The sequence below is a fragment of the Meriones unguiculatus genome, chromosome 15 (assembly GCF_030254825.1).
Source record: "Meriones unguiculatus strain TT.TT164.6M chromosome 15, Bangor_MerUng_6.1, whole genome shotgun sequence".
In the NCBI taxonomy this organism is placed as follows: domain Eukaryota; kingdom Metazoa; phylum Chordata; class Mammalia; order Rodentia; family Muridae; genus Meriones; species Meriones unguiculatus.
Window position 1 is genome coordinate 75,992,938 of NC_083362.1, and position 233,510 is coordinate 76,226,447.

Genomic DNA, 233,510 nt, shown 5'->3' on the forward strand with positions numbered 1-233,510 from the left:
TATGGACACCTGATCTTTGACAAAGATGCCAAAACCATACAATGGAAAAAGGACAGCATCTTCAACAAATGGTGCTGGTCTAACTGGATGTCTACATGTAGAAAAGTGCAAATAGATCCATACTTATTACCTGACTCCTAAAAGCTAATAAATAATGCTCTCATAAGAAATCAAAACACTGGGCTGGAGAGAGGTCTCAGAGGTTAAGAACACTGGCTGCTCTTCCAAAGGTCCTGAGTTCAATTCCCAGCAACCACATGGTGGCTCACAACCATCTAATGAGATCTGGAGGTCTCTTCTGCTATGCAGGCAGAATACTATACAAATAATAAATAAATAAATAAATAAATAAATAAATAAATAAATAATAAAAACACTCTGCAGCTAGAAATATGTCCCAGCAGTTAAGGGCATTTACTGACCTTGAAGAGGAGGCAGCTGGGCACACTGCACTCAATCAGGAAGCAGGGCGGGTGAATATCTGTGCCCAGCTTACTTCCACCTTCGAGTTCAGTTCAAGACCCCCAAGCATAGAATGTGTACTTCAACATTTAGGGTGTGTCCCTCCTAATCTAGAAGTTCCCTCACATGCATGTGCAGAGAGTTGCTCTGGGGCGGTTATGAATCCCATGAGGGAACCGGAATTAACCGCTCTAGGCCTTTTGGCTTTGTGAGAAGCCAGGAGCCTGGCTGACACTACCGATTGTCCAGGTGAGCTGCCTGGGTCACTGGTCATTTCTGATGCACAGGCTGTCAGCCCTACATGCTGTCACCAACCATACAGTGGAACATGAGCTGACTGAGGCCCCTGTCTCCTCTGAGCTCACACCAGGATGCTCAGTCCTCTCTGGAGAGCCTCAGCCCCAGCATCACAGAACACAGCACACTTTGGGTGGGGAAAAACGGCCCGATGCTTTTGGACTTTGGGGCCAAACTGGAGCCCAAGTAGGAAGGTGTCCTGGCTGGTTTTGTGTGTCAACTTGATACAAGCTCAGGTCATCAGAGAAGGAGCCTCAGTTGAGAAAAATACCAGCATGAGATCCAGCTGTAAGACATTTTCTCAATTAGTGATCAATGAGGTAGGTCCCAACCCGTAGAAGGCAACAAGACCAGGGTTCCCGGAACTAGGGGGTGGCATAACGGTCTAACGAGGAGCCTCAGCCAGGCTCCACACCCCAGTACAAGGACATGAGTATTTTATTCCCTGGGCAAAGCAATGCACAAGGACCAAAGGTGCAGAGACACAGTGGAGAGTAGTTCAAAAGAGGCCAACTGAAAATCAGAGAGGAACGAGGCCATAGACACTGAACACAGAGCACCAGTTATGCCCGCTAGCTAAGGATGCCAACAGCAATGCCTCAGCCACAAAGGTAAGTAGACGGCCATTTTCTAGAAAAAGGAGCCAACCCCAAATAAAACACTCTCCAAAAACACCTGTTGGTGGTCTGTTTTGATCACACCAGCTGGCCTCCACGTCACTCTACAAGCACAGCCCAAGCCATCTATGTTTGGGGACCATCCCACAACCTTCCCAAGGCCAGGAGCTTTTGTTGTTGTTGTTGTTAATAGTGTTTTGTTTTATTTATTGCTGTGTGTGTGTGTGTGTGTGTGTGTGTGTGTGTGTGTGTGTGTGACTGTGTATGTGAGTGTGTGTGTGAGAGAGAAAGAAAGCACCTTTGTGGAGGTCAGAGGACAACTTTATGGAGTTGGTTCTCTTTCGCTGTTTATATGGGTTCCAAGGATCAAGTGCCTTTACCTGCTGAGCATTCTCACCAGCCAATAACACCCTAATTCTAGCATTATTTTAACATTAAAGTCAAAAGCCAATTCAATAAATAGTGAAGTGGTAAGAATATGAGTTAAGGCCAACAGTGAGGATAAACAAACCTGAGAAAACCACCAAGAAAGCAGAAAGCAAGACAAATATGGAACCATTAAAGCCTCAAGAGGAGAGAGGAAATTATAAAAGAACTAACAGAAAACTTTCTGAAAATTTTCTGGGAGGACCTAAGTTAATGAGCTAAACATTTGGGCTAAGAGTTGGCTCAGCAGGTAAGGTCTTACTGCACAAGCACAAAGACTCGAGTTCAAGTCCCTAGAACTCATGTAGAGCCTTAAATCATAGCAACACTTGCCAAGTGTCTTGGTGCATGCCTTTAATCTCAGCACTCAGGAGGCAGGAGCAAGTGGATGTCAAGGCTAGCCTGGTCTATGGCAAGACGCTGACTGAAAAGCAGACAAATGAACAATGGTTTAGAAGTCAGGTGTGGTGGCTCACACTTGTGAAGCCAGAGCTAGTGAGAATGAGATGAAAGTATCTTCCTAAGTTCAAGGCCAACCCAGGCTACAGAGTCATTCTGGGCTAGAATGAGGCCTCATAAGGGAAAGGAGAGGTCTAGAAAACAGCAGCCTTTACTGAGCCTCCTCACGCCCCTTCTATAAGAACCCTCATCTTCATCTACTAGCTTCGTGATATGACGCCATCACTGTCATTTAATTATTGTTAAAAATTTAAGGAAGCATTTGATTCTCTTAATTAGCAAAGAAAAAAAAATCTGAAAGATCTCTGAAATTTAAGCCTTGCAATATACTTGTCTGGACCCCCAAACTTTCGAATAATTAATGGCCTAACTCTATGCCTTCAGAGTAGGCATAGGAGTGGTGCCCTCAGAGAGTAATGAGCACATTCAAGCTGGTTTTCAGATCCATAAAGCAATCTAGACTCTTCCCAATCGATCCTTTCATTCTTTCTCCCAGTCTTCTTCAGATATCTACAGAGCACTTTACCCAAACACAAAAGAATGTACATTCTTCTCAACACATCATGGAACCTTCTTTAAAATTGACCACGTAGTTGGTCACGGAGCAAGCCTTAAAAGATACAAAGAAAATTGAAATGACCCCCTTGTATCTTATCAGACCACCATGGATTAAAACTAGAGTTCAACAAGAACAGAAACAAGAGAAAACCTACAAATTCATGGAAACTGAACAACTCTCTACTCAATGACCATTGGATCAGGGAAGAAATAAATAAAGAAATTAAATTCTAGAAGTTAATGAAAATTAAGGCACAGCATACCCAAACTTATGGGATGCCATGATAGCAGTGCTAACGGAAAAGTTCATAGCACTAAGTGTCTTCATAAAGCTCAGATGTAGCCCATAGGCAGCTCAGTCTCCATGTGGGTTCCCCAGTAAGGGGATCACCGGCTGTCTCTGGCATGGACTCTGTTGTCTGCTCTTTGATCACTTCTCCCTGGAAGGGTTACCTAGCCAGCCCACAGAGGAAGAGGACCCAGGCAGTCCTGATGAGACCTGATAGGCTACTGTCAGATAGTAGGGGAGGAGGACTTCCCCTATCAGTGGACTAGGGCACAGAAATAGGGAGGGAAGAAGGAGGAAGGGTAGGACCGGGAAGAGATGGGGGAGGGGGCTACAACAAGGATACAAAGTGAATAAATTATAATAATAAAATAAATTGGAGAGTTCTAGCACCTTAAAAGCACACCTAAAAGCCCTAAAACAAACGAAGCAAACACACCCAAGAGAAGTAGATGGCAGGAAATAATCAAACTCAGGGCAGAAATCAATAACTTAGAAACAAAAGAGCAATACAAAGAATCAATGAAACCAAGAGCTGGCTGCAGGAGCGGCACCTACAATTGGAGTCTCCCTTTTCTCTCAGAATAAGAGTTTGTGATGCCACGAGAAGCAGCTTACACTAGTGTCCATTCCCACCAGCATCCATTCACCCCGGATGCCATTTACACCCAGCCAGAGAGGGTTTTGCAACCCTGAAAATGCACAAACACCCAGCTCTGGGCACATGCCCAGGCTCACAGCACAGAAGCTTCAATGTGCCCCACAACTGTCTGTGGAGAGAAACCTTTGGGTCACTCGCCAGCCATGAAAGCTGGTGTTAAGCAATGGTGCCTGATGGATGCCATGCCAAGGAGCAGTGATGGACAGAGAAAAGCATCTGAACCTGGGCAGCACCAACACTGGGCAACACTATCTGGTGTGGTCAGATTATAGGCACAGTTCACCCTGGACTTGGATTCTGGGTTCTATCAGCAGCTGTGGCACCTGCTGCCTCCACCCCATGACCTGAAGCCCCCGAGCACAGGCTTCTTGCTGAACATTGCCTCCCTGAAAAGCCCTGGACCATCACTGCCCCTACTTAGAGAAGAGCCTGAGAGCAGATGGAGTATGGTGTCTTTGTGGAGTGCCCGGGAGAAAATGGGCAGGCGGGTGGGCAGATCCTGGCGGGGTCCCAGCACTCACCCCATTGCCTGCTCATACGAGGCTTCACTAAGCCCGTGGACCCACCACCGCATACATCCAACTCTTTGTCAGGGGGACACTATATATTTTCTACATATTGAGCAACACCCAGTCCTGATTTCCCAGTTAAAACCCCCACAGATGTTCCTTTGAGTGTGATTGTTACAAGGCAGCTAAAGTGGAACAAAGGCATTCAGGGACACGCAGCGAGTCCACATTTCTTTCAAGAAAATCCCTGTTCTGGGGCATCCACAGTGTCAGCAAATGACCCACATGGAGAGAAATCCTAGAGCAGAGTTCTCTGCTAGAAGAGAAGATGGGAGGGAGGAGAGAAGGAAGGAGGAGGAAAATGGAAGAGTCAAGGAGAGGGGAGAGAAGGGAAGGAGAGGGGAGGTGCAGGTAAAGGGGGAAAGGGGAGGTGAAAGGGGAAGGGAGTGAGTATGGAAGATAAGGGGGAAGGAAAGAGAGCAGGGAAGGTAATAACAGCAGAAAAGAGGGTGAACTTGGGTAACAGTAAGGCTTGGAGTGGATTCAGAATTTAGCAGCCACACCTCAGTAAACTCTGGAATTTGGATTGGGTGTCCCCCGACTGAGAACAATTGCTAAATACACAGCTAACTGCAACAGGCTCCTTGGTTCTGGGTCTGTAAAAGTTGAGGCCAAGAGTTGAGTTGTGCAAGTAATACACTGGGGTAGGGAGAGCCAAGAAGGGCAGAGGGGAAAGGGGTAGGGGACAAAGAGAGCCCTCAACAGCACTGGGTGTGATACTTGGAGAGGCAGAATTCAGAGGAAGAGCACTGGGAGGGAGGAAGCTGGACTCTAGCACAGTCCCAAGAAGGGATGTCCTCCAGCCAGTTTAACATTAGAGGAGCCCATGGTTCCCAGGAACCAGCTAGGGACAGGGTCCCATACACACTCAGTCAGTCACTCTGGGCTATGAACAGTCCTCAAGAAGTGTGACCTTAGAGAAGCTAGCTGGACATCCTTCAGCAGCTGACCCTCCCCAGACCAGGCAGTGTGTGTGGACAGCCCCCAGACCTGCTCCTTCATCTGTCGCTGATGCTGCTCTCTGCAGCCCTTTATCCTGGCTCCAGTTGTCTTCCCTTGCTGCTCATATAGGCCACCTGAGGAACCTCCAGGGAATCTTTTCCCACCCCAGTGACATCACAGCACCTCAGAATGCCTCCTGCTGGAGAAACAGTCTCCTTGCTGCAGCCTGTGTCCTCTGCGCAGCTGTCTCCTCACCCAGAGCCTGTCTAGTACACTGATTTCTATGCTGTGGCCACACATACAGTACTCAGGTATCTGTGTAATGGAAGACTGAATGGGGCTGAGAGCAGAGCTCAACAGGACACCATCTGACTGAGTGTAGCTCTGGGTTCAATCCCTAACACCGAGAGGAAAAGGTAAACAAAGAGTGTCAAACTATTGACTTGTCAAAATACCCTGATTAAAAGCAGAATATCTTATATCAAACCTTAACTCATCATGTTCCAATATACAATATCCAGGTTTTTGCTTGATTGATAAGACAAAAAAAAAATCATTTGTTTGTGTTTTTAAAGCTCAAGTCAAAGGGGTTAAAGAGATGGTTCTGCAATCAAGAGCATGTGCTGCTCTTGGAGAGGACCTGAATTCGATTCCCAGCACCCACATTGGGAAACTCAAAACCACTATGACTGCAGCGCCCAGGAATCTGACACTCTCTTCTGGCCTCCCCCAACGCCTGCACTGACATGCACATACCCCCACATAGACATATACACATAATTAAAAAACAATTTTTTAAAACAACTTGTCATAAACACTTGCTAAGAGAATGAGGATGTTCTCAGCTTCATTCTTGTCGGCCAAGTGTTTGTGACTAACAGAATTGCATGTTTGTTTGGTTTGGGTTTATTAAACATCCATGCTTACGTACCAGGCCAAGGTTACCTGTTATGGCCAGCGAGAAATTAAACCAGGCTTGGGTTGGAGGGGTCACGGCAAGACTAAAGCTACAACCATCTTGAAAGTAATCAGACTTTTTATACCCTCATCAGCAACAGAACATAGTGGTAATTCCCAGGATCGATACAGTGGAAGTTGCTAGACTACAGTAATGTTTGCAAGCTATGAAGGGCACAAAAGATTAATGTCTGAGACCAATTATCCTATCAAGCCATGCTTCCTTGAAAGTGCCCTGAATGCTTCACTCCCTGAGGGAGTGCCTCAGTTTCTAAGAAACTAAAAGGCACACAGTACCCCAGGAGCCACGAACTCTAACCTGAAAAACCTATGAAGCATGCCTCTCTAGGCAGCTAGGCCAGGCCAACTCCATAATTCATGATTCCCTGCAAGCTTTGTTTTGTTTTGTTTGTTTGTTTTATTTTGTTTTGTCTCTGCTAAAAATTCCAAGTCAAGTAATTCCTTAATTAAGGGTGTCCAACGGAGATTTGACAAGAAGTCAGGCATACTTATTTTGAGCTAACAATGCAGAATTCAGATGTATTGAAAGAAAGTTCAAAATCTATGCAAGGTCGCTGGCAGAGCCTTTATGGTGTGACCGAGCTTGATCACATAGGTACACAGCAAGGTTCTTACCAAAGCTTGGTCCAGCTGCTTCACAAAATACTAAAAGCTAGGTGGCTTGTAAACAATGAGAATGAAAAGTCCGTGGTTGTGTTACCCTCAGTTTTGGTGTCAGATGAGTGATGTTTCTTGGTCCATAGACACGTGGCTCCTTCTTATCCTGGTAGAGAGGGGAACTGAACTCCCTGGGCACTGTGAGGGCACGGATGAGGTCTCCATTCTTACGACCTCATCTGCTCCCCTCAACTCCCATCTACTCTACCATAGTCTTGGGGCTAGGACTTCCGCTTGTGAAACTGAGAATGACACAAATATTCTGACCACGAATACTCTGGCTGTGATGGTTAGCTTTAACTGTCGACTTGACATGGTCTAGAGTCACCTGGGAAGAGAGTCTCAAGGACAGATTGTCTGCATTACCTTGATCCTGTGGGCCTGTCTGAGGAAAGGTTGTCCTAACTGAGTTAACTGATGTGGGAAAACTCAAGACAGTGTGGGAGCATTGTTCTCTAGGCGTGGGGCTGTAAGCTGGGTAAGACCAGAGAAGTCAAGCTAAGCACAAGAAAGAAGTGACTAACTGTTTGAAGTTCCTTCCCGTATTACAGGCCAGTACCTACCATTGTCCTCACAATGATGGACTGCAACTTAGAACTGTAAGCTGGAATAAACTCCTTTCTTCCCCTAAATTGCCTTCTGTTGGGGTAATTTTATCACAGACTTAGAAACAACACTAGGAGTGTGGCTGTCCTCACATTTGAACGAAATGAAGATTATTTTGAGCAGAACAATCTAAACAACAACAAAAGCCCAATGTATTTGCCACTCACAATAACAAAGTCCAAAGACTTTTCATGATGCTTCAGAATCTGAGTTACTCCGGAAAGACACAGATGCTCTGGATGAGAGCAAGACGATGCTTGCCTGTTAGCAGATGATGGGCAGTATGGCTCCATGACCTCAAAGCAGATGCAGGGCAAAGTGAGATTTGCCTGGGCGCATTGGTGCTGTTGCAGGCCTTTCAGATCCTCCTCCACTCCTGCATCTCTGCATCTGATGCTTCTTGCAGCCTCCTTGCCATTTCCCTGGAGACCCCGCCTCCTAGGCCCTGCCTGTCGTATCATTAGCACTGCGATCTTTTCCATCCAAGACCCATATTTGAATCCTCCCAAGGAGGGGGAAGGAAGGGGCCTCAGGCAGCTGAAGTGCAGAAACCCTCCTGCTGGTGGATGCCCCTGATGCAGAATCCCAGGGAAACATGAGTAACTAGGACCATCAGTTGATTTCTCAGATGCTCCCCACCCCCGGGAGACAGGCTCCCCTCTGCTTGCCCCCATCAGTTCTCACATCTACTGAGGTAGAGGGAACCCTAAGGCTAGAGGGTGGGCCAGGAAAGCGCCAAATCTGAACTGTGTGTGGGAGTTCTTAACGAGTTTCTGTTTCCCCTTCATCTTTCATTAGAAGCTACATTGGAGCCTGGGGCTGGCACATTGCTTATTCTGTCACTACTCCCCACCTTCCCTGACTCCCAAGGCCTTGCGCTGCCCTGGGCCCAGAGGACACAGCCGTGAACAAAACAGCTCAAGTTTCCCACCATGCCGAGCCCCAAATCCATCCGGGCCCACCTTAACTGGTGTGGCACAGGTGGCTGATTCTGCCTCCTTGTGCATGCCTGCTGCCAAGGAAACATGCTCCCCACACCATGCCAAACTCCTAAGGACAACCAGCTGTCTCTCTCCTGGACATGTGGCACCTCAGTGTCACAGGACATTGCCCAGAAAGGTGACTAAGCTGAGGAAGGGATTTTAAGATGGAGCAAACCCCTCTTCAGGACAGCCTGACCAAAGAAAATGCCTCTTAGCTGCTCACTGCCAGGAACATGCCCCAGTACCTCAGGTGTCAGAGTCACAGCCTAAGGCCTGCCTGGTGTCCTCCAGGAAGGGAAGGGGCTGGGGACAGGGGACTGAGATGCACAGCCCTCTAAGAAATATTTCAGAAACAAGTCTCCCTCCAGGCCTCAAAGAGACTGTTTCAGGAATGTGCTTTATTCCAGACCCCAGGGGGGATGAAGGAGAAACTGGGGAGGGGAGAAGGGTACAGGTACTTAGGACCTGGATCTATTGATTGTCAGTGAACTCAGTGATATTGGAGTTCCAACCCTGTGATGCTATAATTCAAGTGGGGGAAAAAGCCATGAGTTGGTAAATGTCCTCAAAGGCCTGGTCCTCAGTGCAATACTGCCAGAAAGTAGTAGAACTTTTAAGAGATGGGGTAGTGTGAGGTCACTGGAGACCTGCCCTTGAAAGCAACAGTTATGCTCTGGACACTTCCTGTCTCTTTTCTCCATGGCCAGGACATGAGGCTTCTGTTCTGTCATAACCCCATTATCCTCACTCAGAATCTTCCAGAAGCCTGAAGCCATGGGCCTGTCTGGTCTTTGGTTGTAACTTTCAAAAGTTGGTGCCAAAATAAACCTCTTCTCCAGATGTTAATTATCTCATACATTTCATCAGAGTGACGGGCAGCTGACTATCTCAGTCATGGTGACTACACCCATCACTCATCAAACCTGGAGAGTTAGGCGGATCATAGGCACAAATCCACCAAAGGGCATGGTGCTGAGGCAACTGGGACAGGCAGGACAAGGAGCCCTGCAGGCCCTCCTGGGAACTTACATGTTTCTGGACACAAGTACTTCTTCCGGTCCCTAGACAGTCTTGACCTGAGCAGATCCTCAGGAGGCTGGAAGAGCCCAGGGAAGTTCCATTCCTAGGTGAGAAGTTGATGCCTATGGTGATGGGGAGGTTGGGCAGAGGGAGGGGGCTCTGAAGGGAGGTAGCCCCTGGCAGGTTCTCCCTCTGAAGGATTCTACTGACACAGCCAGTCATCATCCCACACACACACTCAGATACACACACACAGACACACACACACACAGATGAGCGCGCACAGCCCCCTGATGGACTCTGTCCGAGTTAAAAGAGAGAGCGCAGAAAGTTAAGAGGGAGAAGCAATGGGGAGAAAAGTTGGAGAGGAGGAGAAAATGGTGTGGATGTGATCAAAACACAATGTATACATGTATGACCGTCTGAAAAAAAATTTAAAAATTTCTAAAGATGTGGAAACCAGCGCCCCTCGCATCGCACGCTGAGATGGACGATCAGGGAAACCGTGATCTTTGCGGCCCGTCACCAAATGGGAAGTTTCGTTCAGTCAACTGCTCCTTGTTGTCTTCCTTCGCACAGAGCAGACTGAAAGCGTGTCTGGTCTGTGGGACCCTGTGGCTGCGGAGGAGTAGCACAGGCAGAGACTATACCTGCCCTCCCAAAGTGCCTCCATTCCATCCTTTCCTTCCTCCCCCCTTCCTCCCTCCTCCCCTTCCCTCCTAATCTCATCCTCCTCCCCTGTTCCCCTTCCCCCTTCCCTTCTACCCTCTTCCTTCTCTCCTTCTCTTGCCTTCCATCCTTTCTCCTCCTTGTCCCTCCCTCTCCTCTCTATCCATTACCCTGCCTTCCCTTCTCCCTTCCCTCCCCTCTCTCCTCTTTCCTTTCCTTCCTCACCTTCACTCCCCCTTTTTTCATCCATTTCTCCACCTTCTCCTCTTCCTCTTTTCCCTCCCCCACCCCTCTTCTTCCTCTTCTCCCTCCTTTCATCCTCTTCTCTATTCCTTCCTTGTCTCTCCATTCACCTTCCAATTCTCTTCACTCTCCTCCTCCCTTTCCAAGCTCCCCTTTATTTTCCCCTCTCCTTACCTTCCCACTTTGCCTTTGTGTGTCCCCTCCTCCTCCTCCTCCTCCTCCTCCTCCTCCTCCTCCTCCTCCTCCTTTGAGACCTCAGCTTAGCCACTTTCTTGCCCTGTCCTTAGTGAGCCTGGGAGAAACCCAGATGTGGTGGAGACTTCCGAGGATCTTTGACATATCACCCATTTCTCAACCTCCCCAGCAAAATCCCCTAAGTTGTATTTCCGTCAAAGACCATGAAAAAGTATTTTCAGAAAATGCTAGTGCTTTCTGCTCTGCTGTTCCAGTTGAAGCCACTGCAATGCTGCCAAGAGCATGGCTGGAAACAAGGTTGCAGACGCTGAGTAGACGCAGGCCCGGGAAGGCCTTTGTCCATTGCAAGGCAAGGCCTGCTGGTCCCAGGGCCTCTCCTCAAAGCTCTCAGCCAGCACAGACGCCATCTGCACATTCACTCTGACAGTGATCAAGTCCATTCCCCTGACGCCAAAACCTCACACACACTTCCGGTGGCGTTCAGCTCACTCCTCTGTTCACCCGTGTGTAACGTTCTAGCCCTGCTCCACATCCTCGGAGAAAGGGGTGAGCAGGTGAAGACCACCCTCACGGAGGCTCTACTAGAGGGTGGAGCCCACACGGAAGGGATGAGAGAACTCAGTTGAGAATGTCTTGGTGCTCCAGCCAAGGGCTCGTAACCTTGTCCTGGGTCCCGGGCACTTTGTCCTGTGTTTATCTCCTAACAGCTCAAGGGATTGAGTTTTACATTTAATGATAAGGTCTCTTTGGAGTTAAATTTGTAGAGGATGAGGTTTAAGCTTTGATTCATCTTTTCCCGTGGGCTCATCTGACCTCCAAGGATGGCTTCTGCAGGTTGAGGCCCTGTTCATATCCATCCCGACAAGCATGGAGCTCTTACCTGTGTGCGGGCCCACGGGACTCTCCGGAACTGTAGACGGAAACTAGGTACCCGAGGCCTGGGATACCTCTTTGCACCACCAAACAATGTCTCCTCCTGCTGGCTGGCCCCACACAAGCCCTCCAGAACCACCCAGAGCAGCCACAGCTGTCTGAACCCACACATTCTGTGATGCCATCCTCTAGGTGCAAGTGAGACCTTGGGCTGCAGGGCACATGGCCAAGGAAGGGGGAGCGCAAGGAAGCCTGAAGACAGTGCTAGGGGAAGATGCCCTTGGGCTCCTGCCAGGTCACGGGGTCTGATGTCAACCACCCTTGTGTTTTCTGACCCCTCTCTCAGGAGCTGAGTAATTACATCCTCTGAGGAGCCCATCCTGCCTCTGAAGCAGGGTGTCAGTCCCCCCCTCATGCTGCCAAAGAGGCCCATTTCCTCTTCAGTCCTCTGCAGAAAAATTAAGAACAGCTGGGAAACATCTGCAAACTCAAACTCGAGTGTGCTTAAGGTTCTTGGGACCACGCTGCCCCTCCCCCAGAAATAAGGGGCTGAGTGGAGACCGGCTTTCCTCTTCTGCAGTCTGGGTGTGGTTTTCCTTCTTACCTTCACAGCACTTGCTGCGTTCCTGCCCACCGGGGCGGAAGCCACCCTCACTCACACAGTTTCTCTGCCCCTATTTCTGTGGGACAAGGCCAAGTCAGGGTGAGGGATCCTTGGCTAAACTTTGATCGTGACTCTGGAGTGTCAGGGAGCTCGGAGGATGGGAAGGGACTGAGTGGCCCTGAAATGGATGTAGCTTAGGCAGAAAGAGCAGCATTACATGCACTGTAAAGATGAGGAGAGAGCAGAAAGGTCTTACAGAGCCTATCCACCATCTGGACATCTAGGCTGCTCGTTGACTGTCCACCCAACCAACATGACTTGGGAGGGAAACAGAAAAAGACCCAACTTTACTACAGTGACCAGTGTGTCCTACCTACAGCCAATGGGGAAAAGCAGCCTGCCTGAGTAGCCCTCCAGGAAGATCTCTCTCTCCAACACAACAGAGTAAATCTTTCTTCTGGGTCTTACCTCCTGGGCCAATAGATTAATCTCAAGAAAGAGTCTGATTGGCCCTGCAGGGGTCACGTGCCCTTCTGAGCCAGTTACTGTGGGCAAGAAGGAGTCCTCTACTGGATCAACCTGCCCATATGCCTCAGTGTAGCTGAACGGGAAAGGAGAGATGGAATCAGTCGTTCTACGGAAGTACATGGAGGATGGGATGCGGAAGGAAGGAAGACAGGGAAAGAGGAGGGGAGAGGAGAAAGGGGAGGGAAGGATAGCGGAGGGAAAGAAGGGGAGGGAAGAGGAGAGAAGGGGAGGAGAGGGGAGGCTCTATGAGGCAGAGTAAAATACTTCCGGTCAGGACAGTAGAATCTCTGGCCTGGATAAAGACAAAACAGTCTAGTCCAGCTAGATGCTCGCCTGGACAAGAGGCCACCCTAAGGAAGGTAGATTCGCCTTAAGCCGTGCTAAAGAGATAGAATGATTAGTCTTTTCATGAGATGCCATACTTGTCCTTCCCACAATCCCACCCCTAGTCTGCTTGCTTTTCTGAATTATTCAGAAACTGTAATTTGCCCTTTTCTTCTATATCTTTTCTAAGCATATGTGATCCTCTGGTTTTCCTAATACTTGGGGTTTCCTTACTTTCTCTAAAGCTCCCCTGTACACTCTATACCATGGGGCCACTTGTCTGCCCTCCATGGCATGGTTTTCTTCCTTCCATCCTCCATTCTCCTCCTCTGGGCGGCAGCTCAAATTTACAGCTGGCCTGCCCCCTGGGGGGGGTGTCTCTAAACTCTAGTAAAATTGTCCTTGAGCTTCGGTTTGAGTCCATTCTTATTTTATTAATAATGCATATAACCCCAAGAAGAGACCCTGTAGGAAGAAAGAAAAGAAGGAAAGAAGGAAGGAAGAAAGGAAAGAAGGAAGGAAGAAAGGAAGGAAGGAAGGAAGGAAGGAAGGAAGGAAGGAAGGAAGGAAGGAAGGAGAGAAAGAAAAAGAAGGAAGAGGAAAGGGGAAAGGTGGGAGGAAGGGAAAGGAGGGAAGGAGACCAATAGCACAGACTTCCCAAAACTTCTGAACTCACATAGCCTTTCACAGACATTACCTCATGTCACTCTGCAGCAAGCCCTCATGGGACCATTCCAGACAAGAGCTTTCAGAGAGGCCATATAGTGTGTCTAGTGCAACTGAGAAAATCAGGGGAGGGGGAGGTTAGGGCCAGACCAAGGGCTCTCTCCTCTGCTAAATGCTAGACAAAAGGCTGAGAGAATAACCCCTATGCCTAATCTCCCCTTTCCCTCTGTACCTGCTCAGGAGCCTGAAGCTCTAAGCCTAAGGACTCCTCTGGCACTCCAGACCACACAGTTGGCACACCCAGGTGGGCCAGGTTCCATGCTAACAGCTCTGAGTTCTGTGTCTCTATCTCACATGGAGCAATTGAGAGACGAAGCTCTAGGGTGTTAAGGACCCTGAGTATCTCTCAGTCAAGAACAGGCCAGAGCTAGGAAACAAACAACCCACTGCCTGGGCCCTGACAGCTTCACAGAAGACCTAAACAGTAACCAAGTGGTCCCCAGTGAGGCCATAATGACCACCTGCTTATTCACACACCCTGTCTTGCTGCTCCACCCCCAATTCTCTCCAGGACCACCTCCCAAATAAATGCCTTACACTCGCTTTTCCTCTCAGCCTGGCTCTAAGGAACTCCAAGTTAAATTATCCATCCACACTAGCACTGGCCAGTCAAGGGCTGGGGATGTAGTCCGTTAATAGGATGCTCTCCTCGAAGGCACAAAGCACAGGTTCCACCCCCGGGGCAGCATGGAACCAGGTGTGGTAGTGCACACCTGTAATCCTAACACTCAGGAGGCTGAACCAGGGGGACCAGAAGGTCAGGGTTATTGAGGCTACCCTGGAATACATGAGACCATATCTCAAAAAGGGGGAGAAAGAAGAAACAACTGAGGCCAATCAAGCAGACATGAGCAAATTCTCACAACTAAGCAGGCCTGACCCTGCTCTAACTTCAGGAAATCTGGCACATTCAGAGCAATATGGCCACAGACAGATCTGAGCAAATCATATGTGGCACCTACCAGTCCAGGACAGCAAAGAGCAGTGCACAGCTCCCTGGCTGTGCCCCTCCCCCCGACACACACAGTTTCAGAGACAGAAGTGCCTGCTAGCCACAGAACCTTCCTCTGAATCAATGCCCAAGCTGGTGGGAGAGTACCAAGACCCATCAGTCACGTCTATCCCCAGTAAAGTGCGCCGGACATAGTGACTGCCGTCCCTGGCAGTCCTGGCTGCCATCCCTGCCCTCAGCCCATGGGCTCAACAGGTTCACAAAGCCATCCACAGGTGTCCCCGGGTCCACAAAAGCTAATTTCGTCCTTTTCAGAGCCACCTGTGCTGAAATACAGGCTCGGAAGCCCCAGGTCTCTCAATCACTCCGTGTGAGATAGAGACACCAGAATTCACAGCCGTTAGCGTGGAACTGGCCCACCTGGGTGAGTAGTAAGCTAAAAATAGGCATGACTAATGCTGGGCTGGGAGGGTGGACGGCAGTTCCAGCAAGCACATACCCGCCCCCTCCCCCGCCCCAGCAGCACCCAAGGCAGCCAAGGAGCAGAAGCCTGCCTGGCCCCCATGTGAAGCCCAGCATGGGCAGGACACACAGCGCACGTCTTTGGCGCCAGCCTTGTGTGAGTCACATGGTTAGGGAGGGCCCTGGGGCCGGCGCCTCACGTTCTGCTGAGCGTATCTGGAACCATCTGGCCAGGCGCTGGAGCCTGCTTGGAGTCCCTGGATAAACACGTCCCGTCACTTAGGAAAATAGGATTCGATTTTCCTTGACGAAGCCAGCCTCTCCGGGGGGTAGTTACAAAAATGTATGCAGGGGTATGGGAGGGAGTTCACCAGCTAACTAGAACAGGAAGCCTAAGGTCTTTGCACAGCACAACACAGAGAAAGGTGAGAGAAAGCAGGAGTGAGAGAAACGAGCCCCGCTGGATCTGTGTTCACAGTGACCGGATTTTACAGTTACACATGCTCTGATTTACACGCAGGCTCAATTCCAGAGCTGTTTCCAAGGTGATTGTTTGGAGTTTGGGATGGATTTTCCCACAGAAACTGTTTACTGGTGGTAAACTTAGCCCGTTGATAGCCTCCTCCCACACCAACGAACTGAATCAATCAGTGCCTCACTTTTCCAGGTCTCAACACTGTACGTATCATCACTTCAGTGGGAAACAAACGTTTATGAATAAATCAAGGGATTCTCTCTTGTTCCTCTATAACACCCCCCACACACACACACACCTCAGTAAGTTGAACAGGGGACAGGTAAGCAGAAAGAGATGACTGGAGCTGAGTGTGAATGTCAAGGCCACGTCACTCTCTGATAAGACACTCGATGTCTCTGAGCCTTGGTCACCTCACCTGCAGTCCTTACTTGTGCTATTGTCCTTGGTGTTATTAAGTGGTAGAGAGTATATGGTGCCCAAGGAACAGTGCTTGGTCCCAAGCAGTGCTTGACTAGTGGCAGCTCTGGCCTCTACTTCCATGCACAGAGAAAATTCAAGGGGAATTTCAACATGTCACTAACAAAGAGATAAACCATGTCTATTTTTTTCTTAGTTTGGTCATTCCTGGTTTATGGCATTCTCTAAAAACAATCTAATGATGGATGGATGAATGGATGGATGGATGGGTGGGTGGCTGTGTGGGTGGATGGGTGGGTGGGTGGGTAGATGGGTGGGTGGGTGGATGGGTGGATGGATGGATGGGTGGGTGGGTGGGTGGGAAGATGAAAGGATGGACATGTGGGTGGAGGTCATTCACATCCTGTCTTCTACATCACTACGTCTAGCTTGAATTTAGTGCCCTTCTCTTAGACCTGTATCAGTTGTTTTTCTCCTTGCTATGATAAAACACCTGATAATAATTACTTAAGGAAGAAAGAGTATGTTTCGGCTCACAGAGTTTCCATCACAATGGGGAGTCATGGCTGCCGGGGCTTGGTCTGGTCACATTGGACTGGTCCCATTGCACCCACAGTGAGGAAGCAGTGGCCAACAAAGGCTCAGGCTCAGCTTGCTTTCTTCTTTTTAGTCAGTCTTTGACTCCAGCCCCATGGAATGGCACTGCCCACACTCAAGGAAGGTCTTCCCTCTTCAATTAACCTACTGTATCTAGGATTGCCTAATCCTTCACAGATGTGCCCAGGGGCTTGTTTCCATGGGGATTTTAGATCCTGTCAAGTTGAAGAAAGTAACCATCACAGACTCCCTCCCACCTCTGAGTGCAGGCCTTGAAGCAATTGAATCCTGTCTATTAATCATGATTGTCTGGCCCCTGGCTCTGAGGAGTCGTCCCTCTGTTCCAGCCTTTCTCTAAGCTCTTTGTCTCACCACTGGTCCCAAGGGCCATGTCCATGGAGGCATTTTCCACGGTTATCCCACAGCCCAGTCATCCCTTTCCCTCTAGTGTTCCCCTGAAAGTCATTCTCCCATGAAGTTAACTCTCACTTCCCCTCACACCTTCAGCCTAGGTCTCTTATCTGAAGGGCAAGATCAAGTGGAGTCTTCCTGGTGATTATTTTCATTTTCAGATCCCACCGGTACCATAGGTCCAAACCCAGATGCACTCTGGTAGGTGATCATTGCCTCGAGTGTTTCTGCCACTCCTCCTCCTTGGTCTCCATTCCCTAGTAACTATGATCCCCTCCCAATTGCATGTTTGTGGGAGGCAAAGTCCCAGTCCCTGTCCTCTCCGGTGATTCCCCCCCCCCATCTGATTGGTCAGGAAATGAAGGTGGCCACATTGTGTCTGCACACCCTTCCAATCGGCCCAGGTTCAAGTTTGTCTCCTGACAGCTCTAACATTAACCTCTTCAGATGAGGAAAAAGTTAGAAAACACATTAACAGCACCACCCAACAAAGTCCCCGGTCACAGTAGCTGACATGTCACCAGCAACTCTTTCATGGTGTTGCTTGTCCACTGCTGCTGAAAACTACGTCAATATTCAGTGGCTGTGAGCAGCCTTCATCCTACAACATCCTATGATTCTGTGGGTTCAGCTGAGTGGCTTTCTGCTTGCACTGGGGGTTGGCTGGGACAGTCACCTGGGGACTGACTGCATGGAGCATCTGAGATGGCTCATATGTGTTGGAAACCCCAGCACTGAGCTCTCTGAGCAGAGCCTCTGTCCTCGCCTCGAAATCCGAGCTTCTCTCTTCTCTGTGTGGTAGCTCAGAGCTTCCAAAAGGTGGGAACGCATCAGCTATAAACTCTGTGTCCATAGCAGAAACAATGTAATTTCAGCCACATTCCTTTGGTGCAAGGAAAAACCAATGAAACAGGAGGAAGTTTTGCAAGACTGTGAGCATCAGGAAGTGTGGTTCATGAGGGCTATCCTTCAAGACTAGCTTCCATATAGTCCATAAAGGCTCCAGCAGCCAGTAGCCTCTGCCATCCACATCCATTAATATTTATAAGCTGTGGTGTTCAGAGCCATTCTGTCAGCAGAAATGAGAGGACACACAGGCAGAGAGAGAAAGAGAGTTTAAGTCTCTGTTGAGAAGTAGAACATCACTTCCACCCACAATCCATTGGCCAAGACAGATCACTTGATCACAGACAGGAGGCCTTAGAAGTGAGACTATGTTTACTCCTGGGTTGACCTAACCCATCCCTTGTCTGCGTCCTATTTCCCATACTGACATATAGCCGCTGTTAGTGAGCACAAGCAAGCCCCACACTTGCCGGGTGAGAGGGGCCACTGGGTAAACCTCTCCTGGAAGGCAGCATACTTGTTAGTCTGTCAACTGGATACAACCTAGAGTCACCCGGGAAGAGCGTCTTAATGACAAGTTACCAGGTTGTCCTATGGGAGTATCCGTGTTGAGGAGATTGCCTTGATTGTTAAACAGTGTGGAAGACCCAGCCCATTGTGGGTGGCACCATTCCCTAGTGAGGTTATCCTGAACAGTAGAATAAAGAAGAAAGGCAGCAGAGAACAGGCAGGCAGGCAGGCAGGACGCATGAGCTTTCTTTCCGCTCTTGTGATGTTACCTGCTTCAAGCTCCTGCCACTGTGAAGCCTCCACAGTGACGGACTAAAACTTGGAATTGTAAGCTTTTCCTCCTCAGTTGTTTTCTGTCAGGAAGTTTCACCACAGCAACAGAAACGAAGCTAGAACAGGCAGGATGGCCTCTCACCTTTATGCTTGCTAGGCTGAGCCAAGGAGACCACATAATTCACGGGGACTTTCTGCCTCTGAGATTCAGCAAGTATTACTCAGCCAGAGAAAAATAAAGGTTTAGTAACCTCAGAATGCCAGCTTCCATCTTCCTTCCCAAGTTCTGTGGTGTTGGCTGAAGGGGAAGGAATTCATTCCACTCAAGGGCGGAGGCTGCCTGTGTGAGAGTGACTTGTATGAGGGCCGCAGTTCCCACCTAGTTAAGGAGAACACACAGAGTCATTGTGGGTGGCATATTTGGTCCCTGTGGGCAGGTCGATTGGCCACTCTGCACAGGTTGATTGGTGGACTCCTTTTACAATGTGGGGCCCAATTCAGGGGCACATATTCGAGCAAAGGAAGAGAAGCCACAGGGAAATCCAAGAACAACAAGACACTTGACCTATAAGTGAAGGTGGAAGGGAGCAGGGTTAACAGGCCAAGAACACAGGAAATGACTCAGGATCAGGTGTCCCAAGCCACCTAGGCCAAGGACATAGGAGGCCAAAATGCCTGGATGTGGGCACGGACTCCATCGCTTCCCCGCCATGGGCCTTCGTCATGTTTCTCTGAATACGACTTTTCTCATCTATAAAATCATCAAGTCACATTAGCTTTCTCGGTGTTCTTGTGACCAGTAAAGGCAAAGTGTATGCCAGCTACTGGTAGATGCTTGGCCAATATGTACACCGCTGCTGTCATGTGGGAAGCCGAGGAAGCCTTGAGTGAATGTCTAAGGAGCAGATGGAGTACTGAGTGGGTGTGTATTGCTGAAATGGGCACAGACATGTTAATGCCTCAGGTCCACAGGAAATTAGCAAAGCCATATGGGCCTGGCTCAAGAATAATGAATCCATCCTCTGGTCCAAGTATGAGTGTTTATGAATGATTGACTAGTGTGTGCAAAAACTAGCAACTGCAACTTCCTTCTTCCCGAGAGTTCACAGCCTGAAACTGCACCTACAGACAGCTCCTATGGGGCCTGGCTGGCTCCTCCCCCATGTGCTGCACATAATAAACACGAGAAGGATCCAGGTCGTTGCGTCATGTTGGTGTTGCTCCGTCAGGGTTCACACAGCCCACCTAAGCCCACATTTTCCTTGTGTGCCTGTTCTTTCTTCTTTCCCTCATCACTCCAATCAGGTCTCTAGACCAAGCAGCAAAGAGCACAGTGAGTCCATCATTATTCTGATACCTACCTCTGTTGGATGTAGGCACCTCTGTTAGCATGACATTCTCCTCTGTTAGCATGACCGGGCTAACAGAGGAGAAATCATAAACAGTTAATGACACAACAGTCCAACCCCAGTGGGACACAGAAGAGACTCTTATCTTTAGCCACGCCTCTCTCTTCCATCATGTACCTGCCACACACCACATACTCCATCTAGGTACACGCCTTTGAGTTTGGCTGATTGTGGAATGCGTGTCAATCAATAAAGAGCCTGAGCAAGCTTACGCAACCCCAGGGAAGTACTGAGTCCAAGGAGGTGCTGAGGGGATGAAACAGGAAGGGCATGGAGCAGGAAGTTCCTAGAGAGGTGGCTTCATGTTCTGAGTACCCCCTCATCGCTTAAAAGACAGCCTGGTTCAGCAGAACACATGGCCTGGGGTTGTTGGAAGGCAAGCAGGATGTTTTGGGGGAGAGACTGACCAAAGGCAGTTGACCAAAGACAGGACCAGAACCTCTGGCAAAACAGCTAAGCACCAGTGAGTCAGTATTGCATGGAAGGTGTGGTGGTTTGAATAAAATGGACCCCACAGGCCCATAGGGAGTGACACTATTAGCAGGTGTGGCCTTGTTGTAGTGGGCGTGGCCTTGGATGAGGAAATGCATTACTAGGAGGTGGGCTTTGAGGTCTCAGAAGCTCAAGCCAGACCCAGGGGCTCACAGTCTGTCCAACCAGATGCAGAACTCTCAGTACCTTCTGCAGCACCACGTCTGCCTGCACATGCCATGCTTCTACCATGACGATAATGGCCTAAGCCGGCCCCCATGAAATGTTTTCCTTTGTAAGAATTGCCATGGTCATCGTCTCTTCAGTAAAACCCTAATAAGATGGAAGGAGGCCACATTCGGTCTGCCTGATTGTGCAGCACAGGAAGCTGAGCACATCCAAACGCTTGGATTTGCAGCTTCTGCTGAGGAAACATGCAAAATAGGAGCCTGCTTCTAAAGAGTCTGTGTTAAAGTTTTAAGTAAATAGATTGGGTCCTCAGATAAGGCAAGTGGCAAAGTGAGTCACGGATTAGCCAGTCCTGAGAAACACAGCTGTAAGATAGCAGGAGCTCCCGAGGTAAGTGGGTGAGTTTAGCATTCCAAGTCCAGATGTTTCCAGAAACCAGTGGGAAGCAGTGGAGGCGGCTGGACAATGTGGAGGGCACAGCGAGCTAGGTCATGGTCACCCAACCACAGCAAGGAAGTCACAGTGCCCCAAGCCTGCTAAATTAATTAATTAATTTTAAAAAGCTGGACATTTGTATTTTGTGAAGTGTTTCTCCTCCTCCCCTCCTCCTTCTCTCGACAACCCTTGAACTCCCCCTCCCCCACCTCTCCCCAGGGTCTCATTTTGCTCCCAGATTGTCCGTAAGCTTTTGGGCTCAAGCTGTCCTTCCACCTCAGCCAACCAAGAATCTGGTCTCTCACATGCCACTGTATACCCAGGGTCAGATGTTTAAACTTGAGAGGCTCGCTCAGGAGTCATGAGGTAGGATGAGCCACACAGGGCAGATCACGAATGAAAGCCTGCCAAGGACAGGGACCTCCAGCCCCACAAAAAGGGTAGGCTGATCGGGGGCGCTGTAGACGGGGGTTCCATCACCCTGGCTCTGTATCCTGTACTCTGGGGAGAAGTAAGGCAGGCAGAATCTTGTCCATGTCTTCCGCTAAAGCGGAGCATTCTAGTTAGAGGTTTAGGATTTGCCGCCTGGTTTGAAATGTTTCTCATGAAAATGTCCGAACATATAGCAAAACAAAACAGTGCCTTCGAGGGACACCCGCCTCCCCTCCACTGGATTCAGTGTGCTCATTGCTCATTTCCCCTCCATGACTCCTTTCTAGCCTGCATGCCACTAACCCATGCAGAATCGTGGGGGGTTCGAAGGATAAGAAACTGGGTGGTGTCCTGATTCCTGGGACTCACTCAGATTCACATCTGGGCTTCCCTTCCCATGTTTGGCAGGGAAGGGAAACCATTTCAGAACCATTGTCTCCTAGCTTCTGGGTGGGCTCATAGGCACTGGGGGAGGTCTGGGGAAGACCAATAAGGAAGATGCTTCTGTCTCTCTCTCTCTCTCTCTCTCTCTCTCACACACACACACACACACACACACACACACACACACACACATCTGTCTATTGTATCTGTCTTTCTCTCCCCTCTTTCCCCTCCCCCACTTTAAGTAGCCCATCCTTTCACACCTGTGTATCTTGGGCCTCCAGATGACCTTCTGGTCCTGTTCTACTCTTCTGCTCAGAACTTGGTTACAATGAGTGTCTAACAGGAAGATGCTTTGGCCTTTGGGAGAGCATGGCAGAGGCAGATAACTTTGGCAGAGATGTGTAGTGGGCAGAGCCCATGAGGGAAGAAAAGGGAGCTGGCTTAGGGAGAGAAGGCTTCTGATGGCATGGAGTCTGTCCCAGGAGAGAGAGCCTCAGCCCATGCTGCTGTGTGAGATATGCCCCAAAGAGGAGCCGCAACGGGCAGAAGCCAGAAGACTGTCTGGCCCCGTTTTCCAGAGCTGCCTGCAGAAAAGGCAGTGGCTCTCACACTGCCACAGACGCTGAGGGAGCCCAGGCAGAGGCCGCCAGCCAGCTCCCACCTCCAGCTTTCCAGCGTGTTCTTTTGGAAGAAAGATCTAAGTGAAGTTCCGCCATATCCGCCTCAGCAGACTCATCCTTGGGGGGAGAAAACGCTTAAGTCATACATCTTGATCCCATCCTGAAGGAACTTCGTGTGAGAAGTGAACAAGACAAGGGGGCGGGGTGTGCCTTGGGGTACTGATGTATATAATTCCAGTGCCAAAAGCCTCTTTGCTGTGGAAGTTTTTAAATAGCTGATGAGCCGCACGAGACCACAGCGGATGGGATTGTTAGGGCCCAGCTGGGATGAGTTAAATCATCTACACCGGACTGAGAAACGCTTGAAGCGATAAATCTCCAGCGGCCGTCAATGGAACACGGGAACGTGTTCTACATAATTGCTATCAGTTACCTTCTCCAGCACAGGGCCAAAACCTCCCACATTTTGAATAGACTGTTGGATAGATTTTTGGATAGATTTTGGATAGACTGTTCTCCTCAACTGGATGTGAGTCACCCACAGCAAGAGGCGCTTGCTTAAAATGCCCAGCTCAGTGAATGCTGACCCTCTTTTACATCTGAGCAGACAAATGCATTAAAACACACACTACCCCCGAGGTGGGACACGAGCCGCTTCCATAAGCCTAAGGGATGCCTGCAGCTCTGTGGCAGCCATTCCTGGTCCTGACCCCAGCAGCCACGCGTCTAAGCCGTCAATCATATTTGCCCCGCTGGAAACTCATATACAAGGAACCATTCCCTATGACACCGAGTGTCTCCTTCACGTGGGACGGTGTCTGTGGGGCTCACTAATCTCCTCCACAAGCCCTCAGTTTGCGCTTTCTATGCATCCTAGGCTCCACAACAATGTGTTCACCTACTTGCTTGCTGACAGTCACTGCTGGGCTTACACAAACACTTATGTACAAGTTTCACTACTCTCAGAACCCTCTTACATTTTACCTTTTTTTTTTTTTTTTTTTACTTTGAGGTGATTGTAAGCTGACGTGTGGTAAATAACATAGAATTCCACATGCCTTTGACCTAGTTTCTCTCAATGGCGATGTCTTACATAATACACAACTCTGTCTGTGTATATATGTGTCTGTGTGTATTTGTCTGTGTGTCTCTGTGTGTGTACGTCTCTCTGTGTGTGATATATGAGTGTGTGTCTGGGTATGTGTGTGTGTCTGTGTGTGTGTGTGTGTGTGTCTGTGTGTGCTTAGTTCCTATCAGCTTTATAGGGGTGTAATTCATGTGAACACCACCTGAGTGAAGACACGATCTATCACAAAACTCCTTCAGGGAACGTTATTGCTATCGCCAGCTCCGTTCTTTCCCACTAGGAGCCAGGCAGCTCCGTAAACCTCTGTGTCTTCGTTAGGGTCACTGTTGCTGTGATGAAACACTACGCCAAAAGCAGCTTGTGGAGAAAGGGTTTATTTTAACCACAGTTCCACATAACAGTTCATCATCAAAAGCAGTGAGGGCTGGAACTCAAGCAGGGCAGGAACCCGGAGGCAGGAGCTGATGCAGAGGCCATGGAGGGTGCTGCTTACTGGCTTGCGCCCTATGGCTTGCTCAACCTGCTTTTGTTTGTTTGTTTGTTTGTTTGTTTGGGCGTTATTTTGGTTTGGGCTTGGGTTTGTGAGACAAGGTTTCTCTGTGTAGCCTTGGCTGTCCTGGACTCACTTTGTAGACCACCCTGGCCTCAGACTCACAGAGATACACCCGTCTCTGCCTCCCCAGGTGCTGAGAACACAGGTGTGGGCCATCAAACCCATCTTCATCCTACTTTCTTATGGAACCCAGGAACACCAGTCCAGGGATGTCATCCTCCACAGTGGGCTGGGCCCTCCCCGTAAGAAAACGCCGTACAGGCTTATCTATAGCCCACACCTTATGAAGGCATTTTCTTCATTGAGGTTTCCTCTCTCAGGTGACTGTAGCTCGTGTCAAGAGGCCCTAAAACTAACCAGCACACTTTGTAAAGTTTTCTGCACATGAAATTATGACCCATGTCTATCATGCCATCAAGCCCATCGTTTTGAAAGCTGTGGCCCTCGAGGAACCCCTAACATTGTAGCTGGCTCACTTATAAGAAAGCAGTTTTGAAGATCCAACGACAGATGAAGGGCAAGTTAGAATCAAGAAAGTAACAACAACTGGTCCAGGACCCGACCATGCTGGAAGACAATGAGAAGGGTTGTCCAATCTTTGAGAGAGAGAAACAGAACGAGATCGCTGGGATTGCCACCTACCGTGGGAGTCTAAGTAGAGCTCTTGTCACAGGGGCTGGCGCCTGCTACCATGGCCGGAAGTTTTACTAGCAGACATGGCCATGAGCTGGGCCAACTCTAGTGACCTAAGAATGAAGGTGTCAGCTCTGTGTTAATTGCTCCTTGGTTGCATGTCACTCTGGGTCCCTTGAGACCATGCAGTAACTTGAACTAGCCAGAAGAGGGCATCAGATGCCTGGAGAAATCACCCATCCTGCTTGGGGAGAACTGTCAGTTAAGGCCTGCACCCAGTTAAAACCTGAAAGATAGGGACTAGCAAGGTTGTTGACTCTGAAGCCCTGGCTCTTCTGGCATTTACCCTCTCGGGATACTCGGGTATCTGGTGAGGGTGAATGGGACGTTTGGTTGCAGGGGAAAAAAAAAACAGAAGTGAAGGATGGTTGAAATACACGTCCTAGACAAGGATGCCTGGGCCGGGCCTGGAGTGGAAAAGGCATCTCAAAAGGCAGAATATTATGGTTCCAAGGGACTTCTGGCATGCAAAGGAGTTCAGGTGACTCCACCTTAGAGCCCAGCTCATTATCACTAAATCAATGGCCTCCAGCCACTCAGAGACCTCAGTAGCCTGGTGGTCTTTAGGAAGAATTTCGAAGCAAAGAGATACCTCATTTCCTACTGTTTCCTAGAAACGGCAAGCTGGGTCCCATACCACACTCTGCCCAACCTCCCACTAGAAAACAAAACCTGTCCCTTCCCCTTATTGCACCTGTCCCCAGCATCACCCTAAATGCCCTGATGCCCTATCTGCCATAGTGTTGCCAGAAGTGATGCCCCAAGAGGCTTGGCCTGTAGGAGACAGGACTTTCCCAGGGTCCAGGACCCTGCTGGAGTGCCAGCCTTCCTAGCAGAGGCAGATTGATGGAGAGATGGAGGCTTTCCTACCTGAGGTCCCTAGGAGGCTGCATTGGTTGGGTCCCTGCAGACCTAGAGGTCCTAGAGTCTAGATGGGCAATGGGCTAGGGACCCTGGTGGTGGGAAATCCCAGCATTCCATCCTACCAAGGGACTCCCAAGCAGAAATGGAGTGGAGCCAAATGACTCAAAAGTTCCTAGGCTCTGCAAAGCAGTCCCCTAAGCTGGCCAACAACCAAGGCCAGAGCGTCAGGACTGGAGTTAGTTTATTTGTTTAATTTAGTGTTGGGGGAAGGAGAGAAAGGAGGGAGGGAGAGAAGAAAGGGGTGGGGAGGAAAAGAGGAAGGGAATAGAAGGGAGGGGGGAAGGGGAGAACAAAACTGAGCATTATGAAGTTTGTGGGCGAGAACTGTTGGATGAGGGTCCAGGATGGTAACCTAGTTGGGGCTTAGTAAGGATTCATTTTGAAGTCCAGTGCAGAGAGACCAGACCACCAGAATGCAGGGTGGTGAACTGAGTTCCCCGATAAAAGTCTTCTGACAAAAGGCAACATTGTCCCAGGAGTGGGTGGCCTGAACCCCAGTGAAGACACTGGGTGGGATCCAGGCCACCACCGCGGGGACAGACAGGGCGGGCACTCGGTACAGAAGCCACAGCCCTGCCCTTCAGGGAGTGTGAGTCACAGGGCTGGCTTCACACCAAGAGGGCTTCGAGGGAAGCCAGGCTGCTAAGGAGGGGGACCCTGGCAGGGGGACCTTGAGAGAGGAGGGGGCTGAGAAGGAGTCCCTGAATTAAACAGGGCTTGGCTTCAGTCAGCTGACTGTGACAGGTGACTGCCCCACTCCCGCTGCTGATGGTTTGGCACTGTGCCCAGGTCCAGCAGCTGTGGTTCTGCCGCCCCCTTTTTGTGTGAAGGAGTCACAGCAGGACACTGCATTCATGGCTCCCAGGACTGGGTCTCAGAGGCCAGCCAGGGAGAATCCCCTCTCTGTGATCCCAAGAGGGCCTTGCCAGGAAAGCATCTCACATGAGCCTGGTGCTGGCCTATCCACATTGTAGCAGCCTAGGAATTCTGGGGACCAGTCCTGCAGGATGTCCCAGACCCTCATCTCCTGGTGCACAGAAAATGGAAGATCTTTAGGAGGCACCAGGGAAGGAGAGAAGAAAGCAAGCAAGGGGAAAGGGTGTGTCTACAATCCCAGCCTTCGGGTGGGGGGTGGGAGTGGGGAGCTGAAGCAGGAGGATCACAAAAAGTACCTGCAACAAGAGAAAATATGGATCCTTTGTATCTTAAGGCACAGGAAGCAGCAGGAAGTTTTGTCTTCACAGGGACCATTTTGGGAACCCACCTTGAACGTTGTGAGGCTGATTCAACACACAGCCACCTTCCTCCTGCTCTCCTTCATGGGGTCACCGCACTCACTTCCCCTTCTGACAGTGGCCTACACAGGCTGTTAATGCTGTTCCCATAACAAGGGGTTTACAGATAGACTGTCTACTGAGAAGACAGATTGTGCTATTATAGGGATTCAAACCTGTCTGTCCACCCAGGATTTTTACCTCTATCTCCTAGGGGAGCCTCCCACTTATCTCCTCCTGGTTACCAGAAAGTCTCTGCAGTTTCAGACCCCAAAACCCCTCAATTTTTCCCGACCCCCACCTCTACCTCACCACCAAAAAGCAGTTCCAGGCCAGAAAAAAAAATGGAAAAGAACAGAATGCCAAAGAACTTTCTCCTAGTGAAGGGACAGTGGCCTCTCTCCCCTCAGCTTCACTGTACAGAATGTGTCTCCTGCATCCTCCTATGAGGGAGATGGAACCACACAGATTTTCATCAAACTGTGTCCCTCCCCTGCATGGGACTGGGATTTACTAGTCCAGACAGGATATGGTCATGGTGGATACTGCATAGTGCTGTTCTGTGCTGCGCCTTGCCTCCAAGGTGAAGGCTGACATTTCCACTATGTAGACAGAGCATTTGGGCACAGTATATGGTAGAAATTCTTCCCCAAGATGGCTCAGCTAGTGGGTGACTCTGATCCCCTGGCTTTAGGAACTCATGGTTGATTACTTGGTGGTTTAAAATTGGCTGTTGGGCTATTTTAGGATATGGATTTGTGGAATGCATTTATGATAACTATTGTAAAGTTTGTATTAGTGAGATCTGACACTATGACAAGAGCTGAGAAAGTAACTTAAAAGAAGATTTAGTGTGGCTCAAAGTTCCAGAAGGTTCTGTCCAGTCGTTTGATTTCATTACTCCATGAGGCTGAGCATTGTGGTGAGGAGATGCTTTCAAGCTACCCACCTCACAGACAGGAAGCAGAGGAGCCATGCCTGATGACCCACTTCCTCTGCTAGGCCCCACCCTCTAATAGTTGTAATGACACAGCCCCTGACAGACAGCAGAGAGAAGCCATCCTTGCTTCTGGAAGATTCCCTCCAAATGAAAAGACATGCCAGGCCAATCCAGAGTTAGGGACAAAGTAAGCAACATATACAATTTAAGCATGACATAGTCCAGAAGCCAGGGAAAGTCTGAGGAGAGGATTCAATCTGAATATTAAGAGACTAAGGGCTAGAGGGGTGGCTCCATGGGTAACATCACTGCAGAGCAAACACAGGGGCCTGAGTTCAAGTCCCCTAAGCTGATCATGACCAGGCATGTTGGCATACACTTTAATCACAGCACTTGGGGGGAGGGAGCAGGTGTATGTCTGTGAGTTCAGACTGCCCTACATGGTGAGTGTCAGGCCTCCCAGGACTACATAGAGAGACTTGGTACATTTGTGTGTGTGTGTGTGTGTGTGTGTGTGTGTGTGTGTGTGTAGGCTCACTGGCTGTCAGCCTGGGTTCAGGCTCAGTAAAAGACCATGCTGAGTGATAGAGCAGAGTACCTACGTATTTTTCTGGTCTCCTCATGCACACTCACACTCACATACACCACACTAGAATACATACAGATACCCACATGTATGCACGCTAGAGGGAGAGCGAGAGCTGTTAGATGCAGCTGAGTGTTTCTGGGGCAGACCGCTGGCACTACAGAATGTCATGGAGAGAGTCTTCAAAAGGCAGAAGGTCCCGGTGGGGCACCGTGCTTCGCCGACTCACATCTGGGTTTGGTTCTGTAGAAGGCCGTCCTGGTTGACGCTCAGCACACCCCGGCACGTGTCCCCCAAGTTCCTCACAAGTGGCTGAGAGAAATGGGGAGTTCCTTATGCCCCGTCAGCAACTTCCTACAATTTTGAGGTTGCTTCAGCAAGTTTTAAAATTGCTCCTAATTTTAAAATAGTTTCTCAAAAATCACATAGACTCTTCGACTCAAATTGAAATTCCAAATTTTTATCTTATTCTAAAGATACTGTTCTAACTGTGTAAAAGCAGAGTTGCAGCCGTGTCTGTACCATATAAAACACCATAAATAGACAATGTTTATATGCGTGTCAACAACTGTATTTGTGGAAGAACATCTAAAAAATACCCGTCCATCAGTAAACGTCCAGCAGCCATGCGGTGCACACCCTGCAAACATCAGGCAGGATGAAGCAGACTTCTGCTGGCCACAGTGAGTATTTGCCGGTGGGGGAGGGGAGCTCTCCACACGACAGACTCCACAGGCTCAGTACTGTGTACTGAGTCGAAAACAACTTGCTGCATTGACTTTGTTACTGCCACCAGGTGTGGAACAGCAGTGAGCCTGAGGGAGGCAGCCTGCTCAGGGTGAGGCAGCCAGAAAGTCACACTGCTCCCAGGAACCACCTCTCTCTCTCTCTCTCTCTCTCTCTCTCTCTCTCTCTCTCTCTCTCTCTCTCGCACTCGTGTGTGGGCTCGCGCGTGCACGCGCGCGCACACACACACACACACACACACACACACAGGCACGAAAGCACGCAGGCACGCTTGCTATGTGGCTTTTGAAAGCTCTCTGCAAGATGACCTAATGCATAGTCTCTAAGGCTCCCTTTCCTCTTCCACTTATGGGGGGTGGACGCTGCCACCGCATAGGTCCACCCTGCAGCTGTCTGTTATTTGTGTCCCTGTCTCTATTTTGCAGACACCCACTGGAACTGTGTTGTAAAAATTGTCAGTAAAGAGTAGAGGTCACTGTTTGTTTGAGACAGGGTCTCTCCCTGACTCAGTACTAGCACAGATTGTTCTGAAACTCTCAGCAGTCCTCCTGCCTCTGCCTTCCAAGTGTTGGAATTTGGTGTGTGAACCGCCATACACCTGGCTACCTGCGTGTTTTGTTTGATCGGTTTTTTAAAATAGAGCAACGGGGAGCTGGAATGCGGTGCTCTGATGATGGGGGGATGGGGAGGAGGACAGTTCAGAAAAACTAACAGGCTCTGAGAGCCGCTGAGCTAGAAAGAAGCTGGCCTTGAAGCGTCCTGAAGCAAGGAAAATGCCTTGGTGCTCATCCTGATCTGAGGCCTTTCCTGTCACCAGGTCTTCCCGCTGCGTGAGAAGACCCACTTGCAGAGCTCTGGGTAGAGAGTAGCCGAGCGGACACCTACTGAACTGTTTTCAGTAGTCAAACTCGTCCTTTCCTGGTGATGAGGCCGTCCATTGAGGGGTGGGGGAAGTGGGGCAGGGAGGGGAGGGGAGCGGTGGAGGGGGAAGGGGCTCTTCTGGCTCCAGCTGCTTCCTGCAATCTGAGGACCTGGGGGACGCTAGACTCTGGCTGGAAACCCTGGACTCGGTTTCTCTATCAGTGAAGTTGTCTCTTTAAAGAGTGAGAATGTATTCAAGGAGGAATCGCGCTCTCGAGGACTCACTGTGCCAGCAAGTTCCTCCTCTAGGAGACCAAGGCGGAGTGGTGGCGCCAAGCTGGACACCAAGGTGTGTGCTGCGCTTCCTGTCCCGCCTCGCCTCTCCCAACCAGCTTGGGAACGAGGAGGCTCGGACCTCCACACCCAGACCGGAACCTCTCAGGTCGGCCCCTGGCGTCCGCTCTCTGCTCTCTGCTCTCTTGGCTTCTCCTGTCCCGGCACCGGGGGTGCGCGGTGATCCCGGAGCTGGGCGGGACAGGGAGTAGTAGCCCATGTGATCTGAGCAGGCGGCAAGCTGGGCAGGTCCTGTGCCACAGCTGCCTGGCTCCCTGCACACCGAGCAGTCTAGCTCAGTGCACCCTGACCGGACCCGAGCTTGGGGTTTGTCACTCAGAACCTAAGAGCAACGAGCAGAGCCCAGGACTCCTGGAGCCAGAGCCAGGGGCTGAGCGTCCCCGGGAGAGAAACTGGTGAGTGCACGGAGAAACTGGGGCTTGCAGGACCCCCAGGAGAGGGGATCCAGGTCTCAGGGAGGGTGCAGCGCCACCCTCCGGTTGGTGCTTGTGAAGAAAGTGCTCACTCAGCAATCCTTCCCCATCCACCCACCCTCCCACCCACCTACCCAACCAACCAAAACCCAGGCTTCTTCTGGATGTTTTGGCCACCCTAAACCCTTGGAGGGCCAAACTGGGGCTAAAACCATTGCTTTTAATCAAAAGCCTCCTTTGAGATAAAACCTGACACTCCCCAGAGTCAGAGCCCTGGGTGAGGGGCTGTGTGGAGAGAAACTTCCTCCTGGCTGGCCTGCTGGCCTTGGGGGAAGAAGGCAGGAAGGCAGATTCCTGCATGAAGGCAGATTCCTGCATGAAGGCGGCACCTGCCTCCTGCAGACCTCTGAAAGCACCGGGTTTAGTGGAATCTGGTGTCCTCCTGGGTCCTGCTCCTCCTCATTGTGAAGATGTGAGAAGAAAGCTGGGTGAGCTACAGGCATTGCGGGCATCGCCACCACTGTTTCCAAGCTTGTGAGGGAGCTGGGTCTCACAGATCCAGGAATATTTCACAGGGCGCACACCTTTGTCCTACTGACCTGAACTAAAAACGCAGCTCTTTGCTTTCATCTGAAATGGGTTGGCACGCCATTTCTTTCCATGCCGTGTTCCTGTTTCCTGCTGAGAGCTCTGAGTGATAATGAGGGCTCAAGACTCCGCTAGATAGCCACGCCATCAAGTCTCAGGAGAAGGGATGAGCTGAAGGCCAGAGGAAGCCGGGCAGTAAGGTTGGCATCCCTGGGCCTGATGATGGGTCCTTGGCAGGATACGTGTCGTTTGGCACACACTCCCCCAACTGAGGCACCATGGCAGATGGCACAGGACTGAGAGCCTGGTCCAGACACAAGCATGAGGCATTGGTGAGTCTTTCTGATGGAAGCATTGGCGGCTCTGAAACAGCTACAGAGTACTGAGGGAGGGGGAGTAGTGGGGAGGGGCAAAGAGATCCCCAGAATTGTTAGGCTAATGATGCCTTTTCCTTCCCTCAGTGTTGACATAATGCCCACGTGCCCTGGTTAAGCAGTTAAAGCATCTTTTAGGGCTCGCTATCTTGTTCTTTTCAAAAACAACTTCTGAAAGAAGGCCCCTCCCCCAACATATATGCACACAGTACCCAACCACTGTGGTGCCTCTGAAGTCTAAGATCCCAGCATCATACTGGGTTAGAGATGACCAGAGGCCTTTGTAAAGACCTGACTTATCAGCTTCCAGGGCCACCTGCCCCAGAACCTGGCACAGCCCTGACTGTGAGCAAACAAACTGGGAACACCTCAGCGGATGCCAGCTGACAGGAACAGACATGGAGCCCAACCTCTCACAGCAGGGATCTTGAGAGAAGGGGGGACCTGTCTGCAGCAAAGCTGCCCATGCCTGAACTGGTTTGGAAGCCCAGCTGCAGACTCACTGGATGCTGCCCCTGGTTCGGCTCTTTGCCACAGCCTGGAGCAAAGGCTTTGCATGTAGGTCAGAACCGATGGCCATGGAGAAGTGAGGCTCCTGAGACACCAGTAAGAACAGAGAGGTGGAGCTACAGGTGATGGCAGGCCACCTGGCTTGTAGGAGCCTTTCTAGAACTTCACCTGGGCACCTGGTGCTCCAGGGCTTCTTTCTGAGTGGTAGTATGCCCATCTGCTTCTGGAGGCAGGAGGCCCCGGTATGCCTGTGGTGTGAGCCCTAGCCACCCCCATAACCACCGCCACAAGCTCTGGAGACCCCAAAGGGGTCATAGCTGGCATGTCTGTTTACACCTTTCTCAGCAGGACCTGCCCCGCCCAGACAGGGGGTATCCCTGCCACTGCCAGCTGGCATCCGCTGAGCTGTTTCCCGGTTTGTTTGCTCACAGTCACGGCTGTGCCAGGTTCTGGGGCAGGCGGCCCTAGAGGCAGATAAACCAGGTCTTTGTCTCCAGGTTTCCCTTCAGTGTGGCCCAAGTGTTAATTCAAATCTTTAAAGATAAAGACAACATTCCCCTGAAACCCCGCAGTTGGGTCCCAGTGGTCCCTCTTGGTTTTTCTCCCTCCTTCCCACTGGCTGGCCTCACTTTCTGATGCTTTCCTGTTCCCCATTATGATCATTAAGTAACTGGGGACAGCTGGCATCTTGGTGGTTTGAAACAGGATTAAAGCTGAGCGGTGGAGCAGAGAGAACTTGAGAGCACTTTGGGCTCAGGAAGCTCGTGACTGGGTTATCAGCACAGACAAGGAACAGTCAGAGGCTGCCCTAACACCACCCCCACCCCACCCCGCCCCCACCCCACCCCTCCCCACCACCACCAGCCACACACAGGGCAGCCCTGGCTCCTCTATGCGTTGGCCCATTCCTGGCCCTTCACTGTTGCAAGTACAGACTTACAAGAGCAGACCCATTGGTGAGGAGCAAGCAAGTCAGGGGTGATAGGAGTCACTGACCCGATGCAGGCTGCACACCATGCCTGGCCAAGGGGCTGCCCTTTCACCTACTTCAAGTGAGCATACCCAGTGCTGCCCTGGGCTGGGCACTGAAGCTACCAACATGTCCTCAAGATGCCACTGACTTTTTGTTTCTTTTTAAAAATACTGGAGTCAAACACATTCTTCGTTTGACTTTTAGATCGATTTCTTGAAATAGTTATTTTGATCATGAGCTTTAAGCCTTGGCCTTGTATTGGTTCTCTAAATGGGCGGGTTTTGCTGTGGCAGGTGAAGATGCGTGCTGGGGACACTGGGTCTCGGCCTCTGATTGTCCAGTGATAGTCAACAAGTGCTGCCAAAGTTGCCATCACCAACTCCTCCCAGAGCCTCCTGCACTCAAGGACAAGGGACCCGAGCCACAAATGAGCATCAAAGGAAAACGTTATAGGACTTCCAACCCCAACAGTGCCAGCATCGTTCTTGGCTTAGTGCTGTGTGTGTGTGTGTGTGTGTGTGTGTGTGTGTGTGTGTGTGACATAAGTGTGTGTTTTCCAGACACTGAATTAGTCAATCATAGATCCTCTAAGATATGCTTTGTCAAGATAGATTTCCTGACCTGGTATGGGGCACAGAGTGCCCCCCTCCACCCTGCTTCCCAGATGTGGGGCACAGAGTGCCCCCCTCCACCCTGCTTCCCAGATGTGGGGCACAGAGTTCCTGCCCCTCCACCCTGCTTCCCAGATGTGAGGCAGAGTGCCCCCCTCCACCCTGCTTCCCAGATGTGGGGCACAGAGTGCCCCCCTCCACCCTGCTTCCCAGATGTGGGGCACAGAGTTCCTGCCCCTCCACCCTGCTTCCCAGATGTGGGGCACAGAGTTCCTGCCCCTCCACCCTGCTTCCCAGATGTGGGGCACAGAGTTCCTGCCCCTCCACCCTGCTTCCCAGATGTGGGGCACAGAGTTCCTGCCCCTCCACCCTGCTTCCCAGATGTGGGGCACAGAGTTCCTGCCCCTCTACACTGCTTCCCAGATGTGGGGCACAGAGTTCCTGCCCCTCTACACTGCTTCCCAGATGTGGGGCACAGAGTGCCTGCCCCTCCACACTGCTTCCCAGATGTGGGGCACAGAGTTCCTGCCCCTCTACACTGCTTCCCAGATGTGGGGCACAGAGTTCCTGCCCCTCCACCCTGCTTCCCAGATGTGGGGCACAGAGTGCCCCCCCCCTCCACCCTGCTTCCTTAAGGCATCTCAGCTAGGCTCTACCCTGAGCTTCACTGCTGACTGCCAACCATTCTTTCCTAGCACCAATTCTGGCCCTTTTATCCTGCCTTATCGAGGCTGCATCCTAAGCAGCAAAGGTTCAGACCCTTCCCCGCACAGTGGGCTCCCCGCCCTTTTTCTCCTCCTAGCTTCAGGCATCATTGGTATTTGGCTAATAAACAAAGTAATTCTCACTATAAGAAACAAGCATCTTAGGTAGAGAAACAGCCTCAACCTGGGCTGGAGGGGTGCATGTCATCTGTATGCAATGGCCTCTGGATCCATACTGAGGTATGGATATCACTGTCGGTCACTCACTCACTGACACCGAGCACCCTAAGAAAGTATAATGACCCATATGCACGAGGATCCCTTCATGAAACCAATTACTCTGCATGCTAACCTAAAAATTAATAACTAAAAAAAAGAAGTCAAGCCATGAGGATAAGAAAGAGGCGGCTTGTCCTTGGATTTTCCTGCTCACTTGGGATGTAAGTGCCCACGGACTTTGATTTCTAGTTCAGGAGGTGAGAGGGCCTCAGCTGAGGGTCACGCTGCTCTTCTCCTCCTAGAATAGAACTTGAGTGAATACTTGCCCCATTAGACACTTGCTCGAACATGATGAGGATTCAGAATGAATGAGCCCCAGTCACCCACTAAATAAGAACTTCTTCTGTTCTCTAGAAGCCAGACACCACGTGCTCTGAGGGGAGAGCCTGAAGAGCATATCGGTTCCTTGTGACCTTTTCTCGCCCACACCAAGGCACCCTCTAAATGCATTCCTCATAATCACCAGTGTGCTGGGGGTTGGAAATACTGAGGGGTGAGTGAAAAAAATTGAGAAATTATCTTCCACCAATTTGAAGACACAGAATGTTGGGAAACTATTGCAGTTGGCAGCTGTGGGCTCTGGAAATTCACTTTAGTAATAGCTGCCTGGATGTTATTAACTTATCGTTATTAGCCTGTTATCACTCGCTTTTCTCCTTGCTGCGGGGAGAGGGAGGGCCGCATGCCTGACAAAAGCCTTTCAAGGAAGGGTTTGCTGTCGCCCACAGTTTTAGGTTGCAGTCTGTCACGTCAGAAAAGGCATGGCAGGGGCAGGGACTGTAGCAGTGGCAGCCGGAGTGTTAGACAGCTGGACATACGCACCCACAGCCAGGAAGCAGGATGGATGCTGGTACTTAGCCAGTTTCTCCTTTTAATTCAGTCCATAACCCCAGCCCATGGGATGATGCTCCCCAAATTCAGGCTGAGTCCTCCTCCAGTAAACCTCTCTGAAAATGCCCTTACAGACATGCCCAGAGGTGTGTCTCCTAGGTGACCCCAGATCCAGTCAGGTAGACAATGAAAATTATTCATCACAGCCTTTTTGGTTGGTGTTGTTAGCTTTGAACTCATCTTTGAGATACGGTCTCACTATGTAATCCAGGCTAATCTCCAAGCAGAGATTTTCCTGCCTCAGCCTAATGAGTGCTGAGGCTATGGGTCATAATTAACTTCTATGTGGCCAACTTAAAGCACTTCTCTGGCACAGAGCCGGTTCTTCTTGCATGTTCAGACTGACTCTTTCTAACTGAGGGCCTAAAGGAGGGTGTATCTCAGAATTTGAAGGCAAGATAGAGACTTCTGGGTTTGCAGATTTCCCCGTGAGAGCACCTGATTGATCCCCAGCTCTACTATTCCCAAGAAATTAGGTCAAATCCTCAAGGAAGACTTGCTCAGGTCTCTCAGTGCTATTCAACTTGTGGTCACCCAAAACAGGTATCTCTAGCATCTAACCAAAATCCTCCCTAGAACCATGTGGTTTCTGGAGCCAGCTGGACCAGGAGTCAGTCACCCATCAGCCTCCCTGCATGACCTGCTGCAAACAGTGAGGAGCATAGAAAGGATCTGTGTGCTAGGGAACTCAACATGACCTCACTGACCACTAAGAGCTATGAAGAAACTTCAGAAGGCTGGAAGTAGGGAATGACCAGCAGAGTGGAGCCCACTATGCGGTCAGAGAAGCCCTCCATGGGGAGTGGGTGGAGCTGTGCCATGTTCTCAGTGAAGATACATGAGGAAAGGTCCTCCATTGCCAGGGATGCCTCTGCTTTTATACCCAGATACACTGTCACGTCGGTATGCCTTGTGAGATCCATGTAACATCTCGAACCTATGTTTCTCTGCTCATCTGCAGCATCACTTTCATTGGGCTTCCTCACACCCTACAGAGCATACAGACAGAAGCTGTTAGTGACTATTAAGGGAATGAATCTCCCCCTCAATATTGCCTCCCACGGAGACCTGTGGACTGGCTATACTAGTCCAACTCTAACATACACACAGACTGCCTGAGGAGCTTGCCAAAGTCGGCAGGGCTAGGCAGAGCCTGAGAATCTTCATCCTAACCAGCTTCTAAAGAAGGCTGACAGCATAGACAACACTTAGAGTAATGAAAACATCAGGCTCTGCTATCCTCTGATACCTGTATTTGTTTTCTGTGTTAATTGACATTGGCCTTAACAAGGATATCGGGTTTGGAGAATTCCCACAATCTGAAGTTGGAGTTCATGTGAAGGTGAAAATATATAATACCAACTCAGGAGGCTGAGGCAGAAGGAGTGAGAGTTTCATTAGAGTCTGGATTGCACAGCAAGACTATGCCTTAAGTAAAAGTAATCAACTAATCAAAAATGCAGTTTGACTTCCATGCTGTTGGGTCACCTAGAAACCCTGCATACCAGTACACTCGGGTCTGACTGCACCTGAGCCACCCCAGACCCCTTGAGAGTGCTGGCTCTTGGCATTCACTGGGCACAAGAACTTACACAGCAGTCCCTCAGCTGACCTCTCCTGAGTGACTTTGCAGCCCCTAACAGTCTTGCCCATACAGACGGTTCTTCCTTTAGTCTCACTGTGGGCAGCGCATGAATATTCCTGGAGCAAGCGCATTTGCCATCATGCTAGTATGACATTGCAGGGGGGGGTGTCTCTCTACCATGTGACAACCCTAAACAAGCTGGCCCCACCCTGGAAGGCCATGAATCTTTCAGATAATGACGAATCATCTTGAACCTTCCCTATGGTGCTTGTTACTTTCCCCATTGCTATGACAAAATACTTGGCAAAAGCAACTTAAGGAGAGACAGATTGCTTTTGGGCACACAGAGGACACAGCTCATCATGTGACAAGATGGTGGCAGAGTGGGGCAGGTGGTCACACTGAGTCCACAGTGATGAAGTGGAGAGAGATGAATGCTGGTGCTCAGCTCTTTCTCTTTTGTCATTTTCTTCAGTGAGGGACCCTAGCCCATGGAATGGGGGTTTTCCTCCTCAGCTAAACCTCTTGTAGATAGACCCAGAGATATGTTATCCAGTCACACTGACAGTGGAGATTAGTCACCCTACCTACATAGGGAGCCATTCTGTGAAGCACCTTGCATTCTGGCTCCAGCACTGTCAGCTCTGAGGCTCGTGGGCAATGGCTCTATGGGCTCAGAGCTGTAATGAGGAACCACTGGCATTCATCTCACAGAAAAAAAAAAAAAAAAAAAAAAAAGACCCAGGAGAAGGCAGCTGTGTGCATGCCCCAGGGACAAGAACTAATTCCCTCACACATTCCGGTCATTTAAACTGTGCAAAATTTATTAAAGGCCTTGGTCCCCAGACAGTCTTCATCTGTTTAATAAGCCATTTGGTCCAGTGCACATCCGTGGGTGTTTTTCTGACCTGCCTCATACCCTGTGACTTATTTGGTGTCCCTGGGGCTTCCTGGAGTTGATTGGTTGTGACCCTGTGACTTTACAGGTGTGGCCTGGATGAGGTGCAGAGATGGGGAAAAAGCTGGACCTTTCCAAACTCACAGATGAGGAAGCCGAGCATGTGTGGGCCGTGGTTCAGCGGGACTTCGACCTCAGGAGGCGAGAAGAAGAAAGACTCAAGTAGGTGTCTGGCTGAGCTGTGGAGCTCAGGCCCTGCAACATCCCGAGTAGCTGCTACCTCAGGTGCCCTGGGTGGGCATGTAGCCAGAGGTAGAGAGTGAATGGGAAGCCGTGATGCGGGATCTGGCTCCTCTCTCAAGCTTTGCGTTTCTCTTCTCTGAGGAGCTCCTTTGATCTTGACTCCACTGCTGGGTGTTGTCTTGTGGGCCACTGGTCCTGAGGCCCCTGTGAAGAGAGAAAAGGAGCTATCAGTACTACATGGGGCATGTGATATGGCTCTGAAGAGATTCAGAGAGTGGCTGGCTTCATTCTCTTCAGTGACGTGAGGGGGCACCCCTCTTCTTGGGTGACCCCAGCTGGGTAACTCACTCTTCCTGCCAGCTGAGCCAGAATTTACCTCATTGCCTACACACCTCCCTCTGCCTCTTCCCACAAGGAAAGGTGATTGGTCTGCCTGGTGCCTGTTCTCTTCCCTGTGTGTCCTCTGTGGACTGGGACATCGGATTTGGTAGGGAGGAGACCGTGAGCAAAGACTGAACAGAAGCAAAGGAGAGGAACAAAGGGCAAGCCCAAAATGTGCCAGGGTTAATAAGCAGATCACACAGGCTCTAGGGATGGGCAGGCGAGGTCTTGGGATTGGGGGGGAGGGGCTTGGTTCATCTGACCCCAGTATTCAAAGCTAGAAGGAAAGAGTGTTGTAAAAGGTTCCTATCTTCAAATATGGTCCATATATTTCATTTGGTGACTGGTTTTCTCCATCCTCCCTCTTCCTCCTCTTCCTTTCCTGCTCCTCCTGCTCTTTTTCCACCTTCTCTTACTTCTGATGGTGAGCTCACTACATAGCTCAGGCTAGCCTCAAACTCAGGATCCTCCTGCCTCAGACTCCCCAGTGATGGAACTATAGGATGCTCAGCTCAGTTTTCTTCTTTGTAGTTTCCGTTAGTCTTTAAGTGACACACACACTGCCCTTGTGCGTGCTCTCTCTCTTATTTGAAGCTTGTTGTAGAAGGAACTACCAGCTTAATTTCATGGTTTTCCACAATCAGTTTCCTGACCATATATCTCTGACCTTTACATTAAGGTTCCCTTGTCCCGTTTTCCTAAAATGAGAGAGAATTCCAGAAAAGTGTCTCTTATCTTCCATACACTCCACATTTACACGTGTCATGGTCTTTGACAAGTTTTAAGTTCAGAAAATATAATCACATGTTATTATTTTTATGCTGTACAAACACAGTATTGCCAAAGCAAACCTTGAAGGAACACCCAGTTAAGTCTCCACTTGTTAGCCCCTCCCTCCTGGGACACCCCCATCCTGAACCTGAGTGGCCTGGTCCTGTGTACAAAGAAGGAAACCTCAGCCAGACTGAGAGCCTGCATTCCAGTCTTGCCTCGTGCCCTGAGTATTTAAAGTCCTCTCAAAGTCTCTTTCTGTATATGTAGGGTCCAGTGCTCAGCTGAAGCTGTGCTGGGAATCACTGCATGGTCCTAAAACCCAGGAAGGGCAGCCCTGATGCATTGCCAGCTTCGGTGACTCATATTCCTGGGAAGGGAGTGACTGAAATGTACTTAAATGACACATCCTGTCCAAAGGACGCAGCCCACTAACCAAATATTAGACCTGCTAACCTTCCCAGAAAGGCAAATAGGTGTCAGTGTACAGTTCTGATCTCTGCAAACACACAGGAATTCCTGAGATAATCTGAGAAAGGCCTGTCAGTGTGAGACGCAGGAGGCCAGGCAGGCTCATTTAAAAGTCAGCAGAAGGGGCTGGAGAGGCGGCTGAGCAGTTAAGAGCCTTGTTACTCTTCCAGAAGTACCGGGTTTGAGTCCCAGCACCCACATGATGGCTCACAACCATCTGTAGCTCCAGTTCCAGAGAATCTGGTGCCCTCTTCTGGCTTCCATGGCATCATGTAAGCAGGAAGTCATCTGCCTCTGCTGGGGCTGGAGCTTAGCATTGCTGTGAAGTGGTCAGTGGGGTTCTCAGCGGCTTTGCCTCTGTCACCCGCATTCACAAGCATCTCCAGCTACATCCCCCCAGCACTTTCCTCACCACCTTGACCATTCCTTTCCCAGAGCCTTCAGGAAGGCTGCATGCCCCTTCCTTCACATCTCTGACCCTGGTCCCCACCTTCTGCCTTCAGATCTCAGCATCTACCCCCTTACTCATTCATTCCCATTGCATCTGGCAGCAGTCTCCAAAGGTCACACTCCCTTTGAGTGACACTTCATCATCGGGTAGCACTTCAGATTTCCTCTTCAGCCATGGAGGCCTGGGGAAAAGGGCGTGTCTTCACACTGCTCTCAGGAGTGGCAAGGAATCTGTGTTTTGCTCTTGAGAGTCAGTTCCGCTTAGCTGGGAGTCACCCATGAGCCTTCTAATGTGTAGACCCAGCTCTTTTTCTGAGTCTTTTCTCAAGTTGGGAGTGTTTTTGTGTCCTCGTGAGTCTGCCTCTGTAATGTGGTCACAGTCACAGTGTGCAAAGGAAAAGGCTGGCCTCATTTTTCTTATCATTAGTCGGAGTCCTCAGGTCTTGAACCAAAAAAACTGAGTTCTGGTTTCTCTTAGACTCTTCTGCATGTCTGATCTCCTCTCCTGGCACCAGCTTCTCCTCATGAGTCTCCCTCCCTGGTTTGGGCCAAACCAACAGTGTGGCCCTCCCAGTAACCCAGGCCATGAGACTTAGACGCCATGCACTGTCTGCCGACCCCTGCCAATAGTCCTGGCTGGATGTTGTGATGTGGATAGTGTCCACCATGGAGATCCCAGCCGGGTTCCTGAGACTGCAGCTCCTCACACCAGCCCTGTGTCTTCCTAGTCAGCGCCCTGGCTCTCAGTACCTCACATCTGCCTCAGGATCCGTGTCCCACTCCCACTTCATCTGTCTCCACTCCCCAGAGTCTGCTCTGCAGCCTCAGGCCTACTCTCTGTACTTTCCTTCATCTTCTCGCTCCTCTCATTCATCTCATCCATTCCCTCAGCATTCTGGGAGAGAGGGAGCAGCTTGAAAATCAGCAGTAACTGAAAAAAAAAAATCTCTGGAGTGGGGGTTCCTTTACACTTCTTCCCGGATGATGCTCCAGCTTAGGTGATGCACCCAGCAGCTGAAAGGTTATCTCCTGACCCACACAGCACGGTGTCTCCTTGCTCCTCTCCTCCTAGAACCTGAAATGGGGAAGCATGCTTCCCCCAAACTCAACACCCGATCCCTCTGTTTCCAGCCCCCTCCCTGGGCCCAGGCTCTCTTTACATTCTTGTTGCCTTGTGCTTCTGATGTTCATACCTCCTTCTTGGTCTGCACCCAGGATTCTATTTCCCATTAGAAGGGAAATGGAGGGGTCCAGTGAGAGGGGTGACTCACAGCTTTCGAGGTTGGTGCAGATAGGCAAAAGTGAAGGAGGCTGGGCCCAAGGTCCTGTGGCTCTGTTCAAAGCAAGGTGCCTTGTGGGTGTGGCTTTATCTACACTGTGCTATGGGTAGAGAACAGTATTGCTCCAGGTTCCTGGCCACTGCTTACCCACTTTTTCACGGTTTTCGAGGTGTAACGTGAGCCTTGCGGTTCCCTCCTTTCAGATGGCGCTGGCTGTGCCAGGCTGACACGTAACTACCTAGCACAGTTAACCCTTGTTAACTTGACCAACACATGCTGTTAAACCATAACCTTTCCTTTCTCTTCTTCCCTAAGATTACGCGTTACTATCAACCTTCCAATATAAACGTCCCAAATTTAAAAGTCCCACAGTCTTTAAAACTTCAAACGCTTAAAAAAATTGTCTTTTTAAAATAGCTAATCTCTTTTAGATCCAGTCTTTTAAAGTCACAATCTGAACAAAGCAAAACTGAACTCCAAAATGTGTAAATAACACAGTGTTCGCTTGTCAGGGATTCACGCATGATCTCCTGGGTCCTCCAAGAGGTCGCTTTTACAGCTCTGCCCCCGCAGCACGCCATCGTGTTTTCTAGGCTCCGGCGCCACTGCTGCTGCCCTTGGCAGTCATCCCATGGAACTGGCATTTCCAAACTGTTGGGGTCCCTGCTGAAAGTGGGCTGCACTTTCACCAATAGCCTTCCCTGGGCTCTCTTCCTGGTACCAAGCCTCAGCTTCTCGGCATGATCCTTCAGTCCTGGGCACCCAGCTGCTACTGAGCTGCACCTTCATCAGTCTTCTCCTAGCCCCTCACAGCACCGAGCTCTCCTCTGTGCCTTCAAAACCGGTACCACCTGTGATCCTGACACTGGCACGTTCAGCTGACAGTGGGAGGTACACCCTTGGTCGCCTTTGGAGCACAGCCTTTGTGTGCTGACTCTTAGGAGACACTTCCCAGGAGATTTTTATCTCAACGATGCTGGTCTCTTCTCAATCACTGCTAATTTATCAGCTCCAGCTGACCAGCAGCAAGAGCCCAGCAGAGTGAAAGGTTTCACTTCAGTAGTTTTGGTCTCTTGTTCATCACAGCTGATTGTTCAGCCCCAGCTAACCAGAACCATATGATTTTAACAAAATAGCAGATGGCCCCCAACAGTCTTTAAACCTCCCTCTGCAACTTCACAAGCCAGGCCACTGTTTTCTGCAATTCTTTCAACATTAACAGGCCTCTACTTTCCATATTTCCTTCAACAACACTCGTATCTCCAAGCTCCTACAGAAGAGCTCACTGATCTCTCAACACTCAGTGGCCTTTAGCTCCAAAGCCCTTCCATAGTCTTCCCCAAGACATGGTCAGGTCTGTCACAGCAATGCAATACCCTACTCCTGGTACCAACTTGTCATAGTTAGGGTTACTATTGCTTGATGAAACACATGACAAAAGAAACTTAAGGAGGAAAGAATTTATTTGGCTTACACTTCCACAGCACTGTTCATCATTAAGGAAAGTCAGGACAAGAACTCAAATAGGGCAGGAACCTGGAGGCAGAGCTGATGCAGAGACCATGGAGAGCTGCTGCTTACGGGCTTGCTCAGCCAGCCAAGGCACAGCAACACCAACAATGGGTTGGACCTGTCCCCCATCAATCGCTAATGAAGAAAATGCCCTACAGCGGGACCTTATGGAGGCATTCTCTCAATCGAGGTTCCCTCCTTTCAGATGACTAACTTGTGTCAAGTTGACGTAAGACCAGCCAGCACAAGTAGCCAGTCACTCTTGTTGAGATACGATACGTTCCAATATCTGAAGTGACGGATGCAGCCAAGCCCGTAGTCACTGTGCCTCTTCCCATACGTCCATACCCAAGACACAGTTGAGCTTATAGACTAGGTACAGGAAGAGATTAACAGCACAGCTAAGAATTGAATAGAATGATTACAAAAATACATCACAAGAACCACAAAATTAAATACCAAAAACCAAACCAGCAATCACTAAGTGAGTTAATAAACTCAACAGAGAGCTCTCCTAAGAACTACAAACATGGTGGATACTTGAAAAGGGTGATCAGAATTCTTGGGCATCAGGAAAATGCAAACAAACACCCATCTCACCCTAGTCAAAATGGCTACCATTGAGAAAACAAGTGCTGACAAGGATGTGGAAAAGAGGAGCCTCATTCACTGCTGGAATAAATCTGGACTAGTCCCAGCCACTACGGAAGTCAATGTCGAGATCCCTGAGAAAAGATCCACGCCAGGCCTGCGCACACCCCCAAAGGGCTCTCAGTCAGCACACCACAGACACACTTCCACACCCTTTTCATTGCTGCGGTGTTTGAAATACCCAGAAAATAGACAGTCTGGCTGTCTATCAACAGATGAATCGATAAAGAAAGTGTGGTATATGTAAACAGTGAACATTTATGCACCATGAAGAAAATTGAAATCATGTGGTTTGCAGGAAAATGGATAGAACCATAAATCTGTTACGCGAAATAAGCCAGCCTCAGAAAGACAAATGTTTTCATTTTTATGTATCTCTTATGTTTACATCTGTGTAACTTATGAATGCACAAAACTAGAAAGGGGATCATCAGAGGGGAGGAAGAGATAGAATTTTTGTTAGTTTGCTTGTTTATTTCTTTTGGGGGTTTTGGGTTGGTTTGGTTTTGACTTTTTGAGACCAAGTCTTTCTATGTAGCTCTGGCTTGGCTTTCCCAGAACTCTCTGTACACGAGCCTGGCTTCCAACTCACAAAGATCTGCCTGCCTCTGCATCCCAAGTGCTGGAATTAAAGGTGTGCACCACTATTCCTGCCCGGTGGAGGAAGAGATCTTAAGTGAGGTGGAAATGGGAGGGGTAATGGATTCCAGGCAAAAGGAAAGCATAAGTGGGGTCTAACTAGGAAAAGAAAAGGAACTAGCTTTGGGGGAGGAGTAGCTGGGGAAGTCGCACTTGGGAACAAAGTGTAATGAATGACATATCTGTGAGGATGCCACGATGAAGCCCAGCACTTTTTCAAAATGTATAAAAGAAAACAATGTAGTATTTAAAATTATGACTATTCTCTCTGTGTGTTCGCTCTCTCTCTCTCTCTCTCTCCTGTGTGTGTGTGTGTCCTAGGCATACCCTTCTTTTTCTTGTTGGCCATTGAAGGGGCCAGTGCCATTTCAAACCAGATGTTACCTCCCAGCACCCCTCACACTTCTGCACAGGAAGTGTCCCATGGACATTGAACACTGGAAGGTCCTCGGGAGACAGTGGATGCAGTGTGCTGCTAATTTTTCTCACTAAGGACAGATTACCATTATCCCCATCTAACACTAAAAATATTATCTTTGGCAGGTAGCCAGTGAAACTCAGAACAAAAGGGGTACATTCATTGGGATCTGGGGTACGTTTTCCAGTCAGTTGCAGCTGGTTCCACTTGGCAGCCTTGCCAGGAAGCTGGGTAATTTCAAAGCTGTTGGTCTTGAAGAACAGGTTTCTCCTGGGACTTCTGGCTGCATGGTGATTCCTACCTGGAGACTCTCCAAGCCAAGCACCTCAGGCAGGCTCTGCAGGAACAGCCCGGGGCCTCAGCTTGGTGCTTGCTGGAAGACACCCAAAACCACTTGCTACGGAAATGCCACCTGGCCTCGCCCCAGGGATTGTTACCCATAAGAGAGGGCACAGGGTTCAACCGTAAATGCCGCAGAAATGCTTAAGGGCAGTGTCATTTCTGGGAAAATCATAGGTTTCGACTCTAGCCTTATAGGAGTAGCCCAGCCTATTTGTCCCCTCCAGGAAGAGGGCGAGATGGCGTCCAACCAATAGTCAGAGTGCCTCTGAGCACTTTCGCTCAGCTTGGGCCGTTGTTTTTCTGCATATGGAGGTGCGTGTGTGTGCGTTCACGCTGTGTCCACTCACACACTTGTAGAAACATCTGCTTGATGTATTTCTTGTTCCTGCATTTTCCCAAGGGGGCTGAAAGGCAAGATACAAAAGGAGAGCTCCAAGAGGGAGCTGCTGTCGGACACAGCCCATCTGAACGAGACCCACTGCGCCCGCTGCCTGCAGCCCTACCGGCTCCTCGTGAACAGCAGACGGCAGTGTCTAGAGTGCAACCTCTTTGTCTGCAAAGGCTGCAGCCACACCCACCCGGAAGAGCAGGGCTGGCTCTGCGACCCTTGCCACTTGGCCAGGTGAGCCTGGAGGCAGAGCGACCCTAGCGGTGTCTGAGCCCGGTGGTGTCCCTTCGGTGGCTGGGGAAGGGGAAAGACGCTGCCTCAGGCTCATCTCCCCGCAGAGTTGTGAAGATTGGCTCCCTGGAGTGGTACTACCAGCACGTGAGAGCTCGCTTCAAGCATTTCGGGAGTGCCAAAGTGATCCGGTCCCTCTGTGGGCGGCTGCAGGGTGGAGGTGAGGAGGCAGCCGGCCTGGGGAGGTTCCAGGCATGCTTTGATGTTGAAGAACCGTTAGCGTGTGGTTGGCGGGCCTCTGTGTGAAAAGCAGTCCTCAGGAGTCCTCTGTCATGTTCCAGCCCCCTGGGCTTTCCAGCTCTTGCTGTAAACAATTCCAATATTTGAAGTCCTTGTTTTTCTAGGTTTTTTTTCTTCTTTCTCAAATTTTACACCACGTTGAAGACTCATAGCCAGGGAGCTGTCTGTCATTTAGAACTAGCCATCTTGAGAGCTGTAGGAATTTATGCTTCCTGACTGCAATAAGCTGCCAATTTCAAAACTGTCACCATAAGAACCAGGAGGTGGCGCTGTGGGACAACAAAAAAAAAAACAACACAGAGGCCCTTCCTCTTAGGGACTCTCAGCAACCCAGCTAAACAGGTGTCAGCCCCAGGACCCCAAAGCTTCATTCTCCCCTGCTGGGCTCCTGTACACACAGCAGGTCAAGACCAAGCAGGGAAGGGGAGGACACTGTCTTCCTTTTTTTTTTAACCCCTTTTAAGATCTTTTTTTTTAAATGAGAGAGAGAGAGAGAGAGAGAGAGAGAGAGAGAGAGAGAGCAGACTGTACAGGTTCCTAGATGTTAGAGAAAAATACTAGAGCACCTGGAGCTAGAGTTACAGGTACTTGTAAACCACCAGGACCCAGTGTGGGTGCTGGGAAGTGAACTCAGACCCTCTGCACGAACAGTGTGCTTTTAGCAGCTAACCATTGCGCCAATCTCCTGGAGAGGACTCTCTTGAAAGAGGGGGGAAAAAACAACTTAATGAGTAAAGTTGCTGTTCTGAGAACTGACCCAGCCCGGGCATGTGTCATTGCGCAGAGTGATGCCTGTTTCCAGGGCGTCCGGTGGGTTCGTCGTGGGCAGCAGCCTTGGTGTGAGAAACGAAATGACTCACCTGTTGCTAGGTGCCCAGCCATCCTTTTCTTCCCAAAGCCCCACATGTGCATGCAGACAGCAGGATTTACAGCTGTCAACAGTGGGGCCTCTGCCAGCTTCCATTTTGTTTTCCTCCCGGCCAGGACATCTCTGTTCTGTGGCAAGAACATGGACAACCCTTTGGACTTGTGTAACATGATTGATCAGGCATCTAGTGTGACTGGGGCCTGCATAGAGAGAAGTCAGAGCCATATCTGAAAGGATCCTGAAGGCTGTGGGGTGCTTAGCTTTTGATGTCACCCCAGGAAGTCAGCTGATGGTCCCAAAGCCTTTCTGCTTGCTTGGGCTGACACAGACCCCTCCTGTTTTGCCATCCTGCAATGCACCTCTGTCCACCATGCTCTCTGCAGGCTCAGGCTCAGACTGAGCAGGCATGGGTGGCAGGCAGAAGGAGAAAGTCAAGCTGAAGGCCTCCCAGGCCCACCACCCAGGAGTTCAAGATCGGGAAGCAGGTCCCCTCTTTCCCTCAAGCACTTTTCTTAGGGGGCTGTTCATAGCAGCGGAGCCACAGTCAGGATGATGGATGAAAGTCTAAAGTGACTAAGCCACTGTGGACCAGGACACAGCCTGAGAAGCCAGAGCCAGTGGTTAGATAGAAGGAAAGAAAAGACAGATGGGCAGGCATGGGTGGTAAACAGCTGCTTGGCTGGATGGATGAGTAGATGGATATATAAATAGAAGAGAGAAGGGGAGGGAAAGAAACAGAGAGGGAGAGAGGGAGGAAGGGAGGGGAGGCATCTTAGTTAATTTTCTATTGCTGTGAAGAGTTTATTTGGGGCTTACAGTTTCAGAGAGTAAGAGTCCATTACCATCATGACAGTAGACAAGCAGGCAGGCAGGCAGACAGACAGACAGACAGACAGGCTCGGTGCTAGAGAAGTAGCTGAGAGCTTACATCTTGAGTCACAACCAAGAGACAGAGAAAGAATGACACAAATCTTTTGAAACCTCAAAGCCCAATCCTCTCACCCCCCAATGACACACCTCCTCCATCAAGGCACACCTCCTAAGCCTTCCCAAACAGTTCCACCAACTGGACACTAAGTTTAAATACATGAGCTTATGGGGGCCATTCTTTTTCAAACCACCACAGAAACGGGTAGTTAGCAGGTGAGTGGAAGAATGAATCAAGAGACAGTTAAGTGGTCTCCCATTCTGACCCTCTGTGGGTGAATCCATGCCCCTATATATTGCAGGTGGATCTGAACCAAGCTTGGGAGAGGAGAGTGGAGACAGTGAGCAGACAGATGAGGATGGAGACCTGGGCTCCGAAGCCCAGGCCCAGCCCAGCAACAGCAAAGTAAGCCCTCCCCAGGCACTGTCTCTCTCCCCAAATCCCATAGGTCTTCTGCCCATCCTCATGCATCCCAGCTCCCTTACACCTCTGCCAGCCATGCCATACCTCAGCCACCTGCATTTCTCCCCTGCTCCCACCCCATAGCCACCTGGGAACCTCTGTGTCCTCAGTGGCTCCACATCCCCAAGCCTGGCTTCCTCCTACAGAAGTTCCTCCTTCCTACCTAGCTCCTCCCTCCATCCTAAGCCCCTCCCTCCTAAGCATGAGGGCCCAGTGTTCGCTTGAGAACTCCAAAAGAAGGTAAAGATGAACAAATCCCACTATGAGGCCTGTCCTGACTGATTGGTGTTCAGGGGCATTCAGGTGCTGTGACAAAGATGTACAGGAGGGCAGATCTGTGTCCAAATGGCTCAAGGGACCTTCAGGGATGTGGCCCTTGCACCTTTCAGATTATGAAACTCATCTTTATAAGTGGTTGTTATAAAGATGAAAAGACAAATGAGATAAAAGATAAATGAGAAGTTTTTTCTTTTCTCATTTATCTTTTGAGTTGTTTCTGCTGGTAGAGGCAGGCTCAGCAGTGCCTTGGTTTAGGATAGGAGGACAATGGTGAGTCAGAGGGAGGAGGAGGAAGTAGGCTGAAGAGTGTGAGTTTGGCCTTGAACTCTTTGAAGGTGACAGGGCTGTAGAATCAGCTCTGAGAAATGCACTAGGAACACTCTGTTATCTCTTGCACAATATCCAGTTCACATCATTTGCTGAGCTCACAGAATGCAACCCAGCCAATGTCTAGAACATTCTACAATAAAACATACCTTTAAAGGATCAGAGTAATTGTACTGAGGGGAGGGGGTTGTAAAGAAATGCTCACATATAGTTTTTAAAAGATGGAGTGGTCACCTATCTCCACCCCATAGTCAGTGAGCTAATGTCCCAGGGTGCTTTTGTGGTGTGGTACCTTCAGCCCCTCACCAGCTGTCACCCTAGGCAGCACCTAGAAGGCCAAGAACCCACTTTCCTTACAGCTCAGCCAGGACCCTGGGTACAATGACTCTTCTGATGGGGTAGCCACTATGGGCCCCATTGCCACTTCAAGGATCCTTCGGGTCCATTTCTAGCTAGAGGTGGGTGTGCCCAGGAGAGGCTGAGTATGGGGCTGGGGTCTGACAAGTCTTGCTTATCTTACACCCAAGAGGAAAAAGCGCCTGCTCTCCTTCCGAGATGCGGACTTTGAGGAGGACTCAGATCACTCTCTGCAGCCTTGCAGCCACAGCCGGGGCCTTTCCTCAGTCCCTGAGTCTACACACAGCCTGCAGGTCAGTGCGCTCTGGTGTCTGCCCATCTCCAGACCCCTCTTAGGAACCTGAGCCGAAGGGCAGGGGCTTAGGGCCCCAGTTGGGGCTGCACTTGAGGACACAGTGTCTTATAGCCAGGTGGTCACATCAGACTCAAGGCAAGGGGATAATTGGGGACAGGGCGTGGGAGCATAGAATTCAGAAACTTCATATTCTCCCAAGGCCAGCATCTCAGGGTACTGAGTAAAACACTTGGAGACCTAGGGGTGGGTAGAAACCTCAAGCCGGGCAGGAGAGTTAGGAGCCTGGAATGTGACAGTTTGTGCTTGGCCCTGGGAGTGCAGAATGGACAATGGCATCCACCAAGGAGCCAGTCAGGACCCAGCACTGAGCTATGCCTGTGCCTGCCTGGGGCCTCATGCTCAAATTAGGCTGGTCTCGTGGATGAAAATGCTGTTCTCACCGCCCGCTGCTCTTTAGTCATGTCCTTGGAATTCTTTGAAACCTTATCCCCTCATTTCTGCCTTCCAGGGTTGGTTTTGAGATGAGAGTCCATGCCTGGTGTGCGTGACACTTTGATAGGTAGTAAAAATAGCTGTGAGCGCAAGGCCGTGGCAGGTGCTTTTGTTGTGAACCCTTGAGCAGCTCCTGGTCTCAGGCATTGCTAGCCTGAGCTGGGTAGGGTTGGACCTTCTGACTCCTGTGGAAGGGGAGGACAGAGAACAGGGGCCATAGAAGCCAGCCCCTAAGGGGATATTGGTCCATAGGTCCTTCTCCTACAACCTTCCATCCTCCAGAACCTATGCCACTCCACCAGCCAAGGCCAGACTGTAGAGAAGCTGGGACAGTGGCTTCTGGGAACACTCAATACCAAGATCTCTTGGGGATGATGGTTGCCATACAGACCCCTCAGCCCAAGGGCAGGCTTCTCAGGAAAACTCACCTCTACCCTTTGATCTCTGACCTCTGACCATCAAGGACTGCTAAAGTACGCACAGTAACCATGTCCTCTCTCCCAAGAAAGAAGTAAATATCTTTGCGGGAATGTTTTCGAGGCTTCTGCCAGAGTGAACCTGAGCCCTTGGCTGCTCAGAATTACTTCTGTCTCCTGTATGATGCCTGAGCACAGTGTCGCAGGGAACCCCAGGGTCCCAGACATGAAGCAGAAGGGCAGTAAATGCTCTTGGCAGTGTTCGAAGACAGAGATGAGTAGCATGCTGCCAGAGCAGATGGCTGTCTAGTGTTCAGTCGGCCACATTGGAGACCAAAGCTAACAACCCATGTGCTCAGTCCCTCTCAGGTGAGCCCTACTCTGAGGACACCACCTCTCTGGAGCCCGAGGGGCTAGAAGAGGCTGGTGCAGGGGCTGTGGAGAGTCACCCTGGTCCAGGAGAGCAATCTTACAGCCCTTTACCCTCCGGAGAGGATGCTCACACTGAACTGGACGAGCCCGGGGCATCCTGCAAGAGAGCCCTGGGGACCACAGCTATGCCTGGTAGGTGCTATAGCCAACCTCTTTCAGAGGAACTCTGGGGAGGAGGCATCCCTAAGAAGACAGGCCCTCCCCCTAGTATAAATAGACAGACTGAATGATTCTTTCAGTGTGATTGTCCTTCAGCAACCCCCACAGACCCTTTCCTCCCTGGGCTCAGTGCTTCCCTGGGGTACCTGGAAATATCAGGAAAGGGGTTAAGTCATCCCTGGTCCACAATCACTGGTGTAGGGTAAAGACCTGACAATTTCCTCAAAATGTCTACTGTAACCCCCTAGTCCAAAGCTACACTGGGAGATCAGCAGAGCAAGTCCCATTGGGAGACAAGGAGCAAGAGATTTCATCAGACAGTTCAGCTTCCAAGTGAAATCCCCAAGGATGCCTCTGCCTGTGTCCAAGGTCTGCCAGGCTCAGTGATTAAATTCGGCACAGATTAAGTTAGAATAAATAAGTCCACAACAGCACGCACCTTCCACCAGCCATGTGCAGCTGCTCCAGAGAGACCTGTGCACTCCAGCTTCCTTGTTGCTGGTCTTCGGAGACTGTAAACTTGTGTTCCCTGCAGTGACTAGGGACTTAGGGGCTTTGAATAGAGGTGGGTTTCACTTGCTCCTAAAACTAGGAGTAAATGAGCCTGTCCAGCAATAAGAATTTATATTCTGTCCCATAATGGCATGACCGTGGAGCACGTGGAAGAGGCAAGCCAAGAGCAAGAGACCTAGCAATGGCAAGCAAAGGCCCTTATGTCTGGAAAGTTCTGAGATCGGAACCCAGGCAGCAGCTTGTTTCTCACACAGGACTTTCTACATAGCATCTCCTGGATGGGGAGTTGGGGGGGGGGTATCACAATGAAGGTGGTTAGTAAGGAGTGTCGAGTGTGGCCAGCTCTTCTTGTGATGGCACACGGATGTGATTCTACAGTGTGCCACCATGACTTCCCGGACCCTCACTGTCCTGGCAGCGACATCTAGCTCATAGCAAAGTTGTAGGGACTAAAGGAGATGATCACATCTGTTGACAAATGTGACCAACTTAGCATCTTAAAGCAACATACAACTCACAGGGAGTGAGTATGGGCTGGGCTTGGGGTATTCTTGGCACAGGGTCTCCCATGCTGTGTTGGAGGGGTGCAATGTGACTTAGGCAGTTTCTATAAGGCAGGATGGACCTGCTAAGCAAGCCACCCCTCCATCCAGGCTGACAGGCGCCTCTTTCCTGAATGTGTGTGTTATCCACGGGCATGTGACCACCCAAACCCTAATGGAGCTCAGCTATGGCTAACTTTGCCTCTCTGGGGCAAACACGTTCCTGGGCTCTTAACTCTTCACTCCGTTTCAAACCCCATCTTTTTCCAAAGGGATAGATGATGTCAGGGACACACGGTTCCCCTCACAGTACCTGGCTGATGTGGATACCTCTGACGAAGACAGTCTTCAGGGTTCCAGGGCGGCCTCCCAGCATGCCAAGCGGAGGGCCCGGGCTATGCCTGAAACTCAGGTAATGGGGTTTGAGAGAATTCTGTCTTTGTGCTTCTCTGGGTCAATGTTTTTGCTTTTTCTCACCAGTCACTTTAGAGAAACTGAACCTTTCAGCACTTTTAGACATTAAAATTATCCATATCATAGGGATATGTCAATATGCATGCTTTATTGAAGTGAATTTGTATAACATAATGTTGACTACTCAAGTATGGGAGTTCCTCAAAATGTTAAGAGGGAGAGATGAAAGAAAAGAAAAGGAAAAGAAAGGAAGGAAAGGAAAAAAGATCCATGCATAGTGGCTAATCATGACTTGAAAGACAGTAGAAGGATCTCAAGTTCAACGCCAGCCAAGGCTCCGTATCCAGAATCTGTCTCTAGGAAGAAATTTAAAATATTGTTACCCCCTGTGTCTTCTGTGATAATATACAAAATTATAATTAATTTTGATTGTACACTCACCAAGATTGAAAGCAGAGTCCCCAGGAGACAGCCATCCAATTGTATTGCTTTGGCCAGAGAAGAGCTTCATGTCTTTAAGACAGAAGACAGACTCCAGTGTTCAAGCAAGGTTTGGCCACACTCAGCCTCTCCTTCCTGTAGGGCTTGGCGACATTTGCATTTCAAACAGTCCAGAGTTCTGAGACTGAACAGGAGTTATGTAGCGTGCTATGATGGTTTACATACATATGAAATGGATAGAGGAGGGAATTCTGAAGAGAGAGGCTGAGAAAAGTTCCCACTCCATGCTGGGGATGGAACCCAGGGCTTCAAGCATGCTAGGTGAGTTCTCTAAAACTGATTCACACACAGCCCCTTGGATCTGTGAGACAGGCTCTCCCTGTGTGGTCCAGGCTGGTCTTAAGAGCTTGCCATCCTCCTGTCTCAGCCCCTCAAGTCTCAGGATACAGTGTCCTTGCCACACCCACGCCGTTTGTTTTCCACAAGGAAAAGGAGGCTGCTTATCTTCCTCCTGTGTTTGCCTCCATCTTGGCAAACATGGGAGACTCCAGCCCTTCTTGAAACTGGTCCCTCGGGAGACCCCTTGTGTTGTGGGCTTGTCTGCAAAGCACCGGAAGCTCCAGGCACCAGGCAGAAGCTGGAGTTGGCTGTGTTCCTTGCATGTCCCAGTGGCCTGGTGGTCCCCACTTAACCACAGGGTCTAGCCGCAGCCAGGGCCTCATCAGAAAGCCACACTGAGCCCTCTGAGGCAACTAACTCCCTGGTCTGTGGTCTCCTGGTCCCTCCCAGCCTCTGCCATCCTCTCCAGCCCCAGCTTCCCAGGATCCCTAGCGGCTTCCCTTCTCATTCACCCCATGTGGGATTCACAGTGACAGTATTGGCACTGAGAAGGCGGTGGCTTTTCCTTTCTCCAAGCCCCCACCTGTGCCTCCTGGGCAAGTCGACAAAGCTGTGCTGAGCAGCCTACTGAGGATATTGATCAGTGCCAACGCAACAAGCACCAAATGGGCCAGGCCATATGAAGCCTGAGTCACGGCCACCCAGAGGGCAAACATAGGCAGAGGGCTCAAAGACACTTGCATTGACATTTCTGGTGTGTGGTCTTCCTCCACTCCAAGTCCTCAGTGCTGTGGTAATTACCCACCAACAATGGCAGCTTCCCGCCCCTGTAAGTGTCATTTCCCTCTCATAAGGCCAGGCGAGCGGTAAATGAGATAATGCGGGACACAGAGGCTGCTGGGGGGGGGGGGGGAGGCAGAGCAAAGAGGAATTGATTTTCCAGGCTCTGTCTGGAAGCTAATAGACTGGCTGACTCAAGAGTCTGGTGACTCAAAGAATTAGGAGGTTGTGCTTTGGGTCACAAGTGACCCAGGGCTCTTGCTACCTAATGTCTTTGGTCACAGTGTCCTGCTTAATGCACATTTTCCTGGACATTAAGTGACCAGGAGCTGCCCAGTGGCAGACACGGTCAGTGCTTTCAGCCGCCTTGTCTGGCTGGTTTTCTCACCCCTCCTATGTGGTCATCCCGTCCTCACTCACCACCTCTTGCTTTAGTCCCCTTGGTGCGAGGGGTTGTTTTACAGTTAACCTCTGGGGCCATGTCGTAAGTAGTGGCTCTAGCTGGGTTTGGGGCTTCAGAGGAGGAAGGCGCCTGTGCTGCCGGGAGTCAGGGTGAGGCCCTCTGCTGTAGCCAGAACCCTGCTCCTGCCCATCTGCTGCAGATCTTGGAGTTGAACAAACGCGTGTTGGCTGTGGAGCACATGCTGGTCCACCTGGAAAACGCAGTCCTGCCACCCTCCGTCCAGGTAACACCCTGGCCTTTGCAAGGCCAGCCCACAGCCTTCCATGATGGAAGGCTGAAGTCCATACTAATAGCCTCAGGGAAAGAGCCTCAGAGGTCTTGCAGCTGGTTGGTGCAGGGTGCTCCAAGGACAGGTAGATGAGGGGTCCTGCATAGCCCACCCACAAAAAGGCATCCGTGGTCAGTAGTAAGGGGGTGTGGTATGGGGAGGTGTGCCATAAACTGCTGTGAGATGAACCCTCAGCCGGAGGTGGCATCATGGGTGTTGAGGCCAGCATCCCCAACCTGCACCACCTCACTGAAGAAACTGTGACCCTCACACCCAGTCCCTATCCCTGAGTCAAGGGCAGCCCAGGATGGACGAGCAGCAGCCAGCTGCCCGTGGTCACATCATTTGTGGTAGTTCCTTTCCAGCCCTTCATGACCCAACTCCACCTGAAGTCATAATGCCACTTTCCTGTGGCCAAAGTACATCCTGTTAGAGAGTGGCTTTAGGCAGCCAAGAGATGGCAACTGTCCAAAGCCAACCAGAGACATGCATGTGGGCTTTCTTAGACTTTTTTTTAACCAGATGGAACAAATAGATATTCTAGGTCCTTAAAATCTCATCTAAGAGCAAAGGGATGGGCTCCCATGCAGGCTGCCTCCCTTGATCTGAACTCGAGAAGATTCGCCTATGACGATGGGGCCACTAAGACATCACATACCGCCACCTTCTCTTTCTTCTATCAGCAATGTTCTGCAACTGGCTGTTGGCCTGCGAGGGGTTAATCCTTGTTGCAAAAGTAACATGGATGTATGGAGTAACACCTCAGCCTTATCCCAGGACTCACAATAACTGGAAAATATGAGGGCCCTTGTTGCTATGCGAGTCCAGGACAGACCCTGAAACCCCATGGGAACACAGAATTGCTAGGTAGAACCAAAAGAACACTGTTGTGGAACACCTCAGTCTCACAACTGAGAGAACCAGAGACTCTTGTCCTCAGCCACTGAACCCCAGCCAAGTGCCCAGGGCTCTGGTTTAGGTACACAGACATAGGACCAGGGCTGGGGAACAAATGGAAGGGCTTGTGGGCTCAGTAGGGGTAAGGAAGGGGGCCCCTCCATTTATGAACACTTCCCCACAAAGAAAGCTCAACATCTCGTTCAAACCCTGTCGTCTAACGGGTCATCTTTTAAAAAAGAAAGATGTTCTGTTCCGTACTGTAATGCACGTCAACCTGGGGAACTTGGACCACATGCAAGGACCTGCCTACAGAAAGCAGAGCCTCCTGCCTGTAGGAGGAGCCCAAGAAGGACAGCCTTGCAGACAGAAAGAGTGCTGGATGCTGAGGACTGGGGAGATGAGCGAGAATGAGTGTCCAGTGGGATTGGAGTCTCAGTATAGCAAGAGGGGAATGTTCGGTGGGAGAAGGCAGTGCTGGATGCATGAGGAGAAACTGTGTGCCCTGCAATAGTGAAGGTGATAAATCTTACACACATATTTTACCCAGCTGAACATGTTTAAGGACACCCTGAAGTAGGGCAAAGGGTGGGTCTTAAACGGGCATGGGTGCTGGAGTCCTCTCAGGCTGGCGCGCCTCCCAAGGCTGCCTCTGAGCTGCTGCCTGGCCCTGTCAGGAACCAGCTGTGGAACCACACCCCAGCGCTGATACAGAGGAGGAGATGCTCAGGCAGAGGCTGCAGGAGCTCACCAGCAACATCAGCGATCCGGGGACCTCGTCAGAAGATGAGGCCAAGCCGGACACTCTCCACCCGGTGTCCCCAGAGGTGAGGTCTCCCTCACGGTCCCAGGCAAAGAGCAGGGCAAGAAGGACAGTCCCAGGTCCATCTGCTCTGGCAGGAAGGGCAGCTAACTAGCTACATTTGGGGGTGGGGCTTGAGAAGACCACACAAGTAAAGAGGTTGGAGACCAGCTGTGGGACATCAACAGTAGCAGCTGCCCAGTGTCCCCCTTCTTGTCCCTAGGTGTGCACAGACACAGGACACGTGGAGACACAGGAAAGAAGCCCTCAGGGCCCTGGGAGCCCTACTCGGGCTACAAAGAGCCCAGATGAAGAGCTGTCTGAGATGGAGGACAGAGTCGCCATGACAGCCTCTGAGGTTCAGCAAGCTGAGAGTGAGGTAGCCCCACACACCCTGGATGGAATTTCCCTAAAGACGACAATGTCCCTGTGATTGGAACCCAATCAGATGCCTGACAACCCAACAGTCCACCTGCAGACTCACAGAGGCCTCCCTGGCAGCCAGGATGGGGGGTGGGGGGGGGCAGAGCCGAATTTGGGGGCCCTTCCCACCTCTCCACTCCCTGCTCAACCTGGAGTGCAGGCAAATTTTTCAGCCACAAGAGTACATGTTGTCCCTGTTCCCATCCCATGAGCAGAGCCCAGACACAGGCTGAGAAGGTAGGACAGCAGGGCCCGCAATGGACTTGGCAGAGGGTCCTCGTGAGCCTGAGCAATGACTACAGGCCGGGATTTAGAGGAGAGCTACATCAACAGTGCATAGCCCAGGGCAGCCCAGCATGCACAGGTCTTTCTTCCAGGGACAGCTGGGGACTTCGGTGTCCTCCCCCTGGAGGCCCCAGGCTATAGAGACAGCCAGCGCCCCTGCCCTAATCAGCAATGGTTGCCAGTGTCCGAGGAAAGGAAGTGTGAGCTAGCCGCCACTCACAGCCAGTGGGTGAAGCAGGCCCAAGCCTTTTCTTCAAGGGTTTCCTTCTAAAAAGTGGCTGACGTGGGTAGGTCACACAGGAGACAGCTGTGGAGACCTGAGCGCAGAAAGGTGTGTCTCTTCCCAAAACAATAAATGAAAACAAACCGAATTATTCCAGCATGAACTAGGTGTGAGGACAATATGGAGGTTTATCTCACAGAGTGCCCAGGGACGGCTGCTTAGAGAAGGCGTGGGCGGGAGGAGAATCCAGCACCGAAGCTCCATGGCAGTGGTCCTCGACCTTCCCAATGCTGCACTCTTTAATACAGCCCCTCATGCTGTGGCGACCCCCAACCATAAAGTGTTTTCATTGCGACTTCATAACTGTAGTTTTGCTACTGTTATGAATTGTGATGTAAATATCCGAGTCTTCCTGTGGTCTTACGTTTCCAAAGGGGTCCTGAGCCACAGGTTGAGAACCGCTGCTTTAGTGGATGGGTGTCTAGGCAGAGAGAGCAGAGCATACAAAGGCACTGGGGTAATGTCAGGCTTAGTAAGATCAAGGATTGGCTGTGGAACCCCAAATCACAAACACTGTGGTAGGGAAGTGGAAAGGAGGGTTCCAGGGGAGGGTGGATGGAGAACCCTCAGGAGCACAGAAATAAACTGAGGGAGTGACTGGTGACATCATTCAGTGGTGTAGCCTGCGTTTAGCATGTGCAGGGCCCTGAGCTTAGTCACTAGTTCCATGACAAAAAGAAGTGGAGGAGGCAATCAACTTGGTTTCCACATCTGGATACTTCTGACCCCTGTGGGAAGGGTGGTCAAGGAGGTGGGAACAGGGCAAGGGTGGCTCTGAGAGTGGCCAGGTCAGGATTAGTCTAGCTGTCCCCCACATACACCTCATCCCACAAATGGGAGCCAGCCTTTGTTGTGCCTCCAGAAAGCTCACAGCACCCCCAAGACATCCTGCAAGATTCTGACAACTGGAGACGAAGGGAGGGGATGCCCCAGGGCCAGGCTGTGGTGGAGAGTCTCTGAGCTGGGGAATCTCTATGATCTAAGATGGGATGCTGGGTGACATCTGTCTGTCTGCCTGCCTGTCTTCTGTCATGCCCGTCATCTGTCCTCTCTTTTCTAGGTCTCAGACATCGAGTCCAGGATTGCAGCTCTGAGGGCAGCAGGACTCACAGTGAAACCTTCAGCAAAGCCTCGGAGAAAGTCAGGCATCCCAGTGAGTTGGGTAGAGGAAGGGAGCACCAAGCTTGTGACACTGTCCCCACCCCTGGACCTCCTCAGTAGCCCACAGTGCCCCGCAGGACCTCCTAAGAACCCATGGAGTAAAAGCTCTGATTTTCTTGGTGCTGCTAATCGTGCTTCCCACAGCCAGTTGATGAGCTGGCTCCCTGTGGGAGCTTTTTAGCCATTTATTACTTTGAACTGAAAAACAAACAAACAAACAAACAAAGAAAACCTCTGTGTATGCTGGGAAGATGGGAAATCTATAACGTGCCCGGCACACCGTATGGTGTCTCAGTCACGGTGGACTGAGTTCAAGTCCCAGAACTTGTAAAAAGAGAAGGAAAAAGAAAAAAAAGAAAAACACCAGACATGGTGGTGCTAGTGTTCTGTAATCCCAGTGCTGGGGAGGAGAGACAGGAAGACAGATACCCCCTCTAAAAACAAACAAACAAACAAACAAAACACTAAACAAGCAAAACCCAATAAATGAGTAAGTAAATGGTGGGTAACATCTGAGGAATGGCACCCAAGGCCGTCCCCTGGCCTACACGTGTCACGCATGCATGCCCGTTCATTCATACATGACGCTCCCTACGTGGGGCCCCAACCGTGGACTTGATACATTGGCATTTTGAGGTGGGTGTGGCTAGAATAACTGAAGGGAAGGCTCGTGACATTGGATCTGTCCCTACAGGGTGAGCAGAGCCCAGTGTCTGGTCAGAGGTTTCAGAAAGAGCAATGATGGGGTGGGGGGAGATAGGGAAGAAGAATGAAGAATGATCATCAGCAAGATAGGAAAGAAGAATGAAGAATGATCATCAGCGCCCCTAGGTAGTGTCAGTGGTTGAATCCTTGCTGTCTGGTAAATGCGATGTTTCAGATAAAAACACAAACACAAACACAAAGCCTGACTTTCCCACGTAAACAATGCCCCTGTGACCTCAAGTCCATGCTATGGCAAGAGCTGCTTGCTGGTATCTGAAACGGAAAGCCAGCTGTAGAGTGTATTTTAACTCGCTGCATCCACAGCTTTGTCTACAACCCCAGGTGGTAAGGGTTTGGTTGGTTGGTTGGTTTGGTTGGTTTGTTTGTTTGTTTGTTTGTTTGTTTGTTTGGAGGGGGTCTCTGTCCCAGCATGCTTGACCAGTATCTGCAGGAACCACTGTCCTTCGTCATGTCAGCTGTGCTTGATGCCCACTCTGAGTATCAAGGTTCAACAAGGTGGTAATAACACATATTTCTTCCTTGGTCTCCAGATCTTTCTTCCCCGGCTTACTGAGAAGCTTGACAGGATCCCAAAAGATCCACCTGCAGACCCTGAAGACCAAGCCAGCACACCCGAGGTACGTTCCATGCTGCCTCCCAAGGCAGCTCCCACAGAGGAGCACCTGCTGCTGCCGGAGGCTGTGAGGGAGACTGGACAGCTCAGCCGTGCCTGAAGTGTGCACAGATGGGGTGGGAGGAGTCAGGACAGCACCGATGGCGAATTCCAGAGTTCCCAGCGAGATGCAGAGATGGGGCCAACTGGAAGAAACGCGCACACCCGGGCTTCCTGGCTCAGCTCTTTAAGCATGTCTGGAGACAGGGATGTCACACCCCAGCTGTCCTATTCAGGGGCAACAAAGCTGGGGCTTTTATCCCTCCACACGTAACAGTCTCGGGTAAGGGTCTTACTAGAGCCACCTGTGTTCCCAGACACTTCTCCACCCTGCTCAGGCACAGCAGCCTGTCTCCCGTCCTCAGAGAAACATGATTGCTGGTTGCTGGGAGTGAAAACACACAGAGGCCACTATGTGGGGAAATGGCCCAAAGATGAGAAAAGCACAAGGAAGACTCAGAGGGGGTGTGGGTGAAAGAGAGTGGAGTTGGGAGGAGTCCATGTGGCTAGGGAATATTAGGGACAGGATTGGGGAGCTGTCCCCAGGCCTGCTGTCCAGAAGCCCTGTTCACCCTGGCCCAGGTATCCACTGAGAGCCATAGTGCAGCCATTTGTCAGCTTACCAATTCTCAGTGCTGCTGTTTTCTGTCCACGGTCAAATGTGTAAGAATAACAGCAGGGTCCTTACTGGGCCCTGGGTCCTGACAGGAATCCATAGCTTTCCTGTGAGTTCCCAAAAGCCCAGCCCAGAGGCTCCAAGCTCTCCCTGCTGCTGCTAGAGACATGAAAGAACCCAACACTGGGAAATCTTTCTGTGGCTGGGACATGTGGTCTCGCCACTCCTGAAAGGCTAATCAGAGAGTGGATTTCTTACCATGTTGCAGAGAGGAGGTCGCTTGAAAAGGAGGAAGGAGGGATTTGCAAACAGCAACTCTAGGGAACATGATTTACAACCGTGAATCTGTGCTTTACAAAGGCCGAGACCGGTGTTCACACAGGATGAGTTTGTAGCATGTGGTAGCAAGGAACAGTGCTGCAACTTGAACCCAGGTCCCTGTACTCTTTCCAATCCACCACCCAAAACAAGCAGTTCCCTGGTGTGTATCTTCCACATAAGCATTGGTGTATAATTTACAGACCGTGTACATTCCTGTAGTGCTGAGTCTGACTATTGGCAGAGAATGGAAAAGAGGTGACCTTGATAATTAAAGTCAGAATAAAACTTAGCTCCGAGTTGGTTCAAATTACACCACAGGATGATGCCCAGAGGTGTTCTCTTCCTCCCAGGCAACCGCCGTGCCCAACCTCCTGAGGAGGAAGCATTCTCCCAGCAGTCAAGGTAAGAGCTGCTGGCTCCCCTTCTTGCCTTACTGCTGAGAACTGAGCTCGGAGGAGAGACACAGCCAGCCAGGCTCTGTACACTCCTCTATAATCCATGGAACCCACGCTCGGCCCTGTCTCCAAAGAACACCCAGAAGGCCCACTGTGGCACCCTGGGACAATGCATGCTGTTCAGAGTGGCCTTCAACAAGGGCAGGTGGTGCTGGTGGTGCTAATGTTTCCATGGTTTCAGTATAAACAGTCCCTACAGAGAGCACAGGCTATCAGGCCATTAGAAGACCTTGAAGTCTCTGTGGTGACAAGGACATCAGCTTTGCCCTGGGCACACAGAAGTGCATTACTTACTTTTTCTATCACTGCAAAAAATCCTGTTGAGAAACTCATAGGATGGAAGGCTTATGCAGCCTTACAGTTTCAGAGGGTCAAGTCTGTGCTTCCCCCATGCACTTGGGTAGCAGGCCAGGGTGGTGGGAGTGTGTGACAGAGGAGGAGGGTCCTTACCTCCTGCCAGATGGAAAGCAGAGATAGGAAAGTGAAGAGACTCCTTTTTGTATCCACTGAGATCCCAGCACACTGAGATCCCAGCACACATCAGGTTCTCTGGAAGGAGAGGGATAGTACCCCCAGGCCCTTAGAGTTGGGTTTAACTTAGAGAGGGGATAATGAGGAACAGTTGTTGAAATCTGGGGGCTCCTGAAGAAGACAGAAGTGAGCTCTTCCTCATGGCTGGCCTCAAGGACAGACTAAGCCCCGCCAGGAGGCCACTCACAGTCAGCCCAAGGCCAGAGCATCTCTCCACCAGGCCATTGCAGACCCTGAGCCTCCCTTCCAGTTCTTTCCTACCATCTCACTGCCAGCATATGGCCAAGGTGGCTCATCATTGGGTCTACCAGGGCCAGCATGGCACCACGGCAGCTTCTCGGGGCTCGGTCCGTACATCTACCAAGCCAGCTACATGCTCTCCACTCAGTGCTGATCCCTGGAACAGGCAGAACTTAACCCAGAACATGAGTTCATAATGCACAGCCATGTGTCTATGAGTCAGCTCTCAAAAGAAAGGGAAGGAGAGAGCCAAGCAAGGGAGGGTAGGAAGATGGCGATGAAGGGAGGGAGGAAGGAAGAGGTGAAGGATGGAAGAGATGAAGGGAGGGGAAAGGGAGAAAAGGGAAGGGAAGGGAGAGGAGAGGAGAGAAGAAGGGGGATGGGCCTGAATATGGGTCTGGAGAGACAGCTCTCTGAGCCAACCCCATTTCCCTCCAAGCAGAGAGATTCCCACCTGAGCCATGCAGGTGTGGGCTTTTTTGTCCAACCCCTTCATCGAAACACAAACAGCTGCTTAAGGATGGAGGCCAAGGCCCCCAATTCTGCAGCCACAGGCCTAAAAGACTTCTGCCCTGAAGATCAGAGTACCAGCACCTCAGGCCCATTGTCCTGTCACAAGATGCATGTGTTGCTATTTTAGAAATGATGCGCCCAACAGCTATTATATGAAAGAGGTTTATTGAATGGAGATGGAGAGAAGGGAAGGAGAGAGAGAGAGAGATGGAGGAAGGGAGGGGATGCCCCAACAGAGAAAGGGGAGAGAGAGCAAGAGAGCAAAAGAGAGGAAGAGAGAGAGGTAAGAGCCGGGTCCATTTATAGCTCCTGAAGGTTTAACTGTATCTGCCCCACACCTGGCGGGGACACGTGATGACGTGATAGGTTACTAAGCAATCCAGGAACACTGCCTAAATGCTAACAGCGCGTGCCCCTGACCCTATTGTCCTAAGGCCCCTGTTATTCTTCCAGGGCCACAGAGAAGGATGCAAACTCGGCTTCCAGTGACCTAAAAGCTTTGGCCCCGCCTCCTTTCCCACTGGCCCCATCATTCCTACTGGCCCCGCCTCCTGTTCACTGGCCCCACCCCTTTTCTTGGCCTCACCCTTTCCTACTGGCTTTCTTAGCTGCCCCTCTTAAAAGAGGTAGAAGCATTCTGAACCGGTATTCACACAATCACGGAGTATAAAGCCTTCTCCACAGAGGACATGACCACATCAGTGGTGCTGTCTAACGTCTGAGGTAGACGAACTCATTTGGATAGGTCTCTGGTTGATTAAGTGCCTCCCCTCTATTTTCTCAAAGGCGTACAAGGTGGTTCTTTTGACCGGAAGTCAGTGTACCGTGGCTCACTGACACAGAGGAACCCTAACGGGAAGAGAGGGACAGCCAGCCACGTCTTTGCGGTAACGGTTTCCCCTCTCTGTGTGTGACCTGTTAGCTCCACATTTTGACATTAAGTCTTAGTCAAAAGCAAAAGAGATTGAGGGAGGGGGATAACCATTGAAAACATTTCTTAAAAGTACCAAGAAATAAAGAATGGTAAAACAAGAGCTGGGTGTGGTGGTGCACACATTTAATCCCAGCACTCAGGGAGGCAGAGGCAGGTGGATTGATGTGAGTTCGAGGCCAGCCTGGTGAACAGTGAACAAAACAAGTCCAGGACAGCCAAGGCTACACAGAGAAAAACCAAAAAAAAAAGAAAAAGAAAAAGAAAAAAAGGCATCGCATGATGGTAGGAGTACAGCCCTAAGCACCCAGCTAGCCCTTCCCGGCCACTAAAGAGGTAGGTTCTCCAGCGTGGAGGCCCGAATCCCTTTCCAGGAGAGGTGCTCTCTCTATCCTGGAAGTCTTTGTTCACACTGTTCCTCAGTGTTCTGTAAAGCTGTGTGTAGAATGGGACTGAGAAAGATAATCTGGGGCATCTTCTAAATTTCCTTCCCCAGAGCTACAGCCAGGGGCAGATACCACGGCGGTCAGAGGCCAGGCAGGCGACAGCCAGGCTCTGGAGAAAGCTTCCATACAGGAGCCCACTGAGCCCACCACATCCTGCAAGCTCATTTTCCTCAAGAGGCAGGATGGAGGCAGTGCCCCAAAACATCCTCAGTGCATAGGCCCTACTGGGGACCCACACAAACCATGGCCTCTCTTGGTCGTGGACTGCCTGTTTAGAAGGCTGGGTGTGTCACAAGGTGGAGATGCCACCAGTAGACACTCATGAGACTGGGGACCTCTCCTTTGCAGGAGTCTGCACGCCCACCACAGCGAGTGTTAGGGCAGGGACACCCGAGCCTACCTGACCCTCCTAGCTGGAGGGCAACCGCCCCTTAAGGAGAACTGAGGATGATGAAGGGCATGTCTGCCAATGAAATCTCAGCTGAATCAAATCAAGCTCCTTTCCTTTGAAAGCTCTGGATTTTCAGTACTTTCTCTTAACACATCTCAGCGGGTGGAAACTCTTATCTGGAAAACAGTTACAGAGAAGTTATGCTTAAAAAAATAAAACAAAACAAGGAGGCCAAGCATGGAAGTGTGTACCTTTAGTTCCAGAGCTCCAGAGGCAGGCAGACCTCTGTGAGTTCAAGACCGTCCTCTACACCATGACGAGTGAGCCAGGACTATGTAGAGAGACCCCCTCTCAATAAAACAAACAACAACTACAAAACAAGGACTTGACTAAGGCTGGGGAAAAGCAAAGACAAGAACTGAGTGGTGTGTGCCTGTGCCTGTGCCTGGGTACTGTGTACATTAACATGTCTGAGATTGTGTCTGTATACATGCTTACATACATTTTTCCTCGTCCTATGTCTGTAGGCACATGTATGTCTTCATACATACCTATGTGTGTACCCATGTGTCCTGTACATGCTGAGGTGTGTGTCTGTGCATGCCCGCATGGGTATCAGTGTACATGTGTCTGTCTGCATATACATACATTATATTACACATGCTGGTGTATTTATCTGTGTGTCAACATGTGGGCATGTGTGTGTACATACATGCATCTAAGTTTGTGTCTATACCCCCAAATGTATGTTTCCCTGTTACATCTGTATGTACCTGTCATATAATGGGGAGGATATTTGTTTACTTCTGTGTGTATACTTTGCACATGAACCAAATGCATGTGTGTTTGTGCTCTACAGAAACCCGTGATGGCCCAGCAGCCTTAGGGGGAGGCTCCCGGGCACGGGACAGTACCACAGAGTGCTCCCACGCTGTCTCCTTCACATGGCCTTTCACCCCCACGGGCTCTGTGCTTCTCGATGCTCACAGCTGCTTGTCATCATCACCCAGTGAGAAGTACGGACCTCCTGTGTGAGCCCACCTGTGAGCAGGCAGGCTCGGAGACCTCTAACTCTCACCGGAGCCAGGCCACCTGCCAGCCTGACCTGGGAGATACAGACGATGTGACTCAGTTCCCTGACTGCCAAAGGATACTCAGACACCCTCTCCCTACGATCCTTCAACCCCGTGCCTAGGCTCTGCTGCACCATCTTCACAGATGGAATGGAAAGAGATGGTTCCGTGGAGGCCCCGAGCCTGTATACATTCCTGACTGCGAGGGAGAGAGGCAGATGCAAGCGTGTCTGTGGGTATGATAGCGAATGAGGAGGGGTAGAGTCCTCACCCCCCGCCACAGACCTCGTTCTTCATTTGTCCTTGTTGGGTCACAGGAGCAAATAACACTGACCACCCCACACCCCAGCATTTCCAGTGCCATAACCACATGGCACCCTCGGTGCCACACGGAAACCAAACCTCTATCACAGACTTCTGGGGTACATTACATAGAGACCTCACTTTTTAGACGGTTCGTGCTTCAAGCGCAGGTTTCTAGCCCACACAGATGACCGATTTGGGTTTTATCAAGAATTCAGATCTTCCAAAGCCAAGTGTGTCAGAGCCAGACTTACTGATGACTACATACTCGGCCTTCACAGCCACCCCACCTCTACAGGGAGGGAGGGAGAGGGCTCCTCCACTTCAGGCTGCCTCTTTCCCATCAGCCTCCATCATGTTCCAGGAGTCCAGAGAACGCACAGGCCAGAGTCACAAACATACGAGTGTCTTCTGAGAATTAACTCCAGGAAGAAACCTCCACTCCTTCACAGAGGAGCTCCACAGCTATTTCCTGTGTCCCAGCAAAGTGCCGCAAAACAAGCTAATCGTGACCACAGGAAATGTGTCCTCCGAAGTGTCAGAGGACAAAGGTCCAGTCAAGGAGTCAGCAGGACCTGCAGTTCTGAGGGGTGGGTGCCTCTGCCTGCTCCTGGGGACAGCCACACAGATCGGCACGGCAGCGTGTTCCGTATGATTGCTGTATGAACAGAGACATGTGTGCTGAGAGTTGCAGTCACCCCAGTTGACCTTGGCTTCAGGTCATGACCTTACGGTCCCCGTCCTCGCCTTCATGTCTCCTGGCCTTGCATGTCTCTGAATGGCCGTCCTCTTCTCAGGACAGCCTTCCTTGAATGCTGGTCCACCCTTACCCAGTATGACTGCCTCAGTCAATATGCTTGCAAAGACCCTATTTCCACAGATGACTGTTTCCTGAGGTTCTGGATGGGTGTGAACCGGGGAGATACTATCTGACCCACTACAATCGTGAGAGTTCAAAGACCTCAAAACTTGGCAGTGTACCCCAAATAGAAGGGTCCTCATCGCTCTGATGAAAGCCTGAGGAAGACCAGTGGGGGGCACTGGCCAGGGAGTCCTGTTCAAGCGGGGCTCCCCTCACTGCAAGGAACAGAAATCCACTCACCTAGGACTGTGGGAAAGGCACAGAGCTTTCTCCTGCAGCCCAGGGACACAAATGATCCAGCTTCGTGGGGAAGGGGTACAGGTGATGGGGGACACAGGCTCTGCCTCCCCATGTAACCCTGTTCGTCTTGTCTGTCAGCTGTTCAGAATTCCAGGCACTGTCCTATGGTCAGGGGCTTGTCAGCCACAACTCTGTGGTTACTCCACTCTGCCAGCCACAGCTCACTCTTCCAGACCCCAGGGAACAGTTACTTAGGGCCATCTGCTTCCTCAGAAATGGCCACCTAAAGCAGCCTATGCCAGATGAGAAATCCCTCTCCTGAGCCCAAAGCTGGTTCAGAGGTCCATGGTTCTCCTGTCCTGACATCCTTGGCCCATTAATATAAGATGCGGGAAAGACTCCCTGATCTCCTGTCAACCCTCCGTGCAACCCAGTTCTCATCTCTGAGGTACCCGGGTGAGGCCTGCAGCTCTGTGGGGTGCTACAACAGCAGTACAGGCCACACCCCACCGGCACTCTGCCACCTGCCTCTGGAACATCTCCAGCCCAGCCAAAGCACCCCTCAAGTCTGCACACCCTTTGCCTGGTGTCATCAAGTACTGGTGAGGAGGCTAGGCTGAGGACCAAGATCCTTGTGCTGCCTCCCACGCTGCCTGCCGGCCCCCAGAGGGACAATATATCCATTCTACACTTTGGTGAAGCTACTTTACTAAAAGTAAAATTCTACACAGAAAGCCGGGGGGGGGGGACCCACAATAATATTCAGGGTACTCACTCCAGCTCCCAAAGTCTCACAGCAGTCCCCTTGGGCCCTAGGACTGAGCCACCTCCATTTCCCATAGGACGCACCTCCAAGACAGAAGCACGCTCCACCATGGCAGTTGTCACCAAGGTGGGAGGCCAGACTTTCACCATTGCTAATGCCTCAGCTAGCCACAGATAGAACCAAGGCACCAAGCAAATGTTTACAGCTCCCATGAGCCTGATCTTTAGGCTGTGCCCACCTCCTTCTAGAGTATTCTATCATATCCACCTCTTACCAGATCTCCCAAGGAGCCCTCTGACCAGAGAGCCCTTCTCCACGGATGAGGCAGGCAGCCATGCTTGAGAAAATAGGTGTTGCATTGACCAAGTGCCCAAAGAGTGAGGTGGCAGCCTGAAGCTCTTCCTGCAAGTCTGGTACCAGGTGGCTAGGAAATGGTCCCAGGGAGCACGCCCGCTCTGCCTCTTCTCTGCCATAGTTCCTTCAAGAATGCTCGATTGCACGTAAGTAGTAGTTCATATACTCTGTAACAACTGACACGCTCCACGTTGAGCGGCAGACTGATGCATGGCTGTCTTCAACAGCGCAGACCCACAGATATTTTAACAATCCCAGGAGACAATGAAAAAAGAACGAGGCTCAACACCCGCAAGCAGGCTGAGGCTACCCAGAGGGCTTAGGGGACTCACAAGAGTGAAAACCCACAGTGAAAACACTGACCTTTTCACAATATCTGGGCTCTTTTCTCTATTTTTTTGTGTGCACCAATTTCTTTCTCATTGCATATAAATTGATTTTGCAGACAAATAAACTTCCTTTTAAAAAGTTTTTTGTATGTGTGGGGATGAGTTCTGTACAGGCTTATGTGGGGACTGTGTACTTGCTCATGGAGACCAGAGATCAGCTCTGGGTGTCTTCCTCAATCAGTTCTCCTCTTTTTTTTTTTTTTTTTTGAGTCACTGAACACGGAGGTTGTCAATTCAGCTAAGCTGACTGGCCAATGAGCTTCAAGGAACTTCCATCTCTGCATGCTACCTCAGCGCTGGGGTTATAGATAACAACACTGCCTCATTCCACCTTTAAACTTTCTTTACAATAAAAGTAAGCCTCTCTGTTTTGTTTTCAATTTTTTGTTTGGTTTTATTGAGACAGGCTGGTCTTGAACTCACAGCCATCCTCCTGCTCCACTTTCCTGAGTTGCTGGGGTTGCAGTCACATGCCACGGCACCAGGCTTCTGTTTGTTTTATATCAATAAACTTGGCGTGGTCTACATCACAGACTCGGGATGGAATAGAGGAAATGGGTGTAAAGACGGGTGTGTGGGCAAGCAAGCTGAGGGGACAGCTAGAGCAGGAAGCACCCACCTGGGTGTGAGGGGCTCCCTGGCCACCATTCAGGAAGCCATGACCCAGGTGAGGCGGGAAGCGGGGTGGCGCAGGGCGTTCGGAAGAGGGCATATTTCAGTTTGATGGCTGTGGTCGCATTGAGAGGACGGGTGGACACGTCACTGAGGAGTCTGCCCAAAGGCGAGGGTGAAGAAGGGGAGGTTAATGTGTTTTAAAGCCACTTGGCCCAAATGAAATTATGTAATTCAGGAAGGAACAAATCACACTGCTGATGAGAGGTTTTTTTTAAGGTAAAAAGGAAAGGAAAGAAAAAAAAAAGATGGAGTGTCTTGATGAGGGAGGAGACACAGATGGGGACTGCAGGCTTTAAGCCATCTCGGGGAGGGGCCGGGGGCTTCCGTTGCCTCCTTGGTGGCCTATAAAAGGTGAGCAGCCAGGCAGGCCTCACCTCACTCCCAGGCAGCCCTGTCACCACACTCAAAGGACAGCAAGTGAGTAGCTTGGCAATGCTGGAGGGTCGGGTGTTGCGGTGACAGACAGCTCTTCTACACGGGTTTTCTACCAGGCTTACTGGGCAGCCAGGTGTGGTCACCAAGGAGAGAGAGAGCTAACTGTGGTCTGTGGGATAGGACCGATGCCTTCCTGGGGACTCTGACACTCACTCCAGAGAGTGGGTACCTGGGGCTCAGGAACCAGGCTCCCCTAGCATTCTAGTCATCCATCACCTAGCCCGAGTGGGTGCAGTCTTTACAGAGATCCGTGGTGACACCTTCACGTCCTCTAGTTGAGGCTCCCCTGTGTTGTGTAGTACCGCCTCTGGACTGTGAAGAGGAGGTGGACAGGCATTGTTGAAGGCCTCTGGTGGATAGCTCTTTCTGTGTGGTCAAGGAGGAGCTGGAAAGTCAAGGTCAGCTGAGGGGTCTTCCTTGAAGCAGATGAAGTCCTGGAGCATCTTCTAATGGAACCTGAAATGTCAGGGGTGGGGTGAGGAGAAAAGGGTCTCCAACAGGAGGTGCCGCAGAAGGATGCTATGTAGTGAGTCAGGAGGCTCCTCCAGCAAGGTCCCTGGTCCTCTGCCACTCAAGAGGGCTCTGTGAAGAGGGGCAGGTGCCACAGACTCATTCTGGAGCCTCAGCAAACTTTGTCTGAAGTTCTGGGATATTGTGGGGGCTGTGCATTCACTAGGGATGGAGGATGCTAAGTGTCCTCCATTGCCTGCCTAGCTCTCAGTGGCAGTGGCCACTGGGCCAAGGCTGGGGGAGGACTGGGCACTGAGGTCTCAGCACTCCCAAACCCCTGACTACCTCTGAGGCCGAGCAATTTGTTCTTCCACTTCTGCTACAAATAGGGATCCCCAGGACCTGCCTCCCATCAAGACCTGGGTGTCTATCTCCTAGCTCCTCAGACAGATGGACAGACAGGCCAGGGATATCCCAAGACATCCCAAGGATGTCCACCTGTGCACAGCTCACACACCTCTCTCCTGAGAACTGCAGCCATGTACATGAGACACATGCATTTGCACACCGCATATGCACATATGTACATCTGCACAGACTACCCAGGGTCCTCCCAGCTTTGTGCATACAACTTACTATTGCGCCTCTACCCCCCAGGCCATACTGTCCCTGTGGGATCCAGTCTCCAGTGCATCACTGAGGAATCCAGAAGCATGGAACTGAGGGTGTGGCTTCTGTGCTTGCTGCTACTAGGCTCAGTCCTCCCAGGAGCTTCCAGCCAAGCCCACCAGCACTCCATGGAGACGCGCAGTGAGTGCCTGGCTAATGGAGGGCAACCCTGCCACACAGTCAGTTTGGAGGCTGATTCTGTTAAGCAAGCCTCTCCCCAGAATGGTCCTGTCTGCTGCCCTCACCATGTCCCTACCCATCTTGGCCGGGCCCCTTAAGAACTTGGGGAGCGAGTGGGACAGGAAGGGAATGGTGGTCCTGACATACATCCAAATTCAGACCCCAAAGCCACACCACTGTCAAGATGTGGCCTGGCCAGTCTCACTAGGTGTGGGTGACAACATGGTTTCCATCGGCTTAGGGGTTGTGTGGGAGACACTGCTCCTGTATGCCAAGCATCCCATATCTGCTCTGGCCCTTTCCCTTCCAGCCCCTGACATCAATCCCGCCTGGTACACGGGCCGTGGGATCAGGCCTGTGGGCCGCTTCGGCAGGAGGAGGACAGCCCCGAGGGACATTGCCATCACCGAGCCGGGCCTGCGGTGCCGGCTCAGCTGCCTCCCGGAGGATGGAAGCGCCAAGTTCTCTCAGCATGGATAACAGCTCAGCTCATGAAGACAGTGATGCTGAGCCCAACCCCACCCTCCCTCTCCCCTGCGGGGCCTCCCTTCCCTCTCCTCTGCTTTCCCTCTACTCTAATAAAAGTGATGACCCCGTTTACTGTACACCGTAGCCTTGTGGTACCAAACAGGAAGATGTTTTTTCTCTCCTGAGAAGTTAACTGAGAAAGCAGCTCAGAGCCCAGGAGCCTCTTTGGAAAGAAGAGACTCTGACCTTCCCCCAGTAGAACAGCAGAGAGCTCTCGGTACCAGGCCCTGCAGAGTTCAGCCTGGTCCCTTAAGACCTGCACTGGGTGGGGGTGGGGAAGGGGGATGGTGGTATAAATGTATCTGTAATTTCCTGTTCCCAAAGCCACACCACTGCCCAGAAATGGGGTGTCCTTTCCTTGTTCATTTGCTCCCCCCAAGCTCCCACCCACCCAAGGTACCCTGAACACATACTCAGCTTGCACACTGCGTAACGCCAAGGGGACCACATACTACACTATAGAAGATACTTGGTCCCTAAGAAAGGCAGCACAATGCCCCTGGCGTGACCCATGTCCTTCTCTTAGAATGTCTTAAGACTAACTTTCAGAGCTGTTTTGGAGCTGCACAATTAGATGAGATAGAGAGGGTCCTCAGAGCCCAGGGCTCCATTCCCAGCCCCCTGCAGGACAGGGGACAGTCATTACAGCCCATGAAGCTAGTCTTGCCATCGCCCTTTGCCTGTGGTTCATGGTCAGTACTGCGTGTACTGTTTGCACAAATGTATAACTTGGCTCTACCGGTACCGTGACAACACAGTATCCCTCACCAACCTCAACACACCCTGGTCCTGTCCCTTGCAGAATCCTGCTTTGGAGTCAAGGCACGCACCTGACTTAGGTTCCCGAGTCAGAGGAAAGTGGAGAGGGAAAGTGAGCCCGGAGCTTAGGGAGACTCATTGGGAGCTGAAGCAGCAATGAGAGTCACCTGCACAGAGGAGGGCCAGAGGTTGCTGGCAGCCTCAGCCGCCAGGGTAGAGGTCTGAGCTGGCCTCCTCCGGCTCAGAAGGTGCCCTCCTACCCATACACCAACGTGGGTCTCAGCTGGGGGTCATCTGGCGGGGGTCTAAGCTGTTTTCCTCGGGTCACCTCGTGGGCTGCTGTGAGACTGTTCTTTCCGTGCCCTGCATACTAGCCGCTAGAATCTAACACCTTCCCAAACCACTTTCACCTGGGGCAAAATGACGTGCAGCTGGGGTGGGGAGGGTCACAAGTGGGGAGTGGCTGGGGTCTCAGATGGAAGTCCAATGACCCTCCCCGCCCCTCCTTCTATGCAGGAACAGCAATAGGCTGGATCTTGTTGAGGGTCTCCTGCAGGTAACAGCGGCTGCTCTCGTTGCAAAGGTGATAGCTGCCAAGCTTGGCGGACAGACTCCCACGGCAGCTCTCCAGGACCCAACCATCTCCTTATCCAGAAAGACAAATGGAGGCATAGTCATCTTTCCACAGTTTTAAGAACATACAGAAAACTCCAAAAGCTACTGTGATGACTATCTCAACCCACATGGATTCATCAGCTATCCGTCTCCCCACTTCCCTTCCTCGTCCTAGGGTCCCCTACACTTGGTGGTAAGCTGCAGTCACCAAGACATTGCCCCAAATGGTTCAGCATGCTTCTCCCAAGAATAACACAAAATGCGAGCCTAAAAAAGGTCAGTAATTCTCTCCCTCCCTCCTCCTCCCCTTCTCTGTTCTACCCCTGCACTTCCTGTCTCAGAAAAAGACCTGGACCTTAGCTGAACATTGTGCTCCACTGTCCAAATGCTCTGGGTCCTCTGATGTGGTCCTCGGTCCTACCTCGACAAGTTAACCCTGACCATGAGCTCGGGGCCCTGCCTCTCAGCTGTAAGCAATTTCACCAGTGTGAGTCCAGGACAGCACTGAGTTTCATCTGCCCAATGGGGCAGGAGGCCAGGAAGCCAGATGGTACCCGGTCCATCCAGCCTTGGGCTTTCTGCTGGAATGTGTCAAAGGAAGCAAAACTCATCAGCCAAGGTAGAGGGAGACTGGCAATCAGACAGATGGGAACCCTACAAATCTTCTTGGTGTCTCCCCAGTTCCTATGTCCTCAAAGCAATGACTTTGCTGTTAAGAGGTGCACCTGAGTTTCCAGGCACCCACGACCCTATAGAGGGTTTGTCTTAAGTGATACGAGAGTGCCACCTAGTGGTCATGGCCACCCCTGGTCTCTCACCATCTCCTACCTGCCTGGAGGATGCCCAGCCCTGATTGAAACCTTGAGGATGATAGAGACAGCCTGGGATACCAGAATATTTACCTCCCCTATTTCAGTTATGAGAGAATCGTCACGTGGCCACTACCCATCTTCCCTATCTGTCAGAAAAGCAGTTGCACAGCATCAACAGGCCTCACTAGAAAACGAACCAGGGAAGAGTGGGTGAGAATCTCCCAGGCAGCATTTGGCATTTCCTCACTGCTAATGATGAGAACAAGTCTTTTGGGAGCTGGTTCACAGAGTTTTCCTTTAGGTCAGGTTGGGACTACATCAGTACCCAGAAAGTCCGGCTTGTTTCCAGCCGGTCCCTTCTGGGTTGCAGCGGGACCAGGAGGCTCCTTCCAGTCCCTGGGCCAAAACTTAAGGTTTGGTTCTGTCCAAGTAAAGCCAACAAGAGCAGAGATCACAGCCCAGGCACAGACAAGTTCCTGACCAGCCTGAGCACACTTTGGGTAAGAAGTTGGAATAAAACGGGTTTCACGTTTGTCCATTTGAGCTTGACAGTGGATGCTGTGAGGCCATCTTCCTCAGCGAGACAACAGTGTTCCATTTTGGGGTGTTCTCTAGCTTTCATTTTGTTCTGTTGGTTTTGTGTTTCTTGTTTGTTTGTTTGTTTGTTTGTTTCACTCTGCAGCCCAGAATACGCTTGCCATTCTCCTGCATCACCCGTGCTTGCCCTGGGTTTAAAGGCCTACGTCACCACACCCAACAGCAATTGTGATGGAAGTTTTGGTTTCCTTGTATGTTATGAAAATACGCTTTGGTTTTAACCCCAATTGTGGGATTTTAGTTGGGCTATGGTTTGTCCACCCCTGTTAATTGTTATGCGCAGAGCATGGCTTTTGCCAGCTGGTACCGGCCTTCTACAGGCCACATGGACAGGGGAGTGGTCTAGGACTCTGAGAGTATAAATGTGAGGCCAAGAAAGAAACTGTGTGGAGTTCAGTGTCACTGTGTGGTGTGAAGCAGTTTGGAGAGACCCAAGAGACCAGAGACCAGAGACCAGAGACCAGAGACCAGAGAGGGCGTGGCTGCTTGGAGCAGACGGAGAGAAACGCTTCGGGGCACAGCAGTGTGGCAGAGCCTGCTAGTTGTGCCTGCTGTTGACCGAGGTTGGCATAGGACCATAAAAGAACCTTCTGACCCTAACTAGCCAGGAGAAGTAAAGGGGTCTGGGCCCCCTCTTCCCACTAACCTTTTCTCTCTCTTACTTAAGGTTGGGGGTTGGTGGAAGGGAGGTAGGGGCCTAAACAACCCCAAATAAAGTAGAGTTTTAAGAGTGCCGCTGGTGATTTTCTGCTACAACCAAGGTCTTATTATTCACAATCAGCAGCTCTCCACACTCCCAGAAACAAGGATAAATATCAACATTGCCCCCTACATGGCCATGTTTGAAATACCTCCATCCTGCCATAGCCAAGTGTCAAGAGAGAGAGACCCAGCAAACATGTCCTCTGGGGCTTTCCTCCCTGGACAAGGACCTGGGGGTCTCTCTAAAGATGAGAACTCACAGTGCAGATAACACAATCACCATCAGGAGCGACAGCCCACCCAGACCAATGCCCGCGCCCACCCTCGATGCATTGCCCCACAAGCCCACAAGCCAGTCTAGAGTGTGTTCAGGAAGGCTGAACAGCGTAACCTGTGAGGTCGTGGGTACTAGTGTAACCCTGTGGCGTGGTCAGATTGCCAAGATGTTTAATACTTGGAGAGACCAACACAAGATGACACATCATTCAGGTTTTTGAGCCCTTGCCTCACTCGCTAGAAGCCTGGCTCTGCCCATCCACAGCTGGAAGGGAGACACTCCCATCCCAGCCACCCTTCCAAACTGTCTCCCCAGGGTCCCCTCACTGAGACCTGCTACCTTGGGCTCATTTTTTCCCTTGGGATCATTTCTCCATTTTCCCTTGCACCGATGCCTTTATCAGCCCCCTTCTCATCCCCAACACCTCCCAGAATAAGGGTAGTCCAGTTAAGAGGCATCTGTCTTCCCATCTTGAGGATCAAAGAATTTTTCCAGTCCACACTCATGCTCTGTTTCCTTTAACACTCCTGTGAGGGCAGCAAGGAAGCTGAAAGGGACGGCCCAGATGGAGCAGGCAGGCCTCAGGGGATCCAGAAATGGGGTGGTATCTGGTGAGGCGGATGCTCCCCAAGATGGTTCCCATCAGTTTTGGCAAGCAGTTATCAGGAAGGACGCCAACTTCTGGAGGCCTCCAGGGCTCAGGCATAATCCTTCTTCAACAGAGAATTCAAATGGACAAAGAGCCGACAGCCTTGTTCTGAAGATGCAGCTCAGGCTGAGGACCCTCTGGGGCGCCGGCTGAGACGTCCTCCACATGTTCTCCTGCATTTACCTCGCACAGCAATGGCCCTGCCTGGCCGCAGGTTCCTGGTTCAGAACCACAGCCTCGCCTTCCTGTGAGCTGCTGCTCCCCTTGTCTCCTGCTCTCTGCAGTAGCTCCTGGGCTGTGGAAAATGGGGGTAGGGGGAAGCTTACTGGGGTGGGAATCCAGCCCCCAGAACCCTAGCACAAGCACTCCCTGCCACTCTTCCTCATGCCCCTCCCCACCCCAGGGACACCAGAAGAAGATCCAGGGGAAGAGGCATAGCAGCAGCTCCCATGCTGCTGTGGGGGCCGTCACTCACCAACAGTGTTGAAGACCTCAGACACCTGGTAGTTGAGCTTGGCCGAGGTTTCCATGAAGAGCAGGCTTTTGCTTTCTGCAAACTCCTTCCCTTCCTGAAGGAAAAAGCCAGTGTGTTTTCTGAGAGTCCCCCCAAAGACCCCAGACTCACTCTCAAGAAACCGGAAAACGCCTATAATCCCAGCACTCAGGAAGCTGGTGAGGAAAGCTGAGTTCCAGGCCAGCCTTGGACACGTAAGGCCCTGCCCCAAAACAACAGAAAAAAGACTGGCTGTGGTGGGTCACACGTGTGTGCACACACTCTTCACCTGACCACCCGACACACGCTTCCTGTGTACATACATGTACATACACCTCCTGCATGGCTCTCCAACCGAAAGGGAAACAAGATGGAATCTGTGTGCACTTCTGCACACACAAGTGCATGTGTGTGTGGGTCTGCATGTGGGTGTGACTTTGGAGGCACATACGTGTTTGTGCTTATGAATGTGTGTTCATGAAGTGTGACTCTGAGCATGTGTGCGTGTAAGTATGAGCATATATGTAGATAGAGGAATCATGGGTGTGCAGGTAAGTGCAAGTATGTGGGCGGGTATGTGAGTGCCTGAGGCACAGGTGTAAATGTGTGAGTGTGAGTGTGTGTGTGTGTGTGTGTGTGTGTGTGTGTTTCAAGGTCTCAAAAGAAGTCCACAGAGACAAGGACTCCCTCCTGCTGCTACCACGTGGCACCTGGAAGGTCACTTCCCGCTCCTCGCTGAGGTCTGTTTTGTTGCCGACCAGCATCACCACCACCTCTCCCGGGTGGAACTCCTTCTCCAGGTCCTCCAGCCACTGCTGGGCCTTGTGAAAGGAATCCTAAAGAGACAGAACGGAAACCATGCTGGAGTTCTTCCAGCTGAGCCAGGAGAGCAACGCTTCCTCGTGGGCACCGGGCCTCATCAAGGCCTCCTTCCAGAATGCAATGCCAGAGGGCTGCTCTGGTACCCTAGGAGCACACCCAGGATGGGCTGGCCCTGCTAGGGGAGGGCTGGACAGCCAGGCAGCACACCAGAGAGCCAGGATGTGGGGGTGTGGTCACAGAGCATTTGGGGTCAGGATCTCCACTCTGGACACCATTTTGTGCAAGAGGGCTTGAGGGAACCATTATCTCCCCATATCCAGTCCCTAACTACAACTCCCATAGGCTAGGCGAGGGGCTTGGCCCTGTGTCCTTTGGCACCTTTCTCCTGATGCTTGGCATCAAGGCTGATATGGGAACTCATCGCTCTACACCCCTGGACCTGTGCCAACATAAACTTTCTGGACCACTGCCTTTTATCAGGACCCTCTCTGAGGGATCTCGTACTTACCTGCTGCGTCTTCCTGACTCCCACCCACTATGACTTCCCCGCCTCCTTATGAGAGGTCCTGGGGCAGCAAGCTCCCCCTGCCCTAGGCCAGGTTGGACAAACACGGGCATGTGGGTCCAGTCCTTCCATGTCAACTCAGTGCACACTCTGCGTTCCGCGTCTCCTGGTGACGCGGGGTAGATGGCCTGTGGAAGTGGGCTGACTCTGTCACAGCCCTTTGCCATCCCAGCAGCACACCAAAACCAGTAACGGTGCTGCTGGGGGGGTGAGGAGTGCACCAGGAGAAACAGGCCGGCTCTGGGTGTGAGGGGCTGCCCGGAGGGTTCTCTGAATGAGGTGAGTAGCATGGGCTCAGCGGCCCCTTTGGTTGATGCAGTAGTTCCCATGAACCGTGGCGCAGTTCTGTCTCCTTGCCATTGATCCCTGAAGAAGGCAGTTGCCCGGGGAGGAGGTGGGAGTGACCCTACCTTCCGAGTGATGTCATACACCAGGAGCGCAGCGTTGGCACCCCGGAAGTAGAGGTGGCAGACGCTGTGGTACTTCTCCTGGCCCGCTGTGTCCCAGATCTCAAGCTTCAGGGATGAGGAGCCAAAGTCCACCACCTTCGTGAAGAACGCACCTGCAACAGGGAGGCAGGGGGAGTTCACCAGGGGTAAGGCGGGTCTGTGGATCCTAGCTGTCATGTCTGTCAGTCACACATGCTGAGCAGCCCCGGGAGAGGCCACTAGGCACATGCTGAGGAACCGCCTGGGTTCCTCTATAGAGCAGAGCACAGCTGGCAACTGCTTTGTGTCCCTTACACGGTTCCCCTTGGGATGAAGCTAAACTCTTGGGATGATATAGAAGACCCTGAGCTAAGAACAACACGGAAGGGACCTCCAGAAACAGATAATCTGCCATGTCTCTACAGTGTGCACTGAAGCCATTGAACTCTGAGAATTCCTGAGCCTCAGCCCCTCCGGCCCACCGGCCACTCACCCACCTGTCCCATTCTGAAGCCACCCTCAGTCACCTCCTCAGCCTGCTTCCCCTGCTCACTCCTCTGCTGTTGTCCTCACTTCTGCACCTGGGAATCTCTCGCAAGTTACCTAACTCTACAAGTGTCAGCTCAAGGAGTACTTGCTATGCTCCTCCCCCACCTTCTCCTGGGTGTCCTGTGTGGCTCCTGGGGTTCCCTTCCTCACTCAGGCATCTGCTAAACCAAATCACAGAGACCGACGCCAAGCCCTCATGTAACATGCAATCTGGCTTTTCTTTGAAGCTATTTCTTTTCCTTGAGCTCTGCTTTCCAATGTTGAATTTTTGTTTTTAATTATGTAGGTATTGGTGGGCTTGGGCACATTCATGCCTGTGGAGACAAGAAAAGAACATTGAATCCTTGGGCTGGAGTTATAGATTCTTGTTGAGCTGTCTAATGCGGGTTCTGGGAGCAGAACTCGGGTCTTCTGGGAGAGCAGTGTGTGTTCTTAACTGATAAGCTACCTCTCCAGCCCTGATGGGATTTTTTTTAAATAGTTATTTTAAAACTTCTACTTCAAGTGTGTGAGCTACTAGGGGCCTAGAAGGAAAGGGGCAGGAGGAGTGTGGAAGCCCAGGACATAAAGGGTCAGTAGAGACCAAGGGCTACCCTCAGCCACTTCCCCACACAGACCCAGGGTAGATTTGGGAGACTCTGGCAGACAGACCTACGTGGGTGGAAAGAAACTTCCAGCTCAGGGAGAGGATTAAGTCTCCTGGGGGGCTGGTATGACCACAGAGTAGCTTCAAACAGGAAATCCATTCTTTCGGTTCTGGAAGCCAGAAGCCCTAAGCCAAGCTGCGAGCAGTTCCGTCTCAGCGCTCTAGGAGAGAACCCACTCCTACCTCTCCTCAGCCTCCAGAGACTCCATCTACCTTTAGTGTTCCTTGGCTATGGGCTTACTACCCCATCTAGCCTCTGACCTCTCCTGATGTTCTTGTTACCTTCAACTGTCAACTTGACGAAGCCTGGAGTTATTTTGCAAGAGTCTCAACTAAGGTACTGCCCAGGTCAGATTGGCCCATGGACATGTCTGTAAGGGATTGTCTTGATTGAGGATTGATATAGGAGGGCCCAGCCCACTGTGAGGTCTATTATCTCCAGGCAGGAGAGTCCAGGCTGAGGAAGCCAGCTGAGGAGCTGGAGAGATGACTGAACAATGGATGCTCTTCCAAGAGGGCCCCAGAGTTTGAGTCCCAGGATACACATGGTAGGATACACAACCACATGTAACTCCAATTCTAGGGTCTTCGACACCTTCCATGAGCTCCGCATGCACCTGGTATACACAGACATACAGGCAGGCAAAATACCATACATATAAATTAAGACTAAAAATATTTTTTAAGAAAAAAAGAAATCTGAGCCTATGCCTGAGACAGAGAGCAAGACAGTAAGCAGGATCCTCCATGGTTCCTGCCTCCCGTTCCTGCCTGAGTCCCTTCAGGAATGGACTGTGATCTCAAAGTGTGAGCGGGTGAGCCCCTCCCCACTCTGAGCTGCCTTTGGTCAGTCTTTCATCACGGCAACAGAACTGAAGCTGTAACACCTGCCTCCCCTTCGGAATCCTGTGCCATTGCCTCTTTTCTTGAGGATGACAGTCATGGATTTGGGGGACCCAACGGTGACGTGTTCTTGTCTCCATAGAAGGCATCACAATTCACAGGTTCTGTGACTCGGGGCTTACTCGTCTCTGGGAACCCGTTTTCATCCACTTTGGAAAGAGCAGAGACAGGGCTGGATAGACCCCTCTGGAAAGATGTGGATTCTCCCCGTGAATTGGGGCAGCATCCCCAATACCGACACAGGCTGAGAAAACAACCTGAGGGTCCACGAACATGAGGTCGAACTACACTGCTCTTCGCTCAAAGCAGCAGCCTCCATGTGGACAGTAGGACAAGGCTCCCAGCTCGCCTGGCTACGGCCATCCAATACAGCTTGCACTCCTGCGCAGATGAAGGCCTGGGGTGGCCTTAGACACAAATCCCCTCAGCTTTGTGGCCTCAATAGCTGGCTTAGACCTCTAAATCTCGCTTTCCTCCCGTTTAGTGTGATCTAACCATAGCCTCCAGCAGAGAGGTTGTAAAACCCCCTGAGAAAACACATCAGGTCTGTCACACCAGCTTCTACTTCCTGCCTTCGTTGCTCCCCTGTCTAGACTCATCGCCAGAGAAACGTGAGTGTTTAATCCAACACACCCTGGTCTGTTCTTTCTCACTTTGGATCATGATCCTGGCTTTGAAGAAAGCTGGGAATATTTTGATAGACAGTCCAATGTGTTGAAAATTAAAAAAAAAAAAAAATCCACCCCGAAGACGTTATCCTAGGGCTACAGTGACAAACGAGAGTTTTTAATCTAACCTAGGGAATTTTTAATTTAACATCTTAAGTATTGTCTCAGAGGCCCGGGAGATGGCTCAGTGAGTAAGAATACTTTCTACACAGGCAGGAATTGCTGCGCTCAATTCTCAGCACCCATATAAGAAGCAAGACACAGCCTCATGATGCCCTGTAATCTGAGCATGGGGGAGGGGAGATGAGGGAGATGGGAGGATCACTGCCAGCCTAGCTCTGGGTTCAAGACCATTTTTCAAGATACTATGGTAGAGAGTGATAGAGCAGGACCCCAGACGTCCTCCTGTGGCCTCTGTGTAGGCATGCATACATGCACATATGTGCACACATCCTACATGAACACAGAGAAGGGAGGGAGGGAAAGAGAGGGGGAGGGAGAGAAGGGGAATACCAAATGGGTGTAAGGCTCAGGTCTGCATTCTCCAGCCACCATCTTGCTCTTCCTCATCTTACTCTTGCAGTTGAAACACAATGAGAGTCCTCAGAGTCAGATCCCAGCAGATGTACAAGGGCAGAGCGGCTTTCCAGAACAAGCAACGAATGGCGCATTAGCTGGTGGTGAGATGTTTATGCAACACAGAGCTGAGCCTTTCTGGAAAGAAGGGAGCTGTCACCCACCACCAGAACTGTCTGCACAGACTGGCAATCTCTAGGGTAGTTTTGGGGAAAGACAAGGGGGATACATAATAAGATGGAGTATGAAAGGAGAGACCCAACCCTCAAGTCCAATGAGGGCAGAGCTTATCACTTCTGAGATGGGAAGGAAGGAAGGAAGGAAGGAAGGAAGGAAGGAAGGAAGGAAGGAGGGAGGGAGGGAGGGAGGGAGGGAGGGAGGGAGGGAGGGAGGGAAGAACTAGTGAGATGACTGTGGCTTATAGGCCCTAAAAGAGAACCTGCTACTATTATTTTGCTAAATGGACATAGCATCAAGTAGTTATCTCTGTACCCCTAGACTAGCACAGCTCTTAGCCCTCATCAGTGGACACCAGGAAATACAGAGGTTTGCAACTAGTTTGTAACTGAAGAGTCATCTGCCCTGAATGAGAGAAACATCTACATCACACCTCCACCCCAAGGCTTGGGAAACATCAGAGAAGAGATGGTGGAAAGATTATAGAGCCAGGGCGTAGGGGGAAATACATGAAACAGTGTCTCCTGGACATGGCAAACTGTTGCACTCTCAAAGAGTTCTGTGGTTGCCTCCGTAATCCAGCTGGAATGAGAGAGGTGTTCAGGAAGCCTCGTCCCTAGCTGAGGAACTATTAGCAATTGATGGCTTCAGGGAGAAGGAGAAAGGTTCTCTCTCTCTCCCTCTCTCTCTCTCTCTCTCTCTTTCAGTTTATTTACTTTACATCCCAAGGATGCCTCCTCCCTCCTCTCCTTTCAGTTCCCCTCCTTTCCCTTTCCCCTCTCCCCTTTTTCCAAGAAGGGAACTCCCCTCGCTGGTATCAGCCCTCCCCAGCACATCAAGCCACATCAGAACTGAGCATGTCCTCGTTCCCTGAGAGTAGGCAAGGCTGCACTGCCAGGAGGATGTGATCCAAAAGCAGGCAACAGAGTCCATGTTAGAAGAAAGATTTTTCTCTTCCTTCTCTTTCTTCCTTCCTTCCTTTCTTTCTTTCTTCCTTCCTGTCTTTCTTTCTTTCTTTCTTTCTTTCTTTCTTTCTTTCTTTCTTTCTTTCTTTCTTTTTTTCCTCTCTCTCTTTCTTTCTTTCCTTTTTTCTTGTATGTGTGTTTCTTTGTTTGTTTGCTTGTGACAGGGTTTCTCTGTGTAACAGCCCTGGCTGTCCTGGAACTCATTCTGTAGACCAGGCTGGCCTTGAACTCGCTGAGATCTGCCTTTGCCTCCCTGTACTGGGATTAAAGGCGTGTACCACCTTGCCTGACTGAGAGAGATTTTCTTCATGGAGGTGGGTTCTTGTCAATTGCCCGTTCTCCAGAGGATACTGCTACACCCGTGTGCTTATGGGCAACACTAATTGGATTCAGTGGTTGCCCAAAAGAAGAAGAGAAGGAGAAGAAAGAGGAGATGAGGTTAGGATGTAGTGTGGTGCTTCTGAAGAAGTTGAAAGGGGGAGTGGGCAGATGAGTTTGGGGTGGGGGATGAAATTCTACAAGAATAAATTTCAAATATTGACTTTTTTTTAGCAGAATGACTTAATGAAAGGGGGGGTAATTAGAGAGGAATTCATCAAAGGTGGGCATAAGCAGACTTCATGGCTCCTGACCACTCTTGTATCATAGCCCACCTGCTCTTCTATGCAGTAAAGCTATGATAGACTCAACATACTGCCCAGCATGTGACTTGAAAAGCCTGTAACTTTTTACACCAGCCAAAAGCAGTAACTAAAAGCAGAGTTAGCTTTGTCCTGGCTTTCTAAGGACTTTCAACGTGTCCATTAAAAATTACTTTCCAGGGCTGGAAACCCAGCTCCATGGAAGAATGCTTGCCTCGTTTGCAAAAGGCCGTCCTTGAGTCCAACCCCAGCAGAGAGCCTCAGCATGAGAGACACCTGCTACCCACCCCTACCCCTGACCACACCATGGTCCATTCTCCCTGGATGGGCTTCTGGGAGCAGGAGGACCATCCACTTAGGGAGCTAAGAAAGACCTAGCTTGGATTGAATAACAAATGACAGCCGTGGGGGTAGAAATTTGTTCTCTCCTACCTGTCCTTGATCCAAATTAAAGCATGCCCTGTGTGGTGGCACATGCCATCACAGCACAGGGAAGCAGAGGCATGAGGACAGAGAGTTCCAGGCCAACCCGAGCTACATAGTGAGACCTTGTCCTAAATACATTCATAACACATGCATGCATGCATACATACATACATACATACATATATGAGCAAGCACACAGACATATTTTTTCCTCTCTTCCCTTGTAGCAGCTCCATCCCCAGACCAGACCCAGTGGACCAAATCTAAGTAGAAAGAGGGTCACCTTTTGATGTTGAGGAATTGCCCTAGTGAAGTTAGAGCTCCAGTCATAGCCATGCAGAAGCCAAGGGAAGCCTACATAGATGACCTCAGGCATAGATCAAGTTCTCAACAGAGTAAATTTATAAGAGAGCTTCACTAGCTGGCTGGAGAGCAGCTAGAAATGAGGTCTTCCTCAGGCAGCTCCTTCCTGCCAGTCCGCCACACTCAAGAGTTCTGGGACCAGAGCCCCTGCCCCTGCCTCTACACACTCACAATTGCCAGCAGGGCTGAAACCTGAGACCTAGTGAAGGTTGTTTCCAAGCGGAACCATGTGCCTGCCTGCCCTGGATGGACGGACATCCCCTCCCCACAGTCCAGGCACGCCCAGCCTTAGTTGCAGGACAGGGGCCATCCTGGGCGGACCACACCCCACCTGACCCTACCGGGCTCTCCTCACTTACACCCCACGGTTGGCAAGACGCTGCTGAAGTCCTGCTTCAAGTACCGGAGGGCCAGACTGGTCTTGCCCACAGAGCTGCTTCCGAGCAGAACCAGCTTGTTCACGTAGGGCTGGCCAGGAGTGGTGCTGGCCTGTGGCGGCCCACCAGCCTGCGCCATGGCCTGCAAACAACCACAGAAGATGGAGGAGGGTAGAAAAACGGTGGTCAAATTACCTTGGTGAGACTAAAACACACCACACACACACCATACACACACACTCACATACATACATACTCCATACCACATGCACACATACATACGCAGAGAGGGAACGAAGGGAGGGAGAAAGAGAGGTGGGGCAAGCGATTGTTTCCTAGGTGGGACGCAGACACCTTGAGCAGAGCAAGAGGACCTGCCGGACACCTGCTCCGCTCTGCACCCCAGCAGAGCACCCATCTCTGCACCCATCCTCCCCATCTCTGGCCTGGGATAAAGAGAAGAAAAGCAGCTGTGCCGGGAAAGTGTCTGCTGCATGAGGAGGTCTGTGAAGCCTCGTTACAATGGCCTCACCCCACAGCACTCGGGCTTTTTATCCTGATTCACTCCTGCCCTGTTCCTCACTGCATACAACTTCTTACTTATTCCAAGCACCCAACAGAGGTCAAAAACACCGGTGCCCTCTTGCATGAAGACGTCAGGTTTCTTGTGTCCCGGCCTATTGCTCGTGGTCTCCCTGAGCCATCTGGTTGCATAACTCCTGTTATGGTTATGGTTCAGGGCAGAGGCCTGATCTCACACAGGCAGCACAGATAAGGATTTTTCTTCCTGAGTGTAAGTATCTCCAGCAACCACCAACATAAACCTCAAGCCCTGCCATCCGGGAGCCTCACCCCCTGCCCCCCTGACTGAAACGATGTCAGCTTTTGATGGCATGTAAATGGGTAGACCTGTTTTATCGGCATCCAAGCTTTCTCCCTGGGTTGTCACCGCCACAGATTGCCTTCAGGGAGCACGCCATAGCCACTGAGGGGACAGCAGGTGCTCACTATCTCCTGAATGAACCCGGAAGTGGTTCTGTAGATTCTGACTGGATCGATGTGCTTTCTGACCCCAGGCTCTCGTGCCAATCACACCCAGATGCATGTTGGAAGAGTGCCTGGTATGCTTGCAGAAAGGGGCATGAGCTGGCAGCAGGCACTGAAGGCCCCTCGAGGGCCACTCTGGGGCCACCTGTACATGGCTCCGATGCAGCTGCGGATGGTGCAGCTGCCAGAGCCCTCCGGGGAGAAGCAGGGTGGGAGCGCTCTCTGAGCTCACCTGCTCCCACACAGACACCTGCTGGAGCTGAGCAGGAAGTCCAAGGGCCTGGCCCAACTGCCGAAGGCCCAGCAGCTTTTCCAAGGCAAAGACAAACGATTCCGAGCTGGAGCGTGATGTTGTTATGCTTTCGGGGACTCCAGAGGCACTAGCTCAGTCCAGGTGCTGTCAGAGCAGCAAAATGTGCCTTGGGAAGGTACAGGAGAATGCTGCCTTTGCGCCTCCAAAACAAAGCTGATGGGTTGTCTTATATAATCCCAACATTTGGGATGCTGAAGCAAGGGATTGCCACAAGTTTCAAGTCTTTCTGGGCTACACAGTAAGACCCTATCTCCAAAAAAAAAAAAAAAAAAAAAAAGAAAAACCACTCTGCCCTAGAATTATAAAACTTGGTTATAACATCAAATGTAGTGTCCACATGGCTTTTTCTGGTTTCTACACTTATCTCAATTTGATAGTTCATTTCCCTATTACTGTTTTTTTTTTCTGGTATTAATTATTTTTCCCTGTAATAGATAAGACCAAAATAGATGTTCTCATATTACTTTTTGAGTGACTGTATGTTGCTAGCTCCCAAAAAACCAGCAAGCAGGAACCCTCTGTTCAAAGAGAAAGTTGGAAATGTGGTCCCTGTCCCCTCCTCTAGACTGTAGGTCTCTCTGAAGGCAAGGGCTGCCATGCTGAGATCAGGTACCTCTTCTCATCCCATCTCAAGCCTGTCTCTCCTCCACCAAATAAAAAACATTCAAGGAAGGAGGGAACCCGAGAAAGCTGCACCGTGTGCTCCTGCCCGGCTCCCCAAAACTGTTTATTCTGAACGCACACTCTAAATTTCAGATCAGTGTTTGATATGAGAGAAAAATCAAGCTGCAGATTCAAAGAGTGTACTGGAAGAAACTGCCAAGCTCCTCTGTTACTGCTTGAGCTTCTGCTGTTGTCCAAAAAGCCCCCCCCCTCCCCGCGCAAAACCTGCCTCCCCACACTGGCAGCTTATGTTCAAGGCCCTTAACTGGAACTTTCTGAGAGGCAAATTCAAACAAAATTTCCCTACCGAGAATATGACCTCGTGAGCCACTTGTGATCTGAACAAGGACACTGTTTGGCCGTGAACAAACTCAAGGAGTGTTCTGTTTCATTTCTGCCTCTGATTAAGGTTCTGGAACACAGGGACATCCATCTGCATGGATGCACACACACACACACACACACACACACACACACACTTGTTCACACACGCTCACGGGACCCTACAAGTTAAAACAATGACTCACCTGTTCACTTTGAGGAAGTTCAACAGACCATCATTCCACGGTGTCCTTGCTGGCTCCCCTTTCCCCCTCCTCCTTCTCCCTGGCTATGCTTCCCTTGGGTGCTGGATGCCTGACTGGTCGGGGGCTTGCCCTGGCAGGGTGGGAGGAGCCGTGCACCAATGGACAGGGCAAAGGAAATAGGAACCCCGCTCTCCAAGCTTCGGCCAAGGCCCCGGCCAGGCCTCTTCTCTTCCTGTAAATTCCAGTGCAAAGTCCCCACTCTGTGATCATGTGATCACAGAGTGTGATACAAGTCCATTCTGGTTCTTGACTCCCGTCACCTGGCTGCAGCCCAGAATCTCAGCCACTTCCAGGTCTCACCTGTCACCGGTTGCTCACCCCCAACAGCATCACCAACTCGGAGACCAGCTCTTTCATTAACTCTTTATACCAACAGCTCAAGTCTAGGGGGGCAGCCAGGTGGGCTGGGCCGCAGGCCAGAGCCCAGGATGGGTGTGCCCTGGGGCAGATAATTGCCTAGGTAAGGCTGGAGGATCCCAGGGAGAAGAAGCTCCAGGCTGAAGGGAGATGGAAATCAGTTCCGCTGAGGTCAGCCACGAACCCCGGGCAAAAAGCTAATTCTCTCCGTGCTCAGAACTCACCTGAATTATTAGTTTGGGGAACTCAGCGCTATGGTGAGGAGGGAGGGTACAGCTGTCTTGGATTCCCAAGAGACTTTCCAACAGTTCCTGAAGGACCCGTTTCTCTGCTGAAGCCACTGGCCCTCTTCTAGTCACCTGTTCTCCAGGAAACACTTCCTGCCCACATTATCTGGGTGTCCCCACTGCCTGGAAGAACCTCACTTTGTCTCTGAATGAGATCCGGATCCCCGGTGCCTAGACTGGCATCTGAGGTGTGGAGTTGACAGAAAGCGCTGCGTCTGTCCTCCTTGTGCTGTGTGGACAGGTGTGCTTATGCCCTCTTCTGTTTACTCTGTCAGTGGAAAGTCACAACACGGCGACTGAAAGGTCTCAGGAATTCAAGGGGACACTGAGGCAATTGTTAGGGGGTAAGAAGTTTATCGATAGAGCTGTTAACATCATGGCCAGATAAACAGACAACAGCATGGTGGGGGCTCTGAGGAAAGCTCAAGCCTCAGATGGGCAATTTGATCATCAGACTGTTGAAACAGTGGGCCCCAAGGAAGTGAGAATCTCCCCAGGAGTCTCCTACTGGAGAAGACATCCCGCCTGGAAAGAGATTTCATGAATTTCTAACAATAACAATTTCTTACAATATGAGACTGAAGCTTGGGAAATTATGGGTCAGTGGTAGGCAGGACCTTACCTTGTCTGACACTGGTTAGACAGATGTAGGTATCCTTGGTCCTCTATTTAAATTCTAAGCTTGCTTCAGTACCGTGAAGACCGACTTGGGGGTCATCTGGGTCTCTTTTTCCTTCTTCAGGATGTGGCCACGTTAACTAAATCTCTGTTTCCGCTTTCCACTTTCAGTTTGGCCCCTTTAATTGGCTTTACCTGCCTTGCAGCACAAGTCTGATAACAACAGCTTGAAAGATAGTAGCTGGGGCTCTGATTACAAATCAGGCCCACAAAACAGTCCTTCTTATAGGTCCTGAGATGGGGAAGGTTTCTCACAGCAGCTCTGCTCCCCGAGGGCCCTGCAGGATACAGGGAAGCTGGTGGGGAAGCAGCCATGTGACCTCCACAGCCACAGCTAGCACTTTGGTGCACCCCTTCTGGAGTCCAGAGCTAAAGATCTGTAGGAAGTGCTCTGGGCAGAGATCTTGTATCTGTGAGAAGTGAGGAGCTGCGTGCGGCAGGTGCCATGGCCTGACCTGCTCTTATTCTGACGGTGTCCACTTAAACAGCAGCTCTGCTTTGAAGGAGGAAAAGGCAGACATCGCACTTGATGGAGGCAAGAACATGGAAAGTGTGGACAAAACTCTTGGAAAGACGCTATGTCTGCAAGGACTGATTGACCAGTCAGCTCTGCTGTGGTGTGGAGAGGTTGGGACATTGCAGGTCCAGAGGTTGGACTTACCTCAGGCTAGTTCTATCCTTATGAGTGCCCTTTCCTTGCCCCCCTCTGTGTTGGAACTAACATTTTATCACTAATAAATAAACACTGTTTGGAATCTATCTTCTCAGCAGACCACCAGCTTCCCTACCCAAAAGCTAAGAATGTCATCAGATAGTTATCCGAAGCCTATGACAAAGATTCACCATCCTGTGGCAACCTGCTTCTTTGATGTTTCCACCAATGTAGTCTTTAAATGCCTTGAACTGTAACTGTAACTGTGTAACTGTAACTCTACTTGTTCTGTTTCTCTCTTAGTTACTGTTCTATACCTGTGAAGAAACACTATGGCCAACTCTTACAAAGAAAGCATGCAGCCTCGGGCTTGCTTACAGTTCCTCAAGGTTAGTCCACGATCATCAGGGTAGGGAGCAGGCAGACATGGTGCTGGAGAAGGAGCTGAGAGCATATTCTGATCCACAGGCAGCAGGCAGAGAGACGAGAGGCCCGGTGTGGACTTCGGAAACCACAAAGCCCACTCTCAGTGATACTCATTCTCAAGAACCAATGGGAGAGCACATGCATGGGTGTATTAAGTCAGCTTATAGAAAAATAGCAACAAGAGCTGAATCACACTTAGTAACGGAGACCCCAGTCATTTAGTCTGTGAGGCCAGCTGCCTCGATAGTCAGACATGCATTTCCACTGTGATTGTCTCTTACTGGAGAGGCCAGCGACCCAGCATTTGCTCATTTCATGGGGCTGACTACTTCAGCAGACCCAACGAGGTGAAAATCTGTGAGATTCCTGGAGAACTGCTGTTCTCTAGTCCACAGTAGAGGGCTGGAAATGCTGGTTCTGATATCAGTGGTGGAATTGGCAGCGACGGGGTGAATCAACTCAGAGGCAAGAGGGAAGGCCGATTAAGCAAAAGGCAAATAACCTCCCTTCTGCTGTGTCCTTCACATATGGGCTGCTGCCAGGAGGTGCTGCTCACGGTCAAACAAGGCAATCCGGACAGTTCTGAGCTCACCTGAGGTTGACAGAACCTCCAGTTCCCTGGGATGGAAGGACTGAGGCCCCCATTCCTATCAGCTGCTCAGAGTTCTTGGGGTGGCAGGTCTCCTCATAGGCCCTCTCACATGGCACCCTACCTTCTCAAAGTCAGAAGAGGCCCTCTCTGCCCACTAGACCTTCTCTTAGAGGGCTTGTCTGGTGGGGACAGGCCCACACAGTACAGCCCTCCTCCCCACAGTCAGCTAACAAGGGCTCCGATGACTTTAGCAATGCAACGTCACCTTTTTCCTGTAGCATAACCAACAGGAGGGGTGCTGCCCTTGGGATCACAGTCCCGAGCAGGAAGAGGTGTGTGCGCCAGCCTCCCCTCCTCAGAATTTCCGCTACCTCAAGTCTGGGTTCACCCACGGACACTGGGCTTGTATCTAGCAATATACTGGTGTTCTGGATGATTTCAAGCAACCTGATACTCTCCCAGTGTGGACCAGAATAAGCCAGGATCCAGACCCTGAGAGGAGCTGGGCATGCATCCTTTTCCTATGTTTGGAGTTACCCGCCCTGCACCAAGGTCGAGGGGGTCTTCCCCTGCAAGGCCCTCTCTTGGACCAGTCAGCACCTACCAGACATCTGTCCCTCGCTTCCAAAGGCAGAGGCTGGGCCAGGCAGCCCCCCAGGCCTGCCTGTCTGGCCCGTGTGATTAAGTCATTCTAACCAGGTGCTGGGAGCTGCCTGCTGCAAGAAACTTACAGAGCTCTGTGAACCAAAGCATGTGTTGATGACGACCCACCACTCTAAAATCAGATCTAACCAGCACCATCACGGCTGGCAGGGGAAATGAGACAGAGGGGTTCATAAGTAATTTATGCATGTGGACGTAATTAGCATTATTTTACTATTACTTTTGAAATTTCCAGACAGCTCACCAACCTTGGTCACTGACAAGAATTCTCACTACACCAGTTTAGTAGGTCACATGGACATACCCATAACTTCCAGGGCACACATTCACCATTCAAAAGCAGTCAGAACTATGCCAGGCTTGGTGACACACACCTGTAATCCCAGAACTTGGGGAGTGAGACAGGGGGAACAAGACAGCTTTTGATTCATAGTGAGATGCTAGATATACATATATAGGCAAAATTACAGTTGTAAGGGCAAACCCTTCTCGACCCTGTTCAAACACTCCATGACGGACATTTTCTGTTTCCATAGACAAAAGCTACCCCACGTGAGCTCCTTACTGCCCTGTGACCTCTAGAACTTTGACCTCTAGAACTATGACTTCCAGAACATTCTACCCTCTACCCCACAGAAGCAGTTAAACCCATGGCTGCATGAACATGTGTGAGAGTTTTGTAAGCCCTCTTTTCTGTGCTTTTAAATATGTGCATGCATGGGAGGGGGTTGTGTGTGCATGCTGTGGAGGCCAGCAAGGGGGCTTGAAATCCTCCAGAACTGGAGTTACAAGCTCAACATGGGTACTGGGAACTGAACTCAGGCTCTCTAGAAAAGCCCCTAAGCCATCTCTCCAGCCCCTTATAATGTTTTTATTTATTCGTGTGTGCCTGTGTGTGTGTGTGTGTGTGTGTGTGTGTGTGTGTGTGTGTGTGTGCACGCGCGCACAGAGGCCACAGCACACTTACTGAAGTCGAAGGACAGCATTTGGGAATCCTTCCATTATCTGGTTCCCGGGGATGGAACCCACCGGGCTTGGCACTAATTGTCTTTGCCTACTGAGCCATCTCAGTGGTCCCCGGCTGGTGACCTTCAAGCAGTTCTTTGGGCCTGCAGTGGGCCAGAACTGCATGCACAGCCCCGTGCCGCCCTCTGTGCACAGGCCACAACTGTGAACCCCACTTCTAATGTATCTTCTTTTCCAACAGGACCAACCAGATGACCAGGCTCTGGCCAGCCAGGCTTGACGATGCTCCTCTGGGGATATGGGAGAGCTGACCCGCTCCTTCCTTGGGCTTCCTTGCAGAGCTGTGGCTAAGGACAACAGACTGATAATTATCTGAGGTCCCCTCTTCTGTAATGTTCTAATCTCCTGTCCTTGAGATGAACAGGACCTGGGGGCTGCCTCTCCCTGAAACGTTTACCCTGCTTATCTCGATGTAAAATTCCAGCAGCCATTTCTGAATGCCAAGCTAAATTCCTCAGCTCAGCCATCAATGTTGCACAAGACTAACAGCCAGACCAGCAGAAGGAAGGCAAGAAAAGGAAGCCAGGTCCTGTCCCAGGTATCCCAGCAGGGGGAGACAGAGCCCTGCAGAGTGACAGGTCACTGCCCAGGGTTCAGAGGCCCCAGGCAGGAAAGGGACACTCTAGGCCAGAGGAATAGGGAAAAGACAGAGTACACCTCTTTCAGGAGGAAGTGCTCATGTGGGCACAGCCGAGAGGACAGGCGTGCCTCAATCCAGGAGCAGAATGCGCAGTAGAAGTCCAGCTGTGTGCTAGGTGGGGGATGCCATCAGCAGGCAGAATGCTGAAGGGGCAACAAGAATGACAGGATACACGCCTTTAATCCTAGCACTTAGGAGGCAGAGGCGAGTGGGTTTCTAAGAGTTTGAGGCCAGCCTGGTCTGCAGATCAAGTCCCAGAACAGCCAAGGCTACACAGGAAAAAGACTCGAAAACAAACAAAAAGAATGGCAGGTGGCAAAGTTTGGCTCAGTTCACCCAACCTTGTCTTCATGCTATGAGCCTGGATGCAGTGTGCTTGGAACCAAAGCACATACTCAGGCTGTGCTCTCTCATCCTTAAACCAAAGGATTTCCCAGACAAGTAGGCCCAGGTCCACTCCTTCAGCATTCTGGGGCCTTTGCCCTGGGGCCACCCTTCCAAAAGTGTCATCATGGGTCTTGGCCAGTCATAGCAAGGAGAAGTTGCTGGGTGGGGGTGTGCCTACAGCATGGCTATGCAGCAAAGCACCCATATGTTTATTCTGGTGTGGGATGGACCTGATAGGGAAGGAGGGTAGCAGTAAGGCCAGGCTAGCCCATCCTAACCAGTGCTTCAAGGTTCTAAATACAAACCTGGGCTTCTTGGTGGTAGGAGAGCAGACAATGTAGTATCTCTAGTAGTGAGGTTCTCTAGAGAAGCAGAATGAGATAGATAGATAGATAGATAGATAGATAGATAGATAGATAGAAGATATACAGATGATAGATAGATAGATAGATAGATAGATGATAGATAGATAGATAGATAGATAGATAGATAGATAGATAGATGATAGATAGATAGATGATAGATGATAGATAGATAGATAGATAGATAGATGATAGACAGATGATAGATAGATAGATAGATGATAGATAGATAGATAGATGATAGATAGATAGATAGATAGATGATAGATAGATAGATGATAGATGATAGATAGATAGATAGATAGATGATAGACAGATGATAGATAGATAGATAGATAGATAGACAGAGATGCACACACACACACACACACACACACACACACATATTGCTCTTCTGCCAGAGAGCATGCATACCCTGTGTGTGCTGTGTGTGTGTGTGTGTGTGTGTGTGTGTGTGTTTATTAAGTTGGCTTATGTTAAAATAGCAACAACAGCCAAATTGCATCTGAGAGACTAAGAACACAGTACTTGCTCAATCCCCGGGGCTGGCTGGCTGCCTCAGCAGTGAGAGTCATCGCACAGAGGCTGTCTCTCACCAAAGAGACCGTCAACCTCAGTCCACAAGGCTGAGTGTTTTGGAAGTCCCAATCTGGTGCTGAAAACCTGCAAGTTTCCTGGAGAGCCGCTGTCCCTTCCACCACGATGGAAGCCTAGATATACTGGTTCTGGTATCAGTGATATCAGTGAAGGGTCAGAACAGCAGGATGAGTCAACTCATCAGCAAGAGAGAGATCTGAGCAGGCAAGAGGGAAGGTCAGTCAAGCTAAAGGTGGGCCTTCCTTCAGCCATGCTCTTTATCTGGGCTGCCACTAGATGGTGCCTCCCACGTGGACTGAGGCATGGTTCTTCAGGTGAGGGTCTCTGCTTAGGTGATGTTAATGCATGGAAAGTGGACATCAAAACCAGCACTATTACCAGAGGAGCTTTGGGGTGTGCTTCATCATCCACAGTCCATCAGCTTTTTTGCATTAACTCTTTACATTCTGGGTGTCTGGGCCACCATTAGCACAAATGAGGAGAGGGAAATCCAGACTGACCGGAGGCCCCACAAATGAAAACTAGTACAAGGACCCAGTGGTCAGCGGAGGAGACGGAACCGCTGCTGGTTCTGTGGGTGGTGTGGCCTGCTCTGTCCAGCTGCCTGGGCTGTGAAAGGAGACTTAAGATGTTCTCAGTAAGGCTGCTCTTCCCCCAGAGAGCAGGCATTCTCCTTCACTGCGGCCAGGGTATATAATCAGCCCAAGAAAGGAGCTGTCTCCCCACTCTGACCTCTCTCTTGTGTGATCAGTGTCCTCTCTAGAGCAGGCAGCTGTACCTCAGCTCCCTCCCAACAACTTCAGAGTCACCTCTGTTCCCAGCCCATTGTGCCTGTCTTCCCATTCACTCTGGAACCTGCTCTAGCTTCACGTCGCTGAAGAGGGTTCCAAAAAGACATATTAAGGAGAGTGGCCTCTCCCTGGGTCACTGGACAGATGTTGACAAAGTTAAGGTGCATTAAAATCAGCACTAGCAATAATGATGCTCCGGCTCCCAAAGGCACAGCCCCAGCCAGGACTGTGTCAGCTTGAATAGGACTTGATGCTCTCACACACTTTGAAGAACTCTAGATGACCCTGAAATTATTCTGCCTTAGCCAGAGTGGGCAGCATCTCCCCCTGGTGGCCGCTTACAGGAACGCTGTGCCTGGTGTAGAGGGGATAGTGCTGTGCTGGATGAAGTCACAGTCCCTCCTTTGCATGAGGGGCTGTTTGTGATTGATCCAAACACCCCTTTCCGGCTGCACAAGCAGGATGCTTGACTGACAAAGTGAGCTGTCTGGTGGATGCCCTCCTGGGCTTCTGTCTCCCCTACTATTACAGCAGTAGGCCCAACACAAGGCTTCTCTGAAGTGGCCTTTTTCTTGGCTCCTTTTAGTCTTATCATGGTACCTTAGAACTTCTATTGCTGCGATGAAACACCATGACCAAAGCGACTTGGGGAGGAAAGAGTTTATTTGGTTTACTCTTTCACGTCATTCACTGTTCATCACTGAAGGAAGTCAGGGAAGAAGCTCAAGCAGGGCAGGAACCTGGAGGCAGGGGCTGATGCAGAGGCCACGGAGGATACTGCTCACTGGCTTGCTCCCCATGGCTCCTCAGCCTGCTTCAGGGAGTGGCCCCGCCCACAATGGGCTAAGGCTATCAATTATTGAGAAAATGCTGTACATATACAGGCTTACCTAGAGCCTGATCTTACACAGGCATTTTCTCAATTGAGATGTTCTCCCCTCCAGTGACTCTAGCTTGTGTCAAGTTGACATAAAACTAGCCAAGAGACATCGCTAGCTCAGGTAGCATTTTTTTGTTTAAAAAAGAAAGTAACAGAAAGAGTAGAGTGATGAGACAACAGACTGAGCCACAGAAGGAGCAAAGCCATGGCTAATTAACAGCTGGGGAGGCAACGCTAAGCCAGCAGCAGAACAGGTAGGCTGACAGCAGCCCAGCTAGCAGCAATAGATGCTAAAGGGGCTGTGACAGTGCCCAAAGCAGCTAAACAAGAGGGAATGCAAAGGGCGGATAAGAGAGATGCAGCTGAGGAAACAGAGGCTATAAGGAGCCAGAGAATAGAACCCTGAAGAGTTCTGGAAGAGTAATCTTTAGGGTAGAGGGTCTCAAAAAACTCGGGCCTGAAATCTAACAGTGGCAGCTGAAGAATCCCGCCTTAGGCCTATACAAAGGCTAAATGTCCTGACACCCAGATCTGCACAGGAGCACTCTAAAGCTAGAAAGAGCCACCTGCTGCTGCTCTGAGGACTTGTTGCCACTGTTCCCTGCTGCCAGGTGTCCAGGATACAAAAGCTCTCAGCGCCCTTTCTCCTTGCAAAGGGACCCAAGTAAGCTGACCCTTAACGCCATCAAGTCACCACAGCCTCCAACTGTCAGAGCGCAGCAACAACACAGTCTCAAACTTTCTATTCTTTTTTTCTTCCTTTCCTTTTTCTTTAAATGCAACTAGATATCCTTATTGTCCAATCCATCTCCTTACTTGATTCTTAGGTAAACTGTATTGCAGATTTTCAGTCCTGTCATTTCTATATGGTTCTGTTCACAGGTTGATAAATCTCTCCTGAAATCAACTTTAAATACATTTCTCTTACAGATTTTTATTGTTGTGTTGAATGTAGTAGTTCAGAGCCCTCATCCATTAATTGTAGCTTCATGAGTTTTTATAAATTGTGGATTATGGATCTGTTTCTATCCATTTGTTTCTGGTTTTGGTTTTGCAGTGCTGAAGGTCGACCCCCTTGTATCTGCTAGCCAAGTACTCCACCACACCATGTGTTGTTTTCTTGGCTATGACCTCATTTTCCTGCCCACTCACTCCCACACTAATGCCCCTGTCCAATGCTGTTGTCAAGAAGTCACACACAAACTGCCCAGGCAACTTCATTTTTCTCTTCCCTATACCTCCAAGGACAGCCTCTTTGCCTTGAAGTTTTGTTTGCAGGATACCTAAAGGACCAGCAGAACCCACAGTGATACTTGCTCAGTGTCAGTCAAAGAACAGGGAGGTGTCATATATTAGGGCCCACTGGGCACCTGCTCAGCTCAGTGTCTGCATAAATTATAAAAAGAACCCTCAAACAGCCAAGGAAGCCCTATACAGTTATCTCCACTTTATAGGTGGAAAAAATTGAGGCTCAGAGAGAGAGAGAGAGAGAGAGAGAGGGAACAAGTGCCTTCCCCACACCCGCGCAGCTATTGAAGCCTTCCTGTTTGTTAACTACCACAGCCATACTCAGATAGCAGCCCTCAGGGGAAATAAACTCTTGCCAACGAGAGCCCTATTCATGCAAAAATCTGGGAAATAACTTCTGTAGAGATGTTGCTTTGGATCCTTAAGTTATAAATCAGAAATTAAAAAAAAAAAGACAAAAGCACAAACAATTCCCTGAAACCAGCTCAGAGGCGGGCAGTAAACACACAAGCATTTCACTTGGCCAATGTGCAGAGAACTGGTCCAGCCCCCACGGAAGGATCAACAGACCCGCCATATCCAAGGTTGGCAAGGGGGTAGGCAGATGGCACTTCCACAAGCTTCGGCTCACACACCAGGGCAGCTGTTTGCCAGGAGAGATGCAGGAATGCCCGTCAATGGGCTCGGCAACAATACAGCCTTTGACTCAGCGGTCGAGGGGAGAAACGGCAATCAGAGCTGCGGTCAGGCTCTCAGAGTGCATCCGGAGCCCAGCGGGCACAGTGAAGCAAGTGACTCAGTTCTTGTGTTGCTCTTAGCTTCACTAATGTTGGCAGCAGCATTGTTCACCCTCATGCCAGCCTGCCAAAGTGCACATAATGGGAGTCTTTGGGGAGCTCAGTGCAGGGGGCCACAGGGGACCCTGCAGAGGGGGAGTGCAGATCAAGCTGGGACCTGAGGTGGAGGAGCTGACGACTGTCTGAGCCTTGAGGTATTGGGTGTCCTTTCAGTGGCTTCTCTCATTTCACAGACATTTCCACACTGACTCACCTGACAGGCTCTGGAGGTTCACAGGCCTTCCTGTAAACACCTGTGACCCTCCCAAACCTGGAGAGGAAAGAGCCACTCTCACTCCTGAGTGGTCTGTGCCCATATCCGCATGGAGGACAATTGTTGAGGCAAGGGCTCCTCCAAGAATGAAGCCAAGGCCTGGAGGCAGGCAGGCCTGGAGAAGAAGGTCCAGAACAAAGGAAGGCACATCTCCTGCACAGAAGCTGTGCTTTCCTTCCCAACCCTTGTATATGTATGCCTCTGCTCAAACAGCTGCAAAAGCCCCACAAGCTGAGCTGTGTAAACAGCAAGACAATATTGTTCCAGGAGGCCAGAAACCCAAGATGAAGTCTGGAAGCTGTCGGGAGTAGCCAGCCTTCTCCCTGGAGACTGTGAGCAGCCCTCCATGCCCTTGGCAGCAGGGCAACCTCTGCCCTCATCTTCACGCAGCTTCTCTCTGTGCTGGTGGCTCTCTCCAAACGTCCCCTCTTCAACACCACCAGTCCTGCTCAGTTAGGGCCACCCTGGTGACTGCATCTTAACCTGATTAGCTCTGTGAAGTTCCTATTTCAGGTCTGGTCACATTCAGAAAGAGGCACACATGTTAGGAATTCAAATAAGATAATCCCAGAGAGACGCAATTCCATTGATAAATATTCATGACGTGTCTTCAATATTCATGAGAAGATGAGTGTGTGCACATTTCCCAAGGGCCTGTCCTCTGAGGGTTGTGAGCTACAGAGGAAGGTTTTACATTCTCAGAACCTACCCTCAGTTGAAGGAATATCCCCCCCGCCAACTGGACCCTTGGGAAAAAATTTAAGTGCAGTTGTTACCCTGAGTTCCCAGAGCTCAGAAAGCTGAAGAGGGATGATTGCTATGAGTTTGGAGGCATCATGGGCTACATAGTGAGTTCTGAGCAAACCTGGGCTACAGTGTGAGTCCTTATATCAAAAGAGTAGAACTAAGCTGGACACGGTGGTGCATGCCTTTTTTTTTTCAATTGAAGCCCCCTTCCGAAATTCCTCCCAGTCCAACCCTTCCCCCCATCTCCTTCCCCTAGTCCACTAAAAGAGGCAGTTTCTTTCTCTGCCATTGGCCCATAGCTTATCAAGTCTCATCAGGACTGCCTGAATCATCTTCCTCTGTGGTCAGGTCACATCGCCAGGGACAAGTGATCAAAGAGCAGGCAACGGAGTTCATGACAGAGGCAGCCCCTGCTCCCCTTACTCGGGAACCCACATGGAGACTGAGCTGCATAAACATCAGTGTGTTCTCTTTCTTAGCTAAGAACTGATATGTCTTCATCCTCTTCCCTGGGATCATGCCTGGCCCTACTCATCTACCCTAGCTCTTCTCCAAGGCCAGCAGCTCTCTTCCTGAAAGGGCGTCTCTTTCTGCACACCACTGAGGCAGCTGAGGTGTCAGTCAGGCTGGGCAAGGATCCTGACCTGTTTTCTTAAAAAGACCAAGTCCGGATCCAGGACACGAGGCTGTTGGAATGCCACTGTAAGAGAGAGAAGCCAGGTACAGAGAACCAGGTAAACCCAAGGCTGCATCCCCCTGCCCCGGAGTCTACCACACCCTCTCCCCAGCAAGGGCTCGTTTCCAATCCCCCCCCCCCACATAACTCTGCTTTAGTACCTTAAGACACACTGAAGGTAGGTTTGTGCCCTGTGCACGCCAGACCTGCACGCATTTACAGTGTGATAGGCTCTGGGTCATGGGGAAGCTGACAGGCGTGGTTTCGTCTGACCCTATGTCAATACAGCATTAATGAAAAGTCTTTCTTCCTCGTGGAGTACGTCCAACCAAGAATGAGCCTAAATATGAAGTTTCCTCTTCTTTCCCTGGGCCCTCCATCTGTCTGTCATCTACGGTTTGGGACCTGTGTGCTGTCTACTGTATGAAGTTGATTTCTGTCCTCAACAAAGGGTTTGGCTCTGTATTTATTAAACAGCATAGAAAGTATGGCCTGGGGGATGATTACTTCTTTTCTACGGAGATCCTGGTCAGTTATGACCCCCAACTGACACAGAACAGCCCTCTAAACTGTGAACAAATGTTACCTTCAGCCTTTATGGTAGATACTTTTTAAGGTTGCTTTTGACCTATTAGCTGCTTTCAGCAAAAAATTAAACACACACACTTTCTGAGCCAGGGGCATGCAAGAGTACATAGTTCAAGATTAAAGCTACATATTTAGCTTAGATTGTAAAGGCTGATTACATAGGAAGTCCAGAGCTAGTAGAGTTGGTTATATTGTTTTCTTAAATACAAGTTAAACAGGCTGAGTATGTAGTAGGGAAGCAGAGTGCATAGTTTTAAATGATTTTCTGGCATATAATGAGCTTGGTTGCAAGATCTGGCAAACATTCAATTTCTAAGGCATGAGATAGTTTCAGATAATTATACTCCCACAAGATCTACTCAATGCTCCTACTGTACATTTGATCATACTCCACTACTTCCCTCTACTCTGAGTCGATCTAAATTTGATAAGTCATTTTAGCATATTTTAAAAATCAATTTTATTTACGTTTCTTAGGCCATTTTTCCTCCTCTCCAGCCCAATGCCTTCCAAAGCCCCAATACCAGGTAGGAGAGAAAGGAGGTTAGTGGGGAGGTGGGGCCTGGTTCTCTTTAGGTACTTCCTGCTGGTTATGGTGTCAAGTTCCTGCCGGCTGTGGCGACACACACCGGTAGGATTCGCGGAAGGTTGTCAAGCTCCTTGGGGCAAGTTTAATCGTCTTTTCAGGGTATCTCCAACTTCTTCTCTTCATGCTGTATCAACAGCAGCCAAGAGCGGGGAGGGCAGGGGACACAACAGCAGCTTTCCTCCTCCTTGGAGCCCCCTCTCTCTGGGCCCTGGCATTTATTCCCTCTCCAGAGTCCTCAGATTAAAACTATCTACAGCTGGCAAAGCGCCCTCTCAGAGCCCTCACAAGGCAAATAGTTTGCTGCTGTGGACAGTCTGAATCAGTCTCATATCCCACACCTGTGATCAAAATAAACCATGTTTATATCCACATCATAGCAGATTTTATTAACTGTTCTTTCTCTGGAGATGTTACTACAAAAAGTTCAACTTGAACACATCGCACAAATGACTAACTCATAAGCTATGTTCCTTTTATTAAAAGATCTATTATTTTTATTTTTTGTGGATGGCTGTTTTGCCTGCATGTATGTAGTGTGTCCACACATGTGCAGGGCCCAAGGAAACCAGAAGAGGATATCAGATCCCCTGGAACTGGAGATCGAGACAGTTGTGACCCCCACCACGCCTGTGGGTCCTGGGAACAGGAACCCAGATCCTTTGTAAGAGCAGGCAGCGCTCTTAACTGCTGAGCCATCCAGTCCCAGGAGCCGTTCTTCTTCTTTTGTTGTTGTTATGTTCTTAAAATAGATTGAATAGTGGTTGCAATGCTTCACCTCAGACCTTGCCTGGAGTTGGGCTGAGAGAAGCCAGGCAGAGAGAGGATGTCAGAGAGGCTGCATTGTCAGCACTATGTTAATGTGGGGAAATTTCCAATGATTTTTCTCACACACACTGAAAAAAAAAAAAAAGTCTCAGGGGCATTATTCAGCGAACAAAAAAACTTGATGAAATGTTTGTGCTATTTTAAAATTGCCAAATCAAGGACATGACGTGCTTTAAAAGTCACTGCCAAAAATATGAGAAGCATCTTCCAGACCCAGAAAAGAGAGCTGAAACATCTGTGCTCAGTTTCCACTGTGGAGGACAAGGGTGTGTGACTGATAAGAATGGTGCCTTGAGCAGAAATACCGTGAGGCTCTGGGCACAGTGTCACTGGTGATGGGTACCTCGGAACCTCCAAGGAATGGTGGATTTGTATCCAGATGTGCAGGTCTGTGTGGATGCTCTAAGCCTGCAGAGGAGCCAGCCCACAGTGGGAATCCCTGTGTGTGTGCTATCCTCGAGATCAATAGCAAAAGAGCCATGCTAGAACCTGTCATTATTGTCTACATTACTATGTTCATTGTTACTGAAAAAAAAAAAAAAAAAAAGCTATATATTTTACGCTGAATTTGTCAGTGGACAGTTGGTTGTTCTCAGCTTCTGGGTGCTGTGAATGTAACATCCACAAACATTCTGGTCTGTGTCTTTCGGGCATGTTTTCATCTGTCTTGGGTAAATCATTAGGAGTAGAATGGCTGCATCATACGGCAGTTTACGGGGACCGCCAACTTGAGAGGATCTAGAGGACAAATTACTGTGCATGTCTGGGAGGTTTCTGATCGGGTTAATAGACATGGGAAGTCACACCCTAAGCTTGGGTGGCTCTATTTCAGGCACTGCAGTCTGTGACTGAGTCAAAGGCAGAAAGCAGCCAGGTGCAGTGGCACACGTCTGCAATCTCAGCACTCAGGGAGGCAGAGGCAGGTGGATCTCTGTGAGTTTGAGGCCAGCCTAGTCTACAAAGCAAGTCCAGGACAGCCGAGGCTGCACAAAGCAAGCTTAGAACCAGCATTCAACTCTCTCTCTCTCTCTCTGCTTGCTGACTACAGATGCCTCCAACCCTGCTACTATGCCTTCCCCAACTCCGATGGACGTATCCCTAGAACTGTGAGCCCGCATAAGCCCTACCTCCCTTAAGTTGCTCTTGTCAGGTACAGTGCCACAACAATGAGAGAAGTAACTAATGCATTATGTTTCTAAGTAACTACCAGGAGGCATTTAAAAGTGGCTACATGGATTATGCCCACACTAGCTCACATTTGGCCTTATCAGAACTATCTTCTTATTCTCCACCTCTCTAACAATACTACCAAACTCTGTTTTGGTGACTTCTTGGCATTTGTATCCCTTCAATGTGAAAGTCCTGCTTCAGATGTCTTCATTTTAGAAACGGGCATGTTGTTACCACAGTGTATTATGGAAATTGCCTCCGAATCTGTGGCTCATCTTTTCATTTTCATAATGAAAGTCTTAAATTAGCAGAATTTTATTTTTCTTAGAATTTTATCAACTTTCATTTCATAATTTATGCTTTCTGTGTACTGTCTATGAAATTTTGGCCTTTTATATGTTCTGAAAGTTGTTCTCTAACATTTTCTTCTAGAAACTTTTAAGTATGAGTCTAAAATTTACTATGACATAATTGTACACAGTGTAAGAGAATGTAAAATTCAATTCTGTATGGGTGCCTACCCAGATAGATTCCCAGTGGCTCCAGTCCCTACTTCTTCATTGAATTCCCAGTGCCTCTGTTAAAAATGTGTGAACCACCACAGGAGCCTGAATCCCCTGAAACCACTCCTATTTGTTTAATTTGTTTTTCTGTGTCACTCTGTTTAAGTAACTTTATTGATCATTCCTCAAGTTTACCAGTCTTTCCTCATATATTATCCAGCCTCTTAATAATACTATTCTATATATTTTTTGCTGAAATATAATTTTCTGGGGCTGGGAGGTTAAGAGTGCTTGCCGTTCTTCCAGAGGACCCTCATCAGGCAGCTCAAAAGTGCCTGTGACTCCAGGGGACCCAGCACCCTCTGCTGGCCGCCATAGGCACCTACACTTACCGGGCATGCACTCACACAAGCACTGATGTAAGCAAGTCTCCCACTTCAGCTCATGAGGAATGGGAACTTATACATGTGCCAGTGTGTCATGGCGTGTTCATGTTTATAATTCCCAAGTCTCTTCTGCATTCTCTATCTTCATCCTTTACACCCACATCTCTCATGGTTATTTTATACTGCTTCTTTCAACATCTGTATCACCTCTGAATTTTTCCCAATTGACTCTATGTCTCTTGACTGTCTTTTTCTTGTCTAGTAATTCCTTAGGATAGCGTAGAGTGAGGGCATTGTTTTTGCAGACTCTGGATTCTGTTGTCTTCTTTTGAAGAGTGTTGAATCCCAGCAGTAAGCTAACCTTCTGTAGTCCTGGTTGTCACCTTGGTCCCATTGAGACCTGGCTCTAAGTCTTCTCACAGCGTATCTACTTGGGTATTTTTATCATATTTTCTAGAAAAAACAAACAAACAAACAAAAACGTGGCCTCTCCTTTAAGAAGTGGTTGGGATTTCAGTAAGAGCTCATGGTATATAGTAGGCTCAATAGTCAACAGTCTGTCACTATGGCAAAATACCCAAGAGAAGCAACTTGTGAAAAAGAAAGGTTTTTTGGGTTCATGTTTTTAGAAGCTGCAAATCACACTCATCTGGTTCTTCACATCTTGCTGAAACAGGACTGTTCCTCTCATGGTGGTCAGAAGCAAAGAAAGAGGCAGGAAATGTCCAGAGTCCCACTATGCTCTTCAAGAACATGGACCAATGACCCACCTTCATCCCATGAGGTCCCACCTTCTAAACGATCCACCACCTCTGTGATAAAGCACTGACCAAAACAACTTATGGGAGGAAAGGGTTTATTCCATCTTATAGCTCCCAGGTTACAGTCCGTCACTGAGGAAAATCAGGGCAGGAACCTGAAGGCAGAAACTGGTGCAGAGGCCATGGAGGAATGCTTCTTACTGGCTTGCTCTCCATGTCTTGCTTATCCTGCTTTCTTATGCCACCCAGGACCACCTGCCCAGGGGTGGCACTGCCCACAGTAGGCTGAGCCCTTCCATGTCAATCACTAATCAAGAAAAATGTCTGCCAGCCACGCCCACAGGCCAACCTGATAGAGGAAATTCTTCAGCTGAGGCTCCCCCTTCCCAGACGACTACACAACCTTCTCAATGCTGCTGAAGGCTGTTGGGTGAGCTTTCAAAACACAGGGCTTTGAGAGACCCTCCAACCGCAGCCCCAGGTCCTGGACAGTTGCTGACAGCCTTTGCTCAACGCGACCCTTCCAACCGCAGTCCCAGGTCCTGGACAGTTGCTGACAGCCTTTGCTCAACGCTTCAGGGTTCTAGTTGTTGCAGTTTTCTGGGTTCCTTGGAGAGTTCTCCACAGATGTGCAACCCAGGACCCTGCCCATTTAGCATCTTACAACTTACTTCTTCATGGTTCCCCATTTCTTTGACTTTCCCACTGGTTTTGTAGCCCCAGACTCTGACATCTATCTCTTCAATCCACCATCTTGAGACCTGTTCCTGGTGTATCTCAATGATGGCAAAAGGCTTACTTGGAAGATGTCACCTCGTTTGTTTCCCTTACTGCAAAGGCCATGTCCACTTGGATTCTTGTCTGCCTCTGACTCCCCAGTACTCATAAATGGCTCCTTGCTATACAGACACATTTAGCATCATCATTGTCAGAAGAATGGGATTTTGATGTAGCTGAACCTCCATGACTGGAGGCTGAAAGTTCCCTGCTGTGTATATGTGTGTGAGTATGTATGTGTGTGTGTGAGTATATGTGAATGTGTGTGAGTATATGTGTGTGTGAGAGTATGTGTGTGTGTGTGTGTTAAGCCAATGGATCCAATAGCTACTACAACCCACACTGGAGAAAGCTGATTCTATCACTACTTGATAAGTATTTGCAGCATTTCTCTTCCACAAGTAGAAACAAAATTGGTTTTTCTGTTCTGTTTTACATAGCAACATAGAAAAGCCTATGTGTGCAGTCAACTATGATGAGCATTTTGCCTGCATGTGCGTATGTATGTGCACCATGCTCATTCATGGCACCCAAGGAAGTTAGAAGAGGGCATCAGATCCCTTGAAACCGGAGCCATAAATGGCTGTGAGCCACCATATGGGTGCCGGGAACTGAACACAGGTCTTCTTCAAGAGCAGTCAATGCCCTTAAATGCTGAGCCATCTATTCAACCCCTCGAGTACATTTTGTCAACACTCATGGATCCACAACCCTGAACAAGGCCCTTGGGGAAACAAAAAGGCAAGCTTGGTGTTAGGCCTCAGGAAGCTGCCCTGAGAATGACACAAGATGCTGTGAGGGTGGCAGACATCACAGCCTCCCACTCCCCTTCTGGTTTATAGACCCTTTGTGGTTTATAGAACACTATGCAGTCCACTCAGGAAACCACCCACCCCAACACTATAGAGAGAAGAAGTCTAAGTGAGCTGGGAACAGACCATGGTAGAATGAAGAGGAGCAGGGATCCTGATGGGAAGTGAAGGAAAAACAAGTTTGGGCCGCTGGTTGGATTAGGAGAGGGGAGGAGATGGAGAGAAAGAGCCCAAGACAACCTTCACGTTTTCTCTATCAAACTTGAAGTTTGCTGAAATTGTTGTGTGGTGGTTTGAATAGGAATGGTCCCCATAGTCTCAGTGTGTTTAAACGCTTGGTCACAGGGAGTGGAGTTATTCAGAGATGTGGTCTTATTGGAGTAGGTGTGGCTTTGTTGGAGGAAGTATGTTACTGGGGGTGGGCTTTGAGGTACCCTATGCTCCAGCCAGGCCCAGTGCCTCTGTCTCTTCTTGCTGCCTGTGGATCAAGATATAGAATTCTTAGCTCCTTCTCCAACACCATATCTGCCTGCATGCCACTATGTCTCCTGCCATTACAATAATGGACTAAACCTCTGATTTATAAGCCAGCCCCAATTAAATGTTTTCCTTTAGAAGAGTTGCTGTGGTCATGCTGCCTCTTCACAGCAATAGAAGTCCTAACTAAGACAGGTATTGAAGATGGCACCATCAGGGTGAGTTGAACCACCTTACTCTTTTGGAAATATGCATCTGAGTCATTGAAAGAAGTAACTGAAAGTGTCTGGCTGGTCATAGGAGACAAACCACCAACCCCCCTGGCAGAACACAGAACTGCTCTCAGTCCCACTGGTGCCCATAAATTTGGCCCCATGTTCTACCACAAGATGCTTTGCTCTATTCTGCCAGCCATTCCTGGCATTAACTCCCCATGACTCTCCACTATAGTCCAAGAGAGGTCTTGCCATCCTTTGCTGGTGGAAGACAGTAGAGGAGGCCTGGGAAGGACCACATGATAATTCATGCACCATCTTGATCCCTGTGATAGCTCACATGGACCTCTCCCCCAGAAACTCTCACAGACTGGACTGGACCTCTTATAACTTCCCAGCCCCTTGCAGGGCTTGCCCAGTGAAAAAAGAAATCCAAGGAAGAAAACTCTCTAGGGTTCAATCATACAGTGTCTTTTACCCAGGCTGCCCTGCCCCCACCCCTTTACTCTTTCTGGATCCTTTCTAAAGGTGGCATTAGTTTTTAAGGAGGACCTCAGAGATGAGCATAGAGGCTCTGGGCCTTAGATCTGTGAGGTGTCTTCTCTCCCTGCTCTGAAACAGTATACTGATATTATTGTGTGAGACAAGAGAAAGCTTTGGGGAGGAGGTTGTGCCAGCCAAGCTAGTGGAATGCCCTTAGCATAAAAGGATCAGGCTCCTGAGATGCCAGGTGGGCAGGGCTGAGGAGCTAAGGTAGAGGGAAAAGTTTTAGGTATCAGGCAGGCTTCTCCCAGAAGGAAGATGCTGGAACTTGGAATTGGCTTTGGATAAGGTGTGCCCAGGATTTCCTTGACCTTGCTTGACAGGGCAGCAACATGCCTGCCTTCTTCACAGTTGTGCCTGAGAGCCTGGCCAGTCAGTTGACAGGTGGTAGGGGTGGTGCAGGTGTGAAGGAAGGAACAGGTTGGTGGGGCACAGCCTTGGCAGGACAGGCTCATCTCAGTGTACCTTAGCTAGGGAGATGATAAGCAGCCCCAACTGGCCTGGGTAAAGAAAGACAATGCCTATGGCTTCTCCAGGCAGGATTACATCCCTAAGGAGTACAGGGCTCCAAGTGGTGTGGACATGGAGGTTCAGCTAACCCGTATTTCCCTTGTGCCTACGGTGTGCTAAACAGGCTGTAACCTGAACAGGGTATCGGAATCTCTCACCCCTCCACGTCACTCCCTTTACCGTCCTTTGCCTGGTGTGCACTTCTGACAGCTTCCCTGACCCTGCGGGAGGAGGGGCAAGGGTCTGCTTCTCGCCCCTTTCCTTTTTCACATGATGTTTCTAAGGGCTCTCACACACTTGATCATACAATCTGGTTGGGCATACATTAGAATGTCATTCATCCCAATCCCAGTGGGGGCAGAGCTGGCACCCTTGACTTCAGAAGCCTTGCCCTCCTGTCTTTCCCCAGGTACAGTCACCTTGAATTTCACCCAAACTTCGGATAGCCCAGTGCTTTTCCCAGCCTGACCCTCTTACAGGTGCCCTGTCTAGTACAGTCCACTAAGAACCAGGAGACAAGGAGGCCAGAAGAACTTTGCTCACCTTGCTTAGCCCCAGAGCAGCCTTCATCATTCCCAGTGGTGCCCATGGCCTCAGAGACGTTCACACAGACAGCAAGGAATATGCTGGGCCCTTTCCCAGAAGCTGGAGTCAAGTGGCCAGTCAGGGGGCCGCAGCTGGTGATGTGAACCGAGACAGGCATGCAGAACTGTGTGTTCTCGCAGGACGGTTCCGAGAGCACTGGGTGCCTGGAGTCACTGCTACCTGGGCAACCATCTGAAGGCACCTGGACCTGATCCCAGAGCAAGGCTCTCACTCCTTGAGGACGGACTTTTATCTCCACTGGCTGCGATAGGGATGCCAGCTTATGGCACCTGGGCTCATCCTCAGTGCAAACTCTTCTGGGCCATCCAATCCTCTAAAAACCCTTGGATAACCCCAGCAGAGGTTTCCACTCAGCCACCCACTGTTCCAGCCATGACCTGGGGCACGCCAGTTCCTAGCATTGCCCTCTAAACTCCCGCCCCTGAGCGCCAACAGCAGCCCCTGGCCTCATGGCATCATCTCGTGCCCTGTGTCCCCACTGCTCTGGTATTCCAGCAGCTCACATTCTGCCACCTCTAGGTCCCTGACCGCTGGCCGCCCTTATGAGGGGGCCTCTTTTGGGGTCTCTGCCACTTTCAGCATCCTGTCCCTGCCTTGCCTAGCCTTGGCACCGAGAGCACCACCCGGGATTCCTGCCTCCCTGTCCCCAGCTTCCTCGCCACCATCGCGTTGTCATCTCCATCACCACCCTGCGTCCTTGAGTCCCACTCCAGGGTCTTCAGGGTACCCGAGGATCTCCGTGGTCCTGGCCCCCGGCCTCCCGCGTCCCCACCGCGTCCCCAGCCCCGCGCCGCTGACGCCATGACGCCGCGGCGGAGCGAGGGGCGGAGCGGGCGGCCGGCTGAGCGCGGCTCCAAGACCGGTCCCGCAGCAGCTGTGCGCCGCGGCCGATGGACATGGGCACGCAGGGATCGGGGCGCAAGCGGCTCCCCAACCGGGAGCGGCTGACGGCGGAGGACGATGCGCTGAACCAGATTGCGCGTGAGGTGAGCGAGGCGCGGCCACTGCTGTCAGCGTCCCCCGCGGTCCCCAGCCGTCCCCGTAGTCCCCAGCGGCCACGCTCTGGGCTGGGCTCCGGGAGCGCTGGGCCCCGGCTTTCATCCACGGCCTGCGGACCACTCCGCGCCCGCCACACACCCGTGGCGCTGCTGCCCTCAGCCCCAGACCCTGGTCCTGTGGGCTGCTAGCGCCAGGGACTGACTGAACCTAGCCACCAGGGGCTCAAGGTGGCCGGGTCCCAGTCGAGTGGGGGTCCAGTGCCCCTCATTGTACCGGAAAAGGAGGCTAGGCCGACCCTGCTGACCAGTGGCGGCCCCAGAAACTACATGGCCTTGCTGAAATGGCCTCGTTGGTTGGTGACCATTGCAGCTTGGGGTAACTTAGGGGTCCCGTGTCTGGACTAGCCTGAAAGCGAGCCAGGAGGTTTGATAAAAGTTTCCTGGACAGTTCATTACTACGGCAAACGCGTACGCTAATGAACTTCTCCCGTGGCAAAGGAGGGCGCATGGGTGTGCGAATCTGCACAAACGCCCGGTTTTCTCCCACAAAGATGCAACCTTTAGGCTGCAGCAGCATGCGCGACACATGGAAAGACTAGAGCAAACTGGTGGCAGCCGCTCTGGGGGAGGGGACTGACTGGTTAAGAGGCAGGATGGACAAAGGAATAGAGAAATTTGTATTGCCTTTCTGTTTGCCCTGAGTTGGGCGTCCTGTGCGCATACTAACGGAGGAAAGAAAAAAAAAAAAAAAAAGAGTCCATGCAGGTGACAACCAGACTCCTCCCATCTCTTCCCGGCAGGCTGTGATGGAGAGTTAGCCTACATGTTATTTCCACACGGAAATTTTTCCTAGCAGTTTAGGCTTGCGGTTACATTGGAGAGGTAGTGGCTGAGTTCTGCCCAGGATTGGCTCTTCCTGTTTGTACTTGGGGATGCCTGACTTCAGTTTTACTGGCACTTTGGGTCCGTGTTTGCAAAACACTAAGTAGAGAAATGGTTTTCTCTGTGCCAGACAGGAGAGGGCTTTTCGCCAAACTCCTACTCATCTGCTGAAGCCCAGTATATAAATTCTGTCCTCTGTGAGGTCCTTTGACACTTAGCTCTCCCGTGTCACTCTAGGCATAAGCCCCTGCCTGTACCTGGAGCAGTTGGCAAAACGCACAGAGGTCACTTGGTTTTCTGTAGAAGGTGCCACCCAGACTAGGCAACACACTAAGAGCTCATTAGAGACAGGTGCCCAGGGTGTAATTAGTGGTGTTGGTTACAGGACCTTTGGCTAAATACAGGCGTTTGCTAAATGCAGTGGTTTGAACATAATTTCCTGGTTACAACAGTCTCTCACATGAGTATGTGCCCACACGGAAAATAAGTGCTCCGGGAGGGCCATGTGCCCCACAGCTCCTGTTGGCTGCAGGACAAAGGAATGAGAAGGTTGGGAGACCCATAAGCCAGCCTCTTATCTCCTGGTTGTTACAAAAATAGACTGGAAGCAGAGGCCAGGCAATGGTTCTGCCTTGCATCCAGGGAGCCGCAGTCAGCAGTTATAAAGACAGGCAGGAGTCAGACCTGAGCCTCCAGACAGGACAGACCACTCTGTACTAGCTGTGCTGGTCCAAAAAAGCCAGCCTTCCAGCCCTGTCTCAGCCCTGTTCTCATCTCTGGAAGAAGGACAGTCTTTCGGAGGCTGTGGGGAGATGCAAAGGAGCAGCAGGCAAACTGTGTGCCAACAACCCGTGTAACAAGTGCACCCCAAATGTCCCAAATCCCAGTGAAAGTCAGCCACACATGTGGCCATTACCCAAACCTAGTGGCTGTCAGCGAAAAGATTGGAGGGAGCAGGCAATGTTGTTTGCTCAGCTACAAATTGAATTCGGTTGCCAGACTGTGAAAAGAAATCAATCTTCAGATGGCAAACATCTATTCCTTGACTTATTGAGTGTTCTTATGAACATTAGCAAAATTGTCTCAGGCTTGGTACCTTCCTAGTCACTCTTCATTCCACGATGGTACCCAACATCCCTGTCCTAAACAGACAAGAGTTGGTGGGGAAACTGACAAGGGTTTGGATCAACAAGGGGTCTGGCAAGATGAGAATTTTCCTCTAATCGTAGCACTGGGGGAGGGCTGAACGGGAGGATGCAGAATTGAGCTCAGTCTGGGCTACAAAGTGAGACTCTAGTTAAAAAAAAAAAAAAAGATGGCATTAGAGGCTGCTTACTGGAGGAAATGGCATCTGGAGTTCTTAAAGGATGTATCTACCAGCCAGATGGTTGGCCTGCCAGGAGAGAAACCCTGACCACTTGACCTGGACAAGGGACACATACCAGCAGAGTATGAAAATCCCAGGAGAGGGCAGGATTCCCCTCCTGCTAGTCCTTGAATCTTAACACTACAGGCTCCTGCGTGCTGACCCCACCCACAGGCAGAGGAACTGTGTGAGGGTTCGCTGACCTCAGCTTGGACCATTCCAGACTGGACCCCTGGATCATGGGGTCTCTGCCTGCCTCTCTCCAGAGAATTAGAAGCAGTTCTCTGAGGAATCTCTGCAGGTCTCTATAGCTCTCCTGCTCCAAATTCTGAGACCATGGTTTGCCAGCTTCTAAGAAGCCCCTGTGGCAGAAAGAGACAGGACTACCCATGCCTGGTCTGGAGCTGGGGAGGGCCAGCGTGCCCCGAATCCTTTAGGAAGTTATATAGGCCTGAATAGGGGTAAAGAGGTTATAAAAGTGTTGGGAGGAGGGCTGCTGTTAGGAAGACAAGTGGAGATTCTGGGTCAAGGTCATCAGGAGGCCAGAGTCATCGGGGTAGAGGACCACCCCATGGAACAGAATAGGAGTTCAGTTCTCCTGGGAGTCTGAAGTTTTCTCGGAAAGAACAGAGCTTTTCAGTGCTTCCTCCACAGCCTGCTTTGCCTGCCCATTTCCACAGGTGTTGTCTGGCTCCAAGCCAGCAAGTTAGATGGGTTGTCATTTAATATGCCTCTGGCACATCAGTACTTAGTGGATCATCTTGGGAAGTGCAATTCTAGCATGATGTTGGGGGAAGGGGCCAGCACTCTTCAGACATTAAGACATGGACTTCTAGGAGGTTGGGGGTGCCAGGCCTCACCTCTGGGCAGAGGTGCCTCTGTAGTTTCAGGAGGTAAACCTCAAATCTGAGTCTTCCCTCCTTCCCCATGGGACCTTCTGCCAGTGTTGGAAGTGCCTGAACTTCCCCTTCAACACTCTGCCCAAGGCTGTTCAGTGTCCTCTCCAGGCCATTCCTGCCACAGTCACAACAGCTGGCTTCATATGGGTTTGTCTGTCATGAGCTACTGGAGGCATCTCCTTGGGTGGTGTGTCATTCCCTCCCTCTGTGGCCTACATGAGATGCCTTTCCTCATTCAGTAGGGCAGGGCAGGAAGGGGGAAGGAGGTCTCTGGTCCCTAACTACCCCTAAAGCCTCTTGTCCAAGGAACCCACTCTAAGTGAACCCTCCCAGCATGTGGTTTTGGAGCACTGAGTGTTGAAAGCTCAGAGCTCACCCCCAACTTCACCTTCACTGAACCAAAGTTTCTGGTATGTGGAAGGAGAGGTTCCCCATCCCCAGCAGAGCCCCTGGGGAAGCCAGCCTGCAGCTATTAGCTCATACATGTGAGGACTGAAAATGTCACTCCCCCACTCTGGTGACTTCCTGTTCTAGGCTCACGGCAAGGTCAGGCTGATGGTGTACTTGCATAGGTGAGGGCTGCCCAGCCCATGCTCTGTCCTACTTGCCAGGCTCCTGCAGGAAACCACTAGCAGCCACATGCCTGCTGCAGGCTCTGTCCTGGGGAGCTGCTGTGAGCACTTATGTATTGGGCAATCCTACTGAGGTAGTTCTTCCACATGCTGTCTCCTTCCAAGTAGGCCTCAGAACTCAGCCTGTGTGAAGGGAAGGTATCTACGCATCTCCTCAAGCTTCAAGGCCATTCGGATTTGGATAGGTTGGGGTGTGCTCATAGGTCTAGCTCTTATTAGACCCTTTCCCTCCACTACCTTTAGCACCAAGATGACCTGGTGCTGTCTTGGAATGAGGGATCTGGGAGGAATTCCACGACCATGACAGATGCCTGGCCTCTGTCACAGTCCCCATGCCCTATTCCCCACTGTGACATCACACTGGGATCAGCCACTGCCCAAATTCAACAAAGAGAGGTGGTCATCTTTGTACTCATGCCTCTTGAATTCAGCCTCCTCTTTATGCCTTTTTTTTTTTTTTTTCAAGACTAGTCAAGCAATAAAAACTCAGTGGATGCTGCCTGGCTGTGCTATCCAGGGTGGCTAGTACTGTGAAGTCAGGAAGTGGTGGTACCCACCTTCCATAGGGTAGGGAGACACGTGACTGTTCATTGTCCAATGTGAAAAACTGTCTCTGCCTCAGATACTAATGCAGCCATCCTGGGTGGCCCTCCTAAGAGAGCTACAGACCTAGGGGGTGGGCAGCATCTGTGAGGTATTATGAATGGCCAAAGCGGGAGTTCCTGGGCCTGGGAGCTTGGACTGCTGGTGTGATTTCCAAAAGATGGAAGAAGTTAGAGAGGATTCTGAGCCGTGGCTGGACAGCCCTACTGTTGATGGTGGCCTCTGGGCCCCACCCACAGCTATTTCTATCAGAGCCAGCTGTCTCTTCCTCCATCTGTGGAGAGTCTAAGTGCTTCCCGGCTCCACGCTCAGTGTTGGGACTTCTCTCTGAAAGGCCGAAGAGGCTAAGCTGCATAGTGAAGACCACAGTCCTGGATGGTAACTAAGAGTGTCACTGCAGGTCTCATCAAAGTGTGGGCACAAAAGGAAGAAGGGGGACCACAGCGAGCCAGACATTGTGCTAAGTCCCATCAGAAGAGCAGAGCGTTTGATGCCCCATCTAAGACTTCATGCAAATGACATCCTACCGTCAGGCTGACCTCACCCGTGTGCAGGACAGCTGTCCCCGACTGACCTGTGAGCCCTCAGTGTAATCTGCCAGGAGGCAGACTGCTGCCCTGCCTTCCCCTGTCTGGGACCTCCTCCCTTCACCCGCCATCTGTAAAACTTTAGTTCAGCAAACCAATACGCAGTTTTACCTTAGCTCATCTTCTCAGGCCATTACCTACAAAGCTGGACAGCTCTTTTAATCTTTTTCTAAAATTTAGTTTTTAATAGTTATTTATGTATTTATTTATGTGTGTCTGTGTGAGTTTATATGTGCCGTGTGCATGTAGGAGGCTGAAAGATTTGGATCCCCTGGAACTGGAGTTACAGGCAGTTGTGAACCATCAGATAGGTCCTCTGCAGAAGCAACGAGCACTTTAATGGCTGAGCTGTCACTCTGGTTCCTGAGATGTCCTTTTAATACTTGTCAGTCCCTGACATTTCTCAGGTGAGAAATCTCCCATGTCTTCTTACGTCACTAAGTGAGCTGGGTTGGAGACATTAATAATAAACTTGGAGCCACCAATAGTGCCTCAGTGTCACAGCAAGGACAGAAACCAATGTGTTTCTTCCCCTTGGTATCGTTCAACCAGGAGCCAGTCCACGTTTAATTCTCTACTTTGCTCTGAGTCTTCTGTTTTTCCGGTCTGCCGTATGAGTCTGAATCAGGCCTGTCTGAATGCCATCTTGTGAATCTGCCCCTGTGTCTGTGTCCGTATGTGTCTCACAAGGCACTCTGCTCCATCTTTTATTGAAAAGCACAGAGAACATCACATGGGGAAGGAATGAGGGGTACTTTATAAAAATCTTTAACAGTGTTACAAGGGATTATTAACTCATAGACTTCAACTGACCCCAACTAACAGACAGTGTAAAAACATCACTGTTTGTCAAGCAATATGCAAAAGTTGTGTGCAGCATTAATGGTGGGTATTCAGTTTATAAGATGGTTCTGACCGTATCATCATCATCACACACACACACACACACACACACACACACACACACACACACTGTTCTCTGAGCCAGGGACATGGAAGAATATGTAACTTAAGATCACAGCCATGTTTTAGCTTAGATTGTAAAAGCCAATTACATGGGAACTCCAAGGCAAGTAGGTTGATTGTTACCTTGTTTCCTAAAGGCAGATTAAACAAACAGGTTTAGTACACAGTAGATATCAGTCTTGACTCTTACATGACCTCGAGGTGTATTGCTCATTGACTGTGAGGTCCAGCAGAAGTTCCAGTTTCTAGAATGTGATACAATTTCATAAATATTGCATTGCCACAAACCTGTAAAAGCCAAATTTTTTTAGGGTCCATAAGTCCCTGAGTGGCCTGGTGAGTACCGCCATTTTTACAAACATTATGCTTCAATGTAGATATTCTGTTATTAAAATGCTGCTTATAAAAATACTCTTTATGGGTTTATCAGGTTTAGATGCTGACTGATGGCTTCCTGGACTGAAGAATGAGAGTGGGTAACCAGAGATCTAAATCAGGCCTCTCCCCAAACCCCAGTATCCCCACATTATATTTTTACTGTTGCAGGTTAAATGATACACTCGTTGGTGTAATAATGTGGTAGGTTAAGGGTATGGGTGCTAGGGTCAGGTTTCATGGGTTCAAATCTGTCCTTTATCTCATGGTCAAAAGTAAATTACCTAAGCACTTCGGCCTCCCCAAAAGTACAGTAGGGAAATGTTAATAGTCCACTTCCCACAAAGTAGGCGATTATGAAGGCAAATGAGAGGTGTCACGTAAAGGTCTCAGAACAATGGCCAAAGTGCACACAGTCAGCTCTCAGGAAATGCCAGTGCAGGTGGGGGCCGACTCACACAGCTTTCTGTTTCTCCTGGAGTTATTCCTTTCTGTTTAAATTGCTTACCTGTTCAAATACCTATAATCTGCAATTTTCTTTAAAGTCTTAACAGAACCCTTGAAGGTCCCGTTTTGTAATGTAATTAGACCAGTCAGGTCATTATTTCATTCCATTTATCCCCACAACCCGCCCAGTCGGGTCCGGGGGCCCTCGGGCTTTGCCCACCCCAGCTCTCACTCTCCTTTTACAGCTTTGAAAGGAGCCTTTTGCCCTTTTGGGTGGAAGGGGTTCAGTTCCTGTTTCCTGGCTTGTACATTCTCTTTCTTGGATCAAAACTCGTTTTGCTGGAACATGTCCTTCTGAATAAGGGTGCCTTTCCCAAATATTTGCACATCTAAAGAAGCCTCTTATTCTGCCCTCATCCTTGATCAATAATTTGGTTGTGTGTAGGTTAAAAATAAGTTTCCCAAGAATGTCAAAGATTTCTCTGTGCCCTTTGAAGTGGTTTCCAGTTGGCATTGTTAATTGAAAAGAGCCCTGTGAAGGTCCTCTGGAGGGAAAGGCTGCAGCTTGCGACCCTCGCGTGAAGAAGCACAGCAGAGGAGCATGGGAAGAGGTGCAAGCAGGTTTGTCTAGGATGTGCCAGTGTCACCTACTACGTCAGGAAATCACTGAGGAAAAGTAAAATAAAAATGACTTTCTACCATCATCCAAAGGCTTCTTCCTCTCTCAGTCTAGCATTTGGGGTTGTTCTGGGAATTTTAGTCCCTTCCGCAGTTTCAACGTTGTAATCCGCTTTTATTCTCTGGACTCTATGGCAGTCGCTTTGTCCTTAGTACCCTGGGCCTTTCCGATATGTACTGAGCCTGACTGGCTTCTTCCAATCTGAAAATGACTATCCAGAAGTTCTGAGCGGTTTTGGGGGGTCCCCGCTCCACCAGCCTCTTCTCTCTTCTGGGCACACCCGTTGTCTGCACAGATCTCCCTTTGGTTCTTTGTACACTTCTGACTTTTGTTAGATTGTCTGAGAATTTAAATTAATCTATTCCTACTAAATATACCTGGACTCTACTTAATTTAACTTCTTGAGGTTTCCCTCCCGCCACTCACCCTTATGTTTCCTTTGTGATTCTTCCTCTTAAATTTTGTTTTATTATGTATGTTTTTATTTATTCATTTACTTTGAGACAAGGTCTCATTATGTAGCCTTGGCTGGCCTGGAACTCACTTTGTAGATCAGATCTGCCTTGAATTTACAGAGATCCTCATGCCCCTGCCTCCCAGTTGCTGGGGTTAAAAGTGTGCACCACCATGTTTGGATCACATTTATTTATTTATTTATTGTGTGTATATGCCTGTGAATGCATGTGCATCCCATAGTTCAAAGGTGGAGGTCAAAGGCTAACTTCTGGAGTCAGTTCTTTCCTCCCACCATTCGAATTCCAGAGATGAGACTCAAGTTATCATGGAGCAAGTGGTTTTAGCCACTGAGCCATCTGACCAGCTTTTTTCTAAACCTCTCTCTTTCTCTTTGTGTGTGTGTGTGTGCCTCTTTCTCTCCATTGCTCTGTCTCTCTCCCTCCCTTCTTCCTTCTTTCCCTCCCTCCCTCCTTTCCCCCTCTCCACACATACAGAGTCTCACTTTGTAGTCTAGGCTGGTCTTGAACTCAATATACTCCTGCAAAGCAGATCAATCACTCATTAGTTTGTCTTTTCCAAGAGAAAAATAAAATTTCATATTGGATGAGAGATCTGGGTTTAAAAAAAAAACTAAAATTTTGAGCTGGATGTAGCGACACACGTCTGTGATATTAGCCCTTGAAAAGCAGAGGATTGCTACAAGTCCAAGGCCAGCTTGGGTTACGTAGCAAGTTCCAGGATGGCCAGGGCAATCTAGCAAGACCTTGTCTCAAAAAATGTATAATAAGGAAAAAGAAAGAAAGAAGGGAAGGAAAAAGAAAAAAATAAAAGAAAAATCCAAGAAAACAATAACAACAAAAATATTTTTCTGACTTCAGGCATCAAGAATCATTAATTCCTGTATTGGTCTGTCAAGTTCTCTAGGACCTTAAGATATACCTTACATAAAAGACACCTGGGGGGTTGGGTAGGCAGAATGTGATCCAGTCTTGGCAGTGGGTAAAGCCTCAGGTCAGCATCGCGTAAGAGCCAGGAACAGTCAGCATTGGGCTGGGGCCCTCTGTCAGGCTTTCCACTCCATTCTTGGTGTGATTCACAGGGCAGCTCCACCTGTCTGCACAGAGCAACACCAGGCGCTCGCACGCTGCCCGTGCTGGAATCCAGCCTGTGCTGCACTGCTACCCGAATACTTGATTCCTTTCCTTCTTACTTTCCACCCTCTTCTATAACATCCCTCATCTGTGAAGATACGGGAATATCCAGGCTGACTGTCCTGGAAGCAGGAGCCCATGTAGACCGAGTAGGGAATGTGGCCATCCCACATATCCCAAGACGCTTCTCTCTGCCTCTGGCACATTTCTCCCTCTCTCTCTCTCTCTCTCTCTCTCTCTCTCTCTCTCTCTCTCCCATCTCTCCTCTGTCTCTCTCTGTCTGTCTCTCTCTCTCTCTCTCTCCCGTCTCTCCTCTGTCTCTCTCTGTCTGTCTCTCTCTCTCTCTCTCCCCTCTCTCCTCTGTCTTTCTCTGTGTCTCTCTCTCTCTCTCCCCTCTCTCCTCTGTCTTTCTCTGTGTCTCTCTCTCCCTCCCTCTCTCTCTCTCTCTCTCTCCCCCTCCCTCTCTCCTCTGTCTCTCTCTGTCTCTCTGTCTCTCCCTCTCTTTCTCTCTCTCATTCAGGGAAGCCTGGCCTGTGGGACATCCTGTTGTCATGGAGATTTTCAGTGTCTCTCGGGGGTATCACGGGAGCCACCACCCTGATCACTCTTGGACACCTGCGGTGTGGGAGCGCAGCTAAAGACCTTCACGCTCGACTGTTTGAACCTGACTGAGACAGCCTGGTAGCCAGGAGCTACTGCTTGGCATGGGCCCCATAGCTCTGGAGCAATGATTTATCCCTATGGAGCTATATCCCATAATTTGAAATCCTAGTTGAGTTTTCTCAAGCCATATATCACTCATGGTCCGGCATAGAGGTGGAGGAAAATGTTTATGGAGGCAGAGGGGGTAGCCTGTGGTGGGCCTTTGCCTGAAGCACGCTTGTGGAGAGGGCGCAGTCTTCATCCCTTCTCTTTGTCTGTGAAAGAGGAATGGTACTGCCAGGGTAGCTATAGCAACACCGTGGAGTCCATCATGTGGCACTTAGCAGCTACTGCTGAAAGGGTGGTGGACATTTCCAGCCTGCAAGTCACCTGGAAAGATAAGCAGGTGGCCTTGGTGCTTGGGTCCAGTTGCAGTGTGGCCAGGGATCCAGAGCCAGGGCTGAAAATCTTCTTCCTATATGAAGGATAGGGCAGGGTGGGGATTATGGAGAGGACAGAGAGGAAGGATGGGAGAGAAATTACAAAGAAGATAACCTGTGACCAGGAAGAGAAATGCAGGTGACATGAGGGACTGGTTGGATGAACTCACAGTGAAAATGCTAATGGGTGTGGCTTTGTTTGCATCTGACAGAGTATTACCGTGCTACCCAAGTTGATCTCCTCCAGATATTCCTGCTTCAGAATGCTGGCCTTACAGGCATCCACACTGCATCTGACTTCTTAGCCATGGTTTAACTGCATATAATCTTAGTGTTGACATGACTGTAGGCTTCCCTCACTCAGAGTATGAGAACTTGGGACTGCTATGATTTGGATATGAAATGGGACTCCCCCGCCCAAAGGGGCTGATATATTAAAGAGTTGGTTCTTAGCTGCTGGCGGTATTTGGGGAGATCCTAGAAGCTTTAGGAAGTGGGTGGGACCTAGCTGAAGGAAGTAGACCAATGGGGTGTGTCTCTGGAGGCTGTGTTTTGTCTGAGGGCCTTCCTCTGTCTTTCACTCTCTGTCAGCTGCCTGCCATAAGGAAGGAAGCCTTAGCTCCAAGCTCCCATGGTGTTCTTCCTTACCATGGCCCAGAATTGATAGAATCAAGGCCCATAAGCCGAGTCCCCCGAAGTAGTCCTCACTCCCTTAAGTCCACGGGTGCTGTTCTTTGCACAAAGGATACTGTATTCAATATCGTTTTTGTTTCTTCCTCAGTTCAAGTCAGCAGGAGGATGTACTCAGATTACCCCTAGTACTCCATCCTTAAGTAGCCTAGGTGAGCGCCCGTCTTGGGTGAATCCCTGAAGACCCTACAGGCTGGGCTTGTTCACGACTGTTTATCTTTGGGCTTACCTGACCTCTTAGAAGCTACTAAATTACCTCCCTATTTTTAACCCATGCCTCCAGCCAGCCAGAGCAGTTGCCACATGGGTTGAGATGAGGTGATGGCCCTCCAGCTCTTCATTTCCGTTTCTGATGTCTTCGTTTGTGCTTTGGTTTTAGGTGGGGGTTCCTCAGCCTGAATGCTATTGGCTTTGGGGGATCAGATGACACCTTCTTGTGGGAGCTTTGTCTGTACCATAGAAGGCTCAGCAACATCCCTAGTTTCTGATCCACAGATGCCAGGAACTCCCACCTCCTTGGTGGTGACAAGGGAACATGTTTCCAGACGTTATCAGATGGATCCCGGGGTGGGAGTGTGGGGGGGAAGAACACTGACTTAGGCATTGCCTTCCCTCTGCTGGGTCTGCACCTTGAGCTCAGCACCGCTGGCCTCTGCAGTGGGAGCTGGCCTTTCTACTGACACTGTCAGGGTGAGTGGCTGTTCTCTGGGGCAGGCAGAAAGCCTAGCCCATTTTTGGTGTTTCCTCCATCAGACCTTCTGGGAAGTTATAGAGAGGGGGCCATCACCTCAGAGGCGGAGGGGAGGCTGGGCAGCCCTAGAAGCCAGCTGCAGATTCTGGAAGCTGTGGCCCCGGGTACAAATTTGATGGCTGTTCCAGAAACTGAGCAGTAGCCCAGACGCCGGCTGCCCACAGTCTTGGATGTTGCAAGTTCAAGGTCAAGGTTGCACCTACCACCTTGGTCTTCTACAGGCAGTTGCCCGATTGAAATCCAGGTATGGCTTCAGAGGGAAAATGGGACACATCCCAACTCAGTGTGACATGTGAGGGCAGGGCTGGAGACCCGTTAATGTTCCACATAGACGAGCAGGGCACAGACACTGAACAGCAAATTATCAATGACATTCACCTTTCTACATGATTAAAACTGCCCCCATGCCTTCTCCAAAGCTGCGTAGCTGAGCTTCTTAAAATAGATGCTGTCTTTCCCAGAATCCCCTCCCCATCACCCTTGAGTTCCTGCAGCTCCCATCTTGGCACCTTTCTCACAGTTCTATTATTCCCAGAACAAACTGTGCAGCCTCCTCCCCTCTTTCTGTTAGCCAAGAAAGGATGGTGCACACAGCACTATCTGTCTGACGACTCACCCTTCCTTTACCCAGGGCCTTCCATTCCCTTAGTCAGAGGGACCTGAGTCACCCTGGGATGCTGAATGGAATAGGGAGACACAGTGGCTCTCAACCTTCCTGATGCTGCGACCCTTTAATGCAGTTCCTCATGCTACTTCATAATTGTGTTTTTGCTGCTGTTATGAATTATAATTTAAATGTCTGTGTTTTCCTTTCCAATGGTCTTAAGTGCCCCCCTCCGTGAAAGGGGGTCGTGACCCACATGTTGAGAGCTTCTGCTCTAGCACTTTTACCTCCACCACTTATACGCTCATTCCTGTTTCTGTGTGTGAATTGTGAGGAAGAACACACTGCCTATCCCTCTCAGTAACTGAAAACCCTGCTTTGGTGTGAAGCTGATTGGGCCTTTTTACTTGAATTTTTTTTTCATCTTTAGTTCCTTTTTCTTGGCTAAATATCATTTCCAGGTTTCCTTCCATAGAGCAGAAGGGCTAGTCAATGCTTCTGCATACTGTGGGGAGATGCCGAGGCCCAGAGCCTGGCGGCTAGCCCTCTGGTAGCATTTTCTAAGACACGTTCTTCAGGAGCAAAGTGTAACAGGCCACAACCCTCGTGGAGGTCCCACTGTGTCCCATACAGCCTGTATTCTGCTCTTTAAAGTTTGCGGTCATTTTGGATGAGGCCCACCTTCCTTAGACCTCATCTTCAATAGCTGGTGCTTTCTCTCTAGGCCCCGGATCCCATAGTGGTGGCGTTTTCTCAGTGGGTGGATGGAGCCCAGCTCTGAGGCCAGCTGTGTCTCTATCATAGATCCTTGACTATCTGGAGTCTTCAGAGTCCTCCTCTGAAGGTGGAAGGCGGGAGCCACTAAGCAGGGTCATGGCTGATGTGCGTCCACAGCCCAGGTCCATCTTTCTCAAAGAGTGCACTGTCCCCTAACATTCTTGCCTGCTGGATTTCCTCCCTTGCTGTCCCTAGTCCCTGGCACTTCTTTGGGTATTCCTCTTCCACCCAGCCTGAAATGTGTCTCTTTCCCAGGTTCCTCCCCTTGGCACACTGATCTTGTCCCACCCCCACCCCTAATCACCACCAAGTCCTCGAGGCTGCCCGGCCCTGTGGCTAGTGGCTCTCATGCTGCCTCGGTATACCACCTGTGGGAGAAGCACAGTCAAAGGGTTAGCATGGCTTCCTGTCTGGTCTGTGGACGCCAACTTATTTTGGGAACGCCCGTGAAAACAGCATTTATTTCTCAGGCAGGCTTCAAGTCTCTGCCAAAGTCCTTGCCTGGGTGGGTGGCGTGGCTTTCATGGATAGCCTATCCATTCTTAGTCCTCACAGCTCCTCAGTTCTCAGCACTCAGAAAAGGCAGCTCTCTGCCCTTTCTCTTCTTCAGTGTCCACCAGCAAAGGGCCAGCAACCCCAGAGACCACAGCTGTCCCTGTGGCCAAGGCCTTTGGGCTCTTCTTGCTGTGAGAACTCTTCCTCCTAGCTCCCCAGACCAGCAGCTCCTCCAAGAGCCCCTCCCCGCAGTCATCCTGAGTCTTTCTTGGGGAATGCAGGATTGAGCATCAGCAATGGGCTCTGCAGTCCCGTGCACCAGCTTTGCCATCTCTGATGAAGCCCCCGGCTCCCTGAGCCCCAGTGCTTCCTCCTGAGGATGGAGGCGGTGATAAAATCACGGCACATGGGAGCCGACGCCACACCTGTGGTGAGCCTGCTGTAGTGCACACGTGCTCATCGGGGAGACCCCCTTACACACCCTCAGAAACTGCACAGGACATCATGCTGGCCGCAAACATATATGTGCAATGGTTACCTGTGCTTAAAGAGGTAGAGGCCTGCCTCCCGCCTCCAGGTCTTCTCAAGACTAGAGACACCAGGCTCCTCGTTCCCCTTGAGACTTCAGGCTCCAGCATCTAGGTTCTTCTCCCTCAGGCTCCAGACTAAAGGTTCTAGTCTAGGTCCCAGGTTCCAGGCACCAGGTTCTGCTCTAGAATCTAGACTCCTTATTCCCTTCAAGACTCCAAGTTTCCGGTTTCAGATTCTACTTCAGACTGGGCCCCAGGTTCCTAGTTACCTCAAGATTCCAGGCCAGGCTGTCCGACTGCTTTAGGGAAAGCATCTTTGAAGTGGTATACCGACCAGCTGCTTGCCTCCCAGAATTCACATGCATCCAAAAGGGAACACATTTGGGCTAACACACAACAGCCCTACAGGGCCCCAAGTATTTCAGGCTCATCTGTGCCTGTTCGCTGGACATGGGACAACATGCTTTTTGGCTCTGGAGGCTGCACTGGTTTTTGTTTATTTGCTTTTGTTTTGTTTGAAATAGGGTCTCTACAAATCCCTGGCTGTCCTGGAACTCATTATGTAGACCAGGCTGGCCTTGAACTCACAGAGATTCACCTGTCCCTGCCTCCCCAGTCCTGGAACTAGAAGCATGCTCCACTGCACCCGGTTAGCATTGCCCTTTATGGGCCTCTTTGGCAATGCTGACATTTTCTTCTATGGCTGAAGAGCCATCACAGGCCTAGGATGTCCCCCAGACAGACGGGGGCTGGCTGGAAATGTGGGAAGCATGCCATGCACAGATTGCTTTTGTACGGCCTTCTCTAACCGTGGTGGCCCTGATCCATTCAGGTCCATGCAGAGATGGGGAAGAAATAGGATGGAGTTGTTATCACTGTGATGGCCACAGATACCCAGAAACATCAGGATTATACCAAGTTGTCAGGGAGGGGACTCAGGCTGGAAGGGCTGTCCCCAGCCCACTCAGGCCTCCATGGAATCTCTCCAACCCTTGTTGTTGCCTGGTAGGACCCAGCCTCTTGTATGGCTGCCCAATCTATACCACACAAGGAGGAAACACAAAGGCATCAAGTTTGTGTTACACATGAGAGCCACAGGGTCCTGCCCCAACCAACCGGAGCCTAGGAACACATGCGCTCTCCTCCTTCCCTCCCTTTCTCTCCTTCTCTCTCTCTCTCTCTCTCTCTCTCTCTCTCTCTCTTTCTCTTTCTCTCTCTCTCACACGCTTTGGCTTGTACTTCTGACCCAGTTGTTCCCAAATGGGGCCTCCAGACACAGGGTCCCCCTCACCCGAAAGCACCTACAAATATTGCATCCAGAGCCCTGGGTGGTGTGGTGCTGTGCTAGCACGCCTGGCCTGCGGGGTGTGGGGAACCCTGGCCCTCAGGACTGCTTGAGGGGATGGAGGACCTGCAGTATCCTGCATCTCCATTGGGGAGTGCAGCCTCTTCTTGCTAAGCAATGGGTTCAGTTGCAATTGTTTCTGTGGCCAAAAGCTGCCTGCTGAGGAGTGGCCTCATCACAACACCTTTCCAGGGCAGAACCTGGCGGTGGCCCTCACCAGGGAGGTGGCTCTTAGCACACAGTGGATACTGAGTTCCTGAGCGATCAGTGAGGGAATGAATGCCGGAATAAGTGGACTTAGCCTGCCTTCAAAGTAACATTTGAGGAAGGTACTTCTTTAGAACCAGCTGTGTGTCACGACGTCCCGGAAGACTCACCAGGTGCCTAGGAGTAGCCAGAATCGAGCGGGTACGATATCGGTTCTGTGGGCCTGTGCTTTGGTTCACCCACTTTGGCAGGTGATTGGTGACCTCACCCCCTTCAATGCAGTCGAACAGAGAGAGGGCAGTTAGAGCAAGACGCTAACCCATTTTCCTGTTTATCCCCACCATTCTTCCCCTCTCCTGGTGCCCCATTTCCATGACTTCCTCCCTGGCTTTGCATCACTGGCTTTCTTGTAACGTTGCACATGGGGGAAAATGTTTCCAACAACCCGGGGGAGGGGCTGTGACCTCGCTAGGGGGTGCGTGGGCGATCGGGTTGCCTTGCACACTGCCAGTGTGCCGAGATCCCAGACCCTAAAAAGGCATTCATTGTGTCCAGGAAGGCGCTGCCTCCGACTGGTGGCACTCACCCAGGGGCTGAAGTCATTTGGATCTTGTGTAGAACATTCTCCTGTGTGGCTGCCCTGCTGGGGCGAAGCCCTTGAATTGCAGGAATTTCAATGTATTAATAGGCCCTGCCAGGTGCAAAAAATAGCTGCCTTTGCCTGACCTTCACCTCACACAGTGCTGTGCTTCTGAAAAGCCTTGCGTACCCCCCGGGGTAACAGAACACATGTGAGGGAGGCTTCTCCTGACTAGAGGCAGTCAACGGGGGGCAGTGGCCCTTGGATGAAAATTTTAAAACAATAAGTAAAATGTTGAGTATGTGTCTCAGGAAAGCAGAAAGTCAGCTGGGCTCGTCTCTTTCTTTCCCCCACAGTGCTGGGATGGAACCCTGGGTCCCTTGGCATGAGGGGCAAGGGTTCTGTCCTCAAGCCCCAGGCCCAGCCCCAGACTGATCTTTAAGGCAGAACACAACTGTTTTAGGAAAGATGGGTTTTTCTTCCTTTTTTAAAAAAAGCTTAGAATGATCCTAGCTCAGTAAGCAAAGGAAAGGTTTATGTTGGCTCACAGTCTCAAAGGTTTCAGTCCACAGTCAGCTGGCTCCATGGAGTCTCAGCCTGTAACGAGGCAGACCATGTTACTGGAAAGCATGCTAGAGGATTTCTGCCCCACTCACAGCAGCCAGGAAGCAGGGGCTGGGAGAGGAAGGGGCCAGGGGTAAAACGTACCCTTTCTAGTTACCTGTTCCTGTGCCCTACTTCTTCCAAATAGGCTCCACCTCCTAGTGCCCATCACCTCCCAAAAATGCCATCAAGTTTTGAATTCAGGGCTGGAGAAATGATCCAGTCAGTAAAGTGCCATGCAAGTGCCCACCCCCCACCCCCCGTAAAGTTACTGTCCCTTTCCCAACTCTGTTCAGGTCTGTTTACTGGAAGCAGAACCCTGCCCTGGTACCCAGGTTGGAAAAAGGATGTAAGGCTCACTCACGTCTTAGTGCTGTGTTTAATAAGTTTAAGGCAATCCTGGAGGCTGTGCCAATGGCCAATGCCACCCTAAAGGATTTGCCAGTGAATCTGTAATTGTTCTTACTCCGTGTTTTCAGTGTTGGGAATTGAACTTAAAGAGTTTACACAAGGCAGGCAAGTGCTCCGCCACTGAGCTCCATGCCAGCCCTCCTCATTTATTTATTTTTGAGACAAGCTCATGCCCAGACAGCCCTCCAGCCTGAAGTCATTCTCTTGCCTCTGCCTTCCAAGTGCTGAGATTCCAGACATGCGCCACTGTGCTCAGCTGCATGCAATCCTGTGTTTCTTTCTTTCTTTTTTCTTTAGTCTCAGTGGCAAAAGTGGGTTATCTGGTGTCAGCAAAGAGCTTGAGAGGGAGGTGTGGGAAGCCCTGGAAGGCCACTTCAGGCCCTGGCTCTCAGCCCTGACTGTCCTCATTCCTCCCTGCTGGGCTGTGAATGGGCCTCTGGGTCTCACCAGCTCTTCGGAAGCCCCCCCCACCATTGTGGTCTCGGATTTCTAGACTCCTTGCCATCACTGTTCCCTACAGACCCCCAGCCCGCAGCAGGGAAGGCAGAGCCCTCAGCAGCTCTGTGCTCTGGCTCCTGCCACTGCTGTTGCAACTCTGCCTCCCAACGTGCAGAAGCAAGAATGTTGCCCCGGCAGGTCATTCTGCTGACTTCATCTTCTCTAAAGCGTTGGGAGTGGGTCACTGTTTGAATGAAGGTCATATGTAACGAGGGGAAACAAAGCCGGCTGTCCTGACCTTCCTTCATTGTCACTTCATAATCTACTCATTTACTCACTCAGCCTGAGACGGAACTTCAGGTCTCAAAGAAACAAGCATGCCATTGAAGTGACTGGGTTTTCCCGTTGGCAGCACTGGGAAACTCAGGGCTTCCCATGCCAAGCAAGTGCTAGCCTCAGATCCTCATCCGGCATCCAAGCAGGTAGGTAGGTACACTGGAAAAAGCCCCAAAGGCAGGGAGTGAACACCTTTGTAAGCCACAGCTCATCCGGCCAGGGAGTCTAAACCACTGCCACTCGTGGACTCTTCTTCTTCTTCTTCTTCTTCTTCTTCTTCTTCTTCTTCTTCTTCTTCTTCTTCTTCTTCTTCCTCTTCCTCTTCCTCTTCTCCTTCTCCTCCTTCTCCTCCTCCTCCTCCTCCTCCTCCTCCTCCTCCTCCTCCTCCTTCTTCTTCTTCTTTTTTTTTAAATAATTTTGTTGTTTGCTTCCTGATGTTAAGATGAGTAAAGACAGCATGGCATGGTGGCTCATGCTTATGACCTCAGCAGGAAGATTTCTGCTGCATTTAGGGCCAGCCTGGGCTTTCTAGTAAGTTCACTGTGAGTGTCAGTTACAGAGTGAGACCCTGTCTCCAAACGAAACAGAGAAAGAAACAAATAAATAGATTCAATTTTTTAAAAGGGCTGGCAAGATGGCGCAGTGGGTAGAAGGGCACTTGCTGCCAAACATGACTATTTGGGTTCAGTTCCCAGAGCTCACACGATAGAAGGAAAGGCCCAGTTCCACGCTATCTTCTGACTTCTACAGGCATGCATTCATGTGTACTCACACGCATGCACATGCACGAGCATGTGTGTGTGTGTGTGTGCGCGCGCGTGTGCGTACACACACACACTATGAATGCTGAAAAAGTTAAAAACAGAAACAGGGAGCCAGGCAGTGGTGGCACATGTCTTTAATCCCAGCACTCAGGAAGCAGGAGCAGGTGGATCTCTGTGAGTTCGTGGGAGGCCAGCCTGGTCTATAGAGTGAGTTCCAGGACAACCAGGGCTACACAGAGAAACCCTGTCCTGAAAGTAAACAAAGAAGGGGGAGGAGGGGAAAAAGGAAGAGGAGGACGAGAAGCAGCAGCAGAAACAGTGGAACCCACAGAAGCAGAGAATTGAGCCATGCCTGGGAGGCAGAGCATCTGGGAAGATGCTAGGCTCAGAATAACAGTCAGGGGAGAACAGAGGTGACCCTGAAGAAGTGAGCCGGTCAGGAGACCAAGTATGTTGTCTTTCTTACTTGACACTGTGCAGCTGAGGAAAGTTTGTACTTCTTCACCCACAAATTTGGAAGATGCAGAAACAACACACGTAACTTTTAAGACAGAGCTGAAATGACTCCTGAGAGTGAGACATTGCTCAGAGCAGCTAGGAAACTGTGAACTCTGGGGAGATGAAGATGGCCAGAATTAGGTTGTTGGGGGGTGGGGGGTGGCTCTGCTATGAATTTACTAAAAGGCCTTGAATTGCACACTTGAAGTAGAAGGATTGCTAATGGCTGGTGTGTTAACTTCTGTGTGCGGTGGACAAGGCCAGGCAGCACGCCTGCTCCCCATACCGGGGCCTCTGCCGAGCACGTGGCTCTCTAGAAATAGCTCCGAGTCGGCCTTAGACTTTAGAGCCATTTGTCACCTCAGCCTCATTCCTTTGGGTTTTGTCACTCAGCCTGGCTTGCCCCCGGGGTGTGTTGGGTGAGACACTGATCGTGGATTTCTTGGATTACGCTTTTGAAGATGGGTGTTACAGTTGGCAGATTATGCTCCTGAAAGCCGCTCACCCTCACCAATTCCTTTCAGCCTGTGTCTGCACTCTCCCCAAGGGAGCATTGTTTGGTTTATCATGAGAATGGGGGTTGAGGTGCTGCACGTGAAGTCATAGGGAGTGTGTCCCGCTCCATGCCCCTTCGATGCAGTTTTAGAGCATGGAAGCCTTTTCCTGTAGACCAGATGACCACAGCAGTGATGGCTCCCTAAGTGGCCCTTCTCCACTCATGGCTTTCCAGTAGTTGGGGCCCTTTGGCAGGTGACCCAGCCCTGCCACGTGCGGTCACTGTTGGATCAGCAGCCACCGAGGAGACCTAGAGAGAAACTCTCCCTGACCCAGCCGGTCACTCAGGGCCGGCCTGGGCTCTCCATTCCCAGGCCAGGTCTCAGGGAACAGGACCAGGCAGTATACTGACAACCCCACCCCCCACCCTCCACCCCTGAGCCTCTGCAGAGGAGCGATCTCAAGACAAGTCTCTCTCGAAATAGCTCTGAGTTGGCCTTGGCGTTTAAAGCCATTTGTGATGTCAGCCTCATTCCTTTGAATTTTGTCACTCAGCCTGGGTTGCCACCGGGGTGTGTTGGATGGTGGCAGTTATCGGGGGCTGCTTTCTGAGGGTGTGGCTGAGGCTATCCTGGGTGAAGGGGGCAGAGGAATATGCTGGGTGGTGGAGAGAGGGCAGCTGCTGCCCACTGCCCGACTCCATCAAAGATAGCCTATTTAAAAGCATTCTGTGGGGGCTGGAGGGATAGCTCAACTGTTAAGAGCAACAATTGTTCTTTCAGAGGACCCAAGTTCAAATCCCAGCACCCACATGGCAGCTCACAACTGTCTGTAACTCCAGAATCTGACACCCTCACAGACATACATGCAGGCAAACCGCCAATGCACATAAAATAAATAAATAAATTTTAAATCATTCTGTGAGGATTGAAGAGATGATTCATCACTTACGAACACATATTGTTCTTGCTGAGGACCCACGTTCAGTTTCTGGAACCCACGTGAAGCCTCATACGTGCCTGTGACTCCAGCTTCAGGGGCTCCTGACGCTTCTGGCTTCTGAAGACACACACACACACACACACACAATTTTAAAAAGAAAGAAAGACATTAAAAGCATTCCAGGCAGGGAATGTAGCTCAGTTGGTAGAGAGCTCGCCCCTCATGCACAAGGTCCTGGGTTCCATTCCTAGCACAGGAGAGGGAAGAACGGTCACAGGCCACCTGCTCACATCAGCATGGGACTTCTGCTAAATATGTGCCAGTTTGAAGTGAAGCAATCATAAGTCGGAACAGGAAGGAGAATTAAAGCGTATTTATCTCCATCCCATTTCCTGTTTGAAAACTGGGGTTCGGGAAGTCCATGGACTGCCTGAGAGTTTACAGCGACCCCCTCCCCACCCCGTGGACCACATATCTCCGTGCAGAGCTGACTCATCACACCACGTCTCCCAGGCTGTGCCTTTGAGCCTCTGTTCTGGCCTAACGGTTCTGTCATTCTTTAACTCCAAGTCCAGTCTTGTTCACAGAGGAAATGACTCACACACTCATGACAAAACGACTCAGTCAGTCATCCAGGGGCTTTAGCGAAGGAACGGCTGGCACAGTGGAAGTCAAATCTTAACCTGGGTAATGGCTTGAGACGGTACATCAGCCACAAATAGCGGAACAGCGTGTTGTCCATAATTGCCATGTTTTTAGGTATTTAGATGGTTTTCTGTGTGTATGAGTAACTTTTCTTAAAGGTTAAGGGTGTTTGGCATTTTGAAGTGTTGGCCATTATTTTAATAGCATGAGTCACAGTTTTGGGACGTGACCCTTGATGGCTTTGAGACCCGCCCTCTCCAGAGTCATTCAGCTAGGAGCTCAGAGTCTCACTGTCTCTCCTCACTTAGCCTCCTGCGTCTGGACAAGGTGCGGTCAGCTTGGTGACCTTTGTGTTTGGATCTGTTCAAGGATGACCACCCCAGACCACCACAGTCAGAAATATCCTTCTCATTTTATGTGATTGAGCTACACTAGGGTCTGAACCCCGCACATTACCCACTTTGGACAAGCATTCCGCCCCTGAACTGTGCATCAGCTCTGATAGCTACTTTCTGTTGCTGTGATAAAACACCATAACTAAAAGTAACTTATAGAAGGATGAGCTTGTTTTGTTTTATGGATACAGAGAGATAAGAGTCCACCATGGCAGGAAGGCAGACATGGTGGCCACGGCAGGAATCGAGAACTCACATTTCCAGATTGTAAGAACAGAGCAGAGAAGGGAAACGGAGTGAGACAACAGAGTCAAATTCTGCCCTGAGTTTTGTACTTCCTACAGCAAGACTGTACCTTCTAATCCCCCCAAAACAGCACCACTGACCAGGGACTAAGTGTTCAAAAAGCTGAGCCTGTGGGGGCAACCAGGCTTGAACCCACATCAAAACACAAAACGCATTTAGTTCAACTTCAAAGGGTCCCCATATAGCTGGGTGTGGTAGAGCACACATGTGATCCTAGCACTTGGAGGCAGAGGCAGGTGGATCTCTGAGTCTGAGGTCAGCCTGGTCCATAGGGCAAGTTCCAGGACAGGCAGCGCTCCACAGAGAAACCCTGTCTCAAAACAAACAATGCCCCCCTAGTCTTCGCAGACTCAACACTGTTTAAAAGTCCTTGGTCTCTTCTGAAACTCGAGGCAATCTCTCATTTGTAGCCTGCAGTAAAATCAAAAGACAAAAACATACTTCCAACAGGCAGTGGCACAGTGAGGAAACTCTGGACCTAAGCAGCTTTCAGCAGAAATTCAGCAGACAAAACTCCAAATGGGCTTTAGGTGGCTCCACCCTTCCAGCTTTGTTGTCTGAAACACCTTGCTGTCTCTCTGTCTCTGTTTTTCTATCTCTGTCTCTCTCATTCTACCCGATGTGTGCAGCTCTCCTTGGCAGATAGCTCCAGACTCTGGCACTTCTGATGTCTTAGGTTCTCCACTGCAACCCAGGCTTCACTTTCTCAGCTTCTCTCAATGGCCTTTCAGGGCCTCTTGCCCTCTCAAGAGCTTTCACACAGTGGAGACTTCCCTGCCATACACTGTCTGGCCTCAGCAGTTCTATGAAACCATGGAGGAAGAATTCATAACCTCTTCCCTCTTGCATCCTCCAAGCCTGAAAGCCAGCACCCTGTGGGTGGCACTACCAGCGTGGGCTGGACCCTGGCCCTCTTGAATCTCATTGGCAGCATGTTTCTTAGTCAGCTAAGAAACTCTCCTCTCTAGGAGGAGAAAACACCCTTGGTTGGCTTTCAGAATTTGGAGCTTGCTGGGTGTGTCCTAGCCTGAGGGCGGGCCTCTCTTTAAAGCAAATCTCTAACAACTACAGACTCTTCTGTCATTGTCTGTAACATGAAACTTCCTGGTGCTTTTTCTCTTCAAACTGTTATTTTCTACTTCTCCCATCCTGCTTGCTCCTTGTCCTTCTAGACTAACAACAATGCCACAGATTCAACACCGTGCCGTCTTCAAATTTCCTCTGTTAAAGAAATCAGCACATTACTTTAAAATTGAGTCTCAAGGAAAGTTCTCAGGACACCAACAAAAGACAGCCAGGTTCTTTGCCAAAACATCACAGGAATGGCCTCTAACTCAGTTGCCGTTAAAATCCTTTTTTTTTTTTTTTTCTTTTCTGAGCCTATGGGGGACATAGGTTTGTGCCAACATCACAATACAAAATGCGTTTAGTTCAACTTTAAAAGTCCCCATATAGCTGGGCGTGGTGAACCCTCTTGAACTGGCCTCTGCCGTCCACAGCCTCAGCATGACTCTCTTCCAGGCTCCTGTTAGAACAGCCTTTTATGCTGGACTTACAGCATATTACAGAAATTGTGTTTTACCGTAGCATAGTCCAGCAATTACTTCAATTGTGTTTCTATCCTAAATCTCAAAAGGCATCATGGTCAGGTTCTCTGTTGCTGTGGTAAAACCCATGACCAACAGCATCATACAGAAGAAAGGGTTTATTTTGGCTTATGGTTCCAGAGGAGTAAGAGGAGTAAGTTTGTTACGTTCGGGAAGCATGTTCACGCAGAGGCAGGAGCAGGAGACTGAAAGCTCCCGTCTACTGCAAGCACAAAGCAGAGAGAGCAAACAGGAAGTGGGGTGCAACTGTGACGGCTCAGATCTCCCCTCCAGTGAGGTAATTCCTCCAGCAAGGCCTCACCTCCAGAGCACCACCAGCAGGACACCAGGTGTGCAAAACTCCGGTCTGTGGGGGCGTTCTCATTCAAGCCACTACAACAGTGTTTTTTGTTTTTGTTTTTGTTTTGAGACAGGAGTATTTGTTTACTTTCCTTGTTGATGTGACAAAATGCCTGGCAAAACCAATTTAAGAAAGAAAGGTGTTATTTTCGGCTCACAGTTTGAGAGTGCAGCCCATCATGGCGGGTAAAGCTTGGCACCAGGGCCTTGAGGTACTAGTTGCATTGTTTCTGTAGCCAGCAAGGGAGATAGTGAATATTGGCTGTCTTCGTTTCTCCTTTATGTTCAGTACAGCACCGCAGCCCATGGGATGGTGCCACCGCATTCAGGATGGGACCCTCCTCAGTTGAGTCTCTCTGGATGGACATGCCCAGATGTATGTCTTTCAGGTGGTTCCAAGTCTAGTTAATTTAACAGTGAAAGTCAATTATCTCATAGGGTCTTACGTGTTTCCCAGGAAGACCTTAAATGCAACAGTCCTCACACCTCAGACTCCCAAGTAGGTGGGATCACAAGCCTAGACCACCAGACCTGGGGAGAAGTAATGTTTTTGAATCACATTCCAAGAAGCACAATCATTTTAGTTCGCTCTTCTTTAAGGAAAGCCTCAAGCCTCGAGGCCTTCCAACAGAAAGGATTTATAGTTGTGGATAAATTGACATCTTCAGGTTGTCTAAAACACAAATGACTCTAATACCTCTCACTGCTGAGTCCTAAGTGGCATCTGGCTAATTCCTAGGCTCCCAGCATGCCTGTCCCTTTGAAATGAGTGGGAAGCACACGGGACAGACTGACAATCTACTAAATCAACAGAAGTCCTCCTGCTCTCCTGTTTTCTGACTGAACATGTATAGGACATGGTTCTAACACAGCTACAACTGGCTTGAGCCTGTAGTCCCAGCTCCTTGGCAGAATGGGGCTGGAGAGTCACTTGAGCTCAGGACTTAGAGACAAGCATAGGCAACTTAGTGAGATCCTGTCTCAAGTAGACAGATATACAGATAGAGAGAGAGAGAGAGAGAGGTGCTGGGAGGGGGTGAATCTGCCAATAAAGAGCTTGCTATGCAAGCCTAAGAACCCAAATTTGGATTCCCAGCACCCACATAAGAAGCCAGGCATGGTGGCATGTGCCTTTAATCCTGGCAATGGGGACACAGCTAGAAGGATCCTTACTGGCTAAACTTGCTAAATTGGTGAGTTCCAGATTCAGTAAGAGACTCTACCCCCCTCCCCCCAAAAAAGTAGAGGGACTAGGGAAATGACTCAGCAACTTTGGTTCCTAGCACCCACGTTAGGTGGTTCTCAATCTGTAACTCTAGCTTCAGGCGATCTGGCATCCTCTCTGGCCTCCAGTAACATTGTACTCATATTCGTATAACCTTCATACACATACATGAGCATATAATTAAATAACTATTAATAATAACAGCTGAAAGTGTACAAGGTAGAGAGTAGCAGAGGAAGAACCAGACATCCATGTGTGACCTCAGAAAGATGTATACATAAACACACACACATGCACGCACACACACACACACACACACACACACACACACACGCATAAAACCTAAAGTGGTTCTGTTTCCTCACTGTAGAGCAGCACAGTAAGCTGGTGTTGGTTAAAACCCAATTATACAAACAAGAGGAAAAATACCTAAAGATGCTAACCCTCCAGTGAGTTAGGAACCACTCGGTTTCTAATGAGTGAGACTAGCAATCCCACAAGACTGTGGACCGCCAGCATGTCCTTCTGCTCTCATTTTCTCAAATGTGAACCCTTGGCTTCCAAAGTGAGATGCATTCACATGGTAAACCGTTCGTTTTGCTATTGTGGATGTTTTGTTTTACTTTGATCCTCAATTCCCTGACCTGTATTTTGTAGCCAAGGGTACCCAGGGGTAAGGGATGGGGTGGTAAGGGATGGGGTGATCTTTCATCACATGTCACACATATCTGGCCTAAATGCATTTTTCTTAAGGATTGGGTTTTGGTACCAATGTTTATTGTGTACATTAAATGACCTAAGTTGTTCAAAAGAAACCAGGCTGTGTAAACAAATCGGTGTTGCCAATATAACTCCTTCTGGGTTATAGTGAGAACATTTTCTTTTGAAGTCAAGAGTGATTTTCCAGGAGGAATGAAATATAGACTTTATGTCACTTGAACACTTTAGCTTTGCTGATATTATATGGATGCCTTTGTTTCTGGCACATTGATAAGGTATATGATTTATTACGCTTATTAAAACACCAGGGCTGGAGTGATGTCTCAGTGGTTAAGAGCACTGGCTGCTCTTCCAGAGGACCTGAGTTTGATTCCCAACAACCACATAGCAACACACTGCTGTCTGTAGTTTCAGGTCCAGCTACTGGATGATGTTTTTTTTCCTTTTAGGATTTGAAGATATATGACACAATATCACAAACTGACCTGAAATGTTTTGTTCCACTGAAAAATTTATTAATACTACCTGTAACTGGGACAGGCTGCTACTTCGTTCTTGACCTGGCTATTTATAGTGAAACCTATTTTCTCTGAATTAAAATGCATTGGTTAACATTAAAAAGGAGAACCTATTTAACCACAATGGTTAGCATTTTGGAGTGTTAGCCAATGATTGCTAAAGAACTGACTGGTCTGTGGGATGGAGAGGAGAGGGGTCGCTGCAGTTTGAATGTGTGTGTCCTTCAAAGTCCATATTGAAACCCTAACTTGAGAGGTGACAGTGTGGAGAGGTAGGGTCTTTCCTTTGGGTGTGAGGGTGAGATTCCTATGAGTGGATTAGAGCCCTTACAAAGGATGCTCAGCAGAGGGCGTTTGGCCCCACCCACGATGTGTGGACACTGGGGAGCTCCACCTGCCTTGGTTAGGGTTTCTATTGTTGTGAAGAGACAGCATGACCACAGCAACTCTTATAAAGGAAACATTTAATTGAGGCGGGCTCACAGTTCAGAGGTTTAGTCCAATAATTGTCATCATGGCGGCCTGCAGGCAGATGTGGTACTGGAGAGGTAGCTGAGAACTCTATATTTGGTTGGCAGACAGCAGAAGAGAGAGTAAACTACTAGGTCTGACATGAGCATCTAAAACCTCAAAGCCCACCCCCAGTGACACACTTCCTCCAATAAGGCCATCAACACATCTGATGATGCCACTCCCTATGAGTCTATGGGAACCAATTTTATTCAGACCACCATGGGGCCCTTCCTAGATGGTGAGCATATCTGTACCTTGGCGTTGGACTTCTGGCCTGTAAATACTCGCTGTCATTAATAAACCACCCACATATTGTGTGGATACACGCGCACATTTGTGTGTGCAAGTATGTGTGCAGATCTGAGAACAGCTTTGGGTGTCAACCCTCCAGAGAGGTCCAACTTGTTTAGTTTTGTTTGGACAGGGTCTCTCAACTGCCCAGGAACTTGCCAATTCAATTGGGCTGACTGGCTTGTCAGACATCTGTGTGTCTCCAGTGTCAGGGTTACAAGTACACAGCACCACTCCAGGCTGCTATCATCATCATCATCATACATGTGAGTTCCGGGATTGAGCTGAGGTCCTCATGCTTACAAAGCAAGAATTTTACTGACAGATATTTCTCCTGGCCTCAGTCTGTGCTACTTTATTCTAGTGGCCTGACAGGTACACAGAATGGCTTCCAGGCTTCCCATGAGGGTGCCTGGGGAGAATGGTATGATGGCATACTCGGTTCATAGACTAGAGACATTCAGGGCTGATGAGGTGCCTGTGAGGAGCTAAGATCTGCTCTGGAGGTAATGTGTGTGAGATAGCAGAGGGTTGCCCAAGTGGAAAGGTCTAGTAAACCTAGTTGGAATGAAAACGGCCCTGTAGGCTCATAGGGAGTGGCACTGTTGGGAAGTGTGTCCCCGGGGGCAGTCTTTGACATTTCAGATGCTCAAGCCAGGCCCACTGTCATTCTCTCTTCCTGCTGTCTGATGATCAGATAGAACTCTTGGCCCCTTCTCCAGCTCCATGTCTGCCTGCACATTGCCATGCTTCCCACCATGACCATAATGGACTAAACTTCTAAACCATAAGCCAGCCCCAGTTAATTTCTTTTTCCTTTGTAAGAGTTGTCATGATCATGGAGTCCCTTCACAGCCATAGAAACCATAACTAAGGCACCTTTAGATCTGAATAGGAGAGAACAGAAGTCACCCAACACTGGTGATAGTCCATCCACATGGGGCTGTGAGCTCTGCTGAAATGCTCAGGAGATCAGGGCAAATGGGGATAGAGGGTTGGGGGGCGGAATGACTTCCTGGGAAGGAAGGTTGAGTGTATATAGGCAGAGGGAATCCTCAGAGGACACAAAGGATGTGTCTTGCAGGATAGAAGTCCCAGGGTCCTTACCCGGAGAAATCTCAGTGCTGTGCACAGACACAGGAGACCACTGAGTCACAGTTGGGGCGTCAGTGGGGCTGTGCATGGGAGAAGGGCCTCATCCTTGCAGCTGGGATCTTGGCACAGGCTGGTTGCGTTCTCGTAGTATCTGTCTACAGCTGTGCTTGTGGCGGCCACACAGGGCCTCTGCTAAATGCTGCTGTGCAGTTCTCTGTAGCACCACTGCTGCAGCCCATCAGCCTACAACAGGGCTCTGAACATGGGCCAGGGCGTTCCAGGCTGGAGCAGTGCCGCCTCTGCAAGAAGCCAGGGTGTTCTCTGTATTCCGCGGAGAACCTTCCAGAGAGAAACACTGCTCAGTGGCATGCTTAGGCTAACTTTTGAAAACAAGTATCCTGGTCTTTGGAAGCCTGCTTTGCAACTTTCTTAGGACTTTCCTGTTTGAATCTTCACATTTTGAGCAAATCCTTTTCTCAACTGAATGGCTTTTGGGTGTTCTGCATGTCCCACGGTTTTTATTGAAGCCACTGGCTTTCTCTTCGAAATACCACTTAAATGAGATCTACATGTAGCCCTTTCTGTGTGCCTTCCCAGTTGCTGCTGGATATAAGCCCAGCGGTTTGAAGGTGGGACTACATGAGTTAGGCTATCAGAGCTGGTTATGGTTTTAAAGAAGGGAGTGTATTATATACAAGGATAATTTGCCAATTGGCTTCCCTCCCCCCACAGGGGGAAACTGAAATGTCCAAAATAAAGCTGTCTGCTGGGTCTATCTCACAGCTGGTGGGACAGGGCCCGCAGTGCCAAGAGGGCGGATCGCAATTCACAGCTGCAGTACTTGACTGATGAGCCATGTGGCCTCAGGCAGGTCACCTGTCAAGACTGGGAATAATGGCTCTGGCCTGCTTGGGAGAGTGGCTCTGCCAGATCACCTTTGGGACCTTCTTGTCTTTTGTGATCTTAAATGAATGGAAACATTTGTCAGAGAGGTCAGGAAATAGCCCCACAGGGATTCCAGCTGAACTGAAGGTCCAGGTACCCAACTCAGCCCCACATCAGCTTGAATAGCCCCACATCAGCTTCCATAGTCACACATCAGCTTCCATAGCCCCACATCACCCTTAATAGCCCACATCAGTTTCCATAGCCTCACATCACCCTTAATAGTCCCACATCAGCTTTCATAACCCCACAACAGCTTCAATAACCCCACATCAGCTTCACTGCATGACCCATCCTGCACCAGTTTCACTCAGTGGTGTCAGGGACATGAGGTCACTAGCTCTCAGGGCTGTCAAGACTGACAGGAGCAAGCAGCCATCAGGGTGCTAGTGCTTTCTGTACCCAGAGTAAGTCTGAAGTGTGAGCCCTGGTCATGTCGCCCAGATGGTGGGCTCTGTATGCCTGGGAGAATGTTGCCTCTCAGCAATGCTGCCTCAGCAAGCTGCTCCGTGAGCCTTGACATCCTCTAACCTCAGGTTAGAGACTGTGAAGATCCTCCCCAGCAGGCTGCTGAAGGAAGTGAACTCCCAGAGTGCTAGCTGTTGTCATTGTCTCTCCTGTTCTTCTTCCTCCTCCTCTTTCTCCCTTAGACTCTAGCAAGGTCACTGGATCGGGTCAATGGCTATGCTAGGTAGCCTGAAACTTCTTCTTTTGAAGACTCCATTCCACCCCTCCCATCTCTTCTGGAGAGACTGACAGCATCTCTTGGGAGAATCAGTTTGTTGCCTCTGAAGTTATCCTAGAGGTGTGTGGAGGACTCCTCTCACCCCTAGAAATTTCTATGGCTTGTTTCATACAGGAAAAGATAAACCAAAGGGTCCTGTCCAAGTCAAGGCCCCTCATTTGACTCCAAGAGAGATAGCTGGCACAGTAAGGTGGCATCATGGCTCTTCTCCTTCAGGAGATGGTATGTAACCATGCATGGCTATTTGTCTCTCTGAAAACAGACATGAAAAATGCCCGTCAATAAGTTGAAGTTTGTGCTCAAGGAGAACTCAATATTTGAAAGATTAAAAATTACAATGCATGAAATAGTAAATACTTAGGGATCTCCTACAGTTAGACTATTTATTGAAAGTGAGTAGTAGGGACCCTTCTGCAACTGGTAACAACTATGTCCCATCCCTGAAAAAAGTACTGGACTATGGTGTCTTAGTTAGGGTTTCTATTGGTGTGAAAAAGACACCAAGACCACAGCAACTCTTAAAAAGGAAAACACTTAATTGGAGCTGGCTTACATTTCAGAGGTTTAGTTCATTATCATCATGGCGGGAAGCATGGTGGCATTCAGGCAGACATGGTGCCAGAGAAGAACCCAAGAGTTCTGTATCTAGATCAGTAAGCAGCAGGAAGAGAGAATGACACTGGGCCTGGCTTGAGCATCTGAAACCTTAAAGCCCACCCCTAGTGACACACTTCCTCCAACAAGGCCACACCTACTCCAACAAGGCCACATCTAAAAATGCCACTCACAATGAGCCTATGGGGGCCATTTTCATTCAAACCACTATTTATGGTATGTTTTTTTAAAAGATTTATTTTTTAATTACATATACATGAGGGGAGGGAAAGGTATGTGCACGCTGAGTGCAGGTACCTACCCAGTCCAGAAGAGGATTTCAGATCTCCTGGAGAAGAAGGAGTTACAGGCAGTTTTAACGTACATGCTGGGAACAGAACTCCAGTCCTCTGCAAGAGCAGTATGTGGCCTCCATCACTGGACACTCCCTCCAGCCCCTGTTTGTGAGATAATTATGTCTCACTATGTACCCCTGACTGGGCTCAAACTCATAGCAATCCCCCTGCCTCTGCTTCCTGAGTGTTGAGATTGTAGGCATATGCTACCATGCCCAGCCCTGAAACTGTATTTTAAATTTGGTTTCCTTCTGATAACTGTGAGAAGTTATATACTTTATCATATATTGAAACAGATCTTAATTAAAAGTGGAAGCTGCCTGTTTTTAAATACCTTGTTAGATTAGGCTCTAGTCATAATCTCTCAATCATCTACTTTGAGCCTTAAAGTTTTGCCACAAAATTTTGAGGCTTGGTGTCTTTCATAAATAGTTTTTCAGTTCCCCATAAAACATGATGAAATCCTTCCACAATAAAGGGAAGTGCTCCGGAGACTGAGGATGCTGCAGAGGCCTGCACAGGTCTGCGCTAGCTGGGGCCCTAGAGCTAAAAGAAGTGGGACATGCCCCAGTCCTAACCCCAAAGCCATCTCCAGATGATAATCACTTGCAATAGAAAATTTAATTTCCTAAGCCAGGTGGTGACACACACCTTTAATTCTAGCACTCAGGGAGGCAGAGGCAGGCAGACTGCTGTGAGTTCGAGGCCAGCCTGGTCTACAAAGTGAGTCCAGAACAGCCAAGCCTGCACAGAGAAACCCTGTCTTGAGAAACCAAGATCAGGAAAAAAGAAAAAGAATTAGCTTCCTCTGAGAGAGTCTCTGAAGAAACAAACTTCTCTTAAGGGGAGGCTGCATGCCCAGCAGTAAATGGCCAACAGAAATGAACTCAGTGGCATCTTTGGAGGTTCCTCGTCTCATAACTTGTGTCAGGGCTCTTCCTTTTTTTTTTTTTAAATTATCTTATTATTTTTTTTTACTGTTTTATTTAATACATAGGTTTCTTCTCTCTTCTTGCTGTATAGGTCTTTTGCATATAAATCATGGCCTCCAGTTTAATGTTTTTTATGGAATTCCTGAGTATGCAAATGCTTTCTCTTGGGCTCTTTGTCTTCTGTTTGTTTTTTTCCAACTCCAATGTGTTAGTTTTGGTTTTATCTTATTATATTATGTTTTATTAATAATGTCCCACAGAAGCCTGTTTGTGTTCTAATGAGAGACAGAACGGGGGGTGGATCCGGATGGGAGGGGAGGTAGGAAGGACCTGGGAGGGGAAATCATAATCAGGATATATGATGTGAGAACAAGAAATCTATTTTCAATGAAAGAAAAAAAAATAAAAAGAAAGTGTTCAAACTTTCGGATGAGAGGCAGACTGACACACTGGTTGTTCGCTGTGTGAAACAGTGAGGGCGGGATCACGTCTCCGCAGAAAATGACTCTCACGTGAATAATCTCACCAAGTCACCCAGCTAGGTGTAGGTCTTCTGTCATACAAATATGGTTCAATTTTTATAAGCTATCGTGGAAAAAAGGAAGCCTGCAGATTTGTTCTCCGTGAAGTCATCACTAGCAGTCATCGAAGGCTTTTCTGCCAGGATCTGAGCGTCCACGGGCCAATGGTGGGCAGGCCTGAAAGAGCTCAGCACAGCAAGGCAACCTGCAGTGATACAGGGAGCTGGACTGAGCCCAGTTCTCCAGGTCACGCCCTTCACAGGCTCCAGACAGAGCCTCCACCTGCCATCCACTCCCCAACACTTTTTAGGGGAATACTTCTGTCTCAGGTCATGGTGGGTATCGGCTGTCAGTTAGTCGGTGAAGGTTTCTCCTTAGCACCCCAGCAGCTTTCCTGCGTTTCCTCCTGCCTAATTCCTTGCCTACGTGGTCTCGGTGTCCTTGACATGCAGTGTGGTATGTGGCAGTGTTTGTCATGGTGTTTCCATACTTATTTGTTGAGTAATTGAACAGGTCGGCTGCAGTATGGGTGCGCTTTAGTCATTCTGAGCAGATGTGCTAAGACCCGAGGTAAAGCGGTGGCTGTGGGCTATGTGGTGTGGTGTCTAGGGGGCTGCTCTGGTGATGAACTGAGCAGAGAGGGTGCAGAGGACGTCCCGAGAACAGTGTCTGCAGCTCAAAGAATTTAGGATAAGGAAAGCAGATCTGGTGCTCGGTACCATCTAGGCCAGTGGTTCTCTCAGTCTGTGAACCGTAAACCCTTTGGGCGTCGACCAGCCCTTTCACAGAAGTCACATATCAGATAGCCCGCTTATCAGATATTCCCATTATGATTCATAACTGTTGAGAAAATACAGTTATGAAGTAGCAGCAAAGTTAATTTTATGGTTGGGGGTCACCACAACATGAGGACCTGTATGAAAGGTTACAGCATTAGGAAGGCTGAGAACCTCTGATCTGGGCCATGTTCAAAGCAGGTAGCGCTGTGAGAGCCCAGAGAGCCCAAGCCGAGTGGGCTGGGATGCAAGGGCACCCCTGGGCTGGCTTTCTTTGTGGTGTTCAGAAACAGGCATGCTGCAAAGAGTGTAGGAAGGCTATTCCCAGCTGATTGCAAGAACAATCGCTGTAACAGCTAGGAGCTAGCAGAAAGGCACTATTCTGCAATAATTACCCATGATTATTCTTCTCCCACTCACCCCACCCCCTGACAGGGTTTCTCTGTGTAACCTCACCTGTCCTGGACTCACTTTGTAGACCCGGCTGGCCTGGGACTCACAGAGATCTGCCTGCCTCTGCCCCTCCCTGAGGGCTGGGATCAAAGGCGTGTGCCACCACGCCCAGCTTCGTTATTGTTCTTATTTTGTGTTTTGAGACATGATCTCACACTCTGTGTTCCAGGTTGACATGAAATGCACTGTGCAGTCCAGGCTGGCCATGAACCTGTTACATGTCAATCCTCCTCCCTCAGCTTTTAGTGCTGAGGTTCCTACCAGGATCAAGCTGCCTGCTAATTTATGTGCTTTTAAAAGCAAAATTTAAAAGACTGAAGAGCTGCATTTGACACCGTGAAAGATTTCAGAAGTCTTAACCTTGTGTCTGAGATCCCCAAGGACCTTTGTCGGTGGCTACAGTTACCAGGGAGATTGCTGGCACTTATCAGCAGTCAGTATAGCTGCTGAAGTCCGCTCTGGGGGACTTACTCCTGCTCCAAGCCCTCCCTCCCCTGAGCTCTGTAGGCCAGTCTCACCCAGAGGGCGCTGCTAACCTGGCGCTAGAGGGCAGAAAAGAACTGCCCGGCACACCTTCCTGACTGCTTCCTGTTTCTCAGAGTGTTGCTCTAGTAATGGGCAGCAGCTGCCTGTCACCTTTCTGTGTTTTCCATCCTCCCGCAGTCAGCTTCACCAAGACTTGCTGGAGTTCTTACTCAGAGCCTGGGTCCACTCTGAGCTCCTGGGCCCCAGTCACCCAGGTCTGGTCTCCAGCTTTAGCTGTTCCCAAAGCACGGCCTCTGTGTTCCTTGGGCCCCTTTGCCTTGGGCAGCCCAGCTGCCAGCTCACTTCGTTAAAAATAACCTCAGGGCTTTCTTGTGCTGACTGGACAGTGGCTGTTACACTGTGTCAGGATTTAAAATACACACTTAGCAAGGATCACAGTTCGTAAGTGTGTTGGCCAGAAGTCTGACTTGGGTGTGTAGCGCTGCTTTGTTTTGTAAGAGCATTATTCAGGAAAGAGCCCATGCCTCCCTAGCAAGCCAGAAGGATCTCTAATGCCCAGAGAAATAGGCAAGAACCAAAACCGGTTGCAGCCTAATTAATTAATTGCTGTTTCCTAGGCTAGGTTTATCCCTTTCTTTTTCTCCCAGAGAAGAAACACACAGAAAAGAATTTTCCTTCCATTTTTAAAACTTCTTTCTTTTCAAAGAACAGGACTGAGGGAAAGGAACCTTGTAACAGGTTCCTCTTTTAAAATAGAAACCAGTACACCCTCAAGAAAAGGCAATAAAAATGCTCCTGCAGTCTTCATTAAACCCCTCCCGTCAGGGACCTCTGAGGAGGAAGAGCTGGAGAGGATAGAGGTCTCTAAAGAAACAGTGTCTTGCTACACCACAGGACTGACACACATATCGATTCCCAGAGAGTGTGGCAGCATGCACAAAGTCGACATAAGTTCAGGCCAGATAGGCTCCCAGCGCTGAAGCCCATCCTTAACCTAGAAGAGTCTCCAGTTGGCAACTGCTTGCACTGAAACCTTCCTGGATGTACAGATGACACTTATACGATCCCAGTGCCCAGCAGTAGATGGCCAGATCAGAACAAACTCAGTGCTATTTTTCAGATGTTTTGTCTCGTATTGCTTTGTTTGGGCTTTTTTTTTCTTCCTCACCTTTTGTGTGTGTATTATGATTTCCAATTTTGTGTTTTTATGGAGTTTGTTTTTGTGTGGGTAGGTGTGTTTTTGTATTTTTTCTTTTTTTCTGGTTTGTTGTTTATTTATTTATTGCTTGTTTATTTTCTGAAGAGAGTGAGAAAGAAAGCATGGAGTTGGATGGGTGAGGAGGTGGGGAGAACCTGGGAGGAGACAGAGGGGAAGCCATGATCAGAATATATTATATGAAAAAATCTTCAAGAAAAAGATAATCTTCCCTACAAAGGAAGGAAGGGAGGGAGGGAGAGTGAGAGAGCGAGAGAGAGAGAAAGAAAGAAGGAAAGAAGGAAGGAAAGAAAGAAAGAAAGAAAGAAGGAAGGAAGGAAGGAAGGAAGGAAGGAAGGAAAGAAGGAAGGAAAGAAAGAACGTTCCCTGTATCATAGCACGAAGTTGGCATGGCTCATTTCCCCTATTTTTTTTATATCTTTGCATAAATACCATGGTGTTCATACACTCAACACTTTCTTAAGCGCTTTGCAGTCTTATCACAAACACTGTTGCTGTGTGTGTGTGTGTGCGTGTGTTTTGCTTTATCTATGGCATATTCCTTTGAGACAGGGTCTCTCACTGAATCTGGAGCTAGGCTAGTGACCAGAAGGCCCAACAATCCTCCTGTCTCCATGTCTCTTAGTGTGGGGTTTATAGGCCCCAACAAACTTGCTAGGCTTTTTATGTCAGCTCTGGGATTTGAACTTAAGTTCTCATGCTTGTGCACTGAGCACTCCAGCCCACAGCGCCTTCTCCCCACTCCACCATTGCTTAATGAAAGAAGGCAATGAAGATAGTCTCTTCCCCTGTCTGGGGGATACAGCACAGTGTCTTGCACAAGCTAGGTAAAAGAGAGGTCTTCCATCCTCAGACCTCTTTTCAAGTTAAATCAGCAGTTGTCAATATGCCACGCCAGCCGGCCAGGCCGAATGGGCTGTCATTTCCCTGATGGCCTGAATATGTACATGGACTCACCAGTGGTATTCACTTTGGGGGATAAGATGTTCAGAGCTGAGGGCAGGGGTTATTTTAAAATTGAAAGGTTGGCTGCTTGCACTCTCTGAGATGTCCTCACACAGATTTCCTAGTTGTGTTTTTTTGTTTTTTTGTTTTGTTTTTTTCCTAACTGTTTCATCTGGAGTCAGCTGGAACTTCCACCATCCTCCTCTGTCCTAGGGGAAGCCTTGCCTTGCTCGCCTCTTCCTCTCTTTGTGACGTTACATAAACAGGAGCAGGCACTTGCTTTTTGGAAATTGTATTACTTACATGGTGGTAAGATATGCACAACAGAACCTGACCATCTTAACTGCGGACATTTTCTTCTTGCACAACTTAAACATCAGCTTCCTATTTGCTCCTCTCCAGCCTCTGACCCGCACAGTGCCACCTTCTGTCCCTGCAGCTCTGGCCCCCAATGGGACCCAGGCTGAGGTGTGGTACCCTGACTTGTGCTCAGCAGAAGAGGGGCCCTGCATTTGGTTCCCAACGCTCCAAAACCAAATTTAAAACCCTCTCAGGACCTCAAGCAACTGTAGTCATACAATGCTTTTCAGACAGACCCTAATGTCTTAACAGTTTGTACAACTCTGACCTCCTGTTAGAATCCCCTTCCTTTCTCAGGCTCAATGTATCCCACTACATGGATCAGTTATTCATCCATCTGTGGATCACTTCCATCCACCTATTTGCATTTATATCTTCCACATTTTAATGGGTGGTTTTGTGCCATTATGTTACCTGACATTGTTAAGCCTGGGGCACATGTCTCTCAGCTGTACCCTCCCCTCTTGTTTCTGTTTTCTCTCTGGCCTTTTTGACTTCTCCTGTAGTTGAATACACTGAAGTTAGAAACTAACAAAAAACCAATATTGAAGAGTTGGGTTTGAGACAAAGTGCTTGCCATGCAAGCCTGATGGCCTGAGTTCACTCCCCCAAACCCACAGTGGAAGGCGGGAACTCACTCTACAGCTAGCCTCTGACTTCTGCACGATGTGCCTGGAGCATCCTTTCATGCACAGGAACATATTAAAGTTATTTTTATAAAAATGTGCTTGTTTCTCTCTTTGCCCAGCCAACACACAAATAATTGAGACTCTGTTATGTTATTTTAACAAGTTTCACAGCACATTAACTGAGCAGCTATTACCCTATTATTAACCTTCTAAAATAATCTGGCATACTCAAGAGTAAATCCCAAGATTACTTGCATTTTATTGCTTTCCCACTCAGGATCCTCTCCTGATGCCCCTGGACCTCTGCGGGTGGCTGGATCGTCCCTCCCCTCCCCCTCCTTCCTCTTCTAACTCCTCCTCCCCAGGCTGGCAGGAAGAATAGCCTTATTCTCTCCTGCTCAGCAACTGGCTATAAGCTGATTTACTGGCATATCAGGGGACAATTGGGGAGCAGTGTTCACATAACTTTGAGACAGGAGATTCTCAGAACAAGGACTGCAACCAGACATGGGTCATTTGAATTACATCATCATCATCATTTGAATTACACAATAACCTTATGCCTACATAAACACATAATAATAATAACAAATATGTTTTAAATTAGCCATGGATCTAAGATACTTGAGTCAAAATGTGTGACATGTGTTAATTAGACCATTAGAATCAAAGAATTGAAATTTTTTTTTTTCAGTCTGAAATGATTGTCTTGGTGTGACCATCCCCCTCCCTTTCGAAAACCTCCGCCAGGCTGGGGAGATGGTTCAGTGGATAAAATACTTGCCCAGGAAGCATGACGATCAGGTTATAACTTTCTGGTGCCCATCACGGAAGAGCCAGGTGGGTGTGGCGGCCCACCTGTGAGCCCAGTGCTCTGCAGGTAGATAAGGGGTCCGGGGAGAGCTGACTAGCAGGATGGAAAGTGATGGAGGAGGACACCAGGTGTCAGCTTTGGCCCTCTACACACACATGCACTGACACCCGCACATCTACACACAACCCTCTTGGCTGTGGGAGGGTCTCTTCACCCAGAGGGGGAAGCTGTGAGCTCCTGTTGCCCAGCCCCATTCTTTAGAAACATAGTCATAACTCCTTATCTTGCTGGCGGAGTCCGAGAGTGGCCTTCGAGATTGCATCGCGACAAGGCAGTAAGGGGCCTCCACCAAAGTAACCAGCACAAAGTTCAGGCCTCTTGCTCTAGAAAAGCAATGTGGTTGGTCCCCTGGAGCCCAGAGCCTTGACTCCAGCTGATGCTGAAAGTGTGTGTGTGCTTCAGCAGCTCACAGTTCTGCTGGTACCACGGCTCCCCAATGTGAGGGCCTGAGCTGTGGGCCAAGCGGGAGCCTCACCCACCAGGTGTGGCCGGGATGAGCTTCAGGTTTGTCTGGGTCACACAGGTTTGTTTGTAAACTGTGACTGACACAATGAAAGCGGATAAACACAGACGACCGGCCTCGCTGCACTTACACTCAGCGTTGTTTTGTTTATAACAGCTCCTCTAGTCCTTGTAAGCCCTGTGAACTAAGTGCCATTATTGCTCCCATTTTACAGACAAGGGAACTGGGGCACACGGAGCTGGAGACTGGCACCAGGTGGTGCCAAGCCTGGGATCTATGCACCTTGTTACGGTCCACAGTGCCCCTCCGGAGAACACAACGCTATCTGAACTTCAGCTGTAACACTGACTCCCTGCCTTAAGGATGGCTCTGTTTCCAAGTTGCTTCATCTGTTTATCTTTTACTGCTCAAAATTAGATCTTCCGCCTTTCAGCAAGAGTGTCTTGTTGAGAGACTTGTAATTTGTTTCCTTTCAGGCACCTAACTACACTGCTCTGTATCTGTCAGGTCACCAATTTTAGATGCTGTTTAAATTCTAACTGCCCAGAGCCTTGTCCTGCCTTATTATAGTGCAGCCACTAGCTCTCAAAGCCACTGTGTCCTCCTTGTCCATAATTGTACAGCGTCTGCTTAGAGAAGAAAGGTTGGGATCACAGCAGCTTTGAAAGCACGGCACGAGAGTTCTGGATATTCCTCCTCTGTGAGAAAACCCCATGTTAAAACTTTTAATCCACCCCTGAATACTTTATAAATATAACGAACTGCAAATAAAAGCTTAGAGGGAGGGTTGGCTTAAAGCTTAACACACAGACTCTCAACTTAATCTAGAAGAATAACTCGGCTAAGATGTGTCTGCAAATGAACGGGGAGGGTTTTCAATTGTGTCGTACCGGCTAGGCTCTGCTCAAACAAAATCTTTCCTGACTTTATTCAGACATTTTCAGTGGTCCCTTTCTGGCTTCTGGGATAAAGTTTAAGTTTCTGGGCATGAGGAGCTGTAAAAACAGCCTCCTAACATTGTCTAAGAGGGGTCACAGCTCATGTTTCTGTGTATACCTGGGGCAGCCTGCAGTTTACTCCATATTTCCTTTCTGTCCCTGTACGCAGACATTGTCGGTCATAACACACTTGTCTAGAAACCCAGACACCAGCTTCTAGACTCTGGTGTGGCTCTGGAAGTAGCCTCAGGCAATGGCAGCATTCTGGGCTTGAAGAATGGCAGCTGCCTGAAGAGGAGCCGGAGCTCCCGAGAGCCCCCAAATGCCCACAGAAGCTTTCAGTCAAGTCCAAGCTGAAGGACACTGGACTTGTCGCCGAACTCGCTAACCTGACTGTAATCTGTGACTCCGGAGAGACTCTCTGGCAGGGACAGTTGTGTATATGTCAAACAGAATGAGCTGGGAGTTGGCAGCGTCTGCGTGTGTGTGCACACTCCTCTGTGTGGCCTTCCCAGCAGCCCTCTGGGAGGTAGCAGTGACTCTCAGAAGGCCTGAGTGCCAAACTCTGCCAGGAAGTTTGAGGGAGCCCCATATTCTCTGTTAGGGTGCCCACCTGAATGCTTAGTGTCTTTTCTCCAGTCAGGCCTTGCCTCAGGCATCAGGAAGCTAAGCCCATTTTTTAGACTCCATTTTGCTGCGGTCTCTACCAGCCCACTGTAGGATCACACCCTTAACGTCAGTTCTCAGCTCACTACCCTGGACCATGTCGTTCTGGGTTCCCAGTGCTGGCTTTCTGTCTCTTCACAACAACAGCTTTGCTTTTGGGTTCCTACTCCAAAGGATAGAACAACAGATGTTAACGATGTGTTCTTGCCTTTCCACCGTCTCCAATGTGGTTTGTGTCTAGCCAGGGGTCTGTGGGACTCTGGCACCTCTGTACAGATCAATAAGTCAATGTCCTCCCACACTGGGTGTTTGGAAATAAATATGGTTCTCCCGTATCTCAGGGGTTCTCGACTGAAGCCAACTGGCAACGTCTTGAGACAGTCTGAGTTGCTGCACTGGGATGGATGGTACTGCTGGCATTTGCTAAGAGAAAGGATACTGCACTAGACAGCCTCCCACAACAACCACAAAAATCACTTGGCCACCAATACCCAGTAAGGTTGACCTTGAGAAAGCCAGCTCTGTACTTAGGCTGACCTCCCCAGAGTCTAACACCCATGCAACATGGATGTGCTACTGCAGCAGAGACGAGGGGGGTGGTGCCTCATGCTCCAAATAGCAGCAGTTGGACAAGATGGTCAGAGGAGATCCTCCATTTGGAAACCCTCCTGTGGGCTCAGGGCCACACCCTTCCATTATGCAAAGGAAGCTGCCCCAGTGAGCCGGGCAGGCGGGCAGGCATAGAGGTGACGTGGTCAGGAGTGGCTATTTGATCTCCAGTTTTTCCAGAATTTCCACTCCCTTGCCAAGCATGCCTCTCCAGATGCTGTTCCCTGTCCAAGAGCTCAGGAGGCTCACCTAAAGCCATCATCTTCCAATGGTGAGGTGTTTCCCCTCTGCGCTAAGTCTTCTCGACAGACATCCAGTTCGCAGGAGCCGTAAAGGTACAAGTCAATCGAGATCTGGCAGTTTCTGTAGTCTGGTAGTCTTGACTCGTCTGAACGCTAATTTCAGGGCTGGAATGCAAGAGGAACCCTTAGGGGCTTGCGTGTGGGTCTGCATTCTTAAGGATCTCCTGAAGTGGGTTTAGTCTGTTTTCTTTTGGGGGAGTTCACTTGGGTAGATTTTAGGGATATTATTTTAGGTGTGAGGACCTTCAGCTGAAGGCTACTCACTTTTTTATTTATTGTAAACTTTTGCCTCCATCTTTAGGACTCTTCAATCTCCTTGGTTGCTATGGGCACCCTGTAAAGTCAGATTATAAGTGAGGGTCTACATCGCCTGTGTTTCTCTCTGAGAATGACAGTTATCAATCATGTGTGGCCTATGTGACTTCATGACATCTCAGGTGGTAAGGATTTACTCTGTGACCTGATTTCTAAGGATAGTCTACATATTTGCTAGAATGTTAAGCTCACAGGCAGAATCACTAAGGGAAACCAAACGGCACTTGGGAAAACATGTATTACTCTTTTTTTTTTTCCTACTTTGAAATTGCCATTTTCTATTTGAGTTACAAGTCTTTGATTTACTTCTTGTCCTTGGGTATTCTGTATCTGATGAAGACAACCCTGGGCAGGAAAGCTTGTCTTCCCATGCAACTGTTTATTGTGGTGAAAATGCCTTGAATGGGGTAGTCTTTGAGCTTCTTCCTTTGCCCTAATGGGCTGTTTTTAGAGTTTGTGCCTATATGGCAGAGGGATACAGGGAGTTTAGTAGGGTTGTTGTCAACATTTTTAGAAAATCGTTGGTTGGTATTTGCAGTACATTGACTGTATCCATGAAAATCAGAATTGATTTTTTTTTATGTGTTTATTGGATATTTGGGTCTTACAGTGAAAGGGAGGCATTTCTGTGATGGCTCTGGCCCGGCTTCAGGGGTCACCAGTTCTGGAGCATGGCTTGGAAGAATACATTTAGATTCTCACAAACTTGGGGGAGTGCACTCAGAGTGAAATGGTTTGGAAATTGCCTCCAATGGACCTTTCGTCACCTCGTGCAATTTGGTGGGCTTGAGGCTCCCCAGAAAGGATTCTACCTCCCAGTACTGGCAATGGGGTGACCACACTGGCCAGTTCAGATCCCTGACAGCTCTTCATTTCTGACCTCCTGCCCGACCTGGCCTGGCACTGTCCCCGGAGCAAAGCTTCTTACCCTCCCAATCCCCCTGCATACTTGGTTTCTCTTAACTTCACTCCCACCCCATTCACGCAGGCCCTTTCCCAGACCTGGTCTACCCCTCCCCCAGTCACCCTTTGGGCAGTCTCTCGCCACTTCCCCACATCCCAGCTCCGTTTGCTCTCACTTTCAGCTTTCAGACAGACTCAAGTCTCACCCATCCTTAAAGAAACTACGGACCACAGACTGGAGAGATGGTTCAGCAGTTCAAAACACTGGCTGCTCTTGCAGAGGGCATAGGTTTGATCCCCAGCACCTACGTGGTGGCTCAGATCCATCCCTAACTTCAGTGTCAGGAAATCTGGCACCTTTTTCAGGCTTCTGCAAACAGCAGGGACACATGCAGTGCACAGATATCCATGTAGCCCAAACACTCGTTCCATAAAATAATTTTTAAAAACCTACAGACCAATAAATAAATCTCCCAGGCCCCAACCCATCCCTCTAGTCCTGCCTTTATTCCAGGCTTCAATCCCAGGCTCTAACAGCAGAATGCAGTAATCATTGTTTTTCTATTTGCAGATTAAAGGCTTTCTCGACTTTGTTCTCTTTGCTTCCAGGAGACACCTCTATTTTCTGTTTAACTACCCCTTCTCTGTCTTGGCTTGTTCCTTAGCCATTAAATGTGGGAGTTCCAAATTACTTCTCTCAGCCTTGTTCTCATTTCATCACACAGTGACGTTACCTTTTGACTAGCCAGTGCTTTATGCTAACTTTCAAGAGTTTCTGTTCCCATTTGCTACAAACAAAACAAAAACCCACCAAAAAAAAAAAAAAAAAGTAAGATCAACGAACTGGATGGACTTGGTAAACGACAGCTGGAATCCCAGCACTGGTGTGCCTATGGCAGGATGTTTTCCATAAATCGAAGCTAGCGTAGGCCACCTAGTTCCAGGCCAGTCCCATAGGCTGCAGGGTGATATCATAACTGAAAAAAAGGGAAACCTAAGAGTCCATGATGACCTAATGAAAAGCCTCCCTTTTATTAGGAGAACATCTGTCTGTCCATCTGTCCATCTACCCATCACGTATGAAGTGGCATGATGTTCTGCTAGGTCTCAAACCCAGATTTCAGCACCAGATGAATGAAAAAATAAAAAGGAGGAGGACTTGACTACTCCCAACATCTGGAGAAGATTTTTATTATAGCCATGGGGGAGAGTATGGCCAGAGGCAGAGACATGTAGCTAGTACAGAGTGAACATGACTCTGAGCCAGGCCACGAGAGGAGAGGGGAGAGCCAGGAGACCAGGAGGGTGAAGGTTAAACAAGAAGAATTTGGTAACCAAAATGGCTGGCTGATATTGGGAAGGGTAGCTGGGGAGAGGGCAGCACAGCCCTTGGGCTGGGGAAGTTTAGGGTAGGAGGCTGGGTCTACCAGCCATATCCTGAAGCAGATAGGGACCGAGGGACAGTCAGAGAACCTGAGATCTTGGTCTGCTCTGCTATGTTAAATAAGCATCTCAGTTAGCCGTTTATCCCAGGCGTGACACTTCACATGTTCCAAGCAATGAAAACACGAAGCCATTACTGAGGAACCCATTGCAGCACGGTGGGGGAAGGGCTGAGTTAACACTGAGACACAGGGCAGCATGAGATTGAGTGTGCTCTTGCATGCAGCCCAGCCCAGGAGCCGGTTGGCACACTAGCAACCAGCCTGCTGTTGCTTTCCAACTCTCCAATTCCAGGATCATCTGTCCACTGGAGATGGTCAGGAGCGTGGCTCATGGTCCAAGTGCACTTCAGTCTGAGCTGGGTGCTGGTTTAGGTGCCACTTTTTCAAACAACAGGGTAGGTAAATTCACTCTCCCCCTCAATGGCACTATCTAATGCCCCTGATATTCACGGGCGATTTAGCTTCTACTCTTGACCTTTGCATGTTCACAGCACTGCCAATAGCCTTAGATGGGTGGTAAGGTTATGTTGGGGACCCCCGTAAGCCTCATGGTCAGGCGTGGTGCCAGTCCATGAGAGGTGAAGAATGAAACTTGGCACAGTACCATCTCTGCAGGCACTGGGTCGTAGCCTTCCAGAGACTGATCTTATGGTTTACTTTTCTTACACTTTTAAACATAGAAGTTGTGACCTTTACAATAAGAATGAATTTTATTGGCCAGATACAGAGCTCAGGGCTAGAGCCTAGAGGAAGATACACACAGGCATAGATTTATTGGTGGAAGATGCAAAGTGTATGAGCCTCTTTAATAGGGATGTGTTGTACTCACTGCAGAATTAGGGCAAAGCAATGCTCAGGATATGGGGAGAGGGGCGGGAGGGGGGATTCAGGTAGAGGCTGATAATCGCCAAGTTGATTGGCATTCTAGGTGAGTAAGCATCATTCATTTCCTTCCGATGAAGAATATTGGCCCTGGCCCGCATGATTGACAATCCTGTTTTTTTCCAGTGCATTTTCTAAGCTTCCTACAGGGTTACTGGTCCAGAGTAAGCTCAGCGAGACAGCCAAGGGTTCACTGAACTGAAGAGTGCCTGCTCCCAAGTGAGGACTTAGGCATGTCTGGCAGGGGGCACCTGTGTCACACAGCATGCCGGACATGTGCCGGGATGAGATGTTTAAGGACTTACAGCGGGGATCTGGATGGGAAACCTGGCTCCCTTCCTCCAACACGTCTGTGGACCAGCCAAACACCCTGTGAGCCTCAGTGTCTGTGTCAAGTGTTTTGCAAACAGTAGGGGCAGCACAAAGCTGGGTGATGGCCTGAACCACTGTTATCATGACACATGGCCACAGCTACGGTCTTCAGACAATTGTCTAAGGATGCAAACAAAGGGAGAACACACCTGCAAGCCCACTGTGTGTGCAAGCCATTAGAGGTGTTTGCCCGTTGTCCAGCACCAGTAGGGCTGCTGACTCATGTCTGTGAAAAACAAATGGCTTCATGTTGGTTGCCTGATTAATGATGAGAGCCACTGTGCCTTTCCTCTGCCTTTTCTGTGGCCATTCTGCAGCCCAAACCACAGAGCAAAGCAAAACTAGTAAGCCTAGCAACAGACGCCAGGGAGACAGAGTCAACTGGGCTTGGGTGGGGCCCCAGCCTGGCTCACTCTGTGGCTGAGCTGGTTAGCTGTGATCCTTACGGTCCTCCAACAAAACAGGCCATTGTGTTTCTACCTCTTGTTCCTTTCTCAGGAGTCCCTGTAAAATTAGGCTTCCAGGCATGATCTTATGCACCTGAGAAATGATGTCGAGACTCTAGACATGTATTTTCCTCTAAGAGACCACAGGGGACACACACCAACCCCTCCACATACACTAAACACACACACGCCACCCACCCACACCACACCACACACACACCAGACAGACACACACATACGTGCTACACACACCAGTCACAAGACACACACACACACACACACACCAACCCCCACATATACTACACACACATATCACCCACCCACTACAGCCCCACATATACCACACACACACCACACACCGCACATACATGCACCACACATACGCTGCACAAAAACACACCACACACACACATACACAGACCTGTATACCACACAGACATACACCACACACATACACGCACACATACATACCACACACACACACCATGGTAGGCACAGGTCTTTCCCAAAGCCTACAGTGTGCTCACAGAAAGAGATCCAAGGCTTAAATAAAACTGAGTTGCATCATTGACCTCACAGAGATAAGGACCCTGGACACAACACGGCATGGAAACACATAACTGTAATCCCAGCAGTCTGGAGATAGAAACAGGAGAATCCAGAGTTTGAGGGGAGCATCAGCTCCATGAGATGATCTAAAAAGAGAGAAGAAAAAGACTTTTGACACAACCAAGATGTCGTCAATCCAGTGGATGAGGCTTCTCTCGGACTTTCAAAGGCGCCCTGGGGCTTCTTGTCTGATGTATTGGTGTGTTTAGGTGGCTTGAGTTTCTTCAAGGCAAAGGCTTTTTATTGCTTTGCCAAGGCAGCTTTAGAGTTCTGTTGGGGTAAAGCTTTTGTGTAGACCCCATTCCATTGAGTGTCACTTTTTGCCCCCCCCCCCATTCACTTTACACTCATCACCCTAACTATGCCTTGTAAAATGTTAAAAAGGGTAGAGAGGCTTGGTTGGGTGAGGTCAAGGAGGGGCATCAGAGCGGGATTAGCATCAAAATTAATGGAAGGTAATTCTGGGCCTCTATGTTGATTAACTTACTTTTGTTGGGTTTTGAGACAGTCAAACTCTGCAGCCCTCACTGTCTTGGGACTTGCTGTGTAGACCAGGCTGGGCTAGAACTCAAGATCTGCCTGTCTTTGCCTCCCCAGCAAAGACAATGTTATTTTGAGACAAAGTTTCAAATAGCCGAGGCTGGCTTCAAACTTGGTATAAAAGCCAACGATGGCTTTCAGATCTCAATCCTCCTGCCTCCATGGGCCAAGCCGATTACATACCTGTGCAATCAGGCTAGGCCCTAGCGTTTAGATTTAAATGGTACCACTGAGGGTAGGTGCTAAACATGCCACTCAGCATATGGACTTCCACACTTCTGGGGCTGGGAACTGCCCACATCAGCCAGCAAACAGGACAGGCGGGGCTCACCTGAGTCCACATGTGGCGTCGGAGAGAGTGGGGCGTTAGGGTGCCAGCTGCCATCCCATGCTGCCAGGCTGCAGAACCACAAGGTTTGTGTGCGTTTACTGCTATTCTGTGGCTGCTGGTGTTCCCTAACTCCTGAGCCTAGGAATCTCGCTGTCCTGCTCCCTCCTAATCCAGACAGGTGCCTGTGCCTGCTGTGGAAGACAGAAGGAGCGTTGGTTGGAGGTGTTCCTGCTGGAGGATTTGGAGGGACGGCAAGGACAGTGTGCTATGATTCTTGCTGAACTGGACACCAGGCATAAAGACCTTGTTAATGAGCATGTTAGAAGCCAAGGGACACCTTGGGTCTGGGGAGGTGCTGCCAGATGTCTTCGGGCATTGTGTGGGGTCAGGCAGAGCAAACTAAGCCTGCCCCGGGGCTGCTGTAGTGTGGGAGTCCCAGGCTGCCACGTGCCCAGGGGCTTAGAATCGACCTATCTAGGTCATACTACAGTAGCCAGACTCTGTCAGGCTGTTATTAACTGGCCTCCACTCTCAACTGTAAAGTTGGTCCTAGGAGAATTGCTTGTGCCCACATAGATGCCACAAACCTTACCGTTACTGTGCTCTCCAAAACTGTTCTCTCGAATGAGTTGAATTTCGTAGACCCAAGAACTTTAAACTGGCATTTGTGGAATGTTATGGTGAGACCAGCTGCTGGAAGCCGGTCCCCCCTCTCCTTTCCGGGGAGTTTTCCTCAAATGAGGCACTTCACCAAAACTAGGTGCCCATTCTCTTTAAACCTTCATAGTACTCCCAAAACCATGCCTCCTCCATCCTGCCCCTCAGAACCCATCTTTCTCTGTGCTCACCCTCTGGCCAACCCAGTCCATTTGAAGCACTGCCCAGGGACGTGGTGCCAGGATGGTGGTCCGTATGCGGGTAGCCCAGTGCACACGTGTGTTTGTTGTTACCAAGAAGCGTGTCAGCCGGTCTCAGATGTGACCCTGGCTTCTCCAGAATCTTTCTGGAGTCGCCAGAACAGATAAAAAGCCAGGGGACCCTGCTGATTTTCCATACGAGCCTGGAGAAGGCCCTTCTAGGGCGGATAAAATAGGTCACCCAGGTCTGCTGCCCGGGCCACGGGGAGATACGAGGCTTCTTTTGGGTTGTTTCTGTCCATAGCACACAACACTGGAACCTTCTGGTTTCTTGCCCGCATGGCTTTAATTTTAAATCCGGAGAGCTCCCGCTCAGTGGACTTGGAAGGCGCGTGCTAGGAGTCGGGTCAGTGTCCCGCGTGGAGGCCAGCTCCTCGCCGCGCCCTGTTGGAACTCGGCTGTCACCCAGACTTGATGCTCCATACCAGTCCTGCGTGGCTAGGGGTGGTAGCTCTGTGGTCCCAGGGCCGCGATGGCTCGGAAGATCCCCGCGGCTGACGCAGCTGCGCTCCGGCAGGGGCTCACGCCCTGTGGTTCCGTGTGGTTCTAGGTCAAGCCACGCGTGTCCTAACCGAAGGCTCGTTTCCCTCGCTGAGTCAGCCGTGGGGCGGTGAGGGCGGGGCCGCGGGTGGGGTCCCCAGGGTCATCCCCCTCCGCCTTTCCGGTGTCTGCCGCCGGGACTGGGTGGTGATTGATGGCACCCGCCGGCAGCGGTCTGAGAGGGGAGGGAGGCGGGTCCGGAGGTTCTGAGGCGGAGCAAGGGGCGGGGCGTGGGCGGGGCCACGGAGGAGGAGGCGGGCACGGTGTCCCGGGTGGGCGGCCTTGGGTGGGCCTCACGGAAGGAGCGCTAAACTGGGAGTGCCATCGTAGGTGCTGCGAGCGACTGGAGCGACAATCATGTGGCCGCTCGGAGAAGCGCTGGAGGCTGACGGATTCCTGGGTGGGTGGAGCCGGAGGGGAGGGGCACATCCCACTGGAAAGAGCGCGGGAAAGGCTGGGGAGGAAGGGGTGGCAGGCACGGGGTGGGTGGGGGGTGGGGCGGGGCGGGGCGGGGCAGAGGCGGAGTGTGCCTTGGGCTTCTCTCTTGCCACTCCCGCCCTCCGGCCCGGGGCCACCTGTGCCCCGCCCTGCCAGCCGCACCCCAGCCAGGGAACCACTGCGCCGGGTGTCCGAGCTGTGTGCGCCCGGGGGATCCTCGCGAGTCCCGCTTCTGCCCGGACGGCTTTCCTGGGTCAGGGCATGTGGCCTCTCTGAGAGCCCTCCGCCTGCCGAAAAGGGAGCAGGTCTGCGGCGCGAACTCGTGGGTGGGAAGTTGGTCTGCACTTCGGCAACATGACCAGCCCGGCCGGCGCGCAAAACCAGGAAATCGATTGTCTGAGTCCAGAAGCGCAAAAATTGGTAAGAGGAAGGCGCGGCTCAGACCTGTGCCAGCCAGCAGCAGCCGCCGAGCTGGGTCCCCCAACGGCTCTACGGTCAAGGGCAGCGGCCCCTTCAGCCGCGGCGGTCCTGCTGTAGCAGAGGCGGGTGGGCCCAGCGAGAGCCACTCAAAAACTCCGATGCAGGGCAGGCAGCCTGCCATCAGGTGGTTGGCTGAGGGCAAGGTGTCCGCAGGTGGCGCTCTGAAAAGTACATTTTGTGTCCCAGTGCCTCTCTCAAGGACGAAAAGGAGCGTGGTCTCTCCCTCCGCCCTGGTGATGGTCTCCAGGGCGGCTCTGCCCAGCTGGCTGGCTCTGGCCTGGAACCAACCGAGCGAGGTCTGAGGTCTGAGGTCTGAGCGTGGTGTAGAGTTTCACAGGGAAGTGCTGGCCTGGTGTTTTCAGAGTACAGCACCTAGGAACTGGGCCCTCGCCCGGTGGCTCCACCTTGCCTTGAGTGGCTTGGAGGGCTTACAGGCTCTTGACTTCAGGAACACCTCCCTCAAGGATCCATGGCCCCTCTCTACTTTGGCGGCTCTGGAGTCTCTGGTGTCTTGTCGGGGTCTTACAGGTGTTTCACTTACCGAACTTGTAGAGGGACAGCAGAGGAGCCTTGAAATTGGGCACAAGAGAGTTGGGGACCTTTGGTTGTTACACTGTCCGGAACTTAATGGTAGTGGTTTGGAGGCTGGGAGTTCAGACTGGATCAGTATACCTAATCTAGCCTCGAACTCGGGATCCTCATGTCTCCACCTCTGCAGTGCTGGACTTACAGACCCGAACCTCCCCACCTCAGCCACTGCAGTGGTTTTTTATGAATGGGGATGTTGAAAAGTAAAAAGGTGTAGTTTAGAGAGTTAGTACTACATAAAGAGGGAGACCCAAGGTTCCCATCTTGTCCAGCCTTGGTGAGACAGTCACTCATTCACCAGGTAAGTGTTAATCACTTTGACTGGAGGAGTTTCCTCTAGGGAGGGGAAGGTGTGAGTAAATTTTGATTTCAATGACAGACTTGAAAGTTCAATTCCTTGCTGAGAGCTGCTTTGTTTCTGTCTGTTTTTAATGGGCTTATTCTATGGCCTCATTTAGGTTTTGGGCAGTAAATCAGGCTTTTGGAGTTAGCCTGTAACCTATAGGCCGAGGGACAGAACCTGCAGGGCCACTTTGGAACCCTCTTCGGGGGAATCTTGAGATCAGGGAGGAGGCACAGGTCCTGAGACAGCGGTGTTCGGAACAGAGTCCCAGGCACACCATAGAAGGCAAGAGTGGGAAGGAAGTCAGCCCTGGGCTTGCTCTAGCATACAGGAACCAAGCGACGGAGTCCTGGCCGAGGGGAAGACTAAACACTAAACACGGAGAACAGAATGTAAGGAAGGCAGGGAGAGGCCCAAGAGGTGGGACTCCACCTCCAACTCCAAGATACTCCCCCTGCTCAACATTTGGAGCCTGCCTGGAGCCCAGGCAAGACACAACCTACCCAGCAGTAAGAGGCTGGAGCCTGGTCCTCTTTAGTGCTCACCAGGCTAATCAAGGCCCACCATCCCTCCAGTCCACTTCCAGAAACCAGGAAGCACAGAGCACCGAGGAGAGTGTGAATGTTTACGTGTAAGATTGTGGCTGAATTCATCTTGCAATGAGCCCTGCCTTGTCCCAGATGGGGTTATTTTTAGCCTCTCTTTTAGTGTAGTGTAACCTGCATACACTGCTCTGCAGCCCTCTCCATTGCATCTGATGAAGGACTGCTGTGTAACAAAATGGGGTCTATGTTACCTGCTAAATTCCAACAGTGCTGAATTCTGGAAGGTGTTTGGTCCCAGAAGAGTCTAGAAAGAGGTTGTGAATCTTTAAGAGGTTTACAAAACAATAGCAAAAACTTCATTAAGGAAGCTTACAGAAAAAAAAGACAAAATGTGGCCCCTGTTTGAGGCTGCTGGCCTGTTGGGCAGGAAGTATGCAGGGTATGACAATGGCTGATGGGGTAGAAGGGAGGCCACCCAGCTGCCTTGGGCCCTGGGTTGAGTATGTCGCTGGAGAGCAGCAGTGACTGCTACAGAATGGCTATTGTGTTCTGCAGTAGGTGTCCCTGGCTCAGAGGAGCAGGGGTCTCCCTGGGCTGGGCTGAGAGAGAACCAAGTGGGCAAGAGGAAGCAGACAGATGGCATGACCTCAGCTAAGACAAGGGGCAAGATTGAATCAGAGTGTGTTGTTGAAGGCCTGGACACTTGCAACCCTGGCACTCGGATGCTAGATCTGAAGGAACTCCAGTTCTAGGAGTTTCTATGTTTGTTCAAAACAACATAGAAATCTTTAGAGGCTGAGGATATAACTTAGTGTTGGAGTGCTTTCCTAGCCCTGTGTTCAAGGCCTCAGCACCATAAAGAAAAAAGGAGGGAGACAGCAGGCTTGATGGGGTGCTAAGCAGGTCTGCTGGTGAAAAGTCTGAGGCTCTGCATCCACAGTGGAAACTGCCATTCTTCATTGGTTGGCTGGCTTGCTTGCTTGTTTGTTTGTTTGCTGTTATATGTATGGGGTTTCAGGTGGGTGAATGTCTGTGATTCGCTTGCCTGCCTGATTCCAGTGAAGGCCAGAAGAGGGCCTCAGATCTCCTGAGCTGGGGTTACAGACAGTTGTGAGCCCCTATGTAGATGTGGAAAGCGAACCCGGGTCCTCGGGAAGAGCAGACAGTGCTCTTAACCACTAAGCCATCTCTCCAGCCCCAAAGCGCCAACCTTCAACTTCTGTAACTTCTTTGTGTTGTTCAGGTTGTGTCATCTCTGGTGTCTTTCTTTCCACACACTGATGAACACTTACCCTGAAAGGGGCCAGGCCATACCAGGGCAAGGATTCAGGTAGACGGGTAGAGGTTAGCCCCTCCAGACGCGTGTAATTCACGGCCCACAGGCGGAACGTGGGCAGGAGGTCTATGAGTGCAGCCCTACACAAAGCAGAGACTTACTTAGCGCACTGAGATGTTTGTTTTGTTTGTAACTCAGTCACAGGGTTCTCAAACATGAACATTGTGGGTGACTTGTGTCGCAATCAAGCCCCTCTCGTAGGAAGCTGTATCCCACCCAATCCACAGGTCTTGGAGCTGCAAGTACGGACATTTTAAATGTGTTGTTTCCCCATGTAGTTAAGATAAACATAGTAAGTTCTTTCCTTTTGAGTTACAGCTCTGAGGCCCTTTGCTTCATTTTTTTCGCCTGACTTATTACTCTGTGTGTGTGTTCCAAGCACGCTTGTGCTCTCTCTATGTGTCTGCTTATTTCTGTCTGTCTGTGTTTATCTGTCTCTCTGTCTCTCCCTGTGTCTGCCTGTGTCTCTGTCTGTCTCACTCTTTTCTGTGTGTGTGTGTGTGTGTGTCAGTCTGTCTCTCTCCTGTGTCAAGCAAGCATTCTAATCCAAATATCCCCAGCCCCAAATCATCAGCCCTATTGCTACCTTGTTTACCTGAGTGATGTAAGAGCTTAATTTAGTGAGGGCATCTCTGATTCCTCTGTTGGGCTTTTGTTTCCTGTCACTGCTGCTTCCCATTTTGTTGTTTTGGGGTCCAAGGCACCCCCTCAGCCAGCACTGTAGGCAGGTGGAGGTTAACTTTGAGATACTTGTACTTGAGGCTGAATTCATGGGCTTTCTGGCTTGAGAAGCAGAGAGACCTTGAAGGCCCTGTGTCAGGTGTCAGTCACCTGCTCCCATAGTCCTGCCCATGGCATAAGTCAGTTCCCCTGTCACTCCTGGGAGACAGGCTCATCCCAGTCTAGAGGCCACAGCTACTGGGGCATTCCAATATCAGCTTCTCAGCCCACCCCCCACCCCCAGCACTGGAGACCACTGAACGCAGTAGTAAAGGCCAGGAACTACAGTGGAAGCCAGGGTCTTGCAGTATGCTTCTTGGGTGACAGTGAAGACTGAATTTCCCTTTTTCTCTAAGCTGGTTTCTGTTCAGCCGAACAACTGTCACATAGCGGAAGGCTCCCTTGCACACTGCATAAAACTTGAGGCTGGGCCACCACTTACCCGGGTGAGAGCAGGAAACTGAGTTATTTATGGTGGCCATTTCTCAGCACAGCTGATTGGAGATGAACCTGCTTAGAGTGAGATTCTTTCTTTAAACAGAACTGAGCCAGGCATTGGTACCATGTATTTGCTCCTCAAAAGGCAATGCTCAAGGGGAACAGCTTTTCCCAGAAAAATCAGGCTGTGTGACTCAGCACTGGCTGGTTGTGAGCGCTCACTCAGATGCCAGAGTTCCCAAAATTCCATTCAATTTAGAGGATTAACCTTAGGGTCCAGAGCCCTTTCCTTGAACCTTCGGGAAAGGGAGGGCTCTATTACCTGACTGCTCTCAGTGGAGGCCAGCTGGTCTGGTCTGTGTTGTAAAGAAGTTAGCTTGCTTATCTAGGGTGGACTTCCCGGACTTGTGATAGTAGATATAGTTAAATGAACTAACTCCTTTCTCCCAATTTTTTTTTATAATTTATTTATTTTTATTTTATGTACATTGGTGTTCTGCCTACATGTATACCTGTGTGAGGCTGTCATATTCCCTGGAACTGGGATTTCAGACAGTTGTGAGCTGCCATATGGGAGCTGGGAACTGAACCCTGGTCCTTTGGAAGAACAGACAGTGCTCTTAACTGCTGAGCCATCTCCAGCCTCCCCCTTCTTTCAAATTAAACCAAACATTAGTGTGAATACACCCAAGAAGTAATTTAGATTTGCCACGTGATTGTTGGCCACTGCAACTTGGTCACTTGTCCCAGGAGCAAATTCCAGAACAACCAGTGAAGACAGAGACAGACCAATTAAGCCACGCCCAGTCCAGCAGGCATACATTCCGTGGTGAGGTGTGGATTCCCTCCAATCTAAGGTATGGCCACTGTATAATAAAGAAATAAGTCAGCTGGATGGCCACACCTCTAATCTCAGCACTCAGGAGGCAGAGACAGGAGGATCTCTGTGAGTTCAAGGACTGCCTGGTCTACAGAGTGAGTTATCGGACAGCCAGGGCTACACAGAAAAACCCTGTGGGGGGGGGACGAAAAACAAAACCAAAACAAACAGAACAACAACAAAACCCACAATAAGTGTGTGTGTGTGTGATTTTTGTTATTTTATTGGAGGGGAGTGGGTGGGTGTGACACAGGATGTGCCTAGAGGCCAAAGGACAATTTTGTAAAGTTGGTCTCTCCTTCTGCCTTCACTTGGGTTCCAGGGATTGAACTCAGGTCACCAGGCCTTCAATGCCAGATGCCTTTACCCACTGAGCCGTCTTGCTGACCCACTCTTTTTTTTAACTTTTGGGAACACAGGTTCTTACCATGAGGGCCAGACTTTCTTCACAGTTGTGATACTCCTTCCTGTCTTTGAGTGCTGGGATTGCATTGCAGATAAAGGCCACCATATTTGGCCTGTAACATTGACTCTGATACCTGTGTGTGTACCAGTGCAGTGTGTATATGTGTGTGGGGGGGGGTAAGAGTGGGCATAAGGTGTATGTCTGAGTTCACCTTCCCTCTGTGTAATCTCCCTAGGGCCAGTGTGCTTCTCTTGCACTTCTGAACTCAGTGTGAACTGTGTTCATGCCGCTCTCCTCCATCAGTAGCTGTCAGAGAAGACACTTCATGAGTAGTAAAAGCAGCTAAATTTACCAGACTCCCCGCTGAATCAGTCTGGTGAGGTTTATGTAGCCGATGTCAGCCATCACCTCATGGGAGTAGACTGTTAGCTATCTCTGATTTACAGATAAGGAGTAAATGGGGGCTCAGAAAGTCAGGAGGCTTGCTGAGTCCCCTCAGACAGGTGGTGGAACATTTAGGCCCCTGGTCAGCTGGCTTAAAACTAGTGCTGACACTGGCACCACTGTATACAGTGCTTCAGGCCAGCCTGGCAGAGAGCATATATGCAACTGGTGGCCTCCACCACATTGCTTTTATGTTGCAGCCATCAGCTTCAAAGCCCTGGGCTTGCATCACTCTGATCCACCCCCTCCCCACCACAGACACACACACAGACAAAAGCACACACACACACACACACACACACACACACACACTCCTTTTCTGACTAAGGGTGCTGAGTAGCTGACACTGGTCTTGGTTTCCTGACCCTCCCACTTCTGGCTCAGAAGTGCTGGATTACACACATGTGATCCCACACCCTGTCTGGTAATTTCCACATGAGAGGATGTTGAATGGACTTTATTTTTCTCAATAAGAGAAAAGTGGAGATGGAAGGCTGGCAGGAGCCTCTGTTTTGCTGTTTTTCAAGTCATACTGACAAATTAGATGTTACTTGTGAATCTTTGTTTCATGAGATTGAACCCAGGGCCTCGGCATAGGCCGGCAAGCACTGCTGGTTATAGTCCCAAGCCTATGTCAGTCACGTGATACTGTGACTCAAGCCTTTATCTTGTAGCTTACGTGATACCTCTCCACCTCCAACCTGATTGGAAAGTTCATTGAATTAGAACATGGCTTCTCCCATTGTTGTTTCCAGGCATGTCCATTGAATACAAGGCTTGTGTTGTGAGAATCCCCTGCCTAAGGAGACGTAAACAATGTCTTCCCGACGTTGTCCGAAGGTCCTATGGACAAAGCAGAGTACCATTTCAAGACTCTCAACCTTGGGAACCAAAGGATTTATTTGGCTCACTTATAGAGATCATGGATGACAGAGTGTGGCTGACTCCAAAGCAGCTTCCCTGGAGAGTCCTTACTTAGCAAGAATGATGGCTTCTCGAAAGCCACATAGATGGAGTCCCTTTAGATTAACTTTCTCCAGCCCGTATATTCTGACACCTCCCAAAGACCCCAACAGCCCTATGCAGTTAGGACAGAATTGCATACACAGGCCTGGGAGGTGTGGTAGGAATCTCCAGTGGCTTTCCCACCCCCTCCCCATCAAGGAATGTCAGTACTCAGCTAGATCTTGCAGGCAGGCACAGCTTACTTGACAAAGACAGCAGCTGTTTTGCTAGGTGGACAGTATTCTGCTGCAAGTTGTTACAAGCTGTTCTGTATCTGGGGTCTGCAGTTTTCCGGCTCATTCCTGGAAAGAACGGTGTCAACAGTTGATGAAACCTTAGGAGTGGGTTTCAGGGGACAGTCTAGAATGGAACAGACAGCTGAGGGAGTGGAGCCTGGATGAGGTTCCTGGAGGGAACCCCTAAATTAAGAGGATGCGACCCTCTTTGCTCAGCCCTGGAAGTCCTTAGTCATGGCTTTGGTGTTGCCAGGATGGTATGTATGGTCCTCAAACCCCTTTCGTGTTAGATGTCATGTATGTTAGGTGAACATCCTGGTCCTGAAGAAGCCTGTTTCTCTTAGAGCTGGTGTTGCCTGGTTCTTACTTCTGCCATGGAGAAGATGTTTGCAACTGAATTATCAAGCTGTGGCCCAGAACTGTGGTGGAACTCACACTCAAGGCCAGATCTGCAGAGCTCTACCTCCACCCGGAACTCCGCTCCCTTGAGAATACTCTGCCTTGGGCACCTCAGGGACCACATTCAGAGCAGTGTAACACCTCCTTGGAGCCTGTGGGCCTAGCTAGGAGTAGTACAGTCACTGTTTTTTCATTAAAGGATAATTTAATTAATCAGTTAATACATTTTGACTAATTAATTAATCAGTTCATTTTGGTAGTATTTTAAAAGAAGTTGCACAAAGGAAGTTGAACTTCAGGCTGTAACTCTTTGCTCTACATCCCCTCCGGTGCACTGAGGAACCTGGTCCCCGTTGACCTTGTGGCCTGCGTCCTGCGTCCCCCCCCAGAGCAGGCGTGCCAGTGTGGCTGAGTGCCATCAGAAGGGCTGTGCTCACGGACACGGCAAAGTGCTTAGAGCTCAAGGACCTGAGTTTGGAGTCTCAGTGTCCAAGTAAAAGTTTGGCGTGGCACACCTGTAATCGCCGTGCTGGGGAGACAGGAGGGGCCCTGAGGCTTGTTGGCCAGCTTGTCTGGTCAAACTGGTGGACCACGGGCTCAAAGAGAGACCCTGTATCAAACACTGGAGAGTGATTGAGGAAGGCATCAAAGTTTACCTCTCCTTTACACACACACACACACACACACACACACACACCAAATAAGTAAATGCAGTTTGTAGCACTGTGATGTGGACGGACATGGGTGTCTCACTAAGATACCCCCCCACCACCACACACACACATCTTGAGAAAGTCCTTAGCAGAGCCTGTTATACTCTTGCCAAACTTCCATTCTGCTGCTGTTTTGTAAGACGGGAACCTTCGTAGCCCAGACTGGCCTTGAACTCCTGATCCATCTGACTCAGCCTCCCAGCTGCTGGTGTTACGGGTGTGTGCCGCCCCATCTGCAGCGCCCCCCTCATTTCCCGTGCTGACAGTTTACAGGGTAGTGATGTAGTTTGAACTGTGTAGCGTGTGTGTTCAGTCTGCTTAAATTCCACCTTGCTCTTTGAGGCCGCCTGAGTGGTCTGTGGTAAGCTCTCTGCAGTGCTGTCCTGGCCTGGCCTTACCCTGAAAGCCTGAGATTCTCCAGCATTCCCAATACCCTCTAAGAGTGGACATTCCTGCACTGACAGTGGTGCCCCGTCGTGTCCTCACTCACAGCCACAGCCGTAAGGAGCAGGCTTACTGTTCCCGGGACCTCATGGCGGAGACTGAAGGATTTGGAAAGTTGAATACTCGTTTTAAGAACAGGAGGAGACCCATGTGATAGAAGAACAGGAGGAGACCCATGTGATAGCCACGGGTCAGGGGCAGTCAATCCACGGAACAGAGGCCGGCCTTGCTGCACCCAGCCTGTGCCTGTGCTTTCCTTTTCCACCGTGCATCCACTTGGCTGCACTCAATAGCAGACTGTTTTTAGAGTCTGCCGAATATAAGCTGTGGGGGTTTCCGTAGAAACAAAAGTCGGTAGCTGTTGCTACTTCCTGTAACCAAGGCGACTCAGGAAAGGGATTCTGTCGCTCTGCAACCTCCACCCCAGTCTGGAAACCACCATGTGTTTGTGGGCCACGCTAACACGGGCGTGGGTGGGTGGGTGCGCACCAGGACTTCCAAGCTCCCACATAAGATTTTTTTGTTCCTTCTCTCGGGGATGGATCGCACCAGGATGGAGTCCCCTTGCCTATTTCTAAACCAAGCCGGCCTTTTTGGTGCCACTTTGGGCTTCAGCTGCACTCACATGAGTGAACTTTTCGCTACATCCGTAGGAGTTTTCTGAAACGGTTATAGTTACGGTTATGGCATGATGAAATAATGCCCTGATGAAAATGCTACCAATCCTGCTCAACTCTAAAGCCTGGAGGCTTCACTAAATGTATCATTAGCGTGGACACGTCCTCCTGTTCCTCGAGTCTTTACGTCTAAGTGGCCCCCGGGGTAGCATCTTCATGTAGCATCGGAGGAAGCAGACCGACCCAGAGCTCTCTCGGGCAGCCCTCCTGGAGTTCGCAAAACCTGAGAATGATGCATCCCACCGCCAGGTGCTCTGCAGGGCCAAGCTGCTAATGGGCCGTGTGCAGTGGGTCTGCCCGGGGATGGAGGTGTGGGAGCTGGTTTTGCGGGTCCCAAGCCTTCCTCAGTCTGGTGGAGGAAGTGACCTGATATCAGAACTGTCTCAGATCCCTTTCTCAAGAGCTTCCTTACAGCTCTGATCCATAAGTGTAAATTCTTCAAGCTTCTCTTGTAGACTCCAGGGCCCCTGGTATCAGTGTCATGCCCACAGCCTGAGCGGGGCAGAAGAGGGCCTGGCACCTATACTTTTCCTGCCAGGCGTGAGTCTCAGGAAGGTCTCAAGGCCCAGGCCTGGCATGAGCGGGGGTGTGGTGCCGGAGGAGCCACTGAAGGCCGTGTACACTGAAGATGGCGTAGACCTGCTGCAGACCTATCTTATGCCTGAGCACACTGCACCAACCAGGGGTCTAGGCTTGCATGGCCAGGGGCGCTCCAGGGCGATTGCTCAGCGACCCCAGCACTTACTTTACTGATAGTCAGATCCTTCCGCTGACTTCTCAACTCTCTGAAGCCTTTGCTAGCCTGTCCTGGGGCTGTCACGCGTGGCTGTGTAGCCCACAGAAGGCTTTTTGTTGGAAGTAATTTCTGCAGCTGGCCAGTGAGCTGGACACTTAGCCGAGGGAGGCTGCAGCAAGCTGTAGGGCTGGCAGTGAGGGCAAGTAGACGGAAGACCCGAGGCCTTGGGCCAGACTTGTACCTTTTGGTGGCCGTCCATGCCATCCTTCTTACTCGGGGTGGAGATGTCTTCAGATGTGTGTGTCACCGTGGTGGGTGTGTCCGTGGATTGTGTGTGTCAGCAGGGTGGATGTGTTCCTGGGTTGCATGTCTCACCCAGGTAGGTGTGCCCTTGGATTTGATTATGGTGTATGGAGTCTGGAGCCAAAGGGTCTGGAGCCAAAGGGTCAGCTTGTGGACTTGTCATCGGCAGCCGTGGTGGTCTGTGGGACCTTTGCAGCTGTCCCCACCCTGGAGGAGTGCCTCAGTTTAAAAGCCCAGCCTATAAAAGCTGTTTATAGGATCCCAGGTCTGGGCCCACAGCAGCTAGGGGAGTGCCAGCCAGGGCCCATAGAAGGGGAGGAAAACTTACATTCTGAACAAGCAGCTTTGGGAGTTCCCAAGAAACTAGCAAGCCTGTGGCTTGTCACAGGAGCCTGGCCCTGTGACCTCCTGCCTCAGCCCTGTGCATGTACCAAGATGAAGAGCCAAGATGGTACTACACCCGTGCAGTTTCTAGAGCAACCAACAAAATCATGTTTGCTCTCCGTAGCCAGTGAACATGGGTTTGGACGCTGATTCTTCTCCCTCCCCTCCCCCTTACTTTCCTACCTCTGTTCTACAGAGCGTCTAATATCCCAAAACATGCATGTATCCCCACACAGCAAGGTCCCTGCCCTTGGGAAAGCCCCAACATGCAGGAGGCTTGTGAAGCCCTGGTGGGCTGGGCCTCCAGAGGAGAAGCAGCAGGTCCCTGCTGTGCTCTTCTGGAAACTGCTCCTAGTCTCCTGCAGGCTGAGGGCAGCCAGTGGAAGGGTGTGCTTAGAGGCTTTTAAATCAACCTGTGACCTTGTGCTATGGTTTTTGTATTTTGGCAAAGCATCTGTCTAGGAAACTTTGCCCTGCACCCCTGGAGCACCTGCCTGAGGCAGCCAACCCCGAGAACCACCTGGACAGTTGGCATATTTTGGACAGGCCTGGGCTTTGTACTGTGCACAGGGCACGAACTTGCGCCTGAGTGTCACACGGTGAACCTTGGCTGCTTTGTACTTCAGTTCATTTCACAACTTGATCACATCGAGCCTTCCCTGGTGACTCAACAAGGACCATATTCATGACCATCATTCTTTTAGCTCCTGTGTGTTGCTGTTCTTAGTAGCGTGTCTGAATAGGCCAAAGCACACTGCTGAACCACTGATTCTTTCGGGCATCAAAGCTAGTGTGAGCTCCGCTGAGTGTAGGGTTTGTCTCAGGAAGACATGCACCGTCACATGTAGGGTTTGGATCTGTGTCAGTGTTTGGCTCTTCTGTCTGCTGGTGTATGGTTGGGCAAGTTCCAGGAAACAAGATGATTGCCATCACTTCCTGTACTGTGAGGCTCCGTCTCCCCACAGGTCATGTGAGCACTGTAAGAGATGTGGGTGCCGAGGATGGTGGAGTCTACGAGGACCTGAAGCTGTATTGAATTACAGGCTAATCTAAATCCTGCTATCAGAAGTAGCTGGGGCATAACAGGCTTCATTCGAGTGGCTCCTTTGCCAGCCCATGACTAGACTCCTCAAGGCAGGTCTGGTGGCTTTATAGTTTTTAGCACCACTTCCTTCAAGGACCAAGTGCATGTTGGGCGAAAGTGGACTACAATGAGAACTGTGTCCCAAGGGGAGGTTCTTGAGGCATGTGGACTCCATTTAGGGACTTTGGCCCAGTGCCACAAATTAATCCCGATGGGATGAGGGGCTGGCCGGCCAGACATGCTAGCATGGCATGTGTTTGAGGTACCCAACATCCCTAGCTCAGAGGAGGCCAACAAGGGCAAATGCCATCTCAGAAGCAAGGTCGTTGTTGGTATGTAATAAATACCCAGAGACTCTCAGTTTTGAGCAATGTTCATCTGTGACTTAATAGCCCTTGGGTCAGGAGTATGGGCCTCACCCTACTGGGACCTTTGCTCCAGGTGTAATGGGCTTCCATCAGCAGTTAGCCAAGCTGGGTCCTTCTGGACCTTCGGATCCTCTTCAGAAGAGGATGAGCTCAGAGCTCATTTGTGGTTCCAGAACTTTCACTTTCTTGGACGTTATAGGATGGTGACCCTGTTCTGTTCCTGTGGGCTGTCGCCTGAGGGCTTCTCACCGCTCTTGGGGCCTCCTTCACAGGCTTCTCACATATACGGCATCCAGCTTTCTCAAGACCAGCAGAAGCTTGCTCTAGCCTTAGGTTAGAGGCCTCGTCTAAGCCCATCGGGCAAGCTCTTTTTGCTCCACTCAAGGTCAGCTGATAAAAGCCCTTAAAGTGTATAGTTCTCTCTGCCGTAAAGTGTTATGCAGTTTACAGGAGTGACATCATCAGATTCACAACTCCCCCTGCACACACTCAGGAGAAGGAGACTATACAGGTGCCTGCATATGGGGATCTATTCCAGTGTGGTCGGTGGGGTTCTGGGACCCTCCTAGAAACTTGTAGGCCTTTGTAGAACTCTCACAACTATATTCCTTTCTCCCTCTACCCCCGCTGGTGGTCTTATCCTTCTCTCAGTCCTTTTCACAGTCCCTGCCCTGTTTCTCTTATCCAAGCCAATGGAGTAATACTGCTATCTAAACCCTTCTCTAGTCTCTGCCTTCTTAGCAGGGGCCAGCAGGCGCGGGGCCACGCGCCTCCTCACCCACAGGCAGGTCTTAAGTGTAAGGAGCTTTCTTCCTTCCACTCCAGCTCCCGGTTCTTCTTACAGACCTCGACTACCCATTTAGGACAGGTAACTAGTATGGAACCTTTAAAATGACCCCAAGTGCCAGAGTTCTGACTCAGCCAGGACAAGGCAGCACTCCACCCATGCCCCAGTCCCAGCGCAATTCCCAGCTTGTGATGTTGAATGCCCTTTGATTTGAAAGACAAGGACTTGGACTGATAAGGGACCACACAAAATCTGTGATGGAGTCAATTCCTTGGAAGTTGGAAAGAAATCCTAGGTGATTCAACTTAGATTAGAATGGAAAGAGATCAAGGCCAGGAATGGTGATGAGATGAAAGCCCAGCCTGGCAGAGTGGGAGGGCTGAGGCAGGAGGATGGTGAATTTGAGGTTATATAGAAAGCAAGACCTTGTCTTTTAGAAGAATCAACAATAAAAAAAAAAGAGGGAAGGAAAGGGAAAGGATCAGTTTGTCTTCTGATGTGCATATATGTATGCATATATAAGTATATGTGTATGGTCAGGGAGATAGTATTCAGGTCGGCCACCAGGACCTATCTCCTAGTGGAAGTGTGCTGCTGAGAAAGCCAAACATTCTTAGGCTCTTGCTACTGGCTGGTCCCACTAGCCAACTGCAGACTGTCCAGAAAGCACTGTATTAAAATGACCTAGGGAACAGTGAGACACTGCAAAACTCCAGAGCTGTGGGTAGAAGAATTATTGACTGCATATCAAGGGAACTTACCTGCCAAAGAGGCGGGGCATGATGCCAGAGAGCCTGAGTTCTGGAACACTCAGCCTTTTACTTCCCTCACTGCTGGGTTGCAGGAGATAACATTCGCATGGTCAGTAGACATGTAACAGGGTCAAAATGCCATCTGTGACCCCCTGGTTGGCACAGTCAGATGTGCTCTGAGGACATAGATGCTGGGAGCTCTACCTTCCAGAGCTGTCCACTGTACCCTTGGTGGCCTTGGGAGAGCCTGGGCTCCCTGCGCTGCGGAGGGGAGAGGAGTCATAGAGCAACAGGGCCAAGAGGGACGGGGCAGGAGTCTGTCTGTCTGTGGGGCTGCCAGACTGGGACCCTGCAGGAACACCTGGCTCTGTCATGGGGCTATGGCAAGGGGTGAAGTTCTGTGCCCACCTGGCATTTAGTTAGGGCTCAGTAGTCACCCACCTGTCCTCAGATGATACCAAACTCTGTTGGGCTGTGTTTCTCCTCGACATATGTACCTGTGATAGGACTTTACTTGTAAACTGGGCGCAGTGAGGCATTAACAACCACGCTGCAGACCTTGGCAATCTTACCATATGATTTTTCCTTTCCTTTCTGAGTCAGGAAACTTTCACCTCTGTATTAAAAGGAAGAACTTCTAGGCTCTTCTTTGGCATATGGAAAGTCCAAGAGCCACAACTCTTAGTGCTTAGGGGCCATCGCCAAGAAAGATGAGGACCACCTCAACACAAGGTGTTGGCTGTTGCTGGAGTGGATCTGATGGTGACTAGCAGGCAGTAGGACATGAGACTGGAAACTGGACAAAGGGAGTCAAAGTTTGAGCAAAATATATCTGAACAAAATGGCACTGGATTTGATCACATTTTTTTTAAATGTAAGAATTATTTATTTCTGAAGTCTTCCGTGTAAAGCGGTGTACCCCAGCTTACTGGAAGTAGATAAGGGAGGAGCTCTTGGGCTCACAGCCTCGATTCTTCCCACTCCTGACAGCCCTGCCATTGGAGTGCATCTGTGAATCACTGCTGTATGCTCGTTAAGCTCTAAACGAGATTTTCTCTCTACATTAACTATGTACCCGGAAGTTGCCTGGTCTGCTCTCTAATAAGGTTTCTGGGTCTGTTTCAGGCGGAGGCCAGGCTTGCAGCAAAGCGTGCAGCCCGAGCCGAGGCTCGGGAGATCCGGATGAAGGAGCTGGAGCGGCAGCAGAAGGAGGTAATGGAGGCTGGGGGCTCGCGGTTGACTCTTTCTTTTAGGGCCTCGAAGACAGAGTTCCTGCTGCTGTTGAGCATCGGCCTCCTTCACTGTCACCTCTTCATGGCTCCCGCTTGGAATGTGTGCTCCCGGGGTTCTTGTTCCCAGTTAGACCCCAGCACACAAAGCACGAGGCCGGGCATGCCTGCCCATCTGAGGGCCTGATGGAGCAGCCTCTGGGCTTGCCCTTTAGTTGAGTTTCTAGGACAGCTTTCTAACTGAGACGAGCTGGAGAGAACTGGGTTGAGGCTTCTGTCTGTCCACCTGTAGGGTTAAGGTCTGGATTCTCTCAGAGCAAGAAAAGAGCAGAGTAATTTTTGTTTTAACTTAATTGGCCAACTTTTTTTCATTAGAAAAGGTTTTCTCTGAGGCTTCTCAGCAATTAGAGTGAACACTGGAATAAGCAGTCACAGGAACAGCTGTGCTCTGGAGGACCCAGGTGGTCACAGGTGCCCACACCCCTATCCGATGTTGGGTTTTAAAGCCTTGAGTCAGAATCCCTTCCCATCAGCCAGTCTGTGGGCTCTTTAAGTGCACTAGGGTTCTGCTTTCTTCACAACCATGCGCGTAACCGGCAAATGAGGAGCATGTGCTCCAGCCCCATGTTGCAGGCTTGGTGATGAAGAAGGCCTGACTGTTCTGGGCAGCGGTATCCAGCTGCTGCAGTGGTCCTTCATATGTAGGTTCTGGCTCTCTTCCTGTTCCCAGCTGACGTTCACCATTTGTGCAGCTTCAGATGGAAGCTTGGGATTCCTGTTTCTCTTCAGGCCATCAGACCTCTCTGCCTTCCTAAGCTTGTCATGTGCACTGGAGGGGCAGCTGGGCCACTAGCTTGTGACATTCACTGTCCCTTATTGCCTGGGGCGTCATGCCAATAGAAGAGGGGAGGTGGCCAGACTTGATTTGGGGAAGGAAACTTCTAGGCAGTGTATGGGTAGCCATAGAGTGCTGGGAGCCCCAGCCTAAAGGCTCAAGCAAAGGGGGACCAGGGCCCCAGTGTCAGGGATGGTGGTCAGGGCAGTCACCCCAGTGAGGGGACCTCACCCTGTCCTGTAGTGATCAGGAAGTGACCTTTACATGGGCTTGGCAAGCTTCTCCTGTGTGTTAAGCTCTGAGCAGAAAAATTAAACCAGTACTGGAAGGTGGCTCACTGTCTTTCCCTCTGGCTACAAATGCAAATAAAGTTTATAAAGTGTAATTTGTTCTACTCTTTGTTATTTTACATTTAGTACTTTCACATTTTACATTTAGTACTTTTTTGTGTTTATGTATTTTTTCTTTTAATTTTTTTATTGTTGTTGTTGTTTTGTTTTTTAATGGCTTTTGAGATAAGGTCTCTCTGTGTAGTCTTGGCTGTCCTGGGACTCCCTTTGTAGACCAGGCTGGCCTCGAACTCACAGAGATCCACTTGCCTCTGCCTCTTGAGCACTGGGATTAAAGGTATGCGTTACCACTGCCTGGCTTTGTATATTTTTTTAAAAATATTTTCTCTTAGTTCTCTGGGAGAAGCATGGGGTTGGTGTTTTCCCAGCATCTGTCTCCCTTCAGAGGTTTATCTTTTTAAAATCAGAAAATAGGCAGTCCGTGTGTGTGTGTGTGTGTGTGTGTGTGTGTGTGTGTGTGTTTAATTATTTGGGCTTTTCCCACATGAACTGTGATTAACAAGTCTTCGAGTTAACTGAAGTGCCTTCCTCTCCTAGTCTCCTGGCCAAGGGTCAGGTGGGCCGAAGGGGAATCAGAATCAGTGAACACCTGTCAGGATGCCCCACCCAGAAGTTCCTTCAGGAAACTCACCAGAGACAAATATCTGGACCCATAAAGGGAAAATAGGAAAAGACCCTACTGCTTTGTAGGCCACTGTCAGGCGCCTCTGAGTGGGTATGGCCCAGGCTCAGGGAACCATCCTCTGGAGCTCCTCAGCTCACTTGACTCTGGGATACATACTGGGCAGTTTGGAAATGAATAGTTAATTTTTTTTTTTCACAAGTCCCAGGTGTTTTTCAGACACCTGCTATCATTTTCTCTGTGCAATATTTCTGCTCATTCAGTAGATAGTTGTCAGCCCCCTGTGTGTAGGACCCTGATAACCCTTCCCATTGACTGTGGGAGCCACAGGCTAGTGTGATGGGGAGATAGGTAGTTCTGGGGCTGGCACCTGCTGTTTCTTAGGGTTACTAAGTGCCGGGAGCCCTATGGGAGCTGCTTACCATGGCTGCTATGCCCTGCCCTAGGCTCCTCTACTGTCACCATACCCTGGTTCTCCCATAGTCCTAAAGTCTTTCTTTCTCTCTTTTTTCTTTCTTTCTTTCTTTCTTTCTTTCTTTCTTTCTTTCTTTCTTTCTTTCTTTCTTCCTTTCTTCCTTTCTTCCTTTCTTCCTTTCTTCCTTTTTCTTTCTTTTGTCTTTCTTTCTCTTTCCTCTCTCTCTCTCCTTCCTTCCTCCCTCCCTTCCTTTCTTCTTTTCTGCCTTCCTTCCTTCCTTCCTTCTTTTTTTCCTTCCATTCTCTCTTTACCTTTTACATTTGGCAGTAGTGGGAATTGAACCTGGTACCTCATGTATGCTAGGCACTTCACACTGAGCCTCAGCCCCAGGCCCAGGCCCAACAGTCTGCAGAAATCACCAGGGTGTTTTGCTGCTCTGCTGGTTCCGGGGGTTAGCTGCATTTATGTCCCACTGGCCTTCCAGTGGGTGATAAGCCTCACTGCTGTCCGTTTCAGCTCTTGTTAGGGATCAACCAAGGACTCAGGCAGTGGGATTCGGTGAGGCTGTGAGCTCATGCTGTTAGTGAGTGTGGCTTCAGGAGTGACTTTCACTAAGATCTAAAATTCCTACAGAGGTCAAGGTGAGTTATGTAGTGTGTGCACACACGTCTACTAAGGGACACTAAATTATATTCCTTCTTGCTGATGGGTAGCATTGATTGGCTTATGTGCACGATTATATTTTTAAAAGCTTCTACAAATTCTTGGGTGAGAACCCCTGGGCAGTTAGCTGCGAGTGTGGCAACATCCACAACTAAGAGGAAATTAATGAGTCCTTAGAGTTTTTGTTTGAACAGAAGGGCGTTTGGCCTTGAACACCAAACATCTCTTCATGCTGCATTTGAGGCAGAATTTGCCAGGCACAGGGCCCACGCTTGTCAGCAGGAACTGCATAGGAAGAGAAGCAGTTGCTGCATATCCAGCTCCCCTTCACCTAGCCCAATCCAGGAGGAGCATGTGTGTGCATACGTGTGTGCATGTGTGTGCATACGTGTGTGCATGTGTGTGCATACATGTGTACGTGTGCACAGGCACTGGTGGGCGAGTCTGCAGAGAAGAGTGAGAGTAGCTCGCAGCCCAAGCATGCAGCCTGACACCGAAGCCCCCCGCAGACTGCTCTGCCTGTCTTCTCGGCCCTGGCTATTATTAGCAGCGTGGAGCCCAACGTGAGCTCATACCATCCGATAGCCCGGGGCACTGGCATTTTAAGTTGTTGATTAAGGAGAAATGAATATGTTTTGGACTGCCAGTGTTTAGCCAGTACGGTTGGTATTTTGTTTTAAAACTGGGAAACATGATCCTTGCTTTTTCCTGCTCATGCTGCTGGGCAGGGGGTGGCTGGCCCTAGAGGAAGGGGCCTGGATGAGCTGAGGAGGCCTCAAGCTCATGCCAAAGTTGGGGTCCTCCAGAAGAGCTTGCAGACTGTGCAGAGAGCAAAGATAGGAAGGACAGGAGTGCTGGGGTGCAGATCTGCCCCCAAACCTCCGGACAGTGAGCTGTATCCAGACGCAGGGCTCTCTAAGTATCCCCAGTAATGACTCTTGTCAGCCATGCAGATGGCAGGAGCCAATTGCAGCATCCTCAAGCTGTGATTTGGGGCTGGTTGAGTGGATCTTAGCTCCTTTTTAACGGCCTTACTTACCAAAGGAGAATAACATATAGGTGGTGTTTTTTGGGAGATCGTAGGGATCCTTGAGCTTTACTGGAAAAGCTTGGGCTGATAGAAGTATCTCTCTTCCGCCAGACTGGATCATCGTTTTGGTTGGAGATGCCGCGTTTATGTTTATTATAGTTAAAAGCTGACTGCTTTCTCTGGTGCTTTCCCTTATGAACAAAAGTGCCATATTCTAGTCCTGTGCCTTTAACAAGGCCTGACACAAGCCATGGTTTGTTGAATGAATGCAGATATCTCTGTCTTAGCGGCACATGAAATGAAGAGACGGCTCTGAAGTAAACCTGTCTGTTGGGAGGAGGGAGCCCCTCTTGTGTTTCAGCGCAGTCTCATGGCCGTGACGTTTCGCCGGAACATTCTTGCTGTTCTTTCCTATAAATCTGCACGGACCAGGACGCTAAGGCCTCTTTATTAACCCTTTCTGAATCTGACCACTCAATTTCCCATTTAAAATTTGATACTTTCTGGTTAAACTTTTATTAGCAGTTTTCTTTCTAAAGATAATTTCATGTTTATTCTTGGGCGATGTCATATTTTACTTGTATCTGAGTTTGATATATTTTGATTAGAGTCACTTGCCATTTCTGTCTCTCATTCCCTTACTCCCTCTGGAGCATCCTTTCCTCCATGTCCCCATCTCCTTTAAAGTCTGAAAAGATGTCCTCAATTCCTGTTTCCTGTTGTGGCAACAGGCCATCAGCCGTCATCTAAAACAACACATGTTTAATCAGTAATCTTCATTTTTCTGCAGTGTGGTGTTCGCTCTTATTTCTGGTTGTTACTGAACCTTTCTGATGTTGCTACAATTTTAACTGCATTTTCTATTTTTCCCGTTTCTCTCTCCCTTTCCTGTAGATCTATCAAGTCCAAAAGGTAGGCTCTGCCCTTCATTTCTAAAGTGCATGTGCTGCTTTCCCTTGCCGAGCCCTGTAGCCTTCAGAACAATGCTGTGCACTGGCCACCCTGCTTTCCTCCACCCTGCACCTCCACCTCTGCGCCTGCTTCTCCCCTCAAGAGGCAGCAGCCATGCACTGAACACATCCCTCTAGGAACTGCCTCAAGGAATTGGAAAATTGTCTCCAGTGGAGAAAAAAATTTTTTAACACAAACCACATTTTAGAATTGGAGGAAGCTTTTACCAATTGTATATTAAAAAATAAAGACTTTTTCCCAGAAGGCCTTATTAGAAAACCTTAAAAATACCAATGTTCATTGCCACCTGTTAAGACATTAGTAGGCCAAGTGTAGGAGAACACTCCTGCAATCCTCGCACTCAGGAGGCCGAGGATCACTGATAGTTTGAAGCTATGCAGGGATTATGTGGTTATTTGGAGGCCAGCCTGTACATAGTGAGACCCTATCTCAAAAAATGAGAGAGAGAAGAAGACATTTAAACAGATAGAAAATGGATGGATGAATGGATGGAAAAATTGGTTATTAGGCCAGGTATGGTAGCCCCAACACTTGAGAGGTTGAGAGAGAGGTTTCAGGGCAGAAGAGAATAAAAATCTAGAATAAGAAGAAAATGAAAGATTACAGATTATTGGGGATAGAGGTTTTTGTTTTTTTTTTTTTTTTAGTTTTAATAAAAATTAAAAAAGAATAAAGCTATAGGAACAAAATCCAGTTGTCCTCCTCCCTCGACCCTAGAGCATTACAGGCTAAGGATCTATAATGTCCTCTTTGTGTCATGGCAGCCGCCGAGGCTTAGAAGCCAGGACAGTGAGCAGATCAGGCTGAGAGTGTTCTCCAGGAACTTGCGGCTCAGCCATGATGGAGCAGGGTGCCACTGGCCCCTGAAGAGGTTATAGGGCTTGGGGAGCCTTTTCTGTCTGTGCACTGTGCTCTTGTCTGCACTTGCTCAGTTTCTACCTAGAACAGCTGTATCTTCCTTTTAAAGCAGAAAGAGTCAGAACACAAGACTCTCAGTTCAGAGCACACGGGCTTCTAAAGCATGTCTCCAGTAAGCCTCAGAACTTGCAGCAGACAATCATGAGCTCAGTTTAATGACCCCCACCCCCCACCCCGCTCAGCCCAGCCTACTAGGAGACCTCCTCCCGTGACGAGGCAGAAGGGTCCAGAAGGTATCAGCAGAATCTGTACGGCATGTGTTCATGGTCCTAGCATCCACTACAGGAATGGATACTGAAGCCAGAGTCCCCTGTCTTGTAGAATCCCAGGAGGACGCTCACAGGTCTCAGTAAGGCTGGGAAGCCCTGATGGACAGTGAGGCTGTGGGACATTGCTGCCCCAAACCCAGGAAAGAGGCTGGATCTGATCATTTCCCCTCATCCTTCCCTTTCCTGTTTAGCTCACGGTTGGATTTTTAGCTGACAGGCCTGAGATGTGTTGTGAGAACTGTCAGATGTGAGTTCACGCGCAGGGCACAACTGGAAGAGCTCCGGAAGCCCACCACAGTTTATAAAAGTGTCCGTGGGACACTCACGTCTGTGATGATGGACAGAAGACAGGCATCCTTCTCTCCTCGTCCTGTGGCCGCTTAAGTTCCTCTGGGCTCAAGGGTGTTGTCCCTCAGCCTGGCTCTCTCCTGTCTTCTTAAGTGAAGGGCTAAAATCAAACAGAAACAAAGGCACTGTGTGTTACACAGGAAGTAGGATCTGAATGTCTCGGTAAGGGCGTAGCTAGCACTAGCTGAGTACAGAAGGGGCTTCAGTACCCAGAGGAGCTGTGACTTTGACGCTTCGATGGTTTGCTTTTATTTTCTTTACAAATGTGTATTCTAAAGAAATTGGTGTCTCTGCAAAGGACAGCTCTCACTCCAAGGGGAATAAGAGTTTGATCTGAGCCAAAAACGAATGACCCCATGGCCATGGAACACAGATTAAAGTTGCCCCAAATATCCCAACTTTTTATAGTTACAAAAAAAGTAAGTCATAAATCAAGGTGATTCCTACAGACATTGGTGGGGAAACTGTTTAGGCGGGTTAGAGCAGAGAAGGGAAATCTCACTGTAGGTTTTAGGCACATTCTTAGGTTTCCAAAGACTTCAAAGGACGTGGGACAGCATACAGAGGTGGTAAGTGGCTTCCGTGGGAACTGTAGACAGCAAAGACAAGTTCGGCTTTTGCTCTCCACGATCACAGCACTCTAACAGGTCGTCGGCCTGCAGAACTTTACACTAGTGCCTTCTCCACAGTGTAGTCATGCATGTCGTGCTGACCCCCAACCGTAAAATTATTTCATTGCTACCTCATAACTGTGATTTTTCTGCTGTTAAGAATCGTGGTGGAAATATCTGATATGTGACCCTGTGGGAGAAACCCTGTTCTCCACAGGTGTGGCTTTTTCACATAACTTAGCAGGAAAGACTGCTTGTGTGGCTTTTTGCACTAGCTTGACACGATTGGCTCTTCGAGGCTATGTGAAAATCTTCCAATTTCTCCTTTCGGTTTTCTACTTACTAACATCTCTTCTGTGGGAAGGGCAGGGCCATGTGTCTGAAACCTGGCCCTCCTTCAAGGTGAACCTAAACCAAACATAACCACAGCATGTTCAAGCAACTGGAAAACCATTTTAAAATGCCCTTGCACTTCTGGCACCCAGGTTTGTATGTCTGATTATAAACCTAAAGTGTGTTAGAATGTGACGTCCTGAAGGTTTGGTTGTCTGTTCCTTGATTTGCTTGCTAGAAATTGAGAAGAAAATAAGGAACAAAGCCAAGCTGGTTTTAAGCCCTGGTTCTCAACCAGCCCGGGGACACTCTAGCTAGAAGCAGCCGTTATGACCTACTTTGTTCAGTCCGTCTTGGACCACCATGGCTTAGAGTAGGCAAGAAAAACCAGGGGCTGTTAGCTGCAGTCTCTCCCCATCCAAAGGCCTGCTCTGCAGGTCCTAGGCATCTGCCAGCAGTTCTGGGTTCTCAGGCCTGCACTGGGGGCACAGGTGTCAGCAGGCGTGCAGAGAGAAGCCAGCTCAGTGCAGCGCTTCCCCTTCCCTCCTTGGGGACCCTTCCTGGGGCAGCAGCGTGGAGTGACCGGCTCTCCACTCACGCTTCAGTAGGCAGCACTGGCTCCTTCTGCAAGTGCGCCCCAAAACTGTGAACGGCTTTGCAGAGGGTCCTGCGGTGGTTCTGCCCAAGGTTTGTTTTCCTGACACCTTGGGAGCCTCCCCCCCACCCCCATAAGTGCTTTGCTCTGGACTCCAAAAGCCTGCGAGGAAGGAGTGGCTAGGCAGGCCTCATCTCAGGCCGTTACATGGCTGCTCAGCAAATGGCTTCTCGGCAGAGCCCAGTTCTGCGGTCACCCTGCCTGGCATGCCGCCTCCATGACTGATTGCGGTGGTAGAGCATGGCGGAAGAGTTTCTTATGCTTTTACTGTTTACTTCTTGACTAATTTTCTTTCCCTTCTGTCCATAGAAATATTATGGGCTGGATACAAAATGGGGCGACATCGAGCAGTGGATGGTAGGCCATGAATATAATTTAAGACGTAAATGGTTTATAATTTAATTCTGACTGCAGTTTAATTATGCCAGTGGATTCCTGTGGCACTGTAATTTGATACTCAGAGGTCTTCTTCAGGGCATTTCTGCATCTGGTGTGGTGGTGTTAGAAATGGCCTGGCCAGGCGTGTGACCTGTCCCCCTACAGAAGGGGACTACTGATATCTGCAGGCTGGGTTATCTGAGGTTCCATAACCACTGCTCCCCTAAGTCTCTCCATCAGAAGATTCCCCAGGGACTCGGGCTGGGTATGTGTCTGTGTGTAAGAACTTTCCAGAGAACCTCATGTCACCATCAGAACATCTCACTGTTCTAGTTCACCCAGAAGAGGCTCTGGCCTGTTTGCTTCCTTCACAGCCAGCCAGCTGCCCTCTCACTCCCAACCCCACACTCCTGTACACTCACTGTTGGCTCCTCTTGTCTTCTTGTCTCGTCTGTGCCCATGAACACCCCTACCCTTGAGAAAACTTCTTTCCCCTTTCCAACTGTTTTCTTTAAGACTCTGTCTGCCTTCCCTGGGCAGGCAAGGGCTAGTTCAACCCAAGAAAGCCTAGGTCCCTCAGGCCTCTCAAGAGAGGTGCCCATGTGGCAAGGCTCTGGGCTGGACACCTCTGGTGCTTTTCGGTGATCCCAGAGCAAGGCTGTGCTCACATTAAGCCTCCCACCTCTTTCTATCTTGGCTGCTGTCCTGGACTTTGACACGTGCTTTTGGCACTGGAGACCTGGAAATGTCCTCATCAAGGCTCCTCACTATTACACAGCCTGAGGAAGATTCAAGGCGATCTCCACCGTCTTAGATGCTCTGTGTAAATATCTATTGAAAAACTCACCATGATCAGTCTATGCCAACCCCCTGCCCCAGGTGTGTGTCTTGCTCTTCAAATCTTAAGGACAGTTAAAAGATGGCCACCTCCAAAGAGAGAAAAGCTGTCAATTAGCTGTGAGCAACTCTGTACCTCCTACTTCCATTCCAGAAATAAACATGCAAGAACCTGTTTATCCTGGAGTCCGGAAAGCAAACAGGGTGACATTGACATTGGGGCCTCTCTGGGGAAATCGGTTCCCGAAGCAGAGTCAGGCCATACGGGAAGAGGGCTGATCTAAAACCAGATTGTAGGGTTAGAGAAAAGAAAGAAGGGGGGAAAAGCAAGGCTTCATTTTTGCCCCCGAGCTTGCGAGCTGCTTTTCAGGCACGAACTATGCCCGTTATTGTGTTCTTGAGGACCTCCTCCAGGAGCTGTTTCTCACAGTCCTTCAGTTCGAGCCTTTGAACAAAAGCCAGAAAATAAAATAAAATGCTGATTCGCCGTTTAGATGAAAAATGCTGGATTGTGTGGTGGCAGGCCCTCTGGGGGTTTCTGAGCACCCCGCCTTGCTCTCTCTAACCTCTCTCTGCTGTTCCCTTTGCATCGGTAGGAAGACAGCGAGCGCTACTCTCGTAGATTCCGGAGAAACACATCGGTCAGTACCACGATCCGTCGCCGCCAGGGAAGGCTCACAGAGCCCTCCTGGCTCCTCTAGTGGCTGAAGTAGACACAGTGCTCCAGAGAGCCTTGCCATTGCTGATATGCAGCTGCTGTCGTTGCCTGAACGAAGACCGCAGCTCAGCCTTCAGCATTTTGGGCTAAATTGAGTGAAGAAATTGTGTTCGGGATAAGAAACAAAACAAAACTGTTTATTGAACCCAAGGCCTCATGCAAGCCTAGGCGCTCTATCTACAACTAAACTTTGTCTCATGCCCTGTTTAAGTATGATTATTAATATATTATTCATGACAGTGTAAATGCTGTTCTTGTTAAGTGCCCGTAGGTAGTTTTTATAATCATTGGAGCTTATTAGTAACCCTCCGTAACAGTTGCCTGTGACGTGCTGTGTTTCCATAAACAGCCGAGGCAAACTGAGGCATGCTGAGGGCCTGTGTCACGTCCTCTGTGATGTCGGGTCAGCAGGTTCCTGTACAGTCCAGCTCACCGTCCTGTTCTCGTTGCTGTCTCTCACTAGGCTTCGGACGAAGATGAGCGCTTGTCCGTGGGTAGCCGCGGCAGCCTACGGGTCAGTAACGGGCGTGATTGCTTCCTGCATGGCAACCAAGTGTGGGCGGGATCCCTGCGTTCAGTGTTCATCACAATGTGTGCTCCACAGGTCCCCACCTAACTGATGAAGAGTTTGTATCTAAGTTAATCAAGGGCAGGGTGGGCCGGCCTGGGGAGAGGCTGTCAAAACTACGTCCCCAAGCAGCCGCTCTACTCTGTTAAAGGACTTTACCACGCTGAGGTTGATTAATCATGACTGTGACAGTTAGGTCACACAGCATTAGCCCTTGAATAAACATGCACCAGGTATGTGTTTAGCTTGGCATATGGCAGTAAGGCCCGGGTGATACACCGGCCTGGGGCTTAGCCGCCGTCACTGGCCTTTCCTCCTAACAGCAAGAGCAGACCCTGGGTGGCTCTGCTGGACAGTTACATGTGAAGGGAGCGAGGTGCCACCTTACTGCGGGGAGTTTCTGCTGAGTGTCTGTCATGATGCAGCTGTGACTTCCTCCCGGGCCCTCCCTCAGACATGATCCGCGTTAACGGAAGCAAGATTTATGCAAGCAAAATATAAGTAGAAGCTCAGCTTGCAACATCTGTGGTCAGGCCCAGGCATTGCAGTCGTGGGAGGTGTCAGAGGTCTAGAGCCCTTGAAACCAAGGGGAGGAAGAACAGTTGGGGACTAGGGGAAGCGCTGGGAAGGGCAGAACACGGAGCCGACCCTTGGATGTAGCCTCCTGGTGGTGACTTTGCAAGAGAGCTTCTTCCAGAAATGGCAGGGAGGAAGCCTGAGGAACAGATATCCAAGATAGAACAGGCGGGAGACAGAAGCAGAACCCAAATCTCTGGGACAGTGTGTCATTTTCAGACCTGTGGTCCCCTAGTGTTGGGGGGGGAGAGAATTTCACCATCTTAAGATTCCTGGGAGTGCTGTTGGGGGGTAGGGGGAGCAGGAGGGAAGTGTTTAAAAGAGTTTGCTGCGACTGCGGCATTGGCAAGTGTTGGGGCGTTCATTCCCCTTCCGTGTTAACCTCTAGTGAATTGAGACTCTATACTGGATATCTTTATCAGATGTAAGTCTATTTTTCCTAAGCTCTGGAGTTTCACACAGGAAGCCCCTGCTTAGAGTAGAAGAGGAGAATGGGAGAAAGTCATTGAGTTTTACTGCCAGCTTCCATTTGCCACACAACTCTCCCATGGTGGACTTAAGAAACTTAGTGGGCAAAGGCCCGTGCCACCAAGCCTGACAGCCTGAGTTCAGTCCCTGGGACCCACATGGTGGAAAGTGAGAGCTGACTTCTGAAACCTGACCTCTGAGTTTCACTTTCACTGCGGCACGGCCACTCCCCACCCAAAATTAGTTCGTTTTTATTTTTATTTCTTTTTTAAGAACCAAAAGAAATATCTTTAACAAAATCTAGAATTTGAGAGCTGAGGTCCTGGAAATAAGAATCAAATCTGCTATACTCCTTGATGTGGAACAAGCCGGGAGTATTTAGGGACCCGCTTGAGGTCGAAGATCTTAATGACAGTGCCAGCCTCTGATGCCCCCAGAGCCTTTCACACGTGCCAGGTTCCTGAAACTCCATCCCCTTCTGGCTGATACAGCTGAGAAAGGCAGCTGGCAACCCTGCTTTGTGGGCAATCTCACTCTGTGTCTATGGAGGCCGGATTATGCCACTTACTATAGTTTAATATACTGAAGCCTTTACTTTGCGGATTCTTAAGATGGCTTCTTTCTGGACTGCAGGGCTAACAATGATGATAAGGCCTGAGTTCCAGGAGGGGTGGTTACCACCCTGGGTTCAGCATACATGGTTCCCTGGGGAAATCAAGATTGGGGGTTATTGTAAGTTTTTCATTAGCTTTATATGAAATCTGATGATATATCTCTAGACCTTTCCCTAGTTTAATTAGAACATATCTATACCAAGAAGGAAGACTCAAATGATTTTGTGTTTTGTAAACTAAACAGTTGCATAGAAGCAATTTATTGTTCTTAGATTTTCGGATGACCATCATTTTGATATGTATATTTCTTTTAAGTAAGACATTAGAAGTTGTGGGAAATGTGTTGGTGTTAAGATTTTAAAGGTCGCCTGGTTTTTGCCTCTACATTTTTTACTTGCTTCCGGCACTCCCATTTCTGTTTTTCTCTTCCATCCCTATGCCAACCGGCACAGCCTGAGCTGGAGTATGGGAGCCCCTATGCCTGGGTGAGGTGGTGAGATAATTGTGCTGTGTGACTCTAACGGTGTGCAGTGACAAATGATAGCTGCGGTGCTTTTTACTAACTTCCTGGGTGTGTTTCCAAAAAGCCACGTCCATCTGCCAGTCTTCACCCAGGACACTGTGAGGGCAGGAGGGCATGGCACCCACTAGAATGAGCCATCACACCCTTCCCCCCACCCCGAGCCTCCTGGCCTGTGGATGGTGCCCTAAAGCCTGGACTATCTAGTACCTGGGTCCCACTTACTGGCAGCTACTATTGGCCACCCACTATGGGTTCCTCAAAGAACCCACCAGGCCAAGAACTCCCAGGGTGTCTTTGTGCCCTTTTAAAATACTATGAAGAAATCGTTTTACTTAATAAACCCCATTCTTTCCTAATTGTAAGCATTCAAATTAAGAGCACTAGCTGGCTCTTTTGGCCCTTTGGTCTAACCCTCGAAATAACAGTCTTTTATGTGAGAGTCCCAATGCCTTGTGTCCTCTCAAAATGTATACAGCTTACACAAAAAGAAGCCTCCAAGAAATTTTGCAAACCTGTAGCCTCTTCTAGGAATACACAAGGCTGATTTTAGCTCAAAGCCCCTGGGCTTCACATATTCTCCATTTCAAAATTTATTTGGAAATTTTACTTTTATGTTTATGGCAATTATTAATAAATAGCCAGTGTGTCTGCCAAGCGTGCTTGGTCCTCCAAGGTCCCCCACAGAGCTGGCTAGAAGAACTGAGCATGGGAATTCCTACTCATCGCACCCGCTGAGCCGCTGGAATAGTCCTAGCCTGGTGAGGCAGGCCAGCTAGGGGGAAGCACAGAATAGGACCTCACGAGAGCCCCGACTGCATGTTCCCTCTTCATAGAGCGCTGGCACACTCACACCGCGACACTAGCAGTTCTTCAGACCTTTAAGGAATCAAATGCATTTGAACTTGTTTCTAGATATCGTCCTTTGTGTTTTAAACTCAAAGTCAGTTTCGAGGGCCAGTCCTCGGGGTGTATGTGAATTTTGGCAATGGCCAGGGGCATTTTGGATTTCACCTCACACTGTCTTCTCTTTTTAAAATTAATTTGGCTACGTCAAGTGTGCTACTCACAAGTTTCAACTAACAAGTTTCTTGTTTTGCTTCCCGTTTTAATGACCTCTGATGTGCCCTGTGACTTACACAGCAGACGGCGTTCATCTGAGCAGCTGATGGCTGGCACTGCCCAGCCACGTTGGGGCTGCCCATGCTTGGGGCCGCACTGCAGCCGTTCTTTCTGCCAGTCTCACAAGGGTTTTAACATAAAGCACACTTACGAAATGCCTTATGGCTCCTTGTGGTTTTCAGGTTTCATGTGGAAGATTTTTTTTTTCACGTACTCCTGTTTCACTTAGAAACTTCAAATTGGTGTGTCTTGGTCTTGGTTTTTGTTTGTTTTGTTGAGTTTAGCAAAAGCAGGCATATAGTTGATAATGAAGCTTCCACTCTGGAGTGAGAATATGCCTGCCAGTTTCTTATTCTACATCAGTATTGTATTCCTGGAGTGAGGATACACTGAAGTGAGGATCGCCCAGAACCTTCCATAAGCCACGCCCTCCCACCTGCTGATGTGCCCATTGGGCAGTCACATGGCTTCCTCACCATGGCCCTGTAATTTCTTCATTTCTGTGCATATTGTCATAGCTGTGAAAGTGCAGGTGGGTTGACTTATTTGCCTCTGGACACAGGCAGACCTTGTGTTTGCAGTTTGGGTATCAGCTGAGGCAGATAAATCTTCCTCTTCCATCTTTACTAGCTGTGAGGCCACTCTTTTCCCCATCTTTGAAGTAGTTTGGTTCCCAGTGGTCCTCACCCTGAACCAACAGCCATTTCCTCAAACATGGCTCCTAGCACAATAAAGTAGGCCGTTCCCTCTAGGAGCAGCCGAGCACTCTGAGATGGTGTTGCCTTGGCTTAGGGGGAACAAGGGAAGGGAGCCAGGCCAACCTGTGGTATGCCTAGTCTTCCGGATAATTTGGTTTGGTCTGGTTTCTTCTTGGAGGACAAATGATAATATATCTTCCCATCTCATCTGGAAAAAAAAAATGAAGGAGGAAGAGTAAATGACTGACAGGTGACTCCCAGAGGTTTCCTAGTCCTTCCTCAGGAAAGTTCCTCATTTAGTTGTAGGTTACATGGACACTATTCTGAATCTTAGGGACACAGCTTCATTTGGGCTGCATTTTCTAGTCCTTACCTGAAATCTAACTGCCCCAGGCAGGTCGCTACCCTCTGGCCTGGCATTCAGCCTTGTGGAAATCTAGAGTTTTCCACAGAACTAATCTAAGAAAACTGCCTAGGAAAGCAGCTACATCCGGCAGTGTCCCTCACCCCATGGGAGGGAATGACATGGGTGCCATGCTTGCCAGGCGTTTTCTGAGTTGCTGTGGGTTAGCAGGAATGCTGGCATTTTGGGGTGGCCAGGCTCTCTGCTGCCCTGGGCTGCCCCATTCATTCCCTCCGCAGAGAACGCTCAGTGTTTCCTGGGTAAGTGTTTCTCTCTGGTTTGTACCTGTGCTACTGTTTGCGCTGATGTGACCTCTCCTCTCTTTGTTGAAACAGACTAACGGTTATGATGGAGACTATTGCGGATCCCAGTCCCTAAGTAGAAGATCTGGCAGGGTTAGTACAGCAAGGCTGCATGGCGTGTGCTCTAAAGGGGTTGCTGCTTCAAAGTGTCTAAGACATAATGCTGCCCTGGCTCTCCCCCACCCCAGCACTTTCCGGCATTCTCAGAATGCTACTATTCAAGCATTCTTAGCATGATTCGCATTCTCGATGTTACATTAAGAAGCTGATAAGCATTCCTAAAAATACCCAGGATTCAGAAGTAGCTTGTCTGCTGTTGGTTAACCTCTTGTGTATGTCTGTTGGTGATTTGACTCTGACGTGAATGGAGGCCCACCATTTCAGTTCTCTGCATTTCAAGCTTGTGGTGTTAATGTTTATCTTAAAGATGCACATGTGAGAGCTTGTACTTTCTGACAAGGAAAAGGAAGGAAAGAGGACTGAATTCTCATGTCTTGAGTGCTCACAGTTGAGGGTGGGGAGCATCTAAGAAGCCAGAGCAGTGTAAGGAGGGAAGAGGGAGGGCCAGGGCACTGGGGAAGGCCTGGGATCTGTCAGGAATGTCTGTTGGACATTTCAGAAGGTTAAATTGGGCACATTTTAATTAGGCCTCATGATCCACACAGATTAATCTGAGTTAAACGACATAATACCTTCCTGTTCCTAATGTCATGTTTTTCCCTCTTATGGTAATAAGTTTCTTGTGTAAAATTTAATTTGTTTTAATTATATTAAGATATCATTTAGTGGGCTGGAGAGATGGCTCAGAGGTTAAGAGCACTGGCTGTTCTACCAAAGGTCCTGAGTTCAATTCCCAGCAACCACATGGTGGCTCACAGCCATAATGAGATCCGGTGTCCTCTTCTGGCATGTAGGTGTACATGCAGGCAGAATAATGTATAAATAATAAATAAATCTTTAAAAAAAAAAGGAAAAAAAAAGATATCATTTAGTCACTTCAATTCCATTTCTAGGCTTCAGATTGCACACACACATACAGAAACACACACACACACACACACACACACACACACAGCTAATAGTGTTGGCTTTCCCAAACTAGCCAAACAGGTTGCTTGAGCCTTCTCAAACCTGTTTAGGATTGCCTATGCTTTTCATATGGCCCCTCCAAGCTTTTCTAGTTCCAGACTTCAGAGACCTCGTAGTCCAAGCCATCTGTCCGTCGCCCTTCGCACTGACACTGAGGAGTGGTGTCTCAGAGACAGAAGCCTGCGGTCACTGACCTGTGCACAGCCTTTGGCGGTGTTGCCGACTGTGCTCAGCAGGCCTGCGGAGCTGGCTACCAGCCTGTGAGACAAGAGCCACAGTGCTTTCCCGATACTGACAAGCTGTGACTTTAATCCCTAGTGCATTATTTTGCCGTAACTGAAGTTCCTTGGTAGTCCTTCCAGTGTGACACTCTTTACACATGGGATGTAAATTTGTCAACCCATCTGTGTCTCAGGGTGACATCAAGCTGTGTGTCAGACGTAGATCCAGTACAAATGTGCTTTATGATTTAGCTGCGGTTTAGACAGCCCCTCTACGAGTCAAATACAGAAAGGCCTGATTATAAAACTGCTCACAGAGTGAAACTGGATGTAAAATTGGTTTAACAAGTAGCTAGAGAGAGTCACATGACTGAAGGCTTCATCGAAGTCACACTTCAGGTACTGTAAACGCGAGGGGCATTCTGGAGGAAAGGGTAGGTGGGATGGAGGCACTTGACAGTTGTAAAAGAACCAGACACCTGCCTGGTAAGAGCTTGGGAATGTCTGTCTCCTCCCCCTTGATCTAGGGCCTCTGTGTGTAATGTCACTTGTGCACCTCCCCCACATTCTTTTCCTCCCGATGCTTTAGAGCGGATACTCAAGGTGAGCCTCCTGCACTGTGGGGCTGGAAGCCAGTTCTCAGCCTCCCCCTGCCTCTCTGCATCCAGGCGCTGGGCCAGGCCGAAGAGAGGCAGAAATTTTTGCCATAGAAAGAATTTCAGTTACCTAAGGAGATACGCAAAACAGGAGAGTTGAGTCTCTGGGGTCATTGACGGGTTGACGTGAGATTCCGTAAGCAACCAGCTAATAATAGCACACTGGACTTCACTGAGTCAGAGCCCTGAGATGTGAAAGGCTGCTAAGAATTTAGGCTGCAAATTCTTGAGGTGAACCAGAGCTCCCGGGTCCTAACACTGGTGTGCCTGTGCTTGCCTTGTGAATGGACAGGGGAAGGGAGCGCTCCCCACTCACAGGCTCTACTTTGGTGCTCAGAATTCCAGCTACAGCAGTGGCGGCAACGGCCGAGTCTCCGCTTTGTCGTCCTCCAGGGAGGAGAAGTTGGTTGGTTTCCATTTAAATCTTTCACACGCTGTCTTCAGAAACTGCAGGTTTCGTAGCATGCGTCCTCGTGTGTGGACCCCCGGGCCCCCCACCTATTTTACAAGTTTCTACTCGGAATGGATGTTCGACTGGACTGAGGAGGAACTAACATGAGCTACTTCCTTCAGACTTCCCCACTGTCCTGTAATTAACATACTCTCACATTCAGCCAGCTACCCTGAGAGAACCAATGGGATGCTTGTGTGTGTTGCTTTCTTTCCAGTTAGAACTAATCCAACAGGGAGAAAAGAAGATCCCCTACCTTTCATCTCCTCTCTGAAAGGATACTCTCTAGGCAGTGTGCACTTGGTGGCACTTTGTCAAAGATGGTTGAGCCTCGCATGAAAATTCGGTCCAGTCCAGCTGTCTGCGTGCACGGATGTGCATGGGCCAGGACAGGTGGCTTCTGTTTACTGAGGGCCCTGCCAGCTGGGGCTGGCGTGTCCTAGTGAACGCTCAGCCACTCACCTCCCCGGGAACCTGTTAAGCTAGGAGAACGGAGTTGGCCCAGATAAGCCAACAGGACGGGGCTCCCAAGTCACATTCCTAGATTACAGGCCACTACCAACCAGGTACCATATCACGGTGAATGGTATAGAAATGAGACTGAATTTCCCAGTACTGTCACCACAATGATGTAGACCTAGAGAAGAAATGGAAGGGGCTGGAGAGATGGCTCACTGGTTAAGAGCACTGGCTGCTCTTGCAGAGGACCAGGATTCGGCTCCCAGGACCCACATGGCAGCTCCTGACCATCTACAGGTCTCTCCTGGCCTTCATATTCACCAGGCATGTACACAGCACACTTAAATATATGCAGGCAAAACACACAAACACATAAAGTAAAAACAAATAATCTTTCCTTTTAGAGGTAAGAAAGAAGGAACAAAATTCCCTAAAGAATTAAAGGCGATTCCCAGGTGAATCAGAGCCCGTGTCCAACTCAGCTCATGGAGCAGAAAGAATCTGTACCCTAAGAATTACGTCAGAATTAGCGTTAGCCAGTGCAGATACAGAACACCATTCTCCACACTGGATTTCAGATCTTGGTATTTAGCCTGCCAGTGTGCGTGCCTGATTCACTCTCTTTAGGTAACGCCCAACCAAGGTGGTGAGGCAGGAGGGTGTTCCTGGGGAAATAGCTATTACTTAAGCAAAAGGTGAGGCCCCTATAAATTTCTGGTAAAGCAGTTTTTCCACCAAAGCTTAATAATCAGACTGAAAATTACAAAGACTAAAACCATTAAGATCTTATAACCGGCTAAAATTGACCCCACCCCGTGTGTGCGCGCACTCAGTGTGTCTGTGTGTGTGTGTGTGTGTGTGCGTGCATGTCTGTGTCTGTGTGTGTCATGCATGCATGCACTGACTGAAAGCCCTAAGTCATTCTGATGCCATGGTTAATGGGCTCTTACTATCCCTTTAACCCTCTCTCCCTCCCCCAGGAAGTGCATGCCTATGCTGTGATATTGTCAAAGCCAGTTTGGCCTGTGTGCCCAGCTCTAATCCACCTGTGAGAAGGAGTGATTTCACGTCTCCCCACCCATCTGACCTGACCTGACTGTTTTCTCTGATTGCAGGGACTCTTTTGCTCTGACCTTGGCCTTCCTAGTAGCGGCTTTGCTTCCAAACCCCCGTCTACCCAGAGTGGAACCCGGGTCTGTTCCCCTGCCCTTTCCTCTGCAAAGCGCACTGTGGCTGATGCACTTAGAGGGCACTTCAGCTTCTTCCGTGTGCAGTCACCGGGGCCTGGCGCGGGGTGTTTGGGTTGGCTTGGCCAGCTTGCTGAGACCTTTCTCAGTCTCCTACAAATGCAGTTTAGGACCTAAAATGGAAAAATAGGAAGATTCTGTGAAATGTGTACTCAAACAAAACAAAACAGAAAAAAACCTCAAGTCCAGAGAATTGGTCTCTTGGGTTTCTCCATTTCCAGCAATTGTTCCCCATTTGGGGTTCAATTTGCTTTAAAAAAAAATTTATTATTTTTTTTCTTTTTGCTTTTGTGAACATGTCCAGGAAACAATCTGCAAGGTTGCTATGCACTCGGCCTCCTGCATCTTGGAGAAGTGGACAGAACTGGGCCTTTCTTTTGGACTCTGTCCCTTTCCTGTTTGCACAAGGCAGAGGTTCAGGTCCAGCCAAATGGGCCTTTGTTGCTTTGAGCTCTGTTGCAACGCAGGGCGCCATGTTGGAAGTCCCGGTGCACAGGCTCTTTGGGAGGCTGAACTGCCCTCTCCTTTGCAGGCGGACTCAGCTGCGGGGAGGTCTGCTGGGCCCTGCACCTTTCCCTGCTCTTGCTTGTGCCCTGTGCCAAGGGCCTGTACATAAGTCCTGACTCATTTCTATAGCTGGGTCCTGGACCTCGGAGAGCTGCCTCTCTATTCCAGCATGACCCCTCATACAGCTCTGTGTTCTAGGTGTGCATCCCCTTGGACTTTTGGAAGTTCAGCCCTGAGCAGCTAGCAGCCTTACACTCCCCTTTTGTGTCTTGGCTTCTGCTGTGAACCTCATAGAAATAGTCATATCCTTTTTTTTTTTTTTCTTATTTCCCCACTCTGCCAAAACAAGGTTTCTCTGTGTAGCCCTGGCTGTCCTAGAATCCTCTCTGTAGACTAGGTTGGCCTCGAACTCAGAGACCCGCCTGCCTCTGCCTCCTGAGGGCTGGGACTAAGGGTAAGCGCCACCACCGGCCCAGCAGTCATACTCTTCCTGGTACATTCTTTCTGTAAGTTTTTTCTGCACCTGAGGAGACGGTTCGAAATCCTCCCGTCTCCTCTGATATCAGAATTCAGAAGTGCTCAAGCCCTTCAGATAAAGTGGTGGGGCACACACATATCCGCCTGCAAACGTCCCGTCCAGCTGGCGCACTCGAGGGGCCTAATGTGTGGATGTTGTAGAGTCGCTGGTAGGATGTGTTCAGAGGATGATGCAGGCAGGGGCTGCGCCTGTTCTTTTTTTTTTCCCCCCTTTGCTTTGTTTTGTTTTCAGATCTGTTTGATCCCTGATTGGGTGAACCCAGAAATGCTGAACCCTAGACACTGGTTGAGCTATGAGGTACCTAGATGGCAGTTAACCTGCCTCAGTGACCATGTACACCTGTTGGCTTTGCTTCAGGTCTTCTTCCAGCATGACCTGAGAAGAAACAACTGAAAAAGAGAGAGAGAGGGAGAGAGAGAGAGAGAGAGAGAGAGAGAGAGAGAGAGAAATAGCCCCATTTCCAGAGATGGTAGTTTGTGATTTTAAAGTTAGAAATTGTATCGTTTATCTTTACTGTAAATTTGGATTTTTATCTGTCTGATCCCCTGAAAACAAAATGCCTTAATTTTGGCTTTTTCTTCTAACCACTGTACTATAGTTACTTAGTGACCAGAACTGGTCTGCATGGCATTGTGGCCTTAATGCTATTGTCTGTTGCTGCTTTCCCACGGCCTAAAGCCTACCGTTTGCTTTTCTCCTGCAGCCCTCCTTTCTGTGCAATGCTGCCCAGCCTGCGGGGAGTTACCGGGTTCGTGCTCCCCACCCCTGCCTGTTCCATGCGCTCTGCCACCCAGCGCCCCATTTCCTGCCCTGCTGTGGAAGCAGCACCTTACATACAGCTTACCCACCCTTTGTGGTCTTCATCAGTCCCCTTCAGTCAGATCCAGATCTCCTGACCGCTGACAAAAGCTGTCACCCTGTTCCCTCCCTCAGAAGACTTGTTTAAGGTTATTAGGAAGGAAACAGTGACAACATTTACCTATTGGCAGGAAGACAGATGGCTCTTGAATGTGTTGACAGCCGTAACAGATTCTAGTCCACGTTGCCATAGTACTTTGGAAATTTCTATATGACTATATGCTGGAAATTTCCAGTTTTAAATGTAGGTTCTTACATTCTGCAGAAGACTAGGTGTTCAAAGTTACTGTATTAGTAACTGCATTTCCACCACATTGCACACTTAGGGGTTAGGTGTATATAACCTAACCAGTATTCCCTGAAGATGATTAAAGAAAATTAACGTGTCTCTAACTGGGACAGAGGTAGACATTGCTGCCAGAGACCTTATAAACTTCTTTCTCAGTGATTAATTGCACGTGATTTTCAAGGTAATCAAATACTGTTTTCTGTGTAGCAATTCTGAAGAGATATAAAATATCCAACATCAAAATGATAATTACCGTAATGTTTTATTCCAAAACCACTTCACGCAAGAATAATTGTGTAAGCAAAGCATGTGAGGATGCTTTCATGAACTCCAGGATGTTTGAGTTACTTGCCAGTTTTCAATCTTGATTGGCAATTCTTGTGTGGAATGTTTTTGAGAATAACAGTTTCCAACGCCTTCTTGGAGATTAAACTGCATGCTAGCTGAGAGCAGTTTAAACATCTCTCTTTTGGCTTCGGCACCTTTTTCTCTGTGGCTCTCTGAAGAGCTGAAGAAGGGTGGTGGGGGACCCACATGGTGTGTTCTGGAAACCCTCTGGCACATGTCACACTTGCCAACCTTACCTTTTGCTCTTTTATGTGTGGCCCTTTAGAAAGGTAAGAGTGCCCTGTTCTGACAGTGTGTTCTCATCGCAGGCTTCCGTGCTGGATGAGAGCAGCCTCTATGGGGCTCGGAGGGGAAGCGCCTGTGGTTCGCGAGCTGTAAGGCGCTTTTCGTGTTTCCCATCATGCCTCACTGTGTGCACGACCCAGGAGTGTTTGCTGGATGGTGACTGATGTCACAGGAGGAAACACTCTCCGTTTTCCTTTGTGATAAAGGTCATGGATGATGGAATCAGGAAATGTTTGCTTGTTAAATATCATGTCTTCCTCACTCATCAGTTGAGGTCAGAGGGAGGCTTGCTTGCCTTAGCCGAGTCCCTGAAACTACCGAGTAATGGAACAAGTAATGAATTTCTGAACCTGAGGAAAGGAGAAGAGGGTTAGGGGTTGGGCGGACCCTCAGGGCTGCTGTGCCGGTGCTGACCTCACGTTGCTGGATGTGCTAGAAGCGGCGTGTGGTAACCTCATCGTGACACTCTGGGAGGGGCTTCCACCCATCCAAGCAGGGATCCAGGAGGACTGTTTCTAACAGGAGCGACGCAGAGACAGGCCCTGCATGTGTTCTCCTCTCCATGGTGGGCCTGTCCTAAGTTGTTTCACAGACACTGATGGCCAATGAGATGGAGGTATTATTCAAACTCAGACCTTTCTGGTTTACATCAGCTCCTCATTGGCCACTTGACTCCAAGACACAGGTGACACCTGAGGCCTGGCAACATAAATGCTCTTGTCCACAGTGTCAAGCTAGTCCAGCTGGTCAGGGAATTGTCTTAAGAATCTAAAGTGTGAAGGAAGCAACATGACAGAGTCCCTATGTCCGGGTACGTCCCATACCTGGGGGCAAACTTGTCTTTATCCAGTGAAGAAATGTAGTTGGGTTGCCTTTACAGGCCTGACCATGCAGGCCACAGCCCTGTAAAACACCCAAAGCATTTGTTTAACCCTCAGTGACCGCTGGGCATGAGATGGCATGTGGGACTGGAAGCATGGTTAGCTGCTGGTTTTCAGGAGCGGCAGATCAGGGCAGCTCATCTAAGGAGCCTTGGGCGGGCAGACAGCAACAGGAGGCTCAGTCCCTCCTACCATTGCTGGGGAAGAGCCAGTCATTTGTTCAGTCACTCAGCAAGTGTGCCTCAAGTGTGCTGGGCCTTATCTGATCCATGGAGAGTTCCTGGAAACTGAATAGTTGCATGCTCTTCTTGCTGGGGCTGGCTTTCTGGTGGGAAGGCAAACTGAGAGATGGTACCTGAGATGGGGTCATAAGCACCTTTAAAGATCCTGAGTCCTTACAGTTTGCAATGAAAATGATGCTTGCTGGCCTCTCAGCACAGAGGTCCATCCAGCCTCTGTCCCAGGGCAAGTGGCTGAATGCAAACTAAAGCATAGAGGCTACAAGCCCAGTGGTTGTCATCTTCCTCAGCCAGGAGTTAGAAGGCTTGAATGGACAGGAAGACAGGCACACCCAGAACACAGGTCCTCCAGTTCCTACCTAGAAAGGTAGCAGAGAAGCAAAGCCTTCCCTTCAGAAATGCCAGCCCCCCATCCTCGCCCCTTTCTGAGCTGGGATGCAGCTGAAGGTAGCTCAGGATTTCACAGATTGCCACCACATATCCAGGAATCCGTTTGGGTGAGCACAGGAGATGCCGTGCATGCCCAAGTTAAATGATGCTTGGCATCTGCATTCTGTGGGTGCCACAATTGTACTTTCATTCCTGGCAGATGTTTACCCGAGCACATGGCAGACGCGGGCTCCTTTTCCGAGCCTGGTCTGCTCCCTAACCCTAACCTCTCTTTCCTCTCTGCTGTGTGTGCGGCTAACCTCCACACTAACTCAAGTGCGGCCTTGGTGGTTCCTATTCTCCTTGCGTCTTTGCTGACCCTGTTCCTTTCTTTCTATCTGTGCATCCTGCGGTGGCTCCGTGGCAGCCCTCAGAGTACAGCGGCCACCTCAACTCCGGCTCCCGGGCCTCCTCTAGGGCCAGCTCTGCGCGGGCCAGCCCTGTGGTAAGTCTGCTTCCTGGTCCTGCTGTCCTTCACCTTCCTTCCTTCCTTCTTCCCCTCTGCCTCCTTGTCCCTTTTCCCCTTGCCTGCCACCCTTTATCCTTCACCTTTCTATTCCTCAGAAATGACCCCTGTCATTGAAAACCAGCGAAAGATGAAACTAGCCATAGTGAAAGGGAGGCTGGGAAATGATTTTGAGTTTAGAAGGCGCTATTGTGTGGCATCTGGGGTGCTCTGCTCAATTTCTTAAGGACAGTAATAGAAAGGAAGTTATTAGTGGTGCTTAGAAATGGGGCTTGAGAGGCCAGTTCTGGGGATGGAGACGGTAGCCACATGTGTAGATGTGCTGTATTTTACAAGTTAAAGTTGTGAAGGCTTGACTTTTAACATCGCCTTTAGCGTAGTGAGGCCATCTGACTCCGACGAGTTTTAAAATGAAATATGGAGGGCTGGAGAGATGACTCAGTGGTTTGAGCACCAGTTGCTCTTCCGGATAACCCACGTTCAATTCCCAGCACCCACTTAACAGCTCACCACTGTCTGCAACTCCTGTTCCAGGGGATCTGAGGGCTTCACACAGGCACGTGAGATGCCAATGCACATAAAATAGAGTATGGGCCTGCAAATGCCTTGTCATTCTCAGTACTTCTCAGGGCACCTGTTGTCACATTTGCTCAAAAACTGCCTAGAAGGTGTCCCCATGACCCTGCTCTCCTGTTCGTGGCTCACCACATGCCAGACATGGCGGAAGCGGCCAAGGCACCAAGAGCAGGTCCTACACAGTTTGATAGTTTTACAGGATTAGTGGCTTTCTTTAGAATACTTCATCATTATCTAAAAAGGATAATTGTTTTATTTCATTTTGTGTGTTGGGGGGTGCTGCTATCTTCCTCTATTGCTGTCTGCATAAATATTTTGAGACAGAGCCTTTCACTGAATCTGGTTCTTGCTGATCTGACTGAGTTGGCTAGTCAGCCAGCACCCAGAATCCTCCTGCCTCTGTGCTAGGATTATAGGTGCATACCACAAAGCCTAGGGTTTTGTTTTGTTTTAATGTGAGTGCTAGAGATCAAACTCAGGTCTTCATCATCTTGCAGAGCAAGAACTTTACCAGCCGAGCCATTTCCCCAGTCCCTTGTTTCTGTCTCAGAGCCTCAGGTGGCCTTGAACTCACTGTGTAGTTGAAGATAACTTTGAACCTCTAATCCTGTTGTCTCCACCTCCCCAGTGCTGGGGTTACGGGTGTGTGGCACCACACCTGACTGGACAGTTTTGGCTCTGGTGAGGAGACACAGCCAGGCTGTGGCAGAGGTGTGGGTGGACAGTGCAGACACTCCAGGTCAGTCTCTTTTGATCGGCTCACAGCACAACACCCAAACGTAAATACGCGAGGTTTGGAACTCAGTCCCAGCACCGTGCTGCCCAGGGTCGATTAGTCCCTGCACCACACAGCGCAGGGGAGCCGAGACACAGCTCTTTCGCTGATGAGCTCGTTGGATTTGGTATTTTAATTCAGTGCAGACTTTTGCAGCCGTGGGGTTTCCTACCAGAAGCTGCTTCCCCTGGAGAAGGAGCCGGTGGGATCCCTTTGAGCTATGGTTTCATCTGTTCAGTGGCCTAGTGCCCCTCCTATCCTTTCAACTGAAGTAGCTGTCTTAAGCACCTTGAGCCCTGTGGTAGTGTCACATACGAACTAATCCATGAGCAGCCTTCAAATTACTAGGAACAAAATTTTTTCCATGGTGATTTAGTGTGGAATCCTCTTCCTTGTGTCTAATAGTCGGTTGCGCACTTGAGGAGTAAGTGGAGTGTTTGCAACCAAGAGAAGTCTGAAGCTTTACTTCCAAAGATTCCTAACAACCCCCCCCCCCCATTCTGTCCCACCCCACTGCCTCAGCAACTTCTCCCTGGGGTGGCAAAACAGGATTACTTGTCATCACTAGGCGTGGCCCTTGGATTTATTTAAGTACCACGATGAAGTCATGGTGTGACAACATTCGTGGTTTCCATGATTGGAAAGTCTGAAGTCAGATGCAGATCCCTTTGCTGTTGTGTGTGTATGTGCGTGTGCACTCTCAGGCTTTCTGGATCTTTGGAAATTTTACACACATGAAACAAGGTTGGTTGTTATTTCTGCACAGGGAGATGCACTGTATATCTTAGTCTGTGCAGTCTGTGAGGCAAGGGAAGTGATCTCTTTGGGCCATGGGGAACTGTGGGTGTGGTCACACTGTCCCCTGTGTGTGCTACTGTGACAAACTCAGTCCAGCGGAGCTCTGTGTTCCTCCAGTGATGATTGCTAAGTCCACTGCAGAGACAGATAATCAGTAGACTTTTTTTTTCTCCTCTAGTCACTTGTTCATTGCCCCCAAAGGTCTATCGATCATTGTTTCTGTTGTGTCACTTAGTGAGCAAAGGTTAGAGATGTGTGGAAGACAGGCGATCCTCCTGACTCGTCCTGGCATTTCACGTCAGCTAGGTGCCTGCACACTGACAGAAGAACCGCCCATGCGCGATTCTTAGGCGCAGCGACACCTCTACAGACATAAGGCAGTACCAGGAGAGTCTTCTGTGAGTGTGTGGGGCGGGGGGCAGAGGGTCACTGGCCTTCGCCCCGTCTCTCTCCCAGGGCCCTGACCTGCTTCTCCCTCTTGGGCAGGAAGACCCACAAGTCCAAACACGAGCTTCTGGGTTTCTTTCCCATCAGCAATAGCCAGCCCACACTGCACACACTGCACACACACACACACACACACACACACACACACACACACACACTCACACCCCCGGAGGAGGAGTAGCCCCAGGACACAGAAAAGCAGAAGAGGGTTAACACTGGCCCTGAGTCTTGACACACCAGGAAAGAGGGCCACCTCCATTCCTTCTTTGCTTTTCTTTAGGCACCAGGATACTAATTTTGTCACCCTCTGCCCTTGGGACAAGCTGAGGACCACAGTGACCCTCCTGTCCTGGTCTCTGCGGGAGGCACACAGAGTGGGATGTGCAGTGAGGCGGGAATCTTAAGGTAGTTCCCATGCGATAGCTCCTAGTCCTGGCTTGGGACGTGTAGGCAGACATAACTCCTGCAGCTGAAGCTGGAAGGAACAGCCTCCTGAAAGGCAGAATTTGTTTCTGCTTGGCTCCAGCTGCCCCAGCCACAATACAACAATAGTTGTTGATGTCCATATTGGCTCTTGGAAAATAACCCTGGCCTAATCCTTCACTGGGGGTATTTACCAGGAGCCAAGGATAGGGATGTCCTTGAGAAGAAATCAAGAAACGGCTGTAGCCCTTAAGGCTTAGCCTCTCATCTCACACCTGTCAGACAGGAAGCGAGGCAGCACTACACGTTGGGGGCAGGGCGCCTACAGCTGAAGAGCAGAAGTCAGCAGAACAAAGGAAGTCATCGTCCATTACCCTTTAAGAACAGGCATGTGCCTCCACATAGGCTACTGCAGAGGTAAAGCTCGGGGCTCCCGATGATGCAGTTCTTAGGAGAGCCAAGAGGCCTCAGCCCAAATGCAGTGGCAGATGGCGGTGCTCCACCTCACTCTGGCACCACTGGGAATACCCTCCTCCTTACTTCCACCCTTTACAGCTCCCTCGTCCCCGCCTCCATCCCACCTGTCCACCCCTGTTAGTGTTCGCTGTCAGCACAGCCTAGAATTGCCTGAAAAGGGAGTCTCCACTGAGTGATTGTCTTTATCCCGTTGCTCTGTGCACATGTCTATAAGGGATTCTCTTAACTGCTGTAGGGGATGCAGTAACGTCCCTAGACAGTTCTAGGTTTCCTAAGAAAGCTAGCCGTGGTCCTACCTCTAGGTTCCTGCCCTGACTTCCCTTGGGGATAGACTGTGTCCTGGACAGTACAAGCCAAATAAAACTTTTCCTACCCAAGTTGCTTTTGGTTGGGAAACCGCAGAAAGAAAAGTAGGGGACACACACCATGTTTTCTCTCCTTTGTGTTCAGAATCATCTGAGGGTTAAGTTGGAGTTCGCCCATTCAGTGTTAATTGAGCACCTAGAATATTCTGGTCCTGAGTCTACAGTGTTAGGCGATGCAGACCTGCTCTTGCCCTTTATGGGATACACGGGCTGGGCCAGAAGATGTAAAAATAATAATAATAATAATAATAATAATAACATAAACATCAGCTGTGGGAGCTGTGAGGCAGACGCTTGGAGGAAGGTGGAGGCTGGGGTTGGAGGAACCTGGCTTGACTCACACCCAAGCAGAGCCAGGTGACACCTGGGGCATCCTCCTCATCTAAGCCTCCCAGGCTGATGGAATCCAAGAGAGCTTCTACAGCTCGAAAACATCCTTCAGGAGTGTCCGTGGGGCCAGGACTGTGTTGTCTTTTGTATTCACAGAAAAGTGCAGAGTTAGCTGTCTGCCTGTTCGCATTTGAAAACAGACCCTGTTTGACTCATGTTGCCTAAAGAGGCAAGGCAGGGTCCAGGTGGAGAGGAATCCTGGACCTATGGGTACCAGAGTGGATTTTAAAACAGCAATCCACCAAGTATGGTGGCACATGACTGTAACCCCAATACTAGAGAGGCTGAGAAAGGCGGATCACGATTTTAAGGCGACCTTGGACAACATAGTGAATCCCAGGTTACTCCATTACATAAATTCTGTCTCAAAAATAAAATCAGAGCCAGTGAGATGGCTTAGTGGGTAAAGGTACTTGCTGCCAGGTAATGATGATCTGAGTTTGATCCCAAAGACACACAGAGAAAAGAGACCGAGTCCCACAGGTTATCCTCTGACTTCCCCACACACCCTAAATAAACAATAAGCAATAAAACCAAAAATCCCCACCCTCATGGTCCACCCCACTGTCACTGCCATTTGAAAGGAATCGGCCCTTAAAATGAGCGCTCCCTGAGTGGTGTTTGCCGTGTCCCTTGTTCTGAGAGGGTTGCTGCAATCACATTGCTCCAGGGACTGTGTTTGCTTTCCAGGGACTGATGTGGCCTGCCTGGGAGTTGGGGCCGTGAGACTAGGTTCTATCGTAGCCAGCCCTTGTTTGGGTCTCTTTGTTTTCAAATGGCCCAGCAGATGGTGACATGCACACTGATGTTTAAAACTTCATTGTGTGACCTTAAGAAACCTGCCGAGATGGTGTGGACAGGACTTACAAAGTAATGTCCTCCTGGAAAGGACTTGGTTTTGGAAAGGAAGGAGGAGTTGCCGTCATCTTTGTTTCCACTGAAGTTCTTAGAAGGGACTTGTTTGGTTTTTTTTTTTTAGAGGAAGAAAATTGAGACAAGTTCTTACTCTGCAGCCCAACACGGCCTCAAACTGAAATCCTCCTGCCTCCGCGTCTCAAGTATTAGAATTACAGGCATGTGCCACCAGACCTGGCTCCAGTAGGTTTTGGAAGATGTCTTTAAGTACATTGGGTGGTAATGAAAACAGACTCGCGAACATCATTTAGAATCCTGTTAGTGTGGCAGTAATCTGAAATGCTGGGGAACAGAGTACAAAACAGACAACAAACAAAAACCTCAACAGGTCACAGAAGTCCTATACCCCGTCCATGAAGGGAAGGCCAGTGTTTGTAGATCTAGTGGCTTGTCTCACGGGCCTGCTGTGTCCACCAACAGCCCTTGAGTTCTTTCTTCTGCGCTCACCTCTGGTTGGCAGCCTTCACACAGACCCTCGCATGTGTTCTGTCACCTGTATATTATTTTCAGAGGTGCAGGGGTGTGCTGTATCTGAGTGGGGCATACCATCTGCTTTGCTTATCTGGCCCTTTTCTTTGTGTCTGGGGCTTTATGAAAAGGGTACAGCTGTCAAGGCTTCCTTCTGGGCCTGACCTGAGGCTGACCTGACCATGGTCAGATTGGGCCAGCCTGCCATCTAGTGGAGCCTGCAGGAACAGCATCTCTGTTCTCCTGGGGCCCCAGCCGCTGCCTGTTTCATAGAGACTGGCATATTGAATGCACATATGATATGCTGAAGAGTACATTTTATGTATCTATATTGAGGGAGAACTTTTCTCTTGCTACTTGTGTTGTCTGTGAGCTGTGTTCTCAGAGCATGGTGGTGGCTTCAGGACTATCCATTATAAACCTGCACTGGTGTCCATTGTCCCAGGCCACTCGGATCTGTGAATCTGAGATGCGATGTATTTGTCACTCCCATTTTGGGTGAATGCTCTTGGGGTCAAAGTTAAGACCTTCTGAACTTGGGACTGAGGGGAAGCATGGTGACTGCCTGTGTTTCCGCACTGTACCTGTGTGACTTCCCAGAGGGCCAGGAACAGAGTTTGGTCTCATATTGGATGTGAGGGGAAAAAAAAAAAAGGACTAGTCCTTACTCGAGCCTCAGCCTCCATCCCCAAGACACCCTTCTACCCCAGGTTTGTCCCTTGGGGCTCAGTACCAATGCACACCTGCTTTCAGCCTAACAGGCTGCTCCAGGCCCCGATGAGGCCTCAGGGAGGCATCCACACAGCAAAGATGGGAAAAGCCAGAGTCTTAGAGTTTCTCTTTTTAGTTCTTAAATTACAGCACAAGCTAATGTTTTGTGGGTTGATTGGTTGGTTAGTTGGTTGGTTGGTTGGTTGGTTGGTTGGTTGGTTGGAAGGCTGTTGGCTGGCTTATTTTAGCATTATACTCTAGAATTTATATGATCAATTCAGTGCTTTGAAATATTTGACAGCTGTCCATTTCCTCCACAGGTAGAAGAAAGACCAGACAAAGACTTCACTGAGAAGGTAAGGGATTTCTGTAAGCCCCTGTCTTAGGTTAGTTATTAACTGAGATGGTCCTGGTTGAGATGGATTGGAACCCAGGCGCCTGGTGTTTAATAAAATAAGCGAGTGACTGAGACTGCTGAGTGGGCCACACAGCATGACGTTATGTCCCCAGAGGGGTCCAGTGTGAGCTGAAATCTGGGGACAGTAAAGAGCTCACAGCTAACTGGACACCAGTGAGGCATCTCTGGATGAACCTTTCTGTCATTGACCAGAAGCTCATGGGAAACAGTCCAGCGTAGAAGCTGAGTTAAAGAAAAGGTGTTCCAGGGGCCAGAGAGACAGCCCTGTGAGTAAGAGGCCTTACCGAACAAACATGAGGACCTGAGTTCAAATCCCCAGTAAAAAGCTGGGTGTGTTCACCTGTACCTGTAACCCCAGTACTGTAGCTGGCCATCCAGTCGAGACAAAATGTTGAGGCTCGGTGAGAGACCTCCTCTCAAGAGAATTCAGTGTCGAGTGATAGAAGAGGGTCCCTTTGGCCCTTACACTGGTACCCATACATCTTCCTCTCACACACGTGACTGTAATCTCACACACGTGACTGTAAACAGAGGATCGTGTGGGGAAGCTGAAATTGAAAGAAAAGGCTCTGAAGAGTTAGGCTTGTTGGTGATTCTGGTTCCATCTAGTCACATTGGATCTTCACCTGTTCCAGGGGTCCCGTAACATGCCCAGCCTGTCTGCGGCCACGCTGGCTTCTCTGGGTGGGACTTCCTCCCGGAGAGGGAGCGGAGACACCTCCATCTCCATGGACACCGAGGCATCCATTAGGGAAATTAAGGTAAGACACTGTGCTCACTTGTGACTTGGAAGATCCTCCTTGGAGGATCAGTCTTTGATTTACAGAGACTTCATTTGTGAGGTTTGAGACCAGTCCCAGCTCCTCTGCCTGCCTGAGGACGTGGCGTTCTCTTAACACTAGACCCAGCTCGGGCAGCATCTCTCGGGGAAGCTGGCTTTACCCGCCTGTACATGGGCCGGGAAGAGCATGCGTCCTCCTCCGTGGCCAGCTGCTCTCCACAGGCCAGGCCATGTTTCACCGTGTGCTAACACATGCAGATATCTGCTTTTCATTTTCTGGAATGTTCTAGACACTGGAAGTTTCTGGTCACCCACCCTCGTATCCTGTTCCAGGACCACAGCGAGTGGCCGCCCGCTAGTATCTTTTCTGTCGCCTATTATGTGTGCTCTCCCTTCTGTTTGTGGGGTGCCTTTGGTAGACGTCATCATTGCATTTTAATGACTGATGTTCTTCTCTCCTGCTCTTACGCGGACATCATTCTCTGTGAAACCTTTGTCACCAAGGACGGTGCCATGTGTTCGGTGACCTTCCCTGTATGTGGAAGGGCACGTGGCCCGGCGCTGTTTGTTAATTATCAGTATTGCATGGACGTAACTGCATGTTACGTAACTGGTGCAATTGTGTCTCGGATAGGGGAGGATTGGAGGATAGGTGACCAGAATGCTGTGTCCTTCAGAGAAGAGAGCAAGACAGAGGCTCTCAAGGGGCCGGATTTGGCTAATTTTTCGGGAGAGCTCCATCGTCCGCAAATCTGGTTTCCAAGGGCCCAGCTCCATGGGTGGTGACTAAGCAGCAGGTGGCATTCGCCAGGAGAGCAGGAAAGGGACCGAAGCAGCTGCTGGTGTTAGATCTGAAGATGCAGCTGCTGTTCATGACCAGAAAGCCCAGATAGGTTTTGTCTGTTGTTTAGTTTGGTTGTTTGTTTGGTTGGTTGGTTGGATGGTTTTTGGTTTGCTCCCCTAAGATGCCATGTACCATACCCCAACATCCTCAGCAACCAAAGCTGCTGTTTTCTCTGTGGGCTGGAAGAGGAGGTCACTGCCGCCCTATTTTGACGCTGCTCTTAGGTGTGGATATGGTTCATGTGTCTGGCAGCTGTTTGCTAGGAGACTAACTCCTGGCAGATGCTCTCCCGTGTGCCAGGCACAGGGGGAGAAGCAGGGTGGAGGCCAGCGGGCAGGGGCGTCCGGGATGTGCTGGCTCCACTCCCAGCAGCTCACCGTGTCCGAGGTGTGAGATGATAGGGAGCTAAACCACTGGCAGAGTCTTTTGCGCTAGTTGTTGTTGTTTAAGCTTTTATTATTATTATTATTTGTGTTTGTAACTGTGCCACGTGTGTGCAAGGTGCCTGCAGAGGCCAGAAGGGGGTATAGGATCCCCAGTGCTGGAGTTAGGGGTGGTAAAGGAGCCACCAGACTTGAGTGCTGAGAACTTCCTGGCGTCCTCAGGAAGAGCAGCAGGCACTCTTAACCTCTGCGTCATCTCTCCAGCCCCGACTTTTTGCTCATTTTAAAAAATTCTTGCAAAATAATACAAGACATAACTAAATTTTATGTGTATAAAAATGTATGAACTACAGAAATTTTAATCTTCACAACACTGAAATTTAGTTTCGCTCTCCTTCAACACCTAATAAAATAAAAAAGGAACTGTGCCTCTGAATGCCTAAACAGTGGGACGATCCAGACATGAGAAACCCATACGTGTGTGTGTATGTGTGTGTGTGTGTGTGTGTGTGTGTGTGAACTCTGTCAGTTCTCTCCCTTGACGTCATCTGCCTTTTGTGCATTTCCCCCAGGAACTTAATGAGTTAAAGGACCAGATTCAGGATGTAGAAGGCAAATACATGCAGGGATTGAAAGAGATGAAGGTACTGGTTTATGGAAGTGTGAGCCCGTGACACTAACCCACCTTAACTTTTAAAAAGCCTCACAGAGGTCTTGTGCGCATGCTCACTGTGAAGCACCGTGAAGGGCGCCGGTTGTGGAGAGTAGTGGGATCATGGGAGTTCTAACATGGTGTGCCTCTGTCTTCTTTCAAGTGCAGTTTCTGAACACAGTGAGTCCCCAGTGAAAAGGTGACAAGCCTACCCCCTGAGTGGTACCCCTCCCCCCCTAGAGCTGCCCTAACACACGTGCTTTTGAAGCGTCTGGGTTACTGCATGCTGTCAGCTTTTACTTACGGGAACAGTGCCTGAGAGCGTGTGTGTGTCCACTACTCTCAGACTGTAAAGGACATTGCCACGCCAACAGGAAATAGAGTAGCTTCCCTGTTCCTTAACAATGCTGAGGTGAGCGGGTGACGTCGGGAGCAAAGGCACAGCAGCTATAACCACCCAACAGCTTGTGACAAGTCTGGGATCAAGCAGTAGATATGGATCTGGTACTTCTTTCTCATCTCCCCAGAAAGGGCCCAGAAAATCATCTAAACTTCATAGCAAAACATACCAGATAGACATAAATCATATACTCATTCTCCATTTTCACGATTATTTCTGTATACTAGAAAAATTAAGACCCTGGCTTTTCACTCACCTAGAAACGGAGCCATAAATCAGCTGGGAACCAATGAGGTCACAGTGGTAGGTCATGATCTGTATTCCCAGAGCAAGACCAGTACTGGCTTCCAGTCCTCTTCACACCTGGCACCTCTAATACCTCTCTCGCAGGCTCTGGGTAGTTCAAACTGTCCCCTCCTGCCCTCCTGGCATCGCTTTCCTGACATTTAAATTTTGGAGCCTGCAAGAATGGGAGCCAAGTTTGGGCACTGCCAACATTATCTTTACAGCCTCTTTCCCACGGCTGTTCTTTTCAAACAAATGACCTCGGTCTTTCCATCACCTACCCAGTAAGACCTGTGTACCTTGTTTTATTTCCCATGAGTCAGAAATCTAAAATGGCCACAAATCCTTTCCTGGTGCCCTAGCCTGAGCAGGTGTCCTAGCCTGAGCAGGTGTCCTAGCAGTGGCTTGTGGCAGGGGTTTTATTTCTGTCAGTAACTGGCTCGTTCCTACCTACTGGGGATGACTTTGGAAACCCATTGAGCTGCCATGCCCATGGCCCATGGTGGGGAGATTCTGGCTGCAGAATAGAGTCACTGGCTCTGCTGCCTCCGTGATCCCTGCCTCCTTGTCTTAATTAGGAAAGATTGCTTTCGTCGTTACTTTTTCTGTTGCTATGATAAAATGCCCTGACAAAGGCAACTTACGGGAGAAGGAGTTTATTTTGGCTCCCAGTTCAAGGGTAAAGTCTATCATGGCAGGAGGTCCTGTGGCTGGAGCATGAGGCAGTTGGTCCAATTGCTTGTGTAGTCAGCAAGCAGAGAGCAGGGAGTGTCGGTGCTTTCTGCGCAACTCAGGATTCCCACAGGGATGGCCCACATATAGGGTCTGTCTTCCTGGCTTAATTAACACGGTCAACATAATCGTTCACAGGCGAGCCATAGGCTGTATTTGTTCTCCCCAACAGCTAAAATGTTCTTACCTGTCTGATTGACGGGGCATTGAGAAGGGGACTCTGCATTTGACACCCCACTGTCTATTCTACTCTTAAAAAGAGAAGGCTGAGGTTGTGCAGGAACTCTGCCTTAATCCCGGCTTGTTTTCCATTTGCAATTTTGAAACGATGGCCTGGTGTCCGAAGGACTCCCTGGCCGAAGTTGAGGAGAAGTACAAGAAGGCCATGGTCTCCAACGCCCAGCTAGACAACGAGAAGACCAACTTCATGTACCAGGTGGACACACTGAAGGACATGCTGCTGGAGCTGGAGGAGCAGCTGGCCGAGTCCCAGCGGCAGTACGAGGAGAAGAACAAGGTGAGCAAGAGCTGCTGTGCTCAGGGGTGGTGCAGGCGGGGCGGCTGGGGAGATACTCCCCACCTACACTTTTGAAGGATTTTAATTTTATTAATTATCTGTGGTGGGGGTGGGGGAGTGTGCACAGGAGTGCACTGGCTGGCGGAGGCCAGCAGAGGGTGTCAGATCCCCAAGAACTGGAGTTACAGCAGTGGTTCTCAACCTGTGGGTCACGACCTTTCACTGGGGTCACATATCAGATATCCTGCATTGCAATTTGTAACAATAGCAAATTACAGTTACGAAGTAGCAACGAGAATAATTTTATGGTGGGGGGTCACCGCAGCATGAGGAAATGAGGCTTGCAGCATTAGAAAGGAGAACCCCTGAGTTACAGGCAGGTGTGAGCTGCCTCATATGTTTGCTGGAACTCAGACTTGGGTCAGATACCATGAGAGCAGTATTTCCAATTAACTGCTGAGCCATCTCCCCAAACTGTGTTCACGTTTTCTAAAACGATGACTCCCCACTTGTCCGGAAAGCCCAGAGAATGAGAATTAGAATTCTGTGCCTTTGTCATATGTGGTGGCAGTGCCTGTGATCCCAACACGTAGGAGGCTGAGGCAGGAGAATTGCAATTCCAAGACCATCGTTAGTTGTATAACAAGGCTGTGTCACCAAAAAAAAAAAAAAAAAAAAAAACAACGTCAAGGGTCAGGGAGCTAACTCACTCCGTAAAATGCCCACCGCACAGCCGAGTTCAGGGCTCAGCATCACGTGCTTGTAATCCCAGTGCTGGGGAGGCAGGTGGGGGGGTGGGGGATGGGGTGGGTCTGTGGTGCTTCCTGGGTAGCCAGATTAGCTTAATCAGCTAGCTCCTGACCACGAGAAACCATTTCTCAAAAAAACAAGGTGAGGGCTGGAAAGAAGGCTTGAGAATGCATCCAGCCTTGCAGGCCCCCGGGTTCGATTTCCACACTAATATCAGGTCAGCACACCTGTAGCCCCAGCTCCTGAAGATCTGGTGGCTGGGGCCTCCGTGGGCATCTGCACACATGTGCACAGACTCACACACGTAATTAAAAAAACAAGAAAACAAGCCTTGAAAAGAAAAGAAAAGAAAAAAACCTCAAGGGAGACACCTTTGGAGGAATGACACCTGTGGTGTCACACACCTGTGCATGCACACATGTTCATATACAAATGTATATACACATGTAAAGCTCAGAAGTCTGTGCTCTCTTCTGGATGATGTGAAACCTTGGAGTGCATAATCTCAGGGTGTAAACTGGAGGGTTTTGTTAGGGTTTTGGGATTTCGCATGAAGATAAAGCCACCATGAGAAGGAATGTACTGGAAAGAATGGGCAGGCTTCAATAGTGCACAAGAAGACACTTCCAGATTTTCTTGCTGAGACTCATTTCCTGCCTTTTACTTCACATCAGCTTCCTAGGGTATTAATTACAAAACAGAGATTTTAGGAAAATCATATTGTCATTTCTACTTATTTGGAGAAGGCACAATCACTCCGTTTCAGAAATCATACCTTCAAAGTCCAGAGAGGGCAGTTTTCCATGTACTTCAGGGTCCCTCCTGTCCTTCGCCCAGCCATAGCAGGCGCCTAGAAAAAGGCCCTAGGGCACATCTTAGCAAGAGAGCCTTAAGAACACCCCTGTCAGCAGCACACACTCTGTGGATTAATTTAGAGGACGCTGTCTGGTCATTGTTGTTGTCTGTGGAGGGCAGAGAAGTGAGTTTCTGCCTTGGAAAACAGTGATGATGTAGGTAAAGGGTTTGGGTTTGGTTTGGTTTGTTTTTTTGTTGTTGTTGTTTTGTTTTTGTTTTTTGGTTTGTTTTTTTTGTCCTGAGGGGAACGTGGCTCCTGAGAACATTCGCCTGTAACAGAAATGCGCCGCCGAGCCGCAGCCTCAGAGCCATGTTTCTCACCCACAGGAGTTCGAGAGAGAGAAGCACGCCCACAGCGTCCTGCAGTTCCAGTTTGCCGAGGTGAAAGAGGCCCTGAGGCAAAGGGAAGAAATGCTTGAGGTAGGCAGCTCCTTCGCCCTTTCTGTCCATCCCTTGCTGTTTCAGCCCAGGCTTCTATGACAAAATACCACAGACTTGGTGGCCCTGACAGCAGAGTCCAGGTCGAGGTTGGGGACAGCACCCTCAGTGCTGCGTCCTTCAGACCAGAGTGTTCACTTTCAGTGTGCACGCTCATCCCATCCAGCCTGGGACCCACCCTTGTGATATCGTTAAACTTTAATGCCTCTGACATTATCTCCAAACACGGGTCACTGCGGAGGCTGGGGAGTCACTTCATAGCAATCACTAAAGTTCCATCTTTGCTTTAAAATCCAGCCTTCAGGCTAACTTTCTATCCCTTGAGGAGCCAGCTTCGCTCATTGGTGAAGATTCTCACTCTGGCGCTCTTGTGTTTGTTGGGGGCGGGGGGGGGGGGAGTGATAAAATACTGTCGTCATCCCTCCAAAAGGTCCAGTGCCTAGTCTCTGTTGTAAATATGGAAGAGATTCAAAGGTGAGACTAAAGACCCTGAAATGGAAGTTGTCTTCAGTCACCTGTGTGGCTCTGACATCATCCCAAAGGTACCCACGAGAGGGAGGCAGGTCACGGTGCCAAGGTCTGTGGCTCTGACGTCATCCCAAGGATACCCACAGGAAGGAGGCAGGTCAAGATGCCAAGGTGGGAGCTGTGTTGACAGCAGCCGGACTTAAGAGTGTGTGAAGAAGGAACATGAAAGAGTGTGGGCAGGTTCTAGGAACCGGAACAGACGAGGTTATCGATCCTCTCCACAAAAGACTCTCTCAGAGCAGCCTCAGAGCTTCCGAGGATTCACTTATAGGATCTCATGAAGGTCGTGGCTGGCGGGAACTAGCACAGGCGTGGGCCCATGGTGGTCCCATAGATTATATTACTTAGTCATACAAATGATAGGCTCACCTGTTATGCTTTCTGACTGCTCTCCTACTGGTAAGCAAAGCATTGACCTTGCAGGGTTGGGTTTTTTTGTTTGTTTGTTTTTTAACTTAATCAGGACTGCGGTTGGTGGCTTTGAGGTAAGATATGCGCTAAGCTGGTTTTCTTCCTGGAATCGAGAGTAGAGCAAGAAAAACTAACATGCTGATGAACCCAGGGTTGGTGAGGTGACGCAATGATGCTTGTGGGCTGCTCACTGGCCAACCTTCCTGCCCTGAGTATCCAGTACTGAACCCTTTTCTCTGCTTTAACTCTTTCTCTGCCTTTTCTCTGTCTGTTCCCTTCCTCAGGAAATCCGACAGCTGCAGCAGAAACAGGCGGGTTTTATCAGGGAGATTTCCGATCTTCAGGAAACGATAGAATGGAAAGACAAAAAGATAGGGGTAGGAATCTCAAGCCTTTGCAACGCTGCTCAGCGGGGTGGAGCTGCTTAGCAGTGAGGTTCTTACAGAAGCTTTGGTTTGGAAAACAGATGTTTGCATGAATGTGCGTGTGATGCTCGCGTGGTACAACAGGAAGAGCACGGTGACGACCCAGCTTACCCTGTGCGAGGAACCACAGCTGCACCAGAGTTGTCTCCCTCTCCCTGCTGCACAGAGCAGCCTAGCTGCAACGCAGGCCATGCATGGAGAAAGGCTCTGGGCAGCTCAATGTGGAGGGTCACACTTGACAGCTCCCTCGAGGTCATGTGGTGCTGTGGGTGGCAGGTGCCATGCTCCACGGGTTTCCATTTGAAACCTCCACAGGGAGGCCTTGGCAGACCCCTCCCTCCTCAGCGGACCTCACCCATCCACATTCAGGAGTGGTAGATAGGAAGAATGGACACCACCGAGTCACTGCTGACATAATAGCACGTGGTGCCTAAATAGCAACTCATGTGGCAGGGCCCCAGAACAGGCCCAGAGGTGATCGGCCACTTCATAGAAATGTACACAACAGGAAGCCCCACCATTCCACTTTGACACAATCACAAATCTTGGCTAACAGACGGTGTGTTCCTGTGTTCCTCTGTGTGTGTGTGTGCGCGCGCGTGCGTACATGCCCTCTTCCAGAACATTTTTTAGACAACAGATGCTCATACAAAATGTCTAAAAACAGCCTAGGGGTGAGGGACATGGCTGCCAGTAAAGTGCAAGCACACAGACCTGAGGTTAGTCACCAGGCTGGACATGGTGACACACATTTGTAACCCTGGCCCTGGGAAGACGGGAGGGTAGAGATAGGGACGTTGCTAAAGCCTGATGGCCAGCCAGCTGCAGCCTAATCAGGGAACTCCAGGCCAGTGAGAGCCAGCAAGACACTGCCTTTAAAACAAAGAGATGGCATTTGAGGAATGACAGCTGGTATTGCCCCCAGAACTACACACAGAGACACGCACGTGTGAACAGAAATGTAAACACAGAAATGTCTAAAATTAATGAGCTCTTTAGCAACCTTTCTTGTTCTGCATTTATATCTCATGAAGGACTGTGTGATTCCTGTTGACTCTCGGGCACCATGGTGTAAGGTGCAGACAGAGCTAGCACCAAGCAGTCGTGATGCACACCTTTATCCCAGCACTGTGAGGCCAGTCCCAAGCCAGCCAGGCCATACAGTGAGACTCTGTCTCAAAAACAAACAGCTCCCACTTCCAAAAAAAGAAAAGAAAGTCAGGCTAGACAGTAACGGGATATCCTGGGAATGTGGCTCAGTGGTAGGACAAACACTTGCCTCCCAGAGGAGAGGCCCGAGGTTCCGTCCACAGCACTGCATTGAGGAAACAAAAAGCAGAAGTGGATGGGGTGAAGCAGCCTTCCTCCATAGCATCCCTTGCTTTGAAATCCTAATGTGTGAACCGTAGCTGATCTAGCCTGGAACAGCCCCAATAGCACCTTTCTTACCGGTGCCCTGGATGTCAGCGCCTCCCAGTCCCTGATTCTTACTTATGTGCTATCTATGCTAATATTTCCCTCTCCCTCACCTCTCTCTCTCTCTTTCTCCCTCCCACCCTCCTTCTCTCCCCCTCCTTCTCTGCTCTCCTCTGCCGCACACTCAGGCACTAGAAAGACAGAAAGAGTTCTTTGATTCCATAAGGAGCGAGCGAGATGAACTTAGAGAAGAAACAGCCAAGCTGAAAGAGGAGCTGAAGGTATGAAACCAAGGTGTAGTTTAAGAAAATGACCAGGTGACAAGTTCTGTGGGTCTGTGGCCGTGGGTGCTGGCTCTGCTTCGGTCACCGTCATTGTGTTAACATGTTGGAGCTTTCCATTAGCTGCCCCAGGAAGCAGGTGGTGCCAGGACCCATGAGGGCTGCCCAGGATCACCAGTGCTTACAAGCAGAACAGGTCTGGAAAGGAGCTCAGATTTCTAGCCCTGGGTTTGGCATTTATCTAACTATTTCCTTACCCTCATTAGAATGTTTGTACTTCCTTGTTAAAGCCTCTTATCCAATCACTTCCTTGGTGGATACCTGGGGTAAGTGGAGGGATCTCACTTACCAGCCAGATCGTAGGAAGGACGTATGTCGCATCTTGCATGGGCCGAGGGGAAACCAGCCGGCAGCCCTGGACGGGTTCACTGCAGCGGTCATGCTGAGAGGGGTGTGGCCATGGCAACATCCCCGCTGCCCCCAGACACATACGTGTTAGTGTCATGTCCCGAGCTCCCTGGTCAAAGCCAGAGCGGGAAAGCTGCAGGGTGCAGGCTTAGCTCCAAGACCTCAGTGATGCTCCTAGGCAAGGCAGCAAGCAGGAGTCTCCAGAGAGCTATTGGGAACCAAGTAGGCAGTGAAGAGGTGCTCTGCCACTGAGACGGGCAGCTGGCTTTCAAAGGGCTGGCCATGTCCTCCGCACAAATGATCCTTTTGAAGACACAAAGCACCCTTACCACCTGCTCATGCCATCTTTATGCCAACTCCACTCAGTCCTTCTACAGCACCTGTGTATCCCTTCCTTCATCCCTGCCTCCCTTTTTTTAAAGACTGTGGCCAGAGTTTACAGTAAAGGATCCTTTTCTTGATGTTCCACTTTTGTGGCAGCCCACAGGCCATTGCCCTAGTTAGAAGAAAGCCTTTTAAAAGCATCTTGCCACCAGAAAATAGGTGTTGGTGGGAACACACAAGGAGGAAGCCATTACAGGTGTGCCCGCATTGATAGATGAGCGTGGCACCTGGCCACTCTCCATCTCTGGAGGGTCAGAATCTACGTTAGGAGAAAGAGCATCCCTTTATAACTAATACAGTCTAACCTGATCTCGCTGAGTGTTATGTTAAATCTGTTTTTGCTCCCAGAAACATGGAATAATTCTAAATTCAGAAATAGCCACCAACGGAGAGACTTCAGACACACTAAATGACGTTGGGTATCAAGGCCCTACGAAGATAACAAAAGAAGAGCTGAATGCCCTCAAGTCGGCCGGGGAGGGGACACTAGGTAAGAGCTTTTCTTTGGGTCCTTTCATTGTTTGGTCAGCACCGATTCACCTCTGTGCACTATCAGACCCGAAGTGATGTCACCGATGGATTAACAGTCACACAGCATGCCATTCATTCTGTCACTTCATAGCAATTTCCCAGCCAAACCACATGATCACCCACGGTGTGTGTAGCATGCATTTTTGTCTAGCGCTTTCTACCCATGGCTCGAGGACACGTTACTTTTTTGCTTTTTGAGGCTGAGTAGAAAGAGGTGGGTTCAAAGGCAGGTGGTAACATTGAGAGTTCGATTTGGGTTTTCTCTGGATGTGTTCCAATTGCGGCTTTCAACTAACCCTGCAATGGAGTTGTCCAGAGGTCAGAGCAGGGAGGCCGTGAAGTGGGCAAGCGGGCATATGTTCCTGTCAGACTGGCACAGTTGGGCACCCACCATGCAACCATATGGAGGGTGTGAGGTGCCTGAGTGGGACACAGGACAGCTGGTGATGGCAGCTCTGAAGCTGTTGTCCGCACCCTCAGAATGGAAGGCAGCCTCGGCAGTGGGAACTGTCCCCTGTGTAAGCAGGGTATCCTCACGGGAGTTGGAATTCACCCACCTTACTCAGACGGGGCCTCCTGTATGCCACAGTTTTAGCTTCTGTAAAAATACATATAGCTGGGAAATCTACTGGATCATAGGAATATTTTCTATGCCTTTCATAAATAGAATGATTTACAAATTAATATTAGGCCTAAATTCTGGCTTTGGGATAAATCTAGTTGCTAGGTTTTTGTTGTTGATGTTGTTGTTTGTTTTTTAAGGCCAGAGTCTGTGAGTGTATTTCAAGGCAGAGGCTCTCGGCTTTGTGTTTATGCCGTGAGGAAGCCTGGAGGCCCCAGCTTCTCAGGACTGATTCCTGGGAGCGTCCACACCCCCTGTGATTGTCAAAGCAACATGCTCTCTTATCAGTGTGAGAGATGCCAAAAACAAAGAGGTTTCATAGTGTCCACATGCCCCCAGGATGGCCCCACCGGGGACCAGTCCTGCTGTTCTTATCTCCATGCGTAGCTGACATAGCCCCGATAGTCATGTGACATGGTTGAAAGAAGAGCTGCTCCTTTGTCAGAGGCCCTAAGGGTCTTGATGCTGTATTCCATCAGGGAAGTGCTTGGGAACTTCCCAGGATGTTTATTTTAAATTTACCCATGTCTGATGTTTCTTTAACGGAAAGTTATTACATCAATAAACATAGGCTCTAGGCGAAAAACTTAAAAGGCGAAGTTAAGTTGCCTCTACACAGAGGCTGGCTATTTCCCAGATATTTATGCTAGGTGTTTTGTTTTGGTTTGGTTTTTACAAGGCTGGAGTCTGTGACTGTATTTCAAGGCAGAGGCTCTCTTTCCTGGGATTAGAGATCCCTGTGGAGACTACCCGGTTCCTAGAATGACAAGCTTTCACTTCCGTAAGATAATATCCATTAGGCAATTGGCTTGATAAAGCTTTTGACTGATCAGCTGAGCATTCGCCCGGATCTTCAGCTACGCCTTTAATTGGGTTATTTATGACCCACTTAAGGATGAGAGACCCTGTGTCTTGGAGGAGCACATTGTCTAAAGAAGGCGTGCCTGTTGGGGGTGTGAACTGCTCAACATACCTTGTAGGGCTTATTCCGAAAGCACCTTCCTGAGACAGCTCTCCGGCTGAGTCTTCTAACCTGAATGTTATTGTGAGGAAACGTGAAGGGCTGTTAAGGAATGAGATTCAGAGTGTCTGAGAGTGTGAGCATCCGGGATGTACGCTTAGAGTTAGGAGTGTGGAAGGAGGGCCTAGAGCCCGCTCTGGAGGCCTTCTTGTGGCTGGGTGCCTGATCCACAGCTCTTTCTGCCAGCTAAATCAGAGCCTCACCTTTAAAGGTCAGTTCCTACCAGATGGGAGCCAACATGCTGGCCTTGGAGGTGGTGGCAGTGGCCCTTTGCTTATCAAAAACAAGCAAATGTAATTGCTGCTTTGGCACACAAGGCCTGGCAAAGGTTTGTTTCCTGTGACTCTCTCTCTCTCTCTCTCTCTCTCAGAGAAAGTTGGGTGGTAATAAGGACATGTGTTTGCATTTTAATATATCTTACGTGCCCACAACATCATGGGGTCCCTTCAATTCTCTTAATGGTCTTTTAGGAAAAGCCAAAGAAGTGGAGGTGAAAAAGGAAAATGTGGGGAAAAGAGAAACCTCACAGAAATCTGAGCAAGAACAGCCCAAACCCAACACAGTAAAGGACTGTGTGGACACAGGGGTGTCACATCCTGGTGAGAATGCTGAGGACCAGAAACCCGCTGAAGACAGTGCCCTGTCCCCAGGACCACTAGCAGGGGCCAAATGTGAACAGCAGGCTCAGAGCCAAGATCAAGAGAACACTTCTTTCCTCAAAAACCCAGAGCAGATTGAATTACATGAGGTCGCACATGATGGTAGGACCAGAAACTCCCCCCAACAGTCCAACTGCCCGGGAGGTCTAGACAGTGAAATGTCAGGGCCTGCTGCCGTGGCTATCAAAAGCCAAAGTGAAAGCTCTGTGGGTAATCAGGATAAAGAAAAACAAGAGGATTTGAAAACAGATTTGGAAAAAGTGAGCTCCGAACCAGGCCCAGGCTACATTTTGGAGCAGACACCTGAAGTTGACAAGGAGAACGGTTCAGACTCAAGGGACACAGGTGGAAACCACACGGAGAATGTGGTACAGGCAGGAGAAGCTGCAGGTGGGGAGCAAGTGGGTCCAGTGGCCTCTGGCCCCTTGGAGCAGAGCGAAAGTTCAGTGAGTCATGATGGAAGATGTCTGGCTGATGGAGCAGGGCAGAGCTCAGAGAGAGAACATTCCCAAGAAATAGCTGAGCCAGAGGAGGCCCTTTGTCAGAGCCCACAGGCAGGGGGGGGAAACACTGTTACAGAGGTTGGGGACATAGAAGTAAGGGACGAGAAGCCCATCCAGGCAGAAGTCCAGGCCACGCCTGGGGCTCCCATAGTTCAGAGCAGCCAAAAGGGTGCAACAGGCCTAGGTAGCGCAGATGCCAAGCATGTACCACTTCTTGGGAAAGAACCCGACAAAGAAAAGAATGAGCAGCAGGCAGAGGCCGTGGATTCGCCACAGAAGAAGACTAAGAATAAGAAGAAGAAAAACAAGAAGAAGAAAGCCTCAGCTGCTGTGGAAACCCACAAAGATGCTAATGAAGAGTTAAATTGTCAGAGCACAGAAGTGGGGGACGTGGAGGAAGAACAGATCCAGTTCCCTGACAAGAAACAGGCGGCAGAAAACCCAGAACAGAAAATTGGAGCAGGAAGCAGTGAACGTGTCGATTGCCAAGAAGATCCTAAAAATCAGCTGAATGGAAAACAGAACCAAGAAAAGGAAGATGGCGTGAAAGCCCAGGCAGGGAAAGTGGCAGCCGACGGCGGCGCGTCGATGTCGGCTCAGCCACTAGGCACCAGAGCTGGTGAGGCAATCGAAGAACGTGTTACGGAAGATCCCGCTAATGGCCCCACAGATGTCTTGGATCCGAACAGTCCTCAGTGTGAAGATGGGGACATCTCCCAGATGGGAAAGAAAGCTCCCCCAAAAGATGCTGGTGACGCCTTTCAGATAGGAAGTGAAGAGGGGCATGTGCCGCCCCAACGTCCAGGCCAGACACCCGAAAATGCTGTCGACGGCCACAGCCTAGACAACAGTGACCCGTCAGGGGAGCTGGGGGGCTTCAGCTCAGAAAGTGGAGAGCAGGAAAGAGGGAAGGTCGGAAATGGCAGGAATAAGGAGGATTGCACCATGTCATGAGGAGGCAGAGGCAGGCGGCCGGCCACGGGGGACAGTGAGTTTCAGAGCAGGCCAAGGGCTTAGTAAGCTCCATCCTTCAGCTATCCGCTGTCAGAAACTCCATCCTTCGCTCCACTGCCGAAGCTCATGAGTGTTCCGGTTTCTGCGGCTACTTGAGTCAGTCAATCACCAAGTATCAACCACTTTAAGTTATAGGCTGTTACTTGTAGATTTATAGTTAAATCACCTAGACACCACTGTTGAGTTTCAGTTCTGGCTGAAAACATCCCATTTAGCATCAGGTGACACTGCGTAGCTGTCACATCTGCATTCCAGCCTGAAGGCAGCACTGAACGTTAGGCTGAGATGAATGTGGATCTTACCAAATGTGTCAGTGTCCGGTTGAATGACCAAACGGTGTTCCTAGATTTCTGCATGACGAGCAGTGAATATTCAAAGATTAAGATAGGCGTGTTTTCATATTTGATCTTAATGTGTACCTTATAGCCTGTACGGTAGTCTACCTAAAGGAGCTAGGTGGAGAAGTAGCATACGGGTCAGTGGGTGAGAGGACCCACCCCGCGGGTGGAGATTCATTACTGTGGGAACTCAGCTCCGGACCAGGAAACACAGGGAGACCGCGAGCTTTACCTCACATAAGTGCTTTATTTTGCACCAGTGCTCTTGGACCATTTTGCCAATGTACCCAAATGAATTTCTATCAGAGATCTTTATTTCACTTTATTTCAGGTGATGTACTGAATTTATTTTATATGAATATTTTATTTTTAGTCCTCTCTGTGGATGGCAAGTTGAAATTATATTTCCTACTTTAGGATTTAGGGAAAACAGTCATTATTTTTTTTTTAACTTGAAGGTTATCTTCCTGTCTGAATGTGTACTTACTATTAAAAAAAAAGACACAAAAGGCTGTTTGTTCTTATGTGAAGGACTCATTAGATTATAAGCCAACATTTTGTGTTTGATATAAATATTTTTATTTGTTGTTTCTCAATTTTTTCTTATTGGAAAGTTATTGTTTTATCTGTCTGAAGGAAGTATGTATTTTCTACACAAAGAAGCATTTAGAAAATAATTGTAAAGTTGAATTTAAAAGTGTTGGTAACTAAAATCAGAAGGGCGTGTACTGTGTGACTGCTGTTGCCATGTTATGGAATCATGTGAATTCACTGTTACAAGGTAGAGTGGACTGCAAAAATACCAAAACCTCGGTAAAATCTGAGGCAAACTGAAGTGTCATATAATTGAAATAAAAGCATTTTATAATTTCACAAGCCTGTGGCCCTGGTCTTTGAGGCCCTCGACTTCTGACTGTTTGAACAGTGCCCGCATGAAGTCACGCCTGGCTTTCAGCTCCCTTAGGGGTTCCAGGAGAACCAGTCCTCGGTGCTTTCATCCCACTGTTGAGACTGCCCTGGCACCGTGTGGGAGCCCAGGGAAGCCGAGAGAGCAGCCCCCAGCCCACCTGTCCTCTGTGAGCGTGCCCGTGCCCCCCTGAGGAAAGCCCTCCATTGGTGCTCTGCTAAAATGTGCCAGTGTGTAGCGCTGTTGTGGACGAGGATAAAAGTGGTGAGGAAACATCGTGTGTGCAACTTGCCCTGAGGAACAGGACAGGCCGGCTGCCGCATGCTCCCCTCCTGTGTCATGGAAACAGAATAGGGCACAGGCTGCACCCAGGGCTGTGCAGGGCGTGGAGACTGCAGTCCGTGGCTCCAGCTTTAGCCAAGACCCATTTATACTTGGATTCATCGTCTCCTCTCACTCAGGGCCTGGGAGGCTGCCTGCGGGGTTTTAGAGGGCTGCGGGTCTTGTGTTCTACTGGTTGCTCCCTTTCTAGGAGTTCACACTGTGCAGCAGGCCACGTGGTCTCTGTGCCAAGGGACACATGGTGGCCTGCCTCTGGAAGACAGGAGGGGTGTTTCCTGTGCTGGGGAGGTGGGGTGGTCGCACACAGACATTTTTCCGGGAAGAGGCACTTCATCCACCACCTTCGCCACCCACTGTCCCTGCCCACTCTCTTGCCCTTCACACATTTCTGGGCTATAAACGGCCAAGCACACCCCTTGGTGCTGTAACTAGAAAAGAGAAGCAGTTGAGCTATCCTTTTCCTCCTCTAGAAGGAGGCAGCCTCGGAGAGGTGGAACCCGACACCATAGGTTCTGTCAGAGACTGTCTGCATGGCCAGGGAAAGGCAGTGTGTTTACTCATCATCACATTTGGGCATACAGAAAGGGACAAGTCTCCCGGGCAGTGGGGAGGGGTAGCTGAAATCATCCCACGCAGGGCAAAGAGCACACTGCAGACATCTGCCCTGAGCAAACACTAGACCTGGGAAGGCTTCGTTTTGCCTTTGGAAGATGTCAGTCCCACCTTTTAGGGTTATGTATTGGGTTGGTTGGCCTTGAGTGACCCTAGGATGGAGTTTCTAAGATAACCAGACCTCAAGATGACCAAAGAAGTCAGGAGCTTGGCGAATTCTGGTATTTGTTTGGGTACTTCAGGAATTTTCTTGATGGCTCTAACTCTTTGTTTCCCATTTTGAGCCTCAAAACTGTATAGCAGAAAGTTTAACATAAAAACAAACAAACAAAACAGATTTTTTAGCCGGGCATGGTGGCACATGCCTTTGATAGAAGCACTCAGGCAGGCGGATCTCTGTGTGTGCAAAGCCAGCCTGGTCTACAAAGCAAGCCCAGGACAGCCAAGGCTACACAGGAAAACCCTGTCTCAACCCCTCCCCCCAAGATAACCAGATTTTTTTAAAAAGCTCTTTAATGATATAAAGATAACTTTAATAGCCAGTCAACTAATTTTAACACAAGTGTGTTACAGTAGAACACTAAAGGGTCAGGAAACCGTTAATTCTTGACAAGTAAGAGCTTAAAGGGTTTTGGGAAGGTGGTTATCAAATGCTGATGACTTGGATTAGGATGTGCCTGCATGATCTTGAAAGAAAACAAAGATGAGTTTTGTGTGTGTGGGTTTTCACACATGGCTCATCAAAGTTAATTATTTACTTTCTGGAGAATTCTGAAGCAGACAGTGTGGGAATAAGGTCACATTGGGAATGAGAGCTCTAGGCCAGGGTTCCACTGAGAGGTTCAAGTCTAGATCTGAAAAGTCCATGGAAAGCAGTGTCAGGGACACACCACGGCTGGGCTGTGAGCCCTTAGGAGTTAGGAGGGTCACCTACCCTTCACACTGGGCCTGCCCTTCATCTGAAAGAGAACGCAAGATGCCTGTCCAAGGGGAACCCTGGGCCTCGGACCCCTTAGAGCAGATAAACTGCCGCTGGCAACATTGTCTGCCTAGCTATCCAGCATCCCTGACCTGATTTTGCCTTTGAAATGAGAATCCTCATTCAGCCTCGGTTCTCCCTGTAGATCAGAGAGTTATTTAGTATTGTTCTGGGGAGATCTGGAGAACTGACTGCCCAACACGCACACACTCACTCTGCTAAGCCACCTCCTGGGGGTGGGAGGAATTACAGGAACCAGAGCCATTACTGTGGTTTTCTTCCAAAAAATAAAATAAAAAGACCAGCATGTTATAATGGGCTTAGTGGACCTGTCATTGGCGTGTGGTTAGTAAACAGTTAAAACTTCCTGTGCGAGAAGTGAGCAAGACAAGTAGGTGTGGAGTATAAACTTGGAAAGAGCTCTCCCTGAAACTTTGTGCTCATGAACGGCAGCGTTGCACATTGCTAAACCGTGAAGCCTGTGAGATCTTGTGTTACAGCGTGTTTCCCTAGCGTTCTTGCATGCTAGCCTAAGTAGAAGATTAGCCTGTTTGCATGAGCCGGAGGCTGCCCGAGGAGAAGCATGTCGGGAGGCTGGCACCGCCCCTTGGCTGAGTTCCTCCCCGTCCTGTCTGTGGCCTCATTCATCGTGGTACGTGTTTAACTACCTTCATCACTCATTCCACTAACCGATCTGTATGTTATTCTGTTAGCGATATGCCGAAAGGGCAGGACTCAGATTCACCTGTTTGTCTTTCTGATTTCTTCAGATGTCAGGTTGAAAAAGCTCATCGATGAACGGGAATGCTTGTTGGAACAGGTAACCATCTTTCTACTACCTTACAACCTTTTGAGTAGGTACCTAGAACCACACGCCTCTTCAGGCCTTCCTTCTTGCTCACTTTGGAAACCCCTACACGCATGTGTCTGAGAGCAGTGCTGGCTTAATGATTTGGTCCAAGTAGAACATGACTGTCACACATGCTGTAGGGAGGACTCGAAGCCAGAGGGTAGCATTTGGTACATTCAACATGAATTGCCGCCTCAGATGCTGCTGTGGAGGGTGGAGATCTGCCAGTGAGAGACAGGAAGTGACTGTGTCCTTCCACTTGTCCCTGCATGTGGATTTTGGGAACTCTGAATCTCATGCCCTTTCCAGCAGGCGTTTCTTTGAATAACTGGTCAAACTTGGCTTTAATTATATTTTTTCTTTATTCTTGAGAGTTGCATACGTGTATGCAAGGAAATTTGATCATATCCACCTCCATTTCCTTCCTTCAAACTCCACCCATGACCCCCCCCCCAACATGTCCCCTCTGAACCTCTTCCTTTCCATGCCCCACTGATGCACTAAAGCCAGTTAGTGGCCACCATTGTGTGCGTGAATGTGAGGCCATCTGCTGGAGGGCAGGAAACCTAGCAGTGGGACAGCCTGGAAGAGAACAGTTCTCCCCCAGAAGCTAGGTTCTCCCCCAGAAGCTATCAAGTACCAATAGCTCCTCACTAAGGGTCGGGGCCTAGAGGGCACCCCAGCCTATGCTGAGATTCTGACCACAGGTCTTGTGCAGGTAACATGGCTGCTCTGAGTTCATGGCTGCAACAGCTAGCTCATGTCCAGAAGACAGCATTGTCATGACACTCTCCCCCTAGAGTTCTTCTCTTAGATTCTTCCCGCCTCCTCTCTGTGAACTTCCCTGTGCTCTAGGGGCGGGGGGGGGGGGGAGATTATAAGAATGTCCCATTTAGAGCTGAGCACTCTTATCCTCTTATCCTCAGCACTCTGACCAATTGTGAGTCTCTGCATTAACCTCTGCCTACTGCAAAGAGGTGCTTCCCTGACCAAGGTTGAGCATAGCTGAGGACTATAAGTATAAAATGAACACTTAGAAGGCAACATTGATTAAACCAGGACCTATCTTTGTCCCTCTCTCTGACTTCAGGATATGCAGAAGGGCTCTGTTTCATCTTTCTTGCCTGCAGAATAGTTAAAAATTATTCCTTGGCCGCTTTCCAGTTTCCAAGGGAACCAGTTCCTCCGGCTTTCCCTGTAGCCACAGGGGTTTACTCACTTTTTACCGTCCTGTTTGCCTTTCGGAACTGATTAAACTCAAGAAGAGAGTCCCGGAACCCCGGAGGGTTCCATGCTTACTTAAAAACAGGTGCCTTCTGCAGAGTCAGCACCTGATTCCTTAAAAGCAGCATGCACTGAGGCTGTGTTTAAATAGGGTGTGGGGGTGTGCAGGAAAGCAATTAGGCACCAGAAGACCTGTGCTCTAGCTGTCAGCCACTCTTCTGACCCTGTTTGCATGTCCATCTCTGAGACAAGAGTCCTGTAAAGTCCCCTCCACAAAGGCTGGCCAGTGCCTCCGGGCCAGCATGCAGCTTGATAAGGTTTTGTGCAGAAGCGCAGTTTTGTTGGGGACTTTCATTCCCATATTCCTGCACCCAGGGGCCTTAAGGAGCCTCTTTTCTATCTTTGTGAATAAGCAAAGGTTGGTATCATGAAGAGTTGCCAACTCTTAGATCACCATTCCAAGTAGCATGTGTGTGTGTGCAATCTACTCCTAAGTCCCAGAAGAATTTCAGCCTTAGAAATTACTGTTCACAGAGCTGCGGAGATAGCTCAATCACTAAAGGGCTTGTAGAACAAGCACAAGGACCTGAGTTCAGATCCCCAGCACCCATGGAAAAGCTGGATGTGGTGAAATGGACCTGTAATCCCAGGGGTGGGGAGACAGATGAATCCTTGGAGTTGACTGACCAGCCAGCCTCCCTGAGTGGATAAGCTAGGTTCAGTGAAGGACCCTATCTCAAAAACAAAACAAAAAACAAAAACCTAAAAGAAAGGAAAAAACATGGTGGAGCATAAGACAGTGTTAACCTCTGGCCTCCATATGCACACACGTACATACACAAATGCTCACACAAACATATGTACAATGTACACAAAACTTGCTGTCCTCTAACATTCGTGCCTGAAGTTGTAAAGTCTACTCCCTTTGAGGTGAGCACTGGTCCTCAGAAGCTTATTTGGATTGGTCTTTATCAAACAGGGTCCCGCTGGCAGATGGAGCACAGGCTAGCCTGTGACCTTCCATGAACGTCTGCATGCTCCTGTGACCCCTGCCTCTAGCAGCCTGGGCTCATGCTAACAGCAAGGCAGTAGCCTGTTGTATTCTGGGTATGATGGGCTCTAAATTCAGCTTTGCAGTTTCCTTTAGAAAAACAGAAGTGAATGTGTCTTGCTGGTGGTGTTTTCAGATTAAGAAGCTCAAAGGGCAGCTGGAGGGAAGACAGAAGAACAGCAAGCTGGAGCTTCTGCGATCAGAGGACGGCGTCGTGGAGAATGGGGCCGACATGCATGTCATGGATCTGCAAAGTAAACGTTGATCCCTGGGTGGGAGCGTGTGCTTTTGTGTGGTAAAGGATGCCAGGCAGTCCCTCCCATCCCCTGAAAGCTCCTGGGTTCCACAGCACAAAGACCTCTTCTGTGGGTAACACAAGGTGGGCAGAGGGCGTAGTGAGCCTGTGGATGAAGCGGGTGTCCCAGAATGCACAGGTGGGCGTGGATGGAAGCGCATTTGCTTTGCTTCCTGTCATAGCACTTTCTCTGCTAGTCAACTAAAGTGGGCTTGTGGGTACTCAGCCCTTCTTCTACATCTCCTTTCCCATGTCTGTGGGGGTGAGGGTGGGGTTCCGTCTAACCTTGGGTCCCCTTCCTACACATAAGAGGTGTGGGCATGTTCCCAGCCAAGGCTCATGCCTTGTCTGAGGGCATGCCTTGTCTGATGCTGTGGAGAGTGGGATTAGAAAGTGAGGATGTGTGAGGTGATTATAGATGAGCTGATTCCCAGGAACGGAATGTTCTAGAGCCTGAGAACTTAACCCGTGTTCCTTTTTTGTCACCTTTAGGAGATGCCAACAGACAGATCAGCGACCTCAAATTTAAACTTGCAAAATCTGAGCAAGAGATAACTGCCTTAGAACAAAATGTATGTGTGACTCTCCACAGCCTGGGCAGTCTATAGCTGGGTGGCTGACAGAGTCTGAAAGGCTGAGGGCCAAAAGCAATAGAGCAGTGCTGTGTTTAGGTAGCAGTGGTGCTCTGCCTTCCCAGTGCTGACTCCTTAATACAGTTCCTCATGTTGAGGTGACCCCCAACCATAAAATTATTTTCATTGCTTCTTCATAACTGTCATTTTGCTACTGTTATGAATCATAATGTAGGGTCTAGAGAGATGGTTCAGTGGTTAAGCTCATTGTCTGCTCTTCCAGGGGTCCTGAGTTCAATTCCCAGCACCCAAATGGTGGCTCACAACCATCTCTACTGGCACTGGATGCCCTCTTCTGGCATGCAGGTGTACATGCAGATAGAGCACGCAAATAAATCTTTTCTTTTTTTAAAGTCATAATGTAACCGTCTGATGTGTAAATCTGGTGTGTAGCCCCTGTGAAAGTGTGGGTCGTTCAACACCCCCCAGGGGTCATGACCCGTGGGTAGAAACCTTCTTCAGTAGACTGAGGTTCTAGGGAGGGAGACGAACTTGAGTTCAGCTGCACAGCTCCTATGTGAAAAGTCACGTGTCACCCAGCATGTCTGTATTCCTTGCCTGGACGGTAGGGACAGAAGGCTCCTTAGGGTTTGCTGCCCAGCCAGGCTAATGGATACTTGAGGTCCAGGTATAGTGAGGGACCTTATCTCAGATATAAGGTGGGAGAGCAAATGAGGAGGATGCCCGACGTCACCCTCTGGCCTTCAAGCACACACACAGGGCCTGAGGATGTGGATTAAGGCAGCAAGTCTCCTGAGGCATTGATTTATTTAGTCGTTTTGCAAGCACTTTCAAGTCCCACAGGGGGTGATAAAAGCAAAGAGAGAGCCGCCCTTCAGACTGTTGTCTGGATGGGGTCACGTAGAAATCCTACCAGACAGCTTGGTTGGCTAGAACCCGAGTAACATCCAAAGTGCCACACTCTTATTCTTCTTCATCCAGCGTATTTTCAGTTTCGTTAAATCACATCCTTTGATCACAAATACAGTTAAGCAAACTGCAACATAAAATGGTGGACGAATTTGTGTCAGTGGCTTCTCCCTACCTTTCAGGTAATAAGGTTAGAGAGCCAAGTAACACGCTATAGATCAGCGGCTGAAAATGCAGAAAAAATAGAAGATGAACTAAAGGCAGAAAAACGGAAACTCCAAAGAGAGGTAAACTTCTGGGCCTTTTCTAGAGAACAAATGGGCCATGAGTGTCCCTTGGGATCAGTAGAGAAAGGGTTGGCCAGGTCTGGGCCATTCATTACTCACTCAGCCTGGCCACCTTAGAATGCTTCCAAAGGCATCACGGCACAGCCAGCTGGGACCCCTTTGAGCATGTGCTGCAGGAGTCACCCATCAGCATCAAGTCACTATGAGAAAAAGGAGCAGCCAGCCTCTTAATCCCTGCGTACCTGGTGTTTCGAAGGGCACCTAGGAGAGGTGGGTGGGGTGGAGGCCAGCGTTATGCTGGGTGGTTTGAGGCCACCTGCCAGGCTTCTGCTCCTGCTGTGAAAACTGAACGATTCAATCTCCTGAAGACGCTTGGCCAAGATGCCCACTTGGAAAATACAGCATCTGCTGGGCGTGTCGCTGCGTGCAGAGTGTGGTCACCATTAGTGACTGAATCCTTTCTTTCAATATTGCAGTCCAATTTTCTGTCTTCCATCCTCGACAGCTGACATGTGTTCAGTCTTTGACACTGCTCCCGACTCCTTCCCCCTCCTGAAAGCACCCACACACGGTCTCTCCCCGTACAGGTTTAGTGTTTTGTGAGGTTACATTTGACTGAGTGCCAGAGGAACACCCCAGGTCTGAGGGGGGAGGCAGGAGGTGGAAGGTGGAGTCTTGTCCTCCAATCCCAGCCACCTGCATGGCGGCTGCAGTGGAGAGCAGAGCCCACCAACCCATAGCTACACTAGTGCTCCCCCGTCAGGGCCAGCCCTCTGCCCCACTGCCTGCTAGCCTAGAAGCAACCTGCTCATGGGGCTGCCTGTATGGTACCCAGACCCTCTGCCCCTGGCTCTCGGCCGGGACTGTTTTGGGGTCTGACCTTCAAGCTTTAATTTCCAGCGGCAGAAACCGAAATGTTGGTCACGGTTCCCCCAACACGGAGAGTGACCTTCTCCAGCGGTCCAGGCTCTGCTCCATTGTCGGCTCGCTACAATCTCCATTTCTCAGCCCATCAAGACGCACACTTAGACACTTCGGCAGTGCAGGTCTGGAATGTAGCTACAAGAGAGGAGCATCTTCTAGTAAGATGCCAGAACCACGAGCCATGTATTCAGTTAAGAAACATATTATGGGATGGAGGGCCAGCTCCGTGGTTAAGACACTTGCTGCTCTTACAGAGGACCTAGGTTCAGTTCCCTGCACCCCACATGACAGCTCACAAACATAAATAACTCCTCCTCGGCGATTCTGATGCTATTTTCTGGCCTTCTTGGGTGCCAGCATGCACAGACATAAACATATAAATAAAAGAGTACTGACTTTCATAAGTAAACATGTGACCAAATATGTTGAAAAAGAAGAGCATGCGTGCTCGCATACAGTTTTTAGGATTTCAGTGTGGCTTGGCTGTGGTAGTGCTTTCTCGTAGGGTTGGGCTCTTGGCCATGCAAAACCTTGCCATACTGGGGGGAAGCAAGGTCCCCAAGCTCACTGCCTTTTCTTCTTCCAGCTTCGCTCCGCACTGGACAAAACAGAAGAGCTTGAGGTGAGCAACGGCCACCTAGTGAAGCGACTGGAAAAGATGAAAGCCAACCGCAGCGCACTCTTGTCCCAGCAGTAGACCAAGCTCTCTGGGGCCACAGGAGCCTAGCGTGGTTTCGAGGACTTTTATCTGTACTGTCAGGAGCGCTGCATCTTTCTCTGCCTCTGAGGGGAAAAGTGCTTCCATGCGAGGGTCAACTGTGGAGCCCAGCAATGTCAGACGCCTCTCTCTGCCGACCCTTGCCCCAGCCGGGCTAATGCTCACAGCCTGCAGGTTTCTTCGTAAGCACAATGGGTCTCATGAGCGCTCTGGACTTGACGCACAGGGCCCTCTTAATGCCACCCACAGGGGTGATTGATGTCAAGGTCAAGGAGGGACTTGATTTTCTTTTGTGTCTTGCTGAAGGTTAAGGGAAAACGTTACAGTGTTGGGGAATACCGTGGTGGAACCTACAGCCAGACTGACTCCAGTATGTCTCTTCGTCTCTGCTTCCCTACTCAAAACACTGTGGAACCACAAGCCATTACCAAGCAAAACTCCGCTGCTGGAGACGAGGCAATGGTCTAGACATGAAGTGACCTTAAGAAGACTCTTTCCAGGCAACAAATGAAGCTTTTCTAAGGGACTTTTGCATCGGTTCAGTTATAAGAGTACTTTTCCCAGGGTCATTAGGCGGTAGCTTCACCGAAAACAACAGCTTTTCATTTGCATTATTTAATCCTTCTATTTGGAATTGAAGTTGTTAACTTCTTTTAAAGAATGTACTGCTAGAAAAATTTTAAAAAACGAAATGTTAGAGCTGTGTGGGTTTTTTTTAAGATTTATTTATTTCTATGTGCATGAATGTTTGCCTACATGTATGTATGTGCACCACATGTGTGCAGCGCCAGGAAAGGGTGTTGGACCCCCAGGACTAGATCTACAGATGGTTGTGAGTCTCCAGGCCCTGTAGCTAGTGCTCTTAACCACCAAGCCATCTCTGCAAGCCCACAAAGCCAGGTGGTTTCAGTTTTTCCCACTGAGAAAGATTATTACTTGATGTCATCTTTGTTGTGTATATTAGGAATTATCTTTTCATTTTGAGTTTTTTCTTCAGTTGGTGTGTGTGCCACAACGTAAGTGTGAGGACAGAGGCCACCATGAAAGTCAGTTCTCTCTCTCTCTACCGTGTGGATCCTGGGCGTTACGATCAATGTCACCAGGCATTGGTGGCAGCACCTTCACGTGCTGAGCCATCTCACTGGCCCCATCTTTTTAAGGATATCACATGAATTAGTTTTTTGGTTTTTTGGTTTTTGTTTTCCTTTCTCTGTTTTTTACAGCAGATTCAGGTCACTGAAGAGGTAAGAAAGGTGGAATCAACTGCAGGGCCACAGGAGACAAGCTCAGAGCAAGTTGACTACTTGCTGATTTCCGGTTACCCTTCGTATATGCCATGTTTCAAATGGGGCTAGTGAAGCAGGCCAGCCTCTGACTGTGATTACAAGTGTGAACTGAAATGGCCACATCAATTGATGCTGGGTAGGGCATGAGTTCAGGGAGTGATGAAAACACTAGTCAAAGTGCTAGAAGTCATGGGGCCCTGTGCCCAGGCCTGTGTAGACCAAGTAGATGAAGCAGTGTTTTACTCGCTCCCAAATAATCTCTTACTTCCATGTGCCATCTATTCACAGAGGACAAGCACTAAGGAGCAATCTGTGGTTTCAACAGGAGAGCAGTTTCCTTGGAGGAAGGTATACTGGGGGGCCTCAGTGAGGGAGGTGAGAAGGAAAGAAACCAGGTGGAACCAGAAGTGTTAAAGATATACTGGCAGTGGGGACCCAAGGATTGTTACATAGTCACCCGGCACAACAAACCTCACACACAGATTTATTGGGAGGGGGAAAACTCAGGACGCATGGGAGAAGTCAACAGAAGACGGCGTTTATATGGGGTTTCTTGAGGGTGGCGCTTTCCAGGGTGGGAATTGGTGGGATTCCAAAGTCCTGAGCTTGGGGTAAGCCCAGTGATTGGTGGGATTTCAAGTCCTGAGCTTGGGCTGCTTCCTATGTACATTTCTGTGGGTGGGATCTGGCGGGTGGAGGTCGTCGGGGGAGGGGCCTGGTCATTTGTGCCTTGAGGGGCTTACAGGAAATCCGCCTGGGCCAGCCAGCCTGCAGCAAAGGAGTGTACATTCTACCGTCTTATCCTTACGGCTTCTCCCCGTGGCACCTGGACACGAAATCTCATGTTTTCCTGTATCTCCACTCATTTAATTTCCATGACGACATCATGCAGTAAATATTGTTGCAGAAACTCAAAAGTCTGTATCATACCAGTTCCTAATCCAGAGGAACCCAGAACAAAACTTCAAAATTTACCTCCAGAAAAGCTCTTCCTGCAGGTGGAGCTATGGGTGGGTTGGTGCTGGCTGCTCTCTTTCCCGAGACCCAGCCCTTCTCAGCCTCGGCTGTGTTCACAGGCAGAGGCATGTTTGGTCATTGAGCTATATCCACCACCGCCATTGGGAACCAATGCTGTAAACTGAATTTTTAAAAATTGAGAGTGATAGTTGAGATCTTGGGCCGGAACCACTGTTATTTCTTACAAATTATATCGACTTTTAGAGATGAAATAGCATTAGGTCAGAGCAGCCCACTCAAAAGCTCAAGTGGATATAACGAATCCAATGCAGACTGTAAAGAGATGGCATTTCCCACTGCGTCTCACTAATAGCTAAAATGTCAGCCACAGAATTTACTCTGGGTCTGGGGAAAGCGCCTGACGCACACGCATGAGGACCTAAGATCAGTTCCGGGTACCCTCACAGTCCGGTCCTCCCAGCCTATGTGCCTGTAACCCCATCACTGGGGACAGAGAGGGACGGATCCTGGAAGCTTGCTAGCCACCAGCCTAAACAGTACAGCAGGGTCCAGGTTCAGTAAGAGATGGCATTTCGAAAATTAAGGAAGCGACCAATGAAAGACGTCCTGACATCACCCTCTGACCTCCACACATTGCCTGTGGGGGTGAGCGCACCGGTGTATGTATGCACACAGCACACGAACACACACCCACCACGATTTTGTGGGTTTGCTGTTTGTTTTTAAGAATCTACTGTTGACGTGTATTTGGAGACAGGGTCTCGTATAACCCCGGCTAGCCTAGGACTTGCAATGCAGACTCCCAGAGCTTGGCTTGCCTCTGCCTCCCAAGCGCTGGGATTAGAAGCGTGCACTGCCACACCCAGCTGCTAATCTTTGTGTTAGTTCTCAGCTACAGATTTCTGGAGAGTGCAATGCCACTCTCTCAGGGAAGGGTGAAGGGGTGCACAATAAGGAGATTGTCCTCAGCGGGGAGCAGGGCCATATCTCAGAGGCTGCCAGGGGTGGCTGGAGAAGCATCAGCTCTTGGCCGGATGGAACCAGCCAGTTTTAGATTTCGAACGAGGCGCTCACACGTTTGCATTACTAAGTAGTTGCAACCAGATGTGGCGGCTATACAGGTGCTTGCCTGAGAGTCTGAAGTGATGGAGCTGCTGTCTGACCTTCTGACTCCCTTACCTGCAGCCACAAAGATGCCATCTGGTCCCTGGTGTGGACCAGGGGACTAGGACCCCTACTCAGGAGCTTCAGGGAATATTTTCCCAGTTGTCCATCATTTGAGGACTGGACAGTTGTCCCCCAGTCATGGCCTATGTCTAATAATGTATGTTTGCTGTCCACAACTTCTCCCTGCTTCCTCCAGGTCTACACTGGAGCTGCCCGATTTCTAGCCCTTGGATGGCCCTACCTGGTTCCCTGGGCCACCGAGTGCCTGGAAGCTACCATGGGCCCTAGTGAAGTTGCTTGAGCGGTTGATTGAGTTTATCTCCATCACATCACCCTCATGGGTGGCATAGTAATGAGAGCACCAGAGAGGGAGAGGGTTCAGAATCAGGACCACGAAAGCTTCGTGTGAGCACTTCCTAAGTTCCGGAGCTTCCCACGGGATGGTTAGTGTGAGACATACAAGTGGACAGAACAGGCTTCAGGTTTGTCTTCAGCCCTCCCCTCTAGCTCCGGATCCGCTAACCCGCTCCTACAGCCAGCAGAGGTCACTGAACTCTGCTTTCTAAGAGTAGTGCCTAAACAATGCACCACTGCCAGGCTCGGGTGTGATGGGTTTTCCCTGCTTCCCTCCTTTGCCCAGCTGCCAGCATGGTGAGCCAGGGAGAGGCCATCTCTACTTTACCACTCTGACCTGCTTGAACCTTCTTAACGCGCCATGGCCTGTGTGGAACTTGGCAGCTACTAAGAACCAAAGTGCACCCACCATAGTCTCGCTTTGTAACATGTCCATTTCCAAAATTTTAT

General features: G+C 49.7%; 4 protein-coding genes across 41 annotated transcripts; 3 read left to right on the forward strand and 1 right to left on the reverse strand.

Moving 5' to 3' along the window:
* The first annotated feature begins 30,455 nt into the window (after positions 1-30,455).
* Positions 30,456-69,011, forward strand: Mlph (melanophilin). 2 transcript variants are annotated; one of them, XM_021657431.2, is made up of 16 exons: positions 30,456-30,986; positions 38,506-38,639; positions 45,976-46,197; positions 46,302-46,414; positions 48,592-48,695; positions 49,886-50,008; positions 51,278-51,482; positions 52,837-52,976; positions 55,141-55,224; positions 56,844-56,993; positions 57,192-57,347; positions 59,020-59,112; positions 60,377-60,463; positions 61,786-61,837; positions 63,961-64,061; positions 65,802-69,011. In XM_021657431.2, exons 2-16 carry the CDS (start codon positions 38,530-38,532, stop codon positions 65,826-65,828), a joined length of 1,767 nt encoding a protein of 588 aa, XP_021513106.1. In that variant the 5' UTR covers positions 30,456-30,986; positions 38,506-38,529; the 3' UTR covers positions 65,829-69,011. The 2 variants fall into 2 exon arrangements, with proteins under 2 accessions (XP_021513106.1, XP_060224809.1); XM_060368826.1 differs by lacking the exon at positions 30,456-30,986 and adding an exon at positions 31,766-31,924.
* A 905-nt stretch (positions 69,012-69,916) lies between these two features.
* Positions 69,917-71,928, forward strand: Prlh (prolactin releasing hormone). Its single transcript, XM_021657427.2, has 3 exons — positions 69,917-70,021; positions 71,147-71,299; positions 71,649-71,928. The coding sequence occupies exons 2-3, from the start codon at positions 71,203-71,205 to the stop codon at positions 71,816-71,818; spliced, it is 267 nt and encodes an 88-aa protein (XP_021513102.1). The 5' UTR covers positions 69,917-70,021; positions 71,147-71,202; the 3' UTR covers positions 71,819-71,928.
* Positions 71,929-75,781: 3,853 nt separating this feature from the next.
* Rab17 (RAB17, member RAS oncogene family) lies at positions 75,782-87,670 on the reverse strand. Of its 2 annotated transcripts, XM_021657429.2 has the most exons (6): positions 87,427-87,668; positions 84,859-85,018; positions 78,568-78,719; positions 77,481-77,606; positions 76,753-76,846; positions 75,782-76,572 (listed from the first exon to the last, which is right to left on the reverse strand). In XM_021657429.2, exons 2-6 carry the CDS (start codon positions 85,013-85,015, stop codon positions 76,457-76,459), a joined length of 645 nt encoding a protein of 214 aa, XP_021513104.1. In that variant the 5' UTR covers positions 85,016-85,018; positions 87,427-87,668; the 3' UTR covers positions 75,782-76,456. The 2 variants fall into 2 exon arrangements, 1 of the variants encoding a protein (XP_021513104.1); XR_009586503.1 differs by having other exon boundaries at positions 76,518-76,572; positions 76,753-77,606; positions 87,427-87,670.
* Positions 87,671-109,186: 21,516 nt separating this feature from the next.
* Positions 109,187-229,967, forward strand: Lrrfip1 (LRR binding FLII interacting protein 1). 36 transcript variants are annotated; one of them, XM_060368842.1, is made up of 24 exons: positions 109,196-109,353; positions 173,352-173,438; positions 178,265-178,282; positions 181,786-181,833; positions 183,288-183,332; positions 183,873-183,923; positions 186,088-186,120; positions 188,714-188,773; positions 194,552-194,596; positions 195,652-195,717; positions 197,545-197,622; positions 204,309-204,344; positions 205,042-205,167; positions 206,987-207,058; positions 208,830-209,000; positions 210,933-211,025; positions 212,267-212,359; positions 214,012-214,104; positions 215,245-215,386; positions 223,195-223,244; positions 225,686-225,803; positions 226,337-226,416; positions 227,529-227,633; positions 229,144-229,967. In XM_060368842.1, the coding sequence occupies exons 1-24, from the start codon at positions 109,258-109,260 to the stop codon at positions 229,252-229,254; spliced, it is 1,917 nt and encodes a 638-aa protein (XP_060224825.1). In that variant the 5' UTR covers positions 109,196-109,257; the 3' UTR covers positions 229,255-229,967. The 36 variants fall into 36 exon arrangements, with proteins under 36 accessions (XP_021515244.1, XP_060224825.1, XP_060224823.1 ...); XM_021659572.2 differs by lacking the exons at positions 109,196-109,353; positions 186,088-186,120; positions 194,552-194,596 and adding exons at positions 158,268-158,578; positions 192,672-192,749; XM_060368840.1 differs by lacking the exons at positions 186,088-186,120; positions 194,552-194,596.
* The last annotated feature ends 3,543 nt before the right edge of the window (positions 229,968-233,510 follow it).

Excerpts from the sequence above, each read along its gene's own strand:
- Mlph (XM_021657431.2), top strand. The coding sequence starts at position 38,530 with ATGGGGAAAAAGCTGGACCTTTCCAAACTCACAGATGAGGAAGCCGAG. Across the intron at positions 48,696-49,885 it reads CCCAGCCCAGCAACAGCAAA|AGGAAAAAGCGCCTGCTCTC; the intron begins GTAAGCCCTCCC and ends CTTACACCCAAG. Across the intron at positions 55,225-56,843 it reads TCCTGCCACCCTCCGTCCAG|GAACCAGCTGTGGAACCACA; the intron begins GTAACACCCTGG and ends TGGCCCTGTCAG.
- Prlh (XM_021657427.2), top strand. The coding sequence starts at position 71,203 with ATGGAACTGAGGGTGTGGCTTCTGTGCTTGCTGCTACTAGGCTCAGTC. Across the intron at positions 71,300-71,648 it reads GCACTCCATGGAGACGCGCA|CCCCTGACATCAATCCCGCC; the intron begins GTGAGTGCCTGG and ends TTTCCCTTCCAG.
- Rab17 (XM_021657429.2), bottom strand. The coding sequence starts at position 85,015 with ATGGCGCAGGCTGGTGGGCCGCCACAGGCCAGCACCACTCCTGGCCAG. Across the intron at positions 78,720-84,858 it reads CGTCTTGCCAACCGTGGGGT|GTGCGTTCTTCACGAAGGTG; the intron begins GTAAGTGAGGAG and ends TCCCTGTTGCAG. Across the intron at positions 76,573-76,752 it reads TGAGGTCTTCAACACTGTTG|CCCAGGAGCTACTGCAGAGA; the intron begins GTGAGTGACGGC and ends CATTTTCCACAG.
- Lrrfip1 (XM_021659547.2), top strand. The coding sequence starts at position 109,258 with ATGGACATGGGCACGCAGGGATCGGGGCGCAAGCGGCTCCCCAACCGG. Across the intron at positions 183,333-183,872 it reads GATTCCGGAGAAACACATCG|GCTTCGGACGAAGATGAGCG; the intron begins GTCAGTACCACG and ends GTCTCTCACTAG. Across the intron at positions 197,623-204,308 it reads CTGCGCGGGCCAGCCCTGTG|GTAGAAGAAAGACCAGACAA; the intron begins GTAAGTCTGCTT and ends TTTCCTCCACAG.